Source organism: Peromyscus maniculatus, chromosome 21 (assembly GCF_049852395.1).
Source record: "Peromyscus maniculatus bairdii isolate BWxNUB_F1_BW_parent chromosome 21, HU_Pman_BW_mat_3.1, whole genome shotgun sequence".
NCBI classification, from domain to species: Eukaryota; Metazoa; Chordata; class Mammalia; order Rodentia; family Cricetidae; genus Peromyscus; species Peromyscus maniculatus.
Window position 1 is genome coordinate 51,569,458 of NC_134872.1, and position 288,358 is coordinate 51,857,815.

The 288,358-nt window shown below is 44.4% G+C and overlaps 1 protein-coding gene across 2 annotated transcripts; it reads right to left on the reverse strand.

The window, feature by feature from the left end:
- Positions 1–1,824: 1,824 nt before the first annotated feature.
- Rcan2 (regulator of calcineurin 2) lies at positions 1,825–235,824 on the reverse strand. Of its 2 annotated transcripts, XM_042265994.2 has the most exons (5): positions 235,567–235,824; positions 200,857–201,083; positions 25,871–26,044; positions 23,014–23,185; positions 1,825–4,334 (listed from the first exon to the last, which is right to left on the reverse strand). In XM_042265994.2, the coding sequence occupies exons 2-5, from the start codon at positions 201,079–201,081 to the stop codon at positions 4,174–4,176; spliced, it is 732 nt and encodes a 243-aa protein (XP_042121928.1). In that variant the 5' UTR covers positions 201,082–201,083; positions 235,567–235,824; the 3' UTR covers positions 1,825–4,173. The 2 variants fall into 2 exon arrangements, with proteins under 2 accessions (XP_042121928.1, XP_015865285.1); XM_016009799.3 differs by lacking the exons at positions 200,857–201,083; positions 235,567–235,824 and adding an exon at positions 89,399–89,709.
- Positions 235,825–288,358: the final 52,534 nt, after the last annotated feature.

Here is a 288,358-nt window from a genome sequence, read left to right on the forward strand (position 1 = left end):
CTGTTAAGGAAATTTTACGTATAGGCATTCAAATCAAGATATATAATGTATACAGCCCCCCCAAAAGCTCCCACACTGTCCGTGTTCCATCAACACCCTCCCATAGGCAACCCTGGTTATAATTCCTATCACTATAATTCTTCCTAAAAATATTTCTTTCTGTGAATGCGATGTGTATATAGTTTCCCGTGAAAGTGTGCTCTTACCATGGACCACACTTCTGGATGTCGGAGGACGGCCTTTGCTCTCAGTGGACTTTCATCCTGTTTTGAGGCAGATCTCTCGCTGTCTCTGCAGACTGTCCTCCACTCCAGCTGGTCTGGAAACTTCTGGTGGGGGGTTCCACTCCTCCCACCCCCCCATCTTGCATTAACTGGGATTACAGACATGCACCAAAGTATCCAGGTGGTACACAGGTTCTAAGATCCAATTTAGATTTTCAGGAGTTCTTGACAAGTGTTTTTTGCCTGCTGAGCTGTTTTCCTGGCCCTTTAGCAGGATTCTCAACTGCCTAACTAATTAAACAATATGTTTAATTCCGCCGTGATTCAGATAGAGGCCCGGCAGTATAACTTGGAACTGTATTTATGCTGTTACTTGGATGGTTTGTCAACTGCATTCTACAGTTGAAGGGCATTTGAGTTGTATCTAGTGCATGGCTCCTGGCCGCTCTGCTCTGGGCATCCTTGTATACAATTTTTAGTTGATGTGAGCACTTTCCTCTATGTGTTTCAGAGCGGAAGAGCTCCAGGCAGGCATGTGCACGGGCTAGTCCCTCCTGGCCAGTGCTCTCAATGAGGGATGTCTTCATTCAGGCCTCCTCTGCAGCTTTCCCGGCACTCTCTATTCTAACACACTGCATCTCAACCACACTGCTCTTAGATGCCCTGTGAGGTTTGTCCTTGACTGACAAGGAGTGATGTGGAGCACCTTTTACTGTCCATGGGTCATTAGGGTAGTTAAGACATGTGTGCATATGGGAATTGCCCCCATGTAGGCTAATCATTAAAGAGAAAGCATTGTCTGCCTTTTACATCTAGCTTTTAGAGCAATGGTTCTCCACCTGTGGATTGGGACCTGCCCCACCCCAACAAACGACCACCGGCAAACACAGATATCTACATTACAATTCATAACAGTAGCAAAATTACAGTTATGGAGTAGCAATGAAAATAATTTTATGATTTGGGGGTCAGCACACCATGAGGACCTGTGTTAAAGGGTCATGGTATTGGGAAGGTTGAGAACCACTGTTCCAGAGCTTGGCTGTGAGTTATTCAACCATTCCATGTGTATCAACTACGTTCTCCCAGTATGGAATTTTCATTTTGATTTTCCTCATACTCACTGTGTTACTTGGTGGATGGAAACTCTGACTTAAACGACACCCAGTAAGTCAATCTTTTAGATTCTGCTCGTATTTCTTTGATCATGTTTGAGGTTTCTCTTTCAGAGGGCCTCTTTTCCTAATGTTTTTAAAGAGCAGAGCAGGGAGATGTTAAGTGCTCTTAGCACGTTCTAAAATGGCTCTGGGAGTCAATATGGTTGAACTTGACAGTAACACAACCTTCCCAGCCCCCTTTATCGGAACCTAACCCATCTCACCAGGTCCGGCTCAAATAACTCCTCCTTCAAAGATGGCGGTTACCCAGCTTCCCTCCCGGTTCATTTAGGAAAAATGCCGCTGGGTTAGTTACACACATAGGTAACCCCTTAGAAAATCTCTAAGTTAGGGGGCACTTCTCCCCTCCCCCCCTCCCCCGCCCACCCTGGGAATATGCACGCAACTCAGGCAGACAACCCAGAAATGAGGCCACAGGGACATTCATTCACCAGATATATTTGAACTCTAAGCTCTTTGAGCCATACACGTGCACAAATGATTCAGTGGGTGGAGACCTTCCCCTTCCCCTCCATTGAAAACATTTCAAACTTAAAAGAGTGCTAAAGAGGTTTGCATAATGTGCGTCATGGAAGTGTTGAGGCGATTGTGACTTTCACAGTGCTGGGAGGTCCTGGGGCTTGCCCATTTCTCCCGGGGAAAGCTCCCCCTCCCCTCTCCCCATGTTCCACCCAGCAAGAGAATCCCTTGATCTGCAACAGGTTAACATCCACACACGGCAATACAGTTTACTAAGACCTGGGTCATCTATAACACTGAGGTTTTTAATGCCTACACGACAGAGTCATGTCAACTTTTACTAAACTGGAAACGTCTGCTACCACTATTTGGAAACACAGATTATTTCCAAAGCTTTCATTCATTTAGATTTTTTTTTTCCAGAACCTGCATCCTGAAAATTAATGTGGATTAGAAAGTCAGTCCCAGGCTCATCATCAATCCATCTGCAGAGCTGAGTCCAACATTTCCTCCACTAGAGGGCACCATCTCTCCACTATTTGTAGTCTTTCCTTGGTCAATCAAAAACCCGAACCCTCCACAACAAAGGAAAGTCAAAGCAGTTGCTTATTGTACACTCCTCAGGTCTGAATTTGAAAAGGAGACTTATTTTCCTCATGAAAACTTGGGGTTCCACAAGCAACGCTGTCCTCAGTTCAACCATACTGTACTGTGTCCAGTACTATATTGCTATATTCACAGTAGAACGGACTTTGATTTTCTGAGTGATCAGTCTAGGTTTGAAGTTTCTATTGAAACTAACATACGCCTTAGTCAAAAAAAAAAAAAAAAAAAAAAACCCACAATAATCCCTCCATCACGTGGCTGGGTTAGTGTTCTTGTGTGTTTTTCTGAGGCTTAGGTCATGGAAGTACTAGCCCACTCTGTGGTAAATTGTATTTGCATCCAAAATTACTTGTTAATGAACAGGAGCTGATGAGGCTTGACACATGGAGAGAAAGCATGGTTCTGTAACTGTATCTTCTGTAATGCACTTTGGGCTAGAGAAATACAAAAGTCACACGCAACGAAAACAAAGAGCTTTTGAGCACACGGGCACGGGATGAGTGGGACTGCCATCCGTTCATCCATCATCCTTTTGTGCTCTGCGATGCTCAGCTGTGTCTACGTTCTGGGGTTCAGCATCATCCAAGTTGTTTATAACCGACACTTGGATCTTTGTTTAAAAACGGGTGGTCTTGACAGCAAAGAGGCTGGCGAGTTGGTTATATATTGACATGAGCCATTGCTGTCCTCTTTACAACTCAGCACTGACCACGAGAGCATGTAATAAGATCAGGTTATCTACAGTAGAATCAGGATGCATTCAGAAGCAACGCAGGGATGATGATGTCATTAAGCAGCTAATGGTCGAACAATCACTAAATAAAAAACATCCGGATTTTAAACGCACAGCTCAAACATCTGTACAAATATACAAAGTGGGCGGGGGACAATCGTTCAGACACCATGAGACTTCTATAATAAATAGGTTTGTCTGAAATCGGTCTCTGTCACCTGGACAAGCCTCCCCAGTGGCCATGGGAAGTCCTATGTGGTAGTGGTGTTCAGAATCTACTGAGGAATATCTTTGGGGCCAAGCTCAATTTTGCCTCCAGGAATTTGGACAGAGCTATATGATGTATTGACTCAAACTGAAGATGATGTGTGAGCTGGATGGTGCTGGGGACACCCCTTGTCTATACAGGTCACGGCTGGGACACCGTGCAGTGGGGTGTACCCTTAAATCATTAAAATAAATGCTGGTGATCGTGCATGTCCTGGGAATGTTGGGATGCAGAGGACTGGGTGAGACCAGGTAGGGGGATCCCATGCAGTCAAAAATCAAGTTTACTTATGGTCCTATATAAGTGGCCAGGAGAAAACACAATCACACACACACACACACACACACACACACACACACACACACACACACACCTGGAGCAGCTCACAAATAACTTAAATGCTATTTGTTACTGATGTCAATGGCTTGGATCAACATGAGAGAACAGGGATATAGGCTGTACTGATTGTTTAATAAGAAAATACTACCTTTTTTTCTAGAACTTTCTAAATAATGGATTATAGTTAATGGGTATGAGTTGATTGGGAGACATGTCACCTTTTCCTAGCCCTTTTGTCCGAGAGGCTTAATTACAAGGAAGGAATCGCAAACAACCAAACACCCAGGGACTTAAAGGCAATTAATGTTTTGGACAGACAACGAGGGGAAGCATGATAAGAGGAGAGGCGTGTTGTCACAGGCGTGCTCAGTTGGACATGGAGGGCGGCAGGCCGGGACGCCGGGTTTGGATGATTTTTGGCTTTGGGGAAGTCTTTGGATCCTCTTCTTCATCCATGTCGCTGTCGCACACATGCACGACGACACTCGGTGTGGACTCAGTCCCCGCATGCAGCTCATACTTCTCTCCTGAAAAGCAAGACAGCAAGTGAGGAGGAGGGAAGGATTCCTTTGGCTTAGTTGCTGTTTTTTGTTTGTTTGTTTGTTTTTTGTTGTTTTGTTTTGTTGTTGCTGCTTTTGAGACAGGGTCTCTGCATATATAGCTGTCCTGGAACTCACTCTGTAGACCAGGCTGGCCTCAGATTCACAAAGATCAGCTTACCTCTGCTTCCCAAGTGCTGAGATTAAAGACATGCACCACCACACCCAGCTAAGGGGAGGATTCTTAAAGGCTGTCTTGGCAGGGTTTGCTAAGGAAGTAGGACTGACATTTTTTAGGTGTGTTGGGAAGCCTGCGATCTGGTATTGGATGGAATGAGGGAAGTCTATCAGTCATTGTGCCCTGGCTATGATCTATCAAATATCCAACTGCCATCGGTCCACTATCAACTATCCATTGCCAAATAAGCCACTTAACCTTTCTCGGTCACAGCAAGCTGGACTGTACATTTCAAAATGGTACTTCCATTCTGTTGGATTGTGAGGACTCAATGCATCTGGCAATATAAAACTTTGGCTCTTCAGTACATCCCAAAAGCTTGGCTTGCAGCGCTACTGATAATGGTATGAGCTGGAGCCTCAAGAAGGATTTGATGGGACCCTTGGCCTCTCCTGCCTCCTTCTTTTTGCTTCCTGACCTCCATGAGGTGAGTCAGCCTTCTCCATCATGACTCCCTCCTTAGGAACTGTGCTCCATGGAGCCAAGGGAGCATGCACCAGAAACTCTGAACCCATAAGTTACAGTTGAAGTCAACTTCCTTGACTGATTAGTTCAGGTGTTTTGTTACAGTGACGAGAAGCTCGCTCACACAGCCAGTTAGTCATACCTGTTACTGTCTGATCCCGGGTCATGCTGCTAATAGCCGAGCCATCTTGAGTCAAACACTTTTTGGATAAGCTAGACTTTAAATTCTCTTCCAGACATATAATACTCACAACCATAACTGCTCCCAGGTGCAATAAGAATAGAACATTGCTTGTCCAGAATCTGCAGTGGTTAGTGAATAACTGGTAGATATCATTAAGACCCTAATTCCAAGAGTCTCATTCTGTGTGTGCGGGTTGGAGGGATACGGGCATACAGATGCATGTGTGTGCATGAACATGTGAAGTCACAGGACAGCCTTAAGCGCTCTTACTCAGGTAAATCTACCTTTCGTTATGGCTGTTGTTTCTTTGTTTGTGGCTGTGTTGAAGTGGGATCTCTCACGGCATGGAGCTCACTGCGCATGCTCGCATAGCTGGCCAGCAGGCCTCAGCCCCTGCAGTGCCTTGTCCGTAAATGGCCAGCCTGTTGAACGTGGGTTCTGAGGATTGAACTTGGGTCCTCATGCTTATCAAGTGCTTGTGGGCATATTAGCAACTGAGCCATCTTTCTGGTCCCTGTTTTACCATCAAATCACCCCCAGGTATCTGTCAGATGGTCTTCCCCATGGCTGGCTACAGAAGGCTGTTAAATAATATTTGTGCCTTAACAGCACAGTCCAGTCAAAGCAACAAGACCTCCAGGTACAGGAGCAAGAGATGGTAGGTCTATGCTTGTAACTCCACAACTGTTAATATCCCCATCTTCCCCTGAAACCTCATTTCCCATCCTTCATGACTCAGCAGAAAAAGACTTTTGAAAATAGTATCTTCTAGATTGCATCTTGGTCACCAGTTCCCCAAGTCTCACCAGATCAAGTTCAGATGTCCTTGAACTAGTCCAGAAGTTTCTGCATCATCACTCACCTGTCTTTCCCCATGAGTTGACCGTTTGTGCTTTGTCTGGGCAACTTAGCCATCAGCTCCCAATCATGGCCACCTTCTTCCGCCACCCTGTGAGGCAATGTCTCACCTCTCTCTGAGAGCTCCTTAAATTGTGCTCACCTTCCAGGATCATGACCTGGATACCGACCCGTGCAGGAATCTTGCCTGCTGTCCTAGGCCTTGATGACTAGAGCGAGTTCTCTCAGTCCCCATGACAGGGTGTCAGTCATCGGTGCCACTGTGCACACACTGGTAAGCAACAGTAGTGGAACAGAAAGCCTGCAAGGCATAGACTTCAACTTTGGATGCTGACACTGAAGATGAGGATCCCGGATAACGTAGTAGGTGTCAAGGCTCTCCCAAGTGATGCTAGGGAGGAAGGCCATCCCACTCAGTCACTATTATTTGTTATTAGTCTCCCTAAAAGGTATCAGAGCTCTAACCTCTAGTTCCTGTGACTGTGATCAGATTTGAAAGTAGGGTCTTTACAGATGATCATGTTAAAATGAGGTCACTATGTCCACGGCCTTATAAAAAGGGACAAGTCTGGGGAGACACAGAATCTCACACAGAGAATGCCATGTGGAGAACGGGCCTATGCTGTCCAAAGCCAAGGAAAAGACCTGAAACCAGGAATGGGTCCTTCCCGAGCACCTTCAGAGAGAGCGGTTTTCTGCACACCTTGATCTCGGGGCCTCCGGAGATGTAACCCAACCAGTCTAGTTGTAAAAGCCATTCACTGTGTGCTGTTCTACAGCCTAGAAAGCTAATGTAGCCACGCTCTGCTTTTTACTGAGTCAGGAAGTGTTATTCATTTTAAAGTTGCATGTATGTGTTTGTATGCACATGCATGGTTGCATGTTCCTGTGGGAGCAAATGTGGAGTTCAGAGGACAACCTTGGGCATTAGTCCTTGCCTAGCCATCATCTGAGAGAGGGACTCTTTGCCGCTAGGTACCCCAGGCTAGCCGGGCCATGCCTGTTTGTGACTCGCCTGATTTAGCTTCCATCTCAGCCTAGGAACACCGGGACTATAAAAACACACTAGTGCCTCTGGCTTTCTGTGGGCTCAGGGATCCAAACTCAGGCTCTCCCATTTGCAGGGACAGGGCTTTGTTCACTGAACGGTCTTCCCAGTCTGAGAGTCGGGAGCTCTTTACCAGATACCCTCCGCCAGCATTCCACCATGTCAGCAGGAGCTTTCCCGAGTCATGACAATGAATGGTCCAGGCAAACAGAGGATTACGGCTCCCAGGGCTTTGGAAGCTAAAGGGATAGAAGCAGGCAGGGCTGCTGTTCTGCACCACCTGAAGACTCTTGAGTCAGAGGAGCTGAAATCACAGGCAGGCAGGACCGCAGCACGTCTTATGCCCCCATCCAAGTTAGCTGATGTGGACAAGTCGGCATGGCGCCCCGTTTGGCATTCCTGCTATGGAGTGAGCTGGAATGGAGAGCGAGCATTAACCCAGCAAGGGATTAACCCCCTTTGAAATCACCGGAGGCATCTTGTTGTTATGGTCCATTTAATGTGGCGGAAAATGAATTGTATTGAGTGGGGTTTGTCACCATGATTGTATTTTGTCCCATTGTAAACAACAACAACAACAACAAAATCAAAGCTCCAAAGTAGAAGAGGTTGTCTGGGGACTGATAATGGGGGGGGGGGGGCGGACTCATGAAACCAGGTTTATCTGAGGGATGCAGGAGACGGTTCGGGGCAGCTTATGGCATCTCCAAGCCCTGCTTCTTAGCTGACTTACTAGAGGTGCTGGCTAACAAACAAACGTACACCAGCAGGGGGCAGCAGCCCTGAGGGCTCTGATCTAGTGCAGGGTGTGTGTGAGTGTGTGTGTGTGTGTGTGTGTGTGTGTGTGTGTGTGTGTGTGTGCGCGCGCGCGTGTGTGTGCCCCATGGCCCCATGTGCCTCTTGGTATTCTTCAAGAGAGACAGGAGGAAGTGATTCCTGAGGCCTCCAATGACAAGACAGTCCTTTCAGCAGAAAGGATTTCTTTTGGATTGTCACACTGCAAAAACCCATGTTAATGAACCCCCAAGAACCACTGTGGTCCTGTGCACTGCACTGTTTATTGTGAGTGCAGAGATGGAGCATGTGTGTGCATGTGTGTGTACATGTGTGTATGGGACCACAGAAGGGATCTGCCATAACAGTGTGAATGTGAAGGTTGTGAAACTTAGGCTAATGTGGGGTGACAGAGGTGATACAGGCCAGGCTAATGTGTGGTAACTGGTGATGCAGGCCATCACGAACGTAGTCCCTTTCCTCTTCTTTTGGCAAGAAAGCTATCCTTGTGGTAACCCAGGCTGGCTTAGAACTCACTGTGTAACCCAGGCTGGCCTGGAACTCACCATGTAACACAGGCTGGCCTAGAACTAACCCAGGTTAGCCTTGAACTCACCACATTATCCAGGCTGGCCTGAAACTCACCATGTAACCCAGGTTGGTCTTGAACTCACCATGTAATCCAGGCTGGCTTTGAACTCACCATGTAACTCAGGCTGGCCTGGAACTCACTATGTAACCCAGGCTGGCCTGGAACTCACCATGAAACTCAGGTTGGCATAGAACTTACCATGTAACCCAGGCTGGCCTAGAACTCACTAAGCAACCCAGGCTGGTCTGGAACTCATCATGTAATCCAGGTTGGCCTTGAACTTGTGACCCTTCTGTCCAAGCCTCTAAAGTGCTGGTGTTTCTAGCATACTCTACCATGCCCAGGTATCCTTTTCTTTTTTCCTTTCCTCCCTCTCCCTTTTCCCTCCCTTTCTTCCTCTGTCCTTCCTTCCCTCTCTAATTCCTTCTTTCCTCCCAATCTTCCTTCCATCTCCTTCCCTCCTTCTCTCTTTTCATGTCCTTCCCCCACTCCCTCTCCCTCTCCTTCCCTTTCTCCCCTCCCCCCACCCCTTCTCAATTGCAGTGAAACACAAAGCAAAGCCAGCTCTTAGTCCTTCCAGGCACTCCTCACACACCTCTGAAATGGAGGAAGTGAGGCCCAGGAGGGGACCATAGCAGTGGGGTCCACTCTGGTGTAGCCTCTGCATGTGGGGTACAAAGCGTCTTCAGTTGTGCTCATCAAATCAGACTGCACATGTAAGGGATGTTTTCTGGCTGTGGTCCAGTTAAGGCCGCCATCTCATTGTGCTATTTTGGGAAACGCTGTTACTATCAAAATCCCTCACAGCTTAACATCTGCTGAGCGCCTACAGAATAAAAAGAAATGCCTTTGGCCTTACTGGATTGAATTTTTCTGTTTTTGGCTCTCCCCTCGGGCTTCGGTTAATTCTTCCACCGTGAGGGTGACGTCAATGCTGTCACCATGCAAAGGAAACAACTGGGCTTAGTTGGGGACAAAGAGCATGTCAAGCTTGGTCCACCCAGGGTGGGGACAGTCTTGCCATGGTACAGCGAGGACAAGACATTGAGACCCGTTTCTTCCCGGGGACAAGGAAAGCATTCATCTGTCACATGCTCGTTCCTTTGTCTGCATCAGATCGTCCCGTCCCCTGTGTGCAGAAAGGAGGCCAGGGCCCAAAGCCATCAACACTGTGCCAGTCAGTGTTTCCCTTGATCTCTGCTGAGACGCATGAAAAACGGTCCAGTGTGGGCAAGAGTCAGATGCTCATTCAGGCCGCCGACACTGACCAAGGCTTGGCTGCTGTTCAAATAGATGCCCAAATTCTGTCCCCCCCTCTCTTCTTGAGCGGGTGGAGTCAGGTTGGTGACAGTGTCCTAGCTCCTGCAGGATGCAGGACAGACCGTGTTGCAGGCAAGATACCTCTTGTCAGTGGTGAGCAGGGTCCTGAGGAATGCTGTGGGGTAGTGTCTTCCAGTCTGATTGACACAGGAGGCCACCATCATGCCACTTTTGACTCTAAGTGATGACTGAGCCCCTCCCGTATCTTTTCTAGACTAACCACTGGTTACAGAGTTTGTAAACACTGGTATTGTGCAGAGGTGTGAGGGCCTGGAGATGGTGCAGAGCTGCACGTATGTACATTAAAGTGGAGTCAAGACTCTTTAGATTTTAATACTTTGGAGGGAAAAAAATCCTTCCTGGTGCAGGGATAAAGAAACCCTCCTGAGACTTCAGGCTTTGGGGACTAGTCCTTATCCTGTGTGCTGATGGGGAATAGATGGAATCCTGCCCCAGGGGCTTCCAAATATAGAAAAGTCTGACAGTGTAGGTGGCTTGATCCGCTGCACCGTCTGCTGTTCTGGAAGATTCCTAGCCCTACACAGCGATGCCCTTGTAGGAGGAGTATACTTCCAGGCTGGTCTCACAGACTGACTGACGACTCCGGAAGTAGTCACTCCTTTCCTTGCTCCCATGATAGATAGAACACGTACTATATCTTTACGTCTGCATCCTTTCTACCCTGCTTGTCCTCAAGGCTCTTTCTACCAGTCCTCCAGGCTTCTGAGCGGAAGTTCTTAAAGCCAGGCACTTGAATTCCCGTCAACCACCACAACTGATGGGTCTCGGAGTTTTCCTCAACATGGCTCTCAAGCATTTCCACATGTGTTCCTTCCAACATCTGCTAGGCAAAGACCCCATCGGGGCTCTCTTCCAGCCACGTGGAGCACTTTCTGCTGCTCTTCTCACCACAGTAACTAATCTTCTTAAAACGACAGATGGGGATGCTGCCTTATCACACACTAATAATGTGACTCAGAGGAGGTTGGGTAGCGTTTCCGAGAATTATCAGTGCAAGGGGGCTAGCCCTGTGTTCCTAGGACGCGGAGAAGTAAATTCATGCCGACTACGTAAAACTCTCCCAAGAGCCACGATATTAATTACTTGAGAGAATGTCACTGTGGTCAGTGTTGCTCAAATAATCTTTTGGTCTCCAATATGATGAACTAATCATACAGCATTTAAATAACAAGGCAGTGAAATAATTGCAAAGGGCTTTGACTCAGTGGGTCTCCAAGAACCCTAAAAGGCAAAAGACAGGCTGGGTCCCGAAGATGAGTGTGTAGCTGCGCACCATAGAACCTGGTCCTGAAGACAGACCCATCCTCTCCCCACAAGTCACTACCCTCCATTTTCTTAATTGTCATTGGTAAATCTCCTTTCTCCTCTCTCTTCCTACCCATATCCACACCTCTATGTCTAAGAGACAGAGAACTACAAGTTGCTATTTTAATGAGACCTTGGATTTTTTTTTTTAGGTACTCAGAACCATTCAATTCTAATATTTAAGTGTATCATCCATAATTATCTCATTCAAGTGATATTTGCACACACACACACACACACACACACACACACACACACACGTTGCTTCTCCATCACTCTCTGTGTTATCGCCTTAAGACAGAGTCTCTCCTAGAGCCAGAGACTCAATTTCAGCTAAGCTAGCCAGCCACCAAGCTTGTAAGATCTGCCCATCTCCACCTCCTTGGGACTGGCCCAGCTCCAGGCACACCTCTCCATGTCTGGCATCTTATATTGGAGTTGGAGATTTGAACTCAAACCTCATGCTTGCAGAGCAAGAGCTCTTACCCATTGTGCACTCTCTCTAGCCCCTCTGGTGATATTTGTGTCCCGCATTACTGAAGTGAGGATGTAGACTAATGAGTGGATATCCACTAGTTAATGTTCACTAAATACAGGGTTGATTTACAGAGGGCACTGAGCTGTTCATAATCACCTGAGTAAAGTCTCATATACACCAGAGGCAGCTGGGAACCACTGTAGTAGGACAGAAGGCCAATAGACTCCTATGGTGTCCAATGTGGGGCTCAAATATCCACATAAGGCCTGAGAAAGGGGTCTTTCGGGTGGGCTTGGCTCGTTTAAAAGGCCCTGCTGTGCAACTGAGCACTGGAGCAGCTAGGACTGGGCACACACTCCTGCTTCAGGCAGACACAACAAATTCCCAGAGCTGGGGCAGGTAAATACAGCTCTGGGGTGGTACCCACCAACATGAGACCAGGCTCTCAGGAAACAGAGGGGGCAAGCCAGCTGCCAGCAGGCCATATGCAGAGCTGTGTGGTGGTAGCCTAGCAGTTTAAGATTGGGCCTACAACAAAACAAAACAAACCAAAACATCTCTGAACATGTTACAGTGTGTTTAATAATGTACTTAGTTGCTAAATAAAGAAAAAATGAGTATAGACAGTCATAGGAAAAATAGTTTAAAAATAATAAAGTCTTCAAAGAAAGAGTAAAATGATATAAAATAAAAACATAATGCCACATAAAGATGGGAAATACACAGGGCATCTGGATCCTGCATGGTACTTTGTTGACACTGAACTTTTTAAATGCTAATGTATGTACAAAAAATAGCTGCTGAGAGACATTGGATTATAGAAACTGTTAAATTAAACCAATCTATATATTTTAAGAATGTCTTAACTTCAAAATGGAAGTCAGAAAATATGTTGCATTGGGGGAGAGGTTATGCTTTTGTTTCCACAGGAAACAAAAGTTATGGTTCTCTTCAAAATTAATAAAGATCAGATTTGATTAAGGGAGACCTCCTGAGGATCCTGGCTGCAGATATGAGGGGAAAAAGCCCAGAAAGACTCCAGGACAGGTGATGTATATGCTGATCCTTCAACCTGGGAACAGCTGAGACTGGATGAAACATGATAAAATCTTGTTGGTTACAGAATCCACATGACTTATTATTACATGCCATCCTTTCTTTCTTTCTTTTTTTTTTTTTTTTGATATTTGATTTTTCGAGACAGGGTTTCTCTGTGTAGTTTTGCGCCTTTCCTGGGATTTACTTGGTAGCCCAGGCTGGCCTCGAACTCACAGAGATCCACCTGCCTCTGCCTCCCGAGTGCTGGGATTAAAGGTGTGCGCCACCACCAACATGCCATCCTTTCATATGGCATGAATAGAGATTTATATTATAGTTTGGTTATGTAGTCCAAATGACTTATAAAGTTCACAGATACCTTTTACCTGCCTAAACATAGAACAAAAAATCATCTTCAGCTGACTTGTGCACACCACACATTCCATACTTGTGTTAACACACACACACACACACACACACACACACACACACAAAACCTAAAAAAGTTTGTGTTTTCAGAAAAAAGAACCAGATACCAATAAAGACAAGTATCTCAGGTGATCTAGCCTCTCAGAATGCCTCTGTTAAGTTTCCTTAAAATTCTGTATTCAGAACAACTTCAAAGCTGCTAGTTGAGATGGTCTAGCCTCACAGACCATCCTGCTAAGACTTCAGATAAGTTCTGCACTTTCCCATCACACAGACTAAACAAAAAATAATACAACTAGCTCTCCCAGGACTTGATCATTATTCCAATTTTCTCAGGGTCCCCTAAAGATGCTGTAGCCCCCAGATAACAGGAAGCAATCTAGAGAGTATGATGCCCACATTCCCAAGAAGTGGGGTGGGTGGTTTTTGGTCATTTGGTGAGTTGTGAATGCTTGTTATCATTTAGGGTGGTTGGTTACAGATTATTATTGGTCATGGTCAGGAAAAAAGCTAAACAAAGGAGACTAGATCCAGGGATCTATGTCTGAAAGGAAAAGGGGGGCTATAGCACAGAAATGCTGGAATAAGAGGGTGTATTGTTGAGTCTACCTTTAAACAACCACTAGTCTTAAATATTTTACATTAGTATGATTTTTTTTTGTATATTGATATGAATTTAAGACTATTTTATTATACTATACATATGTTTCTATTCTTGTGTAAGGTATTGTACCTGTATAACTCATTTAAAATATAATGTAAAGTTCTAGCCCTTGAAGACTATATTGCAAACTGTTTAGGATGATTAAGAAATGTAGGTGAATTGTTAGTCATCTATAACAATCAAATTTGTAGTCATGTAGGTATTTTCAAGATTAAACAGAGATATATTTTAGATATCTAGGTGGTCTTCAAACACTTTAGAGAACTACAGAATATGGCATTGAAAATGTCTTAATAGCATAAGGCTTTTCATGACAGCGAGATATGTCTGCTCCAGGAAGCACCCATTTACTTCAGAAAAGATGATGGGCATTGAATAACCTCCCTGTGGAATTTGTTTTCATTTGTGGCAAAGTTAACCACTGGGAAAATAAACTGCCTTTGCCTTGACTGCTGACAGAATGCTGTCCAAAATGGACAAACGGGACACACAAAAAAAGGCAACTGCCAAACTTTGCCAAGACAAGGCAGGACAGTCCTTCAAAATTCCTGCTTCACAGAAAAGTCTGTCAGATATTCTAGGCCTGTAGGCTGAAGATGGATGCCCCAACCTTGCAGGGGAACCTTGAGTGACTGTCCAGGCAGCCAGATGTTTCTGTCATTCCTTAGTTTTAGAAGTTGCTTGCTCTGTACTTCCTGTTTAATCAGTTAATATTATATCCTTCTTGAGTCTCTGATGGAGTTGTAGACAAGATAGTTATAGTTACAGTTTTCTTTGTTCAGAAATAAACTCACAAAAGAGGTATAAAGTGTATAAGATTGAGGGACATAAAAGCTTAAATTGTTTATCTAAGAAAATGGTTTGAAGTCTAAAAAGATATTTTTTTTTTTAGGATGACAATATAAGTTATGATAGAAAATGGTTTAGGTATAAAGCTGGACTCACTAAGGGTACGTAATACTGTATTTTCTCCAAATTTGCCAAATACACATGTGGAATAAACATTGTGAATGTAATTGTTACTTGATAGTTGTTCTTACTGTATGTAGTTTTACTATGTTAGAGTTAAAACCTTTCTTTTTTATTTAGACAAAAAAGTTGTAGGATATTTGTACACTGTGTGAAGATGTATTGTTGTGATTGGTATAATAAAAAACTGAACAGCCAATAGCTGGGCAGGAGGTATAGCTGGGACTTCCAGGCAGAACAAGAAAAAGGAGAAGGAATCTAGGTGCTAAGGAGAAGTGAGACGTGTGGAGGAAGCAAGATGGGAAGTACAGAGATAAGGTGAAAAGCCACGAGGCAAAATGTTAGATTAATATAAATGGGCTAATTTAAGTTATAAGAGCTAGTGGGACAAGCCTAAGCTAAGGCTTAGCTTTCAAAATTAATAGTAAGTCTCCATGTTGTTATTTGGGAGCTGGCTGGCTGAATAGAGAAAGACTCATTACACTCCTGGACCCTTAGTTTGTTTCTCATTAAAGAATGGCACATGTTCTCTAGTGCACCCTGGTACTCTCCCAGTATTTGCAACAGCTTAAGTTCCTGAAGTTTTTTTTAGAAAAGATGGTGGTGGTGATGATGATGATGATGATGATGATGATGATGATGGTGATGATGGAGATGGAGTTAGCCATGCCAGATAATCGATAAGATCTTGCTTCTCCCTTCATCCTGAGAGCAGCTGGGTCTCCTCTTTGGTCATTGCTGACTCCCTTTAGGTTGTGACCAGAGCCTCATGTGAATCCTGTGTGTATTCTCACACTGTGGCTTGGGTCCCTTTCTACTGTCTCTGTGGTAACCCACTCACCCACGGCCGTTGCTCTACTGTTTGTCTATTGTCCTAGCTTTCTCCTTCAAGCTGAAACACTGTTTAGAGCAGGTATCTGCTTCGCTTACTGTATGTCACAGAAAGCTGTCATGCCCTTAAACTGAGTAATATCTCTGTTATTGAGCACTTCCTACATTCCAGGCATAAGGCTAAGTCTCTAAGTGAGTCACATAAAAAAGTAATTCTTATTACACAGCTTTGTGACACAGACTTCATCATGACTCAAGGGGCAGGAGGGTAAGGAACTTGCTTTAGGTCATAGAGAGTATAGAATATACAAACTAGATTCAGCCTCACACCTTGAGTTTTAATCATAATCCCAAAGCAAGAGGAGAGTCTAACTTCATAGTGGATATTCTTTAGAGCTAGAAAAAAAACCAGGTACTCTGAGCAGAGGGCACTGAACACTTAAAGATCACAGATACTGAGTAGCTGCCTATTCACAAGGTTTAAAATGTTTTTTTTTTTTTTTTTTAACATTTATGTATTATTTTGTGTATGTGTGTGGATGTGCATGCCTGAACCACAGACTGTGTGGAGGTCAGAGGACGACTTCCTGAAGTCAGTTCTCTCCGAACACCATGGGCCTGGGGATCGAACTCTGGTCATCAGGCTTGGCAGCAAAGACTTTTATCTGCTGAGCCATCTTGCTGGCCGATTCCCAGGATGACACAAGAGGAGAGAAAGAACTTACTTTTAAGGAATGGTAGGGAGGACAGGAATTACAGAAGCATTTCAAAGATTTCCAGTTGTCTCTCAAGGGTTTTCACTGATACCTTGGTGTTCGTACAAGTTTATATTTAACATTGGTCAACCCTGGAGAAGAACAGCATGCCCCAGCCCAGACTGGGGACCACAGTGTCGCCACTGCAGTCTCTTCTCCTGTGGACAGGTGAGAGGTCTGCATGGTGCAGGAGTGACTTCCCAGCAGAGGGAGGTGTACTATCCACTCATGACAGGAAACTGCCACTCACCCGGATTGCTAGCATTCTCCCTCTCTGTCCTGCTTCTGAAGATGGTGAAAGACATAGAGAGGGAAAGAGCAGGAAGAGAAAGAATTCACGGGGGACTCATCACAAGAGCTATCTACCTCCTCTAGAGGTTTCTACTTCGTGCTGAATTGTGGTGGCCTTCAGTCCCTCCTGAGACCTGGAGGACCCAGGGAACTTCACAGAACGTGTCCACAGACTGAGGGCCAGAATTCATGATGTAAAGATGGAGCGAGAAAGTGCAGATGTCATGAGTCAAGACAGGTTTTATGTTCCACTCAGCAGGACTGAAGATACATCCGAGGACCATGTGGAGAAGAGCAGAGTCTTTTTTTTTTTTTTTTTAACATGTATGCCCCTCAGGGAAAACTCTTGGAGAGGAAATAGAAGCTGATGAACACCTGTTGGAGGACCAGAGCTCTGCATCCTCTGTGTGGAGAGCCATGGTTGGAGACCGCGCTGACTGGGAATAGGGGAGGCTGGCTGCTGTGCTTGAAGTTCATGCCTGTGATCAGGATATAGCCACCTTGAAGTGTGAATTGACTCTTCATGCAATATTCATACCATATACCCAAAATATAGGTGCTCATTTATATTTGAAAAGGAATTGTCCTTACCACTGAATCAGAGCTTGGAATAGCTATGTCCTCCTTGTGAGTTACATTAATTAGTGACAGATATCTTTCACGTGAGGGAAACTGTGCTAAGCAGCCACCACGGCAAAGCTTCTTTACTATGACATGTTTTGATAGAGTAGAATTCGGGGTGGGGGGTGAGACCTAAAAATAGCGGACGTGGGCAACTTGAAACTGAAGTACCATTTAAAATCCTCCTCTGCAGTTAACTAAAATTGATCTCGCTAAGCAGAGCTAAAAATAGCAGGAGGGGAGCAGGGAATAGACAATGTTTTCCTCTCTCCCTGCAGGCATTCTTGGTGGCAATGAGCATGACCTTCTGTGCCCTCTGGAGAGCAGAACAAAGGCTGGCACTTCACATCTGCTCAGCTCCTCCTCCTGTTTAGTTGGGTGGCGCTCTATTCGCCATTTCTGCCCACTGCTGTGGATACGCTGTTTTTGCTGGGTTGGGATTTTATTTTCCTTTTCTTTCCTATTATATTATGAAAAGAATATAACCCTGTACTGCTTCTCAAGTTAGGAATAGCAGATACCATAAAACAAATAGAAACGGATAATTTTTAGCTCATTACCCACCTCCAGGTCAGAATCCATGTTACTGCCTCTGGATCAGAAGCACAAAAGCCCTCGTTTCATAGAGACACCCCAAGAAGAGAGAAGAAGGGAGCAAATTCTGTGCTGTAGACCACAAATTGCCATTTCAGTAAAGCAAGGGATGCATCCCCCCCCCCAAAAAAAAACCCATGGGGTCTGTGAAGCGGATGATACAGAAACTCACAACTGATCAGCGTGTAGAGAATGAATGTCTGTGGAGTGTTCAGCTACAAGAGACATCTAGGCACATGCCCCATTTCCCAGGATCTGGGGATCACTGGGGAAGAATGGGTAGAAAGGTTGTAAGAGCGAGAGGTGGGAAGGATGGGGTGACGGGTGTCTTCTGGATATTACGTGACCTCTGCCCTCATGAACTCACAGGGGATGGAGCCGCCTTCACAAGACCAAGCTGTGCAGCATTCTAGTATGGAGAGGAAAGCAATTCATGAACCCCCAACCCTGATGAGGTGGCTTCTGGGGGAGGGTGAGTCTATTTTCTTTAAGGGTGTGGATTCTGGTAGACTCACTATGTTGCAGAAGATGGCCACATACTCATGAGTATATGGACAGCCCCAAATGGAACTCTGTGGGTTATTAAAAACGAACAAAAAACGGATACAAAGTTGGGATAGGAAAGGAGGGAGAGAGAGAGTCTGGGAAGAGTAATGAAGAGGGGTGGGGGTGAACATGATCAAAGTACTCTGTATGAAATTCTCAAAGAATTAATAAAAATATTACATTAAAAATAACCTGGAGCTCAGGTAGTTGTCTTTAACATGAAATGAGTTATAATTTGTCACTGAAATGGTTCTGCCAAAGGATTAAAGAAATGAACTTTATGAAATCATTTTTAACGGCAATGCTGGAAGTCCTTTTGTTATTGCAAACATTAATTAACTGCTCTCTGACTCAGTCTGGCTAAAGCCACAGAAAGCAACAATTTGCTGCTGAAGATGCTATCTCAAGGCAGGCTAACATCTGAGGCATCGGAGTCTTTATGCATTCAGCCTCCCAATATTTATTGAGTATCTACTATGTGCCAGATGCAACCAGGAGCCGAGAATGCCAGTGTGAATAAAGTGTACATGTTCCTTTGAAAAATCAGGAAAGAGCCAAAGCTGAACAACAGAAAATGCCCACAAGGAGAAGGGAGCATTTGTGTGGAGTGCTACAAGGAAAACAACTGCTATCTCTGTCAGTCTGTCTGTCTCTCACCCATCCATCCGTCCGTCAGTCCATCCATCTATGCATGTATGCATGTATGTATGTATCTATCTCTCTCTATCATCTCTCTATCTCTATCGTCTATGTATGTATATATGTGTGTATGTATCTGTCTCTCTATCTATTTATCTATCATCTACCTGTCTGTCATCTATCTGTCTGTCTGTCTATCATCACCTAGCTACTTTGCTGACACCTTGTTGGGGGATAGGACACACACGTATGTAAGGGAAGGATGTAGGGAGGCTGTAATCTTGACCTCTCCTTCTTGTGCCTGAAATAGCTTGTGCTGTAGCTCGAGGGCCCATCTTCAGCTCACACATTGGACCCCTACTTGCTCAGCGCAGCCGTGTTGGGAAGGGTTTGGGGGATAACAGCTGAGCATCAGTGAATGGATTAATGCCAGTCTCGTTCCCATGAGGCCTGGATTAGCTACCACAGTGTGGGCTGTTATAGAGCATGCTACAAACTCATATCCTCTGTGGGTTGGCTTTTGTTTTAAAGACAGGGTCTCACTATACAGAGCTGAATGAATATAGGCCAGGAACTTGCTATGTAGACTAGGCTGGCTCAGACTCACAGAGATCCCCCTGCTTCTGCCTTCCAAACCCTGAGAATAAAAGTGTGCTCTCCCACACCTGGCTGCCTCATGTCCTCTAGGTGACATATTAACTGAGCAGGTGCTGACCTTAGGTTCTTGGACTTCCTGGCTTCCAGAACCACTAGACGAAACAAACCCCTTTCTTTTTATAAATCATCGAGTCTTGGGTGTTCTGTTTCAGCAACAGACAGTGATGCTAATGGCCTCTAATAATGACCTCTGTGATATTTTCAGTCCCATTATTGGACACAAGTCATTTATCCGCATGGGATCTGGAAGCAAAGAGAAACAGCCTCAAACTGCTGGCAAAGGATGCAGATAATAATGTCCAAAAAAAAAATCCATCCAGGTGGCAGATGTTCCAAGGACATAATACCAGTTTTCCTTGCAGAGGAGGAACCCCTGGATGTTGGCGACCTTGGCATTTGCTATTGCACATGGCAGTGAATGGCTCCCATCTCTGTGTAGGCCACACACTGGGTCAGGCTTTCTGAAAGGCAGGAGTGGCGTGAAAGCCCACCACTAACTCAGGGTTAGAACAGAAGCTACCCAGGGCCCAAGCAGAACAGGCCCAGAGTGGGCAATACTCCATAACAGAAGAGCATCTGGCCAAGGGGTGGAGCTTCACTCCCTGGAACCAGAAGAGATTCTGAAACCACCCAGCTGCCTCACCCTGGGGAAGCCCATCTGTCTTCCCACAGCTCAGGCCTCTAGTCTGTGACATGGGGTGACTATGGCTCCAGGGCACTTGACAAATAGTATGCGGTACATTTATGTGAGGCAGTAAGGCGAAGGCCATAGGTTGCCCTGCGTTTGAATGCTGTCAATCACCTTTGCTCAACCCTCACAAGAACCGCCCTCCTTTCCTGACTGTCTGAGGTCATTTCCTCTCTGCCTCCTTTGTGGCAGGTTCCACAGGTATCCCTTCCAAGGCCTAATCCCTGCTCCAGGTGTCCCTTCTCTCCATCTTTGAGGTCCTCTCTGTACCCACTCTCTGCTGACACTGACTCCAAATGAAAGTTTATGTCCTTGATAAAAACAAAAGGTGACTAGAATTTTCCTGGATTACTAGGTCCAAGGAGGTAGAACACAGAGCTGTTGAGCTGTGATCTCAACACATTTTATACCGAGGAGCCGCTTTGGTGAAGAGTGAAGACCAGGATGGAATATGGCTGAAAGGGCAAAGTGCTTGTCAGGTAAACATGAGCACCTGATCTCCAGAACACACTGGGCCTGGTGGAGCACACTTGTAATCCCAGCGCTGGGGAGGTCAACAGATGCCTCCCCGAGACAACCAGCTTAGTTACGTGGTGAGTCCCGGGCCAGGTGAGATCCTGTCTCAACAAGCAAACAAACAAACAATCCAAAAGCAGAAAAGGTAGATGGTGCCTGAAGAGCAGTACTAGTGTTTGACTTCTGGCCTACACACACACACACACACACACACACACACACACACACACACACACACACACTTACAGGATGATGTAAGTGAAGGATGATGAACACAGCCTTGGAATTACCTGGGTGTGTTCTCAGCAATTTATGCTCTCACCCTGGGGCCCCAGTCTCCAGTCCTGTAAAATGCAGGTCAGCCAGCCAGGGTCTTGGTGATTCTACAGGAAGATCTATTTGTTGATATGCAGAACAATTATCCAACATGTTCACTCCGGTGCCTGTTCACAGCCGAGTCAAGCTGGCACCCCACAGGGCCCCTTGGGCTGTAGAGAGTTCCTGCTGTGGTGGCTAATAGCTTTCCAAGGCTTGACTTGAGCAGACTGACTTTGCATATGGCATTACACTGCTGCGCTCTCCGCAGCCATGATTCTCCTTGATCCAGGCCTCCAGTGAGTGAAGCAGGCACTCATAGATGCCATCACTCTGTTCACCAGTGCCCCCCCCCCCACCTACTGCTTCTCACAATGGCTCTCTAAGGGTAGAATCACGGTCATTTCTAAGACCCCCAAAGGTCAAGTGGCTCACTGGTCCACCAGGGGAGGCTTTCTTCTGAGGCAGGCCCCACACTCAACAGACAGTCATTCTCTCACGGAGAATGCTCATTAATCACATCAGCCCCCATCTTCATCTGAGAACACAGAAAGCAGCGTGATCATTTCTTCTTGGGAATTTCCTGGTTTTAGCACAGACGTCCCATATCCCAGGATTCCTTCCATTCTTGGCAAACCAGGACCATTTTTCGCTCTACTTCTTCCCATGGCTCACAAAGTATGGTGTATATGAGAATCTGGGTTTCTGGAATGGGTGACTCTGGATCAAACATTTCCAGGACTGAGTAAGGAATACTGGGAAGATTTTATTGTAACGTCACTATTCCTAGAAGTTGGCATTTAGGTGCCAGTGGCTCTTAAACTCACCTGTAGGTTAGAATTGGGAGATTTCTGGACTTTACCTCACTTAGGGTGGAGTCACTTAATTGGGGTTCTGTTTTTAATGTCCACAGTCACCCTAGAAGAACCACCAACACAAAGAGAGGACTGCAAGCCCATTGTCCTCCTGCATGGCTGCTACAGTGCTAGTTTTAGCCCCTCCCACTCCCTCCTTTCCTCTCCTCGTAGAAGACAAGGAAAAGTCATTTGGACTAGAAAGAAGCATCACCGACTGAAACTGGAGATGGTATCACCACTGGGTGTAAAATCTGAAATAACATCAGACAAGTACAGAAAGACGTATGTGCAAGAATGCTAACAGTCGCTTTGAAGGTAATGCAAAAACTTGGGAATAATTCAGACATCCATCCACAGAGGAGTGGGAAAATAAAGTACGGCAATAAATACCTGTAACTGGAAAGAACAAATAAGCTAAAATGTCCCGACATTGGACCAAAGTGAGTGAGTGAGTGTGTGTGTGTGTGTGTGTGTGTGTGTGTGTGTGTGTGTGTGTGTGTGTGTGTGTGATGAGGCTACTATCATTGACTCCTTTCAGGACGTAGAAGTCTTCATTTTGACAAGGAGGCTGTCTCATAGGGATTCCAGGGTGCATCCTAATATCTGTAGCAGTAATAAAACCGGTAAGGCAACACGGTAGCCTCTTGCCAGCTGAGAGAACATCTTTCTCTGCAGACCTCAGGATGCACAGAGAGGTCCCAGCATCGGGTCGTGGCCTCTGCATTAAAGTCCTGCATTGCAACTCGGAAGCCAACTCTTCTCAGTGCAGGGCCCTGTGTTGCTCTGCAGAAGGTGCAGAGCTGGGCACTGCATCTCATCCATCATCCCTCCCTCCCTCCCGCTGTCCACAGGGAGCGAGGACTCCATTAGGAATGCAGGTGTGATGGGAAACCTCTGCGTTCCAGCTTGTTCCTCTTGTTTGGCGCTTCTAGGCTGCTGCGGAGGCTTACTTTTAAGAAGGGCCGCGAACTTACCTGGTCCTAGTTTGGCCACGGCGTAAAGGAGGTCATAGTTGAGGACCGGTGTGGCATCACTGATAGGCTTCCAGCCAACCGGAGGAGATGAAGGGGGCGAGATGAGGAACTGTTTGGCAGGCTGTGGAGGTGCCAAGTGCAGTTTGTCTCCATCTGTCTCGGGGGTCTGGACCTTTCAAACAGAGGAGAATGGGACACGTGATTTTCCCACGCCTTTAGCTGGGCAGGGCTTCACCAGCGGCCAGACTTCAGTGGCAGTCACGCCATGCGCTCATTTTCTGACTCAGTACTCAGAACAGCAGTTTCTGTCTTTTTGACAGAAGCACCTTGAGGGTCACCCTGAGGGCCTCCTAAACACAATGCTGAGCCCTGCCCCCGCATTATGCTGTAGGCACCTGTGGGTGTGTCCGTGATGTTCTTCCTCAGGTACCATCTGCCCCCACCACCCATTTTCTGGTTTTATTTTTTGTTTGTTTCAATTGCACACTGCTGCAGCTCTACCGAGCTCCTAACCCAGTGGTTTCAACCTGTGGCTTGCAACCCCTTTTGGGGGTCGAGTGACCCTTCACAGGGGTCACTTATGACCATCAGAAAATACAGATATCTACATCATAATTCATAACAGTAGTAAAATTACAGTTATGAAGTAGCAACGGAAATCATTGTATGGTTGGGGGGGTCACCACAACACAAGGAACTGTATTATAGGGTCACAGCATTAGGAAGATTGAGAACCACTGCCTAACACTTCCCATCGCCCTAAGGATAACTATGCACCCCTTAAATAAAGACTACCACTCCAGTCTCCTACTACCCCCTGATGGTGGCCAAGTTGTATCTACTTCGGTGGACTTACCTAACTGTTTTATGAGAATGGAACCACAGAACAAGTGAGCTTTTGTGTCTAGCTCCCTATCACATTTTAAAGGCTCATTATTTGGTGATGGATTATCAATATTTCTTTTTACAGCTGAATAATATTCCTTTGTATGAATATACCACAGTCTCCCCATCCCTTATCTATTGAATAACTTTAGGTTATTCTCACTTTTAACCTATTGTGAACAGTGCTGCTATGAATATTATTGCCTAAGTATTTGTTTGCGTTCCCTAGTTTTAGTGCCTAGAAGAGTATTGCTGAGTCACATCATAACTCAATCTTTTAATCAACCTAATCTATCTATCTGCCATACACTGCATGCATACACACACACACACACACACACACACACACACACACACACACACATATATACACACACACACATACATATACACACACACAGAGTCTTTTGGTTTTGAGCTCTGTGTAGCTCAGGCTGGCCTTGAATGCAAGGTCTTCCTCCTGCAGGCTGTAGTACACTGAGATTACAGGCATACACCATCACAACTGATCCTGATGCAGGTTTTAATAAATGATGATCTGAGATTTGTCCTAGCTACACGAATTTGTAAGAGATGTGGGATTTTTGCAAGAGTCTGCGGCTAACACCTGGGATCTTTCCTCTGTGCCATGTTTGTGTGGTCCAAAGTTGGAATCCCACTCACAGGTCATTTGAGAGGTGGTTGTTGCCTAGTGATGGATGAGGCCTTCATGGAGATAATGGATACTGACTGCCTAGTGTTGTGGACCTTATGAACATCCCCAAGAACTACCCGTCCCTGTTTAGAATAGCGAGCATTTGGTTTTGCAAAGCATAAAATTTATTTTCATAGATTTATAACTCTTTGTCATAAATCTGAATCATTAGATAGTTTTAGTAGACCATTAAATCTATTTAATTTAAATTTTAATCATAACCCTTTTTAGGAAGGTTAGGAGTCACTGTGGTGGGATCGTTTTATTATAGCTCCTAGCTAGAATTTATTGTGCCTTTACCAGAATCCTGGCAATGCTACACACAGTCTTCCATGTCATCATCATGAAAGCGGTACAGGTTGATGATGTCATCATTACGTCTTAGATGAGGACTCCGAGGTTCTGTGACTTGTCCTGATAAAAGCTCAGCGTGGCAGCTCTTAGAGCCCTATCCTCAGACACAGACACTGCTCTATCTGTGACTCACGAGCTGTGCCTAGTTCTTTTCCTGTTTTAAAAACCGTAACTCTTTGAGGATCTCACACATGTATAAATGCGTTTTGATCATGTTTGCTGCCACTCCAAACCCTTCCAACCTCATGTTCTTTATGTTTTTATATCCCCTGAGTCTAATTTGCGTCCTCCATAGACGCTGTCCATGCACATGGGACCATCCACCGGAACATGGTCAACCTTCCAGAGGCCACACCCCCCAAGGGAACTGCTTTCTCCTCTCCTAGCAGCCATCAACTGTCAAAAGCCCCTTAACTGGAGGTGGGGTCCCCCACCTCATGGTCCCCCTCACCCTCCATGCTGGAATGTTGACTGACTTATCTTGTGCAGGTCTTACACAACCACTGAATTTCTTTCTTAGTGAGCTAATTATAACAGCAAGCCAATTCATGCCTGCGGCCAGAAGAAGGCATTGGATTCCCCAGGAACTGGGGTTACAGACAGTGCTCGGAATTAAACCCTAGTCCTCTGGAAGAGTAGCCAGTGCTTTTAATTGCTGAACTATCTCTCCAGGTCCCCATTTATATTTTAATTTATTGATTTTTAAATTAACAATGACTCTTTAAATGTCTAGTTTATGTACATGAATGTTTGGCCCACATTTATGCATGTGCACCACATGTACACCTGGTACCCCAAGGGGTCAGAAGAAGGCATCTGATGCTTGTGAACCTCTGTGCAGGTGCTGAGAATCAAATCTGGTTTCTCTGCAAATGCAACAAATGCTCTAAGCCTCTGGGCCAGAAGAGCAAGGCAAAAAGTTACCTGTGCGAAGTAGAGTTTTAGCTTCTTCCCTCGGAACTGGGTCTCATGAAGCTCTATCCGAGCACGGGCTGCAGATTTGGGGTGGCTGAAATTTATTCGGACACGTCGGAAACTCTTAAACAGCTGGAAAGTCACACATTCATCGTAAGTCCGGAACAGTCCCTCAAATTTTTCCTGATGAAAACAAACAGAGAAAGAAATCTATTGCTCATGGGTCTTGTACGATGCCATGTGACAAAAGCAGGCAACCTCGGTAGACTGTTGAAAACAGAAAGTTAAAACAGAAGGCACAGTGGTCAGACACAGCAGTTTCCTTGGCCTGGGCAGCCATGAGAAAGAGAAGCAGTGTTCTCCAAACACCTACCCCAGCCTGAAGCCAACTTTGTTGTGTAATAGAAAAAAAATAATAAACCAATCAACTTTTATTGCATAAACCACTAAGGTTTTGCTCCCCCTCCCCCACGTAAGCAAAGCCAAGACTCCATAATACAGAGCAGCAGTTTAAAAAGTTTGATTTGACACACAATTTTAATACAACTGAAAAACACCCATTACGTATTCACTTGTTTTTTCCTCAGGTTTTTAGAAGGGTACAGAGATGGGGGTCATTTAGTTCTGATGTGTGGTTGACTAAAGTTTACCATGAGAGGTCAACACAAATAAGAGAACACCCAGAAGAGAGGGGTTAAAAATAAATAAATAAAAGGGAAAAATCAGAGAACTAAATGAGCATGTATAAAATTAACACCAGCTACACAGTTCTTTTTTTTTCCAAGACAGGGTTTCTCTGTGTAGCTTTCTGCCTTTCCTGGAACTCACTTGGTAGCCCAGGCTGGCCTCGAACTCACGGAGACCCGCCTGCCTCTGCCTCCCGAGTGCTGGGATTAAAGGCATGCGCCACCACTGTCCGGCAACCATACAGTTCTTGCTAGCCTTAAACAAGAACTTACCACTAGAAAAACCAGTGTATATTAAACACTGTACATTTTAAATAGAGAAATGGGTCTTAAGAGAGTCATTTCTATAATTAAAAAAAAAAAACACCCTGATTTTTAAATCCCGATAGTCAACAGTATTTTGTCATAACAAGCAGAAAAGGAAAGGCCTGAACAATGGATTCTACATGATTCATAGAATTTTGTGTGTGTGGTGTAAGTCTTCCAGGGGGCTGTGCACAGGGCAGGGCCAGAAGTTGATACTCAGTGTCTTTCTCAATCTCTCTCCAGTTTAGTTTGTGAAGCACAGTCTCTCAGTGAACTGGAACTCATCATTTCAGCTAGGCCGACTGGGCAATGAACTCCAGGATCCACTTGTCCCTGTCCCACCCAAGCACGGGGGTCACAGCTGCATGCCACCATCCCCAGCTTTTAATTGGGTGCTGAAGATTCCATAACAGGTACCTTACTTACTGAGCTCTCTCTCCAGCCCAAGGCTCATAGAATTTTAGCCTGATGGATGATGAATTTACCCTTTCCATCCTCGCCGGCATCATTTCACAATTTGATATTCCCAGCTCACTCAGTAAGTTAAGACCAGATGAGGTCCCTGGGACCCTGGCTATAGAGCTGCTTTTCAACTGTATGAATAATCACACTACTACTGAATGGGGTGAAATGTGTTACAGCAAGCCAGGGAAGGATAGCTATAAAATGACCCTGGGCTAAAGTTGTGACCACACGAGAGAGAATCAACATATGACATGGAGTTTGGAACCCATGAGTCCTGTGGCTTTTTAGACCAGAACTCTGCAGTTAGGGAAGGCTTCTTGTCTTTGGCATCCAGAAGATTTCATCTTAGCCTTTCTTATACATGCCTGTGGTCCTTCCAAGTCCAGGCGACACCCTAGGCTGAGACCAAGCTCTTTCCATGCTTGACCCCCATGTCTGATGATGCTTTCCCTTGTATGCCAATAGGTCATTCCTTCCAGTAACCTAGAGTGTCCACTGAAAGCTTCGGGCTTGTTTTGCTTCTTAATGCTTACAGACATCCAGACATCTGATGGATTCTTTCTCCCTCTTTTCCAGCTTTGTTCTTTCTTTCTTTCCCTGACAGTAGCAAACAAAACATCTTTCCTTGCCATAAGCAAACAGTGTTTCCTGTTCCCTGCCCTCTGCCCCCATCTTTCAAGTCTTGGGATAAGCCAGCTCCAAAGCCTGAGCCTTTAGCTACCACTCTAAGGGGCTCATTAAGGAATTCCTTCTTGCAGTCCTGTGTCTTTCTAGATAGGGATTCTGATAATTATCATCTCCCCTTGCCCGCCCCCCCCCCCCCCACACAGTGTGAATGCTCTGAGCTGACCAAAACTCAGTCAGTGGTTTGATTAGTTATGTGAATCCTCAGAAATGAGAGGGGTTAAATGTTAAAAACTCATTTTACGCTTAGCATGTATTTTAGGGCAAAATTCTTGAGTCCTGTCTCTGGGTCACTTATCTTCCCAGTAGGGAGGTTCCCCCTCCCCATCTCCTCACCAAGACCTAAGAAGATAAGGCTGACTAGTAGAGGGCAGATTTTGTCCCCCAATGAGTTTCTTCTTCTTCTTCTTCTTCTTCTTCTTCTTCTTCTTCTTCTTCTTCTTCTTCTTCTTCTTCTTCTTCTTCTTCTTCTTCTTCTTCTTCTTCTTCCTCTTCCTCTTCCTCTTCCTCTTCCTCTTCTTCTTCCTCCTCTTCTCCTCCTCCTTTTCTTCTCTTAATACGATGCTTCTTATTTTTAATGCCATGCTAATCAGTTTGAGCTGCCGACCCCAAGCACTCACGTTAGAGGAAAGTAATCCAAGAGCTGGGCAAGAGCTCCAGGCTAATGACCCTCTGTTCCGTCCATGCTGAAGGGCCTTGGCCAACCAGCAGCGCCAGCTTTGTTCTCTCTACTGATCTTCAATAGGCGCTTCTATGCCCTTGTTGCCTGGACTTGGCTTCTAACGTAAGTGTCCTAGGTCATCTCTGCTACTGTGACAAAATATCCTGACAAAAGGCTAGGAAAATCAGGAAGTAAATGGTTTATTTGGATTATAACTCCAACTTACAGTCCGTCATTTGGGGTTAGGTCAAAGCAGGAACCAAGCAGATAGTCACAGGCATCCACTCTCAAGAGCAGAGAGAAATGAATATACCCAAGCTATTTGCTTGCTTTTAAAGCTACTTTTCACTCTTACATAGTTCAGGACCCGGCCTAGGGAATGGTACCACCAAAGGAGCTTTTGACACCCACACTTGGAGGTCCTGCTCAGTGCTCAGGGGCCAGGGTTTTCACTGGACCATGTGAGGCTTTATGCCTAGATGTTAATAAACATCTTTCATGTGCTTGGAAGGCCCTCTCTACATGTTTTCATGATCTTGCAGTAGGGGTGGGTGAGATCTAGCCAAGAATTAGGGGGCTTCCATTAGTGACGTTATAAATATTCATATTTTGAGGAAGTAAACAGTATATAAGACAATTTGGCTTGAGAAAGACACAGCATATTGAGCCCATCAATGTACCCATAAATAAAACAATTACATAGAAAGACCAGTTTCTGAGGGGGTCTTCCACCTCCACCATGGCAAACCTAGTTCTGTGTTGATGCTCAGTGCCCATCAAGCACACAGTCAAATGTGGTCCTCCACCGGGCAACTTTTTCCACCTAACAGTTTTCTCTTCACATCTGGCTGTGAGGTCCCTCTCTAGCTTCTGGTATGTGCTGTTCTATGGTGGCTCTCTCCAGTGTTTGGTCTTAGGACTCCACACTCTAAGAAATTATTGAAGCACCTAAAAAGATTTTATAGTGTAGATTTCCTCTCTTCATATTTATTCTATTAGAAATAAAACTGAAGTTTGAAAATATTTACTTGCAGAATGCATTTCAAAGCAACAGTAATACACCTGTTATATGTTAGCCTAACCTTATTATGGGAAATCTCTGTCTTCAGAAAAATGACAAGCTCTGGCCAGAAGACTGCCGGCGCTGTCTGTGTTGCGAATTGTCTCACCTGTGAGCTTCCACCTTTCCCCAGTGCATTAGCTGCTGTGACTCAGCAGTGTGAAGAAGTGTGGGAAGTGTGGATAATGGGAACAGCCTCTCAGGAACGTAGCTGTTCTTCCTTGATACACCAGTGCTTGACAAGTGGTCGCTTCCAAAGGCCACTGCAGCTCAGTCTGAAGCCACAACCAAACAGCACTGTGACCATACTAAGGTCTGTTGATCTAATTTTGCACTTTCAGTGGAGTTTATTTTTAACCCTCGCATGATTTTATAATAGTAGACACTGTCCTTTGTAAAATATCTTCCTTAAGTTATATGGCCTCACAAAATGATCAGTGTAATCACACAATATTAAAATTATAGTCAATAATATTGATTACCAAAACGTCTTGTGGATAAATTTTTTTCCAAATTAATTTTTGGCTTTAAATCTTGTGGTTTATCACTGGCAACATATATAACAGCTATTAAAAAATCGTGTGTGTGTGTGTGTGTGTGTGTGTGTGTGTGTGTGTGTGTGTGTGTGTAGGTGCTAGTAGAGGCCAGAAGATGGCATTGGATTACTTGGAGCTGGTGTTACAACCGGTGAACCACCTGAAATGGGCACTAGGAACCAAACTATCATCCAGCTGTACGAACTCTGAACTTGCCTTCATCCCAGGAGGTTTTCCTTTTTAAAAACATACTAAGTAAAGCGCTTCATTACGGCATTGCATACATGTTATTATACTGTGTCCTTCTTTATCCTTCCCACGGGACCTTCACTCAAGCCAATCCTCCTTCCCCAGAGTCTTCCTCTTCACCAAACGTTCCCCTCTTTTCTCACATAGCACATGCCTTTCATTACATGGAGAACGTTGGATTTGGGGGTTTCTATCTTTTGATGGGTTTGGCTTTTGTAAGTGCAGTCTGCATACTTAGCTCTTTAATTGAGGAATCTTAATGTAAGTTTTCTTTCTTTAATTTTGTATAGTCTAAGAATTTCATACATATATGTTGATTAGTCACCCTCTAATTCATTCCTCATTTCTCCCTACTTATCCTTCCCAACTTCATGTGCCTATCTTAAAAGATTTACTTATATTTTACATGTATGAACATTTATGTTTATGAGCATGGTGCATGATGTATGTGCATGGTATCTTTAGAGATTAGAAGAGGGCATAAGGTCCCCAGAAACTGGAGTTTCAAGCAGTTGTGAGGTACCATGTGGATGCTGAGAACTGTACTTGGTCCCTTTGCAAGAGCAGTCAGTGCTCTTAACCACTGAGCCACCTCTCCAGCCCTTCATGTGCTCATTTGAAAAAAGAATCTACTGAATCCACTTAATGCTGCCTGTAGGTGTGTAGACATGGGGCCATCTACATAGCATGGGCAGCCTCCCAGAGACATAAGGTGATGGGAGACCCTTACCTAGAGAGTAGCCTGTCACCATGTGGTGACTACAAGGGACTTAAGCACACCACATCATCTGCAGATTTCTGTCTTCATTCAGTTATCTGACTCTTGATATTCCTGATTAGATAGCTAGGTTGCAAGCAACAAGGGTCAAGCAAGGAAGGGATATTTTCAGCCATCCAGACTGTGTTTCAATGGCTGACATAGTATTACTAATGGATGCATCAGTAATACGATGCTCCTAGGCATACCCCCAGCCCTTCCACAAGAAGCTTCCAGAACTCTGACCTTTTGGGTTTATATGGAGGCCTTGCCTTCTTCATTGGCTATTGGTGATGAACTCCACCTTATCATGACTCTTCCTCTGGGAATTTATTCACCTTCTAATCACAGGTTGTCTCGACAACTCTCACCTGAGACTAACAAGGGTCCTCACCTTTCTCATTACCACACCAAAAGACACATCATTTCTGGCTACTTCAAGGACTCTAGCCGCTTGTCCTAGGAACCAGGGATGAAGATATATAAATATGTTTCATTTCACGATCACTGTATCAGTCTTTCAGCTGTTCTTGATCATTACCCAAGGAGGTTTAATCACCAGAACGAGAGCAGAGAAACTTGAATCTCCCAGGATGAAGTTACTCCATCCAGTCTCCCATCACCTTAATGCAAGTTATTCTGGTGGGTCACACTGGCCCATCCAGTCTGCCCAGGATGTGTGGTACTTGGTTGTACCAATTGATGATCTATTTGTGAATATCTCTGAGTTTTTTAGATCACACTGAATGTTCTGGTTAGTTACTGTTAACTTAATGCAAACTAGCATTGTTTGGACAGAAGGAACCTAATCAGGTCTGCACTGGAGGTAGGCCTGTGAGGCATTTTCTTGATTAACTATAGATGGGGGAGAGGACCCAGCCTACTGTGGGCAGTGCTACCCTTGTGTAGAAGGTCCTGGAATGTATAAAAAGCCTTGTGGGCAAGCCTGTAAGCAGTATTCCTCTATGGTCTCTGCTTCGGTTCCTGCCTCCATGTTTCTGCTTTGAGTGCCTGCCCTGACTTTCCTTGGTGATGGACTATGCCGCAGGATGCATAAGCCACATAAGTCCTTTCCTTTCCAAGTTGTTATTTGGTCCTGGTCCTTATCACAGCAACAGGAAGCTAGCTAGAACACCCGTGGCACCTGTTACCCCATCACAGGCGTGCCTGACAGCACAGGGGTAGCGGGGGGGGGGGGGGTCTTCCACAGAATGAGGAGGAGGGCAGGCCAGACAAGCCCTCTGAGAGCCGAGGTGAATGCTGGCCTCGGCAAATGGGCACACGGGGCCTGTGTTCCCAGTCACATGCTTCAGACAAAGGAAACATTTGACAGTCCTCTGACAGTGCCACATTCTGGTTACAGTATTGATAGCCGCCTCCCCTCTGGGCAGTTCTCGAGGGTCAGTGACAGCGTTGTCCATCACTGGACATCTATTCCTCTCCTCTGATCTGTATTGTGCAAGATCGTCTGTGGTTAGCACCAACCCAATCAGATGAGACTCTAACTGTGCTCATGTAATTGACGGACTGCAATTTTACAGTCAGGTATTGATTTACCTATTAAGTAAAGATAACAAGAGGCACGATACAAATGTGTTAGGAGTACAGTGTTTGAAACTACACACCCTACTTCAGATCCTGGTCCTACTCCACCTGGACACACCGATGTCTCCGTTCTCTTACGTATAAAATGGGGATGATGACAATATCCATCTCTCAGAGGTGTCCTGAGTATGAAGTAAATCAACATAATTAAGGCATCTGAAGTGCTGATCACAGCATAAGTGTGTGAGCTGTTCTTATTAATCTCTTATTAGAAGGCAGACAATATTTTATTTCTATGTCTATGTTTGGCCTAGTAGTTGTAGCGGCATAAGCCTCTCTATGTCTAGATTCAGTTACATTTTGCCTATGTCTCTGTCTATATCTACCCTTGCTTCTGTTCATACTCATATAAGACAATAATTAACTATAAACACACTAACATGACTTTATTCATGGTTATGTACTTAAAATGGAGGGCCCCACTTATGCTCAGACATTTCTTTCTGATCTGAAAGGCTTTACAAGTGTCAGTAAAATGGCTGCTGGGTAAAGACCCAAGCTCAGTCCAGACCCAGGTTATAAAACAAAAGCCATGGCGGTGCGAACTTGAGATGCCAGAGTTGAGATGACAGAGACAGGAGGAACCCTGGGGCTCACTGGCCAGCCAGCCTACAGCACCTGGCAGGTTGCAGGCCAGCACAAACCCTGTCTCAATCAATATGGTGGATGACGCCTCAGGAACGTCACCCCAAGTGACACCCTATATTTCACTATTTCCTAGGTAGATGCTAAGCCAAGTATTTTGCTGGGACCTATAAACTGCTCCTTACCTGTCTCTACAAAATGTCCCCCACCCTCCCAGTTCTTCAAACCAGGAGCTCAATGTTCTGTCTCTTCCCAGTCCCTCACTCTGGCACGCAGCAGTCAACAGCCCAGCCCCTGAGGTCTCTGGATTCCCCATTCTTCAGTCATCACCCCCCCTCCCCCCCGCCCCCCGCCTTCAGCCTGCTACCGATTTCTGAGCTCACGGTAGCTGACCCTGCGGCTATTCTAGGCATGCTTTCAATTTGGACATTTTAAAAGCAATCTAGCTCTAGATCACAGCTAGAGAGGACCTTCAAAAAGAAAAATCCAATCATGTCCCTTCCTTCATACAATCCTCCGGTGGCTCACCATAGTTTTCAGAATGAAGCTCGGCTCAGCATTTCAAGGCCATTCATAAGACGGCTGTCACAGAGCCCACTCATATCATACCCCACCTCTGTCTCATTCTGTTCCCTATACCCCAGTCAAACTCCACTCAGAGGTCCCAAAGGAAGGGCCTTCTCTCTCCAGGCTTTCTTCTTGCCTTGTTCTCTCTTCTGCTGGCCACACCGTTTTGTTTTAGGTAACTCTGAATTGTGCAAGCCCAGCTCAGCTTTCATGCCGGAGAAGCCTTTCTCCAATCCCACTCCGGCGGGAATTCCCTCCCGTGGTGTTATCACTAAGTTCAGTGAGGGAGGGCAAAGGCTCCCTCGTTGTCTTGGACTTGAAGAGCAGGAAGGGTATCACTGTCCTTCCTGTTTTGTTCTCTCCTTAGTTCAGTGTCACCTGTATGCCACACAGGAAGTTTAGACTCCCAAGGGAGCTCACCTGGTAGTGAAGGGAGTGAGTTAGTATCGGGAGAGTAGCCTTCCGACCTGCAGGCCACATTTTGGAGTATTTGTTCTTTTCATTAATCAAATCAATCCACGTGAACTAAGCAAATGGATTAAGAGGCTCCATGTAAAGATAAAAAGGGGAAGGCATGATTGAATCTGACATATTCTTAACCACATTCTCTTCCTCCGCCCAGCTTCAATTTCCACTTGCTTAGAGCCTTTCAAAAACTCAGATTCTCTTGTCAGACTACTGTTTCAGTGTGTGTGTGTGTGTGTGTGTGTGTGTGTGTGTGTGTGTGTGTGTATGTATTAAGAAATAGTGCAGGGAATAGATGGTATATAAAATATGTGTTTAATTTGATGCAGGCAAATGAGATTGTGACTCCAGGCAGGAGGGCCACAGAATCGAAAGACATATATTCTTATTAACCTGATCATCTCTTTAAAAATGGTGTTTTCTAACTGATTTCTACCCCCCATGAAGCTGACATGGCATTTGCAGTATTTTAAGAGGCAGATATGAGCATTTTAAACAACAACTCAATCATTAAATCTAAAAATAAAGTAGAGGTTTTATGCTTGCCATTGTTTTCTGCTGGCCCCTTTCCTCCTCTTCATTCCGGCGGGGTTCTAAGCCTCACTCCCCAGGCAGTGCCTTGTTATACAACTGCACCGTTATTAAGCAGGTACAGAATTGAAGGAGATAGAAATGAACGGGAGCTGAGCATCTGCCGCCAGCCAGCGCCTGCGTGAGTCTCACATCTATTTTCCTAGGAAGACGCTTCCGGGAATACACACCATTTGCTTTCTAAGCCGCAGGTCAGGGGCCTGCTGATGCTTTCTGGCCTGCAGGCTCATTTGGGAAAATACATCTCTCAGGAACACCACACTGGGATGCAGTTAGGAGGTGGGAACGAGGAGCTGGACAGATGGCTCAGTGGTTAAGAGAGCCTGCTGCTCTTGCAGAGGACCTGGGTTCGTTCCCAGAACCCACATTGGGCTACTCACAACCACCTGTAACTCCAGGTCTGGGGGATCTGATGCCCTCTTCTGGCCTCTGCAGGCCCCTTTATGAATGAACACACACTCGCGCGCACACACACACACACACACACACACACACACACACACACACACACACACATAAAAAGAAAAAGATAAGAACTGGAATTCCATAAACGAGGTCTTCCAGATTCTCAAGGTGGAGGTGAGGCCTGCTTTCCTATTGGCCTGTCAATAACTGATGAACACATGTTTAGGAAGTGTCATGTTAAATTAAAAGGCTAAATTCTAAGTAAGTTTCCCATCACATCCTTCTGAAGACAGGCAATTTGAAGTTTAATCCGTTCCTTTTCCTACTTGGCATACGATCAAAGCGAGGCTGCAAATGCAGTGTAGAAGCCTTTTAGTTATTTCTTCCCATGAAATCGAAATGGCATTTGCGTTCTTGAAAGAGGCAGATGCCAGAGCGACTTTCATGACTCAATCATTCAATCTAAAAGTGCAGTTTCTCTGCTTCTCGTTTTTTCCCATCAGCCATTCCCCTCCCCCTTCCCCTTCTTCCTATTTCACTCAGGCTCTGTGTCTCTCTCTTCTCAATAAGATGACACCAAACAGGAGGGGCCTGAATGAGAAAACTATGCAAATTTCTCGTGTTTGACTTTCTTGATATTCGAAGTTAAAATGACTGCCTTAGCCCGACCCCCCAAATTCAGGATGTGAGAGAGCTAAAGGAAGGAAAGCCTAACAGTCAACCCCAGTGAAGGCTGAACCAGATTTACAAAAACCAGACTATGGCCACAGCTAACACTGAGCGTAATTTTGGATTTCCATTCTCTACAATGACTAAATTTCCACTCGGGAATTTGTAAGACAAAAACTATATGCAGCTCAGGCTACCGTGTTTTCTGCCCTCTCGAATCCCCCTCTTTATATACTCATTTCTTCTTACAGTAACCCCCTGAGACAGTTACAGCAACAGGGAGGAAGAAAGGGGTTAGGGGCAGAATGAATGCTTGTCCAAGGGGGCCAGCCTTAGCTACAGGCAGGAAATTCCTCACAGAGAATCTGGCTCCCAGCCTTCAAGTCTGAACGTCCAGGCTAGCTCACCCATGGCAGGGGGTAACGGGATCTAAGGCAGCTTTCACCTCTTTGCTGCATCTCATCCGAAAGGATGGACACAGCCTCTGTCTTCAGACAGATTTGCCGGGGCACATCTCTCACGAAAACCTCTCGTGTAATCCTAGGAGAAGTGACAGGAAATCCGAAAGAAGCTGCGTCTATGAAAAGGAAGAGAGTTGAGTTGATAAGCTTCAGGTAAATACCCAGGAGTGGTACAGCTGCCTCCCGTGGTATTTTTTTTTTTTTTTTGAGAGCCTCCATACTGATTTCTATGGGCGTTTCCATAGTTTCCATTCCCACCAGTAGCGTCTAAGGGTTCTAAACACATCATTAAATGACAGAAAAGCCCACATAACGTACAAATAACGTAAAACGTGAGAATTTTACGTGGCCGCCTCAGATTAGAAGCAACTGAACATGGTCTTACGGTGACGAAACTGCATTTTTTCCTTCCTCGGTGTGCCTGTGCTCCACACATGTATTCAATGTTTTTTTTTTTTTTTCCATACCCTTTATTCAGGTCTCAGACCCTTGCCAGCCAAGTAAGACAGTTTGACCAAGAATTCCACGGAGAATTATTTCTCTTTGTGTGGCATAAATGAAAGTGTGGAGCGAGGCAGGGAAGCCGGAGAAACTGGGAACTCATAGTGACCACTATAATTAGAATTGTTATATAAGGCATCTTTCAAGCCAGGGCACTGAAGCTGGGGTTGCTGTCCATTATGCTGTGACCTCAGGAATGTCTTGGCACGGTGGTTTTATGGTCCCCAACTGCCTGATCCTCTGAACCAGTGGTCCCTAAACTATGTCCTCTGGGTCCCTGCAGAGACCTAGCTATCCTCTGTACAGATGTGCAGGCTTCCTGGGCTAAGCTTAATATGCACCAGCGTCTCTACCAAGAGCTGCGTATTTCAAGGCTACTGAGTGACGGACTATGTTTTAACGGTGGTGGAAGTTCCTAGGTGGGCTAACGAAAGGACACTGGTTAAATTTTCAGTTACAGAGTCTGGGGGCTTAGCACATCTCTTAGCTACTTCCCAAGAGCACAGAGGCGTTGGATATTTTCACTTTTCAGAACTAGCAGGAACCACTAACAGCTACCGGACCTCCCTGCGGATGATGTCTGTTCAGCAGCTTCACACAGCAGGCGTGAGGGTCTGAGCTCTAACCTCGGAACCTATGGAAAAATGTCAGGTACTGTGGGGCACACTTGTAATTCCAGTGCTCAGGAGGCAGAGACAGGAGGATCTGGGGGGGGGGTTGTGGGCCAGCAAGTCTACACTAATTGATGAGCCCCATGTCCCAGTGAAAGACCCAGTTTCCAAAAAAAAAAAAAAAAAAAAAAATGGGTAATGACTGATGGCCTACACCCCCTCCCCCAACACATATGTGAACTTGCACACACCACACAAAATGTTTTTAAGGAGAGCACTATTTAAGTTAGAAAGAAAGGTTTCCATCCTGACAGTCCAGCCTGTCGACAAGAGGCTACCACCAGCAGCAGCACCAGAAGCACCAGCATCTTCTCTATACCCTCAAATGCTGTCGGACGGGCACCATCTTGGGGGTCCCAAGCCCTTGCATTTACTAATGAATTCACAACTTTCCTGTCCACAGATAGTTGGCATTCCATAAGTCTAAGGTGAAAAGATCTCAGACTGGAGCATTTGACACTTGGAAGAGTTTACCCACATGCTGAGGAGTTCTTTTACAATCATGCTGCTCTCATGAGGATGGTCCTTGGGAGTCAGTGGTCTTCATCTCGGCACTAACGAGCGCCTTTGGAGTTGTGGTTTGTTACTCCAGCTAATGTCTTCATTTTTTAAAATAATGTATTTCTTTATTTTATGTGCATTGGTGTTTTGCCTACATGTAGATCTGTGTGGGGGTGCCAGTTCCCAGGGAACCAGAGTTATAGACAGTTGTGAGCTGCCATGTGGGTGCTGGGAATTGAACCCAGGTCCTCTGGATGAAGAACCAGTGCTCTTAACCTCTGAGCCATCTCTCCAGCCCTAACGTCTTCATTCTTACAACCACTGTTTGCACTTTACTGTCTCACTCTTACAGCAGCCCATTGGATAGGTGGGACACTGTGTTAGAAGATCCCGTGTCCGACATATTAAATGGCATAAGATCTTTTATCTGCGCTGATGAGCCATGTGCCAGCATGACTTCAAGGTAAGCCTAGGGCAATTCCTTTTGTTTCCTGTCACTTCAGTGGCACATCTGAGGCTAGGCAGTGCATTCCTAAGAATGGTACCTTCCCCTCAAGACATGAAAATAAACATCGGGTTTCCAAATCTCACGGCTCCAGAGGTTAAGCTGCCTTTGGCATCCTCAGACCTCTCTGCCGAGAGATGATGTGCCAGTGACCCATTGCAAACCCTTGCCTGAAAGGTAAATAATATTATAAACCACAACTCAGAGCAGCCACAAGGCCAAGAGTAGAAATGACACTAGACCTTGGGTGGGACTTGACGCACAAACAGGACGAAACTCAAAGTCATCACAGCAGTGTTGAAAATCAAGGACCCTGGAGCTGGAAGGTGGCTCCATGGTGAAGAGCATGGACGGCCCCCTCAGAGGACCCAAGTTTGGCCTCCGGCACCCAGGGCTTTATGAATGCTAAGGCAGCAGTCCTTCCTTTCTGTCAAATATCCTCCGCAGCAGGAGTTGGGATTTTCTATTTCAGGAAACACAGTTTCACTCACTGCACAGGGGTGTGCCTCGCCACTTGTCTCATTAAAGAATCACATCTGTCTCATTCCTACAGTGTCTGAAGCCCTACCTATTTCTGTTGAAGACATCAACCTCTGTCTCAATAACACAAAAAATGTGTCCATCCAGTTCCAGCTTGTTTGAGTTATTCTACTAAATGTCCTCTTTAGGCTCCCACCCACGTATTCCCCTGGCTGACATGGGGGCCACCGTATAGGACAGTCACATGAGGCTTCCTTTTCATCTCAAGCTTGGGTGGTTCCCTCTGCCTCAAGAGTCTCCTTATCTACTTCTTCCTTGGACAACACTGTCTGCTATGTGGGGAGGGCAGACGTTTTGAGTCACAGCCACTCCCAAAGGTGACAGGTAGTAAGTATCTTGAGCCCTTGAACTGCCAAAGATGGATGTATCTCACCATCACACAAGAATGGCTTGATAAGAGAACCTGGTTTAATGAATGCTTTGATTTGGGGCCAATGAAACAGCTAAGTATGTAACTCTGTTGCTCTGTAAGCCAGACAACCACAGTTCAAATTCCAGAATCCCAATAAAAGTAGAACTCCACAGAGTTTTCTTCTGATCTCTGTGTGTGCTGTGACATTTGCATACCTGACACTCGCGCACACACACACACACACACACACACACACACACACACACACACACACACACGTGTGCACACACACACAATAGTAATGATAAAAATTAAAAAGAACTACTTTTTTCCAGAACCTGTGCATGCAATATGCAAATTTGCAGAATCGTGCTTCTGGAGGTGGCCCCTAGAACCTTGCATGTGTGAGACAAGGCAAGCACACTAACAATGAGCTCATCCTCTCCTCAGAGTCTGCCATTTTCTAGCCAACTGTTTTATATCATGCCCTCTATGAACCGATAGAAGCATGACTGTCACCCGATTTTGTCTTTGGGGAGTCACAGCTATCCTGCGTTCTGGAGTTTAGCAATAGACACACAGTTTATGTAAGGATATGTGTTTTTTTTAACCCCCATTCCTGTTTCCTGGAAAGCAGGTTAGCAAACCACAGTTAATTCCAATTTTTCTGTCTGTTTATGAAAATAAAGTTTTATTGGACCACATTTACTTTCATTTGTTACATATTAAAACTTTGGAGAACAATGCAGAGTCAAGGCATGTGGCCCACTAAACCTAAAATATGTACCTAGATGGATCTTCTTTAAAAAACTGTGTGTGTGTGTGTGTGTGTGTGTGTGTGTACATGCAGGTGCACTTGTGTGTGTGCGCACATGCACCTATGTGTACTTGCAGAGGCCAGAGGAGGATGTTGAATGTCCTAATCTATTACTCTTCACCTTATTCCTCTGGGACAGGATTTCTCACTGGAACTGGAGCTGTTCTGGCAGCCAGCAAGTCCCAGGGTTTCTATTATCTCTCCCCACAGAGTTGGGGCTATAGGCCCATACATGACCACACCCAGTTTTCATCACAGATGCAGGGGATTTGAACTCAGGGCCTCCTGCTTGCACATCAAGCATTCCTCCCCACTGAGCCATCTCCTCAGCTGACCTTCCTGGTTCTTTCAGACCCCTCATGTAGAGCAACCAGGATATCTGATTGGCTTGTGGTACCTTTTCCTATATTTAAGGCTGCGAGGAGCTTTTTTCATTTTGTTCCTGCTATTATAGAGAGACTTCATTAGTGACAAATCAAACTGTGGTGGTTTGAGTAAGAATGGCCCCCACAGGCTCCCATAGCTGAATGCTTTGTCATCAGGGTATGGCACTGTTTGAGAAGAATTAGGAGGTGTGGCCTTGTTGGAGGAAGAGGGTCATGGGAGGGGGTTGGGGGTGGGGTGGGGAGGGTGGGCTTGGAGGTTTCAATGGTCAGGATGTAGCTCTCAGCTACTGCTCCAGTGCATGCTCCCCACCATGATGAAAATGGATTAAGCCCCTGAAACTACAAGCAAGTCCCCAATTAAATGCTTTCTTTTATAAACGTTGCCTGGGTCATGGCGTCTCTTCACAGCAAAAGAACAGTGACTCAGACATAAATACTTTCCAAGTTTGCTATTTCAAGCCTGAAGTGCATCAGAGACTTCTTGTGGAGATTATATGAGGTTGAAATGCATGAAATTGCATTTCATGAAGGTCAAAAACCATTGAATATTGGCAATTTTTTTTTTTTTTTTTTTTTTTTTTTTTTTTTTTTTTTTTTTTTTGCAGTTCAACCTGCAAAAAAAATAAGTAAAAGCACGGGGCACTAGGAAACAGAACTGACAAACCAAGGAATTCTTCCACAATGCACTTCAAAGAGATAAAAATGAACAACGTTTGAAAATGCATTTTGTACAAAATTCATTTCTTCTTCAGTATCCAGGAAGGGGGCTCATAATTGCATGCCAATTTTGATATTAATTGGGCACTTTTCACTGTAACAGGGGTGTTTGGCTGGTTTCTGGTGGCCTCACCAAGCACTGGGGTGCACATAGTGACGGAGAGACATAGGCATGAGGTTGTTAGATCACAGATTGATGGGACCTAAGACAGCAGAGAGCAGAGAAACCATCCTGCGCTCTGTTTGCACAGGTCTTTGAAGCATTTTCTCAAGGAATAGCAACCATGGCTGGGCTCCTAGGCAATTGGGGGAATCAGATTGGGGGAAGGGGGATGCTGTTCCAAAATGTTGGCTGTGGGCAGCTCATGATTAAACTGCTTTCTCAACAACCCTCTAGTCCTAGGCTGCCATTTTGTGCATCAATAGACATTTAGACATGCTTTTTTTTCTTTCATAAAGATAAGAGTATTGGATTCTCCATTTCCCCCTACTGTTTCATCCATAGAAATGGTTTTTTATTTTTTTTATTCTTTGAGAATTTAATATATGTATACAATGAAATATGATCATATCTATTCCCCTTCTCCCTTCACACTTTTCACCATAAACACACCCTCCTTCCAACTTCCTGTCATTTTCTTCTTTGACAGTCCACCAAGTGCAATTGATGATGTCCTTAAATGCACAGATGTGGGGCCATCAACTGAGGCATGGACAACACCCAGTGGCCTCATCCTCAAAGAAGAATGATTTTCTCTCCCTCAGCAGATATCAACTTCCGAGAGCTCCTCTATAAGGAATGGGGCCACGTGAAAATTTTGACTGACTTGATCTTGTTTAGGTGATCACAGCTGCTATGAGCTCATGAGTACAGCATCCATGCCATGTCCAGAAGATGGCATTTCCCAGCAGTCATGTTTTGGGTCCTTACTTCCGCTCATGATGGTGATGACATCTTAGCACCAGGGTATCATGTAGTACTTCGAGGTTTATATACCACTCATACGTAAGATGTCTACCTTTTGTGCTGGCTGCTTCACTGATGTTGCCAACCCTCCCAGGCATGTAGGCAAAGGGTGGCTATCACTTTTCACATACAGAAGTGTTAAGGAGCTATGAGCTAATTCCTCTACTGAGGTCAATCTTTATAGTTAACTTTAAACAATTTACCACCCAAGTGACTTGTTCACGAGGAAGTAGTGCAGCATTTCATAAATGCATGCCCCTGCCTATAGGAGGAGATGCCAAGTGTGGTTATCAATAGCTTAGGACCATTACAGTATTCTAGAGTCCAAAGAGCGGGGAATCCACACTGGGTTAGCTGAATGGCTGCATGCGTTATGGTGCAGGCATTTTCCTTAAAAGGCAAAGGTCACTGACAAGCTGATCACGCCCATCACCTCTTTAGAGAGCTGTAAGAATTTTGCAGAAGTAATGAAAAATACAGTCACGATTTGCGTGACTTTTTGGCACTGGGCTCTGGGCAGCATCTGCCTACAGTTAGCTCTGTAGAAGGCTGGTTGTGTTAGATGCTGATTCAGCAGAATGAGCCACGGCACAGAGCTTCCTCCACTTTGTGCGGCAAGAAACAGGAGTACCGTGGCGATGTTATCATTTACTTGCCAGCAGTCTGTTCACTGCCTTCCTGGCCTGTGATTGACAGAACTTCACCTTCCTGGCCTGTGAGTGGCACAGAACTTCATCCAGACAAGGAGGCATCCAGCCTGCAAGCCTTTGATAACGGAAAAACATTTGCTGGGGGACTTTGTCTTCTTTTTTGAATATTGGCTGTAATTTTAGAGGGATGCATGGACTGCTGGAGCCTTTCACTAATCCCTTATACACATGGGTCATCTACTTCCTCAGTTGTGGAAGCAGAAAAAAAAAAGGGGGGTCGATTTTTTTTTGCCTTTCAGTTAAAAAGCTGTGGTCTAGCTGCTGATTTTTAAAATATTTGGGGGTATGTTGTGTGAGGCCAAAGAAAAGATTTTAAAAGTGTATAGTTAAGTAAGGATTCTAGACCCTACTGGATCTTACTTAAAACCTCCAAAGAGAAAGGGGTGGGTAGGATTCTGGATCCGTCTGAGCACCTGTGCCTTGCTTCCTGGAGAGGGCAAAGACCAGGAAGCCAGAAATCCAGCTATTGCCACTTTACACAGAACAGTAGAGTGGCCGTGGCTGTGTGGCAGTCCAGGCAAAGGCCTGAGCCTGGGAGTGCATTCCCCATAGCTCTGGTGTCACCAAGACCTACAAAGGGCTTTATGAGCTTTTCCAAGAGGTACACAGACATGGGAATAAGAGGAGACCCAAGGAAAGCTGTGGCCAGAACAAGGAAGACAGACAAGAGTCTTCACAGGAAGCGTAAGCTCTCCATGCCAAGGGCAAAGGCTGCAGATGAAGGGACCACCAGCCAAGGATACAGTGAGGGATATCTGTTTGGCTACATTTAAACGAGAGCATCCTTTCCCAATGACCACACCTGAATGCTCTGACAATGTGCAAGGATTTTCAATTCAACATCCATCTGGAAGTGAACTGACTCAGAAAAATCCTATAACGACGAGGGGAAAAGCCAGAGGTGGCTAAGATTATGATTTTAAAACCAGCTGGTACCGTATCATGAAAAATACTAATTTTGCTAGGAACAAAAATAAAGGCTATTACTGCATTTATATCCACGAGTCTATGGTCCATAGCTCTCTAAAGCTCACAAAGAGGATGCAGTTGCCGTGGGAAACAGTTGGCGGGTTGGCCCCATTTGATCTTAGCTCTCCACCACCTCCTCTCAAACACAAAGCTTTTCAAAGCCATTTAGATGACACACAAAAATCGTTGTTCTCCGAGCGCTTTGTCACATAAGATCACAAATGCTTTTTAAAATTATTATTGGCCCAGCACAAGCATCTTCTACTTTGTTATTCTTGAGTAAGGAAAAAAAGCCATTTAGCTGTCTGATGATGGAGCGATGGGTCAGCAAATGGATGGAGACACTGCTTCCCTATCCAGCTGCTAAGACACAGGCTCCTCCCCACTCTTAAGGTCTGATTAGGTCATCTACTCAAATCAGGCCAATTATACCTGCTAAGGGGTGAGAGGAGATTCGAAACTGGCCTGTAAAACAGAAGATAGTCCACAGGTGTGATGGCAGCACCATGCCAGAGACTAGGTCCCTTTTTCCAAATGGAAAGGATTTTGGAGAGAGGACAAAAGTAGAGTCAAAGTCCTTCCATGTTTAGGAAGTAAAAAAAAAAAAAGGTCAAGATTTGGTTCATAGGCTGCCGAGATGACTCATGGTTAAATCGCTTATCACCCCAGCAAGGGGGCTGGAGTACCGATCTCTCCAACCTATGAAAATGCCAGGTGGCTGTGGGGGTCCACCGGCAACTCCAGCCTTAGAAAGTGGGGATGGCTCCTCAGAGAAGCGGGCAAAGAGACTGGCCAAAGTAGCCAGCACTGGGTTTGGTTGTGAGCCCGTGCCTCAGCGAATATGAAAAAAGAGCCATTGAGGATGATGCCCAACATCAACTGAGGGCCCCACATGCTTGCACACAGAAAATGGGGAAGAATATTTGATATTCTTGATATAGTCATATAATATATATATACATACATACATAGTCTAATATGCTCTAGGAGAATTCTGGACCTCAGTAGTGCCGGTTATAAATTATATTTTGCCTTAGCACTAACTATGAGGAGAGGGGAGAGGTAAGCCCTCCCACAGGACCACAGGAGAAGCGCATCTGTATGAAGGAGTACACGAAGTGGCCGTAGAGCAGGCTCCGTGACTCCTCCACGAGGCCTGTTCATCCATCTGTCTGCACCCGCTGAATCAGGGGGGATGCATTTCAACGCCACTTGCCATTTGTCCATTCTCTTGGATCTTAACAGCTATACAAGGTACAAGGTCTTTCCGACAAAATGCTACTTCGGGGAACCCTTTAAATACAAGTGCCTGCTTGTGTTTGAAAGGAGCCTTCCCAATCGCTCACAAATAAGGAATTTCAACTGTAGTTTTCCAACTCGATAGCGTGGGACCTATACTTCTGTCTATGGGAATTCTCTGGGCTCCAGTAAGTCAGACTTTTGGCTGAGCATTAGCACAGATTTATCTCATCTTGATGGAGCCTGCACTTCCCAGGTGAGCTCAAGGAGTAGCACACATGTGTGGTCTCTTTTTGAGAGCTGGACAGGGCCAGAGACAGCTAAACGCTGACGGGTAGCGTGTGCCAGCCACCGGCTGATACTCGAGTTCTCCTCCCCTGTAACTAGACGTAAGTTTCATCCAGACATCCCAGTGGCTCTCACGTGGAAACGCAGCACAAACGCAGCCTGAGCATAGAAAGGGGCAGCTGGAGAGGATGAGGAGGGAACACAGTTTCCTTCCCTCAAAAAAGTGACATAGAACAGAGATTAATTAGAAAATGAAAGACCGCCAGAGCCGCCCTCTTCCACTGACTTTCTGTTCCCAAGCGTGATGGTTTTCTTTGTGGACTGTGTGGGCCTTCTATTTGGCCAGACATCTCTGTGCTCTCTCAAATGGACTCTGATTTCCACACTGGTACCCAAATCTCATCAGTTTTCTAACCCGGAAGCTTGGTGATCTAGATAAATTACCACCGTGGGTGTAAATCTTTCGCTGCCTGGCTTCCCTTGGGAGACTGATTTACAGTGTGGAAATCTGATTGACTGTAGATGAAATGTCATCAGCTGCTTCAGGTTCCCGCCACCTGGACTTCCCCTCCATGATGGACTTGAGCTGTGAGCCAGAGCACACCCCTCCCCTTCTAGTCACTTTCGACAGTGACTTTTATCCCAGCCACAGGAAACAAACGAATACAGAAATCTACAAACTACACTTAGCTTTTGAAGATTATCCCACTAATGTCCATTATAGCAAAAGAGAGTCCATATCATGTGCTGAATTCAGTTACCATGTCTCTTTAATCTCTATTATCCTCTAATATTCATTCCTCATTTATTGATACTAGGTGGTATACAGGTCAGGTCTTTTGTGAAATGTGCCTTTGGGGATGTAAAGCAGGCTCATCTGTTTCCTCATGAAAGGTTTGTGGTGCATCTCCGGAAGGCTGCTGCAAGTATTTTAAATCCCTCTATCCTTCATGTTGTAGAATATTAAGGTGTGTTACTTTTGTTTATGTTGTATTTGTTTAACTCTGTGAAGCTGTGTTACTGTGCCTGTCTAAAACACCTGATGGGCTAATAAAGAGCTGAACTGAATGACCAGTATCGAGGCAGGAGAAAGGATAGGCAGGGCTGGCAGGCAGAGAGAATAAATAGAAGGAGAAATCCGGAAAGAGGAGATTAAAAAGGGGGAACCAGAGAAGGAGGAGGACTCCAGGGGCCAGCCACACAGCCATACAGCAAAACACGGAATAAGAGTAAAATTTACAGAAGTAAGACAATAGGAAAAGCCCAGAGGCAAAAGGTAGATAGGACACTTAAAGTTAAGGAAAGCTGGCAAAACATAAGCCAAGCTAAGGCTGGGCATTCATAATTAAGAATAAGCTTCTGGGGGGGGGGGGAGAACATGGGAATCCATGGCTGGCTGATATGTAAAATTAAATTAAATTATAAAATAAAAAAGATACTGCAAGCAAATTTGCTACATCCATGTATTATTAAAAAAAAAAGAATAAGCCAATGTATGTGATTTATTTGGGAGCTGGGTGACAGGCCCCCAAAAAGTGAAAGAGCCAAAAAAAGAACCCCAACACTTTCATGTCCAGTTTTTAATGTCTAAATCACCCCTAAAAATCACTGTTCTGTCTGCCTTCTACCCAGTCGCACACCTCAATCCAGTAGAGCTGGAGATACTCAACTTGGAGTATGTGCTAGTACCACCAAGACCACACCAAACCAAATGAGCCAGAATGTGTGGAGCAAGGACTTTTGGTAAAGTTCCTCAGATCGCCGTGATGTAGAGCCAGGGATTCTTCTGTTTTCCTCTTTGAATGGCTGCTCAGTTTTCTTAGTGGAACATGATAATTCATATAGTTAGGAGACCTTTCCTTTCATCCTACCTCGTTTAAAACTGATCAATCAAAACTGAAATGCGGAAGGAGCTGTTATCTTTGCTGTTGCCCACATCCCAATAATGTGGAATTCATCATCGTCAAATAGACACATGTGGGTACATTAGCCATAAATTAAAAAATGCCAAAGATCTCCCTTGGAGACATACAGACACAACAGTCTTGCTATGGAACGTTTCAAGCTCAGATGTTTGTGGTTGCATAATTCTTTGTTGTGGGGGTTGGTAAAGGATACAACCTATGGCCCCCCTTCACTAACTACAAGCAACACCCCACAATTATGATAATGAAAACAGTGTCTAGACAGAGCTAACTGTCTCCACACAAGGGGGGAATTATCTCCTGTGGAGAAGCACAGCTGGATACTTCTCTGATCAAACTATTCTTCACACCCACTTGCAAGTGACTAAACTCTACTTGGCCAATAAAACCATCAAGGTCGAGGGTGTATCCACTGCTTTTCTGTTGCTGTGACAAAACACCATGACCAAGGGCAACTTCTGCAAGAGAAAGTTTCTCCTGGCCTATGGTCCCAGAGGGTTAAGAGTCCATTACAAAGAGGGGCCATAGGAGTATGGAAGCAGGAGCAGGTCATGGAGGAGTCAGATTCCTCATAGTAAACAGGAAGCAGGGAGAGAGCTATCTGGAAGTAGAGGAAGTTTGTGAAATATCAAAATGTGTCCGCAGTAACATATGTCATCCAGCAAGGCTGCATCTCCCCAAGCAGTGTCGCTGACAGGGGACTGAGATCAAAGACTTAGGCCCACGGCGGACATGCTCGTTCAAACCTCCACAGTGAGAAAATTCATGTTGATAATTGTTAGCATGGTTTTCAGGCCATATTGCTTTTGGAGTCTATTTTATGTACTGAGGGGCTTTGTTCGACTTTGCTTTTGTTCCTCTCAGTTTTTTTTTCCATCTGTAAAATGGGAATGATACGAACAGACCTTCTCTGGGGTTGCTGAGAAAATTTAATGTGATTATTTATAAAAATGTGCTAGTATCTAGTAGTTCTCTACAAAGGGTTGCCTAGTGAGCCAGTTGACATGAAGTGATGTGTTAGTACCTGATGCTGTAGGAAGCCCTTTGATGATGTTACTGGCTGCTGCTTTTGATCTTATAAATTGTGGCCCAGAATGGCTGAAAGTCTTTGTCAAGGCCACAGAGTTGGGCAATGATGGGCGTAGGAGTAGTAGCCATGCTTGCTCCGTCCCCAGCTTGGAAAGGCTAAGGACAATTCCAGGGAAGTGGGCACTCTTGGCCAGGTTACCTCCGGACAGTGCTGTTAATAGGCACAACTTGGCAGTATACGTGAGGTGATTTATCATTCTGAATTAGAGATGTCAGTACAATACCACTCAATGGAACATTCAAAGGCACTTGTTCCCCTAAGTGCTATCCCCTGATGGTAACTATTTATAAAAAGAACTAGGAAACAATTCGGGGATATTTTAATCTATCCCTGCAATGTGTGTTCACACCCAAGTGCTGAACCTGTAACGAGATGTCAAATCTTCATGGTTAAAGGCCTTTTGTTGAAGATACAGAAAGACAAACACAGTAGAAATGAATACTCTAGGATAGGAGACCGCCATGATAATAAGACACACACAGCCAGGTGAGCTAAATGCCCAGGAACAAGCAGCCCAGAAGTGGTCCTCAAGCACCGAGCAGATGCGTTTGAAACTGAGAAGGTTGGGTTCTCCCTGCAGAATCATATATGAAAGGGGACCAGTGGGACCTTGGAAAGTGATTTCTTCTGCCAAGAGGCTGTAGCTTCTCACAAAATATTAGGCCAGGGAGGTTCATTCATTCTCCCCAGGTAGGCCACAGCCCATGCTATCTAGTCCCTTCAGGGAAGAATTTGGGGACCGTTTACACTAATGTCATCTTAGGAAAGGCATTATCAAGCTGCAAAAGCCTCAGGGAGGTTTCTGGTTACACACACACAATGAGGGAAATGCTTAGTTCAGTGTGTGTGTGTGTGTGTGTGTGTGTGTGTGTGTGTGTGTGTGTGTGTTCTTAAGTCAAGAACAGAGCTTCTACCTCTTAGGGCTATTCATTGGGAATTAGCTTGACATTTTTAACAGGTGCATCTGGTCCTTAACAGGTCTAGACATATGTCTAGTTATGGCATCTGTCCCCGACTAACAGGCCCGAGACTCCAGGCCTGGCTCTCAAAAGCAAAGCCTTGTTTTCAGTCTCACCCACAGGTGGCCTTTGCAGGACAACACTAGGTTTTCCTACCAGAAACACAGACCCTTAGCACTTGTGCCTGGCAACGTGTTTTCAACAAGCTCCTGGAGATGTAAGCAATTATAGGTTCTGACCCTTCTCCCAAGAGTGTGCTCACAGAGTTAAGAAGCTGCGCATGGCCCCTGTGACAAGTGCAAAGTGAGATCTGAGTAACTGAATTGGATGAAAAAAGAGACCCACATGACGTTACAGCGTCAGTTAACACATGAGAAATGTTCTCCACTTGCTATAAATGGGGCTTAAGGGGAAGAACCGAGCTAAACATTTTCCTCATTTTGTTGTTTTTGTGTTTATTCTTATTAGTGATTCTAATCTATTAATTACATATTGAGAGGTTACTACACATCAGACATTATTCTGAAGATATTCTAAGGTATCCTCTTTGTAATTTTATCAATAGACTTACAAAGTAAGTATTATTTCAATTAAATTTCTTTTTAAACTGACACACAGAACAAAAATTGTACATATTGACAGGGTCCTGTGTGATGTTTTGATACCCGTAAATACTGTGTAATATTTAATACATACTAAGCATATTTGTCTATTCAGACATCATCTCTCAGGTAAACTCTTTGAAAATCTCCCAGCCTTTTGAAGATTTATTTACTCCTGTGTGTGTATATGTGTATGTGTGAGTGAATGCCATATGTGTGCAGGTGGCCATGGTGGCCAGAAGAGAGCATAAGGTCCCCTGGAGTTGTAGACAGGTGTGAGCCTCCATGTTGGAGCTAGCAACTGAATTCAGATAAACTCTAAGAGAGGCAAATGCTTTTCACTGCTGACCCATCTCTTCAGCTCCATCTTCCAGCCTTTTGAAATGAACTGCATGTTATTATCACCTATTCCTACAGTCTGTAAGATAGATATTGCTGCCCCATTTTACAGAGAATAAGTCTTGTTACGTCAGAGAATTAGTAAACATCTTCCTCTAAGTCCCATAGTTGACACATAGCTTGGATTTTACATCCAGATCCCATAGCCTCAGCCATTCTACTACTCAGCCCCATGTTATCATTGATGGTAATTGTCACAGGTCACCAAATAGAATGGATGCACTGTGAACTTAGGGTCATTTTCTCTCTGGCACATTTCTATTTCCCAAGACCTAGTAATCCAGAGCACCTAAATTCAAAACATCTAATTGCCTACAAAACTTTAAGAACACACATTTCAGAACAAAGTATTTCTCTCTCCTAATGATTTACTATGCTTATCAAAAAAAGAACCACTGAGCTGACACCCAGCTTAGCTTACTGCTCAGTTACAGCTACGAACGACCTAAAATATGTCACACAGGTGGTCCAGGAGAGAGCGGTGTTGTCTTACATCCTAAGTTTCCCTGGGGAGACCTTCTCTCTTCACCTACTGGTAGGATTCATGCTTCCTTCTGAATCACACTGTGAAACCCCACTGCTTATGGACCACTGAGGTAGAGCTCAGCAGAACAATCCATCTTTATGATTCAGTGATGGGGACATAAGTAATCTTATACCTGAAGTCACTGATGGGCTGAAGCAGACAGATCAATTTGGCAGAGAGAGGCATGGAGGCCCTTCCTGGCTGTCAATGCAAATAGAGTTTCACAGTCTTTCCAAAAAACCAATTCCAGAGGCAAAGGCAGAGTCCTGGCGCCCTGTCAAGCCTGTCATTTCCTATAAATATTAAACATATGAAATAAAATCTAAGCCTTCATTTTGAAGATAAGCAATCTTAAACCCAGAGCAAAAGTGATACTCAAAATATTCAGGAATTGTTCTGTGTGGGCCCTGCTCGGTGTCACTGTTGGGCAGGGAAAAAATGAACCTTAGTGACTAGATTGTGGGGAAATAACCATAATATTTAGTTGAAAAATCTTAGGAGCTCAAAGGTGGCCATTTGGGTCAAGATAAGAATCCTGACACTGGCCGGGCAGTGGTGGCGCACGCCTTTAATCCCAGCACTCGGGAGGCAGAGCCAGGCGTATCTCTGTGAGTTTGAGGCCAGCCTGGGCTACCAAGTGAGCTCCAGGAAAGGCGCAAAGCTACACAGAGAAACCCTGTCTCGAAAAACCAAAAAAAAAAAAAAAAAAGAATCCTGACACTTGGCAGGGTAGATATTGCCACCCATCAAGGTCTCTGTCCTGGCTCGTTTTGTGTGTCGCCTTGACACAAGCTAGAGTCATCAGAAAGGAAGGAGCCTCAGTTGAGGAAATGCCTCCATGAGATCCAGTTGTCCAGCATTTTCTCAACCAGTGATCAATGGGGAAGGGCCCAGCCCGTGGTGAGTGGCACCATCCCTGGGTTGGTGGTCCCGGGTTCTATAAGAAAGCAAGCTGAGCAAGCCAGGGGGAGCAAGCCAGAAAGCAGAACCCCTCCATGGCCTCTGCATCAGGCCCTGCCTCCGGGATCCTGCCCTGTTTGAGTTCCTGTCCTGACTTCCTTTGGTGATGAACAGCAATGCTGAAGTGTGAGCTGAATAAACCCTTTCCTCCCCAACTGGCTTTTTGGTCATGGTGTGTCATTGTAGCAGTAGAAACCCTAAGACAGTCTCCATTATGAACAATGTCACAGTAGAGACACTGCTGGCTTAGTTGCTCTTCTGTTGCTGTGATGAGGCACTGTGACCAAGGCAACTCTTATTGAAGAAAGCGTTTCATTGGGGGCTTGCCTACAGTTCAGAGGTTGATCCTGTTATCACTACGGCAGGGAGCAGGGTGGCGGGAGGCTGGTCCACAGGCAGAGAGAGAGAGAGAGAGAGAGAGAGAGAGAGAGAGAGAGAGAGAGAGAGAGAGAGAGAGAGAGAGAACTGGGCCTAGCATGGGCTTTTGAAACCTCAGAGACCACCTCGGTGACACACTTCCTCCAACAAGGCCACACTTCCTAATCTTTTTTAAATAGTGCCACTCGCTGGTGACTAAGCTTTCAAATATATGAGCCTATGAGGACCGTTCTTATTTGAACCACAACTGCCATGTTCTTATCCCAGAAGAGAAAGAGAAGACCATGACTTTCTAGAAGGCAGCAATCTGCAAATACGGACTCCAAGAATTGGTAAGCAGAAGGAAAACAATTGCAAGGAAATTCCACAGACCAGAATGTGTGATTGTCAGGCTGGCTTGAAATACAACAGCGCAATAGCAGACGTTTGGGAAACACAGGAACTTGACCGTTCCTGGATGCTCTGAAGCCTTTGCTGGTGGGGGAGACTGAGTGACCAGTTCTGCAGTGATGATGCTCTCCTGAGTCATCTAGGTAGAGGGTCCTCCACTGTACCCCCTAGCCAAACTCACCTCAAGCTATTCCTGCTCACCTTCTTCCTGGAACCCTAGTTCTTCCCTGCAGTTTATTTGGGAAAATAGTATATTATCTCAGTCATCAAGAATTTGGGGATTTGGGAAAATATTAAAAACTCAACCTTTATGGTATATCTGAAGACACTTGGTTTCCATAAAATATCCCAACTCTGTTTCATGTGTCTTATCCATTTGTAATGGGATTAGTTGCTATAACATGGTTTAGCATTTGATGATACCCTGTCTTATTGACCAATACATGCTGGCTTTGCTTTCTCAAATTATGTATCAGGTCCCTAGTGGAGACTGGGTCTTATGTTTTTTACATTCAGATGCATAACCAAGAATCTCGTAGATAATCTGTGAGTTTTTGTAAAATTCATAATAATAGTTACATCTTACACTTTGCTCATATTATCTGATAGAGCCCAGAACTCTAAATTTTACACAGCTGCCTAAGAATTTCATGCAAAGGGCCCCAGGCCATATTTTGAGGTACAATGCTGTGAGCACACAGTTCTCTCGGAATGTAATAAGGATTACCTGGGAAGATCTATGCAAAGTGTCCATTCCAAGGCCCCAAAACCAGAGATTCAAATTCTGTGGGCCTGGGATGGGCACAGATGACTCTGATCCAGACAATCTGAGCATCAGATTGGAGAAAGACTGCTCAGGTGGGCACTCACTAAGAGTTTCTTGATAAATACCTTAAGCCATTTGAAGATAAACACATCCTGAATTTGACTGTGGGAAAATGTCTTCCTCACTTCCATTTTTCTCAAGGCAGCATTGCAGTTAGGAACATGAGTTTTGGCTGTGCCGTTGACACAGGCAGTAGATAAGGAGCCCATTCCTGAGGTATTGCTTTGAGTCTCTGAGGTAGCATACAAATGATTACCATGTAGCGCTTCTTTGAGAGTTAAGGATGAGCCGTGTGAAATGCCCAGCATATAGCATATTATAAGCAAGGACCAGCTATCAGAAATGGCCATTATAAATCATACAAAAAAAAATCTTGTTGCTGGAAAATAAACCCATAAGGTTTCCACAAACGCAGTATCTTCTCACCAGGGAAGAGATTCCCGAGGACAGCTATCATGAATAGGGATAGAAAATGGGGAAAAGCATCAGGTACATTTTGGTTAGAGCAAAGATGGGCCCTCCAAGGCTGGTGTGGTGTGACTGGTGTGACTCTTGAGAAGATGAAGTTCCGTGCGTGCACACTCTGGAGGAGCTCCCTCCCACAGCATCTCTGTGGAGGCTAGTGAACAGACATGTCCAGATGAGAAGGTGCTAACAAGCGCACAGCTGAGCGAGGAACCCTTAGACCTGTACTCGCAGAGAAAATGGCTGGCAAAGGGGAAATCAGTTCTTTCTTCAATCATTACAGGGCAGACCCCAAGGCCAGGAGTAGTCAACACAAACTCCATGTTTTTGTGGACTTTTGTTTCATTTTGCTTTTTTTGTCTTATTGATCTTTTGATCATTTGTTTAGATTTTGTGTGTGTGTGTGTGTGTGTGAGAGAGAGAGAGAGAGAGAGAGAGAGAGAGAGAGAGAGAGAGAGAGAGAGCAAGAACATAAAATTAGGTGGGCAGGGAGGTTTGAAGGCTCTGAGAGCAGTTGTGTGAGGAGAAAAACATGATCAAAATACATTGTATGAAAAAAAGTTTTATTAAAAATACCTTACTCAATTATTTTTTTCTTCTCAAAGATGACGTCAAGTCAATTTAGGAACAAGTATTTTACGACCACAAATATTCTGTGATTCCAAAGCCCTATTTTGCTAGGACTCTTACCAGTGTCTTAAGGGTAAAAAGCCCAGGACTTGCTGCTACCTTGTGCCCTGTGCTCTCCTGGGAAGGAACGAGCGTTCCAAAGCTACGTTTTTTTTTAACCATTAGGCACCCTGGGCATGTGAAGTGCTGGATTGTGTTTTAGACCCCACAGAACAGCATTGTCGAGGGCACTGGGGTACGAAGGAGCAGACAGTATCCAGCAACCAGCAGGAAGAGCTCCAGTCTTCCCTGCCGCTTACAGATGCCTTAAATTTCCCAGACTTCACAGTTGGCATTAAAAGCCTCTAAACGCAAATACCCTCCGAGACTGCCCACCAGCTAACAGTATGTTACGGTGTAGTAATCAGCATGGCATTCAGAGCAACATCTATCACAGGAGTTTCCTGTTCCATACAGAGAAGATAAAACAGTGCTTAGAGAGCTACCGAGAGGGGAGGGGTGGACATTTCAAATGTCCCCAGCTCTGTATTTAAAAGCTCGGTTGGCCCCAAACCATTAAGGAAATTGGTCAAGAAAAGTATAATTGTGCAGCTTGCTCTAAAATAAATGTGTTTAAAAATAAAAAAGAAACTTGGGCTTCCTAACTTAATGAATAGATTTGTGAATATTCTTATTCTTCAACTGCTTTGGCAGACTCCGGGGAGCTGTGGGGTGTTTGGTTTTGTTTTTTTTTTTTTTTTTTTTCTGTTTTGCTCAATTACACACCAAAATTTTACCTGCTTCTCTTTTATTAATTTAGTTTGTATATGTGTGCATTTGTGTGTGTCCCTGTGTGTGAGTTTTCATGTATCTGCTCTGTGTGTGTGTCTTTCTATATAACTCTCTTTCTTTCTCTCTGTATGTGTGTGTTGTGTGTGTGTGTGTGTGTGTGTGTGTGTGTGTGTGTGTGTGTGTGTGTGAGGGCTCTGTGTATGTTCATGTGTCTGCTCTCTCTCTGTATCTCTGTGGGTGTCTCTGTGTGTGTGTGTGTGTGTGTGTGTGTGTGTGTGTGTGTGTGTGTGTGTGTGTGTAGGCTAGAGGTCAACATTGGATATCTTTCTCAATTGCTGTCCATAATATCTTTTTCAGCGGGGTCTCTTATTGAGCTTGGAGCTAAGCGATTTAGATGGATAGGCTTGCCACTAAGACCCAGGAACCTTTTGATTCTACCTCCCCAGTCCTGAGATTATCAGTGTGCACTGCCCTGGCTGGCCTTCTTTTAGAACAAGGGTAAGTGTTCACCACCACAACTGGCCTTCTTTTAAAACAATGATTCTGTGGTACCAAATTTGGTTTCTTGTGCTTGTGTCGTGAACATTTCGTTGCTGATCCATCACTCAGCAGGTAGAACTTTAATTAAAAAATTCTTAATGATTTAATTGAATCTTAAATGATTTGTTGCAATGATATAGAAGCAATATTGCACGGGGAATTATGCAGAGCATTATTAGATAATAAGAGAAATGTTTTCTTCTTGACAAGAACATTTTTGTGTTTATTATCTGCCCATCATCCATCTTTTCATCCATCATCCCAGCATTCTCAATGTTCATAGCATCACACAATGCCCTCCTTAGAACTAAGCAAACCAAATGCTGTGATAACTGGCTTAATGAAACTATAATTTCTATCTTAATATGTGCGTAACAGTAAATGAGCTTTGGAGCTCATCAAATTTATACTAAAGAATTCCTTTTCTATGATTTCATGGGTGATTATAAACAGTAGACATATGGTAACCATACTTTTATATTGGAAAGTTTTCATCAATTAGAACTAAATGCCAGAGCTTTACCCAGCTGAAGAGAGGAGGGGGCAGGACACGTTAACTATAATATCAGAATAAAGAATTCAGTGGGGATAGGCTTCCTAGGGCAAATGCAGATTTCTAATGTGGAGAACAATAGTCTGCTTTCCCCTTTCCTCCACTTTTCCTGAGCACATACAGGACATCTACCACCTGATGGCTGTTGTCAGCTCCCAAGAAGTAGCAATAAAGACAACACACTGTCAAAGGGCTGTGAGGGACACTTGCCCTGAAGTCACAGAGCACAGAAGGGGGACCTGGAATTGACACTCACAGATAGGGAGGATTTCTCAACAAGAGAGGCATCTTAGTTATTTTCTCAATGTGGTGTTAAAATAGCCCAACCAGAGCAGCATAGGGAAAAGGTTTATGTTTGGCTCACAGTGGCAGAGGAACAGCGGCCATCATAGCAGAAAAGATGCAGCGGCATGAGCAGGAGGCTGGCCACTCGTGTGTTATCTGCTCTCATGCTCAAACATGAGGCTACAGGGGACATTTCACAATCAAGCCACTACAGGAGGCGGCTCCTGAATACATCTAAAGGTGAGCAGCAATTGTCTAGGAAACGGGGAGAGGGTGAGTAGAGAGCACGAGTTGGGGCGTCTTGCAAGGAATGCAGAACAGGTTGTTTTGAAAGCCGGGGGATGGTTCAGCATTGGCCTGAAGTGTATTTGTGAGTCTCTTGGCACACCAATGTCAGATGGTCGAGGACAGAAGAATGGGGGAAACTGTGCCAACTCGAGGGATTTCAACCTCGCCCTGAGACTTGTAAGGGACAATAAAGGATGTTTAAGAAGGGTGTGTGTCAGGAGAGCAGATCCTGGACCTCACCTAAGCAGCACATTAGAGCTGACCCCATTGGCAGGGATGCAGGAGAGCTGGTCCTGAGGGCGTGGGAAGGGAGGAGCTGATCCCCAACACCCTGTCTGTCATGCAGTGGCATGGATGAGAGAAAGATGCCCCCCACCCACCCTTGCCACCTTGGCAGGTGGGAGAGCTGGCCTGGAGAGCAAGAGGAGAGTGGGAGAGCTGGTCTGGAGAGCAAGAGGAGAGTGGGGGAGCTGGCCCCGCACCTCACCAACTATAGCCCTGGGGAGAGCAGATCCTGCACTTCCAGTTGGCCTGGGCAAAACAGTAGAGCGGGCCCTGGTGGTGCGGGTGCGGGTGAGCCAGCCCCAAGGGCGTGAGAGCAGGAGAACCGGCCCCCCTCCTTGCTGCCTGCTGCAGTGGGTGAGCTAGCCAGGGCAATGCTGGAGAGCTCGCCCTGGTGGTGTGTCAATGAGGGAAAGATGGCAGGCTGACCAACCCAGTTACCACCCAGGCCCAGAACCAGGGCTATGAGTTGGCCCACCCCAACATCCACCTCATCTGTGAACCGCTGGAGCATGTGAAGGGGCCGGACCTGCAGATCCAAAGCTGCAGGATCTCCATGACACAGGGCAGCAACAGGGTATCTGAGAGGAGTCCCTGTGAAACCCCAATATCAAGAGTGTAGCAGAAGCCAGAGGTCTCAAACCAATGACTCATAGCAAGGAACATTTACAAGCAAAGATGTATGGAGTAAAGGGTTTACTGTGTGACTTACAGTGTCACACTACAGCTTCCATGCTGAGACTTATTTGTCTTTCTTTTAAATATTTTTTGGGGGGAGGGGAACGGTTGCAAGGGCAGAGGGTGGATACAAAGGGACAGGGAGATGAATGGGATCAGGATGCAGGATGTGAAACCCACAAAGAATCAATAAAAATAAATAAGCAAAATAAAGAAAGGTGTGTGTTTCAGACCAGCACTAAAGTAGAGCATCCACAACCTTAATCTAAAGACAAACTGAAGACCTAAATAGGTCATTCAATCCCAATATATTCTCTAAATGTATGTGTACACGTGAGACATCAGGTCTCATGCACTGAAGAGTAATTTTTCTCTTTTCTCAAAAACACCTGGGTAAGATGAACTAAAAACCCTTCAAACATATTCATCATCTTTGACTCCCAAATTCTCCCTTTACCTCTGGATCCCAATGAAATAATGAGCATTGGGAGTTAAAGATTTAAACACAGAATTGTTTGCCTGGTGTTAATTAAAAGGGATTTTTTTTTCTTAAAGAGATATATCCATCAAGGACCAACAGAAGAGCACTGTTATCTGATTGGAAGGGTGAGGCAGGAGGATTGTGAGTTCAAGGCCAACGTGGGCACTTTAGTGAGAAACTGTCTCAAAATGAAGCATTAATAAGAGGGTTGTAGATATAGCTCAGTGGGAGAGGGTTTTCTTAGCATGCATGACAATCCCCAGTACAATTCAAACAGACAAACACAAAGCACAGGCTCTTCCAACATGGCACTGTTTAACAACGGAGGCTGTGAGGAGGAAGAGTCCTTAGAAAGAATAGCCATCCTGCTTGGTAAAGGGGTAGAGGAAGGAGGAGGAGTCAGAGGACGCATAGATTAGCACAACAATGAAGGAAGGACTATTTCAAGTCACTGGTGGTTGGTGGAAGGTGAGGGAAGAGGTTGTGAAGAGGAAGACGGAGGGGGAGGAGAATAAGGCAATGTCTTAAGGTAGCACTGAGGAGATGGTCTAGCCTGTTAGGTGCCTGCTGAACCTGAATTTGTGTTCCCCAAAACCACTTTAAAAAGCCAAGCATAGTGTTCTGCACATGTCCCCAGCAGAGGGGACCAGAGGCAGGAGATGAAGACGGAGGATCTCAAAAGCTCATTGGCCAGCCCATCTAGCTGAATTGATGAGAGTCAGGTTCACCAAGAGACCCTGACTCAAAAAAATTAAAGGTTTTGGGCAATAAAGAAAAGATTTTGACCTTCAACCTCTACACATATAGGCACACACCTATACAAACAAGTACAGAGAGAGAGAGAGAGAGAGAGAGAGAGAGAGAGAGAGAGAGAGAACACACACACACACCTATACAAACAAGTACAGAGAGAGAGAAAAAAAACACACACACCTGTACAAACAAGTACACACACACACCTATACAAACAAGTACAGAGAGAGAGAGAGAAACACACACAACACACACACACCTATACAAACAAGTACACACACACACACCTATACAAACAAGTACACAGAGAGGGAGAGAGAAACACACAACACACACACACACACACACACACACACACACACACACACACACACGCAGAGAGTGGTTTAAAATGCATGCAGTTTGGAAAACTTGAGCCACACTGGGAATACCAACAGTACAGTGCTCTGAGTCAAAAAAAAAAAGTCTGCTTTGTGATGGACCAAAAAGACTTTGAATATGCCATAGACCTTAGGATCTCTCTTACTGCTTTCCCTGGTGACACACTTGGTCATCACACGTTCCCTTCTGACTTAAAAATGACTACATTAAGCAGAGGGATTAATTAATCCTTAGGATGTCCCATCTGACTTCTGAGATACTTAATAAACAGGTGCATGGATGGTTCTTTGAATTCCCTTAAGGCTGAATTTACGTAGTACATAATTCTTTGTCTAATTTAACTTGATATATTTTTAAATTTTAAAGAACTTATCTCCACCGTAAGTCACTAAAATGAAATCAGAATGGAAGGAGTAGCTGTGGGGAATATTTAAGTCATCTCTCTGGCCTATAATCAACCCTCTTATTTGTACATAAATATCTCTGTGAAGAAGTGACTTTGGTCTTCTGGAAATTTCAGGAAGAGATAAATGGGATAAAAATGCTGGCAATTGCCTATAACAAGACTCATCCTGATATTGAATGGCTTTCTTGTGTGGTTAAAATATAATTCTCCCATGAGTCTTCCCTGCTCCCTGTGTCTGCTTTTAATCGAGGTCACAGAAGAGATTCAAAGCCAGGCCCTGAAGAGCTCTCGTCCCATGTCTTTCTGTTCTGCTAAGATACACCCACAGAAGAGCCCTCTCAAGGCCCATCTCCATTATTCTTCCTTAGGATACACACTCTTCTCATCTTCTTTCTTGTGTCTGAGCTCTGTTCAGGGAAACTTTGAGATAAAGGATCTGTTCCCATAGGCCATTTTATTATCTTTTAGGAGCCTGATCCTGACCTTGCATGATTCCACAGGACCGACCCCTCCCTGCATCAGGCATTCAGTGGAACACCTTTCCCAAGAAAGGGCTTTCAGCGTGGGAGAGTCTGCAAGAGACTGATTTCCTCCATATGAGCTCTTCCAGGCCAGAGAGAAGAGAAATGCAAGTCCTGTCACCGAAAGCAGCCAGGGAAGACTCAAGATCCCTGCTTTCTGGCCTTGGTGTGGGGAGTGGGACTGAGGCATCGGCATTTTCCCTACAGCTCCCAGAGGGTACAGACATGCCAGCCAACCCATTGTCTATGTCCCTAATGAGAGAAGAACTCCTGACAGGCGCAGATAGAACTGAAAGCCATCATCCAGAAAGACTATGGCTTCCCACAAGCAGAGGCACAGACTATGTATAGATGTATGTGTATATATGTGTGAATATATGCACATATGTATAGATTTGATTCTCTGAAGAACCAAATGGAATCCTAGCATGCCTGTGTATTCCAAACACTTTGTCACTGTGGATCTGGTCACTGTGGATCTAGTCAGTGTAGTGGGTAGCCATTCCAGCTTTGATCTGGAAGTTCCAACCCCCATCGAGGCTTGGGTAACAGTCACGCCTACAAGGCGGGGCTGAGAGAGGATGCAGGGGCTCTCTTGGTGCCTGGACCCTGGACGCTTGAGGTAGATCGAGCAGAGTTCTCCAGAGAACACCACCAGGCTGTGCTACGTCTTCCCCAGACCCTGCAACCTACCTATCCCTTCATTTGTAAGTTACGCCACCAAATAAACCCCCCTTTTAACTAGTGGAGTGGCCTTAATAATTTCACCAATAAGTCAGTCACTGTGGATCTAGTCACTGTGGATCTAGTTGACAATAAGTAGTAAAGAGTCTCCAATACTTTGAGTGTTTCAATAAAAGAATTTCGTTCTTCTCATGTCTCCTACTTACCAAGACAGAGAGACATTTCTCAGAATGCTTACCTCTAGTGCTAACTAAAAGAATGAAGTTTAGTCTCCTTTGAAACAAATTACCCAAATGTAATTCTTGAAGTCCAGAACATTTCACTGGGAGAAAGGGCAGAAAAGTGGAACACCCTGGAAAACATTCCACCTGCCTCATTTCCCACCAAAGGTCAAACTGGCTGAGAGCTGTGGTGAAGTCCTGAAGGTCCAAGGCACACCAGAAGGGACTCATTAATTTATGTAAATGACATTACAAAGGCTATTCTGTCTCTCTGTGATAGAGTGCCTGGAATTAATAGTGTGGTGTCTGAAATGTAATTATCTTCTCAGTGGCTTGGAAGGGAATGGAGATGCTAAAAATAAATAATTTATAAAAAGCTTCTCCGTCGAATAGTGTGCAATAAAATACATGCCTTCCCAGTTCACTCCTTGTGGTAAAGATGATTGAATTCATGTGAGTGTCAAAGATGTCACCCAGGGTAAGGCAGTAGTAGTATATGAATGTAACCAAGTGGAATTCTAGCATTCATTAACCAATTAATTAACTAATTGCAAACAATGTCTGGGGACTGTGTGGAGGGTGGTCATGAGGAAAGGTATGCAGGTACTGGGCTCTCAGAGCTTTGCTCAGGGTTGCTGAAGCTAAGTCTCCTCTCCGGGGATGACTGCAGTTTATATTATGTATGATAGTTACCCTGAGCCAGTAGTTACTCATTTTTTTCTGATTTTTGATAAAACTTTATATGCTCATGAGTCAAAAGATTCTTGCTGACTTTGGTGAATGCCATACGAATTACCTATGTTTGGAAAACTTTCATTTAAAAAGCTGCCAGATTTAAAAGAGCAGAAACCAAATATGATATGAACTTCAAGGTAGTGACTGAAGGGTGGTGTCTAAGGACTGTGGGATGCACTGTGCCCCCACAGCAAGCATTTTTAGGATGTGTAGGTCTTGACTGAGAACTTGATTCCAAATTGCTCACTATAGCCATCACAAAATCAGCATCAACAATAGTGACTTACTGTTTTTTATCCTCTACCAAATGCGGTTTGCATTATGCTCCTACTCCGTATCACAGAGAATCTAAAATGTAGGCTTTATTCCAGCTTATTAAAAGTGAGTCTCAGAGAGACTGTGTAGGGCTCTAAGGCTTCATGACTAGAGCTGGACATTTCTTTGCAGGACACTGCACACTCTTTAAAGACTAAAGCAAAGGCAGAGGGCAGGGACTCATCGCTTTTCTCAAGGATCTCTGTCCCGAGCTTGCAGTGTGACAGTGAGGGACACAGACCATCTTTTCTTGGGTGACATTAGGGACGCTACCCCAGTGGACTGCACTCAGGCCACCAGTATATCTTTGAGCTGAAGAGTCCCTAGACCTCTTCAACAGAGATCTCTAGGGTTAACTTAAGTTGTTTTTATTTTAAGATGGCTTAGCTATGCATAAATGTAGAACTTGCTAGAACCCTATTGCTTTTCAAGCTCATTACAATTGTAGAGCAAAGCCAAATGTTCAATATAGGCACACATTCACGTCAGCACAATTCACAGTAGCATCTCACGGCACAGACTGGGCTCCGGCTTCTTTACGTAAGATGGTTCAGCTGTGATCACATCACCACCCTGTCCTAAGAATAGCTTTTCCTCTTTTTCTGGCTGGAAACTTGAGCTCCTGAGACGCCTTAAGTCCTCCTTCAGCTCTCTTTATTGCATCAAACCCAATGCTGTCATCATTTCCTAAAATAAAAGCACTATTGTGTATGATTGTCCTGCAACCCAGCTTAGGTGCCTTCTTTCTGCCTCATTGTTGTCATCTGTAAAATGGGGATAAACTCATGGGATTTCTTCTCACTGAGTTTTTGTGAGTATTGATTGACTGAGTTAGTAAATAACATATTTATTACTACTAATGTCTGGTACCCAGTACATGTTCAGTATTTATTATTTTGTAGATAAAATTATTAAGAAAAGTGAACACAATAACAGGAAGACAGCTTCATGGCTCAGCTGAGACTAAGATGATGATATGAATGAACCAGAATCTAATTCATCTTTGTCACAGACAGAAAGAAAAGACTAATTAGGGCATGCATTGTACGTTCACTGTTAAAGTGATTCTAGGGTAACTAGAAAGAATTTTGAAAAGAAATGTCAATAGTTAAGATAAAATAAAACCATTCAAATCCTCAACTCAGAAGTAGGGCAAAAAGTTTAACAAAAAAAGATGGAAAAGACAGTCTATCCAACCATACCAAACATTCTATTTAATGTACGTGATTGTGGCAAGAGTTCAGAAAAAGGTGATAAAGTCATTTACAAGAGGAACATTCAACTACCTCTTCTGTACAACCCACTGGAGATGCAAATCAATCTGTCCTAGTTGGCTTCATGATTACTGTGACAAACTCTGACCAAAGCCAATTTAGGGCAAGAAAAGGTTTGTTTCATCTTGTAACTCCGAGGTCACACTCCATCACTGAGGGAAGCCGGGCTGGGAGTCGAGGCAGGAACCTGGAGGCAGGAACTAAAGCAGACAATGGAGGGATGCTGCTGCTGGCTGGCACCCCAGGGCTTGCACAGCTTGATTCCATATAGAACCCAGGCCCACCAGCCCAGGGGTGACAGCATCCACAGTAGGCTTGACCCTCCCACATCAACCATCAATCAAGACAAACTCTCACAGACTCAACCACAGAACAATCTGACTGAGGCAGTTCTTCCATTGAGATTCCCTCTTCCCAGAGGACTCTAGACTGTGTCACCAACAAAATACCCAGCAAAACAATGGGAGCCATTTGTCCATTATCTACAGGACAACAGTGAAGCAATGGGGAGAACGCCAAGGTCACTGTACCGTAGGGTCACTATGGAAATGCCACATAATGTTTCAAATAGTAACCACATGTCACCTCTTTGTTCTCATTTCTATTTCTGTCTTTCTGAAAGATTTATTTTAATTTTAAATGTGTGTATGCCTATGTGTACATGAGTGCAGGTGGCCATGGAGGTGCCAGAAGAGAGTGTGGGACATCCTGAAGCTGGGATGACAAGCCGTTGTGACCCCCTGATGTGGACGCTCAAGACCAAACCTGAGTTCTCTGCAAGAGCAGCAGATGCGCTTAACCAATGAGCCACCTCTCCAGCCCCTCTGACTATTTCTCTATCCGTGAACTCATAGATCCCTGAGAAAAAAAAAGATTAGGAAATAAAATGGAATTAATCCCATTTCCCCCTCTAGGCTTATATGTTCTATACAGCTACCAAATCAAATTTTTAATCTTTTAAAATTTTATTTGAAAGGATATACTAAGCAGTTCCTTAGATGAAATTCAGAGAAAACCGTTTAATAAGTGATGAGGAATGTAAGACTGAAAATAGAGAAATTCTAAGTAACTGAAAAGAAGCTTGAATTCTTGGCGCCGGTGAGGCGATTATATTTCACCATTAAATGGCCATCTCAGAAGTTCATTTAGCAAACAGAAGCAGCTGAAGGGGGTCCTGTTTCCAGGATTGACAGCAGGAGCTGAGCTCTATAAATCAAACAGTAGAGGAATGCTGTTTAAATTAAGATGATGGTCTCCGAACGGACAAAACCCAGAAGTACCAGAAGGAAAAAATGAATGAGAAAATTCTGCGTGGGAAACTGAGCCATCTTGTCTCACAATGAAAATCTGGGCCGTATTTCTTTCTTGTAGGAGGAAATGAGCATCCAGATTCTGGTGTTAAAATGGAGTAGGTGTAGATGAAGGGAAATATTTATCAACATGTAGTTAACACCACTGGTTTTCAAACACAGAGACGTGGGGTTGTTTTCAACAAGAACAGATCAAGCATACTTGGCTAACAAAATAGCAGGGTTTGATAATTGAAAAAGTCATATTTGTTCTGGGCCTCAGTGTTTGCATCTGTGCAATGGGACTGAGCCTTCTTAGGGTGGTCATTAGGAGTAAAAAGATATCCATGGGGTGGCCCTCCAGAGAGCCATATATATTGTGTTCAGAAATCCTGGAAGCTTGGCTACAAGAAAATGATCCAAATAGTCGTTTATTCCCCAAGTCGGGACCATCAGCTCTCCCAGGCACTGGACACATTCTTTCACTCCATCAGTCTGTGGACACTTGCCCACTGAACGTATGACCCTGTCTCTGTTGCCCAGCACTGGCAGCGATGGTATCCTCCCAGGGTTCACAACCCATCAGTGAGCGCTAATTAGAAGCCAACGATCTGTGAGGGCTTATGAGATGATGAGATTATGGAGATGGTGGAGAGATGGGGAGTGGCTTACTGAGTTTGGGATGGGCTACTTCAGGTTGCATGGTGAGGGTCTCTCTGGGGGGAGCACAAGCCAACCCCACAGAAAACCCAGGAAAGACCTTCAGGACGATAAGCTGCCAGAATGCCCTGAAGCATAACAAATAAGAGAATGAACTCAGAGTGCGGACAACAGGTCAAATCACGGAGGCCTCCTAGACCATAATATCCATTTGGGTTTATTCTGAGTGCAACAGGGAGCATGGGGGAAGGTTCTGGGCACAGAGAAACAAGACCCAGTTTGCAGTTTTCAAAGATTGCCGCCTTCACTGCTGAGACTGCATTAGAGGAGAGCTAGTGTGTGAGCAAGGGGCCCAAACTGTTGCAACCAGCTGGGTGTAGCTTGGCGGGTAGAGTACTTGCCTGGTATACACAAAGCCCCGGGTTCGGTCCCCAACACTGCACAAACTGCAAGTGGTTGTTACTGCCTGTGATTCCAGCAGCTGGGAGGTGAGGAGAGAAGGACTCTAGGTTCAAGGTCATTCTTGCCTCTCTAGAAAGTGTGATGCTATCTTGGGTTACATGAGACCCCATCTTAGCAACACGAAGACAGAGAGACTGTCGAGTCCCCAGGCTCTGATGGTCAATTCCAAACTCAGGGTCACAAACATCGCCCTGATTAAAATGTCTGTGGAACACTGGCAAATAGGGGAAAGGCAGGTGGGGAGAGGGCGGAAGTGGGAGAGGGCGGAAGTGGGAGAGGGCGGAAGTGGGGGAGGGCGGAAGTGGGGGAGGGCGGAAGTGGGAGAGGGCGGAAGTGGGGGAGGGCGGAAGTGGAAGAGGGCGGAAGTGGGAGAGGGCAGAAGTGGGAGAGGGATAGAGGGACCCAAACCATATAATGTGTATGTGTGAAACTATAAAGGAACAACCAAAAATATCCAGTGACTAATAAAAGTGAAAGAAGCCATTGTAGGGTCTGAGGGAAGATGTTAGACAAAGGCTGTTGTGAAGGGGGCGAGAAGAAGAGGTGAGAGCTGGAACAGGTTTGCGGGCACGGTGTGGGGGAGAAAACAGTCCACTCTGAAAGCTGTGTCTGTGGCTTGAGCAGCCGACTGACTAACAGGCTAATTTTCTAGCTTGAACAAGATGGTAGGAAACCCAGGTTTTTGTGCAGACAACCCAGAATTCCACTCTGGCAAAGCACAAATACTGTATTAGACAACAAACCATGGCCTGGAGGCCAACGCCGAGGGACATCAGAGCTGAGTCATATGAACTGTGACACCCAACTGAAGTTCTACCTGCCGGCCTGCCAAAGTCACCAGGGCGGCACGAGATCTGCCATCCTGCAGGCCCGGGCAGATTCTGCTGTCGCTGCAGAACGCACTCCTGCATTCTCTCAGGAGGCTGCCATTTCTGCCTAAGCTAGCTCTTGAGCTGGTATGATTTCAAACCCTCACAGACCTTACAAAATCCATGGCGGCGTCTGACAAGATCATTCCTAAGGTTCTTTCCTGCCTTGCTACTTTATGCAACTAAGCAGCTTTTTTTGTTTCCTTTCCCTTTTCTTTTTTTTTTTTCTTTTTATCATCACTACCTATGGCATCTTCTGAGGCAGAGGGCGCTGGCAGTGGGTGAAGGGGCATGAGCTGCCCGGAGAACAGTAGCCGTACAGCAGTCAGCACCAGCTTTGAGAGAGGCACCACAGGCTTTTACACATTTCAATTCATTCCGTCTGGTGACAAATGTGCTGGTGACCACTTTATTTAGCAGCCATGGCTCAGGGGAGCCCATGGGACCCCTGTAAGACCCCTGAAGCGGTCAATGTCAGGTCTGGCTCTCAGACACCTACTGCGTTAGTTAACCATTGCACTGTCCTGCTGGGCGCAGGCTTTATCTAGCAGGACAGGAGACGAGCCAGCAGGGCCCAGGAACCATCACACCCACAGTGGGGGAGGCGGGCCCAGGACTGCAGAACCTCCTTTCCCACTTTACCGCAGCGCTGGCATAACCCGGGCCACCCTGGCAGCCCTCTGAGCTGGCTCTGCCGACTGCTGAGCTCCTTCCGCTGTTTCCAAGGGCCCTGTGTCATTGAGCAGGGCAGGACCGACACAAGGCATGTGTCGTCATCGGGGCCTTGGGAGGAGAGGAAGTCATCAGAGTCATGGACCTCCAAAGTACACAAGGTATCCTTAGCAACCAGCCATTTAGTAGATCAGGAAACCAAGGCCCGAACTGGTTACTTTCCAGCATTAGTTGGCTAACTGGTAAACTTTGAAGGCTGGGTTCCTGGGTCTGTGTCTAATCTCCTTATGGGGTCACTGCCTCTCTCATTTCACAGGACATCCTGGACCTGCTTCCTAGTGATGGATCATCAAGTTTCTGTCCTGAATTTTGACCCTTCTTAATTTATCTTTATTGAGATCTAAGATACACAGACAAAACACTTCAGCTCGACTGGGTAGTTAGAGTACAGAATAACTAACCACAGCATAACCACCACCCACAGTACCTTACGAGGCTCCAAGCTGCCTGGCCAGCCATGAACCACCTCCCCCAGCCCTCAGAGTAGCCGCTATTCTGGCTTCACTATAGATTAGTTTTGCCTATTCCCAAAATTTGTGTACCTGCGAAGCAGGCAGTTTTAAAGCCTGCCTTCTTTCACTTTACATTATAACAGGAGAGGGTAACTTTCTACCATGTAAGGACACATAAACTCAGGCACCTGTTCTCCTGGTGGGCACATTAGAACATACCCTCTTTCAAGCTGTTATGAGTCAATTTCTATAAACATTTTTGTCTGTGTCTTCTGGTGGGCATATGCACTCACAAATTCGAATCCCTGGATCTCAGGGTAGACATATATTTAGTTCTGGAAGACACTGTGAACGATTTTCCAGAGCAGTGGTAATAATTTGCCCCCCTGTTGGTAATGTATGAGAGTTCCAGTTGTTCCTGGGTCCTGCCAATGCTTGGCACAGGCTGCCTTTTTGCTTTTAGCCTCTCTGTTTACTGTGTAATGGTGTCTCAGACTGAATTTAATTAGCATTTCCCTGAAGACTAATGCTTCTTTTTCATTTAGATATCTTTATTTATGAAATATCTGTTCACATATTTTGCTCAGTTTTTAACTGGATTCTTCTTTTACTTGATTTTGCATTTCCTCTGAATATTCTGGGAACATGTTTCCTGGCAGACATGGAAAAACATGAATTTCTTCTCTCATGGGAAGCCTTGCTTTTTGTTCTGAGTGGTACCTTTTAATGAACAGGAATTCTTTTATTTTTTTCTTTTATTCATTTATTCAATTTGTAGTGTGTGTGTGTGTGTGTGTGTGTGTGTGTGTGTGTGTGTATGCAGAGGGCAGAGGAAAATTTGTGGGAGTTGGTTCTCTTCTCCCACCATGTGGGATCTGGGGATGGAACTTAGATGGCCAGGCTTGCTAGCAATCACCCTTGCCCACTGAGGCTGAGTTATTTGAAGTCCAATTTTCCACCTATTATGTTTAGTGTACATTGGTCTTACTTAAGAAATCTTTACCTACTCCAAACCTTGTCTCTTTTAACTAGGGATGGTCAGAGCATCTAGTCATTTCCTGCTGACTTAGCAGATCTGGGAGATGCTGGGAACTTAGCTTTCTGTCAGCTACAGGAGACAAGACTAAGAGAGGCAGAAAGGAACCAACAGGATGGCACTAATACAAGCAGAAGTGACTGGAGGGAGGGAGGAATCAGGGGGTTTTGGTTAGGGTTTCTATTGCTGTGAAGAGACGCCATGACCACGGCAACTCTTTTTTTTTTTTTTTTGTGATATATATTTTTTATTTTACAATACCATTCAGTTCTACATATCAGCCATGGGTTCCCCTATTCTCCCCCCTCCCACGCCCTCCCCTTACCCCCAGCCCACCCTCCATTCCCACCTCCTCCAGGACAAGTCCTCCCCCGAGGACTGTGATCAACTTGGTAGACTCAGTCCAGGGAGGTCCAGTCCCTTCCTCCCAGACTAAGCCAAGTGTCCCTGCATAAGTTCCTGGTTTCAAACAGCCAACTCATGGAATGAGCACAGGACTTGGTCCCACTGCCTAGATGCCTCCCAAACTGATCAAGCCAATCAACTGTCTCACCTATTCAGAGGGCCTGATCCAGCTGGGAGCCCCTCAGCCTTTGGTTCATAGTTCATGTGTTTCCATTCATTTGGCTATTTTTTTTCAATAATTGAGTAAAACTGAAATTGATTATATGCCACAGTCATCCTAGGGACCTCCATGCTATATATATAGCCTCTATGGTTCTATGGGTTGTGGTCTGATTGTTCATTTTATATCTAGAATCCACCAATGAGTGAGTACATACCATAACTGTCTTTCTGGGTTTGGGTTACCTCACTCAGGATGATTTTTTCTAGTTCCATCCATTTGCCTGCAAATTTCATGCTTTCATTGTTTTTCTCTGCTGAGTAGTACTCCATTGTGTATATGTACCACATTTTTTTCATCCATTCTTCCGTTGATGGGCATCTAGGCTATTTCCAGGTTCTGGCTATTACAAATAGTGCTGCTATGAACATAGCTGAGCATGTATCTTTATGGTATGTATCAGCATTCTTTGGGTATGGGGAAACATTTCATTAGTGTGGCTTACAGTTCAGAGGTTCAGTCCATTATCATCATGGTGGGACATGGCAGCATGTAGGCAGACATGGTGCTGGAGAAAGAGCTGAGACTTCTATATCTTGATCCACAGGCAACAAGATGTGAATTGTGTACCATACTGAGCATAGTTTGAGCATAGGAGACCTCAAAGCCCACCTCCACAGTGACGTACTTCCTCCAAGGCCTCACCTACACCAACAAAGCCACACCTCCTAATAGTGCCACTCCCTATAAGCTTATGGGGGCCAATTACATTCAAGCTACCATATAGGACATGGTGGAACACGCCTGTAATCCCAGCATTTGGAGGTAAAGGAAGGAGGTTCAGAGACCCTGTCTCAACTGCACCCCGCTGATGCCATCAGTTACAAAATGAATCTACAATTAAAACTTGAGGGGAAGTTTCTCTTGAGAGAAAAAGACAGACCAACTACCAAATCACCTGAGCCACTTAAGTCTGTCACTGGAAGCATCTTCAGGATTTTGAGGAAGGTGGGATTCAAAGCCTCGTTGAATAATCACTATAATTTCCTGCTATGCATGGGATGGGGGCTCCTGAAGAGAGTCATGCAATTGGTAGGGATACAAGCAACCCTATGCCTTTCTTAGAAGAAGGTGGGCTGACAATAAAGAGTAAGAACTTTGCAGTGGCTTCATTAGATAATGCCAGGACATCACTCCATAGTCGCTTAACCTCTCTCCTAACGGGCCAGTCATGGCTGCACCATCTACTCCCTGCACATTCTCATTAACTTTTCACACTTTGCAGCTTGGAGGCTTCTCCTGCATGTCTATCTCCTTCCATCCCAAGCTTCTCTGCTGGCATACCCTTAGGATTCACTTGATGCTCACACTCAAGAAGCTCCCATGGCATCTGGGAGCCAATGGGTAAATGTTCATCCTTTCTTTCCCTGGACAGAATGCTCCGCATTGTGCCCTACACAGTTTCTTACACTTTCCATGGAATTTTAGCAACCAGTTCCAATAGCGAATATCTGCTCCATAGCGGCCTTTAGACTTGTAAGGCCTCAGTGCTCCATGCTACTCAGGCCCCCATCCCTGTTTCTTGGTTCTCAGTCGGTACTGTGGCTATTGCACTTAACCTTGGGGTTTAGTTTAGCTCTCTGGGGAGTCCGGGCTAAGATGATAATGAATAGGAGTTTGCTGAATTGATGTAGCTTCATCAGATTTCCAATGGGGGTCAATTTCTACCCTGCTGTAGCTTCAAAGGAAAACTCACACCTTTCGGTGTGAGCAGCTAACACAAGGCAGCTACCTTCTTCGTTTATTTCAGAATCAATGTAGCTCTCTGCTAACCACAGGGCTGAAAGTATTTCTCTGTTGATGAGGAGGGGGCCAAGACCAGGATCAGACTTTGAGGACATTCCTAGGCTAAGACACTTACTTAGACCAGTTTGGTCTACAAGAAATATGCTAAGAATCTGGCTGTCCCATGACAGGGGCATTGTCCTATTCTCAGATGGTCCTCCTCGGTTACAGTCTTCTACTTTGGATGCTGGCCAAGCTCCTGGTGAGCATAAGTGCTCAGGCCACACTGCTGAGGTGTTGGGGAGGAGCCTGTAACTGCAAGAGGCAGTAAAGACAGTATGCTGTGGAGTGTGTGCACACCAGAGCACACGCATGTGCATGCATGTTCTCTCTCTCTCTGCTCATGGAAGGTAACATGGTTACTAGTAGGCAGTGAGTCAACAAAAGGTAACGTCTGAGGAGGCTGTGCAGCCTCAAGGGTGGCCAGCTCTCATCAAAGAAGCCAAATGGTAAATGTTGTCAACAGATGATTCCATCCAAATCCCTTCCTCCTAGCCTTCTCCAGGTCCATAGTGACCATGGCCATGACTGAGCATTCTAGAACATCGGCTGCCCTATAAAACCCTCGGCATTCCTATAGCCCCAGAGAGCTGAACTTTCACAGTTCACCTGAATAAATGCACACACCACCAGGGTTACTCCCCTACCAGTGGCAGAGAGAGACACTTCTGAAGGAAATGAGGCACTGGGAAAGGGCAGGCCGAGGACAGCCAGATGACGGGGAGGACAGCGACGGTGACATTTACATAGCATTTGGAAAGTCAGCTCTCTCTGTTCACATAGCCCACTGGCATCCCATTTTATCTCGGCTGCTCTCTCACGCTTCCTGTACTCTGGTTGACGCGCCAGTCTTCTCACTAGAGAGCTCTATTTTTGAGTTCTTGGGCCTCGGTGCAGTGCTGTGTGCACCGTAAGAGCTCCATTTCTGGAGGGCTTCCGACTGCTCGTGTGTCATCTTCGCAGTGAGCCCACCCACCGCTGTGGGGAAGAGTTCCGCCTGAGTCACTTTCCCCTTTCCTGTCCTTCATCTTTTGCTTCCTAAAGCACGGTGCTCCTAGTAGAGTAGCAGGCTTTATTACTTTGCTTATCATTTCTCCTCTACCACTAGAGAATGCTTACTTAATAGGAAGCATTTTATTGCTTTATTTGATGAAACTTCTTTATATTAGAGAATAGCATCTCTCGTCTGGATGGAGACCTTACATTCCAGTTGGGCCTGGTCAATCACCTGGCTAAGGGACCGGCCCAGGACGGCAGGCTCCCCTTAAGCCATGCTAAGGAAATAAGCGGAGCAATCATTCCTTTAATGAGATACTAGACTTTTCCTCCCCAGAATTCCCGCCCCAGCATAGTCCCTCCGAGTAGCCATGATGTCCCGACTCAGGCAGATCCTTTTCCTTCTCTTCTTTGTCTTCATAGGGGGCCTGAACTTAAATACACTTTTTCTGGTCCTCTGAGCTTCCTGACTCTTTTTCTACACCCCGCCCCCGCCCCCCGCTCCCCGCCCCCGCCATGTGGCCGCTTCTCTACCATGTGTCTGACCTCCATGGCTTCTTCAGGTAAGCAGTATGTATAGCTTTCTTCCTTCTCCTGAATTCCCTCCCTGGAGAAGCTGCTGAGAGTTACAACTGGCCTTCCCCGAAGGGTTATCTTTTAAACTGTAATACAATTATCCGTAAGCTTCCATTTGAGTCCATCTTTGGAGTATTTTATTAATGAGACTAAGATTCCCCCAAGAAGGGCCTCCAACTTCTCCAGTATCGCCAGAGTCTACCATGGGTCTGGAATATAATGGACACTCCATAACTGTGACCTGAACATAGAACTTTTACCTTCAGATCTCAGAGCTAGCTCCTGCCAACTCATGTAGTTCCAAGTATTTATAGAAGTGGAATTTTTCTTTTCTTTTTTCTTTTTTTTTTTTTTCTCGAGACAGGGTTTCTCTGTGTAGCTTTGCGCCTTTCCTGGAACTCACTCAGTAGTCCAGTCTGGCCTCGAACTCACAATGATCCACCTGGCTCTGCCTCCCGAGTGCTGGGATTAAAGGCGTGCGCCACCACCACCCGGCAAGAAGTGGAATTTTTCTAACAAGTGTTATTTTGTAGCTCAAGTTGCCTTTGAATGCATGCTTATTCTGCATCAGCCTCATGAGTTTGGGGGTTATAGGTGTGTGCCCCCATGCCTACCTTTATAAATCATTATTAACTATTTTGTCTTTGTCAGGTACAGTGTTTAGTGATGGAGAACAAAGATGGAGGAAGACAGGATCCTTGACTTTGAAAAGCTTGCTGTTTGTGTTAGAAGGCTACTGTAACCCACTACAGTAAACACAGTGTTAGAGATAATGCAAGACAGTAAGTAGGTGAGCACCGGGAAGAGGTAGATATGTCTTACGGGTCAACCAAGACTCTCACAGGAATCAAACTCCTGAGGATCTGAGGCTTCGTGGCCACATGGACACTCACTAGAGTTATGTATGAGGAGAGAAGAGGCGGGGAGTCACAGCAGAAGTTGGGGACAATAGACATAAACGTCTGTATTCATGTGGTGATAGAATCACTTTATTATTGATATTCAATCATCTTCGTATGGTGATATAACTGCTTCATTATTGATATTCAGCCATCTACTTGGCACATATTTTCTGTGTTCCTATTCCATGCTGACCTGGGGATTCAGTCATAAACAAATTTCTGCTTCTAGACAGCTTGCATTCTGGTGAAAAGAAATAGATAATGGACAAAATAGACAAGTGGATTAAGTATTTAAAAAAATAAGTGCTCTCGTTGAAAACAGGGAAGGAAGGAAGGCGGGGGTGAGTTGTGGGAATGAACGTGTTGCCGTGTGTGATTCAAGTGATTTTTGTTCATGTTTAGATCATTTTTTAGCATCCTCTCTGAGAGGCTGGCAGCTGGCGTGGCCAGCCTATGGTTTTATGGGACACTTTAAAGCAAGTGGGATGAGGAAAGAGGCCTTCATGTGTTATCATCATTGTAACATTAATTGCACTATTAAATCCTATGACAGCTCAGAGCAACTGTCCAATAAACAAACAAATGGAGAGACCCACAGCAGTGGCCATCAGGCAAGGATGCTGGGCGAGGTGGGGAGGATTGAGGCCAGGAATCTTGGCTTTCCATCCCAGTTTTCCTACTGCCTGCCTGATGTGGGCAGCTCCCTTGTGTCACAGAGCCTGCCGCCACCCCCACCCCGCCCCCGGGATGGTGATAGGCTATATCAGTCGGAGTGTGGAGATTCAGGCCTGCTGAAGAGGTGAGAAAAGATAGGAACAACCAGAGGATAATTTGAAACAGAAGTCAGCCAGATCTGGGTTATGGGCGGCAGGAACTTGATTGGTGACTTGTGAACAAGTAATCCTGAGAAAAGTCACATCTATCAGTCACCGCAAGTAGATCAGGGAGTGGGGTAAGGGCCAAGCAGTTGGCATCAGAGACCAAAAGTGTTTTTCTAGCCAAAGAGGAACAGACTCACTCTGCAGGGCACAGCACAATTGAGCTAAGTGGGTTGTAGTCATAGGGCTTCAGGAAAAACCCTGAAGGATCATGGTATAAGGGTCTCATCACTGGAGGATTCCTAAGGGAGGCTAGAGTCTGAAAAGGAGATGGCTATGCTGGGAAGCAGGCTCTTCATTGTCTTCTAACTGTGAAGGCCTGAGCTTCAATTCAAGACTCAACTGAAGAGGCTAGATAGAGAAGAAGCCCTAAGGGACTCCAAGTTTATTCGACCCTGAAACAATGTCAGGTTGGAGTCCTGAGATGTGTGCTTTAAGGTCTCATTAGCTCCTTCTATTTAGCAGACAGATGTAGACCTAGGACGTGGCTTGTCAAGTTTTTCATTGGAAGGATGCATCTGTTAATTGCACAGAAATTACCGTCCACTTTCTCGTATTCTGTGTATAAGACAATCCTGATTTTGTACCTGGGCATAGGGCCACCCAGAACAAGGTGATGTTTTCAGCCTGTCTTGCACACAGATGGGTCCAAATGCCACACTCTACCCTGTTGAACATGGGGTGAAGTGGTACATGAAATGTCTGTGGTCTGTCCTTCCAGGGCAGGGGGAAGGGTGTCTCATCCCCTGCTACCTCCTCCATCCCACTTCTCTCATTCAATTTTCATTTTGTATGTCCTCAGCGTGGACCATTGTGCTGTAGAAGGACTAGGGCATGCTGTGACAGTTAAGTGAAATGACATAAAACTGAAGTTTTCCTTTTTATGTGGTCAGCTTTGAGAGTGTTATCCCAAAAGAATATTAGTAGTAATAATTGGATCTCCATACGTATGTATGCGTGTGCGTGTATGTGTGTGTGTTCGTGTGCATGTGTGTGTGTGTGTGTGTGTGTGTGTGTGTGTGTGTGTGTGTGTGTGTAGGAGGGTTGCATGTATGCCCCAACAGTCCTTTATCTAAATTTTACATCTGAAGAAAGTAACAAATAAGAACTGTATCATTCTGCCTCCAGAATAGCCTAGAATATTCTAGACGCAGGACTGGCCATCACTGTATTTCTCATTTGAAGCTGTTAGAAATGTAAAGGGCATCACGGCAGAATAGCTGTATAAATAACACCCACCTGTGACTCTGAGTCTCTGTGTTGCTCGCAGAGCACAAAGGAACAGGATTTGGAGCCCTGGGTTTAGATCCCTGGTCCTAGAAAACCATGATGATCTTACACACATCACATTAACACGAGTTCCTTTTCCCAAGTCCCATTGAATGGAACCTAATCAGGTTCTCAAGATGATTGCTTTCCTATTTTAACTTCTTCTCTCATTAGAAAGCCAGAGAAATAACTAGAAGGCAATCAGCATGCTTCAAGGCTCCTGGGACTTGGGGGCCGAGTTTCACAGGCTCTCACTGTCTGGGGTGCTGCAGCCAGTTCTTCTCTGCTCCCCTCTTAGCAGCAGCATCCACAAGTCATAACATGACCAGGAAGAACTTTCAGTTCAACCAGGTGACAAGTCTCTGATCTGCCAAAAAAAATGCCTCCATAGCCCAGTCCCGTTGCTGTTGAGGCTGTATTCCAACTCCTTCCTAAGGCAAGCCCAGTTTTGGTATGACTTCATGTCTGCCCAGGTCTCTTCTTCCTAGAATCACCCTCGCTGGCATTTCTGCCTGGTGCAGGCTCCACCTGGGGTACCATCCTTTTCTCCTGCCTTCACCTGGTGAGTATGACTTAACCTACAGAGCTGTAACTTAGTAATTATCCCTTAGGAATGCTTCCTCTCTTCCCAGAACACCAGCTTACAACCACTTCTAGACTTCCATAAACTGGAACCAGAGCAAACCAATGCCTCTCCCTGTTTCTGTGTTTCCATTACCCTCCCCTGCAAGCCTAGGAGGTTGAAACTATGCCCCCTTTTCCATCACTCTGTATAAGTACTCCTACTTTATATCACATGCTCCACCATCATTGTGAAAGTGTATGGCTCCCTAAAGCCCCCAAAAGAGGATTGATCATGATCCCTTCCACTGAGTGGTTATTATCCCTGCATCCAAACTTGTATTTCCTTCTTACATAAAGGAAAATTCATAAATAAGTGTAACCATATCTCTTTGCCTCCAAAGACCAAGCAGCTTTCCAGCATACCTTTGCAACAAAGCACAATACAAAATGTGAGGCATCTGAAGCCAGGACACTTCATCAGTGACATGTTTGCCCTGAAGGAATGAGGATCTGCAGTGGATCTCCAGAACCTATGTACAAATGCAAGATGGTATACTATACATGATTGCAGTCCCAGGGCCAGGAGGCAGAGACAGGAAGTTCTCTGTGGCTTGCTGACAAGACACCCTGGCTTTATTCATGAGCTCCTGGGCAATGAGAGACCTTCTCAAAGGAAGTGGACATCATTTTTGAGGATAACACTCAAGGTCATCCTCTGGCCTTCACATACAGGCACACACACATACACACTTAAAACATGTGCAAACTTGACTCTCTCCTTTGTTATATAATTTGGAAATTCTACCAAACTTCACGTTGAAAAAATGGTGCTTCCTAACCTCATGAAATTGTGGCCACAAGGTAGTGCTCTTTCAAAGAGAGTTCAAGTCTTCCGAGGCTGTACAGTGTTAACTACTGTTAATGATATACTTAGTTACATAGTGCATCGTTTTGCTGACCACAACACGAAGTGTCTCCTTTCAAAGGCAGAATATAAAATAGACTATCCACTGTCTTTCTCATCAATAATTCAGAATTTACTGCTTATTCATTCGGACATTGGATAGTAGGGCTTTTAGTTCAAATTTTATTTTTAAGTATTCCAGAATTGAAAACTATTTTTATGATAGAAGTCAGTAAGCATTCGAGGAGAGTGGTACATAGCAAAAATTTTAGGGCAAAATGCCTATGAAGCAAAAGAGAAATTGAACTCAGCTTGTGTAATTAATCTAATTTCCAGCTATCTCCACAGTTTTAAAGTAGAAATGAGATCTGAAGGTCAATATTGAAAGTATTGTAATTATAGTTTAGCATTACTGGCATGAGATCACTCTGTAATTGCCTTTAACATTCCTGCTCTGAAGGAGGTGTTTAAAGATATTTTTGAATAAATGGGCTCTGGGCTCAACCTCTCCTTTCCTTAATAGGCATCTTGCCTTAAAACCTCTGTTATTTTCATGTAAAGTTCTCTCTTATTAATGCGGCTCAGGTTTGGAGTTTCGGCCTAGCTCTTTCCAAAAAGCGGTGTAAGTACAGTCAGGTCCTGAGAACGGGGGCCTGCCTTTGCACTGTGACCTCCAGTTCCTTGGGACAGAGCAGCGGGAGGTGAAGAGACCAGCCCTCCTGACCCCTGCACTCCTGTGGGGAAGCTGAGCAGTGAATAATCACACACACACACACACACACACACACACACACACACACACACACACACACACACTCCAAAGCCACCTTGTGACTGTCCTGAAGGCAAAGCCAAGGAAAGTGTGCAGAGTGCCAGCGGGCTGTGCTACTTTAGATGTGGAAATGAGGAACCAATGGCTCTAGGGGCTGGGGATGTGGCGCAGTTGGCAGAGTGCCTGCTGGCATTCAGGAGACCCGGGTTCTATCCCAAGTACTGTATAGACAGAGCACAGTGGCACATGGCTATTATCTCAGTACTTGAGAGGATTAGAAGTCAATGCCATTCTCAGTTATGTGGTGAATTCCAGGCCAGCCTGAGCTACTTGAGACCACACTCTACCCCCTCAAAAAGAATCAACGAGCTGGGCAGTGGTGGCAGGAGCCTTTTATCCCAGCACTCAGGAGGAAGAGGCAGAAGGATCTCTGTTGAGTTCAAGGCCAGTCTGGTCTACAAAGCAAGTTCTAGGACAGCCAGGGCTGTTACACAGAGAAACCCTGTCCCAAACTACCAAAAAAAAAATCACTGGCTCTGTAGAAGATGAGGAGTGTGGCATGTGGACATTTGCCGAGCTACTCAGTGGGATGCAAGGGCAGGGAGCGTGTGATTAGAGAACATAGAGAACAGAGATAAGAGAGAGGTGAGATCAGCAGGACAGCTGGGACATGGTCTTCTGGGCCTTAAGAGCCCCAACAAGGACTTGGATTTCCTTTTGGGCCTGACAGAAGCCACTGATTCTCTGGGGTCCATCTCGGCTAGGGCAAGGGTTCTATGCCTGATGCTCTTCAGTTCCATCTAGCTGCTTCCTCTTTGGGAAGTTTCAGAAGTTTCCTTACACCATACTGTTTTTCTCTGGGAACACTTCCTGTTTATTCAGACTCCCCCCGCCCAAATTAGAGGGGGCCTTACCCATAGAGGCTTGGAAAGACCAGCAAAATTACAACCAAGAGAAGAGAAAACAAAACAAACAAACAAACAAACAAACAAACAAACAAGAATGCCAGCCTCCCTATTACGTGCGCTTGACTGTAATTCTGTTTTTGTAAAGAGAAGTTCACAACTGTAGCCAAGAAAATTGATGAGGAGGCGGGAGGAGCTTGGTCCTGCCTCAACTTGATATGCCATGCTTTGCTGACTCCCATGGGAGGCCTTACCTTTTCTGAGGAGTGGATAAGGGGTGGGATCGAAAGGAGGGGGGGGGGACGAGAGAAGAGGAGGAAGGGGAAACTGTGGTTGGTATGTAAAATAAATTAATTAATTAATTTAAAAAAAGATTGATGAGGGACATGTAAGGGGAGAGAGAGAGAGAGAGAGAGAGAGAGAGAGAGAGAGAGAGAGAGAGAGAGAGAGAGAGAGAGAGAGAGCGCGCCTTGGAAAGAAAACTCAAAACCCAATAGAAGAAATCCACTAATGGCTGTGAGGGTTACCCTACTGGTCACCGTCACGGTGGATCTGACTGGCTCTGGTGGTCCACTTCCTCTCGTCACCACTCCACGTGGACCCCCCTGAAGCTGTGTGCGTGGTCAAAGAGGATGATCTTCTCAGGCAGGGGAGAACTTCTCTTCCGTCTAGAGTGTGACCATAGCTGCACTGCCCTGTTGGGATGTCCATACAAGGTCTCCACCGTTGTCTCTGCCTGTTCCCTCTGCCAGCTGTCACATGGCGTCTTCACATCTCTCATGTCTTAATCCTTTCCACCAACCTCTGATGCAGGCATACTTGTTCTGATCCATTGTCAGCGGAGGAAACCGAGTTATAAGGGCAGTAAGGTTCTTTGACTAAGATCATACCGCCCATAGCCAACTAGAGAAAGCTGACCAGGATGTCTAATTCTAGAACTTTCTCACTTAACCTTTGTCAGTAAAGGAAGCCTCTTCAGTGGTCAAAATGGCGCTCACCTTTTGGGGAAGGGGGGAGGACACTGAGCGGCACAAAGGGCAAGACTGCTCATGCCCAACAGGTCTGCTCATCTCTCTATCCAGAGCCAATCTGAGGACTTGACCCCGGGAAAACCTCAATACATATTTGATGAATGAGTGAATGAATGAAGAAGTACTTTGTAGAGTGACTGACAAATTGTAAATGATCGATATATTGTTGCAATTCTTAACTTTGCTCACTGCTTATGTATCCTGTTCTAGAAAAAGATGGCCTGAGATGATGTTCTTAGTCAGTACAGAAAGGCATATAGTGAAGTCATAGAAGAAGAAATCAATTCTATTAGATGGACTATTGATGTGGCTATAATAATACGCCAAGAGATCTTATTTTGTGTCATGAACAAAATCCTAGACTAAGTCTTCTCCCTTGAGAGTCTGAGATTTGTTTTGCTGGGTGAGTTTCCTAGGAAAAGGCCGAATTTTAAATAATCTGGAATGCACTAACCTCAAAGCAAAATACCATTATTTCTGTCTCCATCACCTCTATTCTACCATTTTTCATGGTTCATCCCTCACCAAGACCATGGGAAAACACATGAGTGGAATACTGTGAACCCTGTGAATCAGGCTCACAATGAACCTCAGCAAACTTCCTCCAACCTTAGGCTGTCTCTAACTCTTTTGCCTACTCTTGGGACCCTTTTCCTCCTACTGGGTTGCCTCATCCAACCTAGATATGAAGGTTTGTGTCTAGTCTTATTTTAACTTGTTATTCAGTTTTGGGTTGATATCCCTGGGAGGCCTGCTCTTTTCTGAAGGAAAATGGAGGATCAGTGGATCTGGGGGAGAGGGGAGGTGATGGGAGGCTAGGAGGAGTGGAGGGAGGGGAGGCTGTGGTCAGGATGTATTACATAAGAGAAGAATAAATAAAAAGAAAAAAATGAATGTATAACAAGATGCTTAAAACACAAAAGGTATATTTTAACCAAAATCTCAAACAGATGCCATGCCTTCAGCGGGGCTATTCAGTATAGAATAACAGTATGTGGTATGTATATCAAACTTTTGACTTAAACACATCAAGTAAGAATAAATTCTTCAGGGGTCATTTTCTTCCTGACGCATCAATTCCAAGGCTCCCTAGAAAATACTGGGCAGACCGTTATGATTTACCATCACTTGTCTTAAATAGAAGCATTAAGGAGCAGCAAGGACATGCTCTGGGTCCTTCCTTCACAACTGCCTTGCTAAGAGAATACTTTTAGTGAAGACAGTGTGTTTGTTTGGTTGGCAAATCTGACACTCGGGTTATAGGTGGCAACTACAGTCAGTCTCTCAGTTTCCAACAGTGGGGAAAAAGATCTTGAAACAGATGAGGAAGTTTGTAGTTGACTATTCGGCCTACCAATGCTATTAGTTTACAAAAGTGTGCTTTGTCTGTCTCTAATGTGAAAGCTGGCTGAGAAATTTGCCTGATGACTTTCCCATGGAGCATCTGTCATTTGCATAAAACTATTTTCCCATTATTTGTCACTTTGTGTGGGTGCAAAAGAAAAGCTTGGTATTGAAATTTTGTTTATTCATAAATTTTAAATTATTTTCAAAGTGGTATCAATTCTTGATCATGTTATTCACAGTCCATAGCAAAATCCTGTTTTGTTAGCATTTTGATTTGCTTATATCCAGGATACTCTACACACACACACACACACACACACACACACACACACACACACACCTCTAATTTTCATAAAGTAAGGTTGGTTTAGATATATGTAACAAAATACCATTTGATAATACAGTCACCAAATAGAGAATGTCACTTTGGCTCAGTTACACATTTTGGCTACTGGAACATTACCATGAATAACTCTAGAGAGTTTTCCATTTCTGACCATTAAGCTGCATACAATACAGACTTGGCTAAGTTACCATGTAGATGCATCGCTTTTGATGATCCTCAAAGAGCTACAGTGGTTTGCAGAACCATAAGGTGTTGTAGAATATTAGTTAAAGATGTGTTACATTTGCTTATGCTGTGGAACATTTATTTAATGATGCAAAGATGTGTTGCATTCTTTTATGCTGCATTTGTTTAACTCTGTGAAGCTGTGTTACTTTGCCTGTCTAAAACACCTGACTGGTCTAATAAAGAGCTGAACAGCCACGTGGTGGGGCACATGCCTTTAATCTCAGCACTTGAGAAGCAGAGACAGGAGGATCTTTTTGAGTTCAAAGTCAGTCTGGTCTACAGAGTGAGTGCCAGGACAGCCAGGGTTATACAGAGAAACCCTGTCTCAAAAAACAAAAACAAAGAAAGAGCTGAACAGCCAACAGCAAGGCAGGAGAAAGTATTAGGCAAGGCTGGCAGGCGGAGAGAAGAAATAGAAGGAGAAAAGAGAAAAGAAAGATCAAGGAGGGAAAGAAGGAGGAGGACTCAAGGGGTCAGCCCACCCAGCCACACAGCCACCTACCCACACAGCCACACAGCCACACAGCCACACAGCCACACAGCCACCAGTTCCTCCACGAGGCAGCTTCTGGTACCCTGCACCCACATGCTCATTTGAGTCATTCTTTCTCATTCCACAGCTCTTGTCAAACAATGCAAGTCAGTTGAAACCCCCAGGGGTTCAAACCCCGAAGAGATCGCATTGTCTTAGGAGACTGTGGAGTGCTGGTCTCTTCCATCACCCACTCAACAGCATGACACAGACTGTGAGTCAGCCACCCGAACTCTTATAGGAAAAGAAACAGACTGCACAAAATGGTCTTTTTGTCCCCATGATTATGGAGCACCTAGACAGTTAAGAGATGTACCCAAGGTCGCATGGGTTGGGAAGAGAAAGTAAGACTCAGGAGTGACCTTAAAATGTGATTGTTGGTAACAGAACAGACGTGCTTAGGGGACAATCTGTTAAATAGAGTAACTTACACAGAGAACAGCTATCCCATGAGTGAACTTGTACATTCATGGGATCTAAAAACAGGTATGTGATCTCGTGAAGGCTCAGGAGCTCTTGGTGGAAAAGTAATTAGTTACCTGATGCCTGGTGGGGAGCATAAAGAGGGGGTGGTCAATTCGCCCCATCTTATAGTTAGAGAAGAGGGGTATGAGTGCTCTCTTGCACATAACCTATTGCATGTCTTGAAATGTCTGGTAGACTGAAATCTGAATATCGCCCATGAAGAAAGGATTACTACTTAACAGGATGGATGTGCCAAGGAACCTGAATCAAGCATCATACAGTATAAGTACATATCACAATTGCACATAAATATACACTATTTTTACTTGTTAGTCCCAAATAAAAACAGAACAAGAAAAGAAAAGGCATTGGCTTTGCAGATTTTAATCATGTATAAGGAATTATTACTGGGGCTGGAGATATCGCTCAGTGGTTAAAAGCATTTGCTGCTCTTCTGGGGTTCCTGGCTTCAATCTACTATACCAAAATGGTGACTCACAGCTGTTTATAACTCCAGTACAAAGGGATATGATGCCTCTTCTGACCTCCATGGGCTCCGGCACACATGGAGTGCACAAACATATACTCAGACATGTCCACATACACTTCCGTGGGTCCCTAAGAATGGCAAGAGGTTAAAGGTAGGCTGGCTAAAAACAACAGATGAAATGGGATGGCCTCTTTATTTTTTAAATCTCCCATTCCTTCTACCTGGGATGATTTTGTCTAAGAGCTATACATGTCCAAGATCTTTCTGAACAAACTCTTTTAATGACACATAAAGCCAGAGAGGTTTCCACTGACCCGTAAGCAAGGTAGCTGTTTTACCCTCTGCCGTTCATCCCTCAGGGTGCTAATTTACTGTCTGCCTCCCACATGAGAACGTGCACTCTTTGAAGACAGGGACTGCCTTGCCCATCCCTTAGTTCTGCAAGCAAGGCCTGGGAAATAACAATTTTTTTCTACAGATGTTTTTGAATGAATGAATAAATGTTCTAGGCCTGAAAGTTCTTCGAGACTTCTATACTTCCTATGACACTTGCCATGTTTCTCATCTGTTCTCATTAGTAAATGGGAGCTTTGGGAGCTTTCTGACTTCAGTACAGAGTCCACAGAGGCAGGGGTGGATGTCTATAGAAGGATCAGAAACTCACTAGCCTAGAGAGAAAGCACCCTCCCCTTTTTTTTGGTGAGGGAAGCCACCACTGCCAAGAAGGTCAAGCCCCCAGGTCTGTATGTCTCCTGGAAGAGCAGAAGACCACACAGAGCCACCAAAGCTGCCCACCCACAACTTCTAGTGGTGTCTCTAGGGAGTGGTTCCCATGAGCCCAGAGGAGGCAGACACACTGCAGATGTGGTAAACTGATCAAACAGTTTGGGGTGAGCCTTGGCATTTCTGACAGCCTGGAGTTCAAAATTGCAAAGATTAAGCCTTAGCTTGGAGGATACAGATGAAAGCATTTAAGCAGCGGCAACTCTTGGCTGACCTGGATGTACTAATTCATGACTAGAAGAGACAAGCTACTGGCTTAATATGATGCTCTGTGCCCAGGCTCCATTCATACCAGATATGTTAGAAGTTCTGGGCACAGGGCCTGGGCATCGTCAATATTTTTTAAAGCCCTTTAGGGGATAGCTATGTTCAATACAGCCTAAGAACCAGAAGACAACGAACAGCAATTTCATTATTAACCTATCATTATTTTTAAAGTTTTGGCTCTCCTGGTGATGTGAGATGACTAATTTCAGAAATATGAGAATATTCAAGGAAATCAACTCCCACCCACGGACATGCGTACTAATTCATCGTCATGTTTTCTTTCTAGTGATGACTTTAAACTTCTAGATCTTTATCTATGTTATCACGCTGCTAAATAAACAGCTAAGTTTACCAAACCACCAGTGATGGGGTTTCTAGAGAAGAGCAAATATGGCTGACCACTGGTGGTCCGATTTCCCCCATCCTATGGTTCTCACACTTTAGGGGAGTGGTGTCTGAATGGTCCCCTTTGCATTTGTCTAAAACCCAGGTGGGAGTGGCTTTCTAAGTCACTATGAGAAAGACCATGAGAAAGACACTGCCCTCACAGAAGCCACCCTACTTGTAAAGAGTGCGCATTGGCTGCATCTCTGCAATGGGGCAGTTTTTCTGTAGGGATTACACAGAGAAAGGGGGACCCGTGAAAAACATGAAAAAGCCTGAGGTCAAGCGATCTAGATGTAGGCCTCTGTTATCATTGACATCAAATATGTTTTTGAGATTTATTTTATTTTTTATTTATTTTTTATTTTTTTTGGTTTTTCGAGACAGGGTTTCTCTGTGTAGCTTTGCACCTTTCCTGGAACTCACTTGGTAGCCCAGGCTGGCCTCGAACTCACAGAGATCCGCCTGCCTCTGCCTCCCGAGTGCTGGGATTAAAGGCGAGTGCCACCACCGCCCGGCTTTATTTTATTTTTTAAAATTATTTTATGATTTTATGGGCATGAGTGCTTTGCCTGCATGTATATCACGCACCACGTAAGTGCCCTGTGCCCATGGATGACAAAGAAGAATGCTGGATCCGTTGGACCTGGAATAATAGACATTTGTAAGCTTCCATGTGGGTATTAGGAATGGAACTAAACCATCTCCCAGCCTGTATTTATTTTTAATTGTGTGTGTGTGTATGTGCATATGCACATGAGTACAGGTGTCCTGAGTATCCAGAAGGGAGTCAGATTCCTTGGAGTTGTAGTTAGTTACAGGAGGTTGTGATGTAGGCAACATCCAATCCACTGTGGTTGCTGGGCACTGGTATACTTCAGGAGAACACAGTGGTATACTCTAACCACTGAGCCATCTCTCCAGTGCCATTGGAGCAGTAAAGGCTTCCAAGAGTGGGATCCCTGATTCTACTAGCTGTCTATTTTTGGTACCTAATTAAGAATATTATATTTGGACACATTTTGACACCTGAAATTTTATATTTGAATCTCCTAAGACAATATCTAAGAAGTCATAACAGTGATCTCATAAATTTCTACAGGTCCTGTTGATTTCCCTTGTTTTTAGTAAACAATACAGACCTTTCCTTGATAAGGATGTCACTGCTGCCAATTAAATGACCACATAGCTGAAATGGCAACCTATGTTTTCTAGATGGTGGTGGTGGTAGGGATGGGTGGTGTGGTGGTGGTGGTGGTGGTGGTGGTGGTGTATGGTGTGTGGTGGTGATGGTGGTGGTGGTGGTGGTGGTGGTGGTGGTGGTGGTGGTGGTGGTGGTGGTGGAGGTGGCTGTGGTGGTGGTGATGGTATATGGTGATGGTGGTGGTGGCGGTGGCGGTGGTGGTGGTGTATGGTGTATGTATGTTTTTATTTTACACTGAGAACGGAAGGGAAAACACTTTCTAGTTCTGAATTATCCCAGCACACTATACTGGAGTTGGATTTCTTTGGCTAGTTGACTAGACTTCCCTGTCCTTCAGAAAATGTTGGAAATGATGGCCATGTTGATAGAGAGAGCTGACATTTATTGACCACTGACTGCGACTCGAGGACTGTATTCAGTTTTTTTTTTTCTTTTTACATTTGTACATCTCTTTATTCCTCTTAGATAAGCCAATATGGGATAAATTACTGTCTCCACATTGCAGATGAGAAAATTGAGACATAAAAATCAGGAACTTCTTCACAATAAACAAAACCACCATGGCTCACTGATGTTGGTGGAAAGAGCATGTGGTCAATCTCTCTGAGCCCTATGTTTCTGGAGAAAGCTTGGGCCAGCCACTTCACCATCTCCCTCCCCGCTTGGACATCACAGACAATGTGCTGCAGGCAAACAGATGGAGTCACTCAAGTGTGGGGTGGAACCAACTTGCCAGTCCCTCCACGAAGCCACCGCAGCCTCTCTAAGGCAGCCAGCCCCAAGAACTTCATGTCCCTTTAACTCCACGGAACGATCCCCGTCTCCAGGAAATGCTGAGTGAATGGCTATGTTATGTCCTTATCATAGAGACATGCAGTGTATGTGTGTACATGTGTGTATGATCACATGTGCATGTGCGTGTGTGCGTGCATGTGTGCGTGCGTGCGTGTGTGTGTGTGTGTGTGTGTGTGTGTGTGTGTGTGTGTGTGTGTCTACAGGTCTCTAATAAATATGTTCCTCACTTTGAGCTTCAAAGAGTTGAGAGTAGCTTGTAAGACTTGTGGGACAGGATATAGATAAAGAACCAGTGAGGACAGAGGGGGCTGTGGAGTTTTACTCTCTATGCTGATCCAGCAGTGCTAGGGTGACTTTAGCTAGTGACCCACAGTGGATTTTAAGTGGGCTCTAGCCTTAACCTAGAGGGACTTTAGTGAAAGCTGTCCCTCTAAGAGTGCTCACACCATAGAAGAGTGGAAGAACTGTGTCTCGCACACACATCTCCATTCAGGAGACGTCGACAAGCAAGCCCAGACCTTCTTATTTGAATTCTTCAACCCTCCCTATGACAAGCAGTAGGGAGTGGAGCTCACACTGGAATAGGATTGGTAAATACAGAGGTGCGTGCTTCAGATTTGAAGAGCAACCAACCAGAAGACTGACTTCATTCCAAAAGTGTGTCCAGACCTGCAGGCTTGAGTGATACCGTCCTGTGTGGGCTGGCGACATATGAATCTCCACCTGGGAAGCTCCGGCATGTCACCTGCACTCACAGCATCGAAGAACGCAGGGCTTCACTCACTAAGGTTAGAACGTTGATGGCCCATGACTGTAGCATAATCCTCGCCTTCTTCTTCCTGTTCACCACAAGCTACTGTCTCCCTTCTTCTCTCCCCCCTCCGCCTCTCCCTCACCTCTCTGTTTATAAATGCGAAGCTTGGCTAGGTCTTTTGCAGAATGTGAGAATGAAAGATTCTCATTTTACACGAAATCTTTTTCATAATAGAAAACCAAGTTGGGGAAAAAAAATCCCCAAGAGAATCCTTGCAATCAGAGGACTGTTGCCCATCACAGCCCCCCTGCTGCACGGGGGGGGGGGGGGGGGGGGGAGGGATAGTGTGTGTGTGTGGGGGGGTGACTCTAAGCCTTGGGATGGAAAGATGGATTTCTGCCTGAACTTTCTTCACAGACCGCTGTGTGAAGAAAACGACTCACTGCCTCTGCTCCTGACAAAGGCAACTCGAAGTGCTGCTCCCCGACTTTAGATTTCTACGCACCGGAGACCGGCACTGCTGTGGGACCGCGTTTGTTCAGTCTGAGGACCACATCACGGCGTATTTTAAGTGACATGCCGTGAATGGGTTTTGTCCCACTGTCAGGACATCCTCAATGGACGGGTGATTGCTTGTACTTTCCTCCATTAATCAATGATTTAAAACCCCTCTCAATACCCAGGACCTACAAATTACCCAGACTGGTGGAGAGACTGTAAAGAGAACAGGAAAGCATGTCGCGAGGGAAAGCGGTGACCACAGATCACTCAATACAGAAGATGAGAATAAACTGACCATGGAATACCCAGTCACATTCAAATTTCGCATGCTGGTCTCTTCTAACTTGTTCTAGCTAGCATCACCACGCGCTTTCCCTTGTTTTCATGGAACAAACAGGCTGCAAATGATTAACCCAAGTCGTATTTCCCCTACACTAGAAAAGCCTCTGCTAAGCAGCCCCAGGAACGGCAACAATGAAAATAAACACTCCAACTGCATACCTTAACCTCCTGATTGGTAAAGACCTCGACATCCACCACACAGGCGACCAGAGTGGAAACATCACAGTCCATGCTAGGGGCTGGCATTCCCCCCTTCGGAATTCTCAGTGAAGAGTTAGGCAGCCTCGGAGTTGAGAGTGAAGGGATGCCCCTGGATGGATACTGTTGTGGCCAGGTCCTGGTGCTGCCCTGCTCCTGGGATGTGGGGCGCAGTGCTGGTTGGAGGCTCCGGTACCTAGAGCCCGCTCCCGCTGCACGCAGCGTCTGAGGCAGTACAGCAGAGTAAAGAAGGGCCCGGCTCTCTCATGCCAATGACATCATCACAGAGACCGACCGACACAAGCCGAGGCTGCCCCCACCCCCCCAACACACACACACACAAGCCTTTTATCTCTAGGCAGTGCAGTAGCGCAAATTGAACATGATTACGTGCTAAATCTGAACTCAGACTAAATCAATTCAGGCAGCGTTCGTGAGGAACTGAGTCATGGCTGTTGTTTCAGCTTATGTCTGCAAAAAAAAAGCAGTGGAGGAAAAAAAAATCTGACAGCAGAGGTTCCGCTTCGGGAGGGGAGGGTGAGAGCCACGGGCAGAGAAGCCTCCGCAGGTTAAGGTTTGATGGTTTTCTGCCTGGGACAAGCAGGAAGTTGGGGCATTTTGCAGCTTGCCTGAGCTCTGCTGATTGCTCCGTGCCCCTCAGAGTAGCCACGTATGTTCTGGGCTCCCTACTGCATGCCAGACATGGGCTGAATAGAAATGCATTAGTGAGCCATTGAAGTAGGCTTCTAGGTAAGAGGAAAAAATTAGAGGTTTGTGCAAATTCTATTTGAAAAACATTAAGTGCAGACCAGGAACTCAAAAGTACCCTTCTAAGCTTGGCATTCCAGGCTCTCTCCAAGGTCATTCAGACCAAAGGCAGTCAGTGGAAAGGACTTGCAGTGGCCGATGATCGCACCCAGGGACAGATGGCAGGGTCTAATGGATAAACGCATTCATGTGGGTCATTGTCACAGCCTCCAGGCTCGGCTTTGCCTGAGACTTTGAAGGGACTCTTTTCTTTGCTTTTTCTTTGTCCCGATTGTGAATCCCTGAAGGGCAGGGCTCTGGCTGTCCTGAGCCTTGTGGAGTGCCCACCACAGAGGATGTTATGACTAAATCAATCAAGTGGGAAGAGCCTTTTTTTTTTTTTTTTTTTTCACGGTAGGAGTGAGAAGGAAAAATATAAGACTTGTTTAAACTGCGTTAGTCACACAGGTCTCAAGAGAACACACCAACACCCTGCAGGATTTATCCCAAAGAGAAAAGAGATGCATTCCCAGTGGCCAGCAGAGTATCATGGTTTAGAACAGATAGGTGCCTCTTCAGAACATTATTGGAGAAAATATTCTAACTTTACCCACAGATGAGAAAGGTGGAGGAGGCATCTGAGACTGAGGGTTGACATTTTTGTCTGCTCCCCCTTTGAACGCCAGGATTTAATCAGGCATTTCCCACACTAAAAGGTAATTCTTCTGCAAGTAGATATTGAGACTGAGGAAATGCTTGTGTGTGTGTGTGTGTGTGTGTGTGTGTGTGTGTGTGTGTGTGTGTGTGTTTACATGTTGTTCAGGCACTGTGGAAAATACAGGTAATCATATATTCATCATATATATATAATCAAATAACACTTTCTGAGGATGAATGGGTACAATATTCTGTACCAGATGTTCTTAAAGAAAAAAAAAACAAAAAAAAACAACAACAACAACAACAAAAAAACAAAACCCCAAGTTTCTACATCGTCTAGGGGCTTAAAATATGCCACAGAGAGGCTTGCTTACACAAAGCAGTAGTGATGATGGAGAAGCAGTCCAAGAAGCATTCAGTGAGCACATTGGCAGAAGAGCAACAGATGCTGAATGTTAGGTGCCAGGTTAGGATGGAAAACAGGCACTGAGAACTAGGACCAGGCCTCTTCTCTGACCTCGACATACTGGCAAGACTTTGGGAGACTGGGGAGGGAGATGAGCTCCCCAGCTAAGAGACAGCTGCTGGAAATATCCGCAAGGCAAGGCAAGAGGGAGCCATCCGGGCTAAGCTTCATGGAAAGTTAAATTTGAAGCAAACAGGGAAGCCAGAGCCTGCTGCTATAAAACCTTGAGGGGTCCTCCGTGTCTTCCTGGTCAACCATGGAGTATGTTGCAGTTGGAATAAGGATGGCCCCCATATGCTCATATATTGAATGCTTAGTCACCGGGGAGTGGAATTGTTTGAAAGGATTGGAAGATGTGGAGAAAGTATATCACTGGGGGATGGGCTTTGAAATTTGGAAAACCCATTCTCTCTCTCTCTCTCTCTCTCTCTCTCTCTCTCTCTCTCTCTCTCTCTCTCTCTCCTTTTTTTCTCTCTCTCTTCTCTCTCGGCTTATAGATCAGAATGTAGCTCTCATCTACTGCTCCAGGGCCATCCAGGAAGTACTGCCATGCTTCCCACAATAGATGATGATAGACTGAACCTCTGACACTGTGGGCAAGTCCCCAGATAAATGCTGTCTTTTGTAAGAGTTGCCTTGGTCATGGTGTCTCTTCACAGCAAAAGAACAGTGACTAAGAGAGAGTGCTAGGCAAGATTTCTAAGAAAGCCAAAGGGGTCTCAGATATATAAATACCACTAAAATGTGAAGTATATTCAAAATGAGAATGGTTGTGAATACCATCAGCATCCATTTAAGAGGCTGATTAAAGGGTATTTTTTTTCATATCCCATGGAACACCTAAGAGTTCACTTTTAAGACTGCACAGCTGTGCAGCTGAGGAGAAGGCTCAGCGGGCAAAGAGTCTGAAGGATGAGTACGAAGACCTGAGGTCAGCTCCCTAGCACCCACATAAAAGCTGGGTGCCACAGTGTGCATCCAGAACCAAGGTGCTGGGAGGAAATAACAGGTGGATCCCAGAGCCCTGCAGATGCCAATCCAGTGAAAACAGCAAGCTCCAGGTTCAGTGAGAGATCCTGCCTCAAAAAATAAGGTGGTAAAGTCATAGAAGAGGACCCAGAAATCAACCTCTGGCTTCCAGGTGTCTACACATGGATAAGTATACCACCACAACACACATGCGTGCGTGCGCGCGCGCGCGCGCGCGCGCACACACACACACACACAACTTTTAAATAAAATTAAAATATTTCAAAGCAGTAGCAGCACGCAGGTAAACGTCTAAGAGTATCTATAAAGAAAATTCTGATTTGTAAGGCTTCAAATTTCTGTGGTGTATTATTTCCAGGGTCTAAATAAATACCTGACTTTTGAGAGATAACCCAACAAATATCCAAAATATGAGTAGGTAAACACATGTATGAACACTAAGAGGTGAGCAGAGGAGCCCCGCACAGTAGAGACGCCTCCTGAACTAGTGATCCCAGGGAGAGTCTTGCAGGGGGGATGATCATGTTCCCATGCAAACTTGGACATCTTCCAATCTAGGACAGCTGAGCCAGGACACAGCTCTGTTCAGGGGTGTTCTTTCCAATGGAAGCTGCCAGAACTTCCTGGAATTCACCCAAGCCTCTGCTTTACCCATGACCAGAGGGAGATGCAGTAACAGCATGGCACAGGCATCTCAGAAAGCACACTGTTCCGTCCAGGAGGTTTGGTCAGTGGAGACAGCTGAGCTGACTTGCTCACTGCCAGGGGCAAGAAGAGCTGTGCACCTTCAATCCAGAGCTGGCCTTGGAAGCAGCTGCCACATCTGTGGCACAGAGGATCCCATTAACGCTGTGGTTTATAAAAAAAATTGAGCTCCTTCTCTGTGTCCTCTTGGATTCTTTTTTTCCTTTTTTTTTTTTAATTTTTTTATTTTACAATACTATTCAGTTCTACATAACAGCCACAGATTCCCTTGTTCTCCCCCTTCCTGCCCCCCTCCCCTTCCCCCCAGCCCACTCCCCATTCCCACCACCTCCAGATCAAGGCCTCCCCCGAGGACTGAGATCGACCTGATAGACTCAGTCCAGGCAGGTCCAGTCCCCTCCTCCCAGATTGAGCCAAGCGTCCCTGCATAAGTCCCAGGTTTCAAATAGCTATCTCATGCAGCGAGCCCAGGACCTGGTACCACTGCCTAGATTCCTCCCAAACAGATCAAGCCAATCGACTGTCTCACTTATTCAGAGGGCCTGATCCAGTTGGGGGCCCCTCAGCTTTTGGTTCATAGTTTATGTGTTTCCATTCGTTTGGCTATTTGTCCCTGTGCTTTATCCAACCTTGGTTTCAATAATTCTCGCTCATATAAACCCTCCTCTTTCTCACTAATTAGACTCCCAGCGCTCCACCCGGGGCCTAGTCATGGATGTCTGCATCCAGATTCCTCAGTCCTTGGATGGGGTTTCTGGCACAACTATTAGGGTGTTTGGCCATCCCATCACCAGAGTAGGTCAGTCCCAGCTGCCTCTTGGATTCTTAAAGTTTCTTAGTATTAGAGAGAGTTTCAAACCTATTTAGAAGTGGAAAGGACACAATAGCAAGAGAGGGACAAGAATAATGAACTCGGGTCTAGTCTCGAACCCACTGCTCCGAGTATCCCTGGACCAAGAGTAGCAGCGTCACTTGAGGACTTGTTGCAAGGCAGATCCTTGGGTCCCACAATACTGACTCAGATGTTTATCTGTTCTTTCATATGCTCTGAAGTAAATTTTGAACTTAGAACCCAGCTTCTGGTCCACCCACTTCCACACTCCAGTTGTCTCAAGGCAGATGCCCCATGTCATTTCAGCTGTAAATATTGCTGTAGCCTGCATGGTCTTCTTTTGCAATCATGGTGTCTATCATCACCCACTCAAAAAAAAAAAGAAAGGAAACAGTCCTTAGTGTCCCCAGCGGTAGTCCTTAGTATCACAACGTCTGTCCTCCAACTGTGCAGTGCTCTTTCCCCACCCCTCCCCTCTCCTCCTCCTCTCCTTTTCCCTCCTTCCTTCCTCCTCATGGTCCCCTCCTGCTGCGGTTTCTCCTCCCCCTCTGTAACTCTTTGTTTATTTAAACCCAGATCCAAATGATTGTGTCTCTCACTCCTCTTTCATCCACAGTTTGCAGTTTTCCTCCATCCCTCCTTTTCCCCCTCTTCTTTGGGGTTTATTGTGTTAATGGTGAAACTGTGATTTGTCCCTTGTAATTCCCTCCATCTGGATTTTATTCATGAGCTATACACATTGCCACGTGGTGAGTTTCCGCATTCCCTACAGGTCCTGTGTGTTAGACCCAGAGCTGTAAGAGACTCAGGCTTGGGGAGGTTCCTTTGTAAACCTTGCTGTATGCTGCAATGAGCAGGCTTATGCTGCTGGCGGGCTTTCTTTGTAATGTTAGTTGCCTTCAATCCCAATGCTAAGACATGCTCATGTACTCTTGATGGTATTTCTTTTCGTATATTTCATGGTCTGCTTCCCTATTTTGCTCCAAAGATCATGCATAGTTTTTAACTATATATAAACTCATGGGTTAGACTTTTTCAGTGGCTTCTATTCCAATACAGTTGCAGCTTATTGGTGTGCACACAGCTCAACTGTGGCTGTTGGGAGTCTTATGAGGTTGGCTTCAGAGTTCTACTGACAGATGCCAGCTGTCTTTGAGGGAGGACCTCGCCTTCTGGTATGACAAGATGTTCCAGTCCCGTCTTGTTCATTTCCTGCCCCAGATAAGGGATCCAGGCTTTTCCCCAAGGAGTCCTGGTTCCATTTACTAAGTATTTCCTGATATTCTAGGATCACAATCAACATACTCCACGATGCTGTTTGCTCTACCCTGGATATTCTTTATAAGCCTTTCCACTGGGCAGAGCTAGACAACATCTAAATATATTTTGAAGGTGACCTCTGAGCTTAGACTTATAATTCCAAGTTCAGTACTGGATGCTAATGCTGAAACTTATTTGTCCTATATCTATGTTCCCATCCTTCTACATCTACATCAAGTATCATCAAGTCTAAGCAACAGCAGCGTTCATATCTCCTGCATCTCATGCTGGCGTGCCTAGCCAGCAGCCTCAGCATGATAGGCTGAGTGTTAGCAGAAAAACTTTTTTCTAGTTCTTTTTATCTTTAGGATGCAGCTTATGAAGGATATGCAGATTAATATGTTGTCAGTCGGAAACCATCCTTCTCTCCTACCAAGCAGATGCCAAGTTTTAGTTCATTTGTTTTATTTCATTTCTGGTTCCTAGAAGCTGCTTTTTTCTTTAAATTTCATTGCTATTCAAGTACATGTAGTATTTCCAGGCTTCACAAATACAAACGGAGGAGCTGGGGTACCTCTGGGGCACCTCTGGGGTACCTCTGGGGCACCTCTGGGGTACCTCTGGGGCCTGCTGACCAGCCAGCCTAGCTGAGTCTGAGGAAGAGCAGGAAACGAGAATTTCATCTTTGAACATGGAGAACTTTTCATCATAACTTCAACTGTGGAGCATCTAAAATTAGCCCCTGAGGGGAGAGTCATCATGTAGAATGCAAAGGAGTGTTTGTCAAAGCGGGGCGAAGAAGAAAGGGAGCCTGAGAAAGGGGCAGGAAAGCAAAACCGAAAATAAGGGCTTTGGTTTTGTGTCTGTGTCTGTGTGTTTGCTTAAAAAAAACCTGGTTTGGAATAAGCACTGAGTATAATTGGTAAACTTTTAAATAAATGAATGTCAGGATATGTAAGAAACATAAATCAGAAGTAATTAAAATCTATTATAGTCGTGTCACAGGACCTTATCAAGGTTAGGACTGCACTGTGTTTTAGGGAGAATCTGCTTACAATGGGAGGTAAAGATGTCAAATAATTTTACTTTGGACCACTCCAGGGTCATCCCGAGAAGAAAAGTACGGAATAACTAAAGGCTGGTCCCATATCCTCATTCATTTCAATCTAGTACTTCATCCAGGCCAGGTGTAAAGCAGAAGGAAAAGCTGTACAGACAACCGGAAGAGAGCCAACAAGCAAAGTGAGAGAGAAAAGTCTTGAAGCAGCTGACGGAAGTCCACTGAGCCCCCAGGTAACCATTTCCAGACAGCTGAAATTTTCCATTGAAAACTCTAAATCAAAGAGAGACGAGTAGAATCAGGAAGAGGAAAAGTCATGATGTACAGAACAATTGTAAGAACGATGACTGGCATCAGAAACAATGGCAGCCAAAACACGAACAATATATTTAAAATCAAAAAATGGGGGGCAAGGTTAAATTAGCAACTTGCATCTCCACTTACAGCCAAAGAAACGACTTTCAATTATGAAGGCAAAACTTTAACAAGTAAATTAGTGTCTAATTCTATACATTTGAAATGAATGACCCTAATGGTAGATCAGTGGTTCCCTTGAACTGTGAGTCTGCCAAAGAGCAAGAGGGACTGGTGGGGGAGCGGATGAATCCATTTTGAAGACAGCAGCATATTAGTTGACACACAGTTATTAGTGATCACTAAAGTGCATACATAAGATGAATAGACGTGAGGTTTAAAAGTGACACCTTGATAACATTACTAAGCAATGTAAAGAAAAGATTGAAAGATATAGCAGAGGCAATTCGCTCATAGCACATACAAACTGCTGGTAATGTTGGAGCAAACATTTTATAAACTAAAAACTCAGAGGAATAAGAGGAAAAACAGAATAATTATGGAAAGGGAGGTTAGAAGGAATGTATACAGAGCACCAGAAGTAATCAATTCATGGTTAAATCAAAAAAATGCTTTCTTGCTATATTCATTTTTAACCACAATTATTCAAGACAAATTAACACTAATGAATGTCAGGGTTTTAACCTATATGGAAGTAAAATATATGATAAGAACACAAAAATCATGGGTGTACAAATGGAAATACACTGTCATGACCTTTTTACTTTCACCAAGTAATGATGGTATTCCTTAAAGGTAACTAATGGTGGGCTAAAGATGTGCTTGTCATTGCTGGATGAGACCAACCATCAAGAAGGAGAGGAAGGAGACTAACTGCCAAACCCATGGAAGACAACAGATGACACTCTGAACAAAACCCCAAATAAAACAGAACTAGTTTACCCAAGAAAGGAAGAAAAAGAAAAGGAATGTAGGGCACATAGAACAAACCGAAAGTCAATTCTAAGATGGCAGACCAAACTGAACCAGCTGATAATTACTTTAAATGTCAATGGATGGTAAACATTCAAATTCAAAGCAGAAACTACCAGTCTGGATAAAGAGAAATAAACCACAACTCCTCCCTTAACAGATAGATATGGGTAATCTTCAGAGGCAGACTAAAAATAGAACAGTCAGCATATGTAATTAGGAGTGTCTGTGTTGACATGGCAGGAGGTAGATGAAGAGACATGATTAGGGTATAGGGATACAAAGGTCTCAATGTTACCAGCAGTAAAAAGTTACAACTGTTGGCTGTGAATGCACCTCCCGATGAAATCTCCACGAATTAAAGAGAAAAACAGCTTTGCACTTACAGTCAGGTGACTTAATGCCCCTCCCCCTAGTATGGACAATTTAAACAGCTCTCCCAGGAAACCTAAGTTCATTGATATCACAGAATCCCCCAACAGCTGAAGAACACAAACGATTTTCACGTGCGCACAGAGTGCCCACTGCTGTGCATGGAATGAAAAATGCATCCCTCCCTCCCCCCCCCATCCCCTACCCCCACCACTCCCCCTACCCACCATAGGCTCATACGGTGAACACTTGGTCTCTGGTTTGTGGTGCTGTTTGGGGGGAGGTTATGGAGCCAGTAGGAGGTAAAGCCTTGCTAAAGGAAGTATGTGCCTGGGGGCAGTCTTTAAAGCTTGATAGTCTTGCCCCACTTCCAGCTCTCTCCCTCGGCTCCCGCGCCTCCCCTGCAGTGATGGACTTCATCCCCTGTCAGCTAAAACAAGCCCTGTCTCCCCTCTGTGGCTTCTGTCAAACATTCTATCACATTAGCAGAAAAAAAAATGCTTAATAATTTTTATGTGAAAAGGCCAACATTTTCATAACTCCTGACATGAAGAATGCACGTGGAATTAAGTTAGAAACTTACAAAATAGGACACTGAGTAACCTCAGGTGCCTGAAATCAAATTATCCTATTCTGAGTCACCCCTCAGAGAGGCATTCTGAAGGAAAATGCTCTAAAAAAATATTTTAAAGCAAATGATAATGGCATAATCAATCTCAACTAAATTAGGACTGAGGATGGATTTCATAACATTGGGTTATCAGTAAGAAGAGTGTAAAAGCCAGTGAGGTTGGGCACCAATACCAGCTCATTCAGATGCAGACAAGGGGGGAATATCTCATGATCCACTTTACAAGGACCACATAATAAGAATACTGAAATTTAGTAAAGTTATTTTCCTAATCTTTCTCCAGTGATGACAACTGTAGAAACATCTTCACAAAAATCACAAGTAATCTACGTATTTATGTGCAATAACACAATAATAAAATATACCTAATGATATCTATTTAACTTGCACTAAGTACTAAAGACTAATTCAATGATCATGTCTATGGGTTGAATCATGATGCAGCTTCTGTAAGTATGTTCTCAAAGCAGTTAATGCTATAAGGAAAGATGTAAGTTATGAGCTACATACACAGTTATGTTTCATTGTTCTGAGAATTTACATACACATAAGAAGCTCAGAAGGAACTGTGCCAATATATTAACAGTGCTTAACTCCAGATAGAAGGAAGCACCACTGATTTTGGTTTCCCTTTCTGTTTCATTTTACTTTTCAAATTCCCCTGTGATATACTCAGGCCACTTTAATAGCAGGAGAGAATAAAACCTTCATCAGTTGTTTAAAAGAAAATTCTGGATGAGACAACATATATAATTCATATGATAATATTTCTCTGAGAACCTTTGGAATTAGTAAGTCTAAAGCTGTATTTTATATTGGGAAAATTGAGTTCCTCCCATCTAGGGTGGACATGCACAAATGGTTCATCAGGTAACACAGCAATGACAGAATTAAGCCACCATCTCCATCACCGGTTTCCCCACACCCGTCTTCTTCCTACGATGCCGTGTAGAATGCATCATTATAGCAAGCACATGGAAACTCCTCAGATTTACTCAATTATATTCATCCCAAGAGCACAGAAAATTTATTCTGTCTTAGTCTATTGTCCTAGTTTGCTTTCCATTGTGGCGATAAAACACCCTGACTAAAATCAGCTTCAGGAAGAAAGACATTGTTTCATTCACAGTTTACAGCCATCACTGAGAGAAGCCAGGGTAGGAAGGTAAGGCAGGACTATGGATACTGGAACTAGGAAGACCACTGTGCCCCACAGACAGGGCACACAGGCAAAACAGGTGGAGGAAAGCCCTCAATTAAGGTTCTCTCTAGTTTGTACCAAGTTGACAAAAATTAACCACACATCTGTAAACTCAACTGTAAAGCTTTAAAACTATTCTTACAAGTAAGCATACCATTAATGAGCTCAATAAAAACATGGATAGGTTTTCGTCCCTCCCTAAATGTTAACATTTTTCTATGTTTGCTACAATATAACAAATTAGTGAAATTTCAGACAGTCAATATAATTAGCAATAGCATGAAAAAATGCTTACTGCACTATCAGAGTGTTCAAATAAATTGACCAGCCCTCAGAAAACCTGCCCCGTTCTGCTCAGGGGTCATCTCAAACTCAGTATTTGGGCCAGCTCACTCAGAGACATCTGTGTACCAGAGACTTTTTCAGAGAACAAAAGCGGCACTTCTCCCCTGGCATACCAATGAGTCAATCAAGACTGTGAGAGAATAAATGAGCAGGATGTCTCACAGAGCACAGTCTGGAGAAGGTGGCTGTGAGATGCAGGACTCCAGCAGAATGCTAGTGTGAGATTAAAATGAGCAGCCGTTGTTCGCGACTGTCATGTCTAGGTTTCCAGCCACAGCAATTCAGTCAGGAAACTGGGGTCACGCTCTTATTACTTTCTTTTCTATTACAGTTTATTATTACTTTATTTCATGCAAATGTGGAGGTGCGCATGTGCCCTGGCAAGAGTGTGGAGGTCAGAGGACAACTTTCTTGGGGCAGTCTGTTTTCCTCTTCCAACATATCCCCAGGGTGGAACTCAGATCCTCAGACTTGGAAGCAAGTATCTTTACCTGCTGAGCCATCTCAGTGGCCTTTATATCACTTTCTAAGTTGATGAGAACAAATAACCATTTTGTGGTATACCTAAGATATATCTAAGGTAGCTGAAACCCAAGTCAGTAGGCAACAAGAGAGTGCTAGATATTTACCAAGTATTTAATAAAAGAACAATGGGGAAATTCACATTTAATCCCAAGATTAGTATTAGTATTAGTATTAGTATTAGTATTAGTATTAGTATTAGTATTAGTATTAGTATTAGTATTAGTATTAGTATAATTATTAGTATGTTGGAGCACAACCTCCATGATTTAATATGGTACGCCATTTGTCCTTATAGAGTTATAATGTGAAGCAAGAATTTGAGATAGTGGCGAGGCTTTCCTCTGTGATATAAGAGACATGGTGTGGAGGAATCTCTAAGCCCATTGTGATGCTGGAGTCCCACAGTGGTCCTTGTCATTTCGGAGACAGCTTCTGGGGCCCTGGCCATTCTCCCAATGGGACTGGGTGTTGGGTCTGTTCTACTTTCTTTCTGTTGCGGTGATAAAACACTCTAGCTCAAAACAACTTAGAGAGGACAGGGTTTGTTTGGCTTACACTTCCAGGTCACAAACTGTCACCGAGGGAACTCAGGGCAAGAACTCGAGGCAATAGCTGAAGTAGAGACTCCAGAGAAATGCTGCTTGCTGGCTCACTCACCAGCTCATGCTCAGCTAGCTTTCCTCTACAGCCCAGAATCGCATGCCTAAACAAGGTGCCGCTCACCGTGCCTAAAGCTGGCTTCTCCCACATCAATCATTAATCAAGAAAATGCCCCACAGACTTGCCTACAGCCCAATTTGATGGAGGCATCATTTGCTCATATCCACACTTGATTGCCACCAGCATGAAGTACATTGCTAAAAACATTCTGATTTTCAATAGAAAAAAAGTAAGTTAGAAAGAAAATCTTTTTTTTCCTCAAACCAGCAATTTCAGAACAAATTTTAAGAACATTGGTTCACTGATAATATCATGTGCTTTACATGTTCCAAGGATTTTACCATCCATTTATGATATACAAATACTATAGGAGTTTCTAATAAACTGGGGAGGATGAAGAAAACAGCTGTTAATAGCTCCTGGACTTGGGGCTGGGAGGTGGTTCAGTTGGTAAAACACTTGCCTTGCAGGTACAGGGACCTAAGTTTGATCAGAACCTAAGTAGTGATAATATACTGCTAATAAAGCTGAATTGTGTGTTGCCATGATTGGGCCACGCTGTGATTGCCATGTGAGGGCCATGCTGATTCCAGGCATCTGAGCCTCCACCTGGGGCCGTGATGGTGTCCAGGGGCCACACTGATGCTGGGCCCTTGCTAATCTGGGTGGCCTGCCATCTGGGGCCATAATAATATTCAGACCTGAGTTGATGCCGAGGATCATGTCTGGGTCTGTGGTCCTACCAGAGCCAGGGTCTGTGTTGAAGTCCGTGGCCCATGTTGCTACCAAAGGCCACAGGAAAGCCTGAGGTCCAGACCACAACTTATGGCCTTGTTGGAGTCTGGGGGTCAGGCTGTAGCCGGGGCCATACAGGTCTGGGTGGCCTGTGCTGCCACTTGGGGTCATAGTGTCATCTGGGCCCAGGTTGCTATCAAGGGCCATGTCTGGGTCTGTTGGCCTATAACAGCCAGGGTGTGGGTGGAGGTATGTGGCTCCATTGCCACCAAGGGCTGTGTGGGATGCCCAGGGTCATTTCAGCCACCTGAGTCCATGTTGGTGTCTGAGGGCCATGATGCAGCCAGACTTATGCAGATCTGACTGGCCTGAGCTGCTACCCAATGCCATGGTGATGCAACTGAGGGCTATGTCTGGGCCCATGGCCCTCCTGCAGCCAGGGTCTGTGTTGATGTCCAAGGCTACCATGGAAGGTCATATGGATGTCCAAGGTCTGACGCCATGTTGGTGTCTGAGAGCCACACTGCTGCTGGGTCCATGCTGATCTGAGTGGCATGCACTGCCACCTGGGGCAATGGTGACTTCCACACTCAGCTGCTGTCTAGGACCATGACTAGGTCCATGATCCTACTGCGACTTGGGTCTGTGCTGAAGTCCAATTCCCATATTGCCACGAAAGGGCACACAGAACCACGGGGTTGGGGCTACACCCCAAGGCCTTGGTATTGTCCGGGGGCCATGCTGCTGCCATAACCATCCCAATCTGAGTATCCAGTGCTTCCACCAGGAGCCAGGATGTCATCTGGGTCCAAGTTGCCACCGAGGGCCATGTCTGGGTCCGTGATCCAGCTGCAGCTGGAGTCTGCATGGATGTCTGTTTTGTTCTTGTTTCTGTTTGTGTGTTTGTTTTGTTTTGGTTTGATTTTTTTAAATTTTCTTTGAAGGGTGCTACAGGGGTGAGGGGAGGATATGGGGGGACTGGGAGGTGAGCAGAATTAGGGTGCATGATGTGAAGTTCCCAAAGAATCAATAGAGAAATCATGTTTAAAGTAAATAAACAGAGCTGAATATGGTGGTGCAGGACTTTAGTCCCAAAGCTGGGCAAGCAGAGACCAGCAGATCTCTGGGGCTTACTGGTCAACCAGCTTAGCTCCTTGTAGTAAACCAGCATCCATCTCAGGGTGAGCAGCACTGTTCGCTCCCTCGCTCACTCATATCCAGACTGCCTACCAAGTCTGCTGCCCGTCTTCAAAGCCCAACTCACATTTGACAAGCCCTCTTCTCTGGTCTCTAATACAAACCATTTGTAGCTCTTACCTAGACTCCGGCCCAAGTACCCTGGCTAGTTTCCCAGCTTCCTTCCTGGTTTCAATAAACTCTATATATCCACATTGCATAGAAGCCAGACTAATCCAACTTCTATAAAACCATTATCAGCCCCCTCATTTGATGTTCTCAGTCTTCCAACAAATTCCTTGGATGCCATTGACCCATTTTCTAAATCACCATCCTTTAGTCTCTCCCGTATCACTTATTATCACAACATACATTTTCTCATGTTCTGATTGGTTTTCTGTACAGCACATGAAACCCACAAGGGCAGGAACACTAGTGATTCCATTCAGTATTGAATCTCACAGCATCTGCAGTAGTGTATGGAAAAGGTAGCTCTTCATTAAATATTTGGTGAATGAACTAGTGAATGGGGAAAATAGAAATATGTTACTGTTCATCTCAAAAGAATACTGTATCCACAGTGTATGTTCCATTTCCAGATTGATTGATTGATTGATTGATTGATTGTTTGATTTGCGAAGGCAATGCTCTATGTTGATTTTTTGGGCAGGTGATAAGGTTAGACAAAAGTACCTGGAGAATGGCCAAATACAAAGATGGTGGCTTCTTCATGCAGGTAGGCCAAGTGGGTCTGGGGAATTCAAAGACACTGATTACAGAGTTGGTGATGGTAAAAACTGATCTAACTCCTCACATGTTGAGACAAGTGGCGAGCTGAGCCGAGCCATTGGGAGACTGCACAGGAGTTGCTGCTCTTCACTGAGCTGAGTTGAAAAGGCTTTCACTCCAGTAACTGGAAATTCCCTTGAAACCAGCAGGCACTCATGGATCTGTAACTTGGGAGAAAGTTATGCTTCCCAAGCTGAACACTACCTAAGAGCTTGCCTTTCTGTGGGTACCATTCTAAGACAACATTGCACATGCCTTCAATCCCAGCATTCAGAAGGGAGGTAGAGGCAGGTGGACCTTTGTGAGGTCCAGGCCAACCTGCTCTACATAGTAAGTTCCAGGCTAGCTAGTGAGACCAATTTAAAAAGAAAGGAAGGAAGGAAGGAAGGAAGGAAGGAAGGAAGGAAGGAAGGAAGGAAGGAAGGAAGGAAGGAAAGGAAGGAAGGAAGGAAGGAAGGAAGGAAGGAAGGAAGGAAGGAAGGAAGGAAGGAAGGAAGGAAGGAAGGAAGAAAAAAGGAAGAGAAAAGCAGGAAGGAGACAAGGAAGAAGGCGGGCGGGGAAGCAAGCCAATAAGGAGAAAAAGCTATGGGGGTGGGTGGAGAGATGGTTCAGCAATTAAGAGCGCTGGCTGCTCTTCCAGAGGACCCGAGTTCAGTTCCCAACATCTGCCTGGCAGCTTACAACAGTCTGTAACTCCGGTTCCAGGTGATCTGACACCCTCTTCTGGTCTCTGCAGGCACAAAAGTGATGCACAGACATACATGCAGACAAAACACCAATATACATAAAATTAAACTTAGATTTAAAAAGTCAGTTACCTGAAGAGTTGAGAGGTAGACCCAAGGACCCTAGTGGAGTGCGTTCAAGCACACACCACTCCTCAGCCTGGAAGACTAGAGCCCTCCAACTAGCTTGACTAACGTGCAGTCAATTGACCTCCAACCCTCCCAGTGCCTCCCCTTCCTGTGGGTAACAGAGCATTGATGTCTGTGTTTTCTGAGAGGCTCAAATGAGTCCATTAATACAGGTAAAGTGAGAAGGGGGTGGGGCTAACACAGAAAACCTCACAGCTACTGTAGCTAGAGGATCGCCGTGTATCTAAACACTACTGACTACATGGAGAGTCATGCCTGACACATACCCCACTACATATGGCCTCTGCATTCTTGTTCACACAGTCTTTGCAGCTTTTATGTTTCCAGGGCACAGGATCCTTCCCGCATCTGAGGAATCACAGCCCCAATTTCCATTGCAGGCATTTCTCTGAGACACTGATTTTTATTTCCGTGTGTCAACCTGTTGACAACCTAGGATTCAAACTGAAAAGTCTCAAGCCTGGGAACTTGACTTCTGACAGCTGATCATTGAAATCTACAAGCCTGACAGCTGGGGTTCCCTCCTTTTGCTTTCCATCTAGCTTCCTGAGTCAGGGCTTGAAGGAAGTCGTGCCCTCGAAAGGCCCCTGTATCCCAATGTTCCACACTCCAAAAGGCTTTATCGCCGAGCTGCAGCCCTCTCACAAGATAAACAGGTGAAAAACACAATAGCCCCTCTGGTAAACAGTACACACCAGTGCGCTGGCAAACCTGGCCAGCTCAGCCGGGAGGGTGACTCAGTAGGACCTGGAAAATAAATACCATTGCCAGTGACGGGCCAACACACCAATCTAAGCCTGCATACAGTCATGGATGATCCAGGCAGTTAATGCTACAGATTTATTTTATACCTACCAATTTATTTATTTAGATGTGTTCTTTTGTGTAAATGTGTACACTTGTGTGCCAGTGCCCTCAGAGGCCAGAAGAGGGTGTCAGGTTCCCTGGAGCTGGAGTTATAGAGTTACCAGACACGGGTTCTGGAAATGACTCTGGTAAGAGCCCTTGAATGCTGAGCCATCTCTCCAGCCCAGACTCTGTTTCTCTTTATAAATAGGGTGAAACAGTGGAGAAGTCAGGAAGTTGCGAGGCGAGTGACTGTTTTCTGTGGCTCCCACATGCCTTGACTTCCGCTCTTTGTTACCTGGAACTCTGTGCTCACACTGTCCCCCATCCTATACCTCTCTGCTGGTCAACATTTGTTGGCAGAGAGAATCACCCATTTCTGTTCAACTGCAAATCAGTGCTTCCGCTGTCAAGCGTTGTTACCTTTCTCAGAATCTGGCTAGATCACAACAGCCAGTGTGAGGTTGAAACTGAGCGGAAAGGTACAGATTAACCTAAGCATTAAAGCCAAGAAGGAAATGGCAAGGAATGCCTCCCCCACAGCTCTGAAGTCAGTTACTAGCCAGTCACCTCTCTTCACAGCAAAGGTGAGATTCAGTGGTTTTCCAAGACACTGTTGTCTTACTCCAGCTGATCTATGGTAATCAGCGTGTTCCAGTGGCTCTACCCAGGAAACTGTAGGTTCATAGCTAATGACGTGAAAAAGGACGGATCAATAAAGATGAATGAGTTGTGGTTTATAGCTAACTCTCTGAGAAGGATGCATTCCCTCCTCCATCCCATCCTACCCTCTTTCCCCTCCCAGCACTGATTTTAGCGATCTGTGACCAGAGCTGGAAAGTGGTATCTTTAGAATTGGTACCTCATCATCATCCCCTTGGCTGAATGGTCACTGCTCATAGGCTCCCCAGGGCCTCCGACAGCACTCACAGGAAAAGCTATTTCAGACCAGAACCTCACCCTAAAATGTTAGGTATAAAGAACCTTCTCAAGCATGCATTATGATCAGAATAAGCCTTCTCATAGGCTCCTGGTCAGAAACAGGAAGTTGTGGGGGTAACTTGGGGATACTGAGAACCTTAGGGAGACCAGAGGAAGAGAAAGAGGATGTCTAAAGGGGATCCAGGAAGGCTCTGAGGACAAGTCTCCTACCCTATGCATCATCTAGCACCTTTGTCCTACTCTGTGGGTGTTTTGGGGGGCATTCTGAAGAAGTGGGATACATCACTATCCAGGAAGAGCGGAGCTGTCTGACTTCTGGGATCAGGTGAGATCTTACAAGCCTAAGAGGGTCAACCCTTAGCCACAGACGGTACGGCAAAGATGGCGCTCTAACATCCCAATGACAGCTCTGCCTGGGTTGAGGGGTCTCTCCTTCTTTTGTATGGCCAGGGGATGTTCTTATCTCCAGAAACAGGCTGGGATGGAACTTGTTCCCATGGCAAATGTCCCTAGATAACCAGAGTTAGTATCAGAGAGTAGATGCTGGCATGAGACGTAAACCCTATTCATCACCCACACTGCATCTCTGACTAATGCTCATTTCCACTCTTTTAGAGAGAAAAACTATGGAAAGTTGCTGGGACAGTGTTTAATTTCCCATGTGGCAGAGAAGGAAGCACTGATTTATTTATAGAGGATAGTGGTAGCAAACATGCATTTTCAGCACGATCAATAGGCATGCTGACTCTCTCTCTCTCTCTTCTCTCTCTCTCTCTCTCTCTCTCTCTCTCTCTCTCTCTCTCTGCCTCTCTCTGCCTCTGTCTCTCTCTCACTCTGTGTCTCTCTCTCTCTCCCTCTCTCTCTGTCTGTCTGTCTGTCTTTCTCTCTCTCTTTCAGCATGCTATTAGACTTTAGCCACTCCATTGTAGGTATAAATGACATTTTCAAAATCCTTGGTGTTTCCTTTTCAATGCTGATATGGACCTTAATGCAGAAAGGCACCCTTGTCTATTGCTTTGGGAATGACAGACATCTTCTTACTAACTCGGGGCCTAACCCAGGGTGTGTCCTGTGTAATCCGTCAACTGCTGTCTTCCTACACTGAAGTTTTCTCTTGAATGTCAGTCACTTTCATCTCACAGTCTCTTATAAAAAGTCTAGAGTTTTTAGGATGTGTGCCTGTGAGGGTTTGACACTTGTAGAACACATCTCTGTGGCGTGTGTGTCCACCAGTGTGCAGAATAAATGACTGTGGTTAAAAGGAACTGTGCCCACCACTTTCTAAGAACCTGGACTATTTGGTAGATCACTTGGACCTCATTTGGCTGAGGAGGTGGCTCAGTCAGTAAGGTGCTTGTTCTCAAGCATGAGGATCCCATAGCACGTGCTTACAATCCGGCGCTGCAGCATGCCCTTGTGACCCAGCACTGGGAGGTGGGGGACAGACAGATCCCTGGGTGTCATTAGCCAGCCAGTCTAGCCTAACAGTAGGCCCCAGGGTCAATGAGAGACCCTGCCTCAAAAAAGGAGATGGAAAAGATCGGAGTGGTGGCTTATGCCTGCGGGCATCATTATTCCGATGCCACTGTCTCAGCCTTGATGTCCACCTGTGGTTAGGTCAGTGGTTAGCGCTGGGTGGGGGGAGACTGAGCAGAGGGCCCAAGGGACCTCTTTATAGTGTCTTTGTAGTTTTCTGGGGCTCTGTATTTATTCTGAGATTAAAAAGTTTAAAAATTCCAAAACACGGACAGTACCCTGAACTAATTAAGTAAGAGTGTCTGAGGGCAGAAATCCAGACTCCATCTTTTTTAAGCTTCCACACTCCCAGGCAACAGTAAAGAGAGGCCGAGAGACACTGATAGTCACTGATCATATTGAACCAGCCACCCTGTATTCAATCCCCTCCTGTAAAACTTACCATATTCACAGGAAGAAATGGCCTATCAGTTATCGACCAAAATATCGTGATTTCTCTAATATTCATGGCAACTCACAGAGAACTCTCAGGGGGATGCTTATATAATATTATATTAATTTTTATTAGCAATTCCTAGATTGTATTTCCATGGACAGCAGCTAGCCCTAAAAATCTCCCCACGACTGTTTGCACTGGCAGAGACACTATGCATAAAAGCTGCAGTACTTATTTCATAAAAACATGCATACCACCGGGTGTGGTGGCCCATCCCTTTAACCCCAGCACAGGGAGACAAAGGCAGGTGGATCTCTACAAGTTTGAATCCAACACGGTCTACAAAAACTCCAGCTCATTCAGGAAGATATAGTGAGCCTCTGCCTCAAAAAACAAAATAATTCAAAACAAAAATAATAAAAAATAAACACCTTTGTCACATGAAAAGTAATTATAAATATAATGCCATTTTAGTGGGAATACTCGAATGGCAAAATATTCATATTACATAACTCAGTGTTTCTCTAAATACCCCAATAAAGGCCAAAGGTAATATTTAGACAATGATTTGAAATGCAAACAAATTTGCAATAAAATTTCTTCTTCATCTAAAATTCCATGTCTCTACTATGAATGCTGTGGATCAGCCCAAAGTGATGTGTGTTATTAAGGTTCTGTCAGAAAAACACTCACATGTCCACAGGCACAGAGAGCAAAGAAATATTGAGAGAGAAAAACAACCCACCATAAACACTGCAACAGATGCCTCAAAAATAAAAAGGAACAGAAAGTACTGTTGTCAATAATTATACAGTAATGAATTGACATGAATTGACAACCTAGAGGAAAGAGATGTCTGTGCTTCCATGAGAGAGAGAGAGAGAGAGAGAGAGAGAGAGAGAGAGAGAGAGAGAGAGAGAGACCCCTAATTTTGTTGCTGAGAAATAAGAAGCTCAGAAATGGAGAAAACCAGTTAGAGAACAAAGGGCTAGCATGTTTGTATATGAGAGAAGCAGGATTTGAACCCAGGCCCTGTCTGCAGAGGGCCTACAGAGGAACTGTTCACTCTCATGTCTAGATCCATCAGTCCAACTGCACTGAAATATAGACACTATATTCCATCCAGTCCACCAAATGAGAAAATGGAGTCTCAGAGGATTTGAGTGACCCCCCCTAAGTTCAACAGCTAAATAATGAGACTGATAGAACTCAATGGTCTTTCTAATATTTGCTTTGTGAGACCTGACTTTACTCAGGGATTTGACCTTGCTGTGCTATGGATAGTCAGTGCCAGCATTTGGGGACCTCAGCATTAAGGGTTCAAAGTGGAGTGGTCTCTGCAAAGACACAAGTTTCCAGATGGCCACAGGCCATGGAGTGAGGCAAAACAGCATGTCCCTTTGGTTTGGGGCAAAGAGAGGTGGTTTTCATCTTTTATGCTGAAGATAAAAATCTCAGACAGATTACATGGCCTTCATACTCCCTGAGGATTCCCTCCAGAACATGTCTATTAGCTACTTTTTGTTGCTGTGGTAAAACGCCATGACCAGAAGTGATTTATGAAAGGAGCTTATTTCGGCTGACTGTTCCAGCACGTGAGTCCAAAATGGAGGAGGAGGCATAGCCACAGGGAACATGAGCAGGAAGGTGAGCGATCACATCTTTATTCGTGTGCAGAGAGAGCACACTGAAAGCAAGGAAAGGCTATCGACCCTCAAAGCCTACCCCAGTGACCTACTTCCTCCAGCAAGGCTGTATAAGCAAGGACTCCCTAACTTCTCCAAACAGCACCACCAAGGGAGGGCCAACATCCATCTACACACACACACACACACACACACACACACACACACACACACACACACACTGCCACCAAGTGCTTTAAGTACTGCATTTATTCAACTCATCCTGTGATGGAGGTACTTGTGTTCTCCTTCCAGAGACATGGGAGCAGACTCCTAGGAAGGTGAACGTGTTCAAGGCCAGCAGGTATGGATGCCAACAGTGATTGTTGGTAAGACCTTCCTGAATATGGTAACAAACCCCCATAGACAACAGCAGTGGGAACTGCAAATGGTTTGGGGAAAGCAGAGCACATGCAAAAGGCTGGCACATGGACATATTTACTTCAAACATTTCCAGGTTCACCTGACATGGCCGGAAGAAACTGGGAGATATCTCTCCTCTAACACCTAGGCGAGTTTATCTTCCTTTTACCAGAGGATGCACCAAGCGTAATGGGAACTAGAAAAATCTATCTGGCCACTTCAGACTGAACTTTGCAGGGAATCTTTAGTTTATTTTTTGACAACATTCAAATTAGAAGTACAGACAGGATGTTAAATAGAATCTGTGATAATTCCAACTGTGCTTTAGGTCCACAATGGCATTTATGTAGGCAAAACATACTTTGTTCCTAGGAATAACGGTGGTGGCATTTTCACACACCATCCAGCCATGTGCAAAAACCCTTCCCTCTACTCTATAAACCAGAATTCATCCAAGCACTAGAAAATACCCTCTGGTCCTGACCACACTGGATGGCCGGGGCCTCCCTCCTGCTATGATAGTGAGTAGCAGAAAGGCATCTCTTTGGGAATAGTTTATTCAGGTCACAGATACAGTAAAGGAAGAAATGACGTCCTATAAGTGGACAAAGGCCCTAGACTCTTAGGTATCTCCAAAGCCCACTGGAAGGGCTTGAGTCTCTCGCATCCCCAAACTTCTTCTGCTGTAGCTAAAACTTTCCCAGTCAAGGCTACAGAGGAGGGAGAACATGAGCAACATTGACTCTCAAGAATGGCATCCTAGGGAGATGCCTCCCTTGTTTGTGCACTCAGAAGGCCAGGACATTAAATAAAGGACAATTGGCTCTCATCCTTCCTGGCCATCAGAGAAGGGGCCACTTCTCTCCCATAGGTTCCCTGGTCCCAGGAGACTCATGTCTGGCAATGTCTGTGGCAGATCAAGATTCAGGTGCTGCTCAAGCTTTCTGGGTGATGGATGCTTTGCCCAGAGCAGTCAGTCCTAGGCAGCAGTTTCCAGCTCGGATTCCACTCGAGAATCACATGGAAGATGGTGTGAGTGTCAGCAGTGGGGTGGGGTGGGGGAATCCTGACTAGACATTTGGATTTGATCAATTCTCGTTTCCAAGGATAGTAATTTTTAAAGTTGCTAGGTAACTCAAGTACACATTGAGGTTGGCTCTAAGTCAGGTGACGTGGAAGGGGTAATGTCATCTGGGAAATCCTACTACATTTGGGGTCTCACATTCCCCCTGTTTTATAGTTAGCTCTGATGCAGTCTGTTCCCAGAACCATCACTGTCATTGCCTGGAAAGCTTGTTAAAGCACAGATTTGTGGGTGTCATCCCTGAGAGGCAGGTTTCCCATGACTAGGGTGGGGAATGAGAATGCATTTAGAAAAGGTTCCCAGACATGGCTGCTGGTGATCTGGAAGTCATGTTTTAGAAATGACTACTTCAGGACTAATGAACATGTTTTATTTTATTATTATTATTATTATTATTATTATTATTATTATTATTATTAGTGTGTGTGTGTGTGTGTGTGTGTGTGTGTGTGTGTGTGTGTGTAAGATACGAGTGCAGGTGCTCACAGAGGCCAGAGGCATAGGATGCCCATAGAGCTGGAGTTAAAGATGTTGTAAACTACCAGGTATGTGTGCTGGGAACAGAACTTGGGTCTTTTGCAAGATCAGTAAGCATACTTAACCACTGAGCCATTCTTACCAGCCCTGGTACCATGCTTTGATGTTGCAGAGTAAAGAACCCAGAATGAGCAAACAAACAAACACACAGAAATACATACACACATGGATATTGGCGTGTGTGTGTGTGTGTGTGTGTGTGTGTGTGTGTGTGTGTGTGTGTGGTGTGTGTGTGTGTGTGTGTGTGTGTGTGTGTGTGTGTACCATGCATGCAGGTGTTCTGATGTGCACTCTTATAGAGGTCAGAGTACAAACTTCAGAAGTCAGTTCTCTTCTTTCATCAAGTAGATTCCTGGAACTAAAGTCAGGGCATCAGACATGGTGGCAAGTCCCTTTACCTGCTAACTCATTCTCTATTCCCAGAAGAAGTTATCTTTTGTTAAGATTTATAATCAGAAGGAAGAAAACAACAGAAATCTACTGGGATCTTAAGTTGTAACCTAGAGACCATGATCAGACTCCAAAACCTGGAGAGGAAGAGGGCCTGCCCAAGAAGTGAGGAGGTAGCAGGGACATACTCCATCTATGTCACTCATCGTTTGATGTGGAGACTGGAGCTGTCAATCAGTCAAGTCACAGGAAGACAGAAACATTGGAGCAAGCCCTGATAGCTTTAATAATTTTATTCTATCAGTATTCACATACATTGGATCAAAGCTTTGACATTCTTTATTTTGTAGATTGGCTCATGCTATTATTTTTCTAGACATCTATATTTAGAAGTGTATAGCTACACTCTGAGCAATTTGGGATGCTCAAAAGATAGAGCCATGGAGAATGAGAAGGTGTGGGGTGGTTGGGAAGCTTACTATTCATTATATCCTATTCCTATGATTATATCCTGATTAATCCTCACCAAAATAGGTCGATGACATTTTACCATATACATATGCTAGAGCAAATCTCAAAGATGACAATATTTCCCCAAATTCCCACAGCCCGTGGGAACAAGAGTCAAGACTTGAGTGCACACCTGTCTGACTCCAAATCCAGATCCCTTCCTCTCCATCCCACACAAGTCTTGTCACTTCATGCCATCTACTGATGGGCTTTGGAAATGGTCAGCTTTCCTAGCCCAGAGCTTCTCAGTCCTGGCTGTGGTAGGAATCCCCAGGGCATCTTGTTACAATGCAGTTCTGAGGAAGGGTCTATGATTCTGCATTTCCAGCTCCTGGGTAACACACATGCTGCTGGCCTGTGACCCAGCTTCCTATACCAAGGTTTTAAGAGACCTGAGTTTAAAGGATGCCTGATGCTAATTCCAGGAAGCAAATCTTTCAATGCAACTCTTCTAAAGACACCATTGGTCTAGGAAATTAGGGAGGGAAGCAAAAGCCAGGCTTACAGGATGCGCTGTTTGTTTTGGTGTTAGTGGTCAACCAACCATTTCTTTGGAACAAAATGACCAAATGAACCAAAACTTTTACTGGCTCAATCTAACAAAGTTTTACTTTGCCACATGAGGGGGAAACCCAGGCTGGTGACTTAACTTGTTGATAATAGGTAGGTAAGTAAATAGGTGAGGAGTCAGCACAGGTGCCCATGAATGACCCACAAAGGTGTTACATCCTCCGAAGCTGGAGTTGAAGGTGGTTATGATCTGCCTGACATAGAGGCCAGGGTCCTCTGCAAGAGCATCAAGTGCTCTTCACCACCGAGTCATCCATCTGTCCAGTCCCAGTAAACACTTCTTATAACATGCCTTATTCAAGAACTGGGTATTAGTTTTTCCTGGTGTGAGGTGACACCTAAATTCGTGGGTGTTTGGATTAGTGGGATTTCCTTGGAGGAAGGGTTGCTAAGAGTCTGTTTGTCACCACAGAGCCCTGCTGCCAAAGTTTCCATTGCGGAGATTAGAAAGATTTGGGGTATCGTTGGCACCGTGAGTGGGGTTTATGTTAATCCTGTGGTCATTTTTCTTTAGCTGGATTAGATACTGAGGATTCACATATTTTTATCTGAACTTTTCAAATACCTGTCATTGGGGTTGGGAGGATTTCAGAAGAGACAGAGGAAAAATATCAATAAACAAGGCATTTGGACCATAAACCTTTAATCAAGTCTTGGGAGTTGAAATCAAGTTCACTGTGTGAGCAGCCTCTGATGAATATGTTTTGGACATTGTGTTAAGGCAGATTCTGAAGTGCAGCATCAAGCAACACCATGATTTAGAAGATCTGTTTGTCCCTGGCCCAGTTTAGGGATTGTGACCATTCATATGCCACTGACATGTACCATGGACATGTGCCACCAAGAGACCCAAAGTGACTAAATGTTTTTACATTAACACGGAGAAAACTATCATTTCTTTTCCTGCTCAAGAGAAGTGAATTAAAGCAATGTGGATTTAATTTAGCTCTAATAAGTGGACCAATCAGGAGATGCTGTGTGTTTCCCCTGTAAATTTAAACAATGCATCCACTGTAAGGAAATGTGCAACAGTCTATGGCCATTTAAGGACACCCTAAAGAGATGAAATATTATCACCAAGTCATCCCATAGGAGGCTGTTATGTCCTCTCTGAAAGTCTTCAGGTTGCTAGTGACCCAACCATGACTTGGTTCTGGGTCTTCAGTTTGGTTTTGGGTTTTTCCTTCACTGTAGTGATTTGAAAGAAAATGGCCCCCAAAGAGAGTGGCACTGTTAGGAGGTGTGGCCTTTTGCAGTAGGTGTGGTCTCGTTGGAGGAAGTGAGCCACTGTGGCGGGCTTTGAGGTCTCACATATGGTCAAGCCATGCTCAATGATACAGACCACTTGCTGTTGCCTGTGAGTCAAGATGAAATATTCTCAGCTATTTCTTCAGCACCATGTCTGCTCACTACCATATCTCACCATGATGATAATGGACCAAAGCTCTGAAAATGTAAGGAGTTTTAATGTGTTTCCTTTACAAGAGTTGTTGTGGCCATGGTGTCTCTTCACAGCAGCAGAAACCCTAAGACATCCGCTGAGTGGGATTTCACTTCCAGATGGGAAATCCAAGATACTCAAGGAAAAGTATGATGGAGATACAGAGGGGCCCAGATGGCATTTTCCATAGCTAGCTAGCTAGCTAGATGATAGATGGATAATACATAGGTAGATGATAGATTGATTGATAGATGATAGACAGATTTATTCATTAATTTATTTAATATGTCTGAGAGTTTGCCTGCCTGCATGTATACATACAACATGTGTTCAGTGCCCCTTGTAGCCAGAAGAAGGTGTCTGATCCCTTAGACCTGGAGTCACAGACTATTATGAGCTTCCATGTGGATGCAGGAAACCAAACAAACCCAGGTCTTTTGCAAAAGCAGTCTGCTGATACTTTCCTAATGCTCAGAAAAGACCTCTCACATCACAACAATGTTTATCTCATAAGTCTTTTCATAATAGTTCATGGCTCTGCTGATGTCTAATAGGGCTGTTTATTTGCCTTCCTCTGTTGGATATTAGATTATGATTCTAGGTTCTACATATATGCATGCTCTGATTTAGGTCATCATAAAACTGTAGCTTAATATATGATATTTGAGTCATCTGGCATTGTGAGGGTCTTTGGTGAAAAATAAATCCCATTGAACTGATTTTTCATTGAAATAAACTTCAATACAAAATCACATACTTCTTACCAAAAAAGAGGGGCTAAACCACGCCCATTCGGGAAACTAGGATAGTAAGTAAGAAATATCAAGAAGCAAAAAAAAAATTGACATATAAACAGACTGGATGGGATTAGCTGAACCTCTAGAAGCATACCCTTGAAACCAAAGATGTCAATAGTTGGTACAGCAGGACAAGGGCTGCATTTAAGTGTGGCGTTGTTATCTTATGAGATTATAGACTATACAGTCTATGGTGACTATACAGTCTGCTTGAAAGAGAACTTTTTAAGGTCAACCTTAGGACCTCACACATAGTTAGCAAAGGAGACTATAGGGGACATTTCATATTCAAACCCCAACAGACTTCTGCTGAAAATGTCTGGGTTTCATACTATGATAAAGTTAGAAATCTGACCACTAGCTACATCCCCAATGTGAACACTATTTTTATTTCTTCATTCCTAGTTGCTTTTGTGTGTACATGTATGTGTCCTGTGAGTTTTTATATGTATCACATGTATGTACAACCCTGTGGACTCCAGAAGAGGGCACCGAATCTCCTGGAACTGGACCTATAACGCACTGTGAGCCTCCATGTTTACTGAGCCCAGGTCCTCTGCAAGAGCAGTAGGTGTTCTAAACTGCTGCACCATCTCGCCAAACCAAGGGGCAATACATTTTAGTAAGTAAAGTTATACTGTTCCTGAAGGAATGCATTTAAAATAAGCACACGAAGTATGCAAAATTTAAAATCTTATTTTATGAATAAGGAAATAAATAAGACCAGGTTAAAAGAAACCAAGAGAAGCTCAGGCACAAAAGGACCATTAGAAAGGCTGGGACTGGTTTCCTATGTGCAAACTGGCTTTGCCTACTGTGGGACAGAGAATTGAACCTCCCCGTGTCAGGTCTTCAGTATCTCACAAGAAAGCTATGAGGCCCCCTGGATGCAGCAAATCTGGATGGGAGGTAAGATGGATGCCTCTGGTCCCCTGTAAACACACCCCTCACCTCTTTGGGTCTTTTCAAAGTCCTACATAGTTTTTTCCTGTACCGTGTAGACTTTTTGCACAAATTTCTCCCCTTCTTGCTAGTTACAGTTAGCCTTTAAGTAAGGCGAGAGAGCGAGCTGGTGGACTTGTGAAAGTAGCTTATGACCCACAGGTTGAAATAGCCTTCTTGATTTGTCAAGATGGTAGATCGGAACTCACAGCCAGAATGGTTCTTTCAATATCACAGATAAGGGAAGGGCAACCTTTGGGAGACAAACTGATGTTTAAAAGCAATATTCAAATACTCTAACTTATGATGGCTGAACTTGGGCTTTTTCAACTTTGTCATGGTGTGAAGGCAGCATATTTTTAGTAGAGGTCTGTTGAATATGAAATGTACCCCTTGGACTCCTATATTTGAACACTGGGTCCTCAGCGGCTGGCGGTATTTGAACAGATGTGGAAGCTGTAGAAGGTGGAGCCTTGATGGAGGAATTGCATCACCAGGGGAGGGGCTTTAAGGTTTTAGAGCTTGGCCCCACTTCCTGTGTGCTCTCAATACTTCCCCAAGCCTACCCCATGCTCCTGCTGGCCTGGTTTCCCCACGAGATAGACAGTATCCCCCTTGGAACTAAAAGCCAGAATATGCCTTCTCCACAAAGCTGCTGTATGCGATCAGGGAGTTCTATCACAGCAATAGGAAACTCCTACAAACCAGTACTTTGAACTGGAATATTCTCCAGCTAGCCCTATTCCCAGGATGCTGGGTAGGGAAAGTTAGCCACAGCCCCCAGTCAGCCTCCCAATTACAGGAGGAAGCAACTGGTTCTCTGCTGTGCATGGGTTTGCTAAGGTCAGGCATGAGGTAGCCCATAGGTGATAAGTGCATGTTATACCATAATTAGCCAAGGTACTCCTGTGCAGCGTCAGTAATAAATTGCATCATCTGATGTGTCTGCAGGTGTTCAAATAGCTCCCCAGCCTCTGAGCAACTCATTAACCAAATGCCACACTATTGGATCTAGGGGCTGATGTAAAACTTGAGCTGCCTACTCAGCCTCACTCAGTTTGGCCAAGACTTTAGAGGTTATCAACACAAACTGAACCATTGGTTTCTCATACCATTGTGAATGCTGTGTGCTTGCTGGCGCCCCTGTTAAGGGTGCTACCACTCAGGGCTTCCAAACTGTTAACCCTGAGAGGGAGGAGTCAATGTTGCTTGGCATCCCTCATGTGCCAAGGTTTCTAGAAGAAATGACCCTTTTTTATACCACTGTCCTCCTGACTCATTCTGTTTGGTCACCCCCTGCTTCCTGGCTGCCCTCTGAACTCACCAGGTCCACTCCAGCCTGTTCACTCTGCCTTAACTATTCTTGCTCCAAGTACCAGCATGCAGTACACACTTACCTCTGTCAGATCGTCACTGAAGCATCTCTCTGAAGCCTATCCTAGATCCCCTTCCTAAGATTGCATCCCACCTCACTTTAACACATCCTACTTCCTCTGCCTAGTTCACTTTTCTCCCTGGCATTTATTTTATGACAGCTTTGCCAAATATATATTTATCTTGTTTCTTGCCTGACTTCTTGCATTGTGATGTAATCTGCAAAAAGGCATGCCTTGCTGACTTTGTTCACTGGTGCACGTTGTGTGTATCATGCTGAGCATATGCCTCTGCTGAAGCTAAATGAAAACGTGAAGCCCCTTTCAAGCCTGTGTGTGTGTGTGTGTGTGTGTGTGTGTGTGTGTGTGTGTGTGTGTGTGTTTGGTGGTGCACTCTCAAAAAAATTAATAAATCCAATTTTTTCAGTGGATACACTTTCCCCCCAAAAAATTGAGACCTGGTTTGCTGGTGCTGAGCTAGGAGTCATCCTCCCAACAGCCAGGCTACACCCTCTCTCCTCCCAGCAGACTCCTATTCTACCTTCGTGCCCAGACTTCACAACTGTGAGCATTCCTCATGGCTCTTATAAGGAGTATAGAAAAAAAAAGTGTTCTAATGACTTTACTTGGTAAGCTTTACTTTTGGCTTCATGAGTTTGATCACGCTTCATTTCTTGCACTTAATTGTGACTCATAAGATAAGTCACATTTAGTTGTTTGATGAGCAATAACTAAATGACTCCATTTTAAGGTGTTCCAGGCTGCTGCTATAAATAAACACGGCTTTGGTAATATGAGTGTACTGTGGTGGTGCCTCTCTCTGTGCTATACAATATGCTAGCTACGTGCTCTGCTGTACCGTTGTTCTGTTTGCCATTTACATGAACTCTCCCTAAGTGGACACTATCAGCGCCCCCAGTTTGTGTATGAGTAGATACACCCCAGGGAGGCTTAAATGCTCAGGATTATGTAGATGGGGTGTGTCAGGTCTAGAGTGCAGCTTGCGGGCCTGAGGTCAAGAGTCCAGGATTGCAGTTCTTACTTCTTAGGACTAAAGCGATGGTTCCAAATGGTACAGTGTGACCTTTTTACCTGCTTTGGTTGCTGACTCAGGGGCCCAGTTTCCCCTCTCTTCCCCGTTCTCCTCAAATCTCGGCTGCAAATAAACCACACTATTACATACACTGAAATCTGAAAACTTCAAAACACCTCTAAATGGTTCCCAAGGCAGAAATTCCAATGCCTGGATTTCTGAAGTATTTACACATCTTTCTGACACCCTGAAGAGAGGCCATTTTCTCAGTCTCCCCAGACAAAAATTCTGAAGCCCCCGGGTCCACCTTTCACCCATCTCTACAACTCACAGTGATGGAGGTTACATTCTTCAGCCACTTCTACTTAGGACTGTTTGAACTTTCTCCCTGTTCATCTCAGCATCAACCAGTTTTTATCAGAAATCAAGCTAAGCTGATATTCCTAGAATTCCATCTTTCACACTGGCCACCCTTGACATATAATTAAGTTTCTCTTTTTCCATTTTCCCCCCAGATGATGTCCCATCACTCCAGGCTGCCTTCAGCAAGACCCTGTCAGATCAGTTTATCCAGAACCCTCTTTGTCTATAATTTGTCTTCTACTTTCTGTCTATAAATTTTTATTTTTCTGCTAGATTGAGAGCTAAACCCAATCTCTCTTCTGCAATAAACTCACTGCACTGTGAGAGTTCTACTATAATAATCCATTCTTGAGTAAAATATTCTGAATATTTTCTTTAATATCAGCCTACTTCCCTATCTAATAATAGAAGGATTCTCCTTTTTTCTTTTAATTATCTTGGATGTCTTGTCTATCCATCCGTCCATCTAGGCTGATGGCCCAACAATTAGAGAAGTAATACAAATTTAAATGTGCCTCACATTCAAGGGACCTCCATTATAACACCAGGGGTGAGGGAATCCAAGCCCAAGAGATACCAAAATGGAAACTTGTAAATTCTCCCTGGTGTGTTTCAAAGATGGCTTTAGAAGTGGAAGAAAAATCTAGACAGAATGTACTACCAAGGGTACATCTTATTTGCTTATTTTTCTCTATAAGCCATTGATAAGTCTAGGCTTTACAAATCACACAGCGGGTAGAATTACCATTCCTGTGTTTTTGTTGGTTTGTTTTTATTTTTCAGAACAGCAGGTTCAAAAGCACAGCTGCTCTTCCCGTGAGGACTCTAAATATATGGTGACAGCCTGACGATTACAGGAGACAGTGGCCTCGCTAGAAAGCTCCTGAAAACCCCGGTATTAAAACTGTGCCACGCTGGAACTTCAAAGGCTTGGCTGGCTAAGAACTCCGAATGTCAGTTCAAGATCAAGTTCAATCACTTGCAATGCTGACTTAGGGGTTTGTATCCAGGTGGATAGCCTGCCCTTCTTTCACCTTCTTAATACAGCTGCATCGTGGTCAACAGTCACGTGACCTGAACCAGATCTTACCTTCAGAACTATGGGCATCCTTCTCTGATTCAGTTTTCCGTATACTTTCAAAAACACCTAATGTCAGATAAGAGAATAGCATTTGTGTCTGCGAGATCAGTTCTCTTTCCCACTTCTCTGCACACACAGTGCTAACTCGCGCTTTTGTTCACAAAGATGTCAATTAATGGTGCTCTCTTTAAGCTCATGCATGAGGCAAACGATAATATTTTAGAAATGCATCTTGACTGGCATTTTTTATAAATTCTTCCTCAGACCTGGCTGGCACCAATAAACTTTTCTTTACTATCTAAATTGTATGGAATAGCCAGATATGCGATTTAACTGTTTATCTTTCCATCTAGAGGAAGCTGGCAAACGTTTTCTGTGAAGAGCTAGACAGTGATTACAGCTTTGTATAATGTGTTGTCTCTATGGCAACTACTCAAAATTGCTATTACTTTTGTGATTATATATATATATAATATGTGTATAATATATATATATGTATATATATATATATATATATATATAGTGTGTGTGTGTGTGTGTGTGTGCACTTGAGCACCCTTTCATGCATGCCAGAGCACCTGTGACCATCAGAAGACAGGCTGGGGTGTCAAGCCTTGTCATCTATCTTGTTTGAGACAGAGTCTGGTTGTTATTCAGGACTGCTCTTGGGGATTCTTCTGTTCGCCTCAGATCTCACCATGGAAGTGCTGGTGTTGTAGAGGTACCCGGCCACTCCCAGCTTCATCTGGGCTCTGGGAATTCACACTCAGGTACTGATGCTTCCACGGAAAGTGTTTTACTCACGAAGCCATTCCCCCAGCCCCTCAGATCTGCCATTCAAAGTGACCGCAGCCATCGAAAACATATAATAAACAAGTCTGTGTTCCCAAAACAACAAACAACAAAACTCCAAAAGATGTCCAGGTAGACTTCGTTACAAAGAATTCTTTGAAGTGTTAATATGCTTAGTTGCCCTACTGTGCCATATGCTACCTTTGTGATATCATATGTCCAAGCAACAGGACTCTGGATATTTCGTATTAAAGCCCTATATTAACTAAAACTCTGCTCAGAGAAGCTACAAAGATTTCCCTACTCCCAAGCATGGGCTGTTACGGGCTATCTCATATATTCATCTAAAGCAGTGGTTCTCAATCTCCCCAATGCTGTGACCCTTTAATACATACAGTTCCTTATGTTGTGGTGACCCCCAACTATAAAATTATTTTTGTTGCTGCTCCAGAATTGCATTTTTGCTACTGTTATGATTTGTAAGGTAAATATCCGTGTTTTCTAATGGTCTTACATGACTCTTGTGAAAGGATCATTCGACCCCCAGAAGGGGTCACAACCCCTGGGTTGAGAACCACTGATCAAAAACTTAAAGAAGAAATGGTTCCAAAGGTGGCAGTAAACCTGGCATGATAAAAATTAAAAATAAGTCACAGGGATGAACCACCGCTTGATAAAAATGATTTAAAGAGCATTCATGCCATGCCTGCTAAAATGGAATCATAATGGAAACACAGACCTGTGAACATCGTGTTTCTGAAGGGCCACAGCAGCCAGGCATCTTTGCAAAGGTCTTCTCTTGCCTTCTTTCCAAACCATCAGAAATCAACCAACAGCAATGCTGGGAACTGTGGGAAGGGTATGCTGTCCCATTGAAGAATCAGCCCGTCTCCATCTCAGAGTTGAAAGTAAAGCCATTTTATAGTAAAGAGTAACTAGCTTCATTCTTGCTTGTGATTAAATCTCTGTTCTAGGCTGGAGAGATGGCTCAGAGGACAAGAGCACTGGCTGCTCCTCCAGAGGCCCTGAGTTCAATTCCCAGCAACTACACGGTGGCCCTCAAGCATCTAAAATTAGATCTTGTGCCCTCTTCTGGCATGCAGGCATACATGTAGGCAGAACCCTGTATACATAATAAATAAATTTTTAAAAAATCAAAAAATAAGCCTCTGTATTTCACAGTGTTTCCTACCTGTAACTTAACTACAACTGGTCCTGTACTGCCTGTTCCAGCCACGGCAATCATGGCTTGGTTTTCAAAAGCTGCTCATAACCATCTTTCAACCCTACCTTTGTTTTAAAAGGTTATGTGGCCACCTATGACAACTTTGTTATGACTCCCTGTTGTTATGACTCCTTTTTTATGCCCACTTTGCAACCACGTCCTTGTTTCAGGAGGGACTCGCAAGTTATGATGCTCTGCTCCTGTAACCCAGCCTGTTTTTCCCTACAGATCCCCCACTTGGAAACCCCTACCCCTGAGCTATAACACTTGTCTTCCTCACATCCAATGCTGATCTCCAATGGGAACCCTGCCTTAGAGGGAGGCAGACTGTGTACATGAATAAAAAGGCTGGCTTTAATTAGTTGCTTGCTTTTAATTAATCCGGTCCTGATGATTTGGGTTGGCGGTCTTTCTCCTTCCATCTTTGAGACCAGCACCGTGCCTGAGAACAAGTCATCAGGGGGGCATAGAAACCACCACTTGAGGTCCCAGTTTGGTAGCATACATGGCTGTAAATCCAGCAACACTTGGGAGACAGAGGCATGGAAGCCAGAGGAGTGGGGGAAATTCAAGCCTAGGCTTGATCTTCCGGTTAGCCTTTTGGCAACTTGACCCAAGCTAGGGTCATCTGGGAAGAGGGAAACCCAACTGAGAAAATGCTTCCATCACATATAGGTCATTCTGCTGGGCATTTTCTTGATTAATGATTGGGGTGGAAGTGTCCCGCTGACTGTGGGCAGTGCCACTCCTGGACAGGTAGTCCTGGAGCATGTAAGAAAGCACGAGCAAGCCACGGAGAGTGAGCCAGTCAGCAGCGTTCCTCCACGGCCTCTGCTTCAGCTTCCACCTCAGCTCCTTCTTGGGTTTCTGCCTTGCCTTCCCACAATGATGGACCGTGATGGGGAAATGGTGAGATTTAAAAAACCAAACAACAACAACCTTTCCTTCACAAGTTCATTTGGGTCATGATGTTTTACCCCAAGAGAAGGCGAACAAAGACATTTTGTTTACATAGTGAGAGTCAGAAGTGAATGCCAGGCCAACCAGGGCTGCATGGCCATGGGGAAAAAAGGAAAGAAAGAAAAAAGAAAAGAAATCATTGATTAACTCTGTTTAGCCCTCCTATGGAGATCCTGGTAAATGCACAGAGCTCAAGTTGTCCTCACCTCAAGCCCATGGTAAGAGCTATAGATTGATAGTCCTTGGCCTGGTCTCCTCTGTAGATTAGAGAAATCCTTCCTGGTGAGTTAGAATCTGAGCCCCTCCCTCTTAGGGCTTTGCTTCCCCAGGTTTCGTTACTTTCCTCCTGGACTTGGTTTTCAACACACACTCCCATCTACACACGGGGACCAAGCCTCTGCTGCAGGCTCCTTCTGGAGTTCCTCTCACACACGTAGCCTTGCTCATGCCTATAGTTCTGGCTAATCCCCTTGCTGATTATTCTCTGTCGCCTCCATGTACTCTCTGCCCCCTGCTCTGCTCTGTGCCCCAGGAAGGACCCTCTAAGTACCACACCTTACTCTAGCCCCCCACTGTCCATTTCCAGCAGCTTGTCCTCCAAATTCCTAGTAAAGTCAGCTATTGAGAAGTGCCAGCAGAGCCTCAGTGGATAGAGAGGTGAAGGAGGAACGGGGTTGCAGCTTTTCTGAGGGATCCTAGCTTCTACCTGGCAGAATGTTCAAGGTGATGCTAGGCCAGTCACACTCCTTTTTCCTTCTTGGGCTCTACGGTAGTTTGAATGTAATTGGCCACCTTAAGCTCATAGGGAGTGGCACTGTTAGGAGATGTGGCCTTGTTGTAGTAGGGGTGGGCTTGTTGGAGGAAGTGTGTCACTGCGGGGGTGGGCTTTGAGGTCTCCTAGGCTCAAGCTACACCCAGTTCAAACCACTTCCTGCTGCCTGTACTTCAAGATGGAAGAACACTCACCTCCTTCTCTAGCACCAAGCCTGCCCACATGCTGACTTGCTTCCTGCCATGATGATAATGAGCTGTAAGTGAGCCACCCCAGTGAAATATTTTCCTTTGTAAGAGCTGCCATGGTCAAGGTATTTCTTTTCATGGCAATAGAAACCCCTAACTAAGACAGGTCCCAGAAGAAGCAATGCCTTTCCCTTCTTACTGGTCTCCAAATGCTCTAACACTTACTTCTGGCCTTAGCCCTGCCTACATTTCAATGTGTAGCCTCTTCATAATAGCTTCGTTGTTACAACTTGTGGCTAATTTTATTTCATGCTAGAGTTCTGATGGGTGCCTTGACCTTTCACTTTTGTTGCGTGACCAGATCCCCTACACAGTTCATGCAACTCATTTCACAGGTGCCTAGGTCACCAGAGGTCAGCTCCTGCATCACACTTTCATCCTTTGCAGTCCACTCTTGATAGGTAAACGGTGCTGTTTGCCACACTGGTTACCGCGTGGAAAGGTCACGGTCATGGTCACGACAGAACCCAGTGGTGGTTTTTAGAGCTTTATTAAGAGGGGGAGAGAAGGGAGCCAGGCCTAGGGGGAGGGAGATGAACAGAGAGCAGAGAACAAAGAGAGCAGAGAGAGAGAGGGAACAGAGAGAGAGAGAGGGTGGGGTCCGTGTCTGGCTTTTTTAAGGCCCACACAGTAGCCAACACCCGCTGATAATGTAAGACACAAGACCCCAAGCTGCGCATGTGCGGGGAGTGAGGGCAAGATCCTAACAACTCTGCCCTTCATTTTTTACTGCTTAGACCAAGGGTGTAGCCCACAGGTCTTAGTCTGAAATACATAATTTCCTTAAGATTAGGGGGAGAGATTTTGAAACAGAGGAAGAATGGGATATATTTTGACATTGGATAGCTGTGTGTGTGTGTGTGTGTGTGTGTGTGTGTGTGTGTGTGTGTGTATTATTCTGAAATCTTGTGCGATTCTTCACCTCAAAGCCTTTCTTACTAAATAGTTAAGCATTAATTTTATCAAATTCATTTGATAAATTTTATCAAATAATAAAGGAAAGTTAAGTCAGAACTGACCTTACTATTTAATTAGCAATGTATGATTCCTACTGTATTTTCACCCCTGGGCATGAGTTCTGACTTCCAGTTACAATGATCACCGACTCTGTTGAGTGTCCAAAAAACAAGCCCTGGTTCCAAATAATCTGAGGGACAAAACAAGAATGGTGGGGATCAAATGGTGTCCCACACAAGGTCGTTTTACTGATGTGGATGGGCCCAGCCCGCTGAATGTTGTTCCCTGGGTAGGTAGTCCTGGACCATATAAGGAGGAAAACTGAGCCATCAGGAGAGGGCCAGCCAGTGAGCAGCGCTCCTCTACAGTCTCTGTTTTGGTTCCTGCATCCAAAGCCCTGCTAGAGTTTCCGCCAAGTCATTCCATTCATGATGGAACAGAAACTGGAAGTTGAAATAAATTCTCTTTTCCTCGAGTTGCTTTTGGCCCTGGTGTTTAACACAGCCATAGAAACCTAATTAAGATAAACCTGGGCATATGACTGGGTCCTGCCAGAGATCCCAGCGGAGACCCAAGGTTCCAGCTCTGATTGTCTTCCTCTCTCTTCCATCCTTCAACTATAAAGTCAAGATTTCCAAAGGATTTCTTTCTAATGAAAGACCTCTAGGTTTCATGTGTTGGGTAAATTACTAGATACTCAGAACTATTTGAGATACATTAGCTCAGAAATTGCCCTTTTGATTGATCTTGGATATTGGCATCTTCAAAACAGGTAACAGACTTGGTTGGGTCACAGCTACAGTCCTACTTTGGATACAAAATCTGCCCTGACATTTCCTAGTCATTTGTGATCCAAGAAAACATTTCCCCAAATGCAATGCCCATTACCAGTTATCAAGAGAACATCTTTCAGGATCTAGGTCTTTTCATCATCAAATGTCTACTCTCAACTGTCTTCTTAGAATTTCTAAGAAATTACTATTAATTTCTTTAAGCTGTTTGATGTGGTTGGTGTAAGGTAAATTAAAATTAAGTAATAAATAGGTCAAAGGATGTAAGACCCGAGAATCTCCTATTGAATTTTCACACAGTAAAAATTGGTCTCCAAGTAAGGGAAACTATACCACTACCCTCTCTGCATTTTTCCTTATCTTTAAGTAATTAATCGAAGAAGGTTGGGGTATGCTACTACACTTATCGAGGTACTAACAAGGGAAAGGGGGCCCACACAAACAACAGCAGGAAACATCCATGATGTGTGAGATGATAAATTAGTCTCTGACATCTCAGCGCTCTCTGCCTCTGTCTATCACACACACACACACACACACACACACACACACACATCTTCACATTTATCTTCCTCTCTCTTCCTCTTGGAGCCATCTTCTTCTCATGTTCACCTGCAGTCTTAATGGTGATAATCCCTCCAGCCAACAGATGCCATCTCGACGACATCCCTAAAACTCTCCTCCAACCCTGTCCGCCCAGCTCTCGGATGCCGCCTGCAACGGTGGAACCTCCAAGTCTTTGTTTCCCTGGGATGCTTCACAATCCTGTTCCTCGAGGGCAGGGATCATGTCTCTTTCTTTGGGACTTCCCTGTCCTCCAGTAGAGTGCTTGGTAGGGTTGCTAAGAGCTGAGGCGAGAGCTCAGTCAGGAAAGTATTTGCCTCACAAGTATGTGGCCCTCAGTTAGTGACGGGGGCCATCGTTAAACCTGGACTCTGAGCCTACGTGCAAGCAGAGTCCACTGGGAAAGAGGATAATTGCTCATGTAGTGTTGGAAAGCAGGAAGTAGGCCATGTCTTTCAGATCAAGAAGTGAAGTTCTGCTTCACTCTGTGTTCATACCTTTGCTCATGTGGAACTTCATGTAAGACATTTGGTGAAAGACTGGACAGCTCCCCTCCATTACAACTTATACTGCATCGAACAATGTGACTCTCATGTGGTCTATCCCAGAACTTGGGGGCTAGTGTTTCTATAGGAAGATAAGTACTGAAACGCTGCCTTCAGAGTCTCAGACTTAAAGCCGACCCAGACCTGGAATACACACAGGGCAGAGGGAACACTTCCCAGCCAGTCTTCTTCATGCGTGTCCACTGTAGATTGTGCTGGGTGAGGAGAGGTGTGTATTGGGTACCTAGCACAGATGACAGATGGCATATGAATGACATGCACTTGCTATTCTCTCCAGAAAGCAGCAGGGCTGGAGCTGGGTGGGTGCTCAGAGGAACCCCTCACAGCTGCCCTATGTTCAAGAGAAAAGCCACCTGTTACTCAGTTTCTGGATCAAGGACTTTTTAGGTCCAGTTTCTTTTACTTAAAGACTCATTTGTGCTTGTGTGTGTGTGTGTGTGTGTGTGTGTGTGTGTGTGTGTGTGTGTGTGTGTGTGTACACATGCATGCATTCATGTGCCTGCAGAGTCCACTATCAAGAGTTTGAGCCACCTGACATGGGTACTAGAACCAAACTTGGGTCCACTAAAAGAACAGTAAGTGCTCTTAACCACTGAGCTATCTCTCCAGTTCCAACGGGGTAAGAAGTTAATGAAGGTCCCAGAGTTCCCCGTGGGGGGGTGGACCCAAGAGAAGCAAATGTTCAGACTATGAGGATGGTCAGTGTCCTAGCCTGGCAGCCAAGCGACTTCCATAGTACTTCTTTCCACAGCTGACTCAGACTCACAATTCCCAGTGGGACCCAGAGTGAGTCAGCTGTGATTGGAGCCCTGCAGGAAAGAGCAAGGGATGAGGTGTCTGCTTGTGCATCACCAAGGAACTGAAGAACGCCATCCAAGCCAAGTGGGCGGCTGCCTTCTGACGGATGTTAGCTAACAGAGCAGATTGCCCTGGGTGCGCTTCTGATTTGTGCTATTAATTCTATATAGATGGCATAAATGAGGCTCTCCGTCCCGTCTTATAAAGAATTTGCATATAAGTCTAAATGTTTCTAAGGCAATTTGACAACGTGACCATTTAGAAAGATGTCAAATGAGGTTCTAACCCAGGGCTTACAACTCCCCTGGTCATTTTGTCCAGGTTAACAACGGTAGGCACGGCATTCCGTCCCGTGGAACAGGCCTCACATACAACAGAAAGTCATTCTTTTTCTCACTCACTTTAGCTCAGACCGTCTCATGTGATCCCATTCCAATGTGTGCTGGTGTTTTCCGAGGAAGAGTGCTTTGCCTGATGGAGCAATAATCCTAAGAGGCTTTCTCATTCAAACAAAATGTTGTTCGGGAGACCTCAACAATGGGCTCCTGAGGTTGTTACTAAATCAAAGAAGTAAGACTGTCTCCGCCTCCCTCCTCACTCCGGTCTGCAGGTAGCTGCAGGTTTAATGGAATCTCACTCCCAGATAGAGTCAAGGCTTTGGAATACATGGTGGGAGTGTGAATGCTGTCATTGACCTCATCCCTCTAGATGTCACAAAGCTTCAGGAAGTAATGGTTCCCCATCCACGGTGTCCTTGGGCTCTGCTGGGATCACTGGAAAAGGCACTTGGCCCTTCTTCTCCCTCCTCATCCTGCTGCAGTTCACTCTGCGGTAGGACACGAACTTTTGGAAGACTGCCCATTAAGTATCTCCAGCTCTATATGTCAAACCCAAACGTGTGTGCACTGCGTCTATTTAAAGATCACTATTCATTTGTTTGTTTTTAATTTGGCATCATCAGAAGCAAAGAAAGCTGCCCCTCCTGTAAATTTAGCTCAAATTGAGTCTCTTCCCTGAAATCCTTGGCATTGGCTATGTTTCAGATTTAGGATTTTTCAGACCCTCAATGAATGTATGATGCATTTGTGGGGGACAGCCTCTCCCTACCTCCTGATTGGTCTAGGCATCCCTGTAATTCAGTACATGAACATCTCCACAGCTCCCTCTACAGAGACATATCAATGACTAAAGGAGATTATAAACAGTCTCATTACTGTTTAGAACAGGCTCGCTGTCAAGTGAGTTTTTACCATATCAGTAAAAAGAAAAAAAATTCAGATGTTCAGTTTTCCGAGTGGTTTGAGTTCCATTGTCATGAATTATGTGTTCATTACTTGCCAAATAGTCAGAGATGTTACAATGAAGCATATAGCTCAACAGTCTGTATAAGGTGGTCCTTTGACCAGGAAACACAAATACAAGACAGTCGGGGAGATAGTTCAGTGGGTTAGATGCTTGCTGCATAGGTACGGGGACCTGAATTAGAGCCTCCGGAGCCATGGAAAAGTCAGTGAATCCCTGGGGCTTGTGAAGCCCGATTGAATTGTCGAATTCCAGTCTTAGTGAGAGGTCATGTCTCAAAAATAAGATGGGGAGTGATTGAGGAAGACACCTAACTCCACCTATGGTCAATAACACACACATACACACACACACACACACACACACAGACACATATATACACAGAGACACACAAACATACACAGACATGCACACACGTACAAACACATACATAGATATTACCACACATATACAAAGAAAGAAAGAAATGCATGTTCTCCAGTCCCATCCACGATTTACTGAATCAGGAAGGGAGGGAGGCATAAGCCTATCTAACAAGACCTCCATGGGGCCATGAAAGCCACTGCAGATAGAAGTAGAGCATCAGAGAGAATTAGGCATAAATGCTAGCCTGAGAGTAAAGACACTCCAGTCCTGGTTACCTGAATGTGGTCTACAGCAACTTGAATTTAAACCAGAATGAGGAGAATGTGCATAAACTCTCCTCCTTTATTTTGCTTAGCAGGACTGTTATACAGCTCTAACAAGATAATTTATATAAACCTTGTGTGGTGGTTTGAAAGAAAATGGCCCTCAAAGGGACTGGCACTATCAAGAGGTGTGACTTTGTTGGAATAGCTATGGCCTTATTGGAAGAAGTGTGTCACTGGGGGGGAGGGGCTTTGATGTCTCGTATATGCTCAAGCCACACCCAGTGTCTCAAACCACTTCCTGTTGCCTGCTGATCAAGATCAGGACTCTCAGCTCCAGCACCATGTCTAAATGCATGCCACCATGTCCCACCATGATGATAATGGATTAAACCTATGAAAGCAATCCCATTAAAAGTTTCCCTTTATAAGAGCTGCCGTGGTCATGGTGTCTCTTCACAGCAATAGAAATCCTAACTAAGACACCTTGTAAATAGTGTGTGTGTGTGTGTGTGTGTGTGTGTGTGTGTGTGTGTGTGTGTATGTGTGTGTTTCACAGACTGAAAAATAATACCACCATTGAATGGGACAAATGTTAATTCACTGATCAATGCTCTATATAGTAGGAGAAAATAAGTGTACTGAAAATGTTAAATGCTGCATCTGTCATTTGTGCCTGAGAAAGCTCTATAAGAAAAACAAATAAGCAATGTTGTCTATCCCAGCTTTCCTATCACAGGGAACCACCCTGGGCCACACCATGCCTTTGAGACCAGCCATGGCCAAAACATAAGACCTTGTCTCCCTCCAGGCTCCAAATGAACCCCAGTCAAAGGGTGGAATCCGTCTTCCAGCCATTCTGCAGTTTGAGCAACAGAAATTGCACTGACTCCCCACACTCCTCAGACATCCATGCTACAATGGAGTGGTCCTCCTTAATAACAGAAAAACCACAGTTTCCAAGATGGTGAAGGCAATCCAACTTGGGTTCCACTCCGCTCCAATGCAATGGCCCAAGCAAAGCCAGCAAAGCAAAGTCCAGGTGAGTTTGGGAAACTCACTTCGTAGCCTGGTGGGCTCTCTAAGCAAAAGTTCTCCTGTAGGCCTTCTTGTAAACTTTCTCCATCTGTAACCCCTTTTCACAAGTGAAATCTTTACGTGACCCCAGTTGTATACCTATAAGAATGAATATATAAACCAATCATGTACTAATAACAAATCATAAAGCAGTTTCTACTAAAGTAACTCATTAGGGGATAGCAGAACAGCTCAGTGGGTAAAAGCACTTGCTTTGCAAGCCCGATAACCTCAGCTCAATCCTGGAAATCCATGTAAACATGCAAAGAGATAACCCACTCCACGGACTTGTCCCTGACCCTAAATATGTGCCCTGGTACAAATCATGTACATGAACACGTTCAAACTTTTGAGAGCTTGAAAAAGCCATTTGTATTATACATAATTTTACAATGTATTAAAGACAGAAGCAAGTTTGTACACCAAGAAGGGTTTGTTTGTGCAATCCCATCTAACCCACAGATTACTAATTCAATGCTTACATGCTGAGGAATGGCAATAGGAAGAAACCGAAAGGCTTTGCTTCCTGTGATGAAGCCAGGGTGCTTCTCCAAGTACAGAAAACAGCATTCACAGAAACAAACAAACGACAGACAAACAACAAAAAACCCACCACTCCATAGCATACTGTAGTCTGGAATCTGGGCTAAAGTATTTCAGACAGCATTCATCCATGTGGCTTGGTATAGCAGCATGCACAGTATAATGTACACCAGACCGTGTGTGTTCAGAACCAAGGCTGTGGTGAAGCTGTGTGATGTTACACAGGCAGACACAGCCAAAAACATCTTTGGGCTCATTATGGTCTTGATTCTACAGTAATTTTTGGCTATTACACATCGAGAAAACTTTTACTGTGACAAGTTTTTTAGGACTCCCACATTTAATTATGTAACTCCACATGGAGCTGTGACCAGCAATCTAGGAAGATTGGGTCTAGAATATTCAGCAAAAGTAAATTCTTCTTTACAATTTATTTTCAATTTGTGTGTGTGTGTGTGTGTGTGTGTGTGTGTGTGTGTGTGTGTGTAGGTATGTGCACATGAGTGTAGGTGCCTGCAGAGGCCAGAAGAGGGCATCAGATCCCCTGGAGCTGGAGTTAGAGGTGGTTGTGAGCTGCCCGGTGTAGGTGCTAGGAACTGTCTTCTGCAAAAGTGATAGTTCTCTTAGCCAGAGAGCTGGCTCTCAGTTCCCAAACTCTCCATCTGAACAATGGAGATAAGGCCTTTGAAATTACAACTGTTTCCTGGAGATGTATAATCTATGAAAAGTAAGCCTTTGTCCTTGATGTCTCCAGTCTGAGGTAGCTTCATGTAGCTTTGACGGGGTAGCCATTTGGTTTATAAGGGTAATTTACTCATCAATCAAAGTTGAGAACTACATGGAATTACACACACACACACACACACACACACACACACACACACACACACATTCCTTTGCATGAAATCCCCTCCCCCAAAGGGAAGACATTATCTAAAGGCAAAATAAGGTTGTTTTTATTTTTGTATTTTGTTTTAAGTGTTCACCACTGGAGGAGCAGGCTTGTCTGGAAATGACACAGAGAGCTTTCTGAGAGGTGGGAATTAATGAGAAAAGAGGTGTGGGAAACACAGACTTAGGCATTTGTCAAAACTGTACAGCTATGAATTTAGAATACAATAGTTAGTAGTTTTGCCCAAAAAGTAAAGAGAGGAGAGCAGAAGAAAATCATGTGATCATCTTTGAGTAACTTTGAAGGAAAACCCAGACAGAAAACTGAGTTCAGACAGACACTATCCCAGTCACCCAAGGTAAACAAAGTCCCCAGGGAGCCCTGTGACGACTGCATGTCTAGACTCCAGGGAGGAAGGTGCACAGTTGAGGCAGACCTCAGCGACCTTGCTCCTGCATCCTGTCACACAGATGTGAACAGCTGGAATGCTCCCTGTCCGCTATCTGCTGTTGCACAGTGTCCTCCAGACTATCTTCAGGGGGTTCTCTGGAGCTCAGACCATGCCTCAATGACCTCATAATTTCCATCTCTTCACCTCCATCACACTGAGCACAATCCCATCAGCAGCTTGGGCCCCACCTCTCTACCCCCGGGCCGGTCTATCAGCACCTCCAGGGCCACATCTCTATTCCTACTCCCCTCAGTGCTTAGGACTTTCTTATCACAGTGACTGTTCGTTGAACCTAAGTAACTGTTCTGGAGTTGGTTAGTCTATGTGCTTGGGAATCCAACGTCATAAATGGTTCCGGCCAGATAGCTTTCTTGCAGTGGCCTATGACTCATCTCTGTGCCTCTCAGAGACTGAACTACAAGAGTCGGACCCTGGATAGCTTGCTGAGTTCTGATGGCATGACAGACAGACACTTTACGACAGCATGGTGACTGCCACCAAGTCTCTAACCACCATGCAAATGATAACTGTGATGGAGGTACAGCCAGACTGGCTAAACTGCTCTGTCGCATCATTAAAACCACCCACCCACCACAGCGGTTATCCTTTACAAAGGGCAGCGAACACATCGCCTCATTATCCGAGGCCACAGACACACAGGCAGTTCTCCCTGAACTAATTCTGGTCGCAGTGTTTACTTCCAAACCTTGGCATGACGTCCCAAGCAGAACAGCTGAGAGTCTGAAATGTGATCGTGGGTCATAAGGAGAGATTCTTATTGACCTGGAAGAATCATGGAGAGGATGAGAGCGGAGGACGAGGTCAGTCACGTGACTGTCTCCCGTGGTGCCACCTGAGAATCTGTTCGGCCCTGTTAACAGGTCGTAAACAGATGGGGTGACAGAGTGTGGGCAAAACAGGGTTCACTCAGGATGAGCCGTTTCTTCTCTTAACAATACAGATGAAAACCCCAGGGCTGAGCCTTCACAAGCAGAGAAGCAGAAAGTCCTGTCCTTGCTCACATCTAACCGCCTAGGGATCCTATGGCCCACCTTCATGGGCCATGGGATCAAAGCCTGAGACATTCCTAACCACTATCACTTTATAGAATGCATTTCTGTTCATTATTGACTTCCTATCCTTGAACATCAATTGGGGGCGAAGCTGACCACACACTTTCAATACTTTCTCCAAGTCCAGCGGAGTCATGCCACCGTCACATCTGCAGGCCTGGGAACTGTCAGGGGACGCCATGGTGGAGTGCTGGGGAGAACCAAGCAGGCAGAAGAGTCAGGAAGAGCCAGCAGGGCTTGTGAGAGTCACTTTGGGAAGTAGAAGGAAAGCAAGAGGCCTTCTGTGTTTCCTGACAGACAAACCAGCAGCAGCCGCCCTCTTCTGTGACGCTGCCTGAGAAAAGTGAAGGTCCCGCAGAGTGGCTGGACTCCACAGCAGCTGAATGGGTGGCCTAGGGAACAACAGTAGTTCAGTACAGCTGGGGCAGACAGAGGTAGGGGCCAAAGCCCTGCTAGAGTGGATAGCAGAGTTCCTGAGTCAGAGAGAGACGTGTTTATGTCAAGGTCTGGCTCTACCCCAACTCAGTGTCTCTCTCTCTCTCTCTCTCTCTCTCTCTCTCTCTCTCTCTCTCTCTCTCTCTCTCTCTCTCCCTCCCTTCCTCTTACACCCCCCCTACTTCCCCTCCACCTCCCCCACCCCCCCACCCCCGCTTTGGTAGAGGACACAGATCAATTTTGTGTGTATTCAGGACACACCCACTTTGCCCAGCTTGGTTTCTTTCTTTGACTTGAAGCTTGCTGGGGAACTCTGCTACCTGGCCAGGGCACCCCAGGGGCCCTCTTGTTTCACCTCTCCAACACTGGAGTTCTAAGCCCTTGCAGGTGTGCCTGAATTAATACATGGGTTCTGGGGGGTCAAACCTAGGTCCTTACATTTGAACTGCAAGCACTCTGCCGACTGACCCAGACCCCCAGCTCCACTGTTTTCTAACTCTAGGACTTGGGGGAGTGATGGGGTGATGCAACAGCCTGAGCTTCCATTATTACGATTAACTCCAGTCCTGAAAGGAAAATGCCTGGTGCATGAGCTCTCAAAAGCTGTCCAATTTCAACTTCTAAGCACTCAGGAAGAAGACTGGGGTGCCCAAGTCACGTGACCGCCCAGAGCTATTGGTGAAATTATTAAGGCCACTCCATGTAGTTAAAAGAATATTTATTTAATGGCGTAACTCACAAATGAAGGGATAGGTAGGTCGCAGGGTCTGGGGAAGGTGTATCGCAGTCCAGTGGTGTTTTCTGGAGCTCTGCTCGGTCCATCTCCACTGTTCAGGGTCCCAGCACAGAGAGCGTGCTCGCCAATCCAGCTCTTGGGTCTCCAGGCGCCTCCCCTGGCCCCACCTCATAGGCGTGACAGTTGCCAGAGTCTCAATGGGGGTTAGAACTTCCAGATCCAAGCTGGAATGGCTACCCACTACACAGAGCATTCTGGGAAGTTATACTGCCTGCTGTAGTATGTTAAGAGCTGTGTGCGCTGTGGGAGGTGGCTGATGGGCAGAGTAAGTTCTTATTCACTTCCTGCCTTAGTAGCCAATCTTCTCTATGGCCTCAGGCTCTGCACCTCAGCTCTGGAGAACCAGAGTCAGTAAAGCTCAGAGAAGGCTTACCTTTAGGTGCACTGTGGGCTGGAGGATTTATAACCGCTAAAACTACTAATCTCAAAAGTATCGATAACCACAGCATGGCATCTTGGGAGAACTCCAGCGGACAGTGAGATGAGGATGGACAAAGTGTTCAGCAAGCTCCCCAGCACGCGGCACAGAGGAGGGAGGAAGGGGCACGTTAAAGAGGGAGCCTCGCACACTGTAGATTGCTTGAATAAATGAATATATGTGGAAAGCGAAGGTTTTGAAAGTCCTTGGGCTGAGAGGATTGCTTTGTGGGTAACATGCTTGCTATGCAAGAACAAGGATCTGAGTTTGGATTCCAGGCCCCGTGAAAAGCCAGAGACAACAGCACACATCTTTAATACCAGCAGCCCTTGATGAGAGGGGAGGTCAAAACGGGGAAATCCCCGAAAGCTTGTCGACCATCTATCCTGGAGAATACAGCCATGAGCAACAAAAGAGAGACCTTGTCTCGACAAAAGTCAATGACCAGTCCCCAAGGTAGTCCTCTGAGTTCTACACACTTGCCACAGCATACGTGTACTTACATTCACAACTCCCCAAACATGCACACACATACGCCACACATACTCATGTACATACACATCCTATACATACGTATTTATCATACACACGCATGCATGTCACGCATGCACACTAAAAACTAAAAGCTCTCAGTAGAGTGACTGACAAGTCAAAGTCAAGTAGAGGGGATAAACATCAAGTTTTCCCAAAGAATGGAGATTTATTTCTAACAAATAAATTCAGGGAGATGTGTGCACTCTGGCTAATGACAGGCTTAACATGCAAGCCAGGTGCTGCAACAGAAGATGTAGACCGTAGCCAGGGAGTGAGATCCAGGGGAAATAGATCCTCGGGACTGGCCACCACAAGTCTTTAGACAAGGAGACGCCAGCCAGAGCTGAACCCTCAGTCACAGAGGAGGCAGGTCCAAGAGTGCATTATTCACGGTGTGCAAAAAGAAAGGCTCATTAGGAGACATGAGCACTGCCTTCAATATTCAAACTCGTGGAGCACTGTCAGTCATGCTGAAGAAGAATTAGCCTCATGAGAGCCAGCAAATGCTTGCTCCCTGCATGTCTGTCTGTCTGTTGTGTGTGATGTTCTCACTTACTTACGTCATCAATCACTCCTGGAGTCTGGGGACCTCATTTAGCAAAGGCCTTGCCACACAAGTAGGAAGATCTGAGTTCTACACCCAGAACCCATGTCAAAATAGCCAGGTGGAGTGGCTCATCCTGGAAGCCTAGCACTGGGGAAGTGGAAGCAAATGGATTCCTGGAGCCCACCAGCCAGCCTGGCCGGCCTGTTCAGTGAGTGCCCAACCAGAGAGAGACCCTGTCTCAAATAAACAAGGTGAATGGTGCTGGGAAAATAACACTTCAGGCTGGCCTCTGACACACACACACAGCCTGGCACTGAGATAGATGCTGGAGATGAGGCTACTGTACTCAGAAACTGACATTGGGATCGAGTGACACTATCGGCAACAAAGGAATCCAAGACCCCACGGACTTCATTGTCCAGTGCCACTGAAAAATGGGAGCATCAAGACCCTTCAACAGAAAACTCACTAACTCTCACAAACATCTTCTCATTCAAGAAGGGTCCCTTTAAGAGGAATTACACATAAGGACACAATGCTCAGAACACAAATTCTTCAGGAGCTAGCTTGGCGGCATATACCTACAACCACAATGCTCAGAGGCCTGAGGCCTGCCTGAACCACATGGTAAGTTCTAGAAGGGCTACACAGCAGAATCCCACCCCGCCAAACAGGCAAGCAAACCACAAGAGACAACTTGTAGTGCCGCGCGCGCAGACTTGGTGTCATGAGAATTATATTGTGTAACATTGGCCTTACCCTTGTGCAACAGACCATCACCTCATTACTGACTGGTAATAGACCTAAGAACGAAACGGTGAACAAGACAGTGCCGTATGCCGGTGCCCTGAATCGTTCTGACCGCTTATGTAGCATCAGAGTTCTGAATAGGGCTGTGGGATCCCAGGGCTGAGTTTAAAGCCGACACTCAAGCTCCACGTGGGGTTGTTACTTGACTTTTCTCAGCTACTGAACCTGAAGCCCCCATGAATGGAAATGGTTGTCAGCTCATGGGGCCCCAACCCTCTCTGGGGATTTATACACAGACGTCCATTAGCAGAGGATGGAGAGAGCTTTTCTTCAGTGGTGTAGACACATGTGGTAAGGTCCTCATGTTCTAAAGAACAACCTTAATAAAACTCATTAACTCACAAAACAGGGCCATGAACGTAAGGGAGGGCTTGGCAGCAAAGAGGAGGGGGGATTGGTGGAGAGAGAGGAGGAGGAGAGGGGAATCACTGGTAATTGGAGAGGGGTCAATGTAATTAATATACATTATGTACATGTGTGAAAATGGCATAATAAACCTATTAGCACATATAATTAATGTGTGCTAATAAAAACACTGAAATAAAAAATGTGACTGACTTGTGAAAATGCAAACAGCTGTACTGCGTGGCGTGTGGTAAGTGTTCTATCAAAAGAAAGCCTTAGGGCTGGGGTACCATTTGGGGGTAGTGCATTTGGCCAGCAGGCATGAGGCTCTGTGTTTAGTCTTTGGAACTACACACTCGGAAGAGGACAGCTACTGTCCGTCAGATCATCTGTCAGTAAGAACATGGTGGGATGAAGGGTACTCCCTGTTTAGGAGTAGCGGTATCAGTTCTAAGGTTCACTTACCCCACAAAGGAACAGCTCATCTTGTTTGATATGTAGCACTTACCCCTGAATCTTTTTGCCATAGCAGAAAAGGACTCTTACATATAGCTACTGAGAGGCTTGTACCTCTCCCCTGCTGTGAGATTCATTCTCCTTGGCTCTCCTTCTGATCTCTCTGCCTGTCTTCTCTACCATCTATCTATTTCTCCACAGAACGTCCAGCCACTTACTGCGTCCTCTTACCTCCTTCAGTTACCTCTGTTTTCCTACCCACCTGCTTGCCAGTCAGTCTGCCAATCACCCCAACTTCCCACTAAGTCTGCCTGGCACTGCCAATGTGACTGAAACCCAGGAAATAAGAACTTTGGGCCTCACTACCAACAAATCCTTGTTTTCCCATGGGGATTGGGATGGAACCCAGGGCCTTGACCATTCTAGGTGTGTGCTCTGTCTCTAAGCGACAGCCCCAGTTCCCCTGCTTCATTACCAAGCAGTAGGACATGTCCACCTACCTCAGGAACTTCTGTCCTTGAGTGTATGCCTCCATAAGCTTAAGCTGGAGACATGAAAGATGGCTGATGAGGTCTGAGCTACCAGTCACCTCTCCACAACTCATCCTGTGCCCAACATCAACAAACCCAACAAGTGTCTGCTCAGAGGAACTCATTATTCTAACAACAGCTAACACTTCTGTGTTCGGTAACACAGTACTTCTACGATGTTGTTTCCCAGCGATGGGTTTAAGTCCTGGCCAGGTGCTGAGAATCCTGAAATTAAAATACTTTATTCTTCGCGGCAGTAAATCTGGGCAAGAAGGTGCTGAAATCACATCTGTCTACAAAGGTCTTAACTGCAAGGCGTCGGTGGAGCTCCTCGGGATTTGGTGTTTGTGTAAGCTAAGGCATGGCTGATAAATCCGCAATTGCTTTTTTGGTTACCACTGTGTATTTGTTGAGAGAAAAGGCCTCACAGTAGCTCAGCCAGCTTACTACACCCTGTGTAGCCCAGACTGTCCTCAAACACACACTAATGCCTCGGCCTCGGCTTGCCAAGTGCTGGAATGGCAGACATGTCTGGGTCTGAATTGCTTTTTATTACTGCTAAGCCTGACCAGGTTGGGGACTTCTTTGTTTCAAGTGTGGCCCAGCGTGTCTGGGGAATAAAAGGATAGAGCTCCGTGATCACTGAACATGGTAGACTGGACAGAGAACTGGTCTAAAAACACACAGGGCATTGGGGATTCTGCAGCAGATTTCTCACCGTGGAGCTGCATCTGTCAAAGCAAAGCCTTGCAGTTCTATGCAGGATGAAATGCTGCCACATCTCTGCATGCCTCTGTTCTTCATTGTCTTTTCATATTCCAGCTAGACAGTGGATCCCATGAGGCCTGCGGACTCCTTGAAGGCCTTTCACCTTTCTCCTTTGCGAGGTGGGAGTTGCTGGAGGGTTTTGAGTGGGGAGGGAGGGGCAGGGGGCAAGACCTTCCTTTCCATGAGCTCTCTGACTGATCTTTCACTGGAGTGTGGAGCGTGAGGTCATAGGCAAGTGCAGCAATCCAGGTGAAGGCTGACGGCAGTTCAGTTCAATCAGAGATACTGAGAAATACTTAGGGGCTGCTTACTGAGTAGAGAGCACTAAATGGATTTATTGATGGATTGGATGTATAGGAGGAAAGAAAGAGATAGGTTCCATGAACTCACTAAAAGGAGAACCTGTCATTTATTTTCCTGAGAGGGGTGTGATATGAAAGACTTGAGTTTCCGGAGTTGGAGATAGGAGTCGGTAGGACAGATAGTGAATGTGGCATTTGACAGGCAACGATGATCTGACATCCAGAAGCCATGCCAAAGAGCAGCTGAAGCTCTAAGTGTGAACTGGGTGGAGCTCTCTAGGCAAGAGATAAGTGCTAGAGAGCCAACAAGACACCTGCAGCACTCAGAGCCATGAGATGGGCTGAGACCAGAGAGGAGAGAAAGAGGAGACACAATACAGAGCCCTGGGCCCTATAACTTAAGGCCAATGAGAGAGAATCAGCAACAAATCCAGGAACCAGAAGAAGAAAGTGTTTTATCAGATGACCAGCTGTGACTAGGGAGGATCTTCTGAATATTCAAACCCAATTAGTAAATGTATTGAAATCATCTCAGACCATGAAACCATGGGGACTGGCTAATTATATCATCTTTTTGTTTTGTATTGCTTTGTTTTTTGCTTGTAACACCTGTGAAGTTGTGACACTCCATCTTACAGAGAAGTGGCTCCTAAGATGCCTGGAGCGGAGGAAACATAAGAGGATCAGGAAGTGCCTGAAGCTTATGAAGCTCAGAAGGTTTCAAGGTTCACAAGATTAAGATTAGCAGTAAATAATGGCTGGGAAGGAAACCTTCAGTGGAGCTGCTTGCAAACTGGTCTGGGAGCCCAAAGGATGCAGCTTTCTTGAGTCATTGCCTTTGCTGGAGTTGGCTGTTCCGTGAATCAGCTGCATTTGAATCACCATGTGTCTGTAAGTTACATTTCCCACACGCTCCTGTAAGTAACCCCAATAAACTCACTGATTCACCAAGCTACACTTGGGAGTAAGTACTTTTTTAAAAATGTCTTTGGTCTGTCAGAGTCCTCTCTGGGAGGAATAGATACTTATTTACATCTCCCCAGGGAAAGTCACACAATGAGATCTTAAACCTACAGTCAGCTCATCTCTCTTTTTTCTGAACTAATTCTGAATAAATAGCCTTCAGTGGTCAATAAAGCCATGTACCCTCACCCACTAAAAAGTGAGGACCACCATCTTTATTTATTTTAACATGTTTTATTTGTAATATTACATGTCACACTTTTTTAAATTTTGCATTATTTCTGATACATAAGTTCTAATTCCACAAAATTTTGCACCCTCCAGACCTCAGCATAATTTATGGAGGGTGAGAAACTACAATCAATCTGAATATTCAAATAAGTGACTTGCTACATTTTACCATAAACACAGTCTTAAAGTTAATCAAATGTTTTTGTAAGAGAATACTTCATTATTGGGAAAGCTGTCCTCAATGAGTTACTAAGTGGAAAAAAGCTTTAATGGAGCTTACAATAGTATCATTTACATAGAGAAAGAACAGATAAATAAATGTTAATAGGGGTTTCTCTGCAGGACAGCATTAAAAATAACATTTTTAAATTTAAAATTTTTAAATGCCTGCAATGAATATTGACTACATTTTTGCAACAACTATAAGATGAAAAATATGAACATATTATGACTAAGCTCACTGTGGACTATTGTTTCCAAACTGTGGTGAGTAGGCCACTGGTAATCCGAATATTTTTTTATTATGGTTCATTATTTCTCCTATGAGAATGATCAATAATGTATTTTACAAGCTACTGACTTCAGTTCTGGGGAGACAGTTTAGAGGGTAAAGCATTTGCACAGGTGTGAGAACCCAATTTCAGATCCCCAGAACCACATAAAGGTGGACATGTAGCTAGTGTTCTGTAACCTGTAGTGGGATAGGAGTTAAAGCCATCAGAATCCCTGGCAGCTCACAGGCCACTGGCCAGGCGGACGTGGTGGGAAACAGGAAAGCAGAAGCTCAGGACTAAACCTGAGGCTGAACTCTCTCACCTATACATGTCTGCTGTAACATCGTGCACCTGTGTTCACACACACACACACACACACACACACACACACACACACACACACACACAGACACACAGACACACAGAGAGGAGGAATGAAGAGGGAGAGGGGAGAAACAGAGACAGAGAAAAACACACAGAGGGAAGAAGGGAAGGATTAAGGAAGGAGGGAGGGAAGAAGGGAGGGAGGGAGGAAAGAGGGAGGAAAGAGGAGGAAGGGAGGGAGAGAGCAAGAGTGTGTGTGTGTGTGTGTGTGTGTGTGTGTGTGTGTGTGTGTGTGTGTGTGTATGAAAGAGAGAGACTTTACCACAATAACAGAGGTGTTCTAGCTCACTGGTACTCTTAGGTATCAGAGCTGGCCATTGCCCATATTTACTTTGGCTTTTTTTTTGTGGTGTTTGCCTATGAATGAGGACAGAAACAACCAAACAGAACAGACAACGTCTTCTTGGCTAAACTACACCATAGCCACTGCACGAATAAATAGTGGCAGACTTGTTCACAGGGAAATCGCACATCCTATCAGCCATGCCAATCCTACGAGCCCTGCCCTCTGCTGGCGGTACCCAGTCCAGCACAGGGCACTGAGTATGCCATTGGCACTATAAATTATTTGGCTTTAGTTCCCATTGTATTTCCCGTATAAATTTTATTTTGGTCTCATAAGCATACAAAAGTCTTACATATAGAGGAGTGAACCTAGTTTTGTGTTGGAGTTGTTTGAACAGTGCATTGTGGGAAAAAATTAGGTGAGCTGGCATCTATAGAATTCTTTTTCTTTTCTTTTTTGTCATTTTTGTACGTGTATAGGTATTTGCCTGTATGCATGTATGAGTACTATGTGTGTTCCTGGTGCTCTTGGAGGGCAGAAAATGGCATCAGGTCCCCTGGAACTAGAATACAGATGGTTGTGAGCTGCCATGTGGGTGCTGGAAATGAACCTAGAATCTCTGTGAGAGAAGTCAATGCTCTTAATCACTGAGTGATTACATGTGCAAAAAAAATTTTCATGTTTCCCAAAATTTAAAAATATATTCTTAACTAAAACTGCCCCAAGAGGCCACAGAAACTTTTCTATGGCATTAAGATGATTGGTTGTATTTGTGGATACTCTGAACAAGACATCACTAACATGTAGGTCAACCATGTTCCAAAAGGCTCTTGCTAAATTTCTTGTTTGGACCCCTAAACATACACACATATTAGAATGTATAAGAGGCTCTAGGAGCAGCCGACTAACCCTTTCAGTATAACCTGTCTTGGACCAGGAGTGTGTGTGCTTGTGCTAGGAGATCGTTTGGATGAAGAAGTTTTCCCAGCTCCTTTATTGGGCCAGGAAACATTTTACAGAATTGGCTTCGGACTCCATACCATTGTCTATTGCATTGTTGTACCCTAATGTCCTAAAACTAAGCAAAATTTTCTCTCTAATACAGTCTCCTACTGCAAAATAATGCCAGCAGACATTGGCATCATCCTCCACGCTTTATAATACTCTCCTTGTAGTCGGTTTTACTAAATCCTCACATCTCAGCATTTTGCTAATTAAAAAGAAAATTCACATTTTGTAAATGTTCAAAGGAGTTTCAAAGAGATCAAATGACTTTCCCACAGGCAAACAGAAACAAGGGGGCTGTAAAGCAAAAGTATTGGTTCCCAATTTCCCATCTTCAACAACAATTCACAACCATTCCTGTCTCCGAGGTCTTTAGGAAAGCAAATCCATTTAGATGAATGCAATTTGCTTTGGGTCTGGAGAATGACTCAGAGGGCAAAGACGCTTGCTGCCAAGTCTGGTGACCTGAGTTCCATCCCCAGACCGCACATGGTAGAAGGAGAGACCCGATTCCTGCCGATTTTCCTCTGACCTCCACATGCACATGGATATATAGTGAGTAAAGAAATAAATGTTTCTAGAGAATCGCCTTGAATGGCAATAAACCTTGAAGCTTCCCTGAAGCATTTGTCCTCAAAGGACAAAGCCGTTCCAGTAGCCAATCCGTAGCAAGGAGTTGCAGGCAAGATGGATTGGTCTCTCCACACCACCCTAATCAATTCCATGAACACGATGGCATAAGACAACAGCAATGTATTCTTTCAAAGTTCTCGAGGCTAGAGTACGAAGGTGGGGTGTCCACAAGCTTGAGTCCTTCTAGTGTCTATGGAGGCAAAATTATTATATTCTTTACTCCCTATGACTGGTGGCTGCAGCAGGCCTTACCCCTCACCCTTAGAGATATATCACCCCCATCCTTGCCTACATGTTCACCTCACCTTATCTTCTGGACTCTCTGCTTCTCTTCCGGGCAATGGATTCTCCATGGTCACTGAGTTTGGAACTCTCCCTGGTCCACAGTGATCTCATCTAAGCATCTTTAGTTCAATCTCCTACCTAAAAAGACCCTTCTCTGAAGTGAGGTCACAGTTCTGGGTGGGCACACCTCTTCGGGGTTGTAGCTGCACAGTGGACTTCCTGAGTGGGGATATCCTGAGCAGCTCTGTACTCTTATTCTATATCCCACTGATTAACTCCCAGCCCAAGCCCATGAGAAATCAGAAGCAAACATCCTGGTCCTGGAAACTCTTGCAGCCACTGCGTCCCATGCCCAAGTTCCACCTCTACATTCAGTTTCCTGTGGGACTGTACTCTACTTATAATCTCCACTCCTGACCATTCAGAGCATGGGTTCCATTGAGTAAGTTGTCCAGCCTCCCCCTATAAGCATTGTCCTCCATCATTCTATCACTCAAACTCACTGGACCAGGCTTCCAGGGCAGGGGGGCTCCTTACAGCCCATTCTCTCGTCCATCAGTCTCATTCCTCTAGCCACCATTTTGTTGAAGCAGAATTCTAAAACCATGGAGACAGTGTTGGTCAGTCTTGGTGGTGAAGTTAAGCGCAGTCCTGCCTAGAAACCAGATTCTCCCATAAGTTCCCCATTCATGACTGGCATCTTTTTTTTCCTGGTCTCTCCTGAGCATCAGCATCTGACCCAGAAATTCCAGGTCCCTCCAGGCCTCACTATAGATGCAAAAGACCAGACTTGGAGTTCTAGCATCTGTTCACCCACAGGACACATATGAAGGTAGGTCCAGCCATTGGCAGCCCTTATAATTTTAAGGAAAGAATGACTGCTCTCTGCATTGGTCCCATGCTGTTCCTGAACAGGAAGGAGCTTCTTAAAGTACACTGGCTACCCAGACCAGCAGTGTATATGACCAGCCCGAATCCCTTCTGAGTCCCATTCTAGACCCTGTGTTCCAAAGGAAGCACAGGGGATCCTCCATTCTCAAGCTGGTGCCTCGTGTTTATCATTCACACTAATCCTGAGAGCAACTAGCACAGTATAGTCAAGAAGATTCAATGCTCAGCCATGCTCCTTGGAGTTAAGTCTATTAACAGGTTGGACATTCTGGAAAAGCCATTGCTCCTCCCTGTCCCCTCACAGAACCTTTCCCTGGAGCACAGGTGGTCTGTCAGGGTCTGACAGACCCAGAGTTTTTGTTCTGTCTATCCAACTCTGGCAGGGAGCAAACCACAGGCTCTCCTCTTTGTGCCTCATTTTAGGGACCCCATTGTCCATCGATGACACCAGGTTCAGGTCAAGGCCCACGGGCATCTCCTTATGGTGTGAATTTGGGGTGTGCAAGTCCCCCAGTGTCCTTGAAGGGATTGGTCCCAGGACATACAGAGAAATCAAAATTCAAGAGTAGAGACACATGGGACACCTACACTAGAGGTGGCATGGGGTCAAATGAGCCCTCAAAGATGTGTCACAGACTACCACAACGCTTGCATCTTAACGTGCAAGGTCCTTCTTTAGGTCACTCTGCATCTCTATGCACATCACAATGTGACTGCTATGTCAGAGCATGCTGGTCATAAATAACTACAAGAAAAAAAATCTGTGTATATTCCATTCAAATGCAGCTCCCACCCCTTAAAGCTCTCATCCTCAGCTGAATCTGTGGCTATACCAACTGTACACACGTGGGAGTTAAGTATGCCTACCCATACAGTCCAGGGCTGCCGCAGGAGTCCTACTGTAGATGTTACAGTTCTTTGTTAAAAGGTCTCTTGGCTAGATTCAGGTCGGCAGAGCGTATTAATAAATGGAAACTCTACAGAGTATCCTCCATCGCTATCTGCTCTTAGAGTTTCCCAAATGAGTCTACAGGAAAGTTTTACCTTCCTCGGTTCTCCCACCCCCAAATACCCCCAGAATAATTGTATAGCACTACACAAAATGCTACAGTTCTGGGCCAGGACCCCCCACTCTTTATTTGTATGGTAGGAGATGGACAGGGCTGTTTCTAAGTTTAGAAGAGGCAACATATAAGAGAGAAATCATTACTCTTGATATAATAAGCTCAGCAGGATTGGTATATTAATTTGTATAATTCCCTAATGCCCCATTGTTATACCAGAGGTTCAAGATGAAGGTGATTTGCTATGGTAAAGGAAGTACCTGCATGTGTTTTGTTCATGCTATTGTATGTGGAACATCTTATTAACGCAGTTCTTGTTATTGTCGTTGTGGTGGTTTCTTTTTGCTTGTGTATGTTTTTCTGTGTGTGCACATACTTGTGTGTGGGCAGGTGCGCACATTTGTGTGGGTACATGTGCCTATAGGGAAGGTCAGAGGACCTTGGGTATCACTCCTTAGGGGTCATAAAAGCTGAATTTTAGACAGGATCTCTCAGTGGCCTGGAGCTCACTGAGCAGGCCAGTTGTTGATCAAGCCTGGGGATCTGCCTGTCTCTGCCCAACCCCCAACACTAGAATTACAAGTACTCACCATCATGCTTTTTTATCTGGGTAATGGGGGATGGAACTCATGTCCTCACACTTCCACACAAGCCCTTTACCAACGAAGATGTCTCTGGAACCTGACAGCTGTTATCGATATTCTATTCATGCAACACGTGTCCTCAAGATGTCCTAGAGCAGCTTACTAGCCATAAATTAAATCATTAGATATGGGCCGGGTAAAATCAATCTAAAAACTTAATAGACATCACAAAATATGTTTACCTTTAAGATAGTTTGGAAGAATATTTCCAGGGTATGAACCAAATATATTGATTTTACATCAACCAATTCTTTCTAATTCAAAAGAGCTAAACTGTTGGAATGAGAAATGCTGTCACAGTACAAACAGGCTAAACAGGGACTTAAGGGGAGGTCACGGATTCCAGGAACTCAGAAGGACACAGCATTAGGCAGACTGCTCAGCCCAGTGCGACCTAGGAACCGCCCCCACCCCCAGTCAGGGATGACAGGCAGAGTGTTTACTTCACTCCTCCACAAGAAGGGTAAAAGCGCATTCCAGACTCTTGAACACTTTCACCTTCTGCAGGAAAACCAATTACGTTCTCACACGTGCACTGCCAAGAACAAACAATAACTAAACACAGCCCTGTGGCACCAAAGACAGTCTGTGGCAGATCGCCACCCGCGGAGGCTCACACTCCGGTTTTACAACAGCCTTGAGGGACTTGGGAGAAAGGGTCTCGGAGCAGATCCAGTCGGAAAAACAGTCACATTGTCTAATTTCTTCAAACAAACCCACTCCTCTCGATTTCCATAAAATCTGGCAGCTCTTTCTCGGTCTGTCCTCATTTCTCTCTTTGGCTGCAACCACGTTTCTTACCATGACGGACCCCCATCTCAGCCATCCCCCTGCCTTCACGGCATTAACAATTACAATGGGAGGCCAAGGACAGCTGCTGGAGTTTTAGTGCAAGCGGAAGCAAATATTTCTGTCAGGGTTTATTTTATTTTATCTATCTATCTATCTATCTATCTATCTATCTATCTATCTATCTATCTATCTATCTATTTATGTGATGCTTACACATGAGTCAGAGGGAAGTGGAGCTGGAAGCCTGGCTTTCCGAAGACCCCCTGCTTTAACATAACTCGACGGAGAACGTTTTGAATGATGCATTTCCCTCTTACAGAGGCCACGTCTGCAGGAAGCGCATAAATTATCTGGGAATTCATAGCACCAACCACACCACTTCATCTCTTTCATGTTTGGGCGTCATGTTCATGACTTGGTCTTTCAAAATTTTAGTGAAGGAGCGGGTGGTTTCCCTAAAATAAAAATGACAGTGTTTGACAGGAAAATAGGTGTCGGGTGATTGAGTGACGTTACATCCAAACGTGGAGTCCTTCCGGCCATCACGGGTACAGGGATGACAGAGACCTCCGGCACCAACTCCTTGGCCCAGGTCTGAATGATAGATAGGGGTGTGTGTGTGTGTGTGTGTGTGTGTGTGTGTGTGTGTGTGTGCACATTTATTTGTGTGATGCTGTGCTGTGCAGGTGTCGTGGTGTATGTGTGGAGGGTGGAGGACAACACTGGGTGTTTGTCTTCACTGTTAACCTTGTTTGAAATAAGGTCTCTTGTGCACGGCTGTGTACATCTCTTGTGCATGGCTGTGTATGTCTCTTGTGCATGGTTGTGTATGTCTCTTGTGCACTGCTGTGTACCCCTCTTGTGCATGGCTGTGTACCTCTCTTGTGCATGGCTGTGTACGTCTCTTGTGCATGGCTGTGTATGTCTCTTGTGCGGGTCCCCACAGGGATGCAGAAAGCACTGTGTCTGCTGACCCACCTCCTTAGCTCCACACCACTGCTTTCTAAGTGTGTACGTCCTATGCAAGTGGCAACCACTCATCTCAAGATCTGAGCAGACACAAAACGATATTTCCAACCAGTTAAAAAAAAAAAGATGCTCACACCGCTCTCACGGCCTACCATTCACAAAAGCACAGGAGTGCAAACCTCTGCTCACGAGATGAAAGAGCTCCCCTGGCTGAGATCAACCTGCATTTTTGGGGAAGAATGCCTGGACGGAAGGATATAGGTCTAAAAACTACAGACGGATTGAGGGCGGGAATCTGGGGAAAGACTGACAGTTATACGCCACATGTGTGTTGCCTGTATACATCGATGTTCTGGTTTGTCTCAGGGAATTTGTGCTTGTGTGAGTTATTTAATAGACTGTATGTTCAATCAGTCAGGAAAACGCCATCTTGGTGAGGGTCCTAGTTCCTTTCTGCTGCAGTGATAAAACTCTGACCCAAAGCAATGTAGGAAAGGAAAGGATTCATTTGCCTCACACTTCCAGGTCACAGTGTGAAGGAAGTCGGGGCAGGAACTCAAGGGAGGGGTCATAAAGGATCACAGCTGGCCGCCTCCTTTCTGGCTTACCGACAGGCTCATGCTCAGCTAGCTTTCATACATTTTGGTTGTGAGCCTAGCCATCTCTCCAGCCCCAGCCAGCTTTCTTTACAGCCCAGGGAAACCTGAGTAGGGATGGTGCTGCTCATAGTGGACAGGGTGCTGCATCAATTCATAATCAAAGCAACTCACTCCCAGACATGCCCATAGGCTAATGTGAGCTAGACAATTCCTCAATTGAGGGTTTCCTAGCAGAAAGCTCCAGGCCTTGACCAGTCGATGTGTAAAGCTGACAAGGACAATAAGCCGTATCTATGGTTCTCTCCTTGGACCAGGGACACCGGCATTAGTGACATCAGGGGGAGTGTTGGGCATCTAAAGGATTGGGACTCTGGGCAGACCATCCAAATCAGAATCCCCAGGGTTGTATTTTAATAGATGGGTGAGTAGCTTAATAGTAATAAACAAAAATGAAGGAGATGGAGTGGGGGGGGGAGGCACCCAGCAGTTAAGAGCGTGTACTGCTCTTGCAAAAGACCCACGTTCAGGCCCAACCCCAACTTTAGGAGGCTCATGCACGCTTGTAAGTCAAGCTCTAGGGGGAATCTGATGTCTGGCCTCCAAGGGCACCTGCATTCCATATGCACATATCTACACACAGACATATACACACAGACACAGACACAGACATACACACAAGTATATGTACACACATGTGCAATAAAAAAAAATGTAGCCAGGCATGGCAGTGCACACCTTTAATCCCAGCACCTGAGAGGCAGAGGTAGGCAGATCTCTATAAGTCTGAATCCAGACTGCTAAGGTCTACATAGCACATCAGCTTACATAATGAGGCCTTATCTCAAACAAACAAAACAATAACAACACCTCAATAAAATAAAATGGAGATGATATACTCTTATAGAGGGCTTTGGAAGTATGCCTTTATAGGAAGAAAACAAGCAAAAAAAGGGGGGATTATTAAAAACCACATACAAATCAAAACATCGTTATATTCCAAATGGTTACATCCCAAACAAAAAGTTGGCAGTTAAAAAGTTATGCCTATCCAGGAAGGGACAGCACTGTGCTTTCAAGGTCATTGGAATGTTATAGTGGGTATTTTTAAAACCCATGATATTGTGTGCTCAGGAGCAAAGCTGTTTATAAAACATTGCAAAGGATTTTCTGGTCAGAGTCCTGTAATCAGAAGTATATTTTCCCCTAGGCCATCTCTGTCAAGTTCATTGACAGTGTTCCTATGACTTCCTGGAAGGCAGCTAGCTCACACTGCTCAGCTCTGGGTTTCTTTGCTCAGGTACCTGTTTACAGGTTTGGAACATCTGATGTGGGGCCAAACAGCTGTGATGATTACAGACTTTTGCAGTAGCCCACTGCAGATGGGACCAGATGCCAAGCTGCTCACAGGGCAACGCAGGTGCCATCTGTCCTGCTCTAGGTGGCAGACACTAATTAGCGATGGCCTAGCCTCCCTCTAGTGCGAAAGTGAAGCTGCCTGTGTTGCCCTTCACATAGAGAAGATCCTCCATGGTTTTTAATATAAAAACAAAGTCTATGTAATTAGAATACCCTCAGTCTGGAGTTTCTCAAAAAATTTAAAATAGAACTACAATATGACCCAGTATTTCACTCTTGGCCTGTACCCAAAGGACTTCATACCTTATCAGAGAGAGAGAGAGAGAGAGAGAGAGAGAGAGAGAGAGAGAGATATTTGTATATCCATCTCCACTCACGGTACTGAAATAATTGAACCACCCTGGATGTCCATCAACAGATAATAGATAATGAAAATGTACATATACATAATTAAATTCTACTCAGCCTTGAAGAAAATGAAATTTGTAGGGAGAAGGGTGTGTCTGGAAAGTGTATTAAGTGAGGTCATTCAAACCCCCAAAGACAAATGCTGCATGTTCTCTCTCACGTGAGAGCCCTAGTTTGTTATGTCTATAGGCATGGACCCAAGTGGGTGTAAATGTGGGTACAGCCTAAAAAACCAGAGAGATACCAAGAGAAAGTAAAAAGAAGTGCTGAGGGAAGAGATGGGGGGCAAAACATCACACGTGACATGAAACTGGAAGAGACCAAAGTAAGGGTTGGGATGGGGTGAAAAGGAACAAGACGTGGCTAGGAGCAGAGTTTCCTAGAACACACTTCTCTTGACCAGGCCATGATGACATCTAAAAATCCTGTACGCTAACTTTAAAAAATCAGTTTAATTAACAACTATCCCCAACATTGTCATTTTCCAGTAGTGACAAGGACTGAAGTGAATACCATGTGGGATCATTTAACTGAGTGATCAGGATATGATGGGATTCCAGATGGCAAAACTGAGTAGAGCTGTCAGTGCCCACGAGAAAGGAAAACCTCAGCCTCTCTGCCTTGGTCTTTACCAGCATGAGTTACTCAGCCATACAGAACAACAAACCATCAGGAACAGAAGGTTGGCTGAGGCTTGACAGGGGAAGAGAACTGTCTATCCTCTGCTAACTGTTGTTTTCCCAGCAGGGGACGGTTAAGAAGATGCCAGTCTCCCAAGGATGCCCATTCCTGTGCTTACTCCTACATTAGGCTCCTGTCCATCAAGGAAATCAAGGTGGAGCTAAGAAACTGCTAGTCACTGAGTAAAATCCTGTCTTGGAACTCATTCCAAGGGCCACGACTTTCATGGGGATTTACCCAGTGCCTCAAACCCCGAGATCATTTGCTCCAGCCTAGGCTGTCTTTTAAATTATCCTAATAAAATGGAGCCCGTGTGCACTGATTTATTTGTCTTCCCGTGAGAGTCTTTCAGAACTGAAGTCATAAATCTCAGTCATCGTGTCAGAAGAAAGAGAAAGCTTTAAAAGAAATCCTCAAGATTCTTATCCAACGCAAGTCCTATTTACTTCCTTTGGTTTACAACTGAACGTGTGTGTGTGTGTGTGTGTGTGTGTGTGTGTGTGTGTGTGTGTGTGTGTATGTGAATGCAATACTAAAAATAACGTTTACTAAGGATAGAGGTCATCAAGTGAAATGAGACATATTACAACACAGAGTTCACTCTGGCATTAGTACTCTCTTCTGGAAGGCTTATTAATTCCTCCATGAGCTTTAAATGCCATTTCATCAACTAGATCACCAGTTAAATGCACGAGTTCAATTGACTTCTGTGGTGTCATATTCAGAATTCAGTACATTACAAATGCATACAACTAGAGTCTTGGAATTCATTTCATATCATCAAGAGACTGGAGACTGGAGCTGGGGAGACAGTACAGTGGTTGAGAGCATTTGCTGTTCTTCCAGAGGAACGGACTTCCGGTTCCTGGAGCCCATATCAGGTGGTGAAACTCCAGCTCCAGTGAATGTGAGTCTGTCTTTGAAATCCTTAGGCACCCACACACACACACATAGCATACACACACACACACACACACACACACACACACACACACACACACATACACACACACACACACACACACACACATACACACACACACACACACACACAAATAAAAAGTAAAACAAATCTAAATGTAAAAAGAAAAAAAGCAGAAACCACAGGCCTGGCGAGATGGCTCAACAGATAAAACCCTTGCCATGCATGTGTGCAGAAACTGGGTCCCCAGCACCCACACGAAGCCTTCTGGGCAGGGTCACCCACCTACAACCCCAGGGTTCACTCGCTGGGAAGGCTGAACCGGGGTCTCCTGGGCAAGCTGGTTAGCTGCACTAAGCAAACCTGGGAGTTCCAGACCCCGTCACAGTAAACAGAGTGAAAAGCCACTCAAAAAGGCACTCAGCATTCACATCAGGCCTCCACATGCACACACATGGACATAGGCACCCCACACACACACATGTAAACCCTCCCCACTTGAACATGCATACACACATGCATGTCTACCACGCACACCTACATGCATAAAAAGAAAGAAATCAACAGAGGTGGAGTGTATTTTGCAGCCACAAAAGCACCAGATCTTTTGCCCAGTGTAACTTCAACTACAGTGGGTGCTTTTGTATTCCAGCCACTCATTCATCCTTTCCATGCTCATAGGGAGTCTGTGGCTTGCCAGGAACTGCTGTGGGATCCTGTACGTGTGAATATGTGCTGCCCTCATTGGTTGATAACAAAGCTGTTTGGCCAGTGGCAAGGCTGAATAAGTCTGGGAGGGAAAGCCAAATGGAGATACAGGGAGAAGGAGGGCAGAGTTGGAGAGACACCAGCCAGGCACCGAGAAAGCAAGACCTGTAAAAAATGAGGTAACAAGCCACAAACCACATGGCAAAGCATAGATAAGAAATATGGGTTAACTTAAATATAAGGGCTAGCTAGTAATAAGCCTGAGCCATCAGCCAAACATTTATAAATAATATAAGCCTCTGAGTGGTAGTTTGGGAAGTGGCTGCTGGGTATATGGGCATATGGGACAAAAAGCTCTGCCTCTGTTTACCAGGAATATTGCCAGTATTTTATTATTTCTTCTCTCATAGTTCTTACCCATGTTTTGCTGTTGTTTGGTGGGATTTTCAGCCTAGGGCTCTGTGCATGCACTTGAGAAGTACTCTACCATCAGGATCCATTCCTAGATCTCTTTTTCTTTTTAATTATTATATTTTATGTAGGATCACTCTAAATTGTACAAACTAGTCCTGAACAAATTCTGTAGCCCAGGCAGGCTTTGAACCTATGATCCTCCTGACTAAGATTCCTAAGTAGCTGGGATTACATACAGGCCTGTACCACGAGACCCAGCTTCATAAATTCTCAATTTTTTAAAAAAATTCTGTATTAAAGCCAATAATATATTTTGGACCAAGGTTTTTAAAGGGGTATTTATGTGAGTTTTATCATGGGATGTCAAATTTTTTTGTGACAGCCTGACCAGATTAAGGGACAAGAGTAATATGGCAAGCCATTATTTATGAGTATGCTAGTGAAGACAGCTATGGAGGAGATTAGTATGTGAATTCTGCCTTGACTCAATAAGGATGACACCATCCTGTCAACCAAGACAGACAAAACAAAAGAGCAAAGGAAAGATGAACCAGTTCCCTTCTCTCTTCCTCCCTCCCTTCCCCATCCCTTCCTCCCTCCCCATATTTGCCCCTCCTCTTCTTCATTTCCTCTTCCTCCCCTCCTTCCTCCCTCTCCTTTTTGCTGGAGTTGGCTTCACATCTCCTCTTGCTTCTATACAACAGAGCTCCCCATTTTCCAGCTTTTGGACACCCATACTTACAAGCCACCACCTACTCCCTGATTCTCAGATGTCCAGCCTCTGATAGAACATCTTGTCAGCAGCACTACTTCCCTGGATCTGAGGTTTTCCAGATTGTACTGACCATGCTATGCTGCTGGGTTCTGTGGCTCTCTGGCTATATCACCTCTTCACACGTGTACATATGTACCTTTCTATCTGTCTGTTTATCTACCTATCTATCCATCTACACATCCACCCATCTCTCTCTTTGGGGTATGTACCTTTCTATCTGTCTGTTTATCTACCTATCTATCCATCTATGCATCCACCCATTTCTCTCCTTGGGGTTCTGTCTCACTAAAGAACCCTGAATGATACTTATAAGTGACTGACTGTATTCTCAGTGGCACATTTGAAGGAGATTAAGGCATGCTAAAAAAGGCTGATAAAGACTTGTTGAATCTAAGACCGTATGCGAGGTATTTGACATGGTGTGTCTCCACCTTCTGGCCATAAGAGCAAACAGCATGTCTGAGGCATTGTTACAGAATGGCTTCTGCAGCCAGACCAGCTCTTTATAAGAGCCAGACCAGCTCTTATAGAATGGACCTGGGCTGGGAATCCAATGCCTTTCCCGACAATATTCATATATTTATAGGATTTCAATCTAGGTAATGTTCTAGATAAAAAGCTTACCTGGAAGAAAAATGACTTTTTATTTTATGAAAAATTCCATCATAAAATCAAACAATTGAACAAGGCCAAACCACGTGGCACAATGTTATTTGGAAAATATTCAGTCATATATTTAGAAAATATTCATTGGAAGTTGATAATGACCTTAGGCTGTTTATAAATTTATCTCCTTTGTCCATGAGGTAAAGCTCTGTTATGCCTTCGATCTTTATTATGATCAAATCAAACCCAAACCTCTGGCGTCTTGGAATGTGAACACAGCAGGAAAGCACAGGTCCTGGAGGGGAGCAAGACTCCACTGCTCACTGGCAGCTCCTTCTGAGCTCTGTGACCTTGGGCAAGGACCTTCACTTCTGAAACCTTGGCCTCCTTCAAATATCAAACAGTGAGGAGGGGCTTACGCTTCCTGGGAAGGTCAAAGAGAAGAGCCTGTGTGAGAATATGCAGGGTCTACTGATGACCTCATCAAGCACCAATGGGCTGATCCAATGGTCATGCAGAAGGTCCAGTTCAACTAAACTGGTCTAAGTCATGGACCTAGGAAAGGGGAATGGTAGGAAAGCAGGGAGATGGCGGTGGCGGGGGGAGGGGGGGTTAAAAGCGGGGGAAGAGTAAGCAGAATATATTATATACATGTGTGAAAGTGTCAAAAAACAAAATCAATCAATAAGGAATCATAAAATAAAAACATATATAGGATCTAGCAATCAGTGAATAGATAAGCAAAATGTTATACATCCATACTGTATTACTTTTTAAAAGGTTTGATCATTTTTATTTATGTGTATTTATGCATGTTTTCCTATTTTTATGTGCATCATGTGTGTGCACCTATGGAGGCCTGGAGAGGTGTTAGATCCACTAGGGTTGGAGTTACAGGAGGTTAAGAACTGCCAAATGCTAGGAAACAAACCAGGGTTCTCTGCAAGAACGGTATATCCTCTTATCCTCCAAGGAATGTCTCTAGCCCCAAATATCTGATGGAAAGAATTCATAAGAATGAGGATTTATTTTTGCTCCACAGTTTAGGGAACATCAGTCCATCATGGCAGGCAAATCACAACAACAGGAAGGACTTCTGCCCACGGTACAAAAGTTTGAGACTTTGTTACACTTTGACGGGTCAACAAATAACAATATCAGTCCTGTACCAATAACTGCCATCTGCCAGACAGGTCCCATACCAGCTGTCACCAGGTGTTCAAAGCCATGAGCCCGAGGCTGACAATCCATATTCAATAGTACCACACAGTGAAATAGCATTCAGTCTTTAAAAGAAAGGAAATCTTGACAGGTGCTAATATGTGGATAAACCTTGAAGACAATACACCAAGCGACAGAAGTCAGATACAAAGGGAGAAATGCCCCATGCTTCCATTTAAATGAGGAGCCTATAGTAATCCAACTCAGAGAGACAGAAAAAGAAATGGTGTTTGCCAGCGTCTAGGGGGCTGAGAGAATTGATGAGGGGTCAGTGTTTAATGGGCAAAGGTTCTAAATTAGTGAACTTGACACTAATGAACTGTGAATTTGAAAACAGTAACAATGAGAAGCTTTACGTTCTGCATAGTTCACCACGAGGAAAGACAAGGGTCAGACAGAGCTATCTGGTCCTTGGAGAGTGTCTGAAGAACAGATGCTCCTAGAAGCTATCATAGCCCATTCTCTTCCACATCCCTGCTGGGATATTTTACCAAACAACAGCAAGGCTGGGATTCGAAATGATACAGTGCAGGCTACCATCTTCGATGACGCTATCAGCAGAACCTCTGCCGTGGATTGGGCTGTACCAGCTTGCACCTAAAATATCAAGGAAAACAGGGATCATTCCAACCAGAGGAACGCTTTGAATTGTCTAGTGAACTTGGAAAGGACGTGGCGTTGATCGCTGTGGTGTGTCTGAGTGAAGTAAGGCAGACTCAAAGTGTTATGGACTCTGCAGCACCAACTCTCTGAGTCATGTGATGGAACACATGATCTGTTATCGGTTTGGCCCCACCCCCATACATAAAAGGGACAAAGTTATCAGCCGACACAGGACATGGCTTCAACCACTGCAACGACAGTTTACACTCGAAGATTTTGAACATGTTCCTAAAATCCCATGGGCCCCTGAGCAGAGTCTGAGCACTGCATAGGCATGTCTGGAAACTTAACTACTGTGGTTTGACTATGGTTTGGATACGCCTCCCAAAGCGCCTTGTGCTAGAAGCTTGATGAATAGAGGCAATGTTGGGAGGCACTAGAGCTGTGGAAGGTGGCTAGGTGATGCCACCATCTGAGTGATGCACTAGGATGGAATTAATAGAGTTCTCATGAGATCCTAGTTGCTATAAAAGAGCCAAACCAACTCTTCTCTCTAGTTCTCTTTCAAACCAAATCTCTCTCTCTCTCTCTCTCTCTCTCTCTCTCTCTCTCTCTCTCTCTCTCTCTCTCTCTCTCTCTCTCTCTCTCTCTCTTACACACACACACACACACACACACACTTCTATGATGTCATCCACCTTGATGGCACATCCAGTTCCATGGGCACCAGGCACACAATTGGTGCACAGACATGAGTACAGGCAAAACACTCCTACACATAAAATAAAAAGAAAAATGTAAAAGTTATTTTTAAAATATTAAGAGGTATTCAAGCGAGGGAGAAAGACAACATTAAAAACATTGGGCAGAGTTTGATGGAAGGTTTTCAGAGATAAACTGGGGGAAAGAGTTTAAAAAAGCTGTGTGTCTTGTAAAGAAAAGGCTACACTCTAATTCTAATAGGAAACATGCTAATTAGTATGTAAATCTACTAATTAGATTAATTAAGTTGGGAACTGTAGGCAGTTCTATTGAAAGATTCCCTCCTAAGACTTTTTTTTTTTTAATGTAAAATTCTAGGGACTGGGACGATGCTCAGTGGGCAAAGTGCTCACTTCCCAAGCATAGTGGCCTGAGTTCAGCTCTGCAGACCCCCGTAGAACCCGGGCAGAGGCACACATCTGAAGCTCCAGTGTTGGAGGAGGAGACAGGCAGATCCCAGGAGTTGGCTGGCCAGCCAGTTTGGCTACACACTGAGCTCCAGATTCAGGGAGAGACCTTGTCTCAAAAACCAAGGTGTGGAAGTGATAAAGACAACTGATATTAACCTCTAGCCTCTCTGCTTTCATACACAGGTATGTGTGTGCCCATGTGCACACACGCACACATTCTTAAAACATAAACAAAATTTCCTCTGGTGCTGGGACGTATGTAGTTACGTCTTCTTGATACTTAAGGAACTCATGTACATGAGACAATATTATAAAGACAATTCCATATATGTGAGGTTCATTTTTTTTCAATTGGGAGTTTAAAGATGCTTAGGAGCATATGGTTCTGAAAACCCAACATTTGCTATGGGTTGATGGGTCCCTGAGGTTGAAAGATTATAGTGGAATCATCAAATGCCCCTGCCCGACATCCATGCAGATCCAAATAACAAATAGATAATGTTTAGGTAGATATGCCAAGACATTTTCTGCTCTTAACTATTTTTACAATTGGCATTTTGCAAACATTCATATCTTTTTTCTTTGTTGCAAAAAATTTCAGTCTCCCATGGCATTGACAGCATAATGCACTATCATTTTAAAGCATTCTCATACTGCCGGGGTTGTTTATCCCCCCTCTGTTTATTTTGTTATTTTCATTGTAATGAATACATTTATTGCTGACCATCCACTGTCTCCATAGAATATATATGTAGATGGAGAATTGTATACCATAACACATGGGCATTTTTATGAGTCTCACTGTGTCATAAAATGGATTTTCAGGAGACAATTTACAATCCTTCCAGCAAGGATTACACGTTCTCTGCTCTTCGGTATTATTTTAACTCACATCACCTATTGGAGAGATAAAAAATGGTGTCTCGCTGTTTGCATTTGCATATCTCGTTGCCAAGAGCTCTTACACGAATTTCTTCTCTAAGAGCTCTGATTTCTTTCTAAGCCTCCTGACTTAAAAGGCAATCGATTCAAAAGGCTCGCTGATGAAGATAGACTGTGAAATGAACTCAGGTGAAAATTTACTTTTCGGTGAGGAGGAAGGACCTGTTCATTCCTGATAAGCAAAAGTGAAAGGAGATGAAGCCTCAGCTCTGTTGGCCACTCTCTGAAGTCTGTGCTTTGCCAGGAGGGCGGGTCAAACACGGATGCTGACCCCCTACTCTGAACCTCATTGGTCCAATCCAGCATACTCAGATGGCATGCCAGGCCAGCAGGCTAACAGTCTCCTAAATCTCAGTATCGTATTGGTTGCTTCTCTGTTGCTGTGACAACACACCAAGATCAAAAGCAATTTAACCAAGAGTCTGTTTTGGCTTGCAGCTCCTAAGGGCTAGTGTCTCCAATGATGTTAGCAGGAGGCAGACACTGGCTGGTGACATGTCCTCTGCACAAAGGAAGTAGAGAAACAGGAAGTGGGGTGAGGCTATAAATCCTCAAACACAGTGATGTACTTCCTCCACCAAGACACCACATGCATAAACTCCCCAGACGGAGCCACCAACTGCAGATCAGGTACCTAAACACAGTAGCCAATGGTGACATTTCAAACCACTACATTCTCAGAGGCTCAAGATCCTAGAGCAGTGGTTCTCAACATGTGGGTCGGTCGTAATCCCTTTGGAGCCACATGACAGATGTTTACATTATGATTCATAACTAGCAAAATTACAGTTATGAAGTAGCAACAGAATGATTTTATGGTTGGGGGGGGTCACCACAACGTGAGGAACTGTATTAAAGGGTCACAGCGTTAGGAAGGCTGAGAACCACCATCCTAGAGTAAGTTGTCTACATCCTAAGGGTCAACCACTGTGCCACATGATTTACATAATTAACTCTTACAGTAGAACTTCACTTCAGAGACATTTATGCCCATTTCTCTGATAAAAAAAAAAAGGCTCAGAGAGACTTTTCCTTGTCCCACTGGCACATAGGTAGTAAGTGAACAGTCTGAAACTCAAAACCAGCTGCTGGTATTGACACCATGCCACTGACTCAAATCTCTTCCACGTAACGTGTGTGCATGTGTGTGCATGCGTGTACGTGTGTACTTGTGTGTGCGTGTGTGTGTGTGTGTGTGTGTGTGTATAGTGTACGTGTGTGTCTGTGTGTGTGTACATGTACATCTATGGGGGTTGTTGTAGAGGGATGCTTGTGTGAGGTCAGAGGTCAACCTTGAATTTTTTTTCCTTCATCATTACCCTCTTCTTGAGACAGGGTTTCTCACTAAGACCTGGGACTCTCTGATTCGTCTACACTGGGGAGCAAGCAAACCCCAGGATCCCCTCGGCCTGTTTCCCCACTGCTGGGACTATAGGCATGTGTGGCCATGCCTAGCTTTTTTAAAAATTATTTTAAAATAAAAATAGTACATGAATGGCCTGAAACCCAAATCCAGCTGACACACCATGCTCACTAACACAAATTCCTTCCCTACTGTGTGTGTGTGTGTGTGTGTGTGTGTGTGTGTGTGTGTGTACTTGAGCACAGGTATGTAATTCATCACCTACATGCAGAGGTCAGAGAGGTCAGAGCCCACAGAGGCCAGAAAGGGGTTTTGGGTCCCCTGAACTGGAGTTAAAAAAGCTGTGAGTTGCCATGTGGATGCTGGGAACCAAACTCGATCCTCTCCGAGAGCAGTAAGTACTCTTAACCAATGAGCTGTTTCTCCGGCCCCAAGCCCAACATTTTACTTGGGTTCTGAGAATCGAACTCAGGTGTCTGCATTTTATGAGCTGGGGTGTCTTCCCTAACCACCATCCATACTGTGAAGGTGATTGAACTTCAGTGCCTTGTGAAATAATCAATCACTACCCTTATTTGAAGCAAAAGCGTATAAATATAATAATTTAACACTGACTCTATAACATAACTTAAACCTCCTTTATTGTCTATTAGGACAAGACCAGAAAAAAGTAACCTGAGTTTCAAAACGAGACAATTTAACTGTTCCTCTCTCTGATTTCATAAAGTTTTTCTGGGTTATCAATCCTCCAGTCCTTAAGCATTCTAACTTTCCAGCCTGTCCCAGATCAAAGTAAAATTGTCCATTCCTTCCAGAAGTCAGCTGTGAACCCTTTTCATAATGCCACGGGACACTCCCTTCAATGTTCTCATCTGACCAATCTCGCTGCATCACCCAGACATCCCATGGGTGGAGACAGAAGCCTGCCACCAACTAGTTCTTACCCAGTCTGTAGAACCTTCTAGTAAATTCCCAAAATTTTTACTGGCAGGTTGTGAAATGTAAATATTAAAGGATAAGTATTTTCAAGTAGATAAATCACAACACAAATAATAAATATTCAGATATCAATGTTTCCCAATGAAATCACCTTATTTCATTAGGTTCCATGCTAATGAGGTTACCTTTGTCTCTAGTGGAAAGGCTACACGTTGGCATCTACAGTATGTCTCTGGATGACCCACATTGATGACCCCACAGTGACGACCACAGTTAGCATTTGAACTCCGAGAATCAGAAAATGGTACAAGTCAGGGTCGTTTTACTCGATGTACCCCCTGCTAAGCATTAAGAGTTCTAGCTCAGGCCCGGTGAGTCAGAGAGGTATTAGCTTTGAAAGCCTAAGACCCATCTCCAATCACCGAACACCTTCCTCCAACATCACTCCGCCTACCTTCTCTCTCCATGCACAGCCCTGGTTCCATTTCTACCGTCAATCCTTGGTTTATACGTATGTCCAACATCCTGTAAAATGCACTATTTCCAAGATAGTTCATTTCATCTTGTTTTACCATGTAAATATTTTAAAATATAATGAAATCGCAAACTTTTATTATATTATTTCATGAAAAAAATCTCATCTTCCCGAAAACATTCATGGTCCATTTGGAAGCCCGTTGCTGAATCCTTGCTACCTGCAGGGGGCAGCAGTGACCCTTGAGAGGAATGCGATGTCAAGCCATCTTGGCTGAGAAAGAACACACATTTTTAGGGCAAAGTCAAGAACATTTCTAAATAGTTTGCTGGCTCATCATATTCTTTGTGTCAGCAAGCTGCCTTTTAAAATGCAGGATATGTTATTCTCTACACTCTTGTGAAACAAACAATTAAAAATGTCATTTACTTTTTTGTGCAAATTCACCTGGACCTGAGGAAGCTGGAAATTTCTCAGATTCCCACAGAACAGATTTGGATGATTTTACCTCATTCATGTGTTAATTATTTTTTAAAAATCTAATTGCTTCTACTTGTTAAAAATATAAATTCCTGAGCAGATAAACAGAGTACAGATTTCAAAGCACAGAATCCCTACATTTAAAGAAAAAAAAATTCATGAAAGACAAGACCATTCAATAAATAATTTAACTCCATAACTCCTCTGAAATCCACTTAAGGAATGAAATTGAATCTGAGTCTAAAATAATCCTATCAGACTGCTGTGTGCCTAGTGCATGGTGAGCACTATTTATAAGGAGTAACCCTCTGTCTGTAGAGAAATATGGTCCAGATGCATTATCAACCTGGGGTTCGAGAACTGTTCAACACCAGGAGGGATCACAGAACAGAGATCCCTGCAGGGTGTGGAATAGTGGAATAACAGTATCAACACATGAAATCTGGAGTGGGGGTGTCCTGTCTCTTTCCATGACTCAAATCAGATAATCTATGTGGCTATGGCCATTCCTGTGCATGCATGTTTGTGGAGGCCAGAAGTCGACATCAGGGGTCTTCTTCCATCACTCTCCATCATATATTTTGAGACAGGGTCTGTCACTGAACCTGGAGCTCACTGATTTAGCTAAGTAGTCCGAGCAATGAGCTGCAAGGATCTACCTATCTTTACCTCCATAACATGCTAGAATCACAGGAGTGTGCCACCATACCTGGCCTTTTCAGGGGATCAAAACTCAGGTCCCCAAGTCTGCATGGCAAGAATTCCCTGACGAAGCTATCTCCGCAGCCCTGATTGGATGTACATGCAAATACTAGCAGGAAACAAATACATCAGATACATGAGTATCGAGGATGTACAAAATGTCACTCCTGCTGACCAAGAGCTTGTGAATTGCTGTATTATAAGCTGGGGGGTTATTTGGCAAGTGTTGGATTTACTTCACATGGTGGGTTTGATAATAAGTGAGATACAACACTTGAAAGCCATCTGAGCATTGGACACATAGTGAGTGAGTGACGGACCAGTATGGTGTTAAGAAAATATTAACATTGCAAAGTGGCACAAAACTGATAAAATGGAGAAGGTCAACTGCAGAAGACTACCCAAGGAGGAGTCCACTGTGGTGGCCCAGACAGGGGGTGGCAGGGTGGGAACAAGTGGCGCTGTGGAAATAACTTAAAAAAAAAAAAGATGAGAATTGGGGTGACGTCATGTCCAACAAGAGAGCAACAAAGAAGAAAATAAAATGCTTAACATGTGTTCCTTAAATGGTTGTGGAGACAGGAAATCAGAAAGCTAAGTAGGTGCCTGGGTGGAGTAATTCAGAAAAAAGGTGAAGAGCGTGGCCTTTGACATACTGAGGTTGAGGTAACAGATGATGACATTAAACAAAATAGAAAAATCGTCGGGATGCCATGCTCATAAACACCTAGTCAGCCTTTAAGACCCTCCTCCAATGCCCTTCCCTCCAGGAAGCCTTGCTTCCAAGGCCACAGAGGGTTTCCCATATTTCCATAATCCCAAAGCAGCTGACTTGGTGCTGTGTTTTGTCGCTGACATATCTGGCCATGTCTATGACTTCAGTTAGACCCCATAGAACTATCTGAAGGCAGGGGTCATGGATCTGTGTCCTCAGCACAGTATGCCATTCACAGCTGATGCTCTGAACAGCCAGAGGAAGGTGGAGACAGCACCTGCTGGGAAACAGTCTCAAAACAGAAGAGCAAAAGGCACATGCTGTCATGGGCTGGAAGCATTGGTGGATGCCATTTCCAAGAGAGAAAAATATTTTCAATGAAAAGAGAGTTAAAGGCCCGGTTCTGAGGGATGGATTCCTCAGGGAACCAAGAAGGAAGAAAATCATATTGAAATAAAAATAAAAAATACAAATAAGAATATTGAACAAAACAGAAAAAAATAGAAAAACAAAACAAAAAAGTGAACAAAAAGACCCCACTTCCCTCCTCTGTCGTTCCTGCCTCCCCATCGCTTCTTCATGTTGACAGGAGGAGAAAATAAGCCAAAAGCACATATGAAAATGAATTTAAAAAGGGTGGTGGTGGAAAGAAGGAAATCTCCGCTCCAACATCCAGAATGCTGCTGGCATCTAAGGGAATGGAGAAGAATGAACCACCGAACTGTAAGGCCAAACTCGGCTGCAAACACTGCCCCAGGAATAACACTCAGAAGGAGGGAATGGGGGCCGTTTATTCGGATGCGACACCAAGGATGTGAGAAGCACCTAGCCCTGTTGTTTAAGTTGTGCGAGTACTAAACAGATTCATTCAGGTTGAGTGACCATCTCAGGTAGAGAGTCCCTGAAGAAGCTACCTTTAAAATGTGCTAACAGAACTGTTGGGGCCTGGTATTGGGGTTCAGCCTCTAGAAATCTATCAATGGGTCCCTTGAAGGGGGGAGTGAGGAACTGAAAAGTAATAGCAAGAAATATAGACATAGACGGAGAGAAAGACGGAGACACAGGATAGCTTTGGGAGGGCCCTTGTCAATACCCAGCAGCCTCAAGTTTATGTCTAATGGGCTTTTATACACTAACAAGGGGAGAGGCAAAAGACCTCCCCGCTTCAAGATCAAAGCACAAAGTACAACCATGTGCAGACCCTCCAAAACACCTAGTAACCACGGCCCACAGCAAAGCGTCTTGTGATTCGGCCTTGAAGTATAAGACACTGGTGACCAGGCCTTTGCACCCTATTATGCAGCCTTGGAGAGCAACATCAACTGACTCTCTGACCTTGAGTCAAACCACAAGTTGGAGTCTTTGTGGGCTCCCACACAGAACCACCATCACAGTAACACGAAAGAAGCGTGCATTGAGGGTAAATGAAGCTGTTTGGGACACCCCCCCCTCCCCCGGCACCCCAGGAACAGTGGTCTTGTCAAGACAAGTGACTTCCTATGAAGCATGGCTTATTCTCTGGCCAGGCAGACACCTTCGGCTGCCCCCCTCTGACAGGCAGGAATGAACAGTCCTTCTGGGAGCCCTTTGTTCCTAGCAATGGCAAACCACTCTGCTGAAGCTATCTAGTGCCTTGCTGAAGGAAGGGGTGAGTTGGATTGTGACTCCTAGTCTATCTAGATTCTTAATCCCATACCAGGAAGTTCCGGTGTTTCTAGAAAATCCAGGGGATCCCAGAATCACCCTAGGAGGTGGCTGTTATTTAATTTGCCCTTTTTATTTCCAAATGAGGAGACTGAGGTCCAAAAGGTCAAGCGGCTTGTGTAAGATCATACTGGCAGTTACAGTGGACAGACAAAGCCCAAGGCCTAGGTCTACAGACTTCCAGGACAGTTCCCAACTGTGTGGGAGAAACACAAGAAAAGAGACTCACAATGGAGACAGGCTTCCTCTTCTCGCTAAAGGCAAACCCCCCTTAAAGATATATTTTATTGTTTAAAGGTATATATGTGTACGTGTGTGTGTGTGTGTGTGTGTGTGTGTGTGTGTGTGTGTTCACGTAAGTATGGGTAGCAGAAGAGGACAGAAGAGAGTGTCAGCTTCCCCGGAGCTGAAGCCACCAGTGAGGGAATTGAATCCAGCTCCTTGGTAAAGCCACCCCTGTTCTTCACTGCTGAGCCATCTCTCCAGCACCTCAGGACCACCTCTTAGGCTACAGCACCCACACACTGCTTTCCTCTTCCCGGGTTCGCACTGGAGCCCCCAGCTGAAGAAGGAGAGGGTCCCTTCCCCTCGGCAGCCAGTTCGTGGGATTCTGTCTTCCTTACCCACTGACTCACCTGCCAATAGACAGGTTGTAAAGGCCCTGTTATGCCCATGTTTTCACTGTGGTTCGATTTCTCGCTTGTCTCAGCTCTGTTGTGTGTGTGTGTGTGTGTGTGTGTGTGTGTGTGTGTGTGTGTGTGTGTGTGTTTAATACTTTTTGAACTGAGTTTTGAAAAGAGACTGAGCTTCAGTGCTCTGGTCATTGGATTTTCCAGTACACACTATGTTAAATGCTAGGTGCCACCCCTTTCTCTGGACAGTTCGCATCCAGTAACTCACGATTTGATACACTCTAATGAGGTGAGCACGCCTACCTTCTCTTCTTCACGGAGGACACAGAGAAGAGTCGTCCAAGATGACCCAGCTTCTGCTCACACACCGCCATCCCAACAGCCCCAGTCACCCCTTTCGCTCACAGCCAGCTTTTCCTAGACCCTGGAAGTTTCTGCTGAGGAGAACACAGTGTGGGTCTGGGGAAACGGCTCAGTTAGTGAGGCATCAGGGTTTGAGTTTGGATGTGAAAGACTTGGCAAGGTGGTACATACCTGCAATCCCAGAAATGGTCGGCTGGGAAGTTGAGGCAGGTGGATCCCTGGAAGCCTACAGGCTAAATGGCTTGGCCCATTGGGTAAAGTTCCAGGTAAATGAGGTAGCCCATCTCCAAGAAAAGGTAGAAAGCATCTGAGGACCAACATCCAAGGCTGACCTCCAACCCCCACAAATACAACACCAACACAGACACACACACATACACACACAGACACACACACAGAAACACACGCTATTGTTCATACATTGACTTATATACAACTTACTAAAGGCAAGCATGCTTTCAGTTCAATTAATTTCAAAAGAATCATAATAGAGAGGTAGGACTACCCTTATCACATTCAGCTTATGCATGAGTAAACTAAAACACAGACAGGCCACACAGCTCTTTGAAGGTTATAGAGTGAGCAAGTGGAAGAACTATGATGCAAAAACCAACTCAACTCACATACACTCCTTTTTAAAAGTTATCATTTTATGTGTGGGGGTGTTTAGTCTGCATGTATGTCTGTGTACCATGTGCACGCCTAATGCCCCGGGAGGCTAGAAGAGGGCATTAGACCCCCTGGAACAACAGTTCCAGATGGTTGTGAGCCACCATGCAGGGGCTGAGAACTGATCTCACGGCCTCTGGAAGAGCAGCCTGTGTTTGAACTGCTGAGCCATCTCTCTAGCCCCTATATTCCCCGTCTTAATCACTCTAATGTCTACCTCTCTGGCAAAGGACACAAAACAAACAAGAAAATTGTGTGTGTCTGTTCCAGATTCAACTTATCCACCCACGTGTAGTGTGTTTTGTCTGATCTCCACCTTCCTGATGCTAGATGTGACCTAGAACGCTTTTGCTTTCTTCCCGGATGAGATAGTCTCTCCACACCAAAATCAGGTGTGACATCTGCCATGCACCCCTACTCATCTGCTTTAACCTATCCTTGTTTAGCCAAGGGAACATTGCTCAGATAGAAAGCAGGTCGAGGCAACGAGGCCAGCAGTTCGTGGAAGTCCTTGAATGGTCTCACCCCCACAGAGATGCTGGGCTATGGTAGGTGGTACACACGACAAGTGGGTAGTGACATTTCAGTGTTTTAGATTGGAACCAATGCATAGTGTGAGCCTTTCTGTAGGCCTTTCTCTAGCTCCTGGGGTGTAGTGATAAAGCATCAGGAAGTATTCACCCAAAGAAGCCTTGGTTCTAGGTAGACTGGTAGGAAATCCATGAGCCAGTGGTCACGTTCATGTGACATATATCGTCATGATACTGAAAAGGAAATCTAAATTTCCAAGGCCATATAAGCAATGCACACTTTTCTGGAGCTTGGATGTCAGCAGGTCATTCAGGATTACCCCTCATCTGTCTGTCGGTAGTCTCTGCTCTCAAACTCTGCTCTCTGATGCACTATGCTTGGAATATTATTAATGACACCGGAGGCATTTTGAAAAACGAGTATATCATCATATAGTTGCTATAGTGGATACTAAAGCAAATATTTCCAACACAAGATTGTGCAACTGGTACTCAGAGAAGTAATGCTATACACACCGTGCAGCCTTTACACAATTCTGTGCACTTCTGTAAGAACATGAGCAAAATTGACAAAATGTTCTAGCAGTGTGGCTGGCCTCACAGATGCCTGGAAGGGTCTTGGCAACTCTTGTGAAGAGTATTCTGACAAAGGTGTGCTCATGAAAATGTGTATTTAAGTATCAAGATTTTTTTTAAGATGAAAAGGAGAAAGCATTTACATCTATTTCTTACCGCTTTGAGTGTTTCTTCTTGCTTATTTTCCTACAGTTAGAAGAAGGAAAACATTAAATTACAGTGTGAATTTCCTGAAGTGTAAAGACCTATGGGTAGATTTTTAAGACATTTATATGCCTGCTTGCCTTTAAAAATGCAGGTATATATCAAAGTCCAATGTTTGGTCTTCAGGAGCACAGTCATCCCCGGCAATGAAATTACCTCTCTGCTGAGAAGTGTGCCTTTGCTATCTTGACGGCCCTCTGTAGTACCCTAGGCTCTGAGCAGGCTCAGCTGGAGACCCATTACTTCCTTCAAAGGTGGGTCACACTTTCTTCCCACAGAAATTGTATTGTTATTTTAATGCTGCTTCAAATGGATGGAATTCTTCAGAGTGTTCATAAACACCCATAAAATAACTCCCTAATTGCATTCCACTCTGCTGACAAGACTTTTCCTAAGATTCCTGTAATAGTGGTTTCTAAGCACAAACCTTTCTCCTCCTTGTGTGCAGATTTTTTTTTTTCAATTTATTTCAGATGTAATTCTTGTCATCTTCAAGCGTTTTTCTAACAGGTAAGAAAATGTGTGACGTTCCCACTAACCACTTTAATTAGTCAGTGTGGGGAGGGAGTGGAGTTGCTGCTGAGTGCTGAGGAGGAAAGAGAGATGCTTCCTCTGGGAGGGAAAGGAAGAGAAAGGAGAAGAAAGGAAGGGAAGGAAGAGAGAGAAGCGAAAGGAAGAGAAGGAAGAGAGAGAAGAGAAGGGAAGGGAAGGAAGAGAGAGAAGAGAAAGGAAGGGAAGGAAGAGAGAGAAGAGAAAGGAAGAGAAGGAAAAGGAAAGGAGAAAGCACCATAAAGCTCGCAGTGAACACCTCAAGTTCTTCCTCAATGAATGCAACGAACTGCAAGAGAAAGAAAAGAAAGCCATGGTGTTCTAGATCCATCCCTTTGCTGGGAAAAAGACCCTGACAAATGGCAACTCAGGGGAGGAGGGGTTTTCGCGGCTCCCAGTTCCAGGTTACAGTTGTACACAGATGTGCATGCCAGCAAAAACACCCAGACACAGAAAAGAAAACAAATCTTCGAAAACGATTAAAAGAAAATTGTGTTGTGTTTCTTCATGTGTTCTGTTTCTGTCTCTGTCTCTGTGTGTGTCTCTCTCTCAAAAGCTCCATGGATAATGACACAGTTTATATCTTATAATGGTTTCGACAATGACCAAATCATAGTTGGCGCCCCAGAGCTGCTTGTTGACTAAAGAGATGATCAAATCGTTTGTCTGGGCTTTTCTATGAAGCAGTGGCTCAGAATTTTCCAGGAAAGGCTCTTTCAGCTCTGGCCTGGAAAGTCGTCACTCAGAGCCCCAGAGGAAAGAGGATGATTTAACTTTCAATCCGCACCTTCTTCATCCCAGCCATGTGGTCACCTGCTTCCTCCACTGTGCTTGGGGTTCTAGAACCCGGAACTCCGAGGGATTCTGTTGGAGGCTTTTGCCTAGTCTCTCCCTCACAGAGCATTCAAGCTGGTCATCCCTTCCACAGCTGAATCAGTTAGCCTGGCTCCCCAGGCTTTCTTCCCACCCTCAAGAGATCCCTTTGATGGCGGTTGAGAAAATGGCGACAACGCGAGCTTGGGGCCCCGAGTTTGGATCCCAGCACCAATGTAAGAAGTTGGGTGCAGAGACACACACTCAGTCCTCCACTGCAAAGGCAGAGATGGGAGTGTAGTTGGGGGTGTCAGAGGACAGCTGGAGTCAGCTCTCTCCTCCCACCGTGTGGCTTCCAGGGGTGTAACTCATGTGACAGACGAGGCAGAAAGCTCCTGTACGCCTGAGCCATCTTGTTGGTCCATGTAATGGTTTTCAAAAATGAACCACACTGTCCGAGTACCAGGGCCAATGGGAGTATGGAGGAGGTTCCCACAGAGCTGCACCTACGTGACCCTGCTGTCATGAACCGTAAATGAATAACAGAACTATAGTCAAGTCCATGGGTCATACTCTGAAGTGGCCACCCAAGAGGCAGCTTGGCACAACCATACAGACATCTGGATTTAGAGTCAAAAGATGAGGATTCCAGTTCTGACAACAATAGACCTGCATTGGCATCAACAAACTATTGTGGAATTGCATGTCTTTTCTCTCACCCGTTTGCTGAAAAGACCAATTGAAATAAGTCACAAAGTGCTTAGGAGGCTTTACAGTACCCATCAGACTTTGCTTATTATATTGAATATTAGTCAGAGATTAATCAGAGTTTTAATTTCTGCAAGAACTAGATATACTGCATGTGAAACGCTTCATAGGTACAGGGAGGACCAGAAGGAACCAGTGGAAGGTATCCCATACCCATTTCCTCAGCAAAGGTATATGCCAGATTGTGCCTGGGGGCAGGCAATGGTATGTGTTCCTGCTCTTGACCTACAGTGTTTATGGTGAAGTTCTTGTTTAGAAATCATGTGAAGAAGTGTATCATTGGTGGTGAGATAAATTCTCTGAAAGAGAGGAGAGGTCCCGTCAAGACATACAACCAAGGGATAACAGGGTCTCGGGTTGTCATGAGAGGGGTAAGGATTGGCTGTGAATAGTGGATGCTGGCAGATAAAAATGCAAAGGTTCTAGGGGCACACAACATGTGTAAACACAGAACAGGGACAATTAGCATGATTGGAGACAGACGGTTAGGGCTACGGTATGAGAAAACTATTTGAGATGGGTTAAGCCCTAAGTGCTAGACTAAGAACACTGACCTTTATCCTGAAAGAAGGAGGCGGCTTTGAGTGGGGCATACATCTCATGGATCTGAGCTCTGAAACAAACAAACAACCCCAACCATCCAATGTACAAAGTGGAATGAAAACCAGTATGGATGGACCAGTTGGAGAGCAGGGGAGCAGCAACTGCAATAGCCTAGTGGAGACGCCCAACAGAACAGTGTCAACTGCAACAGCCTAGGGGAGATGCCCAACAGAACAGTGTCAACTGCAACAGCCTAGGGGAGACGCCCAACAGAACAGTGTCAACTGTAACAGCCTAGTGGAGATGCCCAACACAACAGTGTCAACTGCAATAGCCTAGTGGAGACGCCCAACAGAACAGTGTCAACTGTAACAGCCTAGTGGAGATGCCCAACACAACAGTGTCAACTGTAACAGCCTAGTGGAGACGCCCAACAGAACAGTGTCAACTGCAACAGCCTAGGGGAGACGCCCAACAGAACAGTGTCAACTGTAACAGCCTAGTGGAGACGCCCAACAGAACAGTGTCAACTGTAAGAGCCTAGTGGAGACGCCCAACAGAACAGTGTCAACTGCAAGAGCCTAGGGGAGACGCCCAACAGAACAGTGTCAACTGCAACAGCCTAGTGGAGACGCCCAACAGAACAGTGTCAACTGCAATAGCCTAGTGGAGACGCCCAACAGAACAGTGTCAACTGTAACAGCCTAGTGGAGACGCCCAACAAAACAGTGTCAACTGTAAGAGCCTAGTGGAGACGCCCAACAGAACAGTGTCAACTGCAAGAGCCTAGGGGAGACGCCCAACAAAACAGTGTCAACTGCAATAGCCTAGTGGAGATGCCCAACAGAACAGTGTCAACTGTAACAGCCTAGTGGAGACGCCCAACAGAACAGTGTCAACTGTAAGAGCCTAGTGGAGACGCCCAACAGAACAGTGTCAACTGCAAGAGCCTAGGGGAGACGCCCAACAGAACAGTGTCAACTGCAACAGCCTAGTGGAGACGCCCAACAGAACAGTGTCAACTGCAATAGCCTAGTGGAGATGCCCAACAGAACAGTGTCAACTGCAACAGCCTAGTGGAGACGCCCAACAGAACAGTGTCAACTGCAACAGCCTAGGGGAGATGACCAACAGAACAGTGTCAACTGCAACAGTCTAGGGGAGATGCCCAACAGAACAGTGTCAACTGTAACAGCCTAGGGGAGATGCCCAAAGCTTCAACCATGGATAAAAGTGAACAGAAAGGAGTTGATCAGGAAGCAGCACCATGGGATTAGTTTGTGAATGGTGTAGAAGATAGAATTCCTAGTTAAAACTGGGGAGAGCCGGTTTGGTTCAGGATACACACAGGCCTGGGAGGAGAACTTGGCTAGAAGGAAGTAGGCAAGAGCTTAGTGTTCAGCATGATGGTGGCATCCTAAGATGTGAAGAGGAGATGCCAATGCCTAGCTCAAAGAAACTGCTCCCTTTCAGATAGAGCACTGGTACTTCATAGTGTACAGTTGACAACAAAAGGCTTCCTAAGGTTGGCTAGAAAAAGATAAAGATGTAGATAATATGTGAGTGAAAATGTACTCACATTCATAGTTCAGCTCAAACCTCCTCTTCCTTCCCCCTAATTTGGGTTCAAACTTACCTTCTCCTGGTAATCTAAACTGGTGTTTAGATTCACAACCACCATCTCCCAATAGGTGTGACTTCACTTTTACTTGTTCTCACTGAGAAATGAAAGATCACTTTCTTCAAAGGGATGTACAACCAAAAAATCCCAGCATCTCCGTACCAAGAATATGAAATGGGAAACAACAGATGAAAGATCTAAGGGAGGCTATTAGCTACAGACTCAAAGGGTTATTAAAAATTGAAAGAGGAAGAAAAAGAAAAAAAGGTGATTTTCCCCCCTGATACAGCCTTTAAAATACTTTTGTATAGTGAGCCCCAGATGCCGTCAATCAGGAAAGTTATCTCTGGCAGAAAAGAATATGGCCAGTGTAAATAATTAACGAATGAAGGCAGGAGAATATGGAAGCGGGAGGAGCTCTGAGAGAGACTTGCTGCTGGGAAGTTCAAGCAAGAACCAAAGGGTGTTCTTCTCTGACTGGCTTCCCTGTGCTGTGTCTGTCTGTCAGGGAGGAACGCTGCATTTTAAGAGCTCAGCCGCCTCTGAAATGCTGATGAAAACCTCTAGAACTGAGAACAGTGGGCCTCTGAAATAACTGGGTGAGTGAGGTGCCTACTCTACAAGCCTGGAGATCTGAGTTCAGAAGCCCAGAACTGTAAGAGCAAGGTGTGGTAGCTCATCCACAATCCCAGAATTCCTGAGGGAGATTGGAGGTAGAGGCAGGAGAGTCCCTGGTGGGTAAGTTGAATTGGTCCCCATAATCTCATCTTACTTTGGCCTAAACTCAGCATGCCTGGTGTCCTGAGTGTGTGGCAATGGCAGTGGCAGGTGACTAATACACCTGACTTCGAGTCTGTTCACTCCTCTGGTATCAGCGCTTTGATGGCTAGCTTCACCGTGAAACGCTGCTCGTGGTGGCTGAGCTAGTGAGAGGTCATATCATCACACACTAGGTGTAACCATAAAATAGCCCTGATAACACAGGCTGTTTACAAAAAGCTAATCCAGGACTTCCTCGTGGCTCTCTTATGCTCACTGGTTTATCTTTAGTACTCCAAAATTTCCACCAGCTGACCAACATGCATGTGAGCAGGGGACCCAGCACAGCCTGCCTCCCTTCAGGCCTTGCTCAGAGGACATGCCTGGCAAGGTGGCTGCTCCTGGAACACAAAATAGTAATGAATTGACTAAGTGATGAGCGTAAGCACATAGGTACTTGGACCGATAAAAATTTCAGTTACAAATTCTCTTAGCTTATAGTGGTGTGTGCATGTAATCCCAAAACTAGGGAGGTGGAGGCAGGCAGATTCCCAAAACTATCCGGTGGGCCAGCCTAGCCTAACTGGAGAATCCTCTAGTAAGAGACCCTGTCTCAGAAAATAAAGTCAATGGTGCCTGAGGAAGGATACTAAGATAAACCCCTGGTCTCCATATCAGCAAACACACAGATACGCCCCCACCAATACACACACATGCATACTCTCAGTCTCTCAAATGCACATAATTAAATTGAAGCTTTATAGATGAATTCCTTTAGTGATGCTCCTGTGGCCCCTCCTGAGATTCCTAACTGTAACCAGCATGGCAGAAATGAAGGTATTCTGAAGGGACACTCACGTCTCTCAATCTGACTATCAGACTATAGAAACAATGGTCCCCAAATAAAGGGGAACTTCCCTGGGAGTCTCATGCTGGAGAAAGAAAGGACACCAGGCCAGCCATGGGAAGAACTTATCTTCAGGTGATTCCACACAGTTCTAATGACTTGTCAGACTCAAGTCCCGACAAGGAGACCACACCTGACTGGACTGTCTCACTGTGCATATTCTTGGTTCTCTATTTAAATTCCGACTTCACTCCAGGGCCCCAGAGACAGACTTGAGGGAGCCACTTGACTCTTTGTCCATTTTCCCAACGGGGCCACATTGAATGAATCCCCCTCTTCCGTTTTCCTCTATGAATTTGAATCATGGAATTGACTTAATGAGGATGGGTGGCTGGACCTGGCTTGGGGCATACACTGTGACCCCTAAGTTCAATGACATAGCCAGGAAGATGATGTCCTGGATTAAGGAGAGAGAAACACCCAGGATACAATGGGGCTATAGACTCTGGCCATGTCTGGGGACAGCTGTGGTTATTATAAGTAGAAACAGAGTCACCATGGCATCTGGGCATGGAGGACAAGGATGGTACTAAGCATCCTATTGGGCAGAGGGAGGGCCCCATACAAGCTAAGCATCCTATAGAGCATGAGAGGACTCCCCACCCACAATCATCAGATCCAACGTCAGGAGTTCCAGAGTATGAGCTGCAGCAATACCTCCAGAGGTTCCGGGCTTCCCTTGTTAGGTCTGTTCCTGGCAGCAATGTCCCAATGCATTATTTATTAATGGTGATATTTTATATATTAATAGATCAAAATATTCTAATGCTTTGTGCTAAGTAATAATTAGTAAAACACAAATAAAAACATGTGCCAAAGGAGATTTGAAAAGGTTACCATCCACTGGATTCACTTGCATTCTGTCCACACTGACTGCGTAGGATTCTCTAGATAGTGATTTTATAGACCAGAGATTGAGTTCAGAGGGTAAAGGTGCCTGCCACCAAGCCCAGGGTCCTGAGTTCAATCCCTGGGATCTACATGGTAGAAGGAGATAATGGACACCCACAAGTCATCCTCTGACTGCCACAAGTGAACTCTAGCACCTGCCCTCCCTCCCTCCCTCCCTCCCTCCCTCCCTCCCTCCCTCCCTCCCTCTCTCTCTCTCTCTCTCTCTCTCTCTCTCTCTCTCTCTCTCTCTCTCTCTCTCACACACACACACACACATTCTCTCTTTCCTCTCTCTTCCTCCCCTCTCCCTCCCCCCAACAAGAACAATTTCTTAAAATCACATCTTTAATCACATGAAACATTAGGAGTGTTAGAGTATGGTTCACATGCAAATTCTCTTTCCCATGTTTTTCTTCCAGAGAAAAGTCCCTTTACACCCACCTGTTTGGGGAGCTGCTTATTCTACTAGCTTCCTCAGGGGGTAGGTGGTGGCAAGTGTCTGGGCTCAGTAAAGGAGCCTCTATGGAGAACTCTTAAGTACTTAATAAACACAAAAGACTGTCGTCAGTTTTTCCCAAGGCTTGGCTTTCATTTGCCTTCACTTTCTGCTGTAAATGATAACATTTCTTCCATCAGTGGACCTATTTAAAGGGCCAGTCACAAGGAACACATACTGACAGTTTGCCATTAGCAAGGATGAGACACCAGCAGAGGAAGCCTCTTGAGTTTAGATTTTTGTTTTCTGAAATGTCTTGAATTGCCCACAGTGGAGGCTTGTTTAACCAATCCAGTTTTCTCCTAGAAAATGATATAAAGGTAAGTAGAAGGGAACAGGAAGACTCGCATACCTGTTCCGAAAACTTCAAAGGAAATTATTCCAACCGTGGCAAAAGCTCACAGAAAAAATAAATATTGAGCAAATAAGACACATAAAATGCCAAATGACTGATGCTCATCTTAAAAAAAAAGTGTGTGTGTGTGTGTGTGTGTGTGTGTGTGTGTGTGTGTGTGTGTGTGTGTATACCACACACATGCAGTACTCACAGAGCCCAGAAGAGGGCTTTGGATTCACTGAAGACGGAGTTACTGGCAGTTGCATCCTGAGATGTGGGTGATTCTGGAAACCAAATCCAGGTTATCTGCAAGAACAGCCAGCTTGAGACATGCTTGTTTGTTTGTTTGTTTGTTTGTTTATTGGTTTTCTATCAAAGATAGCCAGCTTTTCAAGGGCCTATAGTCCATAAATCTACGCAACTTGTAAAACTATTATGTTAATTGTTAAAACCTCTCCCACTACATCAAAGTTTCATTTATTGAAAGGCCCCACTGCAATCCCAGAACTTGATGGCCTGGGGAGGTTAGTTCTCTCCCTGATTTCCTTCATTGCTTTGTAACACAAGCCGACTGCAGAAGACTATGAGCTCAGATCTCGGCCAGAGGGGGAGAGACACAGACAGCACCTGTGTTAGAGTCAAAGTCAAATGAACTCCCTGCTCCATGGGCTTGCTAGCCCAGAGCCCAGTTTGGGTTTGGGTACACTAGTTTTTACAAAAAGAATTGTTTTGCCAACCTACTTTTGCATTATTGCATGTTCCTTTCTGTAAAACCAAGATTATTCTTTGTTTATCTCTCACACTCTTAACAACTGAGCCCTTCTCCAGGCCCTGGAGTTCATCTTTTAAACTATACATTCAACACAAAGGAAAATGTCTTCCGACGGATGCTAGGGTTTGAGGACACAGGACTGTCCGTGTTTTGATGCAGGGAGGAAATGTGTAGTCGTTTGAGACATTCTCTGAGTATAAGGCAGAATAAAAAGGCGAAAAAAAATCATAGTTATTGGAGATGAGAGCTCATCATCTCTGAGTCTCTCTAAAGCCTCTCGCTCGCTGTGAAGCGGGAATTCGGACACAATTAACATTTTCTGTCAAGGCTGCCAGCCTAGAGCTAATACTTTCATAGATATTTCATGTTCACATCAACATAACCCAGGCTTAAGGCCTGAATGTATATGACCTTGGGCAGAGCACTGTTCCTTTCCCCCGACATTACCTGAGAATCTCAAACAAAGCTGTTTACAGTAAAGATGACTTACCCTCTGTGTCATACGGGCAGGATATTCACCTGGTCCTTGGTAATCCTACCAGTGCTCCCAGAACCACCAATAAGAAAGTAACTCAAGCTCCACCCAAATACAGGACTACTGTGAAAATGATGTCCTGCACCTCCTAGAGGAGCCCAGACCCACCCTTGGGTGCGCCTTGCTTTCTGCAGAGCACCTCTTTGTCTCCTAATCTTCTTATATAAGCTTCCATTAAAACAGCTTTAAAAAAAAACTCCCAGCCCTGCTTCTCCATACCTACTAGTCCTGCAAGTTTCAATGACGAAGCCAGGAATCCTGGCATGGCCCGAGTTATGGTCCCTAAATCTCTAGCTGCTGAGAGTGGCCGTGGGAGCTGCGCCTCCTTGACCTCCAAGCCCAAACACTGACAAGATAGAGTGAGTAGGCTTCCTCTGGGTTGGTCCTTGTAGAACATTCAGATTTCAAAGACGGACATCTGGTGTACCACCTCCCTCATCTCAATTTAGGTGGTTCTCTTCGCAAGGCAGAGGGACAAGCAAATGGGAGTCTACCAGAACAGCACATTCCAGGAAGTAATGCAACCGCCATAGATGAGGAAAACAAGGAATCCACGGGGTGTCCCATGTGGCAAGGTGCAAAGATCAGACTGCAGGGGGGAGTAGGCATCACTGCTGGCCAATCAATACACGGTCCCTGCGATCAAGGTATCTGGGTTGTATTCGCAATAGCTGACAACAACCCTGTCAAGTGTGGGTGCAAACACGAATCTCTCACCTCAAAGGGAATCAGACACATTCTGGAGCTCAATATGAGTGATCGTGGGTGGGGCTGGGGAGCTGATCCAGTGGGAAGCACTTGCTTGTAGGGTAAGTATGAGGACTGGATTACAGATCCAGCACCCATGTACATGCTGGGTGAGTATGGCCACCCACCTGTAACCCCAGTACTCAGAATGGAGAGAGAGAATCCCTGGAGCAAGTTGAATTTTAGACCAATTGAATCGGTGTGTCAGTGAACTCTGGGTTCAGTGAGTTCTGGGTTCGGTGATCTCTGGGTTCAGTGAGCTGTAGGTTCAGTGAGCTCTGGGTTCAGTGAGCTCTGGGTTCAGTGAGCTGTAGGTTCCTTAAAAACCATTAGAACTCTTCAAAACTTTCAAGAGTCATGTAAAATACCTCAATCACATTTGGGGCATGCATTAAGTAGGCAATGGGAAAACCAACCTCACCCGAGCCATAGAGTTCCATTTCTGGGCTGGCTGGATCTTCAAGTGTATTGCTCTGTCATCAAGTTCCAAGACGGTTTAATTTACAATTTATATGCATGTTTAGTTTAGCAGCCCACAATGCCATTTGTTTGGGCTGTTTTTTTAGTTGATCTGGCCTAAAATTCTGCATTAATATACAAGGTGGAGGGCAATCCAGGAAGATACCTTATGTCAACCACTGGCCTACATGTATGCATGATTATACATGTGTGATCCTCCCATATGCATGCATGCACACTACACACACATAAAAATACTCCACTGTAGTGTAACAGTTTCATGAAGGTTTTACAGTTACAGAGAACAAAGACTCCCAAATCAAGACATGTTTCACAGCCATTGGTTGGAAACATCAGGTCGGCGGGTTAGAGCAAAGTGGGAAAGTCTGGGCTGCAGGTTCTTAGCCTTTGGGTTGGTAGAAGCTGGTGGTCTGCCAGTACAGCCCAAAAGAATTTACCTGATAGTCGTGAGGACATCAGGTCAAACATAGAGGTGACCATACATGGCTATTAGGGTGACTAAGACAACCTAAGATCATTTGACTCTGGACCTGTAAGATTCCAACTCAACACAATCTCTGTCTGTGTCTGTGTCTGTGTCTGTGTCTGTCTGTCTGTCTCTCTCTCTCTCTCTCTCTCTCTCTCTCTCTCTCTCTCTCTCTCACACACACACACACACACACACACACACACACACACACACATCAATCAGCCTTCTAGGATTTTTATACATGTGGGGCATTTCTTTTCAGTTCACAGAGGTCAATACTGTTTGATGTTATTTTACATAAGCATCAACATAGATTTGGAGAAATTAAATAAACTGCCTATGGTCACACAATGAATAAGAATGTAGTTCTGAACTTGAACTCATATGTACTAGAGCCCCCTCCCTTAATGACTGTGCAACAGCACTTCCCTAGAGACAGAGGGACCTCTGCAGGAAGGATTGAGCTCTTGTCAAGTCAAGGCAAGGACTGGGGAGGTGGCCCAGTGGTTAAGACCAGGCAGCAGAGGACCCAACGTCAGTTACTCCCAACCAGGTTTGGCAGCTCACAACCACCTGTGACTCCAGCTCCAGGGGATCTGATGGTTTTTTTATGGCCTCTGTAGGCACCTGCACTTACATGCACATACCCACCCATAGACATGCACACACATGTAATTAGAAAAAAAAAGAAAGAAAGAAAGAAAGAAAGAAAAGAAAAAAAGAAAGAAAATCTTTTAAAAAATAAATAAATAATTAAAAGTAAAATCAACCCTTCCAGGGCTTAGGTGACTCAAAATGCTGCTCTGTCTTGCCAGAATGCTCTGCTCCTTCCAGCTACACTGCGTAGGTCATATGATGGCTCTTCTGTCACCTCCAGACATAAAAGGGACACTAATGTAATATCAAACAACTGCCTCGTTTTGTTCCAAGCAGCTGCCGTGGCTGGATAAGCACTTGGCTGTCCTAACAAATCATTAGGACTCCTCAGAGCTCTCAAGTGTCACATAAAATACATTGATCACATTTAGGGCGGGCACTGAATAGGCAACAGGAAAACTAGTCTCACACCAAGTCACAGAGTTCCATTTCTAGGCTGGCTGGATCTTCAATTTTATCACTCTGTCATCCACGTTCCAGCATGGTTTAATTTACACTTTATATGCTTATTTTATTTAACAGCTTATAATGTCATTTATTTGGGCTGTTTATTAGTTATCTGGCATAAAATCCAACAGCATCACCCTCCACCTCATGGTCTTGACAGGAGGGATCTAGAATCATTTAAACCATAAGACACACAGCATGGAGCCATGCCTTGACAAGTTTACAAATTGAATAAAGTCACTAATTAAAGTTTCTAACAGCAAGCGGGCTTGGAATGCAGAAAATAAGGAGCCCTTAGAAAGGAGGGATCTTTACCTTGTTGGGTTTTTTTTTAAGTTTCTTTTCGATTATGTATATGTGTGTGTGAGTTTGTGCACATGAGTGCAGGTGACCGGGGATGCCAAAGGCATTGGATCTCTCAGGAGCTTGCATTACAGGCAGTTTGGGATCCGGATTTTGGGATAGAAGCAGTTGTGGGATACCTGACCCGGGTGCTGGGACCCAAACTCAGGACCTCTACCCTCCACTCTCGTGGACAGCCACCATTCATGCTGCTTACAACAATCAGTACACATAGCAAAGGACTGATCAGTGTCAAAAGGCAGCCCCTGATAAAGGCATCCTCTTGACCACAGAAAACCCCAAAAGGAGAAATTCTGCAGAGGGCTGGCTCTGGGATTCGAGAAGGCAATGTTCTGACCGCCAAGTGGTGACAGGATCCTCACTGAGGTGACTTTCGGTAGAGTCCAGGCACAGAGGCTATTCTTAGAACAACCAAAAAAAGCATGGTGCTGCCTAAAAATACTGATGACTCAACACCTAGAGGCTTCAGTGATGTAAAGCTGTCAAAGAACACCCTTTGCTCCTCACAGGTTGAGGTTTAAAATAAGCAAGCTCACAGCTCACCTTCTGTGGAGAGCAAAACATCGCAGCTAAGGGAGAAGACGAGGGAGCATGGGTCACTTACACAATGTCCTGCCCATGCAATGCCTATCTCTGTGCCTTGGTCCAGTCGTTGGGGACTTGGAGATGCTCAAAGATAAAGGCAGTTGGCATCCCTCTGACACCCTTGCTTATCGGTCATCCTCCTTAGATCAGGGCCCGGGAGGAAGGACAATAGCGTTGATTACAAACGAGGGCCTGGGAGGTCTCATCCAACTCCACTGCAGCTAACACAGGGAGACTATGAGCGACATGCATGGCACTGCTTAAGATAAGTGTTGCCAGAATTGTCTCCCGGGGGAAACCAAGCAATGCTTATCCTCTATTTCCTAATGTCCCAATGACAAATCAAAGTATGATTCCATCAAGGTTTACCCTGGAATCAAGGAGTTTATTTGGCTTCTTTACAGAGTATGGGTGAGGGATTACAGGTGGATGGATGACCCCAAAGCAGTCATACTAGGAAGTCTTCAGCAGGCATGGATTAAGGTGTCTCCATAGCCACACAGAGTTCCCTTCCCTAATCTTCCTAGTCTATATACTCTAGCACTCCACTGAGCACCCAAGGCCATGTGCAATCAGGGCAAAATTGCACCCAAATGCCTGGGCCATGTGGCTGGAATGTCTGGTGAATGCCCAATGACCCTGAAAACCCTTCCTTCTAGGAGGGAATACCACCAATCAACAAGCCCAGCTGTGATCTATGATGAACTTTTTGCAAGCAGATAGTTGGACATCTGAAGAAAATAGTTGTCCTGCCCCGAGGACAGCCCTGAACAACAAGGAACAAAAACATACCCAATGTTTCCAGCAGAGTAGGAAGAGCAGCAGCCATAGTTATGGGGTACTCTACTGCCATGAGACAGCAAGGACAACAGAATGGCAAGACATGGGGAAATCAAGGCAGGAACTCACGCATCCAGTGGCATCACATCCACAGTCAAGAGCAAAGCGAATATGAGCATCCTTGCTTGCTTGAGAAGGGTGCGCTCAGCTAGCTTTCTCTACTCTTACACAGCCCAGGGCCTCAAACCAGGGAATGGTGCCACACAAAGTGGACTAGCTTCCTACATTATCTAACAATTAAGACAATCCCCCACAGACAGAGCCCACAGGGCAACCTGATCTAGATAATTCCTTATTATAACGCTTTTCCGAGGTGACTCTAGATTATGTCAAGTTGACATTAACCCTAGACAGCACACTAATATATGTCCATCACTACCCTTCCCTGGGTACTTACTCTGAATGCTTTAGGATGTCTTGGCATGCTTCCTAGGTACAGCTTAGGAAACAGTATAGCATAAGGGTAGATGCTAGTGCATATCTACTTTCTCTGAGTTGAAACTTTTCCTCTTTGGAGGAGGAAGGAGACTCATTAGATTCCCTCTAGAAGCTCAAGGAAACCAGCCAAACACAGGAAGTTCATGAAGCTACAAGATTCACCAAACCCCTCCCCAAGGTGCAATAAGCAATAAACAAGTGTTGAATGGGAGAAGACTCTCCAGTGGACCTGAGGGGGAAGTGCATGTGCACGTCGAGAGCTGCAGGGGTGAAGCTTTTGTGAGCTGTCACTCATGCTGAGGGGGGCCTCCTGAGGACTCAGCTGCCCTTGAGTCAGCCACGTTCCTGTAGGGGACCTTAATAAACTCATTATTTTACTATGGCAGACTTGGTTGGAGTCATTTCTTTGATCTGTTACCCAGCACCCTATCAGGTGTGAATAGACGCTTATTCTCATCTCTCCAAGGAATGTCAGTTAGTTAAAAGCAGGGTCTCAATTAGCAAAGAATTGTTAAAAGATTTTAGACCGTTGTAGAAGGTATTCAGGTCCAGGAACATCCTCAGAGCACAGAGGTCACATATTTGTTCTTGGGGCTTGTTCTGTCCGGCAAGAAACTGGTCAGAAAGCCCAGACTGGATGCATGTCTCATCGGGAAAGTATAACAAACGTTATTTTAACAAACCCTCTATGTCTGAGGTAACATGGGAGGCTTTACATGCACAGCTGTTTCTTCTTCAGAAAGGTGACCTTGTCGCAGGAACGCTTTCCTTGTGCATTTCTGGAATTCCCCAAAGTCAGGCCTCAGACTTCAAAGAAAAACCATGTTTCTTATTCCATAGCTGAAGCTCATTACAGGGTTTCCACAAACTTATTTTTTTTTTTAAAGAAAAATGATTTTACTTAGGCTGGCCACCTACTCAAGTCACCAGATTTAACTCCAAATAATTTGCTTCTTGTTACAAATTCAAATTTCTACCCTATACACAAAAGCTTACGACCCTTTAAAATACTGCAAACAGTGTGCTCCCCCTCCTGGAGACACCAAGGAAAATACACTCTTTGCAAAGGATCATGGGAGAGTAGGGTGAGTGTGCTGGTTCGTTTGTCCACTTGACACAAGCTGGGGTCATGTGGATCAAGGGGACCTCAAGTGAGAAAACGCCTCCATCAGATTAGCCTGTAGGCAAGCCTGTGGGGCATTTTCTTGATTAATGACTGATGTGGGAGGGCCCAGCCTACTGTGGGTGGTACCACCCCTGGGCAGGTGGTCCTGGGTTGGATAAGAAAGCAGGCTGAGCAAGCCATGTGAGAAAGCAGTAGGTAGAGCTTCCTCCTGGCCTTTCCATCAGCTCCTGCCTCCAGGCCCCAGCCTTGAACGCCTGCCCTGGCTTCCTTCAGTGAGTCACTGTAAGGTACAACCTGAAACAAACCCTTGCCTTCCCATGTGCTTTGCTCTGTGTTTAATCACAGCCTCAGAGAAGCAGATCATGGTAGTGAGTATTCACTGAGGACCAGCTCCGATGGTGTCGGGGCAAGCCAACCTCCATGGGGCTGAGAGTCCAGTTGTCCACAAGGAGCTGGGCAACATGGGGTTAATAGCCCACAAAGATGCCCACTTCCACTTACTCCTTGGAATCACACACCAGACTCCGGAAGTAGTGGGGTCGATGCCTCCAGTTAGCTGTCTGACCCAGAGGGCTCATCCCTTAAATATCGAAAGTGATGATTTGAAGAGGCTAACTTCCTTCCCATCACATAAACCCTGTGAAGCCTGGAACTCAGCCACATGGTTGGTGTGTGTGTGTGTGTGTGTGTGTGTGTGTGTGTGTGTGTGTGTGTGTGTGTGTGTTTTACAGGCACACATAATGGTGCAGGTGTGCAGGCCAGAGAAGAACATTACAGCGTCCTGTCCTGTTGCTCGATACCCGATTCCCATGAGATAGGGTCTCTCAGTGAGTCTGGAGCTAGGCCAGCAGCCAGGACATTTCAAGGATCCCCAGCTCTGCCTCCTTCTCCCATGGCTCTGGGGTCACAGTTACATGGCCACACTCAATGCTGACACCGATGCTGGGGATTCAAACCCAGACCCTCGTGTTTACACGCCAAGCACGCTTCTCTACTATGCCATCTCCCCAGTGCCCACAGGACACTAATTTTTAACTGGCCAGGACACAATACCAATGAAGAAACCTGAACCAGATGTAGTGTGTAGCTATTCCAGCTTGGATCTGGAAGTTCCAACCCCCATTGAGACTCTGGCAACTGTCATGCCTACGAGGCGGGGCAAAGGGAGGCGTCTGGAGACCCGAGAGCTGGATGGGAAGCGCTCTCTCTGTTCCTGGACCCTGGACGGTGGAGGTTGACTGTGCAGAGCTCCAGGGAACACCGCTGGATTGCGATACACCTACCCCAGACCCCCGCAACCTATCTATTCCTTCATTTGTAAGTCACCCACTAAATAAATCTTCCTTTTGACTACGTGGAGTGGCCTTTATAATTTCCCCAATAACCAAATCATCACATGCCGAAGCTGCAGCCCTTTCCATGGGATCCTTTGGCGGTTGAGGTTCAAAATGAACAGAGCTGTTGAGAGGGCAAACCGCATATCCTCAAATGGCTTATGCATCTTAAATTTTCCGCAAACCACTAATACAATACTCATTAGATGGGAGCCACACTTAAGGGGAAGTAACACGAGTTGAGGTACTGTGATGACCGAGTGCACGCGTGTAGAAGAGGCATCCTCTGCTTCTGATAAAGCTGTTTTTTCCATGAAGATGTATGAAGTTGCCCTTCTGAACAAGGTACAGCAAGAGAAAGCGTGTTTGCCTGTTATTCTAAAACCACGTTACCTACTAACTCAGGTCATTTTTTTTTTTCTCTATTCGGCAGTGGCATTTAAACCGTCTTAAAAATCCATCCCTAATGATATTAGTCAGCTGTTTTGCCTGTTACAAAATGAATTTGGAAAAGCTCATACAAACAAATATGATAAAAGTGTGATGAATCTACCCTTTCAATATTTTACAGTAGAGGTACATGTAATTAGGTCAACCAAAAGAAATAAAACGCCAGAACCAGTCAGAATAAATAGCATTTGCTGTGACTATTAATTCCTAATTTGAACTTCCTGGAAGCTGGTGGATAAAAAGAAACATGTGAGTTACGTAATCCTTCCGGTGAGGAAAAGGCCAGTTCTTTGAAGTGAGCAGTGGTTTCTTGGCATTAGTTTTCATGAGAAAACATCACATTTTGGCTGGAGAGAGATGACTCAGTAGTTAAGAGTGCTTGCTGCTCTTGCAGAGGACCTGGGTTCCCAGCACCCACAGGATGGCTCACAATCAACTGTGACCCCAGTTCTAGGGGATCCAACAGGCATTCACAGGGTAGGCATACATGCACGCAGGCAAAACATTCACACATATAAAGTTAAATAATCTAATAGAAACATCGCATGAGCCTTATATGGAGAACAGTGGACAAGTGTGCCCTCCCACAAATGTGGAGACAGCTTGCGTGTGGCAATGACTGAGAGAAAATGTCCGTAGTGCCCACAGCTCTCATATAAATGCACAACTTTACGGTCATGCTGCAAAGTGCCCGCTCTGCATGGCATCCACAGCACACGGATGTCTGGCTTTGCACGTTTCTAGAAAAGTACTATGGTTTTAGAAAATTCCTTCCTTGTTTAAACCAAAAACAGAGGGCCACAGAGATTTGGGTGGTCCAGAGGATGAAGAATGTACATTTATAAAAAAGTCCATCACTATACGCTCTGCTCCATCCACCTCACCTCAGTCACACTGCAAATCCACAGAGAGGTGGGGAGGTTGCATTGGAGGCCAAAGGTCAATCAGTCTCCACTTTCTTATTTGAGGCGGGATCTCTCACTGAACTTGAGCTCAGATTCAGCTAGGCTGGGGTTCCCTACCTCTGTGTTTCCCCCATCCACTATCCCTCACTCTCATCCTGTGACCCGTGCCCCTGAGGTTACAGGCATGGGTTGCCATGACCAGCTTTATGGGGATGCTGGGGGTCTGAACATAGGTTCTCATATCTCTACAGAAAACACGTACCCCACTGAGCCATCTGCCCAGCCTCTACAGAGAAGTGTTTCATCCCGTTTTTATCAAAAGGGAACTAAAGACTCAGAGACAATAAGTTGGCCATGATGCCAAAGCTAATGTGAAGAGCAGACATGATCCCTCTGCTTCTGGATCCAAAGCCCCATCCTTGGCTCCTCTGCCTCCCTTGAGGCCCACATCCTACCCAGAAAACCATGACACAGAACAGTGATTGATTTTCCTACAGCTTTCTGACACTGGACCTTCCCACTGGACCAAGAAACTAGAATATCCTGTAAGGCAGGACACTCCATGTGTATATTATCATCTTCCAGGGCCTTCCAGATGGCTCAGCAGATAATGGTGCGTTGGAGCCCATCTAGGTTTCCCGGTGGCTTTATCCAGCAGGTTTGCATAAAGAGGATGATTGGACCATGGGCCTGAGCACAGGTGCTTGGAAGGGTCTACACTTGGCTGTATCTGGCAAGGGGGAGGTCCTTTGTTCTTGCCCTTGGCATTATCATAAAAAGCCCTTTAGAATAAAGATCTAGGCTAGTGGATGAGGATCCAGGCCCTCCCGAGGCTACCCTGTGTTTCTGTCTTTCCTCTCATCATCTAGGTACCCCTTCTAGCTAATGTTTCTCACTTCTCCCTACTCAAGAGTATCCTGGGTCGAAAAAGTGGCAGTTGGTCCCCCACAATGGTGCTTGCTGCCAAGCCTACTGATGCCGAACCTGAGTCTGATAGCTAGGAATCCACGGGGGAAAGGAGAGAATCACCTCCTACAAGTTGTCCTCTGATCCCCATGTGCACACTGTGACATGCACACTCACAAGCTCCCACGCACACTCATCTTTCAGAGCACAGATCACATGACAGCAAGAGCCTTGGCACTCAGCTCATTTATATCCTAATCATTCTGTCAGCTGAGCTAAATATCAGGTCTCCATGATGGCTGCCTCGGTAGGGTTTTCTTTCTCTCTTTGGTGGGGGGTATGTGGAGACAGCATCTCACATGTATCCTAGGATGGTCTAGAACTCATGGCAATCCTCCTGCTTCAGCCTGCTCAGCAGAGCGTTATCCCCCTTAGCTGCTCCTGACTTTCTTTCTTCCATAATTTTCGGGTGGGCTCAGGACTTCCAGTATGACAAAATGGAGACTGGAAAAAAGGAACCCAAGAAAGGCAAGAGGAGCCCCACCATCTTCAACTACTGAGACCAAGGAAAATAAGAACAGCAAAGCTCAACCTTCCCCTGGGCTCCATTTCCAACACCAGCTCTTCTAAAGCAATTCTCTGTGGTGATGTAACTTGAGAAGTCATCTTCAAATCTGTGGGTCTTTCAAAAACCGAATGCTGAACAATTGACCCATTCTGCTTCTCTTGTGTGCTTCTCAGGAGATCTTGGCCACAGAAGAGAATGAAATTCGGTGTGCCCTCTGCCTGCTAACTCATCCTGTCCTTGGCTCAGGGTGGCAGGCACATAACCCAAAGGACAGGTGACCGAGTCAGCTTCCTCACCCCAGGAAGCATACCCACAATTACTTCAACCCATGCGGGTACCTTTTAAGGAGTCACAGGGTCGGCTTCAAAGTAGATCTTATATAAACCATGAGAAGAAGGTTGCCAATATTGTCATTTTAAGAAGCAAACACAAAACACTGTGATAGTGTGGGGGCAAGGATTCCACATCCCTTCACATCACCACACACTAAATGGAACACGGTGGGCATTTTCCAGTGTGCCCTTTTGGGCACAAAAACAAAGTGTCCTCAACTCTGTTGGCATCAGGTTTAGCTCTTTCCACAGTCACCATTATCCATGGGACATTTTAAGTAGATTGCCAGCCTCTTGGGCTCCAGGGGGTCACTCAGTACCACAGAGAAGCAAGATACTAAATATGCCTCTGGAATATTCTAGTCACTTCAAGAAAGGTTAACGTTGTAGGGAGGGTCCTGCAGTAGCTTTCAAATCTGCCCCCGACTGGGCCGCTCATCGGGCAGGTGCCCCTGAGTGATTAGCAGTGACTCATTATGATTCCCAAGCACCATCCAGAGGCGAAAGAAAATAGGACTCCATGCTGAGGACAATGACACCCACTGTCCTGTCACAGTTTAAATGGTCTCAAAAATAACAAACCACTGTAAATAAATGTCACTCTTATTCACTAAAAAGAAATACAAGGCAAAAGAATGAAAGTCCTTAAGTATCCCTCGAATATACTATGAGAAGTTGAACTATCATTTGCAAAAGAATGAAAGTTCTTAAGTATCCCTTGAATCTACTGAGAAGTTGAACTATAATTGCTTCAATGTTTGAAGAAAATACTTGACTTGGACTTCCCCTTGCAGCCTCAATGGTTCACATTACTATTTCCCAGGGGAACTCAAGTCACAGTGAATGATCATCTTAAGTAACCCTTTGCTATTCATGCTTACCGTGAGTTTTTCTACCAGCCTTCAATCACCTCTATTATATGTTTTCTAGAACCTTCTAAATCACAGACTTTAGCCTCCATTGTTGCCTGTGCAGACACTGTTCTTTTTCTGAGAGAGTTTTTGAAAATCCATGTGTTCAAGATACTCCTAGATTTCTCATCTAGAAATTTTCAAACACTTTATAAATACAAGTTTATATACAACATTTATTTGCGAGTGTCCTGTGTGAACTACTCTTGTGACTCAGGCTCATCACAGCTGCACTCGGCCTGAGTCTTGTTGTTGAATGGCCTGAGTTCTGTCTTACTTCCTTTAACTGGTGTGTCTATGCTGACATAGCCAATTTTGTTTCTAAAGCCCGTTTTCCAGAGTTGACTTTAGAGGCAAGAAGACATGGAGGGCCCTGAAGTAAGACATGGAGGGCCCTGAACTGGACCTCAAAGGCAAGATACCTTCAAATCATTCTTATATCTCTCAATGGTCAGCAAACGCTGGAGAATTTAGCCGAGTCTTTGGTCACCGTTTTAACCACATGTTCAGTTCAACATGGGATAAATACCTGAGTGTACCAGCACAGGGGGAGCAGCTGAAAACATAGATAATAATTCAGATTTCATCTGCTTCCCAAGACTCCAGCATGAGGATGAAAATGAGAACAATATGTTGGTGACATATTCAAGTGTTTTTATAAAATAAGCTCCGTGAGTGAACAGCATGTGACAATAACTATCTACATGTTAGACTAAAAACTCTCCTGCGGATCTATTCCATACTCAGTCAAGAGCTCTTTACAAAGAAGGGCTGGGAAGAACATGAGGAAGGAGACTAAGCCAAGGCCAGAGTCAGAGTGAACTATAGTTATGCAGAGGATGAGACTCATACAGGCTAGAATCTGGCTTGAAGTCATCTGCATAGGCAGTATCCAGGCACAGGGGTTTATGTTGGCTTTAACATACCCTTTCTTTCCAACAAGCATAACCCCCACAGCCCTGCCATCAGGCTGGCACCTTCTAACCAAGCATCTGGGTCAGTTCCAACAGCTCCATAAGACTCAAAGCCCCAGCCTACACCTACAGATTCAGGACCAGGGTCTGCTACAGGAGACTCCATTGTTAAGCTGGACTCTATAGACCACGGCTCTACCACTCTCACTCTGGGCCTGTGAACCAAGTCATCCCTTAAGACTCAGACTCCAGACAACCCCTTGCAATCATAGAGTGAAGAAATACCCCTCAGATATGTGCTTCAAACCTGTCTTAACACCAGGGTTCCTTAGGGTCTAGGCTATTTTCAGTGTCCTCTGACTCCAACAGACAAAGGTCTGAGCAGTCTGGTAGACTGCATTCAGGCCTGCCCCTGTTGGCCAAAGCTTCAGGACCATCTACTGATACAAGCCCCAAACACACTCCAGTGCCAGGCCAGCTCCTCTTATGAATTCTTCCTTTAGTCATATCCCCGTTAGCCCGGGCACCAATCCCATTCCATCATTTGGCTGGAACCTGAAGACTCAGTCAGGCTCTAAGCCCCTCCTAGACTCAATCAACATACCCACCCCCAGAGATCCAGGTTCTAGGTCATACACCAAATACCAAGGTAACTAACCAGTTGACTGACCATGACAGGAGGGCTGTTTAGAATCTCTGGGTGGGCTGACTAATAAAAGACTTCCTCAGATAAAGACCAGAGTAAGTCTCAACTTCTTCAAATGTACAGATACAAACAGATAACCACGTGCCCCCCCACCCCCAAAATCAAACAACAACAACAAAAAACAACAAGGAAACATGAGATTATCTTAGGAACAAAGTAAAGCTTTAGTAACTGAACCAAAAGAAATGGAGATATATGACCTGCCTGACAAAGAATTCAGAATAAGTATTTTTAAAGGAAGTTCAATGAAATTCAAAAGAATTCAGGAAAAAATTCAACAAATAGATTTGAAGTAAATACCATAAAAGGAAACAAAGAACGCCACTAGGTACTGAAAAATGGGTCAATCAAGCCAGAGCAAATAACCATATACATACCCTACTATAGTACCAATCATATAAAGGGAACATTTAAAAATCTGAAGAGAGATAAACCATGAAATTTCAAACTACAAGGAGAGATAGTACCCCATGCCTCTTAGAATGGTTATTATCAAAGACAAAAAACAGCCAGGCATGGTGGCATATGTATATGTAATCACCGTGCTCTGAAGGACTGTGACAGAAGGATTGTGAGTTCAAGGCTAGTGTGAGCTACATAGTGAGACTTTGTCTCAAAAGAAAAAAAGCCAAACCATAGCCATTGTTGGACAGTATATAAGAAGAAACATTTGTCCATTGTTGACACAAAGGGAAATTTGGACAACCATCATTTTTATACAGGTACTGCTCCTGCCAGATTTCTTATTGCTCTGACAAATCGCTGAGAAAAAATCAACTTAAGGAAATAAAGACCTTTGGAGAGAAAGGAGGGGATGCTTCTCTCTAGTCACCTACTTCTGCCACCTAAGCTCCACCTCCACACATTCATCCACTGCTTAGTTCATAGCATCATGATTGATGGACCAATCAACACACAATGATTTGATTCAGCTGAAGACCAGGACTTCCACATAGGAACTGTTCGGTGTGAACATTTTATAGTAAAACCATACCACCCATTGTCGGAAACAGTATGGAGGTTATGCAAAATGGGAGGAGGTGGTGCTGGGAAAATGGCTTAGGAGATACAGAGCTTTTCCTATAAGCATGAGAGCCAGGGTTTGGATCTCCAGCATCCACATGGTAGCTAAGTGGATGTAGCAGCCTGCCTGCAGTCAGTCCTCAGGAGTAAGATCACCTGGGGCAACTTGGCTATTTAGACCACCCCAGTGTTTCAGCTCAGGGTTCAGCAAGAGACCCTGCCTCAATAAATAAGGTATAGAGAAATTGATGGACACAAGTGACATCAACCTGTAGCCTTCACACATAAATATGCACACATGTACATGTGCACACACACAGGAACATTTATATACACATAACACACATATTCATAAAAAATATAATGGGACTACCATATGATCCAGAAATCCTACTACTGAGCATATCCACAAACTATGTGATAGTTATATGTCAAAGAACTACACATACTACACATACCCTCGTGTTTATTATAATGTCATTTATAACAACCAAGTTATGACATCAATTTACGTCCTTCAGCTGAGGAATGCAAAAAGAAACTGTGAGACATATATATGAATGATACATACACAATTAAATACCATTCAACCTTTAAAAGGTAGTCCTGTCATTTGTGACAATATGAAACTGAAGATCATATTAAGTACAATAACAAAGACAGATATATCATAAAGTCACATACATATGGGATGTACAAAGACGAACTCAGAGACAAAGAATGGAATGGTGGTTACCAGTGGCTGGAGGGAGGTAGTTTAGGGAAATGTTAATTAAAGGGTATAAAATTTTATTTCAAAAGAAGGGGTAAATTTAAGAGATCTGTCATGGCCTGTGGTAACTGTAGTTAATAACAATGCACTGCACTTTGGAAATAATTAAGAAGATAGACCTTTAAGATTTATTTTTAATTATGTGTTGTATTTATGTATTTGCGTATGTATATGGCAGGTGTGTGGGTACCCACAGAGTGCAAAGGAATTGGATCCCCTGGAGCTGGAGTTATAGGTGGTTGTGAGCCACCAAATGCTGGAAATCAAACTCAGGTCTTCTGGAAGAGCAATACCTGCTCTAAGATGTGGAACCATCTCTCTATCTCTAAGATGACACATTTTTAAAGGTAAAAAATAAAAATAAATACACATGCATATGTCAACCAGCTTGATTTATCAATTTCACAATGCAGAAATATTTTGAAACATTATACAGAGTAAGTATATAATTTTTATTTGTCAATTAAAAATATATTTTCTGAAAACAAAATGAAAAATAGACATGAGCATCTTATGGGGAAGATACATTGGCTTTCTCAGTGTGATGACAGTTAAGAGTCTCGAAATGAACTCATTTGTACTCTTGAGTATGGGAGGTAAATCCAGTTTTTAGAAAAAATATTTTTTATTTATGTGTGTATGTGTATGTGTGTATGTGTGCCACATGTGTGCCAGCAAAGGCCTGAAAAGGGTGTCAGATTCCTTGAAGCTAGAGTTACGGGACGTTGTTGTGTATGTCTCTGCAAACACCAGGGCCTGCAGAGTTAGAATCTGCATGAGGCAAGAAGGAAATGTGGTTCAACATGACTCAGTAGCCAGTGTGGGATCAAACTTCCAGGGTCTGACACTGGGTGGTTTATTTTAGGCATCCTTAAGTATGGTACAACTTGGATAAAGGTGTCCTGCTGTAACACAATCCCATATGCACAATGGGCATAATTCCATCAGACTTCTCAAAAGTATACATGTCACTTCTTCCATGAAGATGAGGTCTAAAGATAGGCTACATGTGTTGTCTTAAGGGGAGGATCTAGCATGCTCTCGGTCATACGGATAGCACAGAGGTCATTAGCCGCCTCTGGTCCTGGTTGTGGAGCTTGGGAGGAGCCAAGCTGTAGGCCTAGCCCTACAGGTAGCACAGCAGTCGCCTAGGCCATTAGCCACCTCAAGTCCCAGTCTTCTGGGTGGAAAACAAGCTATACCTCTTTTTCCTTGAACAGACAACCCTGTGTGTTGAACATTCCTGCTTTCCCTAGTGCCGTCTGTGAACACAAGAACCTCTGTGCTCCCAACAGGTTGTGAGATACCCGAGGTACCCAATGAGGGTGCTGGGAAATGAACTCCTGTCCTCTGGAAGAGCAGCAAGTGCTCTCAACCACCAAGCCACCTCCCTAGGCTGACAGGTTCCGTTTTATATCTTACAGCTCTGCAATCTGCTGTCTGAAACCCTTGGGTCTTAGTGTGTCTGGGATTCAAATTTGGGGAATAGAAATTTAATACGGTGCCACCTGTTACGTAATGGCAGCCCCTTGTAATTAAAAACAAGAAGGCTGCTGCAGAGAAAAACACAAATATTCCCAGTGAAAGAGATTCACCTCGGCTCTGCTCAGATTTAAATGAATTAGGTCAAATGAAGCTTGGTTTCAAAATGAGTTACAAAAAAAAATCCTCAGGTTTTAGAGATTTTCCATAGCCTAAAACTGCAGATAGGGAATGATAGACTGCATCTTTACACAAAACAATGCATTCCCATACTGCCCTACAAACTAGAGTGGAAGCCAATCTCCCCTGTAGGTGTGAAAATCGCAATAAATAAGGTTTATTCTGGGCAGGTTCTTGAGGATGATGTCTTATCATGTCTGGAATATCAGACTAGACCACTGTTTACTCAAAAAGAAGGAAATGGCTCCTTGCAGTCAAGTGGAATGAAAACTGTGTGACTCTCAATTTTAGTATCTGGATTCCCAGAGTGCTTTGAGATGGTCTGTTTATGAGAAGCACAAAAATGGAAAGAGACACAGGACTGGAGAGAAGCCTCGGTGGTTCAGAGCACACATTGCTTTTGCATGACCCCAATTTCAGTTGCCAGCATCTCCGACTCAGGTGGTTCACAACAGCCTATGATTCCAGCTCCAGGGAACCTGGCTCCCTCTTCTGACCTTTAAGGAGTACTGCACACATGTGTACACCATCTCCCAAACACACTTGCATACATAATTTAAAATTTTTTAATTAAAATGAAAAGATGTAGAGATAGGACCAAGCTTGTACCCATGGAGTGCAAATCCATTTGAAAAAAATAATTGAAAAAATGGTAAAAACAGAAATGCTTCTTATTTTTTAAAAATGCACAAGACAATAAATACAGTTGGAAGTCTATTAAATGACCTTTGCATCTGGCACCATTGTGGTTATTATTGCTTACTGCTTGTTAGCTTGTCTTGACTTGATCTCTCTGAAGAGAGTGTAAATTCAAACAGTTTATGTGTGTCTTGTTCCTCATTGTATCACCAATGCCAACTCCCATACCCCACTGGCAGGCAGGATTACTTAGTAAACATAGTGTGTGGACTCTAGCAGGTAGCAGCCTGGGTCTTCATCCAGACTCAGTCACTGCTGTTTGTGAAATCATGGCAAACCGTATCTCTGTGTCTTTGTCTGATAATGAGGATAATGATGTTATCGACCTAGATAGACTCATGCATTCTACAACGACCCCCAGTCCCAGCAGCCTCTCAACAGAGCCTCAGTGTGTTTGTTTTGTCTTGCTGCATTTTTTGTTCACTATAAGTTGGCTAGAACCTTTCTCTCTGCTTTCTCTGTCCCCACTCTCAAACCCACATGGCCTACAGAGGCATCAGATAACACAATGCCAGTTCCCCCAGCCTAGTGAAGAGAGCATTCATTGGAGTCCAACATCAGTAATTAAATACTTGGTGTAGAAATGACACAGTCAATTCTGCTTACACACCAGGCAGAACAGCCCCATAAGTTCAAGGCTGTGGGATCCTGCCACATGCCCAGGAGGCAGAATGGAGCAGGCTTTCTTCTGGCCACCAACCAGCTCCCAAATTAAGACACGGAGACTTCTTATTAATTATGAATGTTCAGCCTTATCTTATGCTAGTCCAGTAGCTCTTATAACTTAATTTAATCTGTTCCCTTCATCTACGTTTTGCCTCAAGGCTTTATACCTTCCATCCTGTACATCCCACTTCCTGGCTGGCTGGAGGCTGACTGGCTGGAGGCTGGAGGCTGGCTGGCTGGAGGCTGGCTGCCTGGCCCCGGACGTCTCCCTTTCTTGCTCCCTCATTCTCTCTCCCTTCTCCCTGTTCTCCTGAGCCTAGATTCCTTCTCCTACTTTGCTCTCTACCCACTAGCCCACCTATTCCTCTACTGCCTAGCTATTGGCCATTCAGCTTTTTATTAAACCAATCAGGTGCCTTAGGTAGGCAAGGTGAAGCAGCAACACATCTTTACATAGTTAAACAAAGGCAGCATAAACAAAAGCAACACACCTTTACCTAGCTAAAGGAATATTCTGCAACATGAACAAACGTAACACACCTTTACCTAGTTAAAGGAATATCCCACAATAGCAGAAATACAGAAAGAACCCACCCTCCTGGGGTGGGCATGACTACAGAAACGCTCAGTGTTTATAAAACACTTGTAAAATCGCCTGGCATCTTTGCAACATACTCGAGGACGGTTGCTGAAGAGAGTGTTGTTACCATTATCAAATAGATGCAAATGTTTTGAAGGCCTTTATGAAGTGACCTTGCTGGCTTCCCCTTACTCAACTGAGTTTGGATAAATATTTCACAGCAGTTCTTTTCCTTTAGAGACCAAGGTCCTATCCAGCAGGCCCAGAGCAGCAAGGAGGTCCCTCCTTCCACCCTTACCCATCTCAAGACTTCACTGGAATCCAGAAAGGCCAACAAGGGTAGGTCACACTAGAGGGAAATGAATCTTAGTTTCTTTCAGGTGTTGGGTGCTTTGAAGAATTCAGTTCTAAATGGGTTTCACACAAAAATATTTATACTTCAGGCTGTATTATGCAAACAGCAATCTGCATTTGTTGCTTTCGGATGCCAGTTTCCTCCAGCTCTGGTTATCCTTTGTGTTATATAAACAGCATACAACCATCTGGACCACAACAAGCCATGCTGAAGTCTGTGCTCACTCATCGCCAAAGCATCAAATCAAAATACGATCTTTCAGAATTCTGCCTGACTGAAAATTGGAATGAACGTCAAAGCCCTTGCAAAGCTGTTCAAAAAAATGTGCATCAAGTGTTAGAACAGAAAAATTTAAAAGGATGGCAGAAATGTGCACAGGGGAATACTTAAGCAGAAGCAAACATGACCAGATCATGCCTGATAGTGTTACCTATGGCATGAGTAATTCAATTCAGTATTTCCTTAGCTTGAAAAGGACAGAGCCCCAGGAAAGGCCATCTCAGACACATGGGAGCACGGAGAAGAGTCTATTGGAAGACTCATTCATGAAAGGAAGTGGAAGTTTGAGTTTTTCTACAGCTAAGAAATTTAAAATTAATACTTTACAATAACTGCAAAAACAGGCTAAAATCAAAGACACCAATATGCAAATGCCATGATTCAAAAGTGGAATATGGCCAAATAAAAGCACCAGGCCATGACTAGCCACATGTGTTAACACCTATGTACATGGAAATGACCATAGACACGAGTGCTAAGCACCAACTCCCTGACCAAATTCCAGGCTACAAAACATGCCTTCCCAACACAATACAAAAGCTATTACCACCATCAGGCCCTGCGCACAGGCAAACACGGGTACTAACGCTTTCTGTTTCTTTTTTCTCAGTCTAAAATTACCTTACACCCTAGCAGAATGCCCAAATTGTCCATCCTTTAGAAACGGCGTCCATCATCAGAATTTCTGACTCAGATCCATGAAATCTGGACTCTGAAAATAATACCCTTGTGGAATAAGATATATATATATATATATATATATATATATATATATATATATATATATATATATATATAAAGATCATGGGAAAACTGGGGGCTAGAAAGATGACTCAAGATGATTAAGAGCATGGACTGCTCTTCCAGCAGACGAGTTCAGTTCCCAGCATGTTGGGTCGCTCAGTGGCTCACAGTTACCTGTAACTCCAGCTCCAGGGGATTTAATACTCTCTTTTGGCCTCCTCAAGACCTACGTGCATGAGGTATATATGTAGACAAGCAGGTACATATACATACACAAAAATAAACATTTTTAATTAAAAGGGATTATTGAAACACTAGTGGTCCATGTTAGTTTCCTACTAGTGTGTAATAAATGTCAGTGATCAACTTACAAGGAGAAAGGAGTTGGGAGGTTTCAGCCCGTGACCCATTGGCCAGATGCTTCGAGCCTGTGTTGAGGCAGCACATGGTGGCAGAGCGGAATCACTCACCTCATGGCTGGGATACAACAGACCTGGATGTCACTATGCGCTTGAAGGGAAACCTAACCCCCCAATGACCTAAAGAGTCATGGCTACACCCTGCCTTAAAGGTCCCACACCCTCTGGGGAGTAAGCTTTTAACACATGGGCTTCTGAGGGACAGCTGGTATCCAAAGACTTACTAAGCCACAGGGAAGATTGAATATATCATAAGGCTGGATAGACATGATACACATGTATAGCATATGTGCATATTTGACTAAATCAAAGCTGATTCTACATCAAATTATTGAATATTCTAGAAATGTTCCACTATTGGTGGCTGGAAGATGGCACCAGGACAGAAGACATCCTGTCTGGTCTGTAAGTTTAATGATGTAGGTACTGGGCAACTGTAAAATCCATCTGGGGCCAGAGAGATGGCTCAGCAGGTAAAGCCACTTACTGCCAAGCCTGACAACCTGAGTTCAATAACTGAGACCCCCATGATAGAAGGAGAGAACTGACTTCTGTGAGCTGTCCTCTGACCTCCACATATACAAACACATATATACACTAAATAAATAATGCATTTGTTAAATACTTGTATGTATTTAATGTATGTATTATTAAAATCCATCTCCTTGGCTATAAATCAGTTTCTCAATCATTTAAAATTAGTTCCATCTTTGTGTATCACATTTATCGATATATTATTAAATTATTTTAAAACTAAATACTATCTTATACTGTTACACAGTAACTTTGAGATAAACTAATTGAAAGTATTTTGTAATCCATTTTCTAATCACATCTTCAAAGATCCACATAGACATGGGCACAATCTTCCCATCAATGCCCACCCCCACGCCTTTATCCTTCAGGGTTGAAACTTTAAGTTCAGCCATCAGCTGGTCTTGAATGGTACTTGTGCACCCATATTCTCCAAGTTAAAACATCCCACCCTGGAGGGAAGGTCCTTAAGACTCGGGAGGTTCTAAATGGAGGCTATGGAGTCTCAGGAAATAAACAACACAGACTTCCCAGGAAGTGCTTTAAACTGACTGGTTGCAGAAAGCCCCTCCCTTCCCAAGGACACAGTCTACAATGAGGACTACTGCCGAGCTGAAACATTCTCCTATCAGGCTGCCTCAGTCACGCACCACTCTGGGGTCCTGCATTTCCTGAGCTGCACCCATGCTGAGGTGGCTTTCAGTGCAGTTGCCTTGGAGTGATTTCTGCCTTTACCCATCCTCCTTCAAGTCAGTCTCATAAACACACTTGGTTCACCAAGATGCAATTGTTACTTTGAGACATCATCAGTTTCCTGTCTGGGGTGAATTTGTTCACATCTCTCCAGTACCCAGTAGCATTTCTAAAAAAAAAAAAAAAATCAGTGCCTTCCAAAGTACCTATTGTTTCAACTGACCAGTAGTACTCAATCATGAAAGAACAAAAACCTCCACTAAATCTCCCAGGAAAATCCTCTTCACTGTGACACCTGGATAAATGGAAGGTACAGGGGGAAATGGAGAGCCTTACTTTATGGTTCACGGCAAGTATATTTCAGAGCAAATAACTTACCCTGAATAAATGATAATCTGTTTTGTAATCTGCTTTCCAATCCAGGAACAAAATCCCAATTTCTTCACGGCATGTGCTACTTTCTTGCTTTAAATAGCCTGGTAATCATGGCCCTAAAGCTTCTAATCACAGATAATTCATTGCACTTCAAGCTATTTTCAGCCCACAGTTTCAATTGTTCAAGGCCAAAACAATATTGCTCCACAGTGTCTTTAAATGGATTGAAATACCCCTGTCACACACACACACACACACACACACACACACACACACACACACACACACTGATTTTCTCTGTGGCTCATTAAGAACAATCACAAAAATCAATAAAACTCAGAAACTAAACTTCCAATTAGCTGGGCTCAGTCAACAGTGAACAGTGTCTGGACTTTAGAAATAGAAAGAGCTAGCATTTATAAAATGGCAATTAGAAAGTGTTCACATCTCATACAATGCCACATACTTTACTTTATAAAAAAGGCATTTTCCCCTTAGAAAATACCAATGGCTTACAATATTGTATAACAGTAAATATTTATAAGTCAGGATCCACATCTATGCAGGAAGGTTGGACCCATCCAACTATCTCATTCACAGGATCTGCAACCTGAAATAAACTTCAAAAAAAGTCTCCACCTGTAATATTTCCTGTGGTTTCCAGGAACAATTTCACTAACCCAAGTTGGCTTCTTAAAATGAAAAACTAGAAAATGTTTATGCAACGTCAACCTCAGTCCATAGTAGTCTCAAAGCATGAAGCTACCATTGCTGGAGAGCAGTAAATCACAGTTGGTAACAACCGCCACCAATGTCCACATGAGCAGAGAAAAACTCAGATGGCCAGCTAGCGCTCCTTCCTGGCCATCCCGGAAGAGTCATCACCTTGAAGAAGGGCAGGGGTTAAAAGGATCTTGTATTGTTCTGAGAAAGCCTGATTATATTTTGGCTGAATGGAAGGGAAACAACTCTTAGGAGTTTTAAACACCTGCTTCCTAGCTTAGGGCTTGCCTCTTATGGTCAAGATTCCGAATAGGGCTTCTGTTAGCTGAACCTACAAACCAGCAAGGACTGGAGTCCATTCCACACAACCTCACCCCCAACCTAGTCAGATACAGCTCCACCTCCGTAACTACCTTATACCAGGCAGGCTTTTCTGGTCCTGATGACCAATGCCCAAAGCAGAGCCAAGTAAATGCATCTAATAACTTCCCGAAGACCAACCCCAAAGGAGAGAGGAGGCTGATGTCAGGCCTCTCCGTGCTTCGGAACGCGTGTCTTACCTTGCTCTCATCTTCTTCAAACACAGACTGGTGAACATTGCAGGCAAACAACGAGTTGGGGAGATCATTGAAGTCGGTGATTGCTTGAAAGGCCTCTTCCGCAAAGCATTGAGTGACGGCCCAGTCTCTGTCTATGCAGCAGAGGAAGAAGAGTCCCCCATCTTCAGGAATGGATGCCTGCTGCCCCAGGCTCCTCATGCCGATGAAGTAGGACTCTCCCCTCATCCCTGAAGAAGTAAAGACAGATGTGTGTTGGGGTGAAACAAAATCCTTAAACTCTTGTTTGAGCACCCCAGTTCTAGGGGTCTGGGATTAAATTAATTAAAAGGAGCACTCCCGAAGACCACAGGCACTATCCCTGTTACCTATTGGGTCCCAGGAGTTGTTCTAAATGATTTGCATGTAGCATGTGTGTGCATGTTCATGTCCAGGTCAGAGGTCATACTGGATGTCTCCTTTACTTACTCTCCACATTTTTTTTTTTTTTGAGACTAGATCTCTTACTGACCCTGGAGGCTGTTGATTCAGGAAGACTGGCTGGCCAATGAGCATTAGGGATCTACCTGCTACCCCATCCCTTCCCCCAAGTGATAAGCTACAGATGCTTAGCTACACTCTTACCTTTTACTGTGAGTGATGGAAACCTAAACTCAGAGAGCAAGCCCTCTCCCTAGTCCCCACATTAACACATTTCTTAAATTCCCACAATGGTCCACAAGCCTGGTATCGATATTATTCCCATTTTATCAATTAAGCAACTTATGTTAAGGCTAATGGCAAATTGGCAGGCTAAGATAGAAAACTATGAAGTATGACCCCAGAGTTTACTATCCTATGCTGGAGGGATGGAGCAGATCAAAACTGGTAGATGTCTATTCAAGGAAATATGAATTTCTTCATCATACCCTGAATCTTGATTACCTTGACTCCAACATCTAATTGTTCATGCACACTGACAACAATCATATGTGTGTGAGCACATATAGAGAAACAGATACACATGCCACATACATCTCTTCATAAGACTGCAAGGTGCTGTGAACCAGGCCCAGATCTTGAAAAAAATCAGTGTCATCTGAACCAACCTATAAAACGTAAATGCTCCTCCCAGCAGCTGTTATGAAGTTTCTAGAAAGTTCATCTCAACCCTGCTTCCTGACCCCTTCCATTCATCCTTTTCCTAACTGCAAAGTGTTACTCTGGGCTAACACTGGCATATGGGTCCATGGATTTGGTCAGTGTCCCCACATGTCAGAGATGCCATCTGTTTTTTCTTTTGTATCTATTTTTATGCCTATAATCTCTGCCACTTGAAGTTCAGGGGCTAGTGGCCCGGAAGTTAGAAGCATTGGCCCGCTGTCAGTCTGACTGAGATGGTTCTAACCTGACTCCTGAATCCCCTACAGTAAGTGTCCTTCTCCTCCAAACTGGCAGCGCATCCTCTTGGAGTGAAGGAGAGAACGTAGCTACTGCAGGCATCGCCCCGCCTTCACGAGGTTTAGTGAGGAACAATTTGTGTGCTTTTACCTCCTTTGAATCCGAAATGCACTGTGGGGTGAGGTCACGTTTGTAATGTTCATTTTTCCTAGAGAAACCCTGATGGGAATTTGGTAAGTAACATTTGATGGGAACACTGCATTATATATGAAATCTGAGACAGAAGTAAAAAAAAAAAAATCAGTACCTGGGGCCAGCGGGACGGCTCGGCAAGTAAAGGCACTTTCAGCTGAGCATGACGGTCTCAGTTTGATCCCTGAGACCCAAATGATGGAGGGAAAAAAACCAACTCCCCCAAGTGGTCCTCTAACCTCCTCCACTTGTGGGTTATGGCGCACATGCAAGCTCACACACCATCACCCCCCACACACACCCTTAAAATGATTAATAAAGTATAATAAAATTTTCAAATTAAATAACCTGGCAATAACTCTCATGATCGATCACTATAAGTGTGGTAAATGAGGAAAACAATACAAGCAATTTTGTATTATAAAGTTTTTAGATGTGTGATGAACACCACAGTTTCTGTAGTGAAGGTGACAATGTTTATTTCAAATAAAAATGTGACATACTTTTAGGGCTATAAATAACCTAAAAATAAAAATGAATGTTTTTAATTCAAAGGAAAATATCTAAACATCAATATGAAGGATCTTAATGACTCATAGTTGTTGTATTGTTATTCCAGACAGTTTAACATAATATATGCAATAATTATTAGTTAATCCCATTAGAGTACTATTTTAATAGCAAAAAATAATTGCTAAGAACATCAAAGCGGTATTATGTTTATCAAAGGTATGTAGGGAGACTCAGGGTCATAGGAATTCCATAGCCTGATCACTGTCAGTCCATCTCATTTGAAAAATTGCAACTGAATCAAAACTGCTGCCCAAATGCTGTCAGATGAGTTCTGAGACTGACTCAGTTATTCTTTGTCCAAACAAAAGTAAAATCCATAGCCGAACAAATTAACTTAAATAAAGCCAATACTCATCCTCACTCAGAACTCCCTTCCAGCTACTCAAAGATTCTGTCTAAGCTGTTCAATGTGATTATCTGCATGAGTCTTTATTTTAAGCTCCTTATTTGGAATAAAGACCTAAAGAGTCAATGCATTCTTGGTGAACAACCTACGCTATGTGAACGGAGAAAGACTTCAGAGGTCAGAGCTCTGAACAAAGGACCCTAATTGCCCCGACTTCTCCTTCCGTTCCATGTTCCATCACTGACTCACTTCAGAAGCCGGAGAAGGCAGAGGACGTTGCCCTCTGTGACTCCGTTTACTCCTGTCACTTGAGAGCACAAACCTCTTCTCCCTGCCTCCCTCCAGAAAACTAGGAGAGTCTCGTCTTCTCTTGTTCCCTCTGTCCTTTGTCCAAAGATCCAGAGCCACCCCTCAGCTACCCTCTCCCACCTCCCATCTCACGTTCCCTTGCTGGAGAACCTGGACGGCACACTCAGCTTTTCTGTTTGCCTCCCATTCTTACCACATTGCTCTAGGTCCTGCCCATGCACCCAAGGACTGCCCCCCTGACTCCCCCCCACACACACCCAGCAGGGCTGTTGTCTCCTTTTCCATTTGAGTGGCAGATCAGAAAGGAAAGAGTTACAGATCCCATTCCATGTGAGCCTACATTATGAGCAGCTCAGTGCCCTAGTTCTCTTCTGCAGAGTGGGTGATGGTACTTCCTCTGGAAGGTGGGAAGGCCCAGCTCATCCTCCTGACAGGGAAATCCTCCCAAGGAAACAATAAAAGCTGGCATGGAGTTTGCAAGAAAGCTCGGTTTCCTTGGACTCAACCTTTGATCATCTTCTCACGTCCATATTGCCTCACACAGAACTATGTTAGCTCACTGGGACTAACTATTCCATAAGCTCTCACTCCACTGTTTATGGCGTATTCCTCCTGTCATCTGCTATTATCTTGTGGCTTCAAGCTGACCAAATGATACACCAGTGGGTGTTCTGCCCATTCAAACTTGTTCTTGCTCTTAAAATCGCTGTTAAAACATTTGTGCTGGGCCAGCGGGATAGCTTGGGAGGTAGGGGTGCTTACTGTGCGAGCATGATGATGTGACTTTAATCCCAGAACCCAAGTACAGGTGAACAGGGAGAATGGAGGACTGCGCAAAGCAGACCTCTGACATCCGCAGGAGCACCGGGACATGCATGAACACGTGTGTGCACGTGCATGCATGCACAACACACACAATTAAAAACTGAAAACATTTACTGCCAGGAACACTCCCTTACATTGGGCCTGATACCCTTGCTGCCAGAAAGTTGGTTAAATTAATAAGATGGAAAAGCAATCCATGGAAGTCAGAATGCTGCCTTGACTAGCTGTAAATTTTTTTAGCGGAAAGTTTACTTCTAAATGCCCAGAAGTTTCTAAACAATATTTTAGTTTGTATTTCCTAAATTTAACATAAAAGTGTTTTCTAGGGTTAATTCCTGTCTTTTTCCTTTATTATTGCCTGCTCCTCATTACACTTTTATAAAAGTTGATGGATAGAAATTCTTTTGAAATTTAAATTAGAAGTTTAAATAGAAATATTGTTTTTCCTTTAACAATCAAACGTGAGAAAATAAAATATAGTAGGATAAAGCAATAGCTTTCCATCAAAGTTGGACAGTTAGCACAGGGTGTAGGACGATTGGGTGGAAAGACCCTCAGAGGGCAGGACAATGTAGAGAACTCCGCCTCTCTAGAGGGAAGATGACTGCTCCCAGATCCTTACCTGGGCCAGAAATACCCTGGGCTTCTTCCCACCCACCGTCTCAGTCATCAGGAGGGAGCTGCCTGAAAGAGCATGGTCTTGGGGTGAGTGCCATGATGTCAGAACACAGTCCAGGAATGGAGTCCTGAGTCCTGTGAGAATTCTGAGTGCTTTCAAGAAAACAAGGCAAGAATCACGTGACCTCAGTTTCTTCAAAACATGGAATTATTCTCGGAATGTGTTTTGGGGCCCCTCCCAGGCATATCGGATAGGAGTGAGTTTGCGTCAGATTACTCACTATTGCTTGCTGCTGATATTCAGTTAAATGTCCGTTTGCCTCAGTAGAAAAACATGTTTTTGCCACAACTGTATGCAGCTTGGACTCAGGAGAACTTTACTCATATGAATTTTCTTAATCTTCAGAGCATAAATTGTCTGATGCTCTGAATAAAGCTGGCTATTGCATGAGAAAAGAAAAAGAGAAAAGGGAATTGGGAGAGGCCCAGAACTCAAATAGAATGAAAGGAGTGATTAGGATTAGTGTATTCACTGTGCAATAGGAAACAGTATGTTTAAATGCCACATTATGACAACCTTCAAACAAGATGATCACTAACCTTTTGTCAGCATAACTGAACACCAGAAGAGAAAGCTGTGAGGATGCAAAGAACATCCTAGTAATTAAATATTAACCCCTCAGCACAACTGAACTGGTTGTCTTTTTTAATTTCCCTTTTTTATCTGCAATTAAAACCTTCCAGGCAACCATCGCCGACACAGCGTCACCTAAGAAGGTGTACAAGTGTGTTGTTCTGATTTTGAAGCATGAGGTTGGCCATCCAATGGGACCTTCTGTTCACAGACTCACCTGCCCACTGCCTAGGACACTGGTACTGCATCTTGGAAATTCTCCAAGCACCCTCCCTGGCCCTCCCATGGACTACCCTCTGCTGGGACTAGTGCTTCCTCCCTCTGTATCTCACTCAGGCTAGTGCTTCCTGAGAGAGGAGCCTAAAGACACGAGGATGGAGACAGCACAGATGTCTGTCAAAGCCCTCCACGTGGTATTTGCCCGTATTATACAACCGTGAGTCCCTTCCTGGAGGGAACGAGCAGAGAATGCAGCAATCAACTTAAAATTCACTAATAAGACACTCATCCGAACATTTACACTAACAACAAAAGTAATCCTTTCCTTTAATATTTGATTTGGAAAATGCTATTTTATAAAAGAAGAATAACAAACTACTCAAAGAATCCATGTGGAGAAAGTAAAAATATCCATGGAGTACAACAAAACAGCATGTGTGATTTTTTTTTAATTCCATGAGGTCACTAAAGAAAAATTAGGGAATTCAGGACTATACTGAGAAGGGAATAAATGGAGTTCATAATCCTGCTGTCTGAGAAATTCTGGCTAACAGCTTGGGGTATTTTATTCCAGTGCCTCGTGTGTGTGTGTGTGTGTGTGTGTGTGTGTGTGTGTGTGTGTGTGTGTCCACACACACGCTCACATGTGTGTGGAGGTGCTACAAGACCTTTGTGTATGTGCACATGTCCACGTACATGCAGGAGCACATGCACACATGTACACAGGAAAGCCAGAGGTCAACCTCAGATGTGTGTTCCTCAGATGCTGTCGACCTTGTGAGGCAGGGTCTCTCACTTCCCTGGCGCTAGCCAAACAGCTAACCAAGGAGCCCCAGAGATCCTTTCATCTCTACTCCTTGGTGCTTGGAGTGTAAGTACAAGCTGCTGCACCAGGCTTTGATGTGTAAGCTGGGGGTGCAGCCGAGAGCACCCACATTTATGCGACAAGCACTTTATGCACTGAACGATCTTGCAATCCACTCCAGTACCTTTTTGCACATGTAAAATTCTAAGAGTTAGGATCATGTTCTAGGACTACAGGACTTTCCAGGTCTTGTTTTTCTTAAGTCTTTGTTTTTCTGAGACAGAGTCTGGTGTTATAGCTCAGGTCAACTTCAAACTCATTATATAGCTTAGGATGTCCTTAAAATCTTAATTCTCCTGCCTCACCTCCAAAGTGCTAGGATTATAGGCATGCGCCATCATGCTAAGAAAATAACATTAATTTTAATAGCCACATCGCCTCGTAGTGTTTAGGTCTGTCATCATTTATTTAGGCTTTCTTCTGTTGTTTGACATTTGGACATTTCCACCAGTGGATCTGGAAAAGAGACACAACTATTAAAATATAAAGTCTCCCATGGGAGAAGAGGAGAAGCTCCAAACTTCCTTAGAAGCAGAAAGCACACATTTTAAAGAATCAATTAAAAAACAAAACAAAAAATGGAAATCTCCCAGGGGCAGTCCTTTGCTACAAACAGGAGTGGAATTCTGCTTGTCAGCAAAAATGCAGAGCTACTTTGTGTATCTTACAAGGAGTCTACGTGAAGGCATCTTGATGATCCCCAAATAATGGGCAAATAATGGATGTTTATTATTATTTTGAGGCTTATCAACAGCATGCCAGTGGCAGGGAGAGGCAGATTTTCATGTACAACTGTTAAATGTGTCAACATATTTCACAGTCCAGCATCTGCCCTGAAGGTTAAGCCTACACCAGTCATCATAATGAAAAATGAGAACCAACCCTCTTTGAACATTTGGGGTGAGTCCTGCCAGAGCCTCTTGGAAGGGAAAGACATTGAGGAGGGAAAAGTAATTAAAATAAAAAATAAGCCTGTCTCCCATGGCATCAATAAGCGAAATGAAGTTTATTTAAATATTACAAAGTAAGGACCATTAGTGTAAAACGGTTGAATGGGACTCACTGTCATGCAATGGGGAAAAGCTGGGATGTAGAGGGTCAGCCATCATTTAATTTCTTTGCTGACATGTGAAAGTAATACTCATGCAGGATTTTTCAAGCAACCTAATTGCATTTATTAATTAAACATGAAAAGATTGGAGATGAAGACAGTATGTTTCCCACTCTAAATATAAGCTGCTTGACAAATATACCAGCCTTACAGGAAACTAGAAAGCAGTAGCCACTGGACACGTGTCTGTCGCATGCATTCGAGAATAAATCCTCTCTCCCTTGACAAACTCCAGGCAGAACTATCACTCAATTTCTTCAGAAGGAATTGCTTTCCACAGCTCTCCGACTTCATTCTTCACAGACCTTTCTATGGTCCTATGAAATCCAGGGGGAAATAAAGAACATCTGCTCCTGTTGGATGTTGTTATTGTCACAGAGACACTACTTCCATGACATTCAAGTTTCCAAATCCCAGAATCCTCAAGTTTTCACCTTTCCAATAACGAGTCATCCATCCCATAATAATGGAGTGTGTGCACTGTCCCTCAGGACCCCTGTCCTGGGTGGAGAAGGGTGGAGCCAATTGGAAAGCCTTGGAAACAGTTGAGGAGCCACAGAAGAAAATATAAATATAAAACTGTAAACATTCACAGAGATGCTGAAACTAGCCTTAATATCAATCAAAATCACTTAGTCAATCATGTCACATACAACCTATTTTTAAAAATAGCTTATGCACATCTGGAGGGCTAATGATGTGGTTAAGAGCATGCATTGCTCTTGCACAGGACCTGAGCTCAGTTCCCAGCCCTGGTTTTGGGCAGCTAACTACCATCATTCACTCCAGCTCCAGAGGATCCAATTGAGATATCCTGGTCTCTGTGGGCAACTGAACTCACATGCACATACACACCCATACACATAAAATTTGCATCTCATCTGACTCACTTAGTATGGAAAGAACATCATGGCCAAGAGGAGATACTAAGACAATTGGGAAGTACCACATAGAAGGAACAAAGTCAAGTTATCTGGGAGAGTGGCAGAAAAAGAGACCGCAGGTGGAAACCCAGGGAATGAGTCTTGAGTGAGTTCTGATTGCCTTCAAATTCTAAGTGGGGTATGGCACCCAGAGAGTAAAACACAACGCAGAAATAGTTTAGATGAACACAAGGGCACGAGGCTCCTTGAGCAATTGTAGTTAAAGCAGGGGAATCTACCTGGGGCCTTGGGGCTTGGTCTCAGTAATGTTTAGGTAGCCAGCCCCCTTATCAGGCACAATCTATCTAATATAAGTCAGGGGGCACTCCAAGGAACAAGACTCATCACTTAAAGATGTTACCTTTACACCTTGCCATTTCCTCTTTCCATGATAGGAAGAAAATACACAAGAAAAGAGAGGGGACCTTATAGTGTTTAACAAAAGCCTTTCTGCAGGGTTTAAACCTCACATAGGATCTGGGTGTGGTGGATCACACCTGTAATTCTAAACCTTATACTTGATCTGGGTGTGGTGGATCACACCTGTAATCCTGAACCTCACATTGGATCTGGGTGTGGTGGATCACACCTGTAATCCTGAACCTTACTTTGGATCTGGGTGTGGTGGATCACACCTGGCACTTAAGAGGCTGAAGTAGAAGCATGACCATGATCTTGAATCTAACTTTGGCCACATAGTGAGTGCCAGGCCAGCCTGAGCTAAAATGTAAGATCCTATCTCTAAACCAAGACAAAAAGATAAAAATAAAACAAAAAGGTTGCCCTCCTAGAACAACAGACAGCTCATCTCACAAAACAAAAGCAAAAACTGGGGAAGTCATTCAGACAGGAGTGGTGGTGGTGGTGGAGCTGTCCAGCATGTGGGACATGGAGCAGGAGCACCAGTTCAAAGTCATCCCAAGCAACTATGTTGTGAGGCTGAGGCCAGCTCCTGGTTATGAAGGACTGTCTCAGAAGCAAACCAAAAGAAAATGAAATAACCACAACAAACAACACCTTAGTTTATATGATTATAATACAACCTGCCCATATTCCTCTCCTATTCCAAGTAAAAAAGCAAGACTTTTAATACTAAAATAATGATCTACAAAAGGAGAGAAAAGAACAAGGAATAGGAAACCACCCTAAGCCTTGTTGTAAGTTTTAAAAATTCTTCCACCTTTCCATACATGCATGTAATGCATTTTGATAGTTTCCATCCCATGACTCTGTTCTGATGAAGCTGTCTTCTCTCCCACTCCCACTTTCCCATATTTACTGGTGTTCTGTTTTATTTATGGCCCACTGAATTTCATTAGAGACATTTGTATGAGCATGGACGGGGAGTATTAACTGGAGAGTGCTCAACAATCTAGTCTGCATATATTTTTATTCGATAATGGGAGACCAGTAATATAAGGCCGCGTGCAATAGGCAGGAGAAGTGAGGCCTCAGTTCCTTGCTCTGGACAGCCGATGGGGGTAAATAAGTCACAGGAGACATGGAAGCGGCTCATGAATAATTCACTCTGATGTCAAGTCCAATTTTGATTTAAAAACAAATAATTGCATTGTGGGAGATTTGTTAGTTTACAGGAACTAAAAGACGACAGCTTCTACTTGAATATTAATGAAAACTTAAATGTAATGTTGCTTTAATGGACAGTAGGAAAGAAATTCTGATTTTAAGTTGATGAGATTAAGTGAGTCCATTTTAATTTTTAAGGAAGAAAAACCTATACAAAATTTTGTCCTGCTTTAAGATAACCCCTTGAGCTCTAGAATCAAGTGTAAATGAAATATTTAAAGTCAGTTCACTAGATGAACATGCTTATATGCTTAGTAATGATTTTACAGTTAAATCTTACCCTTAGCATTCACTTTGGACCAGCCTCCTAGAAGGGGTCCTTTTAATTGCCTTTTTGATACTTTAATGTCTAGATATTCCTGGGGAGGGGGTAGGACAAGACTTTTGTTCATTTTTTTCTCATCTTATAGAGAGATTGAAGTCTAATATTAGTAACCACAAGCTGTGCTGGGATCCTGAGGCACAAAGGGAGATGCAATGTTCTTGAGCTGCACTCCACAGAAACCCATTAGAGCGCCTTCTGAAATATAATGGAACCTATTTAATTCAGTTGCAGAATTTTCACACCTGCTGAGCTGTGTGAACCTCATGCTATTCTCGATGCCGGTTGGGATCAGTCCTGAAAGAGTCAGGAACATAAAGTTTTTAACTTGTGGTTTTCAAAGGCATTTGTTATCTATGTCTCTCTTCCAGATGCTCCCCGAAGCCACAGTTCTCCCTCCAGCTCATACTGGACCATAACGTAATTAATTCAGTTCCCCAATGTCACAGCATCTTAGGAATGCTTATGAAGTGTTTAAACCAAGCATGTTGTCTCTTTCATTTTGCTGTGCCCTAGGGCAGTGAAGGGATTTACCTTCGTGCTTGCAATAATGTCTTTGTACAAGGCCTCCCAGGAGAGTGGCACATCTGTTTGGTCTTCTAAATGGACATAATGAGAATCGAGGGAAAGGGGCCTGATGGAGTAAGCAGAGAGGGGATTTGTCCCCCATTTCCACAAGCCTACCTGAATAACATCATTAAGAAACTGGGTTTAAAATAAGGTCACTAGAATAGAGGTAGATGGGAAAACTCATCTTTAAGGAGGAAAATGATCATTTTAAATGATGTTTTTATTTATCCTTTGGGAATGTAATGAGTACAGTATATTTCTATCATATCCACTCTCCTCTCCTCTCCCCAAGCCCTGCTGGGTCACCCTCATGCCTCCCTTATGACTTCATGTCCTCTTTTTTCCATCCTTTTTTGACATTAACTTGTAATTCCACCATGGTTCTTTCCCTTTTCTCCTCTCAACTCTTCCAGGTGCTGGTCCCCTTGCTCTCGCTGAAATTTATGGCCCAGGACCTTGTTTTCATTAGTTGTTGTGAGATGTGTGTGTGTGTATTCATTCATAAATACAGAAATACAATCTGCTCAGTCTCTATAATGTTATGTGTATGGGCAAAAAATATCCCAAGCATGATTTCCATATTTAAAATTTTGTCATACTTTATGACTATTCAGACTGATCTGATAAGTGTCACAAATTTATGTTATTACATTACATTAATTACATTAGTTCTGGGATCATTAATGATGCTATGTGCACATAGTGATGACTTTAGTCACAAAGACTCTTCTTTTTCTTTTTTGTTTGGAGATTATAATATAAATACATCATCGTTTCATTCTCTTTTCCACCTACAAACTCTCCCATATACCTTTCCTTGCTCTCTTCTTAATTCATGGCCTTTTAAAATTAATTGTTTTTCCATGCACAAATGTATATGCATATACATGTATATATTCTCAAATGTAACCTGCTCGGTCTGTATAATGCTGCTATCTGTGTGCACGTCTTTAGGACTGACCGACCATTTGGTATTAGATAACCATTTGGTGTGCTCGTCCCTGGGGGAGACAATTTCTCTCCCCCTCAGCATTCCATTGAGGAAATTCACCTTTGATGAAGCATGAGAGGATGAGGACATGTTTTTCTTTCCCATTATTATTGTTTTGAGTCTTTTGGCCCGAGGTATTTATATGTTTCCCAGGCTAGCGTTAAATGCTCCATCCTCCTGCCCAAGGGGCAGTACTATTGATACTACTACACCTTACCAGTTGATGTACTTGAAAACCAGATGAACCCGTGTCTACAGAGACTAACCAACCTATAGTAGACCACAGACCTATCAAAAAAAAAAATATGGAAGCACTTGCCCCAGCTCCAAAGAGAAGGGACTGTGGTCAAGGAAATGGCTGGCATGTTACAGATGGACACTTTGAAAAGAACTTATAAAGGGACTCTTCAACAAAGCACCCAAGGGTGGACTGGGTGGAGGTGAGTCATAACAGATAGTGCAAAAGGCTGGGCTGCCGCTATCCCTAGAGCTGAAGAGCCAAGGACCTGCCAGGTCTAGAGAAACTCTGGGCCCTGGGGCTTGCTCCTGGCAGTTCTGCTGAGGAATCCAGTCAGTCCTCAGTAGCAACACAGTGAGGATCCCAGGGGAATCCACCCCACCTTGCTCTCTTGCTGACCCCCTACCAGTTCCTCCCATTGATCAAGAGTGACTGGAAATCAGAGGGCAAGGAGGATGCTGATGCAGAGCAAGTGGATGGGTGGGTAGGTTAGCTACCACAGCACTGTGGGAAAGGCAGGAGATGTCAAAACCAGCCTTTATAAATATGTAAGAGCATAGAAACTCCATAGGTTCACTTCAGTGGAACTTTACACAAACTTAAAGCTATCATTTATGAACGAGCAGTTCTAACCAGGGCTTATATAATATAGTTGAAGATTCACCATCTCTGACCACATCTTTTCCTAAGAACCAAGAAGAAAAGGAGGTGAGTGACTCTGAGGTAATGAACAGCCTGTGCCAGTGTGAGAGACACTTGGAGACAGCTAAGGACCCTGTCATTCTGTGGAAGAAACTTGGAGCCTGAAGCCTGACAAGGCAAGTAATTATATGCAAGATAACTCCTCACAGGAGGAAGATGCTTCAAAAGTGAGCAGCAGAGTCTGTGGGTGTTGCCATGGTAACTCAAGTAAAATTGATCCTGTCAGCTTTCACCTTTTACCTTCACACAGGGTGTGGAGGTCTGGGGAGGAAGAGAGGGAATAGAAAGAAGAAGCAGGGAGAGACTTGTTTTTGCTCTTTTTAGGGGGCCTGCCACCCAGCTCCCGAATAAATCACACATGGAGGTTTATTCTTAATTATAAATGCTCAGCCTTAGTCTTGTATCTTGACAGCTTTCCTTAACTTATCCCGTCTACCTTTTGCCTCTGGGCTTTTCCTCTTCTCTTACTTCTGTAAATCTTACTCTTACTCCATGGCTTGATGTGTAGCTGGTGGCTGGCCCCTAGAGTCCTCCTCCTTCTCTGGCTACTTCTTCTTCCTTTCTTTTTTCCCAGATTTCTCCTTCTATTTATACTTTCTGCCTGACAGACCCACCTCTTTCTCTTTCCTTCCTCAGTATTAGCCATCAGCTCTTTATTAGACCATCAGGTGTTTTAGACAGGCAAAGGAACCCAGCTTCACAAATGCAGAAGTAACACACCTTAAAGTAATATTCTACAACAGAGACAAGCAGCTTTGAAGAAAATAGAGCCCACACCTTTTAGTCAAAGGGAATTATTGGGGACCAGAAAGATGGCTCCATGGTTAAGAGAACTTGTTGCATGCTTTTGCAGAGGGTTTGAGTTCCGTTCCCAGGACCCATGTTGGGCAGCTCACAATCACCTATAACACCAGCTCCAGGGATCCAATGACCTCTTCTAGCCTCCATAAGCACCTACATGCACTTGGTATGTGTACGAACACTTTAGGTCCACAGGTTGTCCCTTGAACATATCTGTGGGACACTATCTTGATTTCTAATTCATGTGAAAGAGCCCAGCCCACTGTGGGTGTCATCATCCCTAGGCAGGTGATCCTGGGCTAGACAAGAAATATAGCTACACATATGCCAGAGAGAAAGCCAACAAGAAGCATTTCCATATGGCTCCTGCTTGAGTTCCTGCCCTGACTTCCTCCCGTGATTGACTATGACCTGAAAGTCTACACCAAATAAACCGTTTGATCCTCTAAGTTGCTTTTGGTCATAGCGTTTTTTCTCAGAGCAACAGAAAGCAAACTAGAACAGACATCTTCTGAGAGCCTCCCTCAAGTCTATTTCTTGGTCTCTCAGACCTCATCTATCAATGAGTCCTATCTGGGGTCACTGCTTTTGGCTCTAGCCTGAGTCTGGCCTGTACTCAGTGAGATCTCCCCTCAATAACCACTTTCATTGTCCCTCTCGGGACACTAACTTGGTTTTCCCTTTGTACCCATCCTGTCTTGTTATTTTCTCCTCAGTGCTGTGGGCAGTGTTGTATCTTTCCCGCCTACAGGGCCTCTGTCATGACTAGTCGAGACCTTCCATTTGGAAGGTCATCCCAACGCTCCTGAATTGAATGGCACTTGAGGAGTTCTGATTTTGACTCTCCCATCTCAACCTTACTGGTTGTGCGGCTTTAACCTCAGGGTCCAGTTCCCTCGCCTGTCATGGATGGATAAAAGGAGATTATACTCGTGATTCTTCTTTGGAGGTTTATTAACTCACACAGGAAGGACAGGAGAGGAAATGGCTGAGACACACTGCGATCACTTGCTTGATAAATATGAGCTGTCCCTCATTCTGACCATCTTAGTTCTCAACAAAGAAGCTCCGTAACGGAATGGGTCCCCACATGACACAGTGGTTCTCCCTCCCTTTCTAGAGTCATCCAGGGAGAGAATATGTATGTGAGGTGGACTTTGGGTTTGAAGTTGGTCTAGCTTCCGAGTACAGCATACTCCGGCCCCCAGCACTGTGACCTTATGCATGTCCTGTTGGAGCACAATGGTTCTGTCTCAGAGGGGATGGGATGTTTCATGGACTCAATGTAATGTATTTAATCACACCCCACAAAACATCTAAAAAAAAAAACCTCTTTATGAGCTCTTTAGAAGAAACTAAATCGGTTTGAAATCAGACAGACCCACACTCAAAAGTCCCAGGCCCCCATCCTCCATCGTCAGTTCATCAGGAGATGGACTGAGAATTGCAGCTGGCACTAGCTGAATCCTCTTGCTGTGACTTTACTACGATTGTAGGCAAGTCAGTTCCATTGACTGAGCCTCAGATTCCACCCCTAAAAGGAGGGCCATTGAGAGATTCAGATGAGGTAACCCTGGTGGAGAATTTAGCCCAAAGCCTGGCCGATCCTCCTCTTCCATTCAATCGTCTCTGTGTGATGTCAGTCGGGGCAACAAAATGTCTGGCCTAGACAACTGAAAGGGAAGGAAGGTTCATCGTTGATCAGAGTTCCAGTCCTCACTCAGCGCATCCCTTTGGGCCTGGAGGGAGGTCAAATATCATCAAACAAAGCTGCCTATCTCATGGCACCCAGACCGCAGAGTGGAAGGCAAACCCCAGGGACATCTAGCAGGCTTCACCTCCTAAGGGTTCCTTCACCTCCCAACAACACCACAGGCTAGTGACCAAGCTGCCCACATATCGCCACTGGGAGGCATTTAAGATGCAATCATGACCACTTGCTTCTGGGTGTTTATCCAATAGCTGCCCATATCTTTGACTACTTCTCTGTTCTCCAGTAACTGTTCAAGATTAAGACCCAGGTCTTAAAGTCTATATTCTGTCTGCCCATCTTAAACCAGACTGTGCTCTGAGGCGATTGCCTTTCTAACGGGTTCCCTGTTCCATTTACCACTCCATTACCTCGAAGAACCAGTTTTTCACATAGAGAAAAGTACAGGCAAGGCTTTATCAGCAGCTCCAGGGCACCTTGCCCACCACGGGTACCACCAACTGGCGAAACAGCTCCTGGAATGGCTATCTGGCTCCTCCTTTCTACATCCCTGCCTGCACATGTGTTGTTATTTACAGCTATTGGCAAGGGGAACCCCTTTGTTGACATTTTTGCATCTTATCCCATATGTTGAACATTCTTCTTTCTTCCTGTGGTGGCTGGCACCCTGCAAAGCTTCTGATCCAGCAGTACGGGCAAGACAAATGGAATGCCCAACTGCATTCTTAGAGGGAGAAACCAAGGGTATTTTTCACTAAGCAAATATTATCTGCCTTATTTCAATTCTCACTTTTTTCCCCCTCATAAATCAGGAAATTCTTTCAGAAATTGTTGGACGTTTTTGAGGATTTGTCGAGCCATTTGGAAAAAAATTGTTCAATTCTTACAAATATACATTGAAATGTGTCTCTTTTAATACTATTTTTTCTTTAATTGTTTTGTCTATGGGTCTGCATGTACATCATGTGCATGCAGTGGCCACACAGGCCAGCAGAGGGCGTTAGATCCTCTGGAGCTGGAGTTACACATGCGCCGCCTTGTAGGTGCTGGGAATTGGAGCCAATCCTCTGAAAGAGCAGCCAGTTTCTTAACCACTGTGCCATCTCTCTGGTCCTTAAAGTGTGTTTCTTGCTTACCTACTAATAGCTTTCTAGAAGCCTTGCAAATGCTTCTTCGTGGCCCAGGTAAGCAGCTGAGCACCCTCTATTTAACCAGAGCTGACACTAAGCAAACCATACTCCTCTCTGACTTAGGATGGAGCTGCGCTGAAGGAACCCATCACACTGGTGGATGGTGGTGAAAATAAGAGTGTCTTTTGTGTACTGTCACTAAAACTATTGTGGCCATCTGGCTCTCCTCCCATCCTTATGTGCACACAGTGCCATTATCACAATTCATAAAAATGGGCTCAGCTGGTCAAGGTCTCAGAGACAGACCAGCAGCATCAAGGCTAGAATGAAGGTGCTGGCATTTTTAGTTTTTCCATCAAACCAATTCAAAACAATGAGAAAAATATCAATGGCTCTTTTGGGGACATTGCTATCTATGAGGTGAAACAAATAATTAACAAAGTTATAGAAAATAACCTAATAAAGATGAGTAAAAAATATAAGCAATGCTACCCATTGACTCTATCTAGAAAACCACATGCAAAACATAACTGACCAAAAAAAAAAAAAGGGAGTGAAATGATTCCTAACAATATTCTGCTATACTCAGAGATTGGTGCCCAGCCCAATCATCATCAGAGAGGCTTCCTCCAGCAGCTGATGGAAGTAGATGTGGAGACCCACAGCCAAACATGAGGCCGAGCTTGGGGAGCACTGTGAGAGAGTGAGAGGAAGGACTGTAAGATCCAGAGGGGTCAAGGACACCAGGAGAACATGGCCAACAGAATCAACTGAGCAGGGCTAATAGGGAAACCAAAGCAGCAGTTACAAAGCACGTGTGGGCCTGTACTAGAACCTTCTACCTATATGCTGTTGTTGTTTAGTTTGGGGTGTTTGTGGAACCCCTAACAGTGGGAGCGGGTTGTCTCTGACTCTTCTGCCTCATCTTGGGACCCTTTTCCTTCTACTGAGTTGCCTTATTCAGTCTTGATATGAGGGTTTGTGCCTAGTCTTATTTCATCTGGTTATGCTGCGTTTGATTCATATCACTGGAAAGCCTGGTCTTTTCTGAAGGGAAACAGAGGAGCAGTGTATCTGGGGGAGAGGGGAGCTGGGTGTGGGGAGCTAGGGAGAGTGGAGAGAGAGAAGGCTGTGATCAGGATGTATTGTATGAGAGAAGAATAAATTTGTAAAAATTTAAAAAAAAAATTGAAATGTCAAAAAAGGAAGAAAGAAAGCCACACACCAGTTCATGAATGAATGTTTGTTTACCCACAAGAGGCTCAGTCATGGACGATGGTAGAGAACTTCAGTCTCGCTCGACATCTTTGGCTCTCAGGGCCTAAAACTCTTGGGAATTTTTTTTTTCAATTTGAACAACAGAAGAATTGGAGTGCGTTTGCTTAAAGACTTGATCTTCCATCCTGGGTTCTTAAACCAGCCTGGGCTGGCCAGGGGGTGAAGGGTCTTCCAAAATTCACAAGCCCCTCCCAGGTTTTTGGTAGTAATATTGTTAGAAAGCTCCCAATAATCATGGAATGAGAGCTGGTTACCAGGGAAACCAGCCTGTGATGGGGGAGGGGACATGGATCTTCAGCCCCAGTCCTTAAACTCCAGGGAAGAGAAAGAAAGAGGCTGGGGTCCAGCCGATCCTCAATGGCTGATGACATTGTCACTTACACGTGAATGATAAATTCTCAGAGACAGAGGGGAGGGGGAGGAGGATTTGGAGTCCCACCATGTTGCTGAACACATCCATGAGCCAAAAGGAGTCATACCCCATGTCTACGAGGACAGAAACTCCCACTCAGAGTCACTCTGTGTAGCTCTTCCCCTGGCTCTGCTTCTGTGTCCTTCCTTTGGAATTATATGGTACTATTAAGCCAACTACTTCCCTGTGTTCTATGAACTCCACTAACAAATCATCAAACCCAAGGAAGGGACCATGGGAGGCCCCATTTGACAGCTTGTCTTACGTCCCTGTCAAGGGAGAGGCAGTCTTCGGAGGCTGAGACTCGTGGAACCTCGTGTTAATGCCATGTCGGCAGGGGCGGCACTGTGTCAGATTGTAAAACACATGGCTGGTGTTGAGTTGGTTGGTGTACGAAACAAAACTCACACATCTGTTGATCAAGTGTCCTGTACTGTGTTGAGTGTGGTAGAGCACACGCCCCGCCCCCTGCCCAGTGTGCTCGGTACTTCTTGCTGACTAAAAGTCTTTACAGATCTATGTGTTACTGGAGGCGGGACATCATCACACAGAACTTGGCTACATCAGTGTGCTCTGAAATACCTCTGGATTCCTCCTTTTCTTCTCTAGCTCGGGTCCTTAAGGGTACACGGGCTCTGTTGGGTGCTACTAACAATGAGAAGTAAAAATCAGAAAACCGGTATCCAAAGTATGAGTTGGCCCCCTTTCCAGAACATTCTTGACTTCTTTAAGGCTTAATTTAAAATTTATAAATTCCCACCTATAACATTTTTGTGCAACATTATTTAAAAACAGCATCAGATGATGTTAAAAGTCACAGATTCCAACTGTACTGCTTATCTATTTGTTGAAGGGCCCTGAGGGCATTACTTAACGCCTTTGTGCCTCAGTTTCCCCATCTGTCAGATATGGAGAAGATGCGATGTTGGGTATGGAGTATCAAGTGTCAAGGGATTGGAAGAGGGAATGAATCACACCTTACACACGTCTGAGCCAGATACATATTATTATTAACACAGATAATGCCTGCTGAACAGATACGCTGTTCATATCAGTAATTAAAGGGCATGTGACTGGGGCTTGTTGGCCGCCAGCCTAGCTTCTGCGTCAGTGAAAGACTACATCGCGAGGAAATAGGGTAGAAAGTGCTAGAATGGGGCAGTTAATGTCCTCCTTTGACCTCCACAAGTGTACAAAGGTTTGCATAGCCACACACATGTGCTCACACACCACACCTACATACAGGCACATATACATACATACATACACACCCACATAAACATACACACAAAGAGATTTTTCTGCATATGCCTCACTATTCTCCTTTTATTTATATTTCAATGAAGTTTCCTTATTTTAATAAAACCTATGGAGTAGGATTTTTTGGGTTTTTTTTTTTTTTTTGGTTTTTTTTTTTTGGAGATAGGGTTTTTTTCTGTAGTTCTAGCTGTCCTGGAACTTGCTCTGTAGACAAGGCTGGCCTTGAACTCACAGAGATCCACCTGCCTCTGTCTCCTGACTGCTTGGATTATTGATTTTAATTGTGTGTGTGTGTGTGTGTGTGTGTGTGTGTGTGTGTGTGTGTGTGTGTACCATGTGGGTACAGTGCCTTTGGAGGTCAGAAGAGGGCGTTGGATCCCCTGGAGCTGGAGTTACAGGCAATTGTGAGCCCTGTGGTGTGGATACTGGGTGCTGGACTTGGGTTCTCTGTAAGAGCACCATGTGCTCTTAGATGCTGAGCCATCTCTCCAGCCCCTTTCTTGTTCATTTTTAAATCTAGAGCTAGCTTTGGCAAGAGCAATGGGAATGCTTACTTTTGTCCTCTTTAATGATAGAGGTATTCAGCAGCTCCACAGCACACCCTGAGAAAGCCTGACGCACAAGCTTATCAGACGTTCTCATATGCTCATGTTAGCCTTTTCACAGTGGGATCTGATCACTTTTGTCTCTAAAGCTATTTTATGTATGACCCTCTTCAAGGGTACTTCTCTTTCTAAGGATGGCAAGATGGATGGGTCCTTCTTTTAGTCAGGTGGTCACCAGGCCAAGTGCAGAAAAGATAGCTGTCCAATGGGACTTGGTAACCTTCCCCCATGGTTACACGCTTCTGAGTGTACCCCGACAACACTGTATTAACCCCCACAACACTGAGATTACTCATGCATACATAGCCATGCCCGCTTTATACCCAAGTGCCAGGATCTACACTCAGGCCCTCATGCTTGGACAGCAAGAGCTTTTAGTCCTGGAGGCATTCTCCAGTTCCCTCGGCATGGCTGGGAACCCCCTTTCTGTTTGCCAGCTCTCCACAGCTCTTGCACATGACTCCTGTGCCGTGCCCAAGTACTTTAAAATTAGCTTCTCATCTCCTTCACTCACTCACTGTCTTCCGCTCAGAGTTACGAGGACTAAGACCTACGTGACACCAGAGAGCAGAAAAGAGACTGCAAGGCATCACCTCCTTCCTGTTCTCTCCACGGAAGAGCAGCTAGCCTGCCTTCCCTTGCTCAGAAGAGTCACTAATGACGTCATCAGCCCGGCTCAGAGACCTTCACAACCAGAAGTCTTTTAAATTCCAACACAGTCGTTCTTTTCCCTGCTTAGGACGGGGCACACAACTTCCTAGCCCACACTCACAGGTTGTTACAGCACTAGAAAACCATTTATGTCATGGGTGGCACACGTGTGTATGTGAGTTATCAGACCACAATAATGAGGGAGCAAAGATCTCAACCTATGGGTCATGACACACCTTTGGGACTCAAATGACCCTTTCACAGGGGTTACATAGCAGACATCCTGCATGTCAGATATTTACATTACGATTCATAAGAGGAACAAAATTACAGGTATGAAGTAGCAATAGAAATAATGTTTATGTTAGGGGTCACCGCAACATGAGGAGCTGTATTAAAGGGTCGTAGCACTAGGAATGTTGAGAGCCACTGGTCTAAAGGCCCTGATGTTCTGAGCCAGTGAGAGGTGCATTAGAGAACCTTCGAAATGAGGGTCCTACACGAGGTTAGACTTTAAGCTTCCCTCGGAATATTTATAGATGGAAAGGAGACATCAATGCCTTATCCTTCAAGAAAGGCTTGAAGTGGGTGGGCCAGACCCTGGTGGGTGGGGAGCATTTTGTTTCCTCTGAGTGGATTACAGTAGGTAGTACATGTGGAGTAATTTATGGTGCTAGAATTTGAAAATTTAACATATTATTTTTTAGGAAAAGTAGGTGCTGCTTCTACTTCCAATTTTACTCAAGTGTTTTTTTTAATTATAGTAATATTTAAATATGTGCAGACGTAAAACCAAAGTCTTATCATTTCTTAAAGTCACCAACTCCTACTAAATGCTGTAACCCAATGCAGGTGGTATCATGAAAACAATTCCGTTCAAATCCCCGACACGGATTTGAAACTCGGATGGTTGATGACGTCACAGACACCTTCCATCCTCACCCTGCCTTGGATACGGCAAAGCACAACATGGGGGAAGGGGGCCCAGGACCTGGGGCTGCTCCTCTCCCCGCAAGCGTCTCTCCCTACAAACTCACCTCTCCTGTAACAGTGTACCATGCACTCACATGGCCTTCTAATTAGTAAGACTAGTGTTTATTCCTGCCAGTCCACAACTGCGAACAGAGCAATGGCATCGATATAATTACTTTTAAGGATCAAACATCCGAACCACGTGACTGTATTATTTCCTGTAGTGGGATATTTAGATGACCCAAAGCATGCCGGTCCTGCTTCACACTATCCTAAAATAACGCGCCAGAGCATTGAGAGTGACGGCAGGGAAGTCTCACCTGACTCCTCCATGAATAACTAACTGCAGAGCCCAGTGGACTGTGAGACAAAGACGCCACTGGTGAGTTCTGGATTCTCCTCCTGCAAAACCAAACCAAGTTGTTCAGTCTCCCTGAAGTTCAGTGTCCTCATCTGAACGATCTCAGACCAGAAGCAGAAGGTATGTCCTGCAGTCCTGTGTGCAAGACACGTGGGAAGACTGAGCCCAGGGCCTGGCGCTCAGTGCCCATAACACACACAAATACACAGGCAGTTTTTCCTGCTCAACTGCTTTTCGTCCAAATGCCAGCACACCGAGCAGGTTTCACCAGGCCTGCTAGAACAGGAGCCTTTCAAACCATTTGAATTTGAGACACGAGGAGGCCTTGGTCCATCTGCCTTGAAATTCCGACACTGCTATCAGTCACACTTGGGGTTTGATTTTGCCCATCAGTGAGGTACAGGGTACATTCTAGAAAGAACCGGCTTATTGACACAAACATAGCAAAAATAGACAAACCTGTGCAGTTGTTTTTAATTGTGTGTGTGTGTGTGTGTGTGTGTGTGTGTGTGTGTGTGTGTGTGTTCTGGTGCCCTCAGAATACACTGGAGCCAGTCACAGGCAATTATGAGCCACCCTATGTGGGTTCTGGGAACCAAACTCTGCTAGAACAGTGAGTGATCTTAACTGCCACTCCATCTCCTAGGCCTCAACTTATTTTTATACTTAACAATTATGTGCAGGGAACAAAGGCTTTAAAGACAGCTGAAGGTGTTGACAGCCCCAGCACTGTGCTTCTGAATTATTTAAAATGGATATAATGGATAGTCAGTTCATTTTCTCATTAACCCAGGAGAACCCTGCAGAAGCAGGCTTTCCTGACAGGTGCTGCGGCCATCACAAGGATGAATGAGCAGGTACTTTCTTCAGCTTTAGGGACTTAATGTCTGGGGGTCAGTACAGGCAAATGCACAAGAAGCTGGGGGGGGGGCAGCGGGGGAATCTCCTGAACTCTAATTTCACTGTAGACAGTGATTCAGTCCTATTGGTTTTCATGTCTCAGTCACTAGCACAATACTCGGCACCCAGTAGGAATAAACAAATTAATATACATGTGAATAGATCAGGTATACATGTATTAGAGCATGCTTCTACCACAAGTACAGGTTCAGTGGAGAGTGATGGATCCTCTGAGGATTCAAGGTTTGAGGAAATCTAGAAGAGATGTAATTGATGGAAGAATACAATTCTCAGGAATAGGGATGGGAGACTGTCCAGTAGACATCTTCCACAGTCACAATGTGCTCAGGATGGTTCTCATTAGTAAAATGATCCTATTCTGACCATCATTAAGTCTAGCACTTCCATAACATCCCATATTGACACACTGACACATGCAATCGCTTCTTAGTTTGTTATTTATTACGAGAACTTTTGATTTACTTATAAGCAGTGTGGTGGTTTGTTATTTGTTACAATAGGAAGTTGAAGATATAATATCTGGTCTCTCGCAGTTGTGTCTCTATGATTTCTATTGGCCTCCTGGGGCTCTCTAATAAGTAGCCATAAAAAGTCAATTTGCAATTAGGGGAAGGAATGTACATATTTGGCAGCATTTACATTGCTGTGATTGACAAAAGGCATGACTGACAGGAACCTTATGATGTAGGAAGAATAACTTCATGGCAGTATTTGCATATTGTGCTTAAAAATATTACCAGTGTGAGCATGAGGAGGAAAAAAATAAGTGGCTGCCTGGATTGTGCAAGGCCCTGGGTTCCACCCCAGCACTGATCAAAGCTGCACACAAATAGGAAAGAAAGTTGGAGACAGCTCAGTTGGGAAAGTGCTCACCAGGCAAGTTTGAGGACCTGCTTGCATTCAGAAAGCCTCAGCATCCACATGAAAGGCAGGCAGGATGGGGAGTCTTGGCACCTCAGCTGGGAAGTGGAAAGAGGAGGTCCCTAAGCTGGCTGGCTGGCCAGTCTAGCAGCGTTGCTGAGGTCTGATTCAGTGAGAGAGTGTCTCAAAAAACAAGGTAGAGAGCAACTCACCTTACGGGTTGTGTTCCCCAAAATAACCTTTATCTTACATACACACTGTATGCACGCACACGTGCACGCGCACACACACACACACACACACACACACACACACACACACACACACACAATGTAATTGTATAGGTACTCTGGGAAATTCTAAAGGGACTGACCTGATTTTTTTTAAAAAGGAACAGTAAAATTTAAAAAATACATATATATGGCTAAAAAACTTAATACCTCAAAAATGACCTCTTATCAAATAGATAATGAACTCAGACTCAGACTCAACAGGCCCCAAATAACTGCTAAGCTCCCTTTTCATTTGGGGAAAGGGAAAGAAACATTCTTTTAGCTTTCAAACATTACGGTTCCTGGAGAATATAAGAGAAGAAAGAGGAAGGAGTAAAGTCATTAAACAAAGACAGAATGAGGACTTTGCCGGGATGGTGAACCTCGGCTTCCAGATGTGGGATAATCCAAAAGGAGCTCACAGTCAGTGGGGGATGGAGTGAGCGAACAGGTGCCCATGTGATCAGCTCAGAAACGCACCGTACGCCTCCAGATATGTGGAGTTTCTATTAAGTAAAGGTCTCTAAACTGTATTTATTCTTTAGATTTTCTTTCTTCTAAGATATACCCTTGAAAATTATACTGTCATTAAAAAGCACCCACTGTTTTTTCATGAAAACATATTAATTATCTCTAATTTTGTTTATCTAGCATAACCTCATAGCCTCATACTTTATCTTGAGCTGTAAGACAAGGCCAAGGGTGGCTGTTGAAACATTGAAATGGTCGAGAGCTAAAATAAGGGGCTCCGTGAAGGGTAGTAAGAATTTGGTAAGCACGGGGTGAGTTTGCTCTTGATCACTTAAGGTCATATCTTTCGAATAAATCTTTGGAATAAATAAAGTCATACTTATGAGTGTGAGATTTGAAACAATGTTTTAAAGAATAAAACCAGGGGTGCCACGAGGAGCCAACTCACTGGGAAAGTTCCAAGTTCAAAGCTCCTGATGGTCGTTCCGTCAGTCATACACATTCATCCTTCTCTTACCATTGAGTTTCCTTAGGGTTGGCTATGTTAATAAACAGGAAGGAAGAGAAACTCACAGGCAAAAGCACATGCCTGGGCTTCCTCCAGGACCACTGTAGACTGACCCATGTCCCATGCAAGTTATTAATTCACTAGCACACGATGGAGCCTTATCCAAAGCCATCCTAAATTTAATGTCACAAATTTGCATGTCAATCATCCAAGCAGTTTTTTACAAAACAAGAGATACTTGGGTACTGCCTCGAGTCAAGGTCATATGGACCTAATAGAACCGTGATTGCTGATCGGTTTACCAGTCCATCTCACTTCCTCCTGCAGCTGATCTTCCCGAGCCTGTCTGTGTGCACAGGGACTCCAGGAACACCTTGTTAACCTTCCAGAACAACGTCATTGGGTCTCCCAGGGTTGATGGAAACAGAATTGAGAAGGAAATTGCCCGTCCTCACCCATGACAATCTTACAATGCTACAAGGAAACCAACATCCAAGTGCCAGCTAAGAATTCCCACAGCCTCTTGCTGTGCTGGGGCCCTGAGAGCTCAGGGGGAACGTCTTGTTGGAGATCTCTGACCAAGTGAGCATTTCACTCAATGCTCCCCCTGAATGTCACCTTGGCAAATGTTGGAGTTTACTGTGAAACAACAGCTGTGTAGAGCAGAAATCACCAAGACATGAATAAAACAGTAAAGAAAGGGCCTCATAAACACACCTGCAGCCTCCCTGACCACAGCTGGACCCTGTGTTTTTACAGACGTTGTCCGTACGTCATACAAGACGACCTGAGCATCACCGATGTCCACAGGAGGAACAACTTAGCATATTGACACATTATTGCTTTGGTCTCACTGCTCAGGACTAAGAGATTTTGCTCTGGGGCAAATAAGCCTTGGTTTCAGCTACCCAGTAGTTGATCTGAATTTATCACGCTCCATCTTGAAATTCACTTAATGATACCTGGGATCAAATAAATAATTTCGTTCTTGAGAAATACTCCAAAGACAAGTACTTATTGAGGATGGGCAAGGGAGGGGAACAGTTGAGAACAACATATTATGACACATATGTGTGAGCATGCCAATAATTTGTAGGCTTACCTAAAAGAAATTAATTTTTAAAAAGTTGAAATTAGACACTGATTTTTTTTCCTGGCAAGATACATTTACTGGGCTTTTAGCTTTAGTACTTTCATAGGTCAGATAAAAAAAATTATATTAATTAAGTGTGTCTTTCAGATAAGTTTGTGGGAGAAAATAATTCAAAGTGACTGTTTACCTTGGTAATTGCCTGATTTAATTAGAATAGTTAAGATGGCGACTGGGTGTTTTCAGAGGCTCTCTCTTTGGAAACACTAACCTGATTAGCTATCAAATTAAAATTTTTCAATAGTGAACATTTGAGTATTGTTTTTAAAGAGCCTACCTTCTTATCCTATGTCTTTATTCAAAATTGTATACTATGCAGGCTAGTAAGATGATTCCTTGGGTAAAAATGCTTACCATAAGCCTGATGACCTGCATTCAGTCCTCCAAACACACATGGCAGGAGGAAAATCCCACCACCCCATGCTGTCCTCCGACATCCTCTTGTGTTCTGTGGCACACATGCCTGCCCCAACGTTCAAAATAAATAGGTAAGTACAATCAACTGTGTTTTAGCTTGGCATACTAATACATTGTGTTGTTCAGTAGAGGGTGAACAGAGATGTGTATCTGAAGCTTGCCTACAAAGAAGGAAAGGAGCTAGTCCAAACCCAAGGACACGGCAGAACTATGGTAAATGAACCTCATCATTGTTCATGTTGCAGGATCCAAACACTGGTTTTGCTGAACGGAGGACCCAGTGAGGCAGTTCTCGGTGAAGCAAAGGCATTGTCTTCTGCTCGGTTCTAGGTGCTTTGGAAGCCCAACAGACCCCATCAGCAGCCACCCAGGTCAACATCACATGTGTCAAGGCATCCATATGAGAAGCTGTTAGTTACGGGCGCCAGAAGAGACGCTGTTCACTCCACTGGACTTAATTATAAGCACTCAAGCATGTGGACTATCAGGCCCTTGTCTGACATCCTGATGTACCCCAGAGAAAATCTAACTTTCCATTGCTAACTGTCAAGCTCAAATATTCCCAGAGTGGGGCTGACTCTGCAAAGCATTGGTGCCAACTCTTACCTTCACATGAAGAGAGCCTACACACTGGGCAGAGGTGTAAGCCACATTCCCTTGCACTACTTTGCCAAGTTGTTTGCTACTTCGCGCTCCTAGAAAAGCAGCAGGTGTCTGCCACGCAAACGTAAGGCCTTGAGTTTGAATCTCTAGCACTCACAAAACATGGCGGCTTGCATAGGTCATCTCAATGGTGCTGGGTAGAAGGACCTGGAGCAGAGCCCTGGAGCTTGCTGCCTGGCCACTCTAGTAAACTTGGTGAGCTCCAGGTTCATTGAGAGACCCTATCTCAAAAATTAAGGTGTATAGAAACAGATGGAGGCATTTGATACTGGCTTCTATGTAGACATGCACACAAGTATGTGTCTGTACCTGCACATGCATATGCACATCATCAGACATGTACACACATCTACACACAAAAAAATAAAATGAAAGTAGTATCAATTATTTAGGGAGAACCTTAGGAATTGGGCCTAGAAAAATAATCCAAAGTTTGTACACACACACACACACACACACACACACACACACACACACACACACAAATGTGCTCAAAGAGTTGTTCACAAGAGAGGCTAGAGAGATGATGGCTCCCTGGTTAAGAATGCTTGCTGCTCTTGCAGAGGACTAGAGTTTGGTTATGTACAAGACAACCAGCATCCACCTTGGCTTGCTTACAGTAGCCTGTAACACCAGTTCCCAGGCATCTGATGCCCTCTTCTGGCCTTCACAGGCACCTGCACTCATGGACATAGACACATACTTAAACAATATTAAAAATAATTTTATCTCAGTCTAGTTTATGACTTTTTGGATATTTAGAAATACGTTGAACGTCCACTCAAAGGCAGAAGAGTAAATGCATTACAGTAAACTTATTCTTGAAAAGATTTCGCACCTACCAAACCTAGTGCGGGGGGGGGGCAGGCTAGGGAGGTGACTGCATGGCCTAATGTGCTTACTACACAGCCACGAGGAGCTGAGTTTGGATCTCCAGCTCCCAATTGAAATCCAGACAAGACAGTGCATGTCTGTCACTCCAGGTCTTGGGGAAATGGGTAGAGACAGAAGGACCCACAGGATAGTCTAGTTGAAATGGTAAACTCTTGGTTTTAGTGGGAGAATAAGAAAGTAAGCTCAAGAGCAATTAAAGAAGATACTCAACATTGATTGACTTTTGACTTCTACAGTGTATGCATGCACACTCTCGCACCTGCAAATGTGCACACGCACCCATGAGTGTTCACAAAGGTCACTGACCTGCCCTGGTAACTTGTAACTTGTCTAAAACGTTTGGTGAAATGCACAGGAGGCAAAGTTCTCTGCACATTATGACCCTAGTTTTATATATATATATAGTTTTTATATATATATATATAGTTTTATATATATATATATAGTTTTTATATATATATACACACACACAAACAGAAAAGACTGGATGGAAAAAAATCAAAAATGCTCATAGTAATGTGCAATTTTAATTTTTCTATAATTTTCTCATTTCTAAAAATTTATATCAAAGAAAAATAAATACATAAGAAAAAATCCCTGGGTAGGATGTCTTTCCTGCTGAGTAGACAGATCTCGGCAGACAACTGGACATATTTCCAGCCTCCTGCCTGTCACTCAAACCTGATGTGAACCCTGGTGATGACTTTCTCTTCTTGCTCTGTGCCTATCCCATCCTCGACCTTGACTTTGACTTCCAGCATCTGTTTATAGTGAAACACCCTTTGCCAAGTCACCTCTTCCTTACATACCACATTCTCCTTCCCCTCCAGACCTGATTCCATGATTGACCAGCCTTGACCTTGGTTGGCTAGCTTGTGTTATTAACAACACATTAGTTAATCTTGAAGGAAACAAGTTTTTTTTTTTTTTTTGTACCAAGGAACAGAGCAAGTAGATCCAGTTTCCTTAATGCATGACATAATTGGGTTATTTTTAATTTTTTAAATTCTATTTTATGTATAAGTATGGGTGTTTTGCTTGCATGTATACCTGTGTACTGTAAGCATGCAGTGACTGTGGAGACCAGAAGAGGGTGTTGGATCCCTTGGAACTGGAGTTACAGATGACTTGCGCTGCCATGTTGGTCCTGGGAATTGAACCAGGTCCATTGTCCTCTGAAAGAGCAGTCAATGTTCTTAACTACTGAGCCATCTCTCCAGTCTGGACATACATGTTTTTAAGACACAGAGTACCTCTCTCACCTCACAGACATAGTCCTCTACCAGACCCCACTCTTAGAGTTTTTTGGGGGGGGGGTTGTTTGTTTTTGTTTTTGTTTTTGTTTTTGTTTTTGTTTTTGTTTTTGTTTTTGTTTTTGGAGACAGGGTTTCTCTGTGTAGCTTTGCTCCTTTCCTGGAACTCACTCGGTAGCCCAGGCTGGCCTCGAACTCACAGAGATCCACCTGGCTCTGCCTCCTGAGTGCTGGGATTAAAGGCGTGTGCCACCACCGCCCAACCCTAGAGTTCTTTACTGTGACAGTTATCCTTAACATCTGTACAGAGCATTCTATTCTTCAGTGCGCAGAGTGGGTGGAGCCCAGCCACCCTCACCTCTCTGTGAGGTAGGGAGATTGTTTTCCTAATTTGCAGCTCAGAGGCCTGGCACTAGGTAGCTTATCCCCCTGGACTCCTGGAGTGTGCTTATCTGTAGATAGTAACACTCGTGCCCATTCCCCAAGTTTGTAAGGTCTGGAGAAGACGATGCACACAGCCCGCTGAACCAAGTGTTGAAACTGGAGCAGCAACACACAAATGCCAGTTCCAACAACTGCTAGGTCAGTGGCAAGTTCAAGGTCACGTAGCTGGGAGCAAGTACAGCGGGGCTGAAGTCCAAGCTTTTTAGACCCCATTCCCAATGCTGTAAGAGAGGTATTATGGGGTGGCCCGTGGCAGAATAAATCTGTTAGAACAAGGTAGTTATTCCCTCAAAGAACTCAGGCAATAGTTTTAAAAAGCTAGGGTCTCATTCACAGTGCATGTATTTTATTCTTTAGTCCAACAGTGAGCATTCACATATCTTTTAGTGCATGCGCTCTACAATGTAGAAACTCCACATTTTAGTCATTGTTTCACAGTGAGCTGAGCACAGAGAGCTCAGATGTGAAATTACAGTCCTCTCCTTCCCTGTGACGGGAGACATTTCTATGAACATTGTAGACTGTGGGAAACGTAAGCTCTTTCTGGAAGCACTTCTTTAACATCTAGAAAGTACCAGAATTCCTTATCAATTTCACAATGTCTTCGGCTAAGTTTAAAAGGCTTTTTGACTCATATACTAGGTGAATTAAGTTAACCTGTGAAAAAAACAACACCTGGAAGTCCATAGCACAAGGGGAAAAACAAGGACAAGAAGCATTTTAGAAGGCGAGGAGGGATGAGGAATTAGGGAAAATGAAAGGCAGGTACAGGCTCCACAGGAAAGGGAGTCACTCTGCATCTTCTCAGAGTCATGTGTTGGAAGGCATTTGTGTGTGTGTGTGTGTGTGTGTGTGTGTGTGTGTATGTGTGTGTGTGCATGCGCGCGCGCCTCATCTCAGCAATCTCCCTATGGTAGGTGCTACCCAAAGCAGGAGTAGATCTTAACTTCATAGTCAGGGAGCTGGTAAAGTGAGTAAATGCCAGTGTGGCGGCATGCACTTGTAATCCCAGGAGTAGGAGGCCGAGACAGGAGGATCCCTGTGACTCACTGGCTCACGAGTCTAGCCTAACTGGTGAGCTCCAGGCTGATGAGAAGCCTTGTCTCAAAGGAGGTGGTTAGCATTCCTGAGGATTCCACGTGAGGTTGTCATCCAGCCTCCACATCATACACATATGAGCACATGCTTCTGCACACACATGGACATGCATACACAAATAAATATACACATAACTTTAAACAAAGGATGACAGGATAGTAAAGCATCTTCAGAGACACTTTGCTTTTCCTTTCTATGCATCTGTTGTCCTGGGGATGAAGGGTGTGGCCCAATTTCTAGAGTATTTTCAGTGAGACCAACCTCTTTTTTTTTTTTTTTTTTTTTTTTTGGATACAGGGTTTCTCTGTGTAGTTTTGGTGCCTGTCCTGGATCTCACTTTGTAGACCAGGTTGGCCTCGAACTCACAGAGATCTGCCTGGCTCTGCCTCCCAAGTACTGGGATTAAAGGTGTGGACCACCCACGCCCCGCAATGAGGCCAACTTTAATTCAGCACCTAGTTCCTGTTACGTTTCAATTCCCATAGCTACCTTACTAGATGCTTACTAATTTCCCTAGTTTTTTGTTTTTGTTTTTGTTTTCATGATGAGGAAACATTCAGAATCTAAGTAACATGTCTGAAGTAAAGAATGGGATCACTGCCTATGGGAGAGTCTTCTAACTTGGTACCCTTTAGCTGAGCTCTCTCAACATTAGACTCTCCCATTACCTCTGTACTTCTAGTTATGCCATGTCAAGCCATTAAGAACAAAGTACCCATGCAGGCATGAATGGAACACAGATCTGCAGCGCTAGAAGACAAACCCGGAACAGGATGCCAGGACTTCAGAACACAGAGATTACTTACAGAATACCGAGCCAATTTCTTCTGCCGTTACAATCAAAATAACGCAGCCTGAAGAGAGAACTCAGCAGGTAAGAGCGCTTGCTGCTCTTCCAGAGGACCCATGTTCAGTTCCCAGCACCCACCTTAGGCAGCTCACAACTGCCTGTAACTCTAGCTCCAATGGATCTCTACCCCTCTTTTGACCTCGGCAGCCACCCCCAGACATGTACACACACACACACACACACACACACACACACACACACACACACACTAAAAACAATGAGTTTTAAAATAAAATAGCCCAAGCCAGAGAGGAGATGTGAGATTGCAAAGGTTTCACTGTATATGCGATCAAGCACAGAACTCAGGGAGAAGCCGAGACTCCTGTCCAGCTCCGTTCTCTTCTGCAGCATTGGCCACAGGCATCCAAACATCAGGAAGGGATTATTTCAAAGCTATCAGTTCACACTGGTGATTGGCGACACTGCTCAGAACCTGGGCTCCAACACCAGGTGCACCCCTTACCAACTGTGTGCTCTAGACAACCTATTATTATTTCTTAGCCTTGCTTTCCTTATCAGTTCCTCGAGACTAACCGCAGGGCCGCCTAAGGTCAGCTGCAGGTTATCCAGTGATGACGGCCAGCGCGGAGTAAATGCCACACGTTCTAATGATTACCATTAGCAGTATTCACACAACAGAGTTAAAATGTTCACTTCTGGGGAGCGGGGAGCGTTAAAGGCAGAGACGATATCCTACTGCGGAGAGAGTTCACCTCCCTCTTCCCCAGAGGCAACACTTGATAGCCTCGGGAAGGAAGGAAAGCTAGAGCAGTAGACAGTTCCAGAACGAAGAAGCCCCCTTTGTAAACAGAAGTGCCTTGTTTGGATATTCAAAGGAAAAACCCAGTCCCTCTCAAACCTGCCCATCTTCATGAGCGCCTTACCTCACTCAAAGCTTGACCACGCCCCCACACGCCGGCGCCTTACCTCACTCAAAGCTTGACCACGCCCCCACACGCCGGCGCCTTACCTCACTCAAAGCTTGACCACGCCCCCACACGCCGAAGCCCCTCCTTCTTTACCAGTCCTCACCTGGAGACAAAGTGCCACCGATTTGCCCTGAAAAGGTTCCCTGTAGATTTTGCTTCTCTTGCCCCTGGCACCTGCTTCACGCACACCTCATGATCTGGGGAGGACGTGGAGGGACCTGAACCATACCAGTCGCCTAACACCTGAGTTCCCACTCTGTCGCCCTACTTCCCTCATCCTCCAGAGTCACGTTTGCGAAATATAAATGAGATCGAATCATTTCTCCTATGAGAGGCTGCATGGTGCCTCCTCTTCAGTAGAATCTGTTCAGAACCCCCAGCTCACCATAGCCTCCTCAGCTGCGATACCCTGTCACCTCATAACGAGGTGCTCTTGAACCTAACCTTTCTTTCTACACAAGATGCCTAGTGCCTTCTCCAGAGAATGCCAACCACCCACTGGGACCCGGTCCAAATGTGTACTCTCTGGCAGACTCCTCTAGATTCCTTCCACTCTCCCATCTCTTGGCTCCCACTGACCTCGCTCCTTTCTACATTAAATGCTCACTATGCTGAATCACTACCATTTATTTTCTGCTGGATTCTTTTCTGGGAAGTCTAGGGCCTCGTCTCTTTTCACCCCTAGCACAGAGCCTGCACAGACACAGTAGGTGCTCACCGAATAGCAGGTCAATAAACCGGCGCAGAGAATTAAAGAAGTGGGTAAATGCAACCTCCGTGGTCCCCGTCAACGTCGGACCCGATAAAAAGAACGCCCATCCCCGCCACACACCTGAGAATCTGCAGTTATGCAAGTGTGATGAGTACTTGCAAATGAGAAAGCTCTCGAGTTCCCACTTGTGTTAAATGTCCCTCACTGGGGAAAGCTGCATCCTCCCAGATTTAGATGGCTTGTGAAGGACCTGCACACATTCAGCATTTTCTAAGATCTTACAATCTGGTCACTTTAGTTGAGGACACTTCTCCCTCCCCAAATCATCTTACCAGATTCAGGTAATAGGTGCTCAGTAAATACTGATTTGATTTGCAGTGGATTGGAAAGCCAAGCACAACTCCTATTTCAGGCTAATTGAGCTCAGTGACCGGTCATAGGTGGTATAATAGCTCCATAAGGCTAAAAGGAAAATCAATGCGGCTCCTGAAAAGCTGCCCAGGGTTCAGTCCTGCAACCCACAGCCCATGCTGGCCTGCTTCTTGACTCATCCTACCTACTGTCCATATCTATCTTTATGATCTCCTGGAACCCAGATCCTGGTCAGCAAGATCGACCAAATGGCCACAACTCCCTTGTTATGTATTTTGAACTTACTGTAATTAAGAACAATGGATGGAAGTTAAGTTATGTAGCAAAAATGCATCGTTTTTCCTAAAAGTCTTGCTATACATGAATTCTGGCTAAAGAATGCTTTCACATCCTTTCGTCTCCGTCCGTGGAAAATGCTAGGGCTGCATAATTAAAGAGAAACAAGAAACACTTTTTGTTGTTGTTTTTGCTAAAGCAAGATTTTTTTTAAAACATCGCTTTGGCAGTGGGTGTAATAGTCCTCCGCTGACCACTTCGACCCCGGCGTAAGAAAAAGGAGAGTGTCGAAGCATGCAATCTGCTCAAATCCATCTCAGATAAGAAAAAAAAGACAGCAAGGCCTTAGGGGAATAAATCATTAACCAAAAGTCAAACCGAGGCACCCTGGAAACCAACGAGATCCAGAGGGAGCCGAGAGGGATCAGGTGGCCGAGACGGACTGCCCTGTCCCCTCCGATGACTTCTGAAGAGAAAAGCCTGACAGGCACGACGGACCCGGCACACCGCGCTCCTGACCATGTCACTTTTCAAACTTGAAGTTATTTTTAGATGACCCAAGCCGGCTAAGCCCAGGCAGGACAATTCTCAGCCCGCTGTGTCCAAAAGCCCCTTTCCCCCTCCCTAACAAATTTGGCAAAGCTTGGTTAGACAGGGGTCTCCTCGTTTTCTCCCTTTCTCTCTGTGTTGTTCCTCTCCCCCAGCTCCCTCTCTAAGCCCAACGCCCAGGACAACCGAGTTATTCTGAACCCTCAAGTCCGTATGCACCTGCTGCTGCACCTGGGAGGGTGGACCCTTGGCCAGTAGGAATGGGGAGGGGGCTCTTGGAGATGAGCGCCTCCTAGAGGGGGTCATGGGAGAACTGTCCCCGGGGATGCTTTGGGGACTGGCCACTAGATCTCTCCAGCTGCTCCAGCCTTGCCCTTAAATGCCGCGGTCCTGGATTCCCACTGCCCAGGTCCCCTGGCACCCAGCCGTTCAGCCCTGGTGGGACAGGGGACAGGGGTGATAGGGCCTGCGCCGTTACGTAACCGACCTGCAGGGCGTCTTCGATGCGCCGCGGAGGCGGCGGCGACAGTGGCGGCGGCTCGGGGGTCCTCGGGGCGGAAGGCTGCGGGCGCGGCTCTGCCTGCTCACCTGACGGCGGGGCGAGCGCGGTGCCCGCGGACCTGGGCGTGGGGCGGTGCGCACTGCGCGCCGCCTCCCGCTCTCCGGGTCGCGGGGTCACCCGAGCTGTGCCTCCTGCCGGTGCTCCCGCAACCACCGCCGCCGTCACCCGGGACAAAGCGGCTCCGGGGAGGGGCCGAGCCGGCGGCTCTCGCCCTAGCCAGTGGAGATGGGCGCGCCCCCAGCTCCGACTCATCGGGCCAACCTCCAATCAGACCCCAGGGAAGCCAAAGCCCCTGCCTGGCCTCCTCTGGTCGCCTCCCTCCTGACCAGGCGCCCTTCTGGGTCCCCCACCCACCTCCACCTCCTGGGCTCCCACTCTGAGCTCAGCTGCACACCCCTCCTCTGCGATCGCGGGGCGCGCTCGACCCTTTGCAAGAATCTGACACAGAAGCCTGTCCCCAAAGGCACTGCCTTTCCAAGAAGAGACTACCGGGTCACTGCCCGGGTGTGAGCCTTTTTTGAGGGTTAAGTGGGGGAGGGTCGCCCCTGGAGCTAAGCATCTGCATACAAGAACACCGAAAATAAACGGGCAGCGAAGAAACTGTGGTGGGCAGGACTGAGAGATTGTTTTCTTACAGGTCGACCTCTGGCTAGCTAACTGGGGAACTGTCTGGAAGCCACTCTTGAGTGCTGAAGAGCTTCTGTGCTGGGTGGGTGCTGGCGCCCTCTGGCTGGGGCTCTGAGTGCGCCCTGCCCGCGTCGCTGCAAGTGCCCTGTGCGGGCTTCACAGCTTTGCCAAAGCAGGACTCAGAGCCGTCAGACCTGGGGACAGCAGAACTTGGGCTTTCCGGGACTCCTCCTACTGTGTGAGAGCCTGGAACACTAGGAAATGGGAGGCTGGTATTCCAAAGGATAAGGATGGCTGGAAGTGAAACGGGATCGGGAAGATTTACTTCCCATCAAAATGAACCACTTGAAGATTCTGCAAAATGAAGCAACTCAAGGACAAGGAAGCCTGTGACTAGTGGTGGCACAGATGAGGACAGGACTGAATCTCATGGCAGGAAAACATCAATCACAAAACGATTAGAGTGAAGACCATAGAAACTGAAGACGGATGGTGCAGACCAGCCTGAGCGAGGAGAGAATCACAGATAGAAATGAATCCTGTTTCTTGTAGCCTTTCTCATTGTCATATACTTGGGCCCTTTCTTGTGTCTAGAATCCACTTCATCGGTGCTTAATAACAGTATCAAAACTGCATTGAAGTAATACCACAAAACAGTCTTGTGTGTGTGTGTGTGTGTGTGTGTGTGTGTGTGTGTGTGTGTGTGTGTCTGTCTGTCTGTCTCTGTCTCTATGTGTATGTATGTGCTTGTGTGTATGTGTGTGTGATGATATGGCTCTTCTCTTTGCTTAGTCTGCATTAACATAAACACAGCACTAAATAAACATTTCAGAGTTGAAAATGTCCTTTGACTTCATCATCTTTTGGACACATGCATCTTAAATGTTTGTTAATTTGGATGAATTACCATTTGGGAGAGATTTTTTTTGAAAGGACATTCTTTTTTTCTTTCTTTTTTTTTTTTTTTTTTTTTGGTTTTTTTTCGAGACAGGGTTTCTCTGTGTAGCTTTGCGCCTTTCCTGGAGCTCACTTGGTAGCCCAGGCTGGCCTCGAACTCACAGAGATCCGCCTGCCTCTGCCTCCCAAGTGCTGGGATTAAAGGTGTGCGCCACCACACCCAGCTCGAAAGGACATTCTTATATCAAGCAAAAAATACCTCTAGAATTTTCCCTCATAGGCTATAGCTCACATGTGAAAGTGCTCATAGAGACCAAGTCCAATTCCTCTTCCCACAGACTGTTTTTGAAGCATAGGATGGTAGCTATGGTGTCTAACTCACCCTGAGCTTTCCCTTTTCAGGTAACGGATCTTCAACTCTTTCCACAAAATTTCACTGCAGTAGTTACTACAACTACCAGTGTGTTGACTTTATCGTAATGAGGTCCATTTCTGTGAGTACATATTTACATAAAATAAAATACTTGATTACAGAATATATTTTTGCAGAAATTTTTGAAAATTGGAAAAGCAAATTTTTTTTTGTCAGTGTGCGGTGTGTGTGAATGTGGACTCCAGTGTGCCACAGTACACGTGTGTAGGGCAGAGGACCACCCCAGGTGCTAGTCCTCACCTTGTACCTTGTTTGAGACAGGGTCTCTGTTGTTCCCCTGTGGGCCAGGCTATCCGAGTTTCCTGGGATTTTCTTGTCTCTGCCTCCCATCATACTATAGAAGTAGTGGGATCACAGATGCATTCTGCCTGGTGTTGCTTGGGTTTGGGGGTTCAAACCCAGGTCTTCTTGCTTATGCAGCTTTAGCTCTTTGGCTGGTACACAGTGACCTTAAATGTGTGTTCACTGTTACAAAAATCAACATGGCCATCTCCCTACCACCTGGATACAGGTAATTTTACTTTTCTAGACTCTTTCCTGAAGTTTTCATAGCTATACATATTTCTCCTTCTTCTGCAGAGGTAAAGTCTCCATTGGTCAGTTTGTGTGTTGACTAGAAGGTAAAAATCAAGAAACCAAACTTATCTTCATTTGGTTCATTTTAAAGAAAGGTATATTATCATTAGAGAAAAATAATTTGTGGGGGCTGATTTTGAAAGTATTTTGGGGAACAGGAGTCAGGCTCATGGGTGGCTAATATGAAGGCTGATAGTAAAATTATGTTGTTAACATTTACTGAGCACATATATGCCAAGCTCTATGAAAATCGGTTTGTATTTATGAATCTATTTAACTCTCCCTGGAACCCTAGTAGCTAGATAAAAAATATTAACCCATAGAAATAATGAAAATAGGGCCAGTGAGATGGCTTGGCCAGTAAGGATGCCTGCTGCTAAGCCTGATGATTTGGGTTTGAGCTCCAGAACCCACATAGTGAACTGACTTGCATATATGGGTCATGGCATGCACATGTGCACACACATACACCCAGACAGATGCTATATAAACACAATGAAAGAAGGGAAAAGAAAGGAAGGAAGGGAAGACAGGAAGATTAAATGCAAGACTTTCCAAGATAACAAGTGCAATAGCTAATAGCTAAATCCAAATGTAGACACTGGCTGTAGACCCCCGCTTGACAAGACTGGACCTTGATACTTGTTATATTATGAATGTACGCCTCTTTTAACATCCAAGGATTCTAATAAGATTAAAAGTCCTATTCTATTTTTACTTTGAGACTAGATCACTATGGTTTCTGAGACTGGCCTGGCTCCCAAGACAGCTTGATGTTAAATGTCTCTATAATTACCTATTGAGCAAGATTGGTTTGAATGAACCTGGATGATTAAACTCAACAGTGTTTGATAACGTTATTTTTATGGGTAAATATTTTTTCTCATGTCAACATATGATTCCAACATTTAAATCTTTTTTAATTAGGCAAATTTGTGTAACAAAATTCACTATTTTATTCACTTCAAAGTGAACAATTTAGTGGACTTTTAGTACATATACAGAGCCATATACATATACATATATATATATATTCATTGTTATCTAGTTCTAGATTTTTTTTAACCACAAGAGGAAACCTCATACCCATTATGTAGTCACCTTCAATTCTCTACCTTCACACCAATGCGTTGTGAACCATTTGTCCGATCCGTCTCTTTAGACTTGCCTATGTGGACATTTCATGCAAATGAATTCATATAATATGTGACCTCTCACATCTGGCTTCTTTCACTTGACATATGTTACGTTTTCAAGGTCTATGTACATCATAGCATTACCAGCACCCCATTCCTTTCTGCGAAAAACCAGGACCTGGTGACTTCACTGCCTAAGTCCACAAAACACTTAAAGAAGAACTCATACTCCTTATTTTCAAAAGATCAAAACATTTTCAAATAGGAAAAGATTTCTAAACTCATTCTCCGAGGCCAGAACTATCTTGGGTACTCAGATCAAACAAGAACACACAAAAAAGGAAGCCAGAGAACAGTATCCATGATGGAGAGGGATGAGGAAACCTCAAGGGACCACCACCCAACAGAACTCAGCAGCACACCGAGAATAGCATTCACCAGTCAGGGGGCCTTTACCCCTGGGCTATGAGGGTCTGACCGAACAGGTAAATATGATCACCACATTAACATAATGAAAGATAAAACCAACTGATTAGCAACAGATTTTATTAGATTTGAATAGATTCAGGAAAAGCGTGTGACAAAATTCAGTATCTTTTCACGATAAAGGAAAAATCTCTCAAAATTAAACATAGAAGGAATGAGCCCCAACACAGTAAAAATCCACAGCTAGAACCAAACTGAACAAAGAATAGTTGGAAATCTTCCCTGAAGGTACAGAATATGATGAGCATATGAACTTTTGTGATTTCTATTCTCCATAGTACTGGAAAGGCAATTGGGCGAAAAAACTTCAGAATTAGTTTGTTAAATTACACAAAATAACCTAGTGGGAATTTGTTAGGGATTACATTAAATCTATAGATCAAGTTGGAAAGAACTGAATGTATGTGTGTGTGTGTGTGTGTACATGTGTATGTAAGTATGCATGCTCATATGATGTCAAGCCAGAGGATTACATAAAGTACCATCCTCAATATCTTTCTACATTTCCAGGTCTCTCAATTGAACCCAGAGCTGGCCTATTCAGCTGGGCTAGATCTCTGGCAAATTTATAGGGACTTTGGATCCACTCTTCTGTCTTCACACTTGAACCACCAGAATTTTACCTGTTGAGGCACTTCCACAGGCCACACACAAGGAACTGGCATCTTGATAATAGTCTTTCCTTCTATCCATGATCATTAATCCCCATTGCTTAGTTCTTATATTGTTTTCTCATAATCTTACAGATTTTCTCATAAAATCACTGTATATAATGATAGATTTATACCTATTGGATTTGTATTTTATCTTTTGCCCATGCTTAGTTGGTCTATTTGTTTATATGGAGTTGTTACACTTCTTAACGAGTCTGGTGTAGTAGCCTGTGTGATAGACAGTACACAGCATCTTCTCCCAGTCTGAGAATTTTCTTTTGTCTGTCTTGACTACTGAGTACAAAAGTATTTAGTTCTGACAAAGTATAAATCAGCCATTTTTCTTTAGTTGTTTGTACTTTAGTGTCAACGTTTCTATGGCAATATTCTTCTGCAGTGTTCCTCCAGGGCTATTGTGAAGCTTCTAGATAGGTGGCTGGTTTTAGCTGTTTGGGCCCTTCCCCATGTTGGGGATGGGTGTTCACCTCCTGCATGTGTCCATATGTGCACACAGGAGCTTGAGTACTATGACTTCAAGGCTATAGAGACATGCATAGTTGAATGTGTTCTTTTTCTCTCTTTCCCCTCCCAAGGGCCAGGATTAAAGGCATGTGCATCCATGCCTGGGAGGTATGTTCTACTTTCTGGAGAGGAATATTCTGGTCAAGTCTTGGAGTCAGCCATTTCTTCAAGAATCTCTGTTTTGCTGTTCTTCTGACTTAGTGAGGGATAGTAATTAAAAGCCAAAACCTGGGTGTTAGATTTTGTGGCTTAATGCTGTTAGAGTGTGCCCATCCCAAGGCCTTCTCAATAAAAGGGCTGAGAGTGTATGTGTACGTACGAATCTGCAATTGCATACAAATGTACCAAGTTTGCATCTTTATTTCTTCATCTATAGATCAAATTGCAAAGAACTCTCTCTCTCTCTCTCTCTCTCTCTCTCTCTCTCTCTGTGTGTGTGTGTGTGTGTGTGTGTGTGTGTGTGTGTGTGTGTGTGAAGTGTGCATGCTCATATGATGTCAGGCCAGAGGCTTACATAAAGTACCTTCCTCAGTGTCTTTCTACATTATATATTGAGGTGGGCCCTTCTCTTGAACCCATAGCTGGTCTATTCAGAACATGAGGTTACAATCATTCTGTGTTTATAATCCCACAGCCTTGAGTTCTCACATTTCTTTCTCTTCTCACACACACATTCCGTTCCCCTGGCAGTGAGAATGCATAGCTCCTTATCCATGATGAGCTAGTTTCTTTGTTCACACTTCTATAGTACTCTTCTGTGGTGCTCTCTTTGTAAAATCTCAACACCGTGATCATTCTTAGTCAGACGGCCTCTCTGGTGGTACCAAAGTCAGTGAAGGACAGAAAGAAGGAGGGGGGAGGGAGAAGGGGAGGAGAGAAGAAGAGAGGGATGAAGAGGAAGATGAGAGAAAAGGAAAGGAGAGGGAGAGGGGGAAGAGGAGAGAATTATGGAGATTTAAGGAAATAATTGGATATAACACAAATCCTGTCCACCTGTCAGGATAAAATGGAGCAGTTGCACACTTTACCCTCAACACTGCTTCTATGCATTCTCCTTAAGTGCCTGGCTGCTCTGCTGTCAAAAGACCAAGCTGTGCATGCTGAATTTACTACCCATAATAGTCTCTGTACTTCTCAGATGTTTTACTGTTGAACATTATAGCACTTCAAAAGATTCGCTTCACAATCTCTCAGTGTATAGTAAAATTCGTATGTTCAAATTAGGAGAATGATCTCATGATTCCACGTGCTGAGAACACTCAGATCTCAAATTTTGTATTCAGTGTGTTGAATACCTCTTACCCTATTTAGATCTTACCTGAATACTGTAGCACTGAGTGAGATGAGAGCCTGATGGCCACCAGCACCTAGATGATCAAACTCAGGTCCTTCTTGTTTACACTGTACTGGCCGAGCCTTCTTCTCAGCCCCACTCATCCCGTACAACTTGATGTCTCTTTACAGTGTAAAGTCTTTATATGACATCATACTGTTTGCAAACTCTCACAGAGACGAAGCTAGCAATGCACCCTAATAGACTTCAGATTGATTTGTGGAACTGGGCAGGAAGGAAGACTACTTTTTTTTTTTTTTTGGTTTTTTGAGACAGGGTTTCTCTGTGTAGCTTTGCACCTTTCCTGGAACTCACTTGGTAGCCCAGGCTAGTCTCGAACTCACAGAGATCTGGCTGCCTCTGCCTCCCGAGTGCTGGGATTAAAGGCGTGGGCCACCACCGCCTGGCTTAGGAAGACTACTCTTAAGCACTGAGCATGGAGTACAGAATCAGGAACAAGGTGGCTGATCCTCTTGGAATTTTGATTGCTTTCAACTGCTCTAGTAACTTCTCTGGAAATAATGAATGAAAGGAAACACACACACACACACACACACACACACACACACACACACACACACACACACAAGCAAACAACAACAAAAAGCTCCTGGGACATCAGTGCTGGTACCACCTCTTCAGACTCAAGGGCATATCTGCTTGAGTCGGCCTCATTCACCTGTGCCTCTTCTGTACAACCAGGGCACCTCTCCGTTCCTTCTTTCTGGCAGTCTTCACTCTTCCCACAGCTAGCCCTGTTCATAGGGCAGGTGTTAATAATCTATTTTTTTTCTCCTAGCAACCTGCCTCCTCCACCTCCTCAAGAAACAGGTTCCTTCCTGAAGGATGGCAGCTAACAGAATGCTTCTTCACCCACACCTCCTGATGAGTGTGACCCCCCCATTGACACCAGACTCCCCCTCCCGACATCATCCCTTGCCAGCAGGTAGTAGCCAGACTTGAACCACTGCTCATATGATACCAAAAAAATTTGGGATGTTGGGAATCTGTTGCTTGGACCCCATTCCAAACCTCACCCTCAGCCTACTAAGTGATGGCTCCTCCCCTGGAGCTGCCCATTCTAGACCCTACCCAAAGAAAGCCCACCAAGCAGGGGCTCCTCCCCCAGAGCTCCCAAAGACCACGGGGAGTACAGAATCAGGAGCAACACTTACAGGGTATTTAAGACCCCGCCCATAGACTTGCCTTGTGGTTTCCCCTCATGGTTTCTTCTTTTTCCCTGGGACCACCCAGGAATGCTTTGCTCAGATTAAAACCTGGACTTGAAGAGAGAGAGAGAGAGAGAGAGAGAGAGAGAGAGAGAGAGAGAGAGAGGGAGGGAGGGAGGGAGGGAGGGAGGGAGGGAGGAAGGAAGGAAGGAAGGAAGGAAGGAAGGAAGGAAGGAAGGAAGGAAGGAAAGAAAGGAAGGAGAAGGGGAGGGGAGGGGAGGGGAGGGGAGGGGAGGGGAGGGAAGGGAAGGGAAGGGAAGGGAAGGGAAGGGAAGGGAAGGGAAGGGAAGGGAAGGGAAGGAAAGGGAAGGAAAGAGAAAATATACATACTCCCTGTAAAATAAATAGATAAACAGATCAGAAGGACAAGTGTGTTGCTCAAGAAATTTCTAGTGTGTGTCCACCAACCAAAGACAGGAGCGATTGCCTTGATTGGCTTTAACTGTCCATTTGACACAGCCTAGAGTCATCTGAGAAGAGCATCTCAATTGAAGGGCTGTATAGATCAGACTGGCCATGTCTGTAGGGACTGTCTTAATTGTTAATTGATACAGGAGGGCCTAGCCCACTGTGGGCGGTGCAGTCCCTAGGCAGGTGCTCTTCAACTGTACAGAAAAGCTAGCTGAGTCTAAGCTGACCTCTGAGTCAGACAACAGGCAGCATTCCTTTACGGTTTCTGCCTCAGGTTTATGCTCTGATGTCTCTTGAGGATACACTGTAACCTGTAAGCTGCAAGGAACCCTTTCCTCTTGCTTTTGGTCTGAGGATTTTTATCCCAGCAACAGAGATGAAACTAGAACCTGGACCAAGTTGGATCTGCTGCCCATTGTCTGTCATCAGGAGAAACATCGGAAGGAAGCAGCCATCATGGCAGGAGGACATCAGGAAGGACTTCTCAAGGCCCTTGGATTCATTGTAAATGATGTGGTGAAGGGTTAAGACTGCGGGCACTGCCCCGTTCCAGAGTGGACGCTGGAGAACACAGGACTTGCTCTTTGTTAACACATCTTTATCTACATGGCAGGGAGGCAGGTGGGCAACTGAAGTTATTTTTGCCTTCATCAAAAGCCACATTCGGGCTGGAGAGATGGCTCAGGGGTTGAGAGCACTGGCTGCTCCTCAGAAAGACCCAGGTTCAATTCCCAGCACCGACATAATAGCTCACAACTGTCTGTAACTCTAGTTCCAAAGGCTGCAGACATACATGTAGGCAAAACACCAATGCACATAAAATGTAAATAAATAAATAAATAAATAAATAAATAAATAAATAAATAAATAAATAAATAAATAAATAAATAAATAAAATGCACAGCCATTGGGGTTTCTGTCTGTAAATTCTACCCACCAGAACATTTTCTACTCTTACATGACTTTTCTACATCCTGACCTCCTCCTCCTCCTTTTCCTTCTCCCTCTTCTTCCTATTTCCTTCCTCTTCCCCCATCTCCCTCTCCTTCTTTCCTCCTCTACTTCCCGTCTTCCTCCTCCTCCCTTCCTCCTCCCCCTCCTGAATCAGCAGTACCACTTTTTCCCTGCATAGGAGTCCCACTCTTCCCGGTGGCACAGGTCACCCACATCATTGTTCAGACAGCAGAGGAACACTGGCTGTCTCTGATTTCTCTTTTTCCATCTGCTGCCTCATGCCATGCCCAAAATAGTCACAGCAGCCTCCCCCAGTGTCCCCGTGCTCACCACACCGGGATGAAAGCCACCGGTGCTCACAGCGGATCTGACTTGGCTCCAGAGTGGACTCCAGAGCATGTCAAGTTGTACAGTTAACATGCCAGGAGAATGGCAAAGCCAGAACCAGCGACCAGCCCTCCGGTTGATCCGTGCCTCCTTCGTGAGACAAGATGCAGAAGGAACCACAGCTCAACAGTTGTCTCAGAAGCCGAAGTGTGTGACATTCCTGGTTTGCCCAAGGGGAAAACTCACAAAACCCAGAGATGTGTGAGCTGTGTTTTTAACTGCTCTTTCCTTTATCAATATGTCTCCCATTTTTATTTATTTTTTTTAAGATTTGTGTTTTATTGTTAATTATATGTATGTTTGTGTCCGTGTGCGGGATATGCGCATGAAAGCAGGTGCCAGCAGAGGCTAGAGGTGTCACATCCTCCAGAGCTGGAGTTAAAGGTGGCTGTGAGCTGTCCGTAGTCAGTATTAGCAAAGCAAGGGCAGCAAGCTCTCTCAGCCTCTGGGTCATCTCTCCAGACCACGTTACTGTATATCTTCATGTCTGCAAATGAGGACCTAATGCATTTGGGGGTTGGCAGTATGAATGTGCAGACACCAGTGGACAATGCCAGGTGTGATCAGAGAGCTACAAGTCCCGTGGTGAGGCTGTCCCCCCACAAGATTCTGGGTGACATGATTGACTAGCCGCGGATTCCTGTGAGTCATTGTTATGGGCAGGTTTCTAAAGAAGACGGATGATCTATGGTGGCCATGAAAACTGGCCAGGCATGAATAAGAAGGACCTAGCGACAGATGACGCTGACCAATCACTTTGAGCTAAGGTGCTACCGGGCAATAGCAGGTCCTCCTAGCAGGTTTTCTTCAAATGTCTGAAGTTTAATGTCAGCCCTGCTAATCTTTACAGCAGCCCTCCAGGCGGGTACTCAGTGCAGCGATCTACCTATATCGGCACTGTTACTATTCCCAATTGCCCTCCAAGCTTGTTCCAACTCTCCAGTTGCTGAAACTAAGACACAGGAAGGCTAAGCCATTTGGTAGAAGTCCTGAGGTTGTCTGTCGTTGGAACCCCTGCCCTCCTGCTCTAGAACATGGCCGCCTGGCCACTCCACAGCTCATGGCTTGCTGCTCTATAAACTCTCCTGTGAATCCTCTGTCACTCCAGTCCCCAAACACCACCAGTTGGTACCAGCAGCTCTGTGTGCCACGTGTCTTACATCTGGCTTCTTGTCTTCCTGTCCTCAGTTCCCACATCTGTGCCACAAACAGCTTTGATATACAGAGTAAATAAATGAATGAACTGGTCTGAGGACCATTGAATACCCTGGCTCAAAACCTTTTCTCCTATAATTTTCTGGAGAGCTTCAGAACATACAGGGATTAGAAAGCCCCATCCCTCACATCCTCCATGAGACAGTCCGGAGATGGAGTCTCGGACTCTGTTTTTCTGAAGTTGATGTGAAGATGGGGAGACGGCCCACTCAGTAAAGTACTTTTTGTGGAAGTGTGAAGACTTGAGCTGGATCCCCAAACCCTCATTTAAAAAAATATCTAGACATGGTAAGTAGCAAATGCTTATAATGCCAGACCTGGGGACACCCAGGCTCTTGGTGAGTTCCAGGTGAGTAAGAAACATTGCCTCAAATAAAAAAAAAATCAAGGTGGAAAACACCTGAGGAACAGCAGTCCAGGGTCAATCAAGAGTGTCTTCTGCTCTCCACATGTACACACACATATATGCATGGGTAGTCACACAGTGTTCCTGCCCACATATGAACACATATACATGTATACATGCAGAGAGAGAGAGAGAGAGAGAGAGAGAGAGAGAGAGAGAGAGAGAGAGAGAGAGAGAGAGAGAGAGAGAGAGAGAAGGCAAAAAGAATAGCTTGGTTTTAAGACAAAGTTGTAGCAAGATTCTACACACAGGGCCTTCATTGGCCCTGACCATTTCAGGGGTGTTGATAAAGACCAATTTGAGGGCATCCGCAGAAGAGTCTCTTTCCACCTTGAAATCCTACATAGGATTGAAATCTGCATAGCCAACTCTTCCTGGAAGAAATCTTGCAAGTGCTTCAGATCTCAAGCACATTATATATTTTAAACAAAATACAGCTGTACATGAGAAGTCTCCCCCACCCCCGATGAACAGGCAGTCCTCAGCATATAAGTGGGTCATATTCCAAAAATGTATTTGTAAGTGGAGTTGTTTGGAGTTCAGAAAACACTTTCCCACAGAAGTAATATTAGAAAAGAGGGCTCCATTCCTTTGCCAGAGCACAAAACCTGATTTAGAACACTCTGAAATAGCCTTTCAGCTGGGCCACATGGATGGCCATGGGAAATCTGGGACCCACTCAACTTAGAATATGGGGATTATGGGAGCATGGTGACTTTGCTGGGAGACTGGGCTGTGACAGCATTTGGGACATAGGTGTCTTAGCTCTCACTCCTTTGCCAACACACACACACACACACACACACACACACACACACACACACACACACACAAAATACTGTTTTCCTTACAATAGTGCTTACCAATTATGTTTGTTATAGATGGCCAATGACAACCTGGCCATAACTAACTCAAAACAACCTCTGTCAAATAGTGGTACATAACAGCTGTCACTATCTTTACCTGGCTTGGTCAAACCCTGTGTCACACACACACACACACACACACACACACACACACACACTACACACCAGAAGGCTGCCTGCATCTGGTCAGACTCCAGAGCTCATAGATAATGCAAGGGCAGAATCAGGCTGCTGGGGACCCTTGACTCTTATTCTCTAAGAAGAGATGTGATTCTCAGAGAGGGGAACTTGGTGGGACATAGTGGGGAACTGGTTAGGAATGTCAGGATGCACCCAGTCATTCCTAACCAGACCGTGAATTTATAAGACCCTTGATGGTTTTGGTGTATGTAGGATCAGAGAAGTTCTATTCTCAAGCATACACAGGATTGAGATTCCCTCTGGACACCACTAAAGGTGCATGCCAGGGGACTGGCTTGCCCTCTGATTTCAAAAGGAAGGCAGAATTTGCAGTATTCATAATATGCTAGACTGTTGAGCCTCTTGGTGAATTTCCCATTCTTCTGTTTAGTTCATAATGTCATTTGTCTTATAATGGCACTGGTAGAAACCATTGTTCAAGACTGAACTCCAACATCATAAAGACTTTTCCTATGCTCATATTCCCTTCCCTGGGAGAGAAGAACCCCTCACTTCTAGCCGTATTTCTGAAGCACAGGTTAGTACTACTCAAATTTATTTGGCTAAAATGCACGGTGAGACGTATGTTTGAGAGAGGGGCCTATATAACACAGAAAACACAGAAACAAAACCTGCCTAAAAGTGGCTAGGGAGATTGCTCAGGGGGTAGAGTTCTTGGTGTGCAAGTATTGGGACCTGGATTCAGGTTCTATGTACTTACCTATAACTCTAGCATTGAGGGTGGAGACAGGTGGATTTCATGGAAGCTCATTGGCCAGTCTATTCAAAACTGCAAGCTCCAGGTTCAGTGAGGGAACCTGCCTCAAGAGAGTAAGGTCGAGAGAGATAGAGGACAGCACCTAATGTCCTCAGCTGGCCTCTTATGCATACACAGGAGGGCACACACATTAACACACACACACACACACACACACACACACACACACACACAAAGTAAAATTGCTTGAAAGAATACATGTAATGAGTGTGTGTGATAGACTCGGATATTTTTAATCCCTCCTCTGCTAAATTTCATGCATTTCCCCCTGCACTCCATAGAATCAGTATAAGGACTACTCAGTGGCTCGTGACCGACAACGAGTGTAAGGTGCCGCACATAGGTATTTACTTCAGAGGAGCTGCCGTTCAGATGCATCTTCCCTTTTCCTATGAGAGGACGAAGCTCCGACCCATGTAGGGATTCAGCATGTTTGTTGAGTGCGTTATAAAAGAATGCACCAATATTATGAGCTGTTCCTGCTAGCTGTCATCATCTACCACTTAACCACTTGGCCCTACTGCAAGAATTGCCTTTAAAAAAAAAAAAAGTCTGAGTGTCTGGTTGTACGAAAGGTTTTCAGCCAATAGCCATAACTCTAAACCTGTGACGGTGATCTTACGTTCTCAGCAGGAACTCTTGGTGAGAAACGGTTTCATGAACTATTGTATTGGATAGTGAAAAGAAACAGAAAAATTTGTAAGTTGAAGGTTTTTTGGGGGGCGCTTTTGGGCTTCTTTTCTTGTTCTGTGGGTGGATGTTTTATTCTTTTTCCCCACTGCCAATTGACTGGAGCTTAGGTGACTGTGTCTGAGACGCATTTAGAACGCCCCATGTTGGGGAGATGCCAGCCTGTCTCTTGAGCCTCCATAGTGCTCTGCCGGTTCACCTCCATCCTCTCTTTCACCACCTCCGCCCAAGGGCCAGCATTAGAGTCCTTGGGCAGAGGTCTATGATGGGGAGGATGATGACTAATCACATTCATTTATCATTTCATCATTTATGTCCTGGCCTTGGCCATGCCACTCTAGGACATGAGACAGGAAGGGAGCTTGAGACTAGGTATCAGGATCTTCAGTTATATTCTAGTGAAAGTCCTACAGCCCCTGCCAGCCACCCTTCTTCAGTTCATCATGGTTGGATGCAAAGACTACAGCCCTTCCAAGTGTATCCAGAAGGAATAACCATGACCTCACTCCCTCCTCTCGCCATAATACTCAAAAAGAAAAACACCCAGATTTGGGTGTGTCAGTACACAGTAAGGGTCACACTGCCAGGAGAACCAGTTCAAGGTCTTCTTACATAAAGACCAGGAGTTCCTGAAAACAACTACAAAAAAAAAAAAAAAAAAAAAAAAAAAAGTACAAAAGGAAACTACCCGATAGTCCTGCAGCTTCTTGTAAAACATTATATTTACATATAATACATGTGATGGTTAATATTGATTGCCAACTTGACAGAATCTAGGCCTCCATAGAAACAAGCCACTCAGCATGCCTGTGGGGAATTATCATTCTTAAGTTAACTGAGGTGGGAAAATCCACTCTACATGTGGGTGGCACCACTCCCTGGGGTGGAATCATGGACTGAATTAAAAAGAGAGAGTAGGCTGAGCTTCAGCATCCATTGTCAGAGTCCATCTCCGACCTGTCGAAGGGTTTTTCTGGGGGAGGACAGAGGAATGAGGAAGTATTAGAAATATAGATGGAGACAAGAAAGACCGAGACTCGGGATAGCTTTGGGAGGGCCCTTGGTCAATACCCAGTCATCCAGAGTTGGGCTTTTTATACACTACCAAGAAGAGAGGCAAATGACCTCTCCCTTTCAAGATCAAAGCACAACATACAGCCAAGTGTAGACCCTTCAAATCACCTGGTAACCACACCCCTGGCCAAATCATCCCATTATGCAGCCCTGCTGGGTAAAGCAAGTTCAGGTTCTCTGACCTTGAGTAAGGACTTACTAGGGAGCCTCTGTGGGACCCCACAATCCATCTCCCTCTACTTCCTGACTATTGATGCAACATGGCCAGCTAGTCTCTTGCTTGGGCCCTCATTCCTTCTCTGCCATGATGGACAGTATTCTCCCGTAACTGTAGCCTGAAATGAACCCTTTATTCCTTCTTGTTTATGTCAAGTATTTTATCACAGTAATGGTATCACATAATACAATATATGAGCCTCTATCTGGCTTTGATTATGGCTCCTACCAGCCAAGTGATGAAGCATCCTCTGCTTTCATTTCCTATGCATATAATGGGGCAAGGAACAATAGTAACTATCTCACCGAGTTTTCTTAAGGGCCAAATGGGATAATACATATGAACTACTAATAGTGTAATCTGGATCACATAGTAGAAGCCTGGTTAACGGTAGCTAGTTAGGGAGGATTACTCCTCCTAGAAACTATATACATTGAGTTCTCTTAATCCTATATTTTGTCATTTAAAGTAACAAAAGATCTTTTTGCTAATTTTTTATTACATTTATTTCATGTTTTAACTTGTATACACGTTTGTGCATGTGTGTATGTATTAAAACACATGTCACAGGTTACATGTGAAGATTGGAGGAAAACTTGTGGGAGTCATTTCTTTCTTTCTGTCATGTGGGTCCCAGGGACCAAACTCAAGTCAAGAGGCTTAGCAGTAAGTTCCTTCATTCCCTCAGCTCTCTCTCTGGAATATAATGAAAGTCTCGGAATACAAAATGCTGCACATACTAAGTAAGAGCACTGCTCTATCCTAAATTCAATTCTGTAACAAAGAAGGTCACCTGTGAAAAAGTTGGCGGCATTTGAGTAAGGTATGCAAAAGAACCAACATTATGTTCTTAGTTTTCAAATGTATACAACATTTTATTAATTCTTTTGTATTTTGTATTCACTGCCCCACTTCTCCACCTAACCCCTTCTAGCTTAGTTAGCCAGTGAGGTATTGGAGTTACTTATAGGAATATAGATGAGGTATTCCTTACAGAAGCATGGATGACTCGATGGCATTTATATCACCAAAAGCTCTGCCCCTATGGCGTAATGACTATTAGCATGTGCATTTAGTCATCCCTGGCGTTCTCGTCACACCTGAAGGAAGTTGGACCTATCTGAGAGTTTCCTTTCTCCAACCTTAGGGTAGGTCCTTGAGAATTTGGGGAGGTTCCAAGCTTTTCTGAGCTCTGTGGCTTTTGTTTACTTCCTAAGCCTTGTAAGCTTTATTTACTTCCTGACTCTTATGAGACTCTCTGCTCCCCCTAAGAGTGTATGTTCCCATTTGGAGGAATAACAAGTGCTTATGGGACAGAGATGGGTGTTTAACACTCGGAAAGGCTAGGACACTGGTTGGTGCACAGCCACAGCCAGCAGATGATAGTAACTATGATTAGATGGGCTCAACAACCATCTCTTTCCCCGGAATCTGGGCTCTCATGTTCAGATGCAGGGTGCACAAGAAAGGGAGACTTTCCCTTCTCTCTTTGGAAGACAAATCATAATTGGTGTGAACAAACCCTAGAAATCCCTCTACTGCCTTCAGCTCCGTTTCAAGTGTGCACTCTGGAGGGGTGTGAGGGGACATCAGCTGGATGCTCACCCTCCCAGGGAAGTTGTTATTCCCTAAGTATAAGAAGAAAGAACGACAGACAGACAGACTTGGAAAGCCTTTTACATCCTGTGGTGAAGGGATCTGATGGCAGCTATCATATGACCAAGACCTCAGCAATAGAGCTGCTTCCTCAGAACCGAACCATCAGCAAGCTGCTGGACCATCTGTGTCTAGACAGCATCTGTGTAAGACAAAGGATGTCCTTCTTGTTCAGGTCACTTTCAGTCAAGTGTCCTTTACCACCAAAATCAATATAACCATCACTAGAAGGTACAGAGAGAGAAGTTATTGCCTGAACACAGGTGAGGTCAACAAGCTTTAAAAAGATCAAACCAACTTTTCATACATCTAGTAAGGTGCACAGAGTAACAAAGGAATAAAAAATGGATTTTTTTTATTTTTAAAAATGTCTGACTATTACTGCTACTACTAACTACTATTATTGTGTGTTAGGGCATGTTATGGTGCATGTGTGGAGGGCAGAGGACAACATTTAATTTTTTTTTTATTTATTTATTTATTTATTTTTTTCAAGATGGTTTCATTATGGCCCTGGCAGTCCTGGAACTCACCCTGTAGACCAGGCTGGCCTCTAACTCATAGATATCCACCTGCCTCTACCATCTGAGTGTTGCGACTAAATGCGTGCACCACCACCACCTGGCTAACATTGAATTTTTTAATTACATTTATTATTTTAATTGGCCAGGATCAGGGGAGGCATACCATGGTGTGTGTGTACAAGTCAGAGGATAGCTTGTGGGAGCTGATTCTCTCCTTCCATCATGTTGGTCCTGGGTTCAAACTCGGGTCACAGGCTTGGTGACGGTTACCTTTATCAGCTGAGCTACCTCTGGGGAGCCAGTTTTCTTCTTGCATCTTCCTGTGAGTTCCAGATATTGACCAGGAGCCACCAAGCTTGCAAGGCAAGTGCTCCGCCCACTGAGCCACCTCACCAGCCCAGTAAGAGACATTTTCAATTCTGTCCATGGACATGTTTTAGTCCATTTGCTCAAAGACACACACTGGTTCCCATAGCACCCTTGAGGACCCTGTGGCATTTGCTCGCAGGAGAGCTTGGCAGAACTTCGTCGTGTAGGAAGGGCCAGGTAAGCACCTTCCCAAAGGCTGGCCCTGGATGTTTGTATTCTAATTGTCCAGGGACAGGTCAGCTGCTGGAAACCCTGAGGGGAATTTTCCAAGAGAGAGAACATTTCCAAGAAGGCTGAGTTGAGAATTCTGTTTCTCACATATTTGAAAAAATGGAGTACACAAGCTTTTTAATAATTAATTACTAAAACCAATACCGCTCGGAGGAGGGTCTCATTTTGATGCCAGCAGTGCTCTGGAATAAGCCGGGGAAAGGAAAGTTACGCAGGATGGCACTCCCCTTCCTGTCTCAGGTAGGACGGTTTCTCTGCATCTCTACACTACTGAGTGTTCGAGTCCTTTGTCCTATCTATTTATCCCTTTTCACTTGTTCAGTTATTTGCTCTTTTATTTTTCCACATTCAACAAGCATATTTACCTGACTTCTATCCTTATCCCATTGGAGGGAACAACTATAAGCACGGGCCGATGATACCATCATCACACAGCTTCAGATTCCTAAGATACTTTATATCATTTTTTAAAATCTAATCTATTTCCAAGGAAGCACTCTGGTTTTCAGTATGATCGCTGTGGAAAATACATGTCACAGGGGTCAAAGCGATTTTCCACGGGGTTACGTAACTGGTAACGTGCAAAGATGGATTTCATCATGAGTCATTCTGACTACAAAAGCTGACCAGGGAGCATGGCGGAGGGAGGGCATTTTTGGATGAGATCTTGCTGCGAGTGCTGGGTCCGGAGGGATGACTTGGAAAAGGAGTGGGGTTCAGGCAGAGGTCTCAGCCAGCACAGCTTCTTCTGTGCTGGGAAGGAGGATGCTCTAAGCAAGACAGGAAGGACGAAGGTTGAGTGGAGAAGAGGGACAAAAGGGGACCAGGAGGCAAAGTTAGCCAGGCAAAGGCTCTAGTGCGGTAGATCAGAACTCACGACTAGGTCAGACACACTGGACACGTTTTTCTGAGAGACAGAGAGAAGAAGAAGGCAAGAAGGACAGTCACCAGGAGGACCCACCAAGTTCCAAGTGTGAGTCCTTTGGCCACCATAAACTAGTGGTGAGTCTTCCATGGGTAGGACATTCCCTTTTGATGGGGAGGTCTCGATTAGAGTTATTAAATAACCAGGAGCTGTAAAACGACTGGGCATCTTTAGATGATGAACAGATCTCCTGCTCTGTTGTTCCCGCCCCCTCCCTCCCTTCACGTTAATCCTTTGTCACACCACACCGGCCTGGGCTCTGTTGGAATTGGAGCCTTGCTTGCCCTTGCAATGCCTACAATGTCTACAGAAAACCAAGTTGGAAGGTCAGTCTTGAATTCTGTCATCCCTGGGGTGGGCCCCACACCCAAGAATAGTTGGCCAATACAAATTGGACTTGGTGGGGTTTTGGTTTTTTTCAAAAAGAGAGAGAAAGAGCATGAAGTTGGGTAGATGGGAAGGTGGGGGTGGGTCTGGGAGGAATTTGGGGAGGAGGTGAATATCAAAATACATTGTGTAAAATTTTCAAAGATTAATGAAAATATTTTTAAAGTAAAAGTATATGTTTACTTGACTGCATCTTTGAAATCCTACAGTTATTGTGCATTGCTTTTATAACATAAGAAAATGTGAGTGTTATTTTTGAAACTATCAGTCCCACAAGTATTGAAGGAGGAGCCATGGCTTGGCGGGAGTCCTGTGGAAAGATCCAGGGGTTTTATTGAAGTCAGACTCAATGTGAGCCAAGCTCATGACACAGCAGCTAGAAAACAAAACAAAACAAAACCCTAGCAGATAATTGGAAGCCATGACCTCCCAGCACTCTGCATGTCCTCATCTGGAACACGAGACACATGTTATTGAAGAAAATAATAAACTAGAGAGTGTTCGCTGCTGAGGATCCAAGCAGAGAAAACTAGCAGTCAAGTTTATGAGGAAAAAAATCACACACACACACACACACACACACAAACACATGCGCGTGAGCGCTCAGAGTCATAAGATAACTATCATATAGGGTTCAGAAAGACACAATGTGGTCACAACATCACGTCCTTATCCAGTGTAGAGAGCAGGAATAGTGTCATGAGTGACAGGGAAGCGTTGGTCACTTGAACATCAAAGTGGATTCGAATATACTGATGTACTCAGTACTGGGTTTCCTTGTACAGTGGACAGCTGTACCCCATGAGAAAACTTCCAGAAGGAACTATAAGGCAACCCATCTCAGGGTGGAAGTGGGGCCAGGTAACCTCACCCCACACTCCAGATCCAGAACTCTGCCCCCTGACTAGGTTCAGTGGTGTGGACGGCTACTGAGTAACAAGTCTGGAGCAAAGACAGGAAAAGTCAGTTCCAGTCAACCCTCAGGAGAGTAAGAGGGGACAGAAGCGATGGATAGACCCAAGGTGGTGGAATGGAGATTCTGGGCGCTCATCTCCTCCTCCTCCCACCAAGAAGAACCAAAGTGACAGTGTCCAGCTGCATTATGAATGAGTGCCACGAGAGGACACAGGAAATCCCAGACAGAGCAGCTGTCACTTTGTAAGCTTCAGAGGTCCAAGACAACAACACACAGAGAGAAATTACTCTAGCATCTACCATATTTGATCTAATGTCGAGTCCCGCTCGACCTGTTGAATGGTGCTGAAGGGGGGAATGTGGAATTGGGAATGATAGCTATGGAATATAAACGTAGATGAAGAAAAAGAGACACAGGGTAGCTTCAGGAGAGCTTTGGGTCAATACCTCAGACCCTGGAGTCTATTACTCACAGCCTTTATATACCCAAAGCAAGGGGAGCAAAAAGAGCTTCCCCTTTGAAGGACATCACGGTTCAAAGTACAGTTAAGTATACACATCTCCTTAGTACTCAAGACATCTGGTGACCATGCCTTATGGCAAAGCATCCTGTAATTAGGCCTTGAAGTATAAGGCACCTGGTAACCAGGCCTTTGGCCGAAACATCCTATTATGCAGCCTTGCAGAGGGGAAAACAAGCTAGGACTCTCTGACCTTGAGTCAGGATGAAAACAAGCCACAAGTGGGGCTCTCTGTGCTCCCCACCCCCTGCACAATCCAGAGCTGGGGACAGAGTCTTCTCTTCACGGGGTCAATAGTGACAGAGGGCTGGAGAGGGCTCAGTTAGTGACGAGTTTGTCATACAAGCTTGGCACTCTGAAGTCAATTCCCAGGACCCACTTAAGTAAAAGCCAGGTACTGTGGTGTTGGGGAGGCAGAGGCAGGAGGTCTCCAGGGCTCACCAGCCAGACAGTCTAGGCGATCAGTAACCTCTTGGTTCATTGAGAGATCCTGCTCAAAAAATAAGGTGGAGAATAATTGAGGAACAAATCTGGTATGGACCTCTGCCTTCTATATGTGTATGTACATATGTGCAAAACATAAACAATAATAGGTCCAGCCTATATTGTTTACTCCCAGGGTCCATGGAAGAGTCTAACAACCAACTGAGGATTCCAATCTGAGGGATATCAAATGAATCTAAGTACACTGAGTTCTTTAGTCCATTCACTTTATTCTTCTAAGTCACTTCTATCTACACAGCTTCTTTTCTGTTCTCATTCTTAGCTCCTCTCAGTCCCTCCTTCTCTCATGTCTGTCTAGTTCTTTCCATCTCCGTCCTCATCTTTGTTCTTCTCCATCCATCCTCCCAGTGCTGTGAGGGAACCAGTATATACATCCAAGCAGTAATTCTTTGGCAAAGCCATGCCAGGCTTAAAGTGTTCAGGGTGCAGAGAGAGGTGATAAGGATCCACACATAAAGTAATAAATGTCAGCTTCCAATTACAACCCAAAAGGGGAGTGACTAAAGGGGGGTTCTCTGGTAGGGTCAAATAAAGGCTAAGATCAATTAGGGAATCTGGGAATAGCACCTGGCTGAGGAGGAATTGAAACTTAATTTGCACAAGAAAGAAGCTTGGCACCTGTCCTCTGCCTGGCCTGGAGGCAATCTCCTTGGGTCAGTGGGAAGTAACCACCTTAACTCAGTAACTAGCAAGTGGCATCATCCCAGTAATGTGAGCAGTAAATCTCTTAAATTGGGGTCTTTTGTAAATAACCCGGGGTGAAGGTAAGGAGTTGAGGATTTCACTGCTAGTGGTTCTTTTCTCTTATCTGTAAATGAGATGAGCCAATGTTTATCTATATGCAGTTTTGTCCTTGGAAAAAGTGATCTTTGCTGAAATACTTTTGCCCAGAGAATGGCCCTGGCCAGGTATATGTTAATAAAAAATAAACACAGCTGGGGCAGTTGTCCAATTACCCCAAATGTAGAGGGAAAGTTGTGCCCAAGATTGAGATGCAATCGTGAGATTACATGTACTCATAACATGGAGATGCATGGTAAATGGGGAGACTCATAGCTGTTATTGCACAAGAACTTTGCAACCAGAGACAGTCAGTTCATTCAAAAGGCAGTAATCCCATAACGCCTTGCATCATGGTTTCCTCTAACAGAACCCTCAGTTCTGATAGATTGACCTTCTGAACACTAGTTGTCACTGCTGTATACTCTCATGGACTTTTACTACCAGCGGCTCTCAATATGTGCACACATGCAAACACACACACACACACACACACACACACACACACACACACACACACACACACACAGGCAATAGTCTCTGCAAGCTCTATCAGCACGGACACTGGAATCCTGGCTGCTTGAAGGATTGACAGTCGTCACAGGCTGACTGAACACTTGGATACATGAAATATGCACAGGAGCTCCGCTTTGACAAAAAGACCCCATATCACTTCCCTAAGAACACCCAGGGTGCTGTAGTTAGGAGCCATTGAGAAATGAGCTATCTAGTGAGATTAGACTGCTCTGTAGGTCAGAGACCCCTAGTCCTGTGGCTGGCAGTACTCTACTTGACTGACTTGATAGCTGCCTTAGGAATCTACCTTGGTCCTGCAGAGTAACTTGCCTGAGCATGCTGGGTTTCCTGCACTGTAAGGAATGGCTTACGTGACACAAAGGGAAAGGGAAAGTGTCACCTTCCAGAACCAGGATATCAGAGTGGTACCCATTTGATGGCAAGGACATGGTAAGCCTTGTGCTGGCCATCACCAGGACGTAAAGAGCATGCTAGCATCCAGCCACTTCCCTTGTGCTATACTCAGATGCCTGAAACCGACGGAGTGGGGAGGCAAAACTTGAGTTCCTGGTCCTTTCCCACCCACGGAAGCCTGCTGAGGAGACTTGATCAACACTTTTGCTCTGGTTGTTATCTTGCTCCTGGTCACATACTACACCTAAGAAACTCCATGACATATTGTGTGCCCAGATTCATTAGCCACAGCCAAAGAAACTACTGGGAAATTAAACTACAGTGCCAACATTGCATGACAAACTGATACCTTAAGACACCTTTTCAAGTGAAATCTACTTAATAAAAGCCCCCATCATAAACATGGGAAATCCAGATCCACACAGGCTAACCTCACAATGTACAAACTCAAAAAAGGTGGGAAATGAAGTTAGGGAAATCTGTTTAGCTACAGATCCTAAAGAAGTAAAAAAATAATCCAATTAAGATCTAAACAGAGAATTCTCAACAGAAGAATCTCAGATGGACAAGAGGCACTTAAAGAATTGTTCAACATCCTTAGCCATCAGGGAAATGAAAATCAAAACGACTCTGACATTCCATCTTACACCAGTCAAAATGGCTAAGATCAAAAACACTGAAGACAGCTTTTGCTGCAGAGGATGTGGAGCAAGAGGAACACTCCTTCACTGCTGGTGGGAGCGCAAACCTGTACAGCCACTTTGGAAATCAATATGGAGTTTTCTCAGAAAATTGGGAATCAATCTACCTCAAGACCTAGCTGTACCACTCTTGGGCATATACCCAAGGAATGCGCAATCATACCACAAGGACACTTGCGCAACTATGTTCAAAGCAGCATTATTCATAATAGCCAGAACCTAGGAACAACCTAGATGCCCATCAACTGAAGAATGGATAATGAAAATGTGGCACATACACACAATGGAGTATTACTCAGTGGTAAAAAAAAAAAAAAAAAAATGACAGCATGAAATGTGAAGCAAATGAATGGAACTAGAAAAAAAAATCATCCTGAATGAGGTAACCCAGACCAAAAAAAGACAAACATGGTATGTACTGGATAACCATGCTGCAATCCACAGCCCCAGAGAGGCTAAGTAACAAGGAGGGCCCAAAGAGGGACGGGGATGCATGAATTTCCCTAGGAAGGGGAATAGAAAAGATCTCATGCATAGACTGGAGGCCAGCAGGGATGAAAACATGAGGGATTGGGTTGGGTGGGATGGAGGGAGAGAGTAATGAAAGAGATGTCTTGATGCGGGGGTGGGGAGGTGTGGGGGATTTGGGGGTCAGATATAAACATGGTGCAAGGGAAACTCCCACAAATCTGTAAGGATGACCTCAGCTAAGACTCCTAGCAATAGTGGAGAAGGTGCCTGAACTGGCCATCTCCTGTAATCAGATTGGTAACTACCCCAGCTGTCATCAGAGAGACTTCATCAAGTGACTGATGGAGGCTGATGCAGAGATCTACAGCCAAGCACTGCGTCGAGCTTGGGGAATCCTGTTGGAGATTGGGAGGAAGGATTGTACTAGCCAGGGGACGTCAAGGTCATCACAAGGGAACCCACAGAAACAAGTAACCTGGGCTTGTAGGAACTCAGACTCTGGACCGACAGCTAGGGAGCCTGCATGGGACTGACCTAGGCCCTCCATGTATGTATGTGTGACAGTTGTGCAGCTTGATGTACTTGTGGGAATCCTAGTGGGCAGGGCCAGCCTAATGCTTTGGCTGACTTCCAGAAACCTATTCTTCATACTGGGATGCCTTCCTTGCCCAGCCTTAATACAATGGGGAGGACCTTATTCCTACTTCAACTTGATATGCCATGCTTTGTTGACACCCATGGGAGGCCTACCCCTTTCTGATCAGAAACAAAGAGTGGATTGTGGAGTGGGGGGAGGAGCAAAGGGGAGGTGGGGGAAGGATGGGAGAAGAGGATGGAGGGGAAACTGTGATTGGTATATAAAATAGATGAATAAATTTAATTAATGATAATAAAAAAGAAGTAAACATGGATGGAATCCTAAAGGAAGAGCTGGAGAGATGGATCAGCCATTAAGAGCAAGTACTGCTCTTGCAGAGGACGTGAGTTCTGTTCCCAGCACCCAGGTTGAGAAGCTCACAACTGCTTTTAACTCCAGCTCCAAGGGATCTGACGCCCTCTTTTGGCCTCTGTGGGCAATTACATTATGTTGCACATCTCTCCACAAACACACACACACACAAACTTACACATATGCATGCACACATACAATTAAAAATAAAATTAAAAAGAAATACCTAGAGGTGATTATTTTAAAGAAATCAATGAAAAGTGTTTTAATCAAAAGCTCAGCAAAGAGAAGATTTTTGTAAAAGGATCAAGCATCAGTCTTGGAAATGAAGGTCTCAATAAGTCTGATTTTAAAAAAAAATACACTAAAATCTCTAAAAACAAATTGAATCATTCAAAGGATATCTGACTGGAAGATAGATTTAAAAAAATATCCAGTGGCATACAGACATACAGGAAGCAACAATACACTAATGACTTTAGAAATCCCACTAAATGAAATGAAAAAAAAATCTGTGATTCCGGAACACTCAAAGGCAAAGAAGAAAAGGCTAATGGCATAGAAACTGTATGCAGAGAATAATAGGCAAACATTGGCTCTAACCATGGGAAAGATGCTGGCATCCTTGCCCAACAGGTTGATAAGACCCAATTCACGTGACCAGAAAGGATTGTTATAGTCTGTGTGTCACACAAACACACAAGCCCTGGTGAGGTCTTGGCACCTTGAGAAAATACATTCTGTGGTTTTCACACTCAGAAGATGTTAGAGCGGCAACTTAATAGACTGAGGACTTCCATCCCAAAGCTAATAAACACAACCGCATGTTCTATTTGATGTATGCGGCTTTTGCAAGATGGAAAGAAAAAATGATGTGCTTTAAAGTTTCATGGCCAGTGAATTTAATGACTGTGTGGTAAAAGCACAGCAAATAACACTCCAGCACCTGGAAATGTTTGGAATTGACTGCTGTAGAGTCTTCTCAAAGTCTGTTTTAAGGATCATGTTCAACAGTGACCTCCACAGAAGGTGCCCACGAAGTTTAAAAGCTCTCTGTCGGGGGAGGGCTGATTGAACACCCACCTCTAGCTGAACAGCTATAGAAGTTGACAAGGCTGTGGCCTCTGGTAGGTTGTTCACACCCAGGGATGACCCGGTTTCCAGGAGAAGCACTAATTGGACTCCGTTGGTGATACAAACCAAGAGGACCTGAAGTTGAGAAGGGATGTGTGATACAATCTGAGTGGAGTTGAGGAGTGAGGTTAGATGTGATCAAAATCCATTGTGTACATGTATGAAATTCTCATAGAACATATTTAAAAAATAAAAAGTAAATATGATGAGAAGACCCCCAAATCCACAGGAGAAGTGAGCCATTCTGTGCTGATGTATGCTGATGGGTAACATGGCCATTAGAGTAACAATGGATTTTCAGTAGATCCCAAGAAGCCAGATGAGAATGGGATGGTGTATTCCAAACCCTGAGACACAATTATCTGCCAGCAAAGAGTACTGAACACAGAAACTAAAGAAAAATAAATTCCTGCCCATGTAATCAAAGCAGGAAGAATTCATGACCACTGTACTAGCCACACAAAGGGTGCTGCTACACAGGGAGTCCTCCCTCCAGAGGTGAAAGTGTGTTGAAGTACAAGCTCCACAAAAGAAACACAAGAAAGAAAAACATTATTGGCCGGGCGGTGGTGGCACACACCTTTAATCCCAGCACTCAGGAGGCAGAGCCCGGTGGATCTCTGTGAGTTTGAGGCCAGCCTGGTCTACAGAGTGAGATCCAGGACAGGCACCAAAACTACACAGAGAAACCCTGTCTCACCAAAAAAAAAAAAAAAAAAAAAAAGCATAATTGATAGACCAGCCTATCATTTCCAACGGCTGGATTTGGACATCCACTGTTCCTAGAATGAATATGCTATCCAGTGTATAGCGTACATAAAGATGAAGTCCCAAATGCTCAAAGTAATCTTGAGCCAAAAAAGTTAAAACCTAGAGGTGTGATGATACTTGCTTTCATGATAAGAAGTATAGAATTCACATAAAGCAAGCATGCGCGCGAGCGCGCGTGCGCGCGCGCGCACACACACACACACACACACCAGAGATCTAAGAAATAAACCCATGTCTACAGCCAACTGATACTTAAAATATATTTTATTTATTCTATAATGATTTAATAGCTGTATACAATGTGTCTTGATCATATCCCCTCCCAACCTCTCCTACAGTGCTCCCCTCCCATCCTCTTGTCTCTTATGTTGGCTTTTTTTATAGCCCACTGTGCTGGCTAGCTATTTTTGTTATTGTTATTTGTCAGTTTGACACATGCTACCCTACCATTATCTGGGGGGTGCTGTGGGATGTTCTGTATGGCAAATGTGTTGCTCTGATTGGCCAATAAATGAAACACTGATTGGCCAGTGGCTAGGCAGGAAGAATAGGTGGGACTAACAGAGAGGAGAAAAGAAAGAACAGGAAGGCAGAAGGAGACACTGCCAGCCGCTGCCAAGACAAGCAGCATGTGAAGATGCCGGTAAGCCATGAGCCACGTGGCAGGGTATAGATTTGTGGAAATGGATTAATTTAAGCTATAAGAACAGTTAGCAAGAAGCCTGCCACGGCCATACAGTTTGTAAGCAATATAAGTCTCTGTGTTTACTTGGTTGGGTCTGAGCGGCTATGGGACTGGCGGGTGACAGAGATTTGTCCTGACTGTGGGCAAGGCAGGAAAACTCTAGCTACAGGGGAAAGGCGATATTAATTGAAGAATTGCCTCTATCAAATAGGTCTACAGGCAAGCCTGTAGGCATGTTCTTGATTAACAATTAATGTGGAAGGGCCTAAACAACTATGAGTAGTACCATGCCTAGATAGGTGCTCCTGGGTTATATATATATATATATATATATATATATATATATATATATATATATATATATGCTATGGGGAACAAACCACTAAGCAGCCTTCTTTCATGGTCTCTGCTACCGGCTTCTGGTTCCTGTTTCCGGCTGTCTTGAGCTCCTGCTCTGGATTTCCTTCATGATGAGCTGTGATCAGGATGTGTAAGCTAAATGAACTTTTTCCTTCCCAAGTTGCCTTTTGTCAGTGTTTTATCACAGTAACTAAAAGCAAACTAAGATATCCATCAAGTCCAACTGATGCCACCTTCATGAACAAGAGTAACCTGCCACAGCCCTAAAGAACATGGCTCTCATCTCCCCAGCACCCTCAGTTGCCAATAGCTCCTCAGCTGGGGTGGAACCTCATGTGTCCCCCACCACATCCATGCTGCAGTGTTGTTACAGTCCACTGATTTTTAACAAAGTTGCTCGGAACATACCCTGGATGGCATACCTCCATTCTGGGAACAGTCGGTGTCCAAGTCCAGCCATTGGAAATGACCCATCTCACCCTGTATGACCATCAGGTCAAGATGAATCAATAACCTACGTGTAAACCTGAAAGTCTAGAACTATCAGAAGAGAACATAGGGAAATAATGCAAAGCACCTGTAAGGATTATGTCGTTAATTATGTCACTAGCCTGCGACAGCATCCCAGCCTAAAAAGCGGGCGTGCCCTCTCTGTGCTCTCTTTCCACACTCTCCTTCCGCATTTTCTTTACTCTGTGCAGTTTTTCTCTCTTTCTCTCTCTCTCTCTCTCTCTCTCTCTCTCTCTCTCTCTCTCTCTCTCTCTCTCTCTCTCTCCCTCTCCCTTTCCCTCCTCTCTCTCTCTCCCTCCCCCCTTCTCCCAATAAAGCTCTAGAAAGGTAACCATAGCTTGTGATTCTTCCATGACCACAACATCCACCGCTTAACCAACAGCACTGACATGGATTTTCTGGATAGGGCCAAAGAAGTACAGGGGGAGAAAGTGAAAAGGTGACAAATAGAGTCATATCAAACTAAAAAGCAACCACGCTTTGAAATGAATGTATCAGCTGAGTGAAGAGAAAACCTGCAGAATGGAAGAAAATATTTGACAGCTCTTCCTGAGACAGGGCTAATATCTAGAAAATATTAAAGAACTCAAAAAATTAACAGGAAATCATGTAATCCAATTTAGAAATTGGCAACGGATATGGATGGATGCCTCTTATTTTAAAAACGTGGAGCAAATCTGTGGGGGAAGGCGCAGTATCCTTAGACATTGGGGAAATGTAAATCAGAAGGACAGTCAGGTACAAACGCATCCCGGTTGTGATGGCTGTCATTGAAAGAACGCTGGCCGAGATGCGGGAACACAAGGAACTTCTACATACTGCTGGTGGACTTGTCAGTGCGGCATTAGGAAGAGCAGTAAGGGGACGGGTCTTAAAAGCTAAAGACGGAACTGTCATTTGACCCCTACGTCCCAATCCTAGATAGATCGCCAAAGGAAATGACGTCAACACAGAAGCGACACTTTTTTTCGAGACAGGGTTTCTCTGTGTAGCTTTGCGCCTTTCCTGGAACTCGCTTTGGAGACCAGGCTGGCCTCGAACTCACAGAGATCCGCCTGCCTCTGCCTCCCGAGTGCTGGGATTAAAGGCGTGCGCCACCACCGCCCGGCCTCAGAAGCGACACTTTCATGGCCATGCTAACTGCAACACTATTCTTGGTGGCTGTGATATGGAATCGGCCTCGGTGCCCACAAACAGGTGAATGGTGAAGCCAATGGTGATATATGGCACACTATGGAGTGTTACCCAGTCACTATGAAGGATGACAATGTATCGTGTTCTTTAAAATGGGTGGAAGGACATTATGTTAAGTGAAATAGGCCAGACCCAATGATAAGCATCATGAGCTCTCTCGTTGCAGAAACTAAAACATGCCGACCTGAACGTGGAGGATTGACCTAAGGGTTGAGAAGAGCATGACAGCATATGGAAAATCAGAGGCTGGATTCTAACAGTGCACCATGCATGTACCTATGTAAATGTCACATAGAATTCCATTGCTGTGCACAAGGAAAGCAGGATAATCATTTTTAATGACAGCCAATGGTTAATCTGCCTCAGTTTCCCCCAAAGTAATCTTCTTTTGTGAGGTTGGACACAAACTATTTTCCCAATATTAAAACAAGCACAAGATGTATAAACAACACCCACATAGAAGCATGGAGATTTTGTTAACACAGCGTTACAGTTCCTCAGGAGTGCTTATTAGCTGAACAATAGGCCTCAGCGTGGACAGCACCAGGCACCTGTTTCCACAGTCAGCATTCTGATTTCATTTCCTTATTTAGGCCTAAGCCTCTGGGTCCAGCAGTCAAATGTTCCTTTATCACTCACAAATCCATGTCTAACGTCTGCTTGGAAGGTCTGTCTCAGACAGAAGGGAGCAAACCAAACAGGAGAGGCCTGCCCAACACCCTCCTAGTCTAAGCTACCTTTTTGAAGACACACTTAAACAATAAAATCTGTTCTAATAGTAGTGACATCAGAAAAAAGTCTGTCCCCACACAAAGTGTACAGTTTTTACATGACCCAAATATACATTCCTAGGTTTATGAACCAAAATCTAACTAGCTGATTTCACCAATTTTGACATTTCTATCATGCTTTTATGTTCTATACCGTATCTTGCTGTTATATATAATATTAACTTATTTTTTTTTCTGCATGAAATTAGTGTTGGAGCTACTATCCTTTCTCTATCTGGAAATTCTACCCAGTTTTGATCCTGATATATGGGAAAAAATGGGGCTGAATGTCCAGACAACTCGGTAGAGACCCAGTGAGGCTCTGGTGAGAATTGGTATGAAGGAACCACATGTCACCTGAAGAGCTGAACATGCAAATGAAGCCCTTCCAAGTGCAACCGGACCATGGTAACCTGTATGTAACTCACTGGTGACCCGCCCATGAGTGTAAGCGCTGTCTTAGTCAGCTTGTGCTCTGTAACAAAGTGCCCTAGACTAGCTGGTGTGAACAACAGGCATTTATTTCTCAAGTAGGCTGGGAAGTCCAATGATGAGGCCTTCTCTCTGTGGAGAGGGATTGGGGGTGAAAGGGAGGGAGGGAGACCTAGCTCAGTTTGGTTTCTTCTTTTTCTAAGAATATTAATGGTATTATGCCATTGTCGGATGTCCCAACCTCACGGCCTCATCTAAACCTAAATATTTCTCCAAAGCCCCACTCCTAAATACATAAAGCATCATAGCCTTCACTTAGAGACTTGGCCCAAGCACTCCATAATAGGTATAAACGGTGTCAAATTGTTTGTTTGTTTTTTACAATTTTCAGGACAGGGTTTCTCTGTGTAACAGCTCTGACTGTCCTGGAACTCTCTTTGTAGACCAGGCTGGCCTTGAACTCACAGGGATCAGACTGCCTCTGCCTCTGGAGTGCTGAGATTAAAGGCGTGCGCCACCACCACCTGTATGATTTCTATTTTTTAAGCTATGGGTATATGGGCATCTGTGTGTTGTTTTGCACATGTGAGTTCAAAGGCCGCAGGCATCGTATTCTCTGGAGTTGGAGTCGCAGGTGTTTGTAAGCCGCCCAACATGGGTGCTGGGAACCAAATCCAGGTCCTCCACAAGAACAGTACACATTCCTAACTGTTGAGCCATTTCTGCACCTCCAAAGTGTAGCCCAGGCTGGCCTTGAACTCAAGATCCTCCTGCCTCTGCCTGTTTGGCGTATTATACCAACATGCACCACCACAACTGGCTTTAATTTAAACTCTAATGTTCTAATGTTAATGTTAAATCTCTATATGGTTTCACTTATGTGGTTGGAAAAGATGATGGTGGCATGAATGTAGCCAGCTTTGATCCGGCTCTTTTCCTTGCCACACACAAAGATGGCCTAGAAGCTTCTACCTGCAGACTTTTGTGGGCGCCATGGGCCCTGGCCCCCGACTGGGAGTGGCTGCGGCCTTGCTTGCTTGACCTTGATCAGATGTCCTCCCTATTCAGATTCCCTGCCGGTATCCACCCTTCTGAATGCTTAAGGGAAGTTCCTTGTTGTGTATCCTGCATTTTTGGTGTTAACTACTTAGATGCAAGAATGTAGAACACTGGGTCTGGAATGTAGACCATTGACAGCAAACTTCTGCCCTCCAGGGGTTCCTCCATTTGTGCTGTAAGCCTGTACGTATTTAAGGTTTCTTCCCTCTTTCAATAAACGGCATTCGACATCCAATCGTACGGATGACCCGCTGTGTCTTGTCTCTATTTTTTAATCCGCAGCCCTTCGCTCGGACATGGTGAACGGTTATCGGTAACGCGGGCGTTACCACTACAAATGGAGGTTCCTACCGAGGTCTGAGAAAGAAGGACCAGCTGACGGACACTCTTGGAAGGCCGGCCGGCATTTTACAGGTAAGAGTGGATTGAAATGGGTGTAATTAGCTCACAGTCAGTTAATTGGACTGTTGAAGCAGGAAGGCACCAAAGTTAAGAAAGGGCAAGACAGCTAAAGATTTTAAATGAAAAAGGAAATCTTCCCAATAGAGAAGAGGGAAGGAAAGGAAATTTCCCGTTAAAAATGGGGGAAAAATTTTAATCAAGAAAAAAGGATTTTCCCGATAAAAAGGGGAAAAATTTTTAAAACTAGCCCTAAAGATTTGGGCCCTGTAGAGGAAAGATGAAGGAAAGAGAGAAGCCTCTTCCCAGTGGTAATGGAAGATGTAAAGACTTTTTCCAGTTGTAGAGTTTTCAGGATAGCTGAGACTCTGAGCTCTTTCTTCCCGCCAGTGCAGAGCGGCAGCATCTGAATTACAAAGAATCGGCAGGTAGGCCTCATTGCTGCTGGCTGAACAGCAAGGGAGCCCAGAGGTTAGAAGTTTTGCTGTCTGTTTGCGTATTTTAGTTCAAATGTTTTTTATTTTTCCCTCAGAGTGGGAATAATTCAATATTTAGGATCCCTTAGTGGGAAATGTTTTTCTGTTTTTCCCTTATGGTGGGAATACCTCGTTATTAGGTAGTCCCTTCATGGGAGTAGGAAGTTTAAATGTGAGTTTGTGTGTGCGGGGCGCGCCCAGCGGCTGTGGCGGACAAAGGCGTGCATGAGATAGCCCGAAGCTGCGGGCGGACAGGTACGCGCCGGTGGGAGGCAGAGCTGTGATAAAGTGCGAGTGCAGCCCAGGCAGGCGCTGACAATAGAGCCTGAGCACTGGGAAGAGCCAGCGAGCTGAGGCCGGGAAGGGACTAGCACTAAAAGTTTAAATGGGCCTAACTTCTGGTGAAAAATGGTTCTAGTCAGGACATTGAATGCTAAGTCAATGCTGTGTGAATAAAGTATGTTCTGTTCTTTTGATTGTCTTGATAAATGTTTGGATGAATGTTTGGATCCTCATTGTAGATAAACTAGAGGAACAAAATTCATAATTTTAAACTATATATTAGGTATGGTCTTGTCTGTTGATCATTACTAAAAATTTGGCTCTGCAATTTAAGTTGCTTTCTAGGAATTCTTGGTTTAATTCTATAAAAATATAACACCTGAAATAAATTGGGTTATCAGCTTATTAAATAATGTTGCTAAGATAAACCCATAAATAATAATCTCTTACTGATAAAGAGGTTACAAAATTATTTTTGCAGTAAATAAAATACAGGTAAATTGTTTGGTCCACATTGTTAATAATTGGCTATTTGTGCTAATGTGTTATTTGGGATCTATAAAAAAAAATCCTCTTTAAAATTTTATAAAATACTCCAGAGTATTACCTAAAGTTTACCTTTTCAAATCCTATGGAGATTGTATTTAATGCTTTTATAATTAACATATATAAAAAACCATAAAAACAAAAGCTGGTGATAGAATTGCTCAATTATTATTGCTTTCATATTTTAAATTCAAAATGGTGCCGATATATAGAACTAGAGGCTTTAGAAGTACAAAAAAAAGGTGTTTTGACAAACAGTTATCAATGATAAACAGCCTAAATTAAAAATAAAATTATATGGGATTGAGATTGGAAGATTATTGGATTCTGGTGCTGGGTATATCTATAATTTCACAAGAATCCTGAGATCCCAACTGGCCCCTTAAAGATTCTACCTCTCACCTACAAGGTATTGGCACAGCTCAGACGCCATTACAGAGCAAGCTACTTTTAAATTGGAAGGATGAGGAAGGTCATGCAGGAACTTTTCAACCATTTGTGCTACCTAACATTCCAGTGAACTTGTGGGGCCGGGATATGTTAGATGGTATTGGAGCGGTGCTTACTACACAGCATGTACAACAGATGCTAAAGAGTCAGGGCTACTGCCCGGACAGAGGCTTAGGGAAAATGTTGCAAGGAGGCCCACAACCTGTGGCAGACAAAAACTGTGTCACCAGAGGTCCTGGGGATACTAGAGGATTAGGGTCTTTTCTATAGAGGTCACTGCACAGCAGCCTTCGATTATGCAACCGATAAAAATCACTTGAAAAAGTGATGACCCTGTATGGGTGGAGCAATGGCCCCTTGCTAAGGAAAAATTGGAGGCTGCATATGCATTGGTTAAGGAGCAGTTAGATGCTGGACATATTCCTTCCACTTCACCTTGGAACTCACCTATATTTGTTATTAAAAAGAAATCAGGAAAATGGAGGCTGTTACAGGATCTTAGAGCTATAAATAAAACCATGCTTCTCATGGGAGCAACACAGCCTGGCTTGCCTGCCCCTGTGGCAATTCCTAAGCATTGGCACTTAATTGTGGTTGACTTGAGGGATTGTTTCTTCACCATTCCTTTGCATCCCGAGGACAGTCCTCGCTTTGCTTTCAGTGTTCCTTCAGAAAATCTTAAGGAACCTTATCAGAGATATCAGTGGGTGGTATTGCCTCAAGAAATGGCCAATAGCCCTACTATATGTCAAATTTATGTGTCTTTGGCCCTAGCTCCAGTTCGAAAAGCTTTTCCAGGTGTTTATATAATTCATTATATGGATGATATATTAATGGCTGCTAAAGATAAAAAACTTGTTTTTGATGCCTTTTCTTATTTACAAGAGGTTCTTAGCTTGGCTAATTTACAGATAGCCCCAGAAAAGGTACAGGTATCTTTTCCCTATCATTATTTAGGTCATGAATTGTTACGCACGGGCATATGCCCACAAAAGATTACTCTGCGTATGGATCAGCTACGCACACTTAATGATTTCCAAACCTTTCTGGGAGATATTCAATGGCTTCGGCCCACTTTAAAAATTCCAACAGGTCAGCTTTGCCCCTTGTATGATGTCTTAAAGGGCGACCCTGATCCTTCATCTCCCCGTAAATTAACAGCTGAAGGACGTGTAGCCCTACAACATGTACAAGAGACCCTGGAACAGGCTCACGTGCAGTATATAGATCTTAATTCTCCCTTATTGTATTTATGTAAAGAATCATTGTCTTCATGCTTTTGCTTACATGGGAGTACCAAAATGCATAAAGACTAATAATGGCCCCGCCTACAGTAGTATGAGATTTTCAAAATTCTGCCAAGATTTTTCTATTGTTAATAAGACTGGTATTCCTTATAATCCTCAAGGGCAGGCTATAGTAGAACGCTGCCATCGTACCTTAAAAACTTATATTGCTAAAGTAAAAAGGGGGGAGCTAGGGGCTCATCTCTCCTCTCCACATTCTATTCTTTCCCTTGTTTTATATATTTAAAATTTTTTATCGGTGGATTCTGCTGGAGTATCTGCTGCAGATAAGCACTGGAGGGCTCCTGTTGCAAATCATCCTCTGGTGCGATGGAAAGATCTTTCTACTGGCACTTGGAGGGGACCCGATCTGGTGTTGGTGTGGGCCCGGGGATCTGTTTGTGTCTTTCCACAGGACAATGAAGTTCCTCTGTGGGTTCCTGAACGCTGTGTGCGCCCTGTGGCTGCTGCTGAATCCCAACATGGCAGAGACCTATTGGGCCTTCGTAAAAAACTCTCCCCTTCTGATGCCAATGGGGATTGAGAGCCCAATACGGCCAGCCTTGGCAAACATTATTCTAAGCCTAGGAACTGTAGCCATGTGGTTGGATTCCTCAGAAGGTAATGTATGGTAACTTTTTTCAAAAAACATTGAGAATGTACCACACCTTGGAGATTAAGGATAACTCTAAAGGTCAATGAACTTCAGTTGTAAACAGTAGCATACCAGCTAAGCCTTTTTCGCATTTTGCAACCCCCCTCAAGCTGGTGTAGTACCTACTTTTCAGGAATGGCTCTGTGCAACATTTATTTGCCTCCTGAAATTCATCTAGCCTTTTTGAAGATACCTCAAAATTTGTGAGCCTGAATGTGGCCATTATTGAGGCCATTAGTTCTGCTCCTTGTTTGCTGTTTTTGTTTTCTGTTTTCTTTATGTTTCTCAGTTGTTCTCTTGCAGACCTGCCAGCCTAAGTAGTGCTGGGATCAAGAAAAATGGGCCTTGGTGGTTCGTGTTCCTGGAGCTGTGTCCATGCCAGTAGACCATGACAGCTAGACACAGATGATGCTCACACGCTCCAGAAGAGACTCTGACATCGCTGTTGCCGTTGTTGCTGTTATAGCAGTGGTGGCCACTGCTGCTATTGTTTCTGGGATTACTATTTCATAATTGGTTACTATAGCTAGCACAATGGAGACCCTGGCAGCAAAAGTAGCTACCACAGTTAGTTAATCTTTCTTCTTATTGGGCATGACAAATTTAATTCCACTTTTATACATTATAATTGGCTTTGTAAGTTGTAAAAAATTATTAAAACTCAAGTTCCATTTGCTTATGGGATACCACCTTACAAGGACTCCTATTTACAGTAAGGCTCGTTTAAGAAGGGAATGGTTCAATTGCCTTTAGCCTCCTGGCTATGGGTGGGTTCGGACTTCTGTTGGTCTTTTCTGTGTCACACAGATTGCAAGCCCAGTGCCACTTTGAGATCTTTGGCAGCAGTCACTCTACAGCTCACATGGTTGAGTCTGTATGATAATGAGTATTCAGAGACGGGTAATGCTTGGGGGGCTGCCATCAACCTAAGACAGAGCACTTGTGTGGCCTGGGCAAGTGTCTCTATGATGGGTAAGGTGGTCTGCTGGTCCCACGCAACCTAAGTCAGAAGCTCATTTAATAAAAAGGGGGGACCTGTGGGCGCCATGGGCCCTGGCCCCCGACTGGGAGTGGCTGCGGCCTTGCTTGCTTGACCTTGATCAGATGTCCTCCCTATTCAGATTCCCTGCCGGTATCCACCCTTCTGAATGCTTAAGGGAAGTTCCTTGTTGTGTATCCTGCATTTTGGGTGTTAACTACTTAGATGCAAGAATGTAGAACACTGGGTCTGGAATGTAGACCATTGACAGCGAACTTCTGCCCTCCAGGGGTTCCTCCATTTGTGCTGTAAGCCTGTACATATTTAAGGTTTCTTCCCTCTTTCAATAAATGGCATTTGACATCCAATCGTACGGATGACCCGCTGTGTCTTGTCTCTATTTTTTAATCCGCAGCCCTTCGCTCGGACATGGTGAACGGTTATCGGTAATGCGGGCGTTACCGCTACAGACTTTCCATCCAGGGTGTCCAAAGCAGGGCCTGGAGGTCAGAGACTTAAGAGGTCATAAAAACAGTACTAACTGCTAAGTGATGGCGGTGGTGGTGGTGGTGGTGGTGGTGGTGGTGGTGGTGGTGGTGGTGGTTAGCCTTTATTCAGTGCTCATCCTGTGCATCTCAGACCCTCTTCGGAGCACTTTGTATACAATCTAGCAGAGTTCACTAGAACTCGACGAGGGAGGGACAGTTAGGCAGAGCCCTGCTGAGGAACACTTCTCTGAGGTTACATGAGGCTATGGAGATAGCAGAGAGGTAGAGCTAGAGTTCACCAGCCTGGCTCTTGGCTTTGGAGAATGGCGGCAACTACCAGCTGTGCTTCAACCAGTGCCTCGGCAGGTCACGTGCAGGTCATGTGCCAGCCTCTCCCTCCGTAGCCAGCACCTCTGAGGAGCAGTTTCCTTAAGCTCTGGACTGCTCTCCCTCTCACTCCTTCTCCCTCCCCCACCCTTTCTCCCTCTCTTTCTGGCAGGAACACGCCTGTTCTAGGGTCTTAATGCAATTTACAAAAAGCTGGAGACTTACTTTTGCCTTGGTAGGGCCTTGGCTAAATCTGCAGAAATATTCAAGGTCCTAGCTCCAAAGTTCTATATCTTCTTATATAAATACAAATGAAGTAAGACATGAGAGAAAATAATTTAATGTCCCATTTTATAAAATTGAGTAATCAAATTCCTCCTCAAAGGAGAACATGGGTGTCTAAATGTTCTTAATGCTATTTTTAGCCCTTTAAAAGCTCTAGACACAATATCTTGACATTTCCTAATTTTACTATATGAGTAGTCAGGATAGGAATTCACCTTTTTTCCACATTTTTATTTCCTTGTGAACTCATTTGAAAGACATTTGATTCTCCAAATTGCCAAATATGCCCTTATTGGCATAGTTGTTTTCTGAATAATACTGGGACATTTTGAAGCATGTCCATAAATAATTGAATATATTAAAATACTCATCATATTATAAAGGCACAATACAAGATATGATGTTTTCTGAAGCTATTAAACATAACATTTCATGTAGAAATTGAAATATATATAAATACAGAGAAAACAGAGCAGAGATGGGATAAATAAGCAAATTCAATGTCAGATAATTATTTTAAAAACAATCATTATAGCTGATAACTTTATATCTGAAGATAACAATATGGGAAACTTTTAATTTCTTGTTTTTCTCTGTGTGGATTTTCTATATTTTTAGAATTCCTTTCATTAAAGAGGAGAAAACATATCATCCTTTTCCCTAAGAATAAATATCTCCTAGAGATATGTTCAGTTAAGAGTGTGTACTGCTTTTTCAGAGGTCACATGTTTGGATCCCAGCACCCACACCTGTAACTCTAGCTCCAGGACACCATGCTTCTGGTCTCCACTGGCACCTGCACTCTGTGTACACCCCACACATAGTTAAAAAGAAGGTTGATCTTTTTAAGCAGAATGAGCATCTATGGATAGCCATGTTATCCCAGGGGTGATGTCATAGTGATTGCAGTTCCACATCAATCCTCTGGCAGCAGAGCAACATCTCCAAATTGAGTGTGAGGAAACAGAGGTGAAAGGTATTTTGTTTTGTTTTTAACAGCCACACAGCTAGATATTCACATCCCTATCTGGACTGATAAACTGCCAGCTCAGACACATCTAACTCAGGGCCATGCTGCAGCCGATGGTTCTGCTGATGCTCCTTGTTGAAACTGCATAAGTCTGCCTCCAGCTCCAGCATCAAGTTCCTCTCCCCCACAATGCCCCATGTGTTCCAGAGTTGGTCCCCAGATTATCGGTTTTGGAAACTTTAACAGGTGAGGCCCAGTGGGAGGTCTTTAGGCCATTGGTTTTGTCCTTGAAGTAGATCACAGGATCCCCATCCTCAGTCCCTTTTGCCTTCTGGTGATGGGATGTGCAGTGTTATATCATCACATGCTCCTGCAGTGATCTGATCCCTCTTCAAAGGCCAGTCAATCATGATCCAGAGCCTCCAAAACTGTGAGCCCAAATAATCCTTTTTACTTTATAAGTTGATTAGCTTGGGTATTTGTTATAGTAACAAAAATACTAACAAAACATCCTTTGAACTGGGACTAGTCTTCACCTAATGCAGTCCACTTGACTCTCCTGAGTACTTAGCTTAGAATTGTTCCCAGAAGCAAAACAAAACAAAACAATAACAACAAAAAAAAAACCAAAACCAACCAACCAAACAAACAAAAAACATTCCACTACAAAATAACACCTCACACTACAGAGCAACAAAGGCCATTACTAATGTGAGGACTTTCAAAATTAGTAACACTGGTGGTCAAGGGACTGAGTGTTTAGGTGACCATCAGGACCTAAGGCTGGACCTTGAAGGCTAAGTGGTCCACAGAGCAAAGTTAAGTTATGCACAAAGTTATGGCTGCTGGTGGCCATTTGGCTTTCAAAGTAGTGCACACGGGGCTGTGTATGTAGTTCGGTGGTATAGTGCCTACACGGCCTGCAAAAGGCCCTTTGTTACATTCCAACACCAGAATGCAAAATAGTTCATAATATTCCCCATCCAGAATGTTCGAGGCCAGAGAGCTCCAGGGGCAGACAGTTTCGGGGTTTGGGAATATTTATGTGTACATAATGGGGGTGTTCATGAAGAGAACAAAGTTAAAACATGAAATTCATTCACTTTTCACATTCACCTTGCTCACATGGCCTGATGTCAATTTTATGCAACACCTTTATCGCTGTCAGATAAGCTCAGGATGGAATTTCCCACTGCATCTGCATCAGTGCTCAGAACGTTCCTGCTGTATGGCGCTAGAGAGATGACTCAGCCGTTAGGGCACTTGCTGGTCTTGCAGAGGACCTGGGTTCTCTTCCCAGCACCTGTATCAGGCGGCTCACAACCCTCTATAACTCAAGTCCCAGGGAATCCAACACCCTCTTTGGGCCTCCTTGAGTACCTGGCATGCATGTGATGCACATATATGCATTCAGGCACACACACAAACACACACACACACACACAAAATATATTTTTTTAAATTTCAGACTTCAAATTTCCAAATTAGGAATTAACTTGAATTTATTGTTTTTTTTTTCTTAATTCCAAAATACTTTTTAAAAACTCAGCCATGTGAACTGATAAGGAGTGATGGAGAGGTTTTCTCTGTGTCTATCTGCCTAACGCTAATGATGTACACTAGCCCACTGAACCATCTGTCTCACACAAAATCAAGCAACTACCGCCAGCATTAGGCCTGGCTTACACAAAGTTGTGGGGTATTGCCCCGGCCTTCAGTGCCCCAGATAAACACAGTTGCCTAGGATGCGGAAACTATGCATAGGATCTGGTTTTGAATACAACCAGATTTGTGTGTAACAAATTCCTGCTTATGACCACAGAAGTCAGCAAGGTTTGAACGTGCAGGAAAGCAAAGATCCCCATAATCTCTACTAGTCGAAGACACCCACTGTTAAATTTTAGTGGAGGACGTTTTCTCTTGCCTCGCTCTTTTCACCGACCCTTACTTGATGCCGATCAAGAAGTAACTCGTCTACTTCAAATATTTAGCTTGCAGCTTCCCTGAGAAGAGACTTCGTTCATAAACCATAAATCTCTCTGTCTCTCCGTGTGTCTCTCCTGTTCTCATGAAATGACTAGCACAGCAAAGCTTTACATATCAGTCACCTTCTGTAACCACCTGTATGATTGGTGCCGTGTGTGTGTGTGTGTGTGTGTGTGTGTGTGAGAGAGAGAGAGAGAGAGAGAGAGAGAGAGAGAGAGAGAGAGAGAGAGAGAGAGAGAGATGAAAACCCTTGGGCTCTAATCTCTCAACATAATATAGTATGTTAGGAACTATAGTTTCTATGCTGTAAATTAACTCCCCACTAGTCTTGCTTATTTTGCTTATTTTGTGTTTTCTTTAATTTTGACATAGGGTCTCATGTAATCCAGGCTGCCTAAACCTGCTTTGTAGCGGGAGGTGACCTCCAGCTTCTGAAATCCCCGCCTCTGCTGCCCAATTGCTGGAATTAGGGTTGTGCACCACCATACTCGGTGCTGTGTGGTGCTGGGGATGGGATGCAGAGCAGCGTACACTCCAGGTGAGCACTCTGCTGACTAAGTGCACTGCTTCTGTCCCCATTCATTCAAAAGCTAGTGGTTTCATGGCAGTTCATGATTCAGATTTTTCTCAATCGTTGGTTTATTATTCTTTTCTGGTTTGGTTTTTTTTATTATTATTATCTTGTCTTACTATTATGGACTCTCTCTTGTTCTCTCCTCTCTCTCTCTCTCTCTCTCTCTCTCTCTCTCTCTCTCTCTCTCTCTCTCTCTGTCTCTCAGATACATGGTATTATGTACTATATCTGGAGGTTAGATCATTTCACACTCCTAAAATATTGTTTTTCAAAATCTCAAGAAATGGACTTCATGAGCCAAATTTTGCAGATTTTGGTATAGGTTTCCAAGTTCCTTCCTTGAAATGTTTTAACTATCAGCATTTTCATACACACATACATGCATGCATACATACATACATACATACATACATACATACATACATAACAACCAATGCGGACTTCTGACTTCAATACATACAAGCACATAGATGCACACACAAGTGTACACACCCACACAAAACAAGCTCATACAAAAACTCAAATTTTGTGCCTCTTCTAAATTTAAAATATGGCATTACAAAAATAATTCCCTTGAGTCTTGCATTAAATAAGGAAGGCAAGAATAAAGGAAAAGGGAAGGGGATCAGCAAAGAAAGGACATAACTGGCCATCTGTGTTCACCCAAGTTGAGTGCCGTGAGTTCAACCTACCTCATCCTGAATGAGCATGGGGAAGTTCAGCTTCTCTTTGAACCTGACACTCATCAGCTCTGCTAGGCTTGCTGACCACCTCGACCCAGGGTTCTGCCTCTCTCGAGTTACACACGTGCCTTCAATTTCTCTGTAAAGAAAAAGAGAGACAGAGAAAAGGGTTGGCTTGTGTGGTGGTTTGAATGAAAATGGCCCCCATAGGTACCTAGGGAGTGGCACAATTAGGAGGTGTGGCCATGTTGGAGTAGGTGTGGCTTGATTGATGGAAGCGTGTCACTGAGGGTGTGCTTTGTTGAAGGAAGTGTGCTTTGAGGCCTCAGATGCTCAATGTTTCCATCTCCCTGCTGCCTGCGTATCTGACTGTAGAACTCTCAGCCACCTCTCCAACCTCATGTCTGTCTGTGTGCTGCCATGCTCTCTGCCATGATGATAATGGACTAAACGTCTGAACTGTAAGCCAGCCCCAGTTAAATGGTTTCCTTTATAAGAATTGTCATGGTCATGGTGTCTCTTCATAACAATAAAACCTAAATAAGACAGCTTGGCTCAAGAATTTAGGATTCAGTGTGCCTGTGACAGGCTGCCCATTGCAGCAGAAGTGAGGAATTGCACAGATCTGCTTACCTCAAGACCAGAACTTAGAAGGTAGGATATTCGGGTCCCATTATTCCTTTTAAGGGCACACCTCCAGGGACCTAAAGACCTCCCCTAAGTCTCCACGTCTTAAATGTCCCCCCATATGCCAGTAGTGCCACAGCCTGCGGCATCATACCTTTAATTCGTGGCTCTTTGATGGACAATTATTCAAACCCATTTCCCAATCATTCATCAGTCAACAGGCATTCTCTGAGCTCTTACATGTAACATGCTCACCTGGCTGTGCCATGAGACTGGTAGAGATGTAAACCAAGGTACATAAGAGTGAGGATCTGCCACAGAGGCTCACTCGGAGACAGTGTCGTCGTGATGGAGACAGCAAGTGGAATGGATCGCCAGGTGGGGCAATGCCCTGCGGTTGAGGGTAGCTGGGCCTCGAAGTCGTGATGGGACAAGAATGGGAGACCATGGGCAGTCCCTGGGGAAGCACATATAAAAATATGGGTGTGGGAATGAGGTCCGCAGGTCACCAGGACAAAGGGCACTGAACCAGCTTGTCGAGGATCAGGGAAGGAGACCCATCAATGCTGTGAAGCCGCTGGGCTGTAGGGAGGATGGTAGGCAAGGCCGTGATAACAACACAGAGCCATGATGCAGCCCACACCATCCCAAGGCACCTCTTAAAAATATTTTGGAGAACTTAAGGCATTTCCATTTTCTACTTCTAAAATAGAATAGACCTGCCTTGTTTACTCAGGTTTAAAATAAATCAAAAAGAAATTGACTGGCTTATAGGTTTTTCAAACATTCCAGACTTTTGTTTATACAGGGAAGGATTTTTTTCCAAAGGTCAAATTTCTCCTGCTGTAATCACCTTTATATATCTAAGTTCAGTATTATTCTAGTTCCATAAACAAGCTTAAAATAGGAGTTGATAATACCATCAGATTTGAGCAGGGGAAGGGCTTCACATTTCTTCGTGTCTACAGCCAAATGCATTTTTTTTTAAGCAAGGTCAGTGGTTTTGGACATACAATTTGGTAAGGTTTTGCATTTTGTGGAATGGGTTTAAGCAGTTCACCAGGGATGGCTCCAGCCCTGTTTTTTCTTAAACCCCAAAATGAGACAAGGTAGAGGATTTCAAAACTTGTTTTAGAAGGTTAATTAAAAGCAGCATACCACAAAAGATTAAAATCACATTGTTTGATTAAAAGAGATCTATAATGCACAGCAAGAGTGTATAGAATGTATCTCTATAGTTTTCTCTAGACACAGAATTGGAAATATCTTTAATCTTCCTTTGGGTGCTTATCTGTATTTATCAATGTTTCCACAAGAAATAAGTATTTCTCATGTAATTTTTTTTGTTTGTTTGTTTTCGAGACAGATTTTCTCTGTGTAGCTTTGCGCCTTTCCTGGGACTCACTTGGTAGCCCAGGCTGGCCTCGAACTCATAGAGATCCACCTGGCTCTGCCTCCTGAGTGCTGGGATTAAAGGCGTGCGCCACCACCGCCCGGCCTTCTCATGTAATTTTTTAGCCAAGTTAAATTGCATATTTTAAATTGTAAGAATGTAAATACACATGGAATACTAAAAATCGTTACATTTAACATGAAATCACAAAAGGATTTTACTGTTATGGCACAGAGATGGGAAAATAAGATTTTTTTATGAAAAGGCAGATATGGTAATTTAGCATGGATATGGTAAAGTTATAACCCAATGGTTCTCATATGTAAGTGCTTTTGATAGTGTTGGATGAGGCTTATCTCACTGTTCCTGTTCTGTCTGGATATTGCTCAGGTCCAAGAAGATGTAAAACAAACTTTTTTCTCTCTTGGCATTCCCTTTCATGGCTAGGTTAATTTATCCTGTTGCTGCTGCTGATTCTTTCACTGATATCAGGACCAGCATCTCCAGGCTGCCATCCTTGACTGAGGACCAGCAGCTCTCCAAGACTTCTACAGATTTCTGGAGCCAGATTGGGACTGCTGAGGCGTTTAGCCATGTGGACTGAGCAAATACGAATCGTTAGCATCTCCACCGTGAAACAGCCACGGTAGGACTCTGACTGCTGGGGCACTGGCCTCCAGGAGAAAGCAACTATTGTATTCCTAGCCCCTCAGGTGTGAGACAGATGTTTATATTTCAAAGTCATCTGGATATGGGCACACATGGGCACAGTCATATTGATTATATTCTTCTAGGAACCCTTACTCAAAATGTATTAATCTCTCTCTCTCTCTCTCTCTCTCTCTCTCTCTCTCTCTCTCTCTCTCTCTCCCCCCCCCCCCCGTGTGTGTGTGTGTGTGTGTGTGTGTGTGTGTGTGTGCAGCTGCATGTGAAGGTCAAAGGACAACTTTGGGTGCTGATTCTTGCCTTCTACCTTATTTGAGACATGGTCTCCTTTTCACTGTTGTAGATGACAAGCTAGCTATCTCACCAGCCTCTGGAAGACCACTGGTATCACAGATGTACTCCCTTGTACCCAGCTCTATATGAGCTCTGAAGATCCTAACTTGGGTGCTCACATCTGTATGGCAAGCTCTTTACCCACTGAGACATTCCCCAGCCCCAAAAGATAGTTTTTGATGGAAGAAAGAGTCACCAGTCACTATCTCCTAAAACTTCTGTTCTTTATTTTCCAAAACAGTAAAATGAAGACCAGGGATAGTCTAAGCATCCTTTCTGGCCTGAAAAACAGCATTATGACTGGTAGCTTTCTTGACAGTCAAGAGATATGATGAAATAACTCCTGCCTTCTTTCCATCTTGATACCCAAAGAAGGTTCTGGTCTTTACCTACAGGGGAAAGAAGAAGGAAGGGGAGGAGGAGGAAGAAAAAGGAGGAGGAGGGAGATGGAGAAAGAAATAAGGAGGAGGAGAAGATGGAGAAGATAATAAGATGAAGGAGGAGGAGAAGAAAGAAAGAAAGAAAGAAAGAAAGAAAGAAAGAAAGAAAGAAAGAAAGAAAGAAAGAAAGAAAGAAAGAAAGAAAGAAAGAGACTTAAGCTCAATAAGGGAACCAGCAGGACTTCTTTCATAATCAAGAAGTTCCTTGGTCCCTGGGGTAAACTCAACTATTACAGTTGCCAAGGAAAATCAAGTGAACTACTGGATTTTTGTTTTATGGGGTTTTGTTTGTTTTGTTTTTTGAGACAAGTTCTCACTCTCTAGTTCTAGATAGCCTAGAACTCAGTATGTAAAGCAAACTGCTTTGAGCTCAGAAAGATTCACCTGTCTCTGCCTCCTGAGTGCTGGGACTAATAGTCTATACCACCCCACCCAGCAAAGACCCAAGTCCACACTGCAAAGCTGAATGACTGGATTGTTTTTTTATCCCAAACAGTATTGTACATTCCTATGTGAGTTCCTTTTTTGTTTCAGGAATGTTCTCCATGCTATCATATCCAACCATGGAATGCACTTTGTTCTTGGAGCTACTTTATGCCAAGAAGAGGAGATGATAGGAAACCATATCCATGTGCATTTTTCTCCTTATCAAATCCCTCAATTATTAGATCCAAAATTCCAACCAAATCTTCCCACACTTGGAATTTGAACATTTATTTTCTTCATCAAATTGCCTAAAATATTATTTGGATTTTGCCCACAGAAACCACATCCTTATAGGAGTTTCCCAGCATTTATCATGTGTGTTGTCTTCTTGACTATATTAGCATCTATTTCTTTGTTCCAATTTTTCTACTTTGTCTCAAGTAGAAAGACCTTGATAGTGAAAAGGGAATCTTCAGTTTTTTCTAGATTTCCAGTTATGCCTAGTGTATTGTTCAGGTCACAAGAAATGGCAAAAAGTGCTTTTTTTTTTTAATCAATGAAAAGGTTGCAAATCCAACACAGTGCCTGTAGAATCAACATGGCCTATTGTAACCAGGATGCTTCATTCACTGGTTGTCACTTATTGTCCTACAATATTCTAATGACACAGAAAGGAATTCATCCCACTCATTTCTTCTGGGATGCAAGGCATCTGGAAGAAACCGGGGTCCCGCATCTCTTCCTTATCTGACCCACTGCTTTCTTCTCTCCAAGCCAGAATTCTGAGTGAGATTTTGTATTACACGGGCCTAAAATCAACATTGATGAAAACTAAACCTTCAAACAAAACTAGCATAGCATTGGTTCAACTTTGGGTTAATATTAGTAAGGATGTATGAGGTGATTCCTACATAGGTACAAAAAGGCTTAAGAACCTTCATGGATGTTCTGTAAGGCCTGAAAATGTTTTGTTAAACAGTGGTTGGAAATGATGTCCTTCATCAGTTAATATCAAAGGTAAGTTGTGGCTGCATTTAATAGTGTGTGGACCACTGGACACAGAATAGTTGTGTAAGACTATACTATCTTCTTCGGATGATGTGGTAGAGTGAGCAGTTGGAGGAGACCCATAATGTTTATTATAAAGCTGATATAATGAATTCAGCACACTTGTTGAGTTTTTTTTTTTATTGTATCTCTGAGACATTGTGGGTAACTAATGGGAAATTCTTCTATTGTCTAAGAATTCCCATTGGCTTCTTTAAGGTGACATAGGAATGAAGCATTGTAGACCAGTCCTAGCTCCGAGCATTGAATATCTTCTGCAGCATGGACTGAATAGCTCATTTCATTTTGATAACATAGGGCACTAATCTTGTTTCTTCACTAATTGAGTCATCCCAGTAGGAACAAACAGCAAATGGTGCTTCCCTGCAAGACTCCAGGTGCAACTGGAAAGACACAAGGCAGAAGCCAGAGTCCTAACAAGAACATTTCCGAATGGGCTGAAATGGCCCCTTCTATGGGCCTCTGACATCAGCTTGACCCTTCCAAAAAATGGAGATGGTGTCTTAACTGCATATCAGAAAGGTTTTATATTTGGAAAGGTGAAGTAACTTGCCTAAATTCACTTCTAGTAAGTTATGGAGTGACAGACCTAAGGGCCCTGTTCACCTGTCCAAGGTTCATGAAGCTGCTGCCACATTCCACAGCGAACATGGATCCTTGAGATAGGTAGTATGTCACAGGAGTGGGCTTTGACATTTTATAGCCTTACCCCCAATTGCAGCTAGTGCGCTCTCTCTCTCTCTCTCTCTCTCTCTCTCTCTCTCTCTCTCTCTCTCTCTCCTTCCTATGTGAAATTGACCCTGTGTGATCTCTCAGATCCCTGCTCCTACAACCATGCTATATCTTCTCTATCACTATGGACACAAATCAGCTCTTTCTTAAGTTCACACCTTTTATCACAGAAACACAAACTAATACAGTGACATTTGGAAATGTGGAGTAACTCTCCAAAGATGAACTCTAGAAAGTTATGGAGTGACAGAACTAAATATGGTATTCATCTGTCAAAGACTCATGGAGTTGCTGTTGTATCCTATGCTGTGGATATTGCTCTATATAAATAAAACACTGATGGCCAGTGACCAGACAGGAAGTATAGGTGGGACAAGGAGAGAGGAGAATTGGGGAAACAGGAAGGAGGGGGAGACACTGCAGCCACAGCCAGGACAATCAACATGTAAAGACGCCGGTAAGACACCAGCCACATGGCAAGGTATAGATTTATAGAAATGGGTTAATTTAAGATATAAGAACAGTTAGCAAGAAGCCTGCCATGGCCATACAGTTTATAAGTAATATAAGCGTCTGAGTGATTATTTTATACGTGGATTGTGGGACTGTGGGGCTTGGTGGAATCTGGAGAGAAGCCCTCCAGCAACAATCCTAATGCTTGTCTTTATCAATACAACAAAACAAAATTTAATAATTAGCCAGGCGGTGGTGGTGGTGCACACTTTTAATCCCAACACTCCGGAGGCAGAGCCAGGAGGATCTCTAAGAGTTCAAGGCCAGCTGGACTACAGAGTGAGTTTCAGAAAAGGCACAAAGCTACACAGAGAAACCCTGTCTAGAAAAACTAAAAAAAAAAAAAATTAATAATTAAAAAGGTCAGTTTGAATGTATTCATGCTCATTAAAGTAATAGAGAAAACCCAAATGTATCCCACTAATAGACTAGAACAATTTCTACAGCTTCTAGGAGTCAAAAAACTAAATGTAGCAAGTCTCTTTGCTCAGTTGGTTTAGCCAATGTCAAGTATGACACCCACAACTTCTTTAAGTATATGATAAATCTGTGTAGGTATGCCAGTCTGGTGTGCTGGCTCTCACCTATAAACACATAACTGGGGAGCTAAAGTGGGAAGAGTTCAAGTTTAAGGGCAGCCTGGGCTCTACAGCAAGACACCCTAAAAGAAAAAGCTTGTATATCTCATTTAGGAAAGATAAGGCTTCTGTCCAAAGGATTATCTTTCTCCTCTCCCCTTGTTCCAAACTTCTTGTGTCTTTATACTATAACAGAATTCCCTAAACTGCATGTTACTATTATTAGGTACATACAGATGGGAAAATAAATATAAAATAAAACATAATAAAATAACTAAATGAAACATTGGGATAAACAGGATGTGAATTATCCTGCTTTAGAACTTCTGCATCGTGCCACTCTCAAGTGTATTTGACCACAAGGCTTATTTATTTACTTAAGAATTGCTTCAATGGCCATGGAATGTCTACTGGAACATAATTTTTTTAGAAAGTTCTGCCCAAACAATGATTTCACAGTTAGTTCCTTGTCAGCTTTGAAGTCTAGGGTTTTCTAAGTTTTGAGGGGATTGAGATAGGTGTTGAACTATAACTGTTAACCTTATGAACAACAGAGAACTGAAGATGTTCCTAAGTAGACTCTAAATAGACTTACATTAATGTATCTCATAACACAAGGACAGCGGTCCAAATACAAATCTCTATTTTTTATGATTATCTCCTCCATACCACTCAGGATTTCTCTGACCACGCAACTTAAAGCTTTCTCTGTATTTGTTTGCCTCTTTTACTTTCTTGCAGTTCATTTCTATCATAAAATCCCATTGAGTCTTTCTCCCAGCATTTATTATCTGGAGTCATTTTACTAACAGGTCTGTCTACATTTGGAATCTGAGGTTCATGAAAGTTGGACCTTAGTTATCTTTCTAGCAGCTGCTACAATGTGAAGTGCATATGGTGTTTTCTTCATTCGTTCAATAGCTATTCCCTGAATGCTAACTGCATGCCCAAAGCCATCTTGTTCTAGATACAACAGTGAATAGGTATCTATTATCTTCTTGTATTGTTGGATTTTATTTTTGAAAATTTAAAAAGACTTTGTTCTGCGATATTTGTACACTGTGTGAAGATTTGTTGCTGTGATTAGTGTAATATAGAGCTGAATGGCCACTAGCTAGGCAGGAGATATAGGTGGGACTTCTGGGGACAGAGAGGACTCTGGGAAGAAGAAAGGCAGAGACTCAAGGAGACACAGAGCAAGCAGGATGTGCGGGTGGAGAGGTAACAGCCAAGAGCCATGTGGCAGAATGTGTTATAATATAAATGTGTTAATTTAAGTTGCAAGAGCTAGTTAGAATCAAGTTTAAGCTATAGGCCGAGCTTTCACAGTTAATAAGAAGTCCCTGTGTCATTATTTGGGAGCTGACAGGAAAGAGAAAGACTCATTATAAGACTTGGCATGCCTTTTGAAGACAGACTAATTTAAAATATTCTAGGGATGTGTGTGTGTGTGTGTGTGTGTGTGTGTGTGTGTGTGTGTGTGTGTGCATACAAGTGCAGAAGCCAGAGGACAACCCAAGGAGTTGTGGTCCACCTAATTTAGGAAGAGAGTCCCTCATTAACCCAGAGCTCACTGATTAGGCTACATTGGCTGACCAGTGACCCTCTACCCAGGGGCGTGTCCTGTATTCAACCGTTCAGTGGCGAGATTATGAGTACATACTCTGACATCTCCAACTTTTTCACATGGGTTCTGATAATCAAACGTGGGTCTCTGTGCTTGTGTGGTACACAGTTTGCTGACAAATATACCTGTCTCCTTAGCTCACCATTATAGTTATTACTTAAGAATTTATTTTTTTTTTTGAGACAGGGTTTCTCTGTGTAGCTTTGCGTCTTTCCTGGATCTCGCTCTGTAGACCAGGCTGGCCTTGAATTCACAAAGATCCACCTGTCTCTGCCTCCCGAGTGCTGAGATTAAAGGCATGCGCCACCACCGCCCAGCTACTTAAGAATTTAAAGTATCGATAATTAAATACCTTAATTTCATCAACATGAAGTTTTGTTGCACTTTGTGTTTTTCTCTCTAATACAGAAGGGTGGGAATATTCTGTATAATACCCTACTTTATCCTGGCAATGAGTGAGCCAAGTGGAGACAATACCTTCAGTTAGTACAAGTGAACTCGAGCTTAAGAAGATAGCCTACCCGACACATGTAACTCCTAGAGAGGAGTGGTGATCCGGCTGGGGAACGCTCTACATAGACTCCAGCTCCTGAGCTCTTGGTCCCATTGGTGGCACAATTGGACAGCTTATGGGGAGGGGCAGCCTTGCTGGTGGAAGCATGTCACCGGGGGCAGGCTCTGGAGTTCACAGCCTGACCTTCTTCTCCTTGGTTCTCTCTGCTTCCTACCACCATGGCCGTTGTTTGTCATGGCGTTTTCCCACCATGATGGACTCTTTTCCCTCTGGTACCATGAGCACAAATAAACCCCTCTTCTGTGAGTTCCCTTGGTCATGCTGCTCTATCACAGCAACAGAAAAGTACCTAATACAAGAGTAAGTTCAAAATATGTCTAGTAGATCTGAAATAGAAGCCCACCTTCTTTTCTGCCATACCTACTGTCTACTTGTGACATCGGCATAACCGAGCAGTAATTAATAGAGGAAGAAGCCTGAAGCACCAGGAAATTACTAAAGTAAATGGACTCTTACATCGCATTTTGTAATAGTCTCTGACTCCCTCCACTTATGCTCCCATTGCAAGCTCTAGACAATGTCTTATGACTTTATGCAGAGGCTGTAAGCAGGTGCCTGCTCCACCTCAAAGGCAGAGACATCCATATTCTTGACATCTGCTATCTCCCAGGAAATAAGACTAAGTGGAGTATTTCTTTACATGGATGCTGCAAGGAGGAGATAAAGCCAGCAAAGGAGTCAACGAAGCCTGAGAGAAGAGGAAGATAAGGAGAAGAAAGGCAAGTTCAAACAGAACTAAAATCGGAAGCCACTCGGAGTTCCATAGGTGAGGCTACAAAATTTATCTTGTTTTTCCAGAAGTCCGGGTTCTGTCCACTCACCTGATGTGGGACCTTATCAGGTATCTTGACCTCTCTCTCTCTGTCAGGTTTAGGATGCTATGGGGTATTCCCTGCTAAACCCCGACTTCTTTAATGTGCAACAAATGAATTCTCACTTTGGATCTTTTCTCATCATAGTCAGCCAAATGTAATCTTAGTTGATGCAAGTGTTATGTATTTTTAGTATTAAGAAGGTACATTTTTTTAAAAAGCCTTCGAGAGTTGACTAAATGTGGGAATGGTTTTTCTCTGAGAAACGCTATTTGAAACTTGCCTTTACAAATGAAACTTTCACTCAACCTGTAACAATGTGCTGTGAGATAATTTAGAGCTATGTGCACAGTCTGCTTACATGCTGTGCACTCAGTCTGTTTAGAACTAACCAACCTTCAAGGAAAACAGTGTAATCAATTTTAATATATATACATATATACTATCTATGTAATCTATATGATATATACCACATATTCAAAGGTAAGATAGATAGATAGATAGATAGATAGATAGATAGATAGATAGATAGACAGATAGATAGACAGACAGATAGATAGAGAGATAGATAGACAGATAGACAGACAGACAGATAGACAGATAGATAGATATGATAGATGATAGATAGATAGATAGATAGATAGATAGATAGATAGATAGATAGATAGATAGACAGATAGATAGACAGATAGAT

Bases quoted from the DNA above. Each gene is read 5' to 3' on its own strand.
- Rcan2 (XM_042265994.2), bottom strand. From the start codon at position 201,081: ATGAGGGGAGAGTCCTACTTCATCGGCATGAGGAGCCTGGGGCAGCAG. The intron at 26,045-200,856 runs GTAAGACACGCG...TGTTTTCATCAG, and splicing joins TTGAAGAAGATGAGAGCAAG to GAAAAATTTGAGGGACTGTT. The intron at 23,186-25,870 runs GTAACTTTTTGC...TCTGTTTGAAAG, and splicing joins TAAAACTCTACTTCGCACAG to GTCCAGACCCCCGAGACAGA.